This window comes from Schistocerca piceifrons, chromosome 3 (assembly GCF_021461385.2).
Source record: "Schistocerca piceifrons isolate TAMUIC-IGC-003096 chromosome 3, iqSchPice1.1, whole genome shotgun sequence".
In the NCBI taxonomy this organism is placed as follows: domain Eukaryota; kingdom Metazoa; phylum Arthropoda; class Insecta; order Orthoptera; family Acrididae; genus Schistocerca; species Schistocerca piceifrons.
The window spans coordinates 948585622-948837657 of record NC_060140.1 but is presented as its reverse complement, the minus strand read 5'-3'; the positions used below and the strand labels follow the sequence as shown (position 1 = coordinate 948837657).

Sequence of the window (252036 nt, the reverse complement as noted above, 5' to 3'; positions counted from 1 at the left end):
AAGTTTTTGTACCCAAGTTTTCGAAATGAATTTATGTGACGCAAGTGATTAAGGGAAAGGAAATTCCCGGAGTCAGCATATAAAGGTATGTACATTTAAACAGCCATGCGAATTCCACAGATTTTGCAACTTAGCTGGTTTTTCGTTCCTTTTTCCACGAACGTGCCAAAGATGAGCACTGCAGCTTCAGAATATCTCGCGAAAACGATGTGAAACGTAGAGTACAACTAATGCACATCCGCTTCATGTGGCTAACGCGCCACACGTGCAGAATTTGCAAAAGCGCTTGTAAAATGGAAGTGCGCTTTTAGACATAATGTAAGACGTCGTGGTCTCCTGATCTTCATTGCTTACATATTCCGCCCTCACAATCATATTCCGCACATCAAGACGCTTCATTCAAACCCAAACTCGATAAGATAAAGTCAATGTATGAATTCATGAAAACGATATGCAAATAACCAATAAATCGCAAATGCGCTCCGAGATTGAAATACTCGAGGCTGGCATACACACACACACATTCAAGACAAGACGGTCACAGGGGTTTTTTGTTTGAAATACTTGAGGCTGGCGTACACACACATTCAAGAAACGATGGTCGCAGGGGCTTTTAGTTCGGGAGACGCAAACCACATGCCGGGGGGATGGTCCCTTCAGAGGACGACTTACCCTATCTATGTCGGCCAGTGACCGCCCATAGAGCAGACAGCGTTTGCTCAAGTGAAAGGAAGAACGACCCCGTGTTTGGCTTAAAAGCAAATTCCGCTACATTGTGTGGGAGCACCCAGCCTACGCATTCTTTACAACGTAGCACACAGTTTCAGAGATTTTCACAGGGAGACAGCAAACGCCAAATGCTGATGATACAGATTTCCGGATTGGTCGCCTTAAACTAAATGTCATTCTCCCATTTTAGAAGAGCAATGCTGATTTTCAGACATATTTCTGACGCCTTCAGCTGAAGGAGTAATGGAAGAGACTGAAAGATATACCCCTTCACATTTGGCGTGGAGAGGGGCCGTTCTGTTGTCGCTCTTGGAGCGAGAACATGTAACGAGAGCGTGCGCACTTGTACGTGTACTCAAAGAGCGAGGAACAAGTCTCTCCTCAGTACTTCACTGGGAGAGCACCTCTGTCGAGAGTGAATCGGAGTGCGACTCTATACTGAGTCCTTGCAATTAAGCATTGTTCACTGTGTTGGCCACCACACTTATTGTGTGGTGTGAACGGACAGAGTTATAGCTAAACGCCTGTGAGCTAATTTTTGAGTGGCATCGCGGTGGACTGGTTATCTGACCAGCGTACCACGCCAATAGTTAGACTAGGGGCAAACAGGAGTCCTTGACTTCATCAAGGCGTGGGGAGAGTTTCATTGGCGAAGGTCAATCCAGATAGAACAAGAGTTATCTTATTTGTCAGCAGCGAGCGGCGCAGACAGCAATCATCGCAGCTTACAGTATTGTGCGCTACAGCTCTTGTGAGCCCCATATTTCCTCCACAACAGTACACTTCACTGCATTTCACACGCGACAGCCTCAATTATACCTAACAACATTCTAACGGATAATTATTCAAGCTGAGTAGGTGTGGCTCTCAGCTATTCTGCCAAGTCAATAACAATCTTAAAGTTTGTATAGAAATTTCATTAGCGAATCCTATCCTTAAGAGGTAACTTCACATTCCGAAAAGAACCCAGAAATAATTTGTTCAGTTCATAACTAAAAGTGCCATTGTGATTTCTCAGAATTTTTGCAAAATAAATAATAATTTTCGTTAGTTTCATGTTTTTCTTACACTAACTAGCACTACTCCAGTACCCAAGTATCCCACTAGCTACATAAGAAATTTTGTGAATTTTTGTGTCTTTTCCTTACAGTGGACGACTACAGAAGATATTTATTGCTGAAAGTTTTTCAGGCATTTCTCTTTAGAACCTTAGGAGCGTCTGTCTGACTTCTGTAGTAGTGTGGGGGTGGAAATTGCATCTTGCAGGAGCCACAGGGTAAAGGGTACATCTCAGATCAATACGTTGTGCAGAATGACAGAATAGCACCCACGCCACTCACAATAAGCGATTGCAGGAGCCACAGGGTAAAGGGTACATCTCAGATTAATCCGTTGTGCAGAATGACAGAATAGCACCCAAGTCACTCATAATAAGCGATAAGAACTTTGTATGTACCTTTAGTGTTTGCATTTCGCTGTTGTGACAGTCTTTCTCCATCCCTACAGAGAGAATGCTGTACTCAACACTCACACAACTGCTCACTTCTGAAGTGGTGAGGCCTGTGGCACAGGAGACTGAAGACTCGTATCACTAACTAAACGTCAGTCTTGTGTCTGTTGACGCCACATGAAATGGGACAAACATTCCGCACTGGCGTTTGTAAGACGGCACTGTAACATAATTCTCATGTTAATGAGTCTTGGAGTAACAAGCAAACGAAGGTGGCGCTTGTCTAGCTATCTGGCAAGTGAATGGCGCGATAAACTATGAAGACATGTTTGTCCAAACAGAACCTTGTTAACATAATGTCAGTCTTCGACAACCAAGATAACCCCTTCGAGTAGAAAATTCACTTACATTTATTAATTTCCAAATCATGGATAGATTAGATTAGATTTATTTTCATTTCAATTGATCCATAGTGAAGAGGTCCTGCAGGATGTAGAACATGTCAGAAAAACAATAATACATGACAAAATTTACAACTGAAACAAATAAGCTAATGTACCTTCCACAGATTCCAAGTGGAATGATCGTCATTTTTTTAATGAATACTACATGAAAGAATCATTTTATAAGCACTCATTTACTAAGATCATATTAATGCACTGAATGTAAAATTAAAAAAAAAGTTTTTTATTTATAAGGTAACAAACATATAATAGAACTGCTACAATACTTATTTACAATGAACACATCACTGCACTGAAATGACGCAGAAGTTAGATTGTACTTACATACAGGATGTTTAACTAAATGTGTTTGCCTCTGTACTTGTAAGTTACGAAGTAATAGGCGACGGAAATATTTATTGCGGTAGGTCACCATAAGAAACGTTACACTGTCTGCGGAGCTACGAACATAGTTTACTGTGCTATTATACAAAGAGTTACAGCAAAAAGATACAATTTTTTAAGTGGAACAAAAGTTGTTTCTATCATGCACTGGAATCAGTAACACCAGCTGTGTATACATCAGTTTAAATTACATTCCTATCACTTTTAGTTTGGGAGCTACAACCCTTCAAAGTTTCAGGGCGGATACCACACACGCTGCACATAACGGAATGCGCCTTCTAAATGTGGTGCAGCCGAGTTGTAACGTCACCGGTGTCACGGAGCGAGAAGCTTCCTAGATGCGCTGTTAGACTGCCGACTGTCACTGTACACGGCCGTATAAGCCACACAAACAAATGGGGCTCAATATATCACAGTTACTGACAGGGGGTGAAGATGGCACACATGAACAACGAGTATGTTGACATGTTGCTGACGCTCGGCGAGTCCCGACATGATGCCACTGAAGCAGCCATGGCGTAAACCGTGAGATATCCTAGGCAAAGAGCTCCAGCAGCCATTACATTCTTACGTGCCGAACAACGACTTCGGGAGACAGGCAGCTTGGTAATTCGCCGCAGTAACGGACGAAGAACTGCAAGAAGTGAGGAGACGGAGGTGTTTGTTTTACTCGTAGCTGCAGTACACCACGATCCTCATGTCAGCTTACGAGCCGTTGCTGCAGTTGCTGGTATCAGTCTCACATCTGTGTGGCATATAGTACACGACCACAGGTTTCACCCGTACCGCCTGTCACTTACCCAGGAGCTGCATGGGAACAGTTTCCGTGCGAGAGTTACAGTCTGTGAATGAGCCTTGCGTAATTTTGCGCTGGAGTCTTTACAAGGAGTTATGTTCTCTGATGAGTCTACGTTTACAAATTATGGTGCAGTGAATCGCCATAGCGTGTACTACTGGGCCGCAGACAATCCTCGGTGGGTGCGACCTGTCGACCGTCAACGTAGTTGGTCTATTAATGTGTGGTGTGGAATCCTTGGGAATGAGATCATCGGTCAACACTATTTCCCAGGTAGGCTGACAGGTAAGTTATATCACGCATTTACAGTCGACAGTTTGGGTGGTCTCCTTTAAAACGTGTGTTTACACATGAGAGTCCATATGTGGATGCAGCACGATGGTCACCCAGCCCATTCTGCGTGTGCTGTTGTGGAAGAACTAAACAACAGGTTTGCAGGAAGGTGGCTGGGGCGCCATTGTCCTCATTTATGGCCCACACAGTTGCCTGATTTACCACCATTACACTTCTTTTTGTTGGGATACCTAAAGGATCCCGTTTGTATCACTGAGCCCACATCCCCAGATGATCTAATACGGCGCATCGAGGACGAATGTTGCTTTGTGACACCGGCGATGTTACATCTCGTCCACAGATTCTTTAGAAGGTGCACTGCATTGTGCATTCAGGAACATGGACACACATTTGAACATCTCATTTAAATCAACTTCCCACCGCCAGAACATCCATCACCCACTACACAGCCATGTGTTATGTACAGCGTGTGGTGTCTGCCCCCGAAACTTTGAAGGGTTGTACCTCCCAAACTAAAAGTGATAGGAACGTAATTTAAATTCATGTATACACAGCAGGCGTTACTGATTCCAGTGCATGATAGAAACAACTACTGTCTTTAGTATACATAAATAAAAAGTCAACATCCATGGACATGTTTTAAAGCAAAAAGAAAGTATGGTGCCTAATTAATAAGGACTTTGGCTTAAACGAATTCCATTTCAAATATCATCATCGTCATAAACTAAAGGCTATGCCTTGTCGATTTAGCCATGTCCCTCGCTCCATTATCATCCTCTTGAATTCTTCATACGATTTTATCCCCATATCTTCTTTGATGTTATTAAAATCTGTTGCTCTTGGCCTGCCTCTTGGTTTTTTCCCTAAAACTTTTCCTTCAAATACATTGTTTAGGAACTGGTTGTGTCTCATTATGTGCCCTATCATTTTTGATTTTCTTCTTCCTATATAATTTAGCAGCGTTCTGTTCTCATTTACTTCTCTTAAGACCTGTTCATTACTTTTTCTATCTACCCAGCTTGTTTTCGTCATTCTTCTCTGTATCCACATTTCATTTGCTTCCAGCCTCTTTTTCTCTGCCTTCCCAGAGCCCAGTCTTCACATCCGTACGTTAAGACACTCCAGACAAAAGTTTTGGCAAACTTTTTCCTACTTTCTAGGCTCATATGGTTGTCTGTTAGTAAATTCCTTTTATTTTGGAAAGCTTGCTTTGCCAAGGCTATTTTTATATCTGTGATACATTTATTGTCGCAGGCGATTGTGCTCCTCAAATAACAGAAGTTCTCAAGTTACTCTATAACATCTTCTTTTAGTTTAATATTAACTTTATCATTTTCTTTTGTCTTCCCTACTACCATAGTTTTTGTTTTCTTCTTATTTATTTTTAGATTAAATTCTCTTACGATTTTGGCAAATTTTAGCTACATAAACTCCATTTCCTTTACTGAGTCAGCAAGTACTACTCTATCATCTGCAAAATGGATGTAATGTATTCCTTCCCCCTTAATTTTAATTCCTTTGGTTTTTCTTTCCAATTTTTCAATGGTTTTTTCAATAAATAATTTGAACAAATATGGCAATAATGGGTATCCTTGCCTTACTCCCCACCTTATTTTTGCTTTCTTATTCACACCATTCACTTCTATCTCTGCTTCCTGCCTTTTATACAGGTTCCAGATAAATCTTCTGTCCCTCCAATCAAGATTTATTTCCTTCATTGTTCGGAATAACAATTTCGAATTAACCATGTCAAATGCTTTTTGAAAATCTATAAAGGTCAAATAGGTTTTCCTATTAACTCAATTCGTCTTTCTAATACCATCCACACAGAAATGTAGATTTGAAAAAGAAAAATGGATGCACAACAAACTTAACAAAATTCAACAAGATTTAAGTGGAGGTCTAATCAATAGAGCCTACTCTAAAATGAAATCATTTCAGATAAAGTCAAGAACAAAAACAAACATGGTCAAGAATAAAAACGGTGACCTACTGTTCGAATTAGAGGATCTATGCAAAAGATGGAAAGAGTATATTGAGGAACTATACGAAGGAGAAGATATTGCTAATGAGGGGGAAATTCTGAGCAGTGTGGATTTCGACATGATAGGGGCACCTACATCGAAAGAGGAATTCAACAGTGATTTGAATGATCTAAGTAATGGCAAAGCGACAGGCACAGATAACATCCCAGCAGAAATACTGAGGGAAATTGGAGAATCAACAAAAGAATACTTATATAAACTAATTAAAGAGTACTATGAAGATGGAAAACAACGATCTACAGATTTGCTTAACAGCAAAACAGTAATAATCCAAAAAAAAAGGAAATGCTCTGCACTGTGAGAACTATAAAACTATCTCCTTACTATCCCACACTTCCAAAATAATGTTAAATACAATAAAAAATCGAAAAAAAAGAAAATTGAAGGAGACCTAGAAGAAGACCAATTTGATTTCAGATCCGGAAAAGGAACTAGAGAGGCATTTCAAATAGTGGGATACAAATTGACTGTAGTTCTCCACATAAGACAAAAATTATTTCATCATTCTCGTCATTTAGTTAAACTGAGAGGTCATTCTTACTTGATCACTGTTCCTATTCTGTTGCAGAATCCTTACATGTTGTTGTTGTTGTGGTTTTCAGTCCTGAGACTGGTTTGATGCAGCTCTCCATGTTACTCTATCCTATGCAAGCTTCATCATCTCCCAGTACCTACTGAAACCTACATCCTTCTGAGTTTGCTTAGTGTACTCGTCTCTTGGTTCCCCTCTACGACTTTTACCCTCCACGCTGCCCTCCAATGCTAAATTGGTGATCCCTTGATGCCTCAGAACATGTCCTACCAACCGATCCCTTTGTGTAGTCAAGTTGTGCCACAAACTCCTCCTCTCCCCAATTCTATTCAATACCTCCTCATTAGTTATGTGATCTACCCATCTGATCTTCAGTATTTTTCTGTAGCACCACATTTCGAAAGCTTCTATTCTCTTCTTATCCAAACTGTTTATCGTCCATGTTTCACTTCCATACGAAATGCAAAACTTAAAAGAAAAAAAGGCTGCCAGTAGTTGTGACGAAACAAGCGCTGTATGGTGTATGAGATACAAAGGCGAGCGAGTGCTCCAGGACTTACCCCAGTTCACTGCTGGCAGCGCCACGTTACCTTAACGCGTCTGTGAGTGGCTTACAAGTATTGTACCACAATTTAAGAATGAAACTAAAAATTAATGTTGTTTTTCCTAATTTTGTCAGCATGTGTTTTAGTACATTAATGTTTAGAGTACCAAATCTCAGATTGATCAGATGAACATCTTTCCCTACCGAAAAATTGATCAGAATATGCAAATGTGTGTCAAAATTAGCTGTTACAAATTTCGGTTTGATTAGAGCAATATTTTGGTCAGCATCCACATTTTTAAGAAAAATTTAAGGCACTAAATATTAGACTTAGAAATATGAAAATTTGTATGAAGCTTCAGTTCAACATAAAAATAGTAACTACGTGACACCACTAATCTATCTCTAGTGGCTTCTGAGTAATTTCCTGAAAACTAAATTTGGAGCAAAAATGTTCTGATTCGTAGTAGATTACGTATCTGTTATATTGTGTATTGAACTGGGAACCTAGAAACGATGGAGAGGCTTCGTCCTGCTGTAGTCCCCAGTGGTTCACAACCCCAAAATAGGCCACAGCAGTCCACACACCCCTCCGCCACCCCACACCGAACCCATGGTGATATCTGTTTTATTAATCTACAAAGTTCTTATCGTGATGAGACCTGTTAAATAATAGACCTATAACAACTTTCAAGACCTTGATGTTAATGACAACCAATACAAGGTTTCTTGAAGTTGTAGTTCAGAGGTCGTGTTCTACTGTCAGTTCCGTTCTAAGAATTCTAGACGGCAAAGTTTTGAAGCAGGCGAGCTAAAACTTTTTCTGTGATTTTAACCAACATAACTTTAGAGCCATTTAGAGGCTACTACCCTGGGCATAGATTGGATAACAGCAGATGTTCCCTTGACCGCCCGCTGCGTCCGTGTTTAAATAAGGCCTGAGAGGCAGGACATGACTTCTCTTCGCGTCCAGCTACCATACGGTCCACGTCAGTGAAACGCTGGAGTAAGCGATTCCTCGGATGACGTCACAGCCAGTCCGCAAATGAACTCATGTATCCGGTACAAATAGGAAGTGCAATCGCGAGGACTGTACGCCATCCTGCAGCGCTTAGATTTCGCGGAAGCAACTGTAACCTTCACAAATTTGTAATGTTAACAAATGCGTGTGGCAATTGGTGATAATTATTTTCCACTTTTGTGGCAGAAGTTATTTCGATTATCAGAAGTCAGAGCGAAAGACCATTTGATGGGAACTTACCGTAGAGGTCGCCTCTGAACTGCTCATAGTGCTGTCTAGGATAGAGAAATTTATTATTAGTATTAGCACAATGAATATTACTATGTCGTGCGTGTGAAAATTTACCAAATATATCTATCAATTAGAACTCAAAATCATATATAATCATAGTCCTGATCCCGCTGAGTAAATAGAGAATAGAAACATTTCCTTCAGTGGGCTGGCTGACCACAGAAATAGTTTCCATGATCTCATAAAAGACGGCGAACAATATTCTAATATTTCCTATGATTTATTATTGTTATAATCCCACCGCCCCACATAGTTCCAGCTGTCCTGTAGATAAAACCAATCAAACAGACTCACTCCACAAAAGGCGCGCACTTATAATAACATAACATCGAAAGCAAGTATAAGATCCTATTAAAAACGCGAAATTTAGTAAAAAAAAAAAAAGTATTTGGGTGTAGTGGACAGCGAACCTCCAACACATCACACTTTTCTTACGAATCAGTGACGCAACTCATTTCGCTAAAACGACCACCAGTGTTTGATGATCATACTTCTCATCTCCCGAAAGCTTTCATCGTAGCTATGTTACTAACTGAAATTTAATTACAACAAATTTTTCCAATACAGTGCGATTTTGATGCTTCTTCGACGACATACTCTCATAATATGCAAGTTACAATAATTCTTTAGCCACAAACATGACGTTCTCGTCATTTTATTACAACAAATAATACAACTAACGACAGGTTTTCGAGAGATCCTCAATTGGCTGGTGCTCAGAAACGGCTGATATACGTATAGGCTTCATCTGAAAGTCAACACAGCGCCTCACAACTCATTACTCAAGAGAAATGGCGTGTCATGTAACGTAGGTGCAGTTCTGCCACCTCGTTAGTCAACGCTCAAACGCACGTTCAAAATATCTGACATGTAGATATCGCCCTGCTCGTTCGGAAAGCGTGGTATTTCACACTGTGGGCACAGAAACTCGATCCATTCAAAGCTCTACGCTCGGATGCACGGTTTGTGTGTCGACGGCTTTGTCACCTATGATCAAGAGCATGAATGTGTTTAAACGCCCAACTACGAAGTATTACAGTGGTTTCAAATAGTAACTCGTTTCCTGCTGGAGACTGTAGCTGCAGCTCGTAAGACCTGGAGTGTCGCGTTCTGTGACCTACGCCCGGCCTGTCCTTCTCGTGGGCATCACTGAGACTTCCGAGAGAAAAACGTCCATTGATAGTGACCGGGCCAAACATCTCACGAAATTAGCATCAAACGCAAAAAATAAGAACAAAAAATCTGATTGAGCGTCACGGGAGAAAGCAGATGGCGCTATGGATGGCCCACTAGATGTCGCTACCATAGATCAGACTGATAGAAACTGCAATTCTTTTAAAAATAGGTACCCACTTTTTTTTTTACAAATTCGTATAGTACGCAAATAAATAGGAATGTTTGATTTGGAACATGTGTTTCGCTTTGTGATGGATTGCGCTGTAGTATTCCAACACATACAATGTGCCTCACTGACTTAGATGAACAGTTGGTGACACTGGTTTTTTTAAATTAAAATACAGAACGTAGTTTTGTGATCTTATTATAATTATGGGAACGCATGCTGTTACTGCATGAGCAACTATAATAACCTCACTAATGTATTAAATGCTCAAAATGATGTCCTTCAACTTAAATGCATTTGACAATAAGCATAACGAAATTCCTCTCAACAGCGAGTAGATCGCCTTCAGTAATTGTAGCACATGCATTGACAATGCGCTGACGCATGTTTTCAGGCGTTGTCGATGGATCACCATAGCAAATATCCTTCAATTTTACACAGAGAAAGAAGTCCAGAGATGTATCGTCCGGTGAACGTACAGGCCATGGTATGGCGCTTCTACGACCAATCCACCTGTCATTAAATATTCTATTTAATACCACTTCAACTGCATGCGAGCTATGTGCCGGGCACCCATCATGTTGAAAGTACATCGCCATACTGTCATGAAGTGAAACATCTTGTAGTAGAATCGGTAATACGTTAATTGAGCAATCGGCATACATTGCGCCATTTTGATTGCCATCGATAAAATAAGGGGTAATTAGAGGTCCGCCCATAATTCCACATCATACATTAACCCGCCAGGGTCGCTGATATTCCACTTGTCGCAGCCATCGTTGATTTTCCGTTGCCCAGTAGTGCATATTATACCGGTTTACGTTACCTCTGTTTGTGAATGACGCATCGTCACTAAATAGGACTCTTGAAAAAAAAAAACTGTTATCGTCTCGTAATTTATTTTGTGCCCAGTGGCAAAAATTTGCGCAACGTTCAAAATATTGCCATGAAATTCCTGGTGCATAGAAATAAGGTAAGGGTGAAATATATGATGACGTAAAATTCTAAAAACCGACGTTTTTGAAATTCCCGATTCCCCCTCAATTTTTCTGCTATTGATGTGCGGATTAGCTTCAACTTCAACTAAAACGCTTATTTGGGCACCTTCATTTCTTGCAGTTCTTGGTTGCGTTTTTTTCTTTGGCTGGGCATTTCCGGTTTCTTTAAATACATTAACAATCCGATGAAAGGTCTGGACACTTGGATGCTGTCTGTCAGCATAATGATCAACGTACTTAACACATAGCACAAGCTTGTTTCGTATTTTGGACACAATAGCCATAAATAAACTCCATATCTACCTTTTCTGCGATAGTTAAACGTTCCATTTTAAGATGATTATGTCTTCCACGTAATTTTTTGGACTGGACAAGCATTTTTTTTTTCCTTTATTGTGTTTCAGTGCCCCATCTTTGGCGGCTTGCAGCAGCATATGCGCTGCTCTTCATACGAAAGACAGTAATTATACAAAGAAGACATTTAAAATAACAGAATGGAGAAAATATGGTGTACATGGATATAAAAAATGGGGAACAGTACGAAAGAGAACAGACAAAAAGGAGGCGACTGTAAAATCGAGATACAAACAGGAAAAAAGTAGTGCACACACAAAAAAATACACACACTGGGACAATTAATTTGGTGTTCCTAATTTTGTCGTTTGATGTTAATCTTGTGATTTTTATATATATATATATATATATATATATATATATATATATATATATATATATATATATATATATATATATATATATGTGTCAATGTGACTCAGTAAACCGAATGTATCTTCCTCCTCTACACGTAATGCTGGACAAACATACTGCACTTTGCACTTCATGGGCTAAGGAAAGGAGGATTACAAGACAATTGATACCCAGTGAGAAGGCATCTGTGAATAGTGATCACTGACATTTGGAAACCAAGCTATTGAGATCTATTGCTTGAGAGGACATTTCACGTTTTTATTTATTTATTTATTTTTTACTGTGATATCTAGTAACAAGGCTGCTAGTCCAACGAAGAAGGCATTTTGAGTGTTGAAGTTCAGTAAGAGTGAGTCCACAACTGCTTGTGAATGCAAAACCATTTCCGCAAATGTTTCTCGCCAGGTGTAATGGCTTGGAGCAGATAAATATGATGTAGTTTCAGTTGCAGACATTTTCTCAGCACTCTCCAAACAGCTGACCGACACTAGACATTGACTTTTGTGGACTCCTGAGGAATGTTTCCTTGCCCCGCCCTCTGTTTTTTTATTTACGAAGTTTTCCTGTTCTCTTAAACTTCAATTTCCACTCGTAAATGGATTGTCTGGTAGATGAGGCCTTGTTAAATGAGGTTCAGAATTTCCTATGGACTGTAATGGTGGAATCGCTCTTGCAGAGCCCCATCACACAAAATGCCTTGACCATTGGTCTAGTGGTCATGTTGATGGAAGTCACTATAACATAGGAAGACCTCTAGCGTTGCTGTTACAGTACACATAATATAATACTTTATCTCATAAAATATCTTGATCATTCTGAATAACCCTATATAGAGAGAAGACTACGTGCTGAACGACTTGCTGTTGCTCTCCAGTGGGAGTACGCTAGACAAACTTTGAACTGAACTGAGTCCTTGCAAGATCATCCTGAACAAAATGTCATCCATTAGACACTGAAAGTGACATTCTCACCGTCTTCAGTGATCACTGACTGTGTGTCTTTGTGTCATACAAAGTGGAATGTAGTGAACTACACTTGTGTGACAAACTAAGAGAAACATCGAATATAAGTGAAAACACAACCTCGAATAGATGTTTCATAATGTATGTAGTTGTCTTATATTTCTCGGTCTGACCTTAACGTCTTGGTAATTAATATTGACACTTGTATATGTACACAATTTACTTTGTGATTGTAGACATTGGTATGACTACCAGTCTGGTAGGACATTCTTGGCTACATCGCCAGTGATGTGATTTTAGAAGTAATTATTTTATCCTTTTATAGGCCCTGTAATGACTGTAAAGTTTGGTATATATTTATTGTGTATTTTATGGAATGTCAGGTCTTCCGGCAGAGAGACTGGAAATCATGTTGCATAACTTAAAAATGTTTTATGTTTCTTCTTACAGGTTTTTACTTACCATTCGTAATTTGATTTACATCTATGTACTGTTACTTTTTGGGCACGCCAAACACATTCCTAAATGCTTTGATTTCGTGAAGATAGTTTGGTAAGCCACTCAATTAACTTTATGTTTAAAATCCTTCTTTTTATGATAGTTTTTGATGTGTAATCCTGATGTTGACTCTGTCTCATTCTTTTGTAATGTGCTGTCACGTGCATTGGGGATGTGCGTGAATATTTGTAGAGAGAGTAAACTGTTTAATTAAGGAGTGAATGTGACTTGTTAATAATTCCTCTAATAACGATGAATGTGAGTACTCAAGCCGCCATCACTGGAGGGAGAGAGATTACGAGTCAGAGACAGCAAGATGTGCACATTTGTAAGAGTATCTAAGAATAAATGTGGGAGATGTCTAGATTATAACCGTTACTGAGTATCATAAATGGGATGAATGAAGTTTGTAAGCTGGTTCCCCCTAAAATGAAGTTTTCAGCCCCTTACTTCAACATTTGGAGTGAATGGATATGGTGGTTTTCAGAATGAGTGAATGTTGTGAGTATTAAGCTGTTTCCCTGACAAATATTCCTTTTCCGCTCATCCCGACCATCTAGTTCCATTGAGAATGGGAGATCACTATGAAAAAACTTTTTCTGCATGTAGTCACACTATAAAGGGTCCCAGTGTAACTATCATCAGGTTACCTTCCATTAGGAAACAACAGGGAACTGACATGCATCGAGACAAGAAAATAGTGCACTGATAATGGCTAGGCACTAGCCAAAATATGGATCTGCCAAATAAAATCTGCTACACTCTATAATTTATAAACCAGTGCAACAATGTCTACACAAATTTTTCACCAGCAGTAGGAGTGAAGATACCCAGCAGACTATTGCCCTACTGGGACATTTCATGTACCATTCATAATTGAATTTATAGTCACAAGTGTCTGTGCTTCATTCCCATTGATTTATAAAGCAGGTAATGATTGTAATGAAAAACTTAAGGGGATGTTGTATGTCATATGCCGCCAATGTTAAATTATCGAATTTTGTGACCCATTAGTTTGGAAACTTTTTAAGACACCAACTTACAATATCCCATAATTACTGTAATTTGTACATACACTGAACTAGAATTATTACTAAAATTGTATTGCACAGCATGTTATCTTTTTTTTCAAACACTCAATTTTTTGACAGAATTTTGTTAATAAATGACTATAAAAACAAAACAAATCAGGATATTTTAATTGTTCCAGTTCCATATGTGTTGAATCTCACGTTTGCCATGATGAGAAAATTTCATATCCCTACAGTCAGTACTTTTTTTTAGAAAATGGGTCATTTATTGCAAAAAATGTAGTCCAGAGATATTGAGGTTGAAAACTGTTTTGTTACAGATTCTTATACAGACTTACATTTCTGCGTCTTTTACGCAGTAGAATTGCATAGTCTGTGTCTACTTCAGTGTCACAACAATCCAGTGCTTGCCTCTTCCTTTTCTTTCTTGCTTCTTTTGTCATTTGCTGAGGAGCTAACTCTGCTTCATGCACATGAATTTCATCCAGTACTCGCAGTCTTTTAGCTGTGTTCTGTCCAAATCTTACCCCTAACTTCTCCAGAACCTGAAGTCTTTCATAGTTCCCTCCATTAAAAGTTATTACAGCATCAGACACCGCTAACTTTAGAGTCATAAGGCCAACAAATACATTTCGTTATTGAAGGGCTCATTCACATTCTGGGTCTACCCATGTAAACACTTCTTTAGTAGCTCAGGATTTGCCAAATCTCTGGAAATAGGTTTGATTGCCTCCATTACTACCAAAGTAAGAGAGTGTTTATGTGTAAATTCATGCAGAGTGCCACAAAATTCAGAAGTGACCACACCCCCTAGTGCATTACTTCAGAAACATTATCGTGGTTTCTTTCAATGCTAGCACACGTGTTTTCAAGTACTTCAGAAGAAAATGCAGATCTCACTTATCTGTTAGCCGCAAATTTGCGTTTCTTGAAGTTACTTTTACGCTTAGCCATTTTATTTACGTATAAAAAGCAATAGAAGTTAGCTTACTACAAAAATAGCCGATAACCACTATGCTTTCAACGAAAACGAGTATCAGAAGCGAAGGACTGATTTGTTTATTCGTGCTGCCAACTTCTGAGACGTAGCAGTAGGCATAAAACAAAGTAATTCACAGCCTTCCGGACTGTATTGTTCCCAAGATATGACTGCTCAACTGTGGTAGTATATGCGTAGCCGCGAAATTTGACTGTCGCACGTTAACATTCAAAATATTATTTGAAGGTCTCACAATTGTCTGATTTTAATGTATTATATGCCAAAGTGTTCAGGAAAGTCCAAAGTACAGTATGGAGTAGAAAACAGAAAATGCCAAATTTCAAGGAATTTCATGTGCAATGTCCCCTTAAGTGATTGCTAAAAGTAAGCCGTATTCCTCTATACCAATTGCTTCTCTTTACTGGAGGAAGTTTTGCGTTAACTTTCTCTGTAGCTCAGTCTCGTATATGATGAGTCAAGCTGGATGTGCTAGAGCAGTGACACAATGTTATGAACTACAACAAACACTGAAGCCTGTGGGGCTTCCCCCACACCTCATCCTGTCTGGAAGCTGCTGTGGGAAGTGACGTCATACCGACGTGTGACACTCACATTAGTATCGTGGCGTTTTGCTCTGTTGTATTATAACTTGCAATACGCCGTTTCAAGGGAATGGAGCACTGAAGATTCATGCCCAAACCAGTCACCCTTCGATCGAATTCTCGTAATCAAATGTGAATTAATGAGGCATTGGCAGGAAAATGCTTCAGGACATTGTATGGTCAATAACAATGTTGGTTACCCGAAGTGCTCACTGTGACAATGTGGATAAAGACATTGAACCAGTGAACCGAAAGACGCAGGTACGCTTCGACATAAATGTAAATTTTTTTTTCCTTTTGCTCCTTTTGTAACAGTTTTTGGAACCAACAATCACACCGTATTCGCTCTTGTGTGAAGCTAACATGTCGTATTTGGTGTTTTCCGTATTTACACTTGCGTACTACCTCATTAAAGATGTCTCCAAAACGCGCATTTTTTAGTACCGGTACGGTTTGCTCTGCTAAAAAGTCAGAAAATGTACATAAACGTGAAAAGTGTGGAGCTAGTGCAGTGAGCACTGAACTGAAGTTAGAGCTTAGCATTCAACACATGTATGTTGACACTTTTTGCTGGCTTCTTCTTACAACTGAGGAGGAAATTTGAAAGCAGAACACTAATTACTGACGATCAACGTAACTTTAAGAAAGAACAACATTAACACTCTGGTTACTTGCAGCCAGAGACATTTACGTGAGTCACTGGTCTGCATTACAGTAGCAGCTATAAATGAGGTAGTGTGCAGTGACATAAGCGAAGCAGTTCACGGATTTTATGAAAGTAACTTATATATCAGAAAGATAACATCAGTAAAATATGATTAATGAAATGAATGAAATAATGAATAGACATACGCCCTGTCACATAGATTATTTGGTAAGATCTGCTTAGGGTTTGTTAGTGGCCAGATAGTGTGATCCTGGGTGCACTACATTTATTTATCATCAAAAATCTCTGACGTTATAGTGATAGGTCAGCCTTGTTATTGTAGAAAACATGAATGTTCGCAACAGATATGATCACGTCTTTCATATTTTTTTTCATTTTAGTCAGCATAATAAGTACATATTCACACTTGTTTACTGTCACGTAAATTTATTGTGCTTTTTCTTTGCAATAAAAGCTTGTGCTTATTTACTCCTCTTCGGCCTGGTGCAAAACATCTGTAATGTAACTTATCGCATTTCTTACGTCCCTAACTGGACCAAATTGCTGCGAGTGAAATATTTAGCTGTTGTTTCTGCGCTTTCCGAAGGATCACTCAATAAGGTGCTATTTGTGTCACGCTCAGCTTACTCAAAATGGGCTGTTGGCCACGTACACGTCACTTTGACGTCACTTCCGGGACTCCGGAGCCCGCACAGGCTTGAAGCTCGTTTTGGGACCACGGGCCCCCATTTCAGAGGTCAGCATAACCTGCAACAGATGTCAGGTGACAACTCCGGTACTGTCAGGGGTGGCAGTGTCCAGCTGACTTCCTGCCAGTTTCACATAATGCTTTGGCACTATGCGCTACGTGGGTCCAGACCTAGTTTCAAGGAAATAGTTGACATGGCGTGAAGAACTTCAGTGCTTGGAGAGAGTAGTAATTTTTACAAGCAGAGGTGTCGGGTTAAGAGGGCTTCACAGAAAGTTTGTTTTGCTTCGAAAACTCGTACGCCAGGAAGTCAGCAATAGATAAACATCTTAGAGTTCCATGAGAAGTGGCTGACCTGTTTTATGAACGGAAGTTCTTTTCTCTTTATAGAGTACAGGGCCGCCTCTCTGCCGCCACTTTAAGCGAAGTGGATGACCTCTGGCCTAAAACGTTCCTTACCTAAACAAATACACTGAAGCGCCAAAGACTCTGGTATAGACATGCCTGTTCAAATTATTATTATTATTATTATGGTATGCATCAATTACAGTAATACACATTTAGCAAAACAAAGAAATATGTATAAAAATGAAAATGTGTGTCAGATAAACCAATAGCAGCAGAATCACCACAATCATCAGCAGAGCTTCCGCCATCAGCAACAGCATCCAGAACAGCAGACCCCATAATACTACCTCAAGGCAATGAAAATGCATGTGAGGAAAACATACAAAGGTCATTAGCCGCAGCAGCTAACAAAGAAGGGCAGCCACCAAGTCGGGGAGCACAGGAGCCACCAGCAACAGCAACCACACAGAAGAGGTGCCTGAGGCCTGGGAGATCAACAGCAGAAGCAGCTTCCAATCAAGACAGATGCCTGAGAACTAGGAGACCTGCTACACTAAGTGAGGATTTTTTATGGTAAGCAGAAAGAGAAGATGGAAAAAGATGTAAGTAAAACTGTCCATCTTAAATACCAGTGTGACAATAGTGAGAGGAATATAAACACCGGACAAAGATACGATCCAGGTTTAATGACATAAACTGAAAAAAATCACTGCATAGTACCAGAAGCAAAGGGAGCAAGTGAAGTGCTAGGTATATTACAGGAAGGGGAACTATTACATTTAAAGCCAACTGTTAGAATACTTCACCAAAATGTTCAATACATAAACAGTAAAACAGAGGAACTAGCGGTAATATTACAGGAGTATAGGCCAAACATTCTAGTAGTTACAGAACATGGGCTAAAAGAAAATCACATAGGAATTTACAACTTGAAGAATTATGTGAAAGTACCAGTTTTTGCAGAACTTCCTATAAAGGTGGTGGGGTTGCCATTTTTTCTAACTATAAATCAACTAAAGCCATAAATATAACAAAATATGCTATAGAATTGAGCTTTGAAGCTACAGCACTGGAAACTAAAATTGCTGGGAATTTATGTTGTGTATTAGGTTTGTATCGATCACCAAATGGTATAATTAAAACCTTCTTTGAACAGCTGGAAGATATAATCCAACACTTCTCAAAAACATATGCTTATTTGATCATTATAGGAGATCTGAACGTAGACACGAGTAAAAATACAGACAATACTAAGACCCTACTGGACTTATTGTGCATATACAATCTAAAAATAAAAATAGATAAACCAACCAGAGTAACAAAGCATAGTGAAACTATTATTGATCATGTAATAACAAATATTCCTACATGCTATTGTGACACACAGGTAATAAACTCCACATTAGCAGACCATTTTGCAATCATGATAGACATAAATATAAAGACAAGTGATTCAGTGCAGAAGATATGGGAGATGAGAAGACAGAACTACCGACATAACATAAATCTGCTAAAAAAGATGTTAGAGGCAGAAAACTGGGAAACAATATATGCAGCTAAAGATGCAAACACCAAATGGAACCAGTTTTATTCTTTATTCAATTATTATTATTATGTTACATGTCCTGTTAGTAAAAGGCTTGTCAAACAGCAACAAAAAAAGAAAAGCTGGGTGACTGGAGAAGTAATCCATGCCAGAAATAATCTGAGAGTGTATTATGACCTCTCCAAACAAAAAAATAATGAGGCCTACAACACACTGTATAAAATAAAAAAGAAAGAGTACTGTAGTTTTATCAGAGAAACTAAAGCATCATTCATCAGGATGTCTATAGATAAGGGAAAGAACTACTCAAAAGGTTTATGGTCGTTCATTAATGGAGAGAGAGGAAAAGTAACAAATCGGGCAGAGGACATCTGCCCACTGATGAGTGGGAAAAGCAAAGCAAACCCTCTAGAAGTAGCCAATACTTTTAACAGATATTATATTACTGTAGCAGACGAATTAATAAGTCAAAATAAAACAAATGCAGTAAGTAAATTGTTAAACCCCCCACATACAAATCATACTATGGTTTTCATACCTACAACAGATGCAGAAGGGTCAAACCTAATAAAACAACTTAAAATTAAACAGTCTTCTGGCTTGGATGGTGTCACATCACATCTCATAAAGGAATGCAGAGAATGTATATTAAAATTATTGACACACATGCTGAATGCTGCGATAGAAGAAGGTATATTTCCAGATTCACTGAAAGTAAGTAAAGTGAAGCCAATATTTAAGAAAGGGAACAGGGATGAATTAGGAAATTACAGGCCAATATCATTGATCTCAACATTTGCTAAAATCTATGAAATGATAATAAAGAATAGAATTGTAAGTTTTATAACAAAGTACAGAATACTGCATTCATCACAACATGGTTTCAGAGAAGGGAAGTCAACAAAAACAGCATCAACAGATATAATTGAGCACATTCTTAATTTACTTGACAGGCAGCAAAAGACTTGTGGGATTTTTATGGACCTATCTAAGGTATTTGATTGTGTGAACCACTCAAAATTAATGACGAAATTATATCAGTATGGAATTAGAGGAAAATGCTATGACATACTTAAATCATACATTACAAATAGGAAACAATGCACAGAAATCAGACATACTAGTGGGGGAAATATAACAAACTACATATCAGAATTACAAACAGTTAAACATGGTGTGCCGCAAGGATCTGTGCTTGGGCCAATACTATTTATACTGTACGTAAATGACTTCCCTAGCAATATAAATCAGAAACTTATAATGTATGCTGATGACACAACAATCATTTGCACAGCTGACACAAAGGAGGAACTTGAGAAGGAAGCACTCCTGACTATTGAAAATGCAAATAAATATTTAACACAAAACAACCTGTTTATGAATCAGTCTAAAACAATGAATGTAGTATTTCAGACCAAGCATATTGAAAATTATAATATAAATGTTAATATAAATGGAAAGACTATTAAAGAAGTAACCAGCACAAATTTTTTAGGAACTATAATAGACAAACATTTGGCATGGGGGGAGCACATAGATGCACTGTGTAAAAAGATAAACAAACAGATCTTCATCATGCATAAAACAGCTAAGACTGTGGATGATAGAGTCCTCAGATCAATGTATTATGGACTTGTCTTCCCACATTTGTCTTATTCAGTTCATATATGGGGAAATGCACAAGCTGGCTACCTAAAAAGAATATTCACAATTCAGAAAAGGGCAGTGAGATGCATTGAAAAATACCACCAAGACAGACCTGTAGGCAAGCTTTTGTACACTATAATATTATGACAGTATATTCACTGTATATATACCAAAGCATAATGGTGGTAAGGTCAAGTGATAAACACCTCCTAAATAAAGATGTACACAAACACGGTACAAGAGGAAATGAAAATTACTACATGATAAACAGAAATCTAAAACTGTCTATGACTGCCCCAGAAGAAGCAGGCAAAAGGTTTTTTAATAAACTCCCCAAAACTGTTAAAAAAGAAACAGATCTAAAATGTTTTAAAAATCATTTGAAACTATATCTCACAGAGAAATGTATATACAGTTTGAGTGAATACTAAGATGGTGTTTAAATATATCATTACTGAAATTGTACCTGTAAAAATTATCATTTCTGTATGTTTTTTGATTTGTGTGTACGTATAATGTGAAACATGTAAATCCTTTGTATGATTATGGACTATTTCTGTTTAATCATTTGTTTCATTTATATATATATATATATATATATATATTGAAATCAAGTTTGATGTTAATAGGCTATTGTATGACACACCCAATACTCTCAGCTGGATTTTCAGCTGGAGTCCATGGGCAAAGAATAAATAAATAAATATATAGTACACAAGTTTTAAAACGGCTCAGACTACACTCGGATGTTGATGGACTCGATCCAGCAGAGTGCCTCGTGGGATGCTTGATGGAGCATCTCAATGCCACCAGGGAAGCGTCTGACAGGACAGTCATTCACAATGTGGCTCATTGTTTGGGTGTCACCACAGTCACACACACTGTCACTTGAAAAGCCCCACTTGTGCGTGTTGTATTAGCACCTACCCTCTTCAGTCCGATACCTGTTTAACTGCACCCACACCTCCCTCGGCAGGTGGAAGCCTGGGACTGGAACTGTTGGATTGTCTACAAGTTCGTGGTTTCGGGTTCTTGTAGCTTGCCACTCACGTTTCCACTCTGCGTCATGGTCGAATCCTGTGGATAGCATTTGGACTCCCATTTCATATGCTGGTCTTCTAGATTTGAGGCGTTTCCTGGGCAGTGATAGCAAATCGTCATGAAGAGGGATCGAGTTGTTTTCAGAAACTTGTTGACAGAGGTTGTAAAGAGCAGCCTTTGGACGGAGGTCTGGTGGACAGATCTTTGAAAGTACTGGTAGCCACAAGTAGGTGTAGGCCGGACTGTACCACTAATTACTCTCATAAGTGAGTTCAGTTGGACGTCAGCTTTCACTACTTGAGCGCTTCGGAGCCAAACTGGTGCACAGTGTTCTGCTGCAGAATATACCAGTGGAAGGGATGCTCCTCGGAGGACTGATGTGGTTGCTCCCCATGTACTGCCTGCCAGCTTTCTCACAAGGTTCACTCGTGTTTGTATCTTCTTGGCCAAGTCGGAAAGGTGTTTTTTGTATGTTAAAGTTCTGTTCAAAGTGACTCCCAGGTATTTTCGGCTTTCGTTGTATCAAATATTCAAATACAGAGGTATGTAAACAGGCGGAGTACGGCGCTGCGGTCAGCAACACCAACAACAAGTGTCTGGCGCAGTTGCTGGATCGATTACTGCTGCTACATGGGCAGGGTTTTCAAGATTTAAGTGAGTTTGAACGTGTTGTTATAGTCGGCGCGAGCGATGGGACACAGTAGCGATGAAGTGGAGATTTTGGCGCACGAGCATTTCACGAGTGTACCGTGCATACGAGCAATCCGGTAAAACATCAGATCTCCGACACCGCACTGCCGGAGAAAGATCCTGCAGGAACGGGACCAACGACGACTGAAGGGAATCGTTCAGCGTGACAGAAGTGCAACCCTTCCGCAAATTGCTGCAGATTTGAATGCTGCACCATCAACAAGTGTCAGTGTGTACAGCTAAACACAGATGTGCTCTGTCATAGAATGAGGGTCCATTTCTAACCATAATCATTTATTCTATAGACGCTAGTGCACTCACAGGGTGTTTTTGCTGATGTCTGACAAATGTAAAAAGGAGTGGAGTGTCAAAAGTTCTTATTGCAGTTGAGGTCACACATGCTCCATACCAAGTACAATCGAAATGTCTCAAAACGCCGGTTACTACCCTAGCTCCTGGGCCACAGCTGCAGAGTAGCTGATATGGAGCAAATGCTTGAGTCAGCAGGTGTCAACAAGCACGATGTTGGCATTGGTCCCTGACTGGTGCTTACACCGCTGTAGTAATAAGTTACTGTGCAATAATTGCTTATTCTGTATGTGATTTCAGAGTCACTAGTCACACTTTTAAATGCTGATAGCTTTCAGACAAAGACAAACTTAGAAAATCTGTACACACACTTGTACTTGTGTGCATTGTCGTACTTCGTTACTAGTGACTGAAATAGAGTTCTAGACACACAGTATTTGCATAACTGTCGGGGGGACTGTGATACACATAGGCTGCAAGTAGTTCTCATACAGATGATGCTGTCTCAGACTGATTCAGTCGGCAACGTCTAATACCTCGTCCTCATTGACAATCAGAGCCGATGTCAAGTTAAAAGTCTTCATCATTTAGAATAATTGGCAGTAAAATAATTTCTCTATCCCTGTTGTTCTACATCTACTACATCTACATCCATACTCCGCAAGCCACCTGACGGTGTGTGGCGGAGGGTACCTTGAGTACCTCTATCGGTTCTCCCTTCTATTCCAGTCTCGTATTGTTCGTGGAAAGAAGGATTGTCGGTATGCCTCTGTGTGGGCTCTAATCTCTCTGATTTTATCCTCATGGTCTCTTCGCGAAATATACGTAGGAGGGAGAAATATACTGCTTGACTCTTCGGTGAAGGTATGTTCTCGAAACTTCAACAAAAGCCCGTACCGAGCTACTGAGCGTCTCTCCTGCAGAGTCTTCCACTGGAGTTTATCTGTCATCTCCGTAACGCTTTCGCGATTACTAAATGATCATGTAACGAAGTGCGCTGCTCTCCGTTGGGTCTTCTCTATATCTTCTATCAACCCTATCTGGTACGGATCCCACACCGGTGAGCAGTATTCAAGCAGAGGGTGAACAAGCGTACTGTAACCTACTTCCTTTGTTTCCGGATTGCATTTCCTTAGGATTCTTCTAATGAATCTCAGTCTGGCATCTGCTTTTCCGACGATCAACATTATATGATCATTCCATTTTAAATCACTCCTAATGCGTACTCCCAGATAATTTATGGTATTAACTGCATCCAGTTGCTGACCTGTTATTTTGTAGCTAAATGACAAAGGATCTATCTTTCTGTGTATTCGCAGCACATTACACTTGTCTACATTGAGATTCAATTGCCATTCCCTGCACCATGCGTCAATTCGATGCAGATCCTCCTACATTTCAGTACAATTTTCCATTGTTACAACCTCTCGATACACCACAGCATCATCTGCAAAAAGCCTCAGGGAACTTCCAATGTCATCCACCAGGTCGTTTATGTATATTGTGAATAGCAACGGTCCTATGACACTCCCCTGCGGCACACCTGAAATCACTCTTACTTCGGAAGACTTCTCTCCATTGATAATGACATACTGCGTCATGTTATCTAGGAACTCCACAATCCAATCACACAATTGGTCTGATAGTCCATATGCTCTTACTTTGTTCATTAAACGACTGTGGGGAACTGTATCGAACGCCTTGCGGAAGTCAAGAAACACGGCATCTACCTGGGAACCCGTGTCTATGGCCCTCTGTGTCTCGTGGACGAATAGCGCGAGCTGGGTTTCACATGACCGTCTTTTTCGAAACCCATGCTGATTCCTACAGAGTAGATTTCTAGTCTCCAGAAAAGTCATTATACTCGAACACAATACGTGTTCCAAAATTCTACAACTGATCGACGTTAGAGATATAGGTCTATAACTCTGCACATCTGTTCGACGTCCCTTCTTGAAAACGGGGATGACCTGTGCCCTTTTCCAATCCTTTGGAACGCTACGCTCTTCTAGAGACCTACGGTACACCGCTGCAAGAAGGGGGGCAAGTTCCTTCGCGTACTCTGTGTAAAAGCGAACTGGTATCCCATCAGGTCCAGAGGCTTTTCCTCTTTTGAGCGATTTTAATCTATCCCTCTGTCGTCTATTTCGATATCTACCATTTTGTCATCTGTGCGACAATCTAGAGAAGGAACTACAGTGCAGTCTTCCTCTGTGAAACAACTTTGGAAAAAGACATTTAGTATTTCGGCCTTTAGTCTGTCGTCCTCTGTTTCAGTACCATTTTGGTCACAGAGTGTCTGGACATTTTGTTTTGATCCACCTACCGCTTTGACATAAGACCAAAATTTCTTAGGATTTTCTGCCAAGTCAGTACATAGAACTTTACTTTCGAATTCATTGAACGCCTCTCGCATAGCCCTCCTCACACTATATTTCGCTTCGCGTAATTTTTGTTTGTCTGCATGGCTTTGGCTATGTTTATGTTTGCTGTGAAGTTCCCTTTGCTTCCGCAGCAGTTTTCTAACTCGGTTGTTATACCACGGTGGCTCTTTTCCATCTCTTATGATCTTGCTTGACACAGACTCATCTAACGCATAATGTACGACGGTTTAGAGCTTTGTCCACTGATCCTCAACACTATCTGTACTTGAGACAAAACTTTTGTGTTGAGCCAACAGGTACTCTGAAATCTGCTTTTTGTCACTTTTTCTAAACAGAAAAATGTTCCTACCCTTTTTAATATTTCTATTTACGGCTGAAATCATCGATGCCGTAACCGCTTTATGATCGCTGATTCCCTGTTCTGCGCTTACTTTTTCAAATAGTTCGGGTCTGTTTGTCACCAGAAGGTCTAATATGTTATCGCCACGAGTCGGTTTTCTGTGTAACTACTCAAGGTAGTTTTCAGATAAAGCACTTAAAAAAATTTCACTGGATTCTTTGTCCCTGCCACCCGTTATGAACGTTTGAGTCTCCCAGTCTACATCCGGCAAATTAAAATCTCCACCCAGAACTATAACATGGTGGGAAAATCTACTCGAAATATTTTCCAAATTATCCTTGAGGTGCTCAGCCACAACAGCTGCTGAGCCAGGGGGCCTATAGATACATCCAATTACCATGTCTGAGCCTGATTTAACCGTGACATTCACCCAAATCATTTCACATTTCGGATCTCCGTCAATTTCCTTCGATACTATTGCACTTCTTATCGCTATAAACACGCCTCCCCCTTCACTGTCACTGCCCAGCCTGTCTCTGCGGTATACATTCCAATCTGAGTTTAGGATTTCATTACTGTTTACGTCTGGTTTCAGCCAACTTTTTGTCCCTGGTACTATATTGGCGTTGTGACCGTTTATTAATGAGAGCAGTTCTGGGACCTTTCTATAGACGCTCCTGCAGTTTACTATTAGCACATTAATATTGTTATTCCCTGTTGCATTTTGCCTACTCCTATCTTGCCGCGTCTCAGGAGGCGTCTTGTCGGGCCTAGGGAGGGGATTCTCTAACCTAAAAAACCCCCATGTGCACTCCACACGTACTCCGCTACCCTTGTAGCCGCTTCCGGCGTGTAGTGCACGCCTGACCTATTCAGGGGGACCCTATATTTCTCCACCCGATAGCGGAGGTCGAGAAGTTTGCACCCCAGATCTCCGCAGAATCGTCTGAGCCTCTGGTTTAAGCCTTCTACTCGGCTCCAAACCAGAGGACCGCGATCGGTTCTGGGAACGATACTACAAATAGTTAGCTCAGATTCCACCCCGCGAGCGAGGCTTTCCGCCTTCACCAATTCCGCCAACCGCCTGTACGAACTGAGGAAACTTCACATGGCGGATGTTTTACGTTATATTGACGAGATTGTCTGTTCAGTTGTTATGTTTGCTTGATTGTATGTCCAGTGGAGCGGTTGCTATGGGTTTATAACAATAAACCAACCATCCTGGAGTGAAAGGTAACAGTGTGTTGGCAACTATTGGAGGCAGTTTCAAAAGCAGTGAATCCGCTATACCAGGTGATAACGGATGTATATGGATTAATACAGAGACAGATATTGGGTTTCAATTGCATGAGTGTTTCTTAATGTAGTTTCTGTTTTCAAGAAAACTGTAAAGTGCAAAAGTGAAAGTGCGTATTATAAATTCCATGGGTGTTAGTCTGACAAGGCACAGGTGCCATTCACAATGAGGACCCAAAATAATGTGGTACAGCTACAAAGCACTGATGGTGTATTATTTCCAAACGAACTTGAACGTTAATCATGAAAAGTGAATCTATCAGGCTGTGAGTCCTTAAAGATATGGTAGACTTGATTTTAAGTGTAGTGCAAATGCGTGGACAGTAGCGTAAGAACCTACCTTCAAAAACCAGTAGGGATATTAATCGCGATTTTTCAAATTGTATAAGGCCTACAGAAGTGTCAGGTGCGTCATTAATTATTTCGAAGTACGGCCGCATCGTGGCAATGCCACTAATTTTTGTTGTAAGTGATTCGTATGGCGACCTCTACATTTACAGAAAGACATTAAATTTTATCAAATTTAAATTAACAGTTGAGAGCATGTCTTTAACAAAGGGTCTAGTGAAGCAGGGGATACAACCCGTCGGCTTTGTCCAATGACGTCAGAATTGGTCAGAGAGCGTTTATTACACAGATGAAAGAGCTGACAAGACTGTTCAGAAACAAAGGAATACGAGAGACGAAAAATACAGTTGACATATATCAAGGCAAGTAGTATTTTCACGTTAAGCATATCGCGTGTTTGTATCATATTATTTCTGTGGAAAATGAAGGGGTCTCTCAAGGCGAACTTAGATTTTTCGAACCATGTCCCTCGTCAAATGGACCGCCACAACCGATCTTAGCTGCAGCGCCATACGGATAAGTCGTTAATACGGCGACGAGATAGACTTGTGAGGCGCATATGTTCGCCGCACTCACGACATCGAACATACTTGGCAACGAGACCACACATTTGTAAAAAACAAATCGTGGTCCACATGTCTACGCCCATAGCCTCTCTCAAATCATCCAGGTTCATCGGAACAGATAAACCCATACCTACAAACGAAAATGAGATACTAAAAATTGTCCTAAAATAAGAAACTAATGTTCCAAATTACCTCAATATCACTAAGAATGAAATTAAGTACCGAATGAATTGCAAACAACCAATTATTTAAATAAATGCGCACGAAGAATATTTTGAGCAATATGTAGCGATCTCTTTTAAATTCACATTCAGTTATTTTAATGTACAATGATAGCGCTTATCCGGAACACAGAACTGTTTTATTATCTATGGCTGAAAGTGAAGACATTAGTATCTATGAGTGATGTATGACGTCATTGGTCAAGGCCGACGGGTTGTATCCCCTACTTCACTAGATCCTTAGCAAATGGTACAAATGAGTGTACCAAATAAAGGACGTATTCGACGCTGCTATGAATAGACAGATATTAAACACAGAGGATAAAAACGTTAACAGTGCAACTAAAGCTTGCAGTTCGCCGTTCTGGATATGTTTCTCCATTCCTGAAGACAGTTCTGCGCACAGAAGATACAGGGTGTTTCAAAAATGACCGGTATATTTGAAATGGCAATAAAAACTAAACGAGCAGAGATAGAAATACACCGTTTGTTGCAATATGCTTGGGACAACAGTACATTTTCAGGCAGACAAACTTTCGAAATTACAGTAGTTACAATTTTCAACAACAGATGGCGCTGCGGTCTGGGAAACTCTATAGTACGATATTTTCCAAATATCCACCATGCGTAGCAATAATATGGCGTAGTCTCTGAATGAAATTACCCGAAACCTTTGACAACGTGTCTGGCGGAATGGCTTCACATGCAGATGAGATGTACTGCTTCAGCTGTTCAATTGTTTCTGGATTCTGGCGGTACACCTGGTCTTTCAAGTGTCCCCACAGAAAGAAGTCACAGGGGTTCATGTCTGGCGAATAGGGAGGCCAATCCACGCCGCCTCCTGTGTGTTTCGGATAGCCCAAAGCAATCACACGATCATCGAAATATTCATTCAGGAAATTAAAGACGTCGGCTGTGCGATGTGGCCGGGCACCATCTTGCATAAACCACGAGGTGTTCACAGTGTCGTCTAAGGCAGTTTGTACCGCCACAAATTCACGAATAATGTCCAGATAGGGTGATGCAGTAATCGTTTCGGATCTGAAAAATGGGCCAATGATTCCTTTGGAAGAAATGGCGGCCCAGACCAGTACTTTTTGAGGATGCAGGGACGATGGGACTGCAACATGGGGCTTTTCGGTTCCCCATATGCGCCAGTTCTGTTTATTGACGAAGCCGTCCAGGTAAAAATAAGCTTCGTCAGTAAACCAAATGTTGCCCACATGCATATCGCCGTCATCAATCCTGTGCACTATATCGTTAGCGAATGTCTCTCGTGCAGCAATGGTAGCGGCGCTGAGGGGTTGCCGCGTTTGAATTTTGTATGGATAGAGGTGTAAACTCTGGCGCATGAGACGATACGTGGACGTTGGCGTCATTTGGACCGCAGCTGCAACACGGCGAACGGAACCCCGAGGCCGCTGTTGGATCACCTGCTGCACTAGCTCCGTGTTGCCCTCTGTGGTTGCCGTATGCGGTCGCCCTACCTTTCCAGCACGTTCATCCGTCACGTTCCCAGTCCGTTGAAATTTTTCAAACAGATCCTTTATTGTATCGCTTTTCGGTCCTTTGGTTACATTAAACCTCCGTTGAAAACTTCGTCTTGTTGCAACAACACTGTGTTCTAGGCAGTGGAATTCCAACACCAGAAAAACCATGTTGTCTACAGCACACTTGCACGTTGTGAACAGCACACGCTTACAGCAGAAAGACGACGTACAGAATGGCGCACCCACAGACTGCGTTGTATTCTATATCTTTCACATCACTTGCAGCGCCATCTGTTGTTGAAAATTGTAACTACTGTAATTTCGAAAGTTTGTCCGCCTGAAAATGTACTGTTGTCCCAAGCATATTGCAACAAACGGTGTATTTCTATCGCTGCTCGTTTAGTTTTTATTGCCTTTTCAAATATACCGGTCATTTTTGAAACACCCTGTACATACACTCGCTTACAAAGTCGACCTGTGCGCCTAGGACAGCCCTTCGTGGTTGGTTACTGAGTATACTGCGATATTTCATATCTGCAAAAAACAACTTAACTGGGACACCGGTCCCAAATACGTTGTTCGTCGGAAAACAATGCAGCTGATAACACACGTGTTAATCTGAAACTGGGGGAACAAGCGCGCGATAGTAGCAAACGTCTAATTATTAGACCAGAAAAGGCGTTGCTAAGCCACGAAGACATTTGAGTCGGTTAGATTCAAAAGCCAGTAAACGCATTTTTGTCGATTTTGAGTTGAGCACACAACCGTATAGATTTTTCCAGCACCGACACAACGGAATAGGTGCCAGGGTGCAAAACCCGCTATAAACCATTGAAATCGGCTGTAGAAAACCGTGTTCGGTTGCAGAAGTCGCTAACTGCACGTTTTCTTTGGGTGCAAAGATCACTAAACGTCTATCGTTTGCGAAACCGGCCAAGTTCAATAGGCAAGGCAATCGACGTGACATGTGCAGATGCAAGGAATGCCAACTGACATCAGACTTACCAATATCTAAACATTCAAAGCTACCTTCCAGTTTCTTACGATTCGAAAGGATGTTTTTCTTATTCAGAGTTAGGTTGGCTGCGGTGTAGCGAACGCGTACACAACAATGAAGCTCTCGCTGCCGATGCGTTGTGGAAATATATACCGGGAAGCACACAGTTCAGATGATCGGTGGAGTGTTTGTTGAGGTATTTGCGTATCTACATCTACATCTACATCCATACTCCGCAAGCTACCTGACGGTGTGTGGTGGAGGGTACCTTGAGTACCTCTATCGGTTCTTCCTTCTATTCCAGTCTCGCATTGTTCGTGGAAAGAAACATTGACGGTATGCCTCTGTGTGGGCTCTAATCTCTCTGATTTTATCCTCATGGTCTCTTCGCGAGATATACGTAGGAGGGAGCAATATACTGCTTGACTCTTCGGTGAAGGTATGTTCTCGAAACTTTGACAAAAGCCCGTACCGAGCTACTGAGCGTCTCTCCCGCAGAGTCTTCCACTGGAGTTTATCTGTCATCTCCGTAACGCTTTCGCGATTACTAAATGATCCTGTAATGAAGCGCGCTGCTCTCCGTTGGATCTTCTCTATCCCTTCTATCAACCCTATCTGGTACGGATCCCACACTACTGACCAGTAATGAAGCAGTGGGCGAACAAGTGTACTGTAACCTACTTCCTTTGTTTTCGGATTGCATTTCCTTACGATTCTTCCAATGAATCTCAGTCTGGCATCTGCTTTACCGACTATCAACTTTATATGAACATTCCATTTTAAATCACTCCTAATGCGCACTCCCAGATAATTTATGGTATTAACTGCTTCCAGTTGCTGACCTGCTATATTGTAGCTAGCATTACACTTGTCTACCTTGAGATTCAATTGCCATTCCCTGCACCATGCTTCAATTCGCTGCAGATCCTCCTGCATTTCAGTACAATTTTCCAAGGTTACAACCTCTCGATATACCACAGCATCATCCACAAAAAGCCTCAGTAACTTCCGATGTCATCCACAAGGTCATTTATGTATATTGTGAATAGCAACGGTCCTACCATACACCTGAAATCACTCTTACTTCGGAAGACTTCTCTCCATTGATAATGACATGCTGCGTCCTGTTATCTAGGAACTCCACAATCCAATCACACAATTGGTCTGATAGTCCATATGCTCTTACTTTGTTCATTAAACGACTGTGGGGAACTGTATCGAACGCCTTGCGGAAGTCAAGAAACACGGCATCTACCTGGGAACCCGTGTCTATGGCCCGCTGAGCCTCGTGGACGTATAGCGCGAGCTGGGTTTCACATGACCGTCTTTTTCGAAACCCATGCTGATTCCTACAGAGTAGATTTCTAGTCTTCAGAAAAGTCATTATACTCGAACATAATACGTGTTCCAAAATTCTACAACTGAGAGACGTTAGAGATATAGGTCTACAATTCTGCACATCTGTTCGACGTCCATTCTTGAAAAAGGGGATGACCTGCGCCCTTTTCCAATCCTTTGGAACGCTACGCTCTTCTAGAGACCTACGGTACACCGCTGCAAGAAGGGCGCAATTTCTTTCGCGTAATCTCTGTAAAATCGAACTGGTATCCCAACAGGTCCAGTGGCCTTTCCTCTTTTGAGCGATTTTAATTGTTTCTCTATCCATCTGTCGTCTATTTCGATATCTATCATTTTGTCATCTGTGCGACAATCTAGAGAAGGAACTACAGTGCAGTCTTCCTCTGTGAAACAGCTTTGGAAAAAGGCATTTAGTATTTCGGCCTTTAGTCTGTCATCCTCTGTTTCAGTACCATTTTGGTCAGAGAGTGTCTGGACATTTTGTTTTGATCCATCTACCGCTTTGACACAAGACCAAAATTTCTTAGGATTTTGTGCCAAGTCAGTACATAGAACTTTACTTTCGAATTCATTGAACGCCTCTCGCATAGCCCTCCTCACACTACATTTCGCTTAGCGTAATTTTTGTTTGACTGCAAGGCTTTGGCTATGTTTATGTTTGCTGTGAAGTTCCCTTTGCTTCCGCAGCAAGCAAGACAGACAATGTATAAAACAATTGAAGACGTTGAAATGACTACATCCGCTGCTGACAAGAAAAAGAATACTATCAAGTCTGTCGCTGCACACTCGCTACTGGATGGACCAGCTGTCTTCTGTGGATGCAGACTGAACTTCAGTATTGATATGAATGATACATTTTCTCATGGTAATGGCTGGTTAACTGTTGCAATTGTACGAGGTGGTACAGGCGTACCCAATGTATCAGGACTGGGAAGCTTCGTCGATCGTGACGTCATAGCCTACCGAACATATCATGTGACTGAATTCGCAAATAAAGACTTTGGAAAATCATGTTATATGTCACCCTCACCCTTCTCCTTGTACACTCGTAATAGACGTAAAATATCTGTTAATGAAACTGTATTTATTTGGATTAAAGGTAAAGGTACTTGTGAATATGTAAAATTTGTTGGAGAATGTACTATGTATTTTCATAAATAAATTGATCTGTAGCGTAGCTGAAAACCGGACAAGGGTACATCTAGAATCTGTCGACATAGAGTATGCAACAGCATGTTACGTCAGCTCTCTGAGCGCTTGACCTTTGACCCCGCCGGTAAGACGGCTCAAGGCCATCTTGGCAGCGCGGCTCTGACTCGGTTGTTGTACCACGGTGGCTCTTTTCCATCTCTTACGATCTTGCTTGGCACATACTCATCTAAGACATATTGTACGATGGTTCTGAACTTTGCCCACTGATCCTCAACACTATCTGTAATTGAGACCAAACTTTTGTGTTGATCCATCAGGTACTCTGAAATCTGCTTTTTGTCACTTTTGCTAAACAGAAAAATCTTCCTACCTTTTTTAATATTTCTATTTACGGCTGCAATCAACGATGCAGTAACCGCTTTATGATCGCTGATTCCCTGTTCTGCGTTAACTGTTTCAAATAGTTCGGGTCTGTTTGTCACCAGAAGGTCTAACATGTTATCGCCACGAGTCGGTTCTCTGTTTAACTGCTCAAGGTAGTTTTCAGATAAAGCACTTAAAAAAATTTCACTGCATTCTTTGTCCCTTGGTATGGATAGTACGTGTGACTGCTGAGTACGGACGCAGGAGGAGCTGGCCACTGTTCGCGAACAGCTGAACGTGTTGATGGCCGCGGTCAGCCGTCTCCAGGCTGCTGCCTCGGAGTGTAGCGGCAGTGGGGAGTCTGGTGCGTCGCATGGTACACCCCAGGTGTTACACGCTTCACCCACTGACCCTGCTGTCGAGACATCTTCGCGGGTACCGGGCGCGGTTGGGCCACCCTCTCCCCTAGGGGAGTGGCGGGTTCAGCGGCGTTCGCGGCTCACGAGGCGGAGGGTCAATGTGGAGGCTGGCCGTGTGGCATCGCCCGCTCTGCCTGTGAGTAGACATGTGGCCGCTCTTTCAGCAAGGTCCGAGCAGGCACACGGAGGGAGGGGTTTATTAGTTATTGGGAGCTCCAACGTTAGGCGGGTGATGGAGCCCCTTACGGAAATAGCGGAAAGGTCGGGGAGAAGGCCAGTGTTCACTCTGTCTGCTTGCCGGGAGGTCTCATCCAAGATATGGAGGAAGCCCTGCCGGCGGCGATAGAGAGCACTGGGTGCACCCGACTGCAAATTGTTGCTCGTGTCGGCACCAATGACTCTTGCCGTCTGGGTTCAGAGGTCATCCTCAGTCCGTACAGGCGGTTGGTGGAGTCAGTGAAGGCGGAAAGCCTCGCTCGCGGGGTGGAATCTGAGCTAACTATTTGTAGTATCGTTCCCAGAACCGATCGCAGTCCTCTGGTTTGGAGCCGAGTGGAAGTGTTTTGGAGAAAATAAGTGATGTTGTGGATGGTTTACATGCAGAAGATGGTACAAACGATGTGGGAGTAATGGAAACAGTAGGAATTCTGCAAGATGTCGAATCCATCATCGTAGTTGCAAATCAGAAGAACGAGACCGAGGGTGACAGTCCCTCCCGGAAAAGGAAGAGGCATCCTGATCAGTGCAAAAGAAATGTTTCCAAAACAGAAAGGTAAAAACATGAAAAGTATTATTGAAGCAACTTTATGCAATGACTACTGTGTTGACACTAATTGTTATGACATACTTGGCCATCCAAGTTACTGGTAACTGGCATTTCCAGATTCAAAAACCCCAAAAAATTGCATTCACGAAAAGCAAAAACAAGAAGTTTTGTCTAGCCCATGGAGAGCCCTTCTACAACTTTGAAGCTGGAGACGGAAAGATCATCCTGAAGAGTGGAAAAAATTTCGGCAAAGGAAACGGCGCAACACCAATCACAGCTGCTGTAAAAACTTTCAGAAGCCAAACTTGGAGACGTCAAAAAACTTTTGGAGCTCCACTTTGCTGAAGACTGGGCGACCAACGACAAACTCAAATTCTACACCGAGGTGTTGGACGAACAAGAAGGCACTTCTAGAGCCGCTCCTGCCGCTGCCAAACATCTGAAGATGCCGGAAGCGATTGTGTGTCGATGGGCAGTGTTGAGGTCGATCTCACTTAAAAGCAATTTTCAGCTGATTTCATTTTCTAGAATTTCTTGTCACTGTCTTAATTCAGATGCAACTTCCGGCAAATTTTTGTAAAATTTTGTCAGTGTTTAGTAAGATGCAATTTGGAGCTAATTTTATTTTCTACAATATCTTGTGGTGCCAAAAACGCGAAGGCGAATTTTTTTGAAAAAAAAACCTAATGTTAACCCTTCATATCTTTTCTATTTTAGATGTTAAGTAAGTCAGTTTATCCTGGTAAAATAATGTCACCTTCCTATTTTTATATGCCAATTTTGTAGAATATTCAGACTTCTCTTTGAAATAAAACTTATTCTATTTATGTTCGCAATAATTAAACTCCATCTCTTTATCATTCTTAACATATCACAGTATAGCAGGTTTTGGAACCGAACGTTTATTTTCTAATTGGATCGATACATTTGCAGAACCCGCTAACTGCATAAATCGGATGTAAAAACTGCTAAGTCAATATTTCACTTCAGATTTTTATATATTAAACAAAATCGCAGATTTCAGCCATTGATACTGTGTAATTAATTACTTTTTTACTTATTTTTTAGATAATAAATTAAGTCTTTAACTTTAATGGTCTGGATGCGACGAGTTTTACGCGATTATCTCAGTTTCGCTTATCATACAGTTAGCAGCTTTTGCATCTGGTCTACTCTCGTATTTTCTCACTAACATCCCTTTCATTTTCGAAATAGTTGGTGGCGGCCAGCGTAAGGAACTGAGAGTATTTGGCAGCGCACCCTACCTCTACGTGTACAATACCAGCACAGGATTGATAATGTCCAGAACATGGGTATGATATCATTCAGCATACCACATTACAGAAACAACATAAAAGCTGAATTGCATCCCTAGTAAAACGGCTACCATGATTCCTGACATTCTTCAGTGAAAGCTTATATATATATAAGCTACTCAATCCTGTGCAAGCTTCTTCATCTCCCAGTACCTACTGCAACCTCCATCCTTCTGAATATGCGTAGTGTATTCATCTCTTGGTCTCCCTCTACGATTTTTACCCTCCACGCTGCCCTCCAGTACTAAATTGGTGATCCCTTGATGCCTCAGAACATGTCCTACCAACCGATCCCTTCTTCTGGTCAAGTTGTGCCACACACTACTCTCCTCCCTAATACTATTCAATACCTCCTCATTAGTTATGTGATCTTCCCATCTAATCTTCAGCATTCTTCTGTAGCACCTCATTTCGAAAGTTTCTATTCTCTTCTTGTCTAAACTACTTATCGTCCATGTTTCACTTCCATACATGGCTACACTCCATACAAATACTTTCAGTAACGACTTCCTGACACTTAAATCTATACTCGATGTCAACAAATTCCTCCTCTTCAGAAACGCTTTCCTTTCCATTGCCACTCTACATTTTATATCCCCTGTACTTCGACCATCATCAGCTATTTTGCTCAAAAACGGCTCTGAGCACTATGGGACTTAACATCTATGGTCATCAGTCCCCTAGAAATTAGAACTACGTAAACCTAACTAATCTAAGGACATCACACAACACCCAGTCATCACGAGGTAGTTATTTTTCTCCCCAAATAGCAAAACTCCTTTACTACTTTAAGTGTCTCATTTCCTAATCTAATTCCCTCAACATCACCTGACTTAATTCGACTACATTCCATTATCCTTGTTTTGCTTTTGTTGATGTTTCAAGATACTGTCCATTCCGTTCAACTGCTCTTGCAGGCCCTCTGCTGTCTCTGACAGAATTACAATGTCGTCGGCGAACCTCAATTTTTTAATTTCTTCTCCATGGATTTTAATTCCTGCCCCGAATTTTTCTTTTGTTTCCTTCACTGCTTGCTCAATATACAGATTGAATAACATCGGGGACAGCATACAACCCTGTAACACTGCCTTCTCAACCACTGCTTCCCTTTCATGTCCCTCGACTCTTAAATCTGCCATATGGTTTCTGTACAAACTGTAAATAACCATTCGCTCCCTGTATTTTACCCCTGCCACCTTTAGAATTTGAAAGAGAGTATTCCAATCAACACTGTCAAAAGCTTGCTCTAAGTCTACAAATGCTAGAAACGTAGGTTTGCCTGTCCTTAATCTTTCCTGTAAGATAAGTCGTAGGGTCAGTATTGCCTCACGTGTTCCAACATTTTTACGGAATCCAAACTGATCTTCCTCGAGGTCGGCTTCTATCAGTTTTTCCATTCGTCTGTAAATAATTCGCGTCAGTATTTTGCAACTGTGACTTATTAAACTGATAGTTCGGTAATTTTCAGATCTGTCAACACCTGTTTTCTTTGGGATTGGAATTATTATATTCTTCTTTAAGTCTGAGGGAACTTCGCCTGTCTCATACATCTTGCCCACCAGATGGTAGAGTTTTGTCAGAACTGGCTCTCCCAAGGCTGTCGGTAGTTCTAATGGAATGTTGTCTACTCCGGGGGACTTGTTTCGATTCAGGTCTTTCAGTGATCTGTCAAACTCTTCACGCAGTATCATATCTCCCATTTCATCTTCATCTACATCCTCTTCCATTTCCATAATATTGTCCTCAAGTACATCGCCCTTGTATAGACCCTCTATATACTACTTCCACCTTTCTGCTTTCCCTTCTTTGCTTAGAACTGGGTTTCCATCTGAGCTCTTGATATTCATGCAAGTGGTTCTCATTTCTCCAAAGGTCTGTTTAATTTTCCTATAGGCAGTATCTATCTTACCCCTAGTGAGATAAGCCTCTACATCCTTACATTTGTCCTCTAGCCATCCCTACTTAGCCATTTTGCACTTCCTGTCGATCTCATTTTTGAGATGTTTGTATTCTTTTTTGTCTGCTTTATTTACTGCATTTTTATATTTTCTCCTTTCATCAATTAAATTCAATATTTCTTCTGTTACCCAATGGTTTCTACTGGCTCTCGTTTTTTTACCTATTTGATCCTCTGCTGCCTTCACTGTTTCATCCCTCAAAGCTACCCATTCCTCTTCTAATGTATTTCTTTCCCCTATTCCTGTCAATAGTTCTCTCATGCTCTCCCTGAAACCCTATACAACCTCTCGTTCTTTCAGTTTATCCAGGTCCCATCTCCTTAAATTCCCACATTTTTGCAGTTTCTTCAGTTTTAATCTACAGTTCATAACCAATAGATTGTGACCAGAGTCCACATCTGCCCCTGGAAATGTCTTACAATTTAAAAGCCGGTTTCTAAATCTCTGTCTTACAATTATATAATCTATCCGAAACCTTCTAGTATCTCCAGGGTTCTTCCATGTATACAACCTTCTTACATGATTCTTGAACCAAGTGTTAGCTATGATTAAATTATGCTCTGTGCAAAATTCTACCAGGTGGCTTCCTCTTGCATTTCTTAGCCCCAATCCATATTCACCTACTACGTTTCCGTCTCTTCCTTTTCCTACTGTCGAAGTCCAGTCACCCATGAATATTAAATTTTCGTCTCCCTTCACTACCTGAATAATGTCTTTTATCTCATCACACATTTCCATAATTTCTTCATCATCTGCAGAGCTAATTGGCATATAAACTTTTACTACTGTAGTGGGCGTGGGCTTCGTGTGTATCTTGGTCACAATATTGCGTTCACTATGCTGTTTGTAGTAGCTTACCCGCACTCCTATTTTTTATTCATTATTAAACCTACTCCTGCAATACCCCTATTTGATTTTGTATTTATAACCCTGTATTCACCTGACCAAAAGGCTTGTTCCTCCTGCCACCGAACTTCACTAATTCCCACTATAACTTTAACCTATCCATTTCCCTTTTTAAATTTTCTAACCTATCTGCTCGTTTAAGGGACCTGACATTCCACGCTCCGATCCGTAGAACGCCAGTTTTCTTTCTCCTGATAACGACGTCCTCTTGAGTAGTTCCCGCCCGGAGATCCGAATGGGGGACTATTTTACCTCTGGAATATTTTACCCAAGAGGACGCCATCATCATTTAATTATACAGTAAAGCTGCATGCCCTCGGGAAAAGTTACGGCTATAGTTTCCCCTTGCTTTCAGCCGTTCGCAGTACCAGCACAGCAAGGCCGTTTTGGTTAGTGTTACAAGGCCAGGTCAGTCAATCATCCAAGTATCTCACGAAATAAGCGTCAAACGAAAAAACTACAAAGAACGAAACTTGTCTATCTTGAAGGGGGAAACCAGATGGCGCTATGGTTGGCCCGCTAGATGGAGCTGCCATAGGTCAAACGGATATCAACTGCGTTTTTTTAATTAGGAACCCCCATTTTTATTACATATTCGTGTAGTACGTAAAGAAATATGAATGTTTTAGTTGGACCACTTTTTTCACAAAGCGAAAAATGTGGTCCAACTAAGACATTCTTATTTCTTTCCGTACTGCACGAATACGTCATAAAAATGGGGGTTCCTATTTAAAATACGCAGTTGATATCCGTTTGACCTATGGCAGCGCCATCTAGTGGGCCAACCATAGCGCCATCTGGTTTTCCCCTTCAAGCTAGACAAGTTTCGTTCTTTGTAGTTTTTTCGTTTGACGCTTATTTCGTGAGATATTTGGCCCGGTCACTATCAATGGACAACCCTGTATATTTTTTTGCAGAATACAAAAAACGTTTTTGCCAATTCTCAGTTGACGAATCCAGTTCTAGACTGTTTATAACTGACTGAAAACACGAAATCACGCTACACAACTGTACCCTTAATTAACTGCAGCACTGTTGGTGTTGCTACCTACCCGCTTATCTTGATAGCATATCGGTTACGCCTTAATCTACATCAACATGACTTCTCTGCAATTCACATCTAAATGCCTGGCAGAGGGTTTGTTGAAACACTTCCAGACTATTTCTCTTTCGTTCCACTCTCCAACAGCGCGCGGGAAAAACGAACGCGTAAAGATTTCCGATTTCTCTTATTTTATTACGATAGTTATTTTTCCCTATGAATATGGGGGTCAACAAAATATTTATACATTCAGAGAAGAGATTTGGCAGCGAAAAAACGCCATTGTTTTGATGTGTACCACCACCCTCGTACCATATCCGTATCACTATCTCGCCTAATTCGCTACCCTTCTTCGAAATTTTTCGATGTCCCCCGCGACCTCTGTCTGGTAAAGATCCCATACCGTGCAATAACATTCAGAAGAGACCGTACAAGCATAGTGTCGACAACTGTCTAGTAGATCTGTTATGTAAATGTAATATCTAGGTATTTAGTTCAATTGGCAGTCTTTAGATTTGTGCGACTTATCGCGTATCCGAAATTCCTTACAGTATTCGAGTGAATGACCTAACACTTCGCATTATTTACAGTCAACTGCCACTTTTCGCACCATACAGATATCTTGGCTATGTCGTTTTGCAATTGGTTCTGATCTCCTGATGATTTTACGAGACGGTAAACATTTTAAGCAGGGTGCTCAGACTGTCTCTTAAATTAGATAGAGCAAATAAGCAGTTACTAACGCCTCGATTAGACGGTAAATTGGCATCACTTAGTTCCAGTAAGTTGGATGTAGGGAAATTATAGGCAAAGTTTAAGCAGATTGTAAGTCGTGGACTGGAGAGTTATGTGTCTAGCAAGTGGATAAAGCATGGAAAAGACCCAGCGTGATTTAGTAACGAAATTCAGTAGATGCTGAGAAAGCAGAGGTCGTTGCACTCTCGGTTCAAAAGGGAACGCATAAATGACGACAAGCGAAGGTTAGTAGAGATTAGTGCGTCTGTGAAAAGATCTATATGCGAAGCATACAATAACTACCACCGTCACATCTTAGCAAAAGATCTTTGTTGACCATTCTGGTGCTGCAATTGAAGACAGCAAACCGAACGCCGAAGTTTTAGTTTTCACGTTCAAGAAATCGTTCACAAAGGAGAATCGTACAAACGCACCGTCAGTTGGCCATCGCACAGACTCCCGTATGGACGACAAAGTACGAGGGTGAGTCAAATGAAAACCTTAAATTTGTAATTACAAATCGAAATTTCGCGCCGTTGTCCTGTAAGTTGGTAAGCGTGCTACAAACAGCGTGCAGAATGGCCTGGAGGTGGCAGCATAGTGCAGATGCACACATACCGTCGTAGTGTCGGTATAAAGATGGCCGCCCCCACTTGCGACTTGCACCAGGGAAGAACAGCGTTCTGTTATTCGGTTTTTGCATAGTGAAGGTGTGAAACCTGTTGAAATTCATCGACGAATGAAGGTTCAGTACGGTGATGCATGTTTGTCACAGCAGCATGTCTATGAATGGAGTAGGAAGTTCGCAAATGGTGTGACTTCCATGGAAGATGCTCCTCGTCCAGGTCAGGCGCAACGAGTTGTGACCCCACAGAACATTGCAGCAGTTGAAGCCATAGTGGAGGAAAACTGCCAAATGACACTGAATGACATTGCAGCATGGGTCAGCACACCACATTGTGCATGATGTGCTCCAGTTTCACAAAGTGTCAGCAGCTGACTCCTGAAATGAGAGAACGACGTGTTGATGCTTGTGAAGAACTTCTTCGGCGCTTTGAACGAGAAGGTAATGGCTTCCTCACAATAATCGTTACTGGGGACGAAACCTGGGTTCACTTCCATCATCCGGAAACGAAGAGATCGAGCAAGGAATGGCGCCATTCCTCATCACCAAAACCAAAGAAGTTTCGAACAGAACCATCAGCAGGGAAGGTTATGTTGACTCTCTTTTGGGACGAAAACGGCGTCATTTTGGAGCATTACATGCCTAGAGGGACCACTGTCACCAGTGCATCATACACAGATCTCCTAAAAAAATCATCTGTGGCCTGCAATCAAATCAAAGCGACTTGGATTGCTGTCAGCAGGTGTCCTTTTGCAACATGACAATGCAAGGCCCCACACTGCCCGTACAACAGGTGCAACAATCACAGACTTGCATTTATAGTGTCTTCCTCATTCTGTCTCCGACTGAAAATTTAAAAAGGGAAATCGATAGGTTACTGTTAGATATAGTGGGAATTAGTGAAGTTCGGTGGCAGGAGGTACAAGACTTCTGATCACGTGAATACAGGGTTATAAATACAAAATCAAATAGAGGTAATGCAGGAGTAGGTTTAATAATGAATAAAAAAAATAGGAATGACGAAGAGACAGATGAAATGTATCATAAGATAAAAGAAATTATTCAGATAGTGAAGGGAGACGAAAATTTAATGGTCATGGGTGAACGGAATTCGATAGTAGCAAAAGGAAGAGAAGGAAACGTAGTAGGTGAATATGGAATGGCGGTAGGGAATGAAAGAGGAAGCCGCCTGGTAGAATTTTGCACAGAGCATAACTTAATCATAGCTAACACTTGGTTCAAGAATCATGAAAGAATGTTGTGTACATGGAAGACGGCTAATGGCTCTGAGCACTATGGGACTTAATACATGGAAGAGGCCTGGTCATACTGGAAGGTTTCAGATACATTGTGTAATGGTAAGACAGAGACTTAGGAACCAGCTTTTAAATTTTAAGACATTTCCAGGGGCAGATGCGAACTCTGACCACAATTTATTGGTTGTGAACAGTAGATTAAAACTGAAGAAACTGCAAAAAGGTGAGAATTTAAGGAGATGGGACCTGGATAAGCTGACACAAGCAGAGGTTATGGAGAGTTTAAAGGAGAGCATTAAGGAACGATTGACAAGAATGGGAGAAAGAAATACAGTAGAAGAAGAATGGGAAGCTTTGAGAGACGGAATAGTGAAGGCAGCAGAGGATCGAGTAGGTAAAAGGACGAGGGCTAGTAGAAATCCTTGGGTAACTGAAGAAATATTGAATTTAATTGATGAAAGGAGAAAATACAAAAATGCAGTAAATGAAGCAGGCAAAAAGGAATACAAACGTCTCAAAGATGAGATCGACAGGAAGTGCAAAATGGCTAAGCAGGGATGGTTAGAGTACAAATGTAAGGATGTAGAGGCTTATCTCACGAGGGGTAAGATAGATACTGCCTACAGGAAAATTGAAGAGACATTTGGAGAAAAGAGAACCAGGTGCATGAATATCAAGAGCTCAGATGGAAACCCAATTGCCCGCATCTCGTGGTCGTGCGGTAGCGTTCTCGCTTTCCACGCCCGGGTTCGATTCCCGGCGGGGTCAGGGATTTTCTCTGCCTCGTGATGGCTGGGTGTTGTGTGCTGTCCTTAGGTTAGTTAGGTTTAAGTAGTTCTATGTTCTAGGGGACTGATGACCATAGATGTTAAGTGCCATAGTGCTCAGAGCCATTTGAACCATTTGATACCCAATTCTAAGCAAAGAAGGAAAAGCAGGCAGGTGGAAGGAGTATATAGAAGGTCTATACAAGGGCGATGTACTTGAGGACAATATTATGGAAATGGAAGAGGATGTAGATGAAGATGAAATGGGAGATACGATACTGCGTGAAGAGTTTGACAGAGCACTGAAAGATCTAAGTCGAAACAAGGCCCCAGGAGTATATAACATTCCATTAGAACTACTGATAGCCTTGGGAGAGCTAGCCCTGACAATACTTTACCATCTGGTGAGCAAGATATATAAGACAGGCGAAATACCCTCAGACTTAAAGAAGAATATAATAATTCCAATCCCAAAGAAAGCAAGTGTTCACAGATGTGAAAATTATCGAGCTATCAGTTTAATAAGCCACGGAAGCAAAATACTAACACGAATTCGTTACAGACGAATGGAAAAACTGGTGGAAGGAGACCTCCGGGAAGAGCAGTTTGGATTCTGTAGAAATGTTGGAACACGTGAGGCAATACTGACTCTGCGACTTATCTCAGAAGATAGATTAAAGAAAGGCAAAAGTATGTTTCTAGCATTTGTAGACTCAGAGAAAGCTTTTGACAGTGTTGAGTGGAATACTCTCTTTCAAATTCTGAAGGTGGCAGGGGTAAAATACAGGGGGCGAAAGGTTATTTACAGTTCGTACAGAAACCATATGGCAGTTTTAAGAGTCGAGGGACATGAAAGGGAAGCAGTGGTTGAGAAGGCAGTGATACAGGGTTGTAGGCTATCCCCGATGCTATTCAATCTGTATATTGAGCAAGCAGTGAAGGAAACAAAAGAAAAATTCGGGGCAGGAATTAAAATCAATGGAGAAGAAATAAAAAAAATTGAGTTTCGCCGACGACATTGTAATTCTGTCAGAGACAGCAAAGGACCTGGAAGAGCAGTTGAACGGAATGGACAGTGTCTTGAAAGAAGGATATAAGATGAACATCAACAAAAGCAAAACGAGGATAATGGAATGTAGTCGAATTAAATCGGGCGATGCTGGGGGAATTAGATTAGCAAATGAGACACTTAAAGTAGTAAATGAATTTTGCTATTTGGGGAGCAAAATAACTTTGATGGTCGAAGTAGAGAGGATATAAAATGTAGACTGGCAATGGCAAGGAAAGCGTTTCTGAAGAAGAGAAATTTGTTAACATCGAGTATAAATTTCAATGTTAGAAAGTCGTTTCTGAAAGTATTTGTGTGGAGTGTAGCAATGTATGGAAGTGAAGCATGGACGATAAATGGTTTGGACAAGAAGAGAATAGATGCTTTCGAAATGTGATGCTACAGAAGAATGCTTAAGATTAGATAGTTAGACCACATAACTAATAAGGAAGTAATGAGTAGAATTGGGGAGAAGAGGAGTTGGTGGTACAACTTGAGCTTGAGTAGAAGAAGGGATCGGTTGGTAGGACATGTTCTGAGGCATCAGGGGATCACCAATTTAGTTTTGGAGGGCAATGTGGAGGGTAAAAGTCGTAGAGGGAGACCAAGAGATGAATACACTAAGCAGACTCAGAAGGATGTAGGTTGCAGTAGGTACTGGGAGATGAAGAAGCTTGCACAGGATTGAGTAGCATGGAGAGCTGCATCAAACCAGTCTCTGGACTGAAGGCCATAACAACAACATTGTATTAACAGTTACTTCGTACTGTAGAGGCCTTTGCTCTACACAGATACGATTCGAAATTGTATTACATCAGTGTCAGTAGCAAAAACGTGCTGTTTCGGAAGAATTTTTTGCTACTCCACTAATGCTCAAACAGTTAGGGATGTATACTTTGTTCGTGTACATTCATTACAGAAGTAAGGGATCATATTCTAGGGAATGTACACGAGACCAAAACTGCTTTCATGAAAAAAAGGCAACTGTAAGAATATTGAAAGAAGCAAGCAGCAGAAAACAATGTAAACCTTTTTTTAAGAATTCAAAAATCGTAGCCGGCCGCGGTGGTCTCGCGGTTCTAGGCTCGCAGTCCGGAACCGTGCGACTGCTACGGTCGCAGGTTCGAATCCTGCCTCGGGGTTGGATGTGTGTGATGTCCTTAGGTTAGTTAGGTTTAAGTAGTTCTAAGTTCTAGGGGACTATTGACCACAGCAGTTGAGTCCCATAGTGCTCAGAGCCATTTTTGAACCAAAAATCTTAAACCTTCTCCTGAGGTGATATATTGGAAGTAGTTATGCATGTTAAAAATCTATGCTGCGGAAAAGATACAGTTCTCCTCAAAATAGAACTGTTCACGATTGCAGTAGCAGGTCAAACAGTGACATTTCTTGCCAGTCTTTCCAACACCACGTTGTGCGTATCAAGTGTATATCGTGGAGGAAGAAAACTGTATAACAAATTACGTAGATATGTAAAATCTCTGTCTCAGTGATGTACCTTTAAAAAATCTGTGACATCCTACCTGCTGCAGAACTGCTTTTATGGAGTCTGGCATTGTCTTACGGATGAAAACATGTAATTCATATTTTTAACTGCAGAAGTAACTTGTAAATGTACAGTATACAGAGGTGTCTGAAGTCATGGGATAGTGATATGGATATGTGGGGGTAGTATTGCAAAGTAGAAAAGGGCAGTGCTTTGGTGGAGCTGTCATTTGTATTCGGATGATTCATGTGAAAAGGATTCCGACGTGAGTATGGCCGCACGACGGGAATTAGCAGACTTGGCACTGGAATGGAAGCTTCAGACGATCCATTTCGGAAGTAATTAGGGAATTCAGTATTCCGAGATCCACAGTGTGTAGAGTGTGCCGAGAGCAGCAAATTTCGGGCATGCTGCGTTTGCACAGAGTTGTGAGTGCCAACAGACAGGCACGAAATAACCGCAGGTAGCAATATGGGACATAACGAGAACGTATCCCTTAGTACAGTGCGGCGAAAGTTTTCGTTGTTGGGCCCTGGCAACGGACGACCGCACAACATCGACTGCAGCGCCTCTCCTGGGCTCTTGACCATATCGGTTCGACCCCAGACGACTGTAAACCGTGGCCGATCAGATGAGTTCCGATTTCAGTTGATAAGATCAGATGGTACGGTTCGAGTGTGCCGTACACCCTACGAAGCCATGGAGCCAAGTTGTCGAGAACGCACTGTGCAGGCTGGTGGTAGCTACGGTGTGGGCTGTGTTTACGTGGGATGGAGTGGGTCCTGTGATCGAACTGAACTTATCATTGACTGGAAATGGTTATGTTGGGCTACTTGGAGACTATATGCTGCCATTTATGGACTTCCTGTTCCCAGACAACAATGTAAGTTTTGAGGACGACAATATGCCTTGTAGAGGATCTCGCAGGACACTACCTATAGTCTGGGAGACGAGTCTTTGGTATTGACAGCTCGGTAGCGTCTTTCCGTTGCCTAGCGACCGCAGGCAGGCAGCCAATGACGGCCTGACTTTGAGCGGGTAGGAAGGGCCACGTTGCCGCCCTGGAACCCGGTCGCGCGCGCTTATGAAACTTACCAGTGTCTCGCGAGCAGGCGGTGCGGTCGTTCGTCGTTTGTCTGAAGTTGAATTCGCAGTTTATTTCGTTTTTGTTGTTTTTAGTGTTTCTTTGTTTATGTTTCGTTGTAAACAATGTCTAGTGCGGCGAGTAGTACCAGCCCAACACAAGAAGTGAAACGGAGGAAGAAAAGTGTGCTACACACCCAGGCCCGTGAATTCGTGTGCTCTGTGAGGGATTACTTTGAGAAAGAAAAGGACAAAGGTGGGCCCTTAATTCCTGTTGTTCAGGTTGTGAAGAGAACTGCAGCAGCATTGAAAATAAGTAAGAACACTGTTGTAAAGATAGGGAAAGAACAGTATAGTGTAGATTGTGACGAGAGTGGCACAACAAAGCTGCACACACCAGGAAAGAAGCGACCGAGAAATAAGCAGGTGACAGCTTTGGACGATTTTCAGAAAGACGCTATTCGTCGTCATATATACAGCTATTATAAGAGAAAGGAACATCCCACTCTATCTAAATTACTGGTGTCGCTTCAGAAAGACGATCTTTTTAAAGGGAGCAAATTTTCATTGCGTACAGTGTTGAAAGACATAGGCTTCAGTTATTCACTGTTTAACGGACGCAAAATATTAATGGAAAGGACAGATGTAGTTGCATGGCGGTGCAGATTTCTGCGCAGGATCATGGGTGTGGAATTCGAAAGTATAGTGTGGTTAGATGAAACTTGGGTCAATGCCAGCCATTCTTTACGTAGAGGCTGGAATGATGGAACACCCGAGGGGACAATGGCAGTGCCTGTTGGCAAAGGAGGGCGTATTATTGTCTTACATGCAGGTACATCTAAAGGTTTTGTGCCAAACTGCTTGAAAATGTTTCGGTCAAAAAAGACGGGAGATTACCATGAAGGGATGATCAGTGTAGTATTTCAAGAATGGTTCGAGACATCGCTTATGACGAATCTGACAAGTCCATCAGTGATTGTTATGGACAATGCGCCTTATCATTCCGTTGTTCACGATAAGGCACCAACCTTGGCAACAAAAAAAGACGATATCATTCAGTGGTTGAAACGGCGAAAAGTAGATTTCAGAGAAGATTTAAGGAAGGCGGAACTGCTCGAAATTGCGTCACAAAAGAAACCCCAATTTCCAACATATGTAATTGACGAGATTGCTAAAAGGCACGGGCATGAAATCGTTCGGCTTCCTCCATACCACTGTCACTTCAATGCAATTGAAGGAGTGTGGGCACAGATAAAAAATTACATTGCTGCAAACAATAAAAAATTCACGATCTCTGAAGTGGAAACTCTCCTTCCAGCAGCTATCAATAAAGTGACAAGCGAGACGTGGGCTAAAATTGTAAACAGAACTGCAAGTGCCATCAGAGAGGCGGCCAAAACCGAAGGGGTTGTGGAAGAATGCACCGAAAATTTAATTATACATCTGGGAGAGAGCAGTGATAGTTCGAGTAGTGCTGAGGAAGACAATGTCAAATCAGATTCTGACAGTGATGTGAGTGGTGTTTTTCCATTACAGTAACTACAACGTATTCAGGAATGTAAGGAGGGAGTTTGCTATCGATCTACAACCAGATCATCATATTGTGAGTACTTTCTTCAGATTATAACTCTTAATACACTGACCAATTATTCTGTAGCTTGTAGTAGAACAAATTAATAATGCTAATACTTAACAATGTAAACCAAAACTGCTAATGTTCAACAACTTGCAAAAATAGTTTTCATTTCAGTTGTGAAGTTTAACGAATAACTTTATTATGTTTCAGCATCTTAGATACTTGTACTAAATAGCTCTTATCAGTTTTCGAGTTAATATATTTCAAGCATCAACTTTAAATAAATACACGCGTACCAATACGACTTGTATTTTGTGTCGCTTTTATTTCTGCTGCTAGAGAATGCGTGTAGCAGACAGGGCGCCGCGTGCTGTGAGCCACGTTCGGCAACAGCGCCGTCTGCCCGCCGGAACTGTCACTACCAATCACTCGTCTCACGGACTATAACGAGGCTGGCGGATGAGCGAGACGCTCGTCGAATCCACGTGGCGGACTAAAGCGACTGTCAGCTAGTACACTGGCCAGCCCGAATGCAGTTTTTAGGCGATTCCCAACACTCTCTTCGGAAAATGTTAGGCTCACAACCATCTGTGGTTACAGAGTAAGGAACTTCTAAAAGAAAACACATATGACCATAAATCATCCGCCGGCCGCTGTGGCCAAGAGGTTCTACGAGCTTCAGTCTGGAACCGCGCTGCTGCTACGGTCGCAGGTTCGAATCCTGCCTCGGACATGGCTGTGTTTGATGTCCTTAGGTTAGTTAGGTTTAAGTAGTTCTAAGTCTAGGGCACTGATGACCTCAGATGTTATCATAGTGCTTAGAGCCATAAATTATCCCGCTGACTTGCCAGATACAGGGTGTTTCAAAAATGACCGGTATATTTGAAATGGCAATAAAAACTAAACGAGCAGCGATAGAAATACACCGTTTGTTGCAATATGCTTGGGACAACAGTACATTTTCAGGCGGACAAACTTTCGAAATTACAGTAGTTACAATTTTCAACAACAGATGGCGCTGCAAGTGATGTGAAAGATATAGAAGACAACGCAGTCTGTGGGTGTGCCATTCTATACGTCATCTTTCTGCTGTAAGTGTGTGCTGTTCACAACGTGCAAGTGTGCTGTAGACAACATGGTTTATTCCTTAGAACAGAGGATTTTTCTGGTGTTGGAATTCCACCGCCTAGAACACAGTGTTGTTGCAACAAGATGAAGTTTTCAACGGAGGTTTAATGTAACCAAAGGACCGAAAAGCGATACAATAAAGGATCTGTTTGAAAAATTTCAACGGACTGGGAACGTGACGGATGAACGTGCTGGAAAGGTAGGGCGACCGCGTATGGCAACCACAGAGGGCAACGCGCAGCTAGTGCAGCATGTGATCCAACAGTGGCCTCGGGATTCCGTTCGCCGTGTTGCAGCTGCGGTCCAAATGATGCCAATGTCCACGTATCGTCTCATGCGCCAGAGTTTACACCTCTATCCATACAAAATTCAAACGCGGCAACCCCTCAGCGCCGCTACCATTGCTGCACGAGAGACATTCGCTAACGATATAGTGCACAGGATTGATGACGGCGATATGCATGTGGGCAGCGTTTGGTTTACTGACGAAGCTTATTTTTACCTGGACGACACTGCGAACACCTCGTGGTTTATGCAAGATGGTGCCCGGCCACATCACACGGCCGACGTCTTTAATTTCTTGAATGAATATTTCGATGATCGTGTGTTTGCTTTGGGCTATCCGAAACATACAGGAGGCGGCGTGGATTGGCCTCCCTATTCGCTAGACATGAACCCCTGTGACTTCTTTCTGTGGGGACACTTGAAAGACCAGGTGTACCGCCAGAATCCAGAAACAATTGAACAGCTGAAGCAGTACATCTCATCTGCATGTGAAGCCATTCCGCCAGACACGTTGTCAAAGGTTTCGGGTAATTTCATTCAGAGACTACGCCATATTATTGCTACGCATGGTGGATATGTGGAAAATACCGTACTATAGAGTTTCCCAGTCCGCAGCGCCATCTGTTGTTGAAAATTGTAACTACTGTAATTTCGAAAGTTTGTCTGCCTGAAAATGTACTGTTGTCCCAAGCATATTGCAACAAACGGTGTATTTCTATCGCTGCTCGTTTAGTTTTTATTGCCGTTTCAAATATACCGGTCAATTTTGAAACACCCTGTAGTTAGTTACACCCCACATTCTTCCACTCGTGACTGTTATACCCGGTAAACACGTATTTTATCAATGGCGTTATTTTCCTACTGTAGGTGACGCCAGCAGATAAGGAGTATCACAGCAGTTCAGTGGCGCGTAACGTCGGTCTCTTGCTTCACAAGCCGTCGCAGTCAGTCTGTGTGCGACTCCCTTGAACAGACGTCTCTTTGCAGGGATGGGGAAAGACATCGGCAACGGCGAACTGCAAACATTGGAGGTACTGTGGAACGTCTACCCACGTAGAATACGCCAAACGCATCCTCCATTACGTGTTTACATAATTGCACACGGTCAGGATTAAAAAGAAGAATGTTCTAATACAAGCTGTTCGTCTCGAAGAGTGACATCCAATGACTCCAAACTCGACCCTCGTGCCTCACCTCCAAGGGTGTGACGTGACAGATGGCGCTGTAATCGACTATAGTCGAAATGGGTAAAAAGCCGTTGAAAAGTGATAACATCTCAAGAAATACACATCAGATTATGGTCCCAGGTGGTTAGAAATGCAATTATTTTCAAATCTTTAATGTGAAACCGGCTTTTATAGCAAAAATACTTTACTTCTGTACAAATCGCAATATATTCAGGAATTTCGCAAATAAGTGTTCTGCAAATACTGCTTGAGCACAGATTCGATTGGCATCACTTATCGTTGCATAAGAACTACATGGGGACGGCTTTCAAAACCGCTTGAAGATTTGCAGTTGGATACAATAACAACTAGCAGCCTATGTAGATTTTCTTTCACAGATACTTTCCTCTGATGAAACAAATCGCCAAATGAATAGGCATAATAGGCGTTATTGGTAAGTGAATAATCCGCGTTAACTAAAGGAAGTCGAGGATCATATATGAAAGAAATTACACCAAAAATGTGGACCAAGTAATTGTGTTTCGGAGAATCAAGTCTTTTTTGCTACAAAACCGGTTTCTTATTGAAGGTTTTAGGATAACATCCTTTCTACCTCCTGGGATCCTTATCTGATGTGTGTTTAAATAGTTTTTAATGCAATTCCATTTTTGTCGATTACAGCACTATCTATAACGGACTGTAAAATATTTTAATGCAAAAGTCAGCCTGCGTATTCTTCCTGGAGAATCCGCAACAGAAACTGGGGTTCCTTTTCACGATTTCAAACTAGACTCCCCCCCCCACCTCCTGGAGGGGGGCAGGGGATCGAGTATCGTGTCACTGGGTGTGAACAACTTTCATTCCAAACTTTTTTAATCTGATTTGTAGTTTTCCGCGTATTTCCAAAAATATATTTATATTCCTCAGCCTCTATAGCCTGTAACCCACTAACACCGTATGGCCAACATACCTGGTAGCAACATAAACAGTTTCCAGTCCTCTTCGATTTGCGTATTGAGCGAGGCAGAAATGACTGTCTATATGCCTCCCTAAGCGCCCACATCTCTCTCGTCCTTTTCTCATCATAACAACGCGAGATGTGTAACGGTGACACTAAGCGCGTTTCCGATTTTTCTCGCAAGATTCTCATCCTAGCTAATCATACAAATTTGAGAGAACCTGAATGACTTTCTGTGACATTATTTATTTATCGTATCGCTTTTGACACATTGAAAAAATAAATAAGTTCATAGAATATACATCCTAATATATCCTAGTAAAATCTAAAACATGTAGAGCATTTATGTAAACTGCCCACTCTATAGAGTCGCCAGCACGAAGTTTGCCGTCGTGTGATCTTGTGGGGAATTCTTCTGTGATGTGTCTGACGACGGTCTGTGGTTCTCCGCAGTCACAAGAAGGCATGGCTACTTACGCAGTTTCCGTAAAAAATATACACATCTCCCATGTTGAGTTCTAACCCTGTTTAGCATTGACCATGTTCTGCGTGGCAAGTCAAATCCCTGTTGTTCTTGAATGATACACGGTGCAGTATTTTCTTTTTTTCTCTAGTCCACTCCTGCGTCCATTTAAATCGCCCGCATTCTGAAGAAACACCGGGTCGGAACTGTGTTTTGTCCTCCAAATAAAACTCGTGCACTGGTGGGGAGCGCCAAAGATGACCTCGGTTTGAGGAAGGCCGGCGTGTACCAGATTCCGTGTCAATGTGGCAAGTCGCATATTGTTCAGATGATGCGTACCGTCGAGGATCGATGCCGTGAACACCAGAGGCACACTCGACTGGTGTATCCGAGCAAGTCGGCGGTCGCTGAACATTGTTTGTCGGAAAATCACGCCATGGAGTATGACCGCACGAGGATTCTGGTACAGACGTCGAGATACTGGGACAGCGTTGTTAGAGAGGCCATGGAAATTCGCACCAATGACGACCTCATAAACCGTGACTGTGGCTATAATCTTAGCAAGGCTTGGGAACCAGCGATCGGGTTAATCAAGAGTAAATCGAGCAAACGTATAGGTGTGACGACCACGGCGGACAGAGCCATCACACCGACGTCATCTCAGACGCCGTCGCAATCTGTTCCACCGCGCGACCGTGGCGCGGGGTGCGGACGGCGGAGGGAACGCGCCGCGGGCGGAGGGTATTTAAATCGGCCGCCGCCGTGACCGAACCCAGTTCCCTCTGAGCAGCCATAGCGTACGGATCTCCGTGCCGGCACGTTCACAGGAGCTCAGTCCGTCAGTTCACCTGATGATGGCGACATGTATGATCGCCGAAATATTGTGCCCGTTGGACACTATAGACTGGCAGCATACCCGTGGATATTTTGATTATCTAATACGCCAGGAGAAACTCACGAATCACTTCCTTGATTTTGTTTTTGGGATGTCTGCTTCGTAGAAGCTGAAGAGAAATGGAGCAAGGAGTGGTCCTTGTGGTAGATACTTTTAATTTACTTTTGTGTCCAAAATTAACGCGACAAACCGTTATTCCCCCTCCCGCGTCTATTTCTCAATATAATGATACAAACTGTCAACCAGATGCCCGCACGATCTTATTCTGCTCAGAAGATGGCATTCCGGTCAATGGACAACCATGTCATTGATGGGTTTTTGTATGTCCGTCCTTTTCACTGGAGATCTTGGTCTCCATGGCCGTTCACTATGATAAGAAAATGAAGCCCCTACAGCCGTCCTTATGATCTTATTAACTGTGTAGCTTGTAACCTCCCCCTCACTTATCGACCTTAATGACAGTGAAAAATTAAACCGCATGTACCTAATGGTAATTTGGGAAAACCAATCGTCACCGAAGTTAATCTGTCGGTAAAGAGGGAGGAAAGGGTTACATCTAAATGAAAGGAAAAATTCAAATGAAATTGGCTGAAATTAATTTTGAAAAAGAGTGATGTGCGGTCGTTACGTTAACAATTAACTGGCGTTAATTAGATATTTGAGATTTGGGGAAAATTACCGTCGGCAATCCTATGGACAACTACTATAACTGAAAAAGAAAAGTTAATGCACATATAATCAGCACTAAAAGCGTGGCAACTGAAGGCTGACACGTGTTGTGTGAAAACTAAATGTTTGTCAGGAATAATAAACTTCGCTACACTCTGACTTAATTTAGCAAAAGAATTAATAAAACCGGAAAATTGAAAGTTAATTTAGTGACTGAAATTAATAGTGAACTTTGTTTCTGAAGCACTAGGAAATAAAATAAAATAAGGTTAGTCTTGGGCTACCTCAACAATCATCTCAAAAGCTACTTGAATCTACGCAATTTAGAAACAAGAGATTTAACTTTGAACTTGCATTAAATGATTCAGAACAATTAACAATAGTAAAATTTAGTACGTACCAAGCTGAGCTGCAGTCACAGGTAAGCTAAAATATGGTAACAAAACTCGCACTCTTAATTCGTGCGTGTAATCTAAATATTGTAGCCAGCTATGAATACTTTAACTGAACTTTGAAATTAAAGCAGTGAAATGGAACGATATTACTTTAATGCTGGCGTTTGAATTTCAGCGACACTTGGGTTCATTTCGAAAGGGAAGGGACCCTGCTTGGTAATGCAATTGGGACAATGAGCACCCAAGGTTCATGCTAAGTTGCTGTATTTTAGTGATGCAAATGGAACAGTTTGAAAAGCTGAGGTCTGCCATACAGTTCTAAAACTTTATGTGCTTTCAGTCTTCCTTGTTGGTTGATTGAAGGTTTGAAGTCGTCGGTCGAGGAGGTGGCGACAATCACTAATTGTCAGTCGTCGCTGTTGGAGAAGCTGGATGTTGGCGCGCCTTCTTCTCGACACGGTCACCAGGCGAAACGGGCTCTTGATGTGTGCCAGCTAATGTTTCCCGTCTGCGACACCGTGCCAGAAACTGTCATAGCAAGTCGAGTGCAATTACATACTGCCAAACCCCGAAAGTGTGGCAACTCGCAGGAGGGTCACACAGCACACCTGCTCCACCGCCCTACTCCAGCCAGACCCCTGCTCTGCCCGCGCTCCACGCGGCAGAGTTCACACTACCAAAGATCCTAAACACTTTGTTTCTCCACACGACCTGCAATAGATGGAAATAGGAGGATATGCATTTCCGGCATTACAAGCTACCAGTTCCAGCGCATCACAGCGCCACCCTCAGAACTTGGTTGACGCTGATAAGACCTTCAGCATCAACTAAGCTCTGAAGGTGGCGCACTGATGCGCCGAATCTGGTAGCCACACAATAAATAAGATCATAAGGACGGCTGTAGGGCCTACATTTTCTTACAATGCCAGTGACGACATCAGGGCACCTGTGAAACGAGGTAGTGTTCGCCGGCTAGTCCCACATCCACAATCGCTATGTACACAGTCACAGACTGTGCAGTATGGCGCAGAGAAGATGCCTACCAGACTCTCTGCGGTGGAGAAACACAGAGAGAATGGAGGCAGGACAGTCGTAATATGATGTGGCCCGATGACTTAGTGTGAATCGTTCTGTTGTTCCTCGGTTGTGGCGGCAGTTTATAAAGACCGAAACTGTGTCCCAAAGACCAATGCAGGGACGACCACGTGTGACTTCAGAAGAGGATCGTCATTTGGCTATACCCCCATATCTCTGACATCGATCTCTTGTAGAATTCTAGAACATGGTTTTTGCTCGGGTATCATGTCATTTCTGGAAACCCAGAATCTACTCTGTAGGAATCAACATGGACTTCGGGAACAGCGATTGTGTGAGACCCAACTCGCTTTATTTGTTCATGAGACCCAGAAAATGTTAGATACAGGCTCTTTAATTTTACTGTAGGCAGTATCTATTTTACCCCTCGAGAGATAAGCCTCTACAGCCTTACATTTGTCCTCTAGCCATCCCTGCTTAGCCATTTTGCAGTTCCTGTCAATCTCATTCTTGAGACGTTTGTATTCTTTTTTGTCTGCTTTATTTACTGCATTTTATATTTTCTCCTTTCATCAATTAAATTCAAAACCTCTTCTGTTACCCAAGGATTTCTACTAGCCTTCGTCTTTTTACCTACTCGATCCTCTGCTGCCTTCACTACTTCATTCCTCAAAGCTACCCATTCTTCTTCTACTGTGTTTCTTACCCCCATTACTGTCAATTGTTCTTCCTGAAACTCGGTACAACCTCTGATTCTTTCAGTTTATCCAGGTCCATCTCCATAAATTCCCACCTTTTTGCAGTTTCTTCAGTTTTAATCCACAGGTAACAACCAATAAATTGTGGTCAGAGTCCACATCTGCCCTTGGAAATGTCTAACAATTTAAAATCTGGTTCCTAAATCTCTGTCTTACCATTATATAATCTATCTGAAACCTTCTTGTATCTCCAGGCCTCTTCCATGTATACAACCTTCTTTCGTGATTCTTCAACGAAGTGTTAGCTATGATTAAGTTATGCTCTGTGCAAAATTCTACCAGGCCGCTTCCTATTTCATTTCTTGGCCCCAATCCATTATTACCTACTACGTTTTCTTCTCTTCCTTTTCCTACTGTCGAATTCCAGTCACCCATGACTATTAAATTTTCGTCTCCCTTCACTACCTGAATAATTTCTTTTATATCATACATTTCATCTATTTCTTCATCATCTGCAGAGCAAGTTGGCATATAAACTTGTACTACTGTAGTAGGCATGGGCTTCGTGTCTATCTTGGCCACAATAATGCGTTCACTATGGTGTTTGTAGTAGCTAACCCGCACTCCAATTTTTTTATTCATTATTAAACCTACTCCTGCATTACCCCTATTTGATTTTGTATTTGTAGCCCTGTAATCACCAGACCAAAAGTCTTGTTCCTCCTGCCACCGAACTTCACTAATTCCCACTATGTCTAACTTTAACCTATCCATTTCCATTTTTAAATTTTCTAACCTACCTACCCGATTTAGGGATTTGATGAAACTTCCCCTTTGAACATTTCTACATGACTGTGCTTAACCTGACACACAATACTTTGTTAGCGCAACGGAATCTGACTTTCAAAATTCCCTACAAAAGAATGGCCCTGACTAACATTAAACTATACCTTTCACAAATCACTTACCTCACAAAAATCTTCGCTGCTCAAGCTACTGCAATACAGCGAGCGCCACTACTGCCAGCTAAATAAAAGATTCAAACTACTGAAGGCACTAACTACTGATAGGGATAGTTAGGAAATGAAAGATATTAATAGAGAACAAACAATGTATTTACCTTAATATCATCACAAGTCATAATATATATATCAGTTCATGACAAATTGCAAACCTCCGCCATCTCTCTCCCCACATCCACCACTGCTGGCGGCTCACCTCCAACTGCGCAACGTTACGCGCTGTTCACAGCCAGCTGCCGCTGCCCAACACTACAATGGCAGACAACAATGCAAACTAGCCACAGACTGCACACAGCACAGCCAGTGATTTTCATATTGAGCGCTACGTAACGTTGCCAATAAGAAAACATAAACAGCCTACTTACATAGCCCCCATGCTCCCCACAAAAAATTTTACAAAATTTTTTTTGGGCAGTGGCCAATAATGATTTGATAAAATTTTTCATAATTACAATAACAAAGAAATCAAATGCACACACTTATTGATACAACGTTGGTCAAAAGCTAAAATTTTGTCACAGTCCATAAAGACAGTCCTGATTCATCACAATAAAATTGCAGTGTTTTTCTCAAAGTCTGAGCAGTAAAAGAAAATGCACACGGAAGTAGTGGATTTCCATGCAGTCTTGAATAAGTAGTGTTGTCCTTCCAATGGAAAGACAGTGCTGACTCTCGACATGCAGACAGGTAATGGGCCACAACAGAGCAAACCCACAGCAGAGTCAGTCGAAATTTTGAAGAGTATTGGTAGGTAGGTCATCACAGAGCAGACCCACTGTAGTCCTGGTAGAGATTACGGTATTGGTGGGCCACCAGAGGTGCAGACCCACTGCAGTCCTTGTAGAGATGGCCAGCAGCCATCTGTTGTGACTGTGCAGGTGCACAATCACCATTGAAGAGTCTTGCGGATAATATAGCAAGTCCATAAACCACCACTTGTGCACTCACAAAGTTTTTGAAATTGTCCTTAGAACCAGCAATGCTGTTATCCAGTCCCTTGCTGAGTTATTAACACACATGCAAACACTAACAGTCCCTACTTCTCACATATTGTCCACATACTATGACCAGCAGAAACGTGTGCAGTGAAATGTAACTTACATGTTAATAATATCATGAGCTGGTGACAATTACAATTTTATAACATAAGAATACAATTACAAAGGTACAAAATACATCATTAAAAACATAATAATACAGATAACATTTGTAGTACAGGCTTTACAAAAGAATAGAAATAAACATATACATGAGTGTTACAAAAATAGTGACATAAGTACATACATAAAATAATAAGAATAGTTTTCGAAACATTAATTTCACACATGAACATTGAAACAGAACAGAATTGTAAACAACTTTACAAAGAAAATAACATATTATTAATGCAACTTATATTTGAGGATAACAGTATTCCTCCTCATAGTGAATATAGCTTAGTATTAGAAGAGAAAAAAATTCTATGAAACAGTACACAGAGACAGGAAGAAAACAAATACTCAAGGGTACACAAACACATAGTGGGATAACACCAATAGGAAAGGACAGGGTTCGTTTTCAGTGTAACATTTGGTACTGCAGTCCAACCCAAAACTTCATATATCTTTCCTCTTATTTCATCCTTTGTTTCCACCAAAAAAATTCTATCTAAGCATGCTTTCTGTATTTATATGTTCACACATTTCTTACCTCAACATTTATTTTCAAGAAAATCCTACCTAAACCTGTTTTCTCAATGCATTTCTTCCAATTCATCGCAACTCATTCTCTTAGAGGCTACCCCCTCTTAAGCTAACTTAAATCTACTGAGCTCAGATGCTAAACTAAGGGACGAGGCAATGCAGCATCACATAACAATTAATATAAACAGCAATTACCAAAAAATTGGAAAATTGCAAAGCAAGCTACCGTAAATCTAAATTAACAGATAAAATGCAAAATTACAACTAATATGAGCCAATGTGCAGCAACATGAAAAATCAATGAGTAGTAAAATTGGCTTAGCAGAGTAACACAAATTAAAGTTCAGTAGCACTATGCCTGGCAAACAGCAGCTTATATCTAAACATGACATAGCTCAAGAAGAAAAAATATTACAGTAAAAACAACAATGCAGATAAGGGAAATGTATATTCACATCTTAATGTCTATGTAATTAAAGTGGTGCACCACAACAACTTATTGTAAAAGAAATATTACCATGTACTTAAAAGAATATTATGTATGCAGTTACTAGTTCCTTCTTATTGTTCTTTCCTTTCCAAGTGCTCCTTTTTTAAAGAATGTGGATCATAAAATAATTATTTAATAGATCTGTTGACAGAAAGTGTTCACATTAGCAAATGCATTTTATTTTGTAAAAGCAATGCTGCAACACAGCTGGAAACCAGATATCAAGTGAAATAAGCAATTACGCAAACCAAAGCATAAAAACATCATTCAATAGTCATGTGGCATTTCGTAAGTCAGTAGCTCTCAACTCTCATAGAAAGACACTTGTCATAATCAGGTGTGCAGATGTACGAATATTTCCCATCAATTCATAAGCATTTCAGCAATTAGCACAAAGTGCGAGTAATCATATGTTTTCAAGTAACGAGGGTGTCGCATTAGCGATGAAAGGCACACCCTAATGGCTTGTTCTCCAGGTGTTTGACACGTCCCACGTCCCCTTTTTTTTTTCTACCTGTGCCGCTGAAAAGGGCTCGCAATAATGGCTTTTTCTCCAGGCGTCTGACACAGCTGGGTGCCCGCGACGCATTACGTGCAGGTGGTCACTTAACTTTCGTACGGAAATATTTACGACAGGAGATTCTGCTACCGTGGTAGTCTCATATAAAAATATTTCACAGGTCAAGAATTAGCGTTGCAAATCTGTAGAAACAAAATCCTATGAATATAACAGTGTCCAAAAAAATTTTCAGTGGCATTGTGATACATTCACACATGATTCACACATGTACACACATTTCATAATTCTAAAGTATGATTCTTGGTTTCCAACATCCTTTTTCACAAGTCAAGAGTCCCTACCCACTATTCATTACTCCTTACCTTATTACACATATACGTATCCATCGACACTCGTCAATATTTCGTCATTATAAATATGAAGCATATTCAAATAACTCATATAGCCTCAGCCCATTAATCATAAACATACCTCAGCAGCATAATACACATCGTCGTCGTAAAAATAACATCATAACACCTCAGTCAAATCTCAAAATCGTCGTAGCTTCCTCCAATAATTAAAAAAATTCTCTGCTCATGTCAAAAGTGTCATCTGCCTCAAAAGTACTTTAAAAATCATGAATCCATACCAAATACATCATTCAAAGCTCTCATAGTATCACAATGGTTCCGAAAAAATATGAACAGTTTACAAAGTACAGACAAAATACAGTTTCATAAGTGTGAAGTTATCCAACGGTGTAATTGCGTAAACATCTGTCACTGATGTAGTAAAAAACATGTTTATCTCTCAGTTAAATGATCAGATAGCTGTGTAATTTGTGTGTTGGAGAAATATGGTACCGATGTGTAAAGTTGTATAAGCAAATACCATATTAGCTAGGGCTCCTTGTGCTTGCCAAACACATGGTACACAAAGTAAGCGTGTACCCCCCTGAGGATTAATGTAATTATACCCTCAGGTGTTACAGATTACACCAATGGAATGAAATATATCAAGGAAAACTTTCTTTGTAATTCAAAAATCTTTAAAAATAAATGTTTTAAGTACAAAATTAATCACTGAAATGCGTGTCCTGTAGCGCTAAATGTGCGTCTTGTTGCAACATAATCTGTGTGGAAGTGTCGTAGTTATCGTCCTCCGAAAGCTAAGTTCTGCAGAAGCCAATGTACTTACCTCATGATAAACAAAAGTGAAATGCTTTGCGTATAGATATCGTAGTTATAATGCTTATTGGCGTGATGAAGAAAGTACTGTACAGTAACGTAATGTTGTGCCACGAAAAAGGCTGTCTCATTGTTGCTATACCACAAAAGTTACTACTAAAACATGTTTTTCTTTCCAGAAGAATTTAGAAAACTGTGCAGATATAAAACAGATACACCGCAAAAGCAACATTGTAAATTGTCACTCATTGGTAGCGTCGTGATAAAATCGTGTAGCTGTCACATAAACTAACCACTGTGTCCTCTGGTATCTCACAGAAAGTACTTTAAACCCAGAATGTATTTTCAAGTAAACCAAAATGTTGCATTAAAATCTCATTAGCAGTACCAGTATGTGTCCTAAGTATGTAACCCTGATAGTCGTTACGTAATCGTGCAACTAACAAGCAAGAATGTACAAATACAACACTGTGTCGTCTGTTCACTATAACAATGCATTCGTAATTTCTGTTTTAAAAAGTTCTCTTGGTTCTTCACTGGATATTTAACTTCAAACATTGTTGCACGTTAACAGATTCTAAGTCTGACAAGCATACTAGTAATGTAAAGTGAAAAGTTTTATGGCAATGACAAAGTTAAAAGGCAGATTATCTGTCAATAAATGGTTTTACATGAGAAATGTGGTGTAAACCTTTACTCTTCCTAGTACGCAGACTTTCAACTTCAACGGAATTATCATGTGGTATACGTCGGTGAGGAGTGCTAAAAATTTTCTCAAGGTTAACGTCTTATGTTATTTTTCTCGGAGCTAGCGGGCGCACGCGGCTGCCTGCTGCATGCGGTGTGAGTCATTGTCTGTCCCTTTGTTGGCGCGCGTCGTTATTGGGATTTGGAGACCTAACTTCTACAAATTCACCGTGACGAGAGGGCCCTGCTCTGTTTGAATCCCGCCAGTTCTGATGCAATTCAGGTCTGTCGTTACGATCATATCGTCTGTCGTCATGTCGATAGCTCCTGTAGTTTCTTTCTTGTCGGTTAAGTGGTGGAGAATTTCTCCCTGAATCGTAACTGCGCGCTGGACCGTTGCGTCTAAAGTTATTCTGTCTCCCTTGATAATAATTGTTTTGGTTCCCATATTGTCTGTTTCTCTGATTGTCTCTCTGATAGTCATTACCACGGAGAGGTGATCTTTCCCTGTAATTATTACTACTCTGCCAACGGTTGTCATACGGGTGGTGTCTGTTTTGGTCACGATATGTGTTGTGAGAATAGCCTTGTCGTGTCCAGTTATTATTTCTTTCATCGTGGAATTGTGACAGATGTGACCTGTAATTGTTGTGCTCCTGTTTCCGCGTTCCCCGATTGTCAGTGTCAATTTCCAATTCTTGTAACAGACCCTGAAATGCTTCAATGTCATCTTTGCAACGTCCTGCTAAAATAATATGTCGTAAATGTTCAGGCAATTTGAGTAAGCAAATGCGGATGAGTTCTGAGGGGCTGTATGGGTTTGAAAGATATTGATTCTTATGCAACATGTCTTCAAAATATTTGACAAGACTGGAAAATTCAGATTGTTCAAAGTGTTTCATCATCATGATGCTATGTTTTACACGGTCTTGTGTAGCTTGAGACCAATATGCTGAGAGGAAGGCATGGTAAAACTCTCCTTCACTGTGGCAATCGTGAATTACCGATCGCATTCTTACAGCTGGTTCATTCTCTAAGTAGCCACACATAAATTCTAATCTGTGTTCCAACGACCAGTTGGGAGGAAAACAATGAGAGAATTGATGGAGCCATGCTTGTGGATGAATGTCGTTGCCAGAATTCTTAAATGTTTTGAATTTACGTGTAGTAATGAACAGCTTATAGTCAAAATCATCATGACGGCGAGTCGCATATCGGTCATTGTTAGGTCGTGTCGGCCGTTCCATCTCAAAATTCGGTGCACATTCCCAGTTTCTTTCATTACTTCCGAAATGCCCTGTGTTATTATTTTGCAGCTTTTCCGTGTTTCTAAGTCCCTCTTCCCGTGTTGGAGCGCGAGTGTCCTCTGAAATACGTAATTCTTGTATTACCTGAGTCAGCTGGTCTTGTACTTCCCGGATTTCTCTTTGGTGTTGCGTATTAATCTGATTCTGATTTTGTTTGAATCTTCTTATTTGTTCATACTCTTCTGTGTCAGTGAAGGCTACGGGTCTTGTGTCATTCAGATCATCATCTACCTTTGTAGATAAGTTAGTGAATTGATCCGAAAGTTCGGCTACTTTCTCTGATAGTGTACTTATTTCCTCAGCGTGTTTTTCTGAACCAAGTTTCAGAGTATCTACTTTGTCCTTTAAGTTTTCCTGAGCTTTTGCAAGTTGCGTAACCAAATCGGTAGATGCAACTGAGTCAAATTTAGCCCACAAGGTCTCAAGATTTTCATGAACAATGGTTTGCAGCTCTTTTATGGCTGCTTCGTGATTCTGTAATGCATTTTCATGCCGCGAAAAAATAGGTTGAAAATGCTCACAAATTTGTGTTTTTACGTCATTACAGACTTTTTGACATTTCGATTCGATGTTATGTAACTCAGTGGTTAAATCTTCACGTGTTTGTTCAAGTGTAGTGTCTAACTTTTTGAGATTTTGTTCCACTGTGTCTAACATTTTGAGATTTTGTTCCACTGTGTCTAACTGTTGCTGTGTTTGTCTCTGGTGTTGTTCCATTGTGTCTAACTTTTCAAGCTTTTGTCCCATTTGTTGCATTAATTGCAATAATAATGTATTAGTGTCTGGAATCTGTTTCTCTACGCTTTTCGGCAGTGCATTTGCACCGACAACATTCACATTTTGACAAGCAGAAAATGTGTCTTGACTTATTTGAGAAAACGGTGATGACCCAAAACCTGAATCTACAGTATTTGCGAGATCGTGTCGTGTCATTTCGGCTTCCTGAGGCGAGCTATTGCCGACCGGTCGATCGATAATGCTTCCCTCTTCACTAATTGTTTCACTGTCCACGCCATTGTTTGACGCCCGCTCCATTTCCCTATGCACAATTACCAAATTACTACTTTGAACATTAGTAAATTCATTACTCGGCGGCGCTGATAAGCTACGCTCGTCATCACTATTATTTCTCAGTTTAGTTTTGAGCCTAGTGTTACGTTTTTCACACGCCATTATTGTCACAGTATTTCACACGACAACACAGAAAAACACAATTTGAAGATCAAAAATAAGAGAACACATTAACATAGCACTGAAAATAATATCTAGTTAATTGCAAGCGCAGCTGCGAAATACTTGGTGCAAATCTACATGCATGCCACAACTGTTTTACTATACAACAATGAAAGACTGCAACTACAAAGGAAATTCTGTCTATGATTACGCGCTACCAATAAACAATAGCTACACCAATTACACAAACTACAAGAAAAAATCAGAAGATTCCAGTGAGGTATCCTCGGCTAAGGGTCGACATATGAAACGTCCCCTTAGAACATTTCTACATGACTGTGCTTAACCTGACACACAATACTTTGTTAGCGCAACGGAATCTGACTTTCAAAATTCCCTACAAAAGAATGGCCCTGACTAACATTAAACTATACCTTTCACAAATCACTTACCTCACAAAAATCTTCGCTGCTCAAGCTACTGCAATACAGCGAGCGCCACTACTGCCAGCTAAATAAAAGATTCAAACTACTGAAGGCACTAACTACTGATAGGGATAGTTAGGAAATGAAAGATATTAATAGAGAACAAACAATGTATTTACCTTAATATCATCACAAGTCATAATATATATATCAGTTCATGACAAATTGCAAACCTCCGCCATCTCTCTCCCCACATCCACCACTGCTGGCGGCTCACCTCCAACTGCGCAACGTTACGCGCTGTTCACAGCCAGCTGCCGCTGCCCAACACTACAATGGCAGACAACAATGCAAACTAGCCACAGACTGCACACAGCACAGCCAGTGATTTTCATATTGAGCGCTACGTAACGTTGCCAATAAGAAAACATAAACAGCCTACTTACACCTACCTACCCGATTAAGGGATTTGACATTCCACGCTCCGATCCGTAGAATGCCAATTTTCTTTGTTCTGATAACGACGTCCTCTTGAGTAGTCCCCGCCCGGAGATCCGAATGGGCGACTATTTTACCTCAAGAATATTTTACCCAAGAGGACGCCATCATCGTTTAATCATACAGTAAAGCTGCATGCCCTCAGGAAAAATTACGGCTGTAGTTTTCCCTTGCTTTCAGCCATTCACAGTAGCAGCACAGCAAGGCTGTTTTGGTTAGTGTTACAGGGCCATATCAGTCAATCATCCAGACTGTTGCCCCTGCAACTACTGAAAAGGCTGCTGCCCCTCTTCAGGAACCACACGTTTGTCTGGCCTCTCAACAGAAACCCCTCATTGTGGTTGTACCTACGGTACGGCTATCTGTATCGCTGAGGCACGCAAGCCTCCTCACCAACGGCAAGGCCCATGGTTCATGGGGGGGGGGGGGGAGATGACAAATATAATTTAAATAAATAGGCACATCAGGCACATAATGAAATATATGACATCAGTGAATAAGAGTAGCAGCCTTGTGTTGCAAAATACAGACAAGTAACAACCCTGTTCATTAATAAAACATTGTCAAAATCAGCAAATGTACGCAAGCATGTCGCTGCACAAGTAAATTCATAGAGCATAAAATTGAACACAAAGTATAAATCAGGTAATCGCGAGCAGCGAATTACGTTTAAAGTACATACTTAAGTAGACTTATGTTATCTGAAATATAAACTCAATTAATTGTTACCTTTTTAGTTTATTACTTTCTTCCTCAAAATTACATTCTTCCTGAAATTTTCTTGATAGCAGGTCTTCTTAATGTCGGACACGCAGAGAATTTACCTGTAATTCTTAAAGATTTATACAAATGTATCCTGTGAAAACTGAACATTAATATCATAAGTTATCAAGTCACTATAGCTTTATACTGAATTTAACCGGAGAAATTAGACTGTGTATTTGTCTACGGCTGTCAGTGCATTCGCACTGAGCCATCTATTAGCTGTAGGTAGGCGTGACGTAGGAAGTAATTGTTTGCGGTCAACGGTTCCCTTCTGCAGCGCGCGGACTGACTGTCGTTTTGTGTCTGCGCTGCCGCTAGAACACGGCCCGGTATCCCTGTGTTCTCTGCATGTTTACGTGTAACTGTTAATTTTCTCAAAAGTATGTCATTCCACAAAAATTTTAACGTTCGATACATGATGTATTGCCTTAGAGCGCCGTGATTTATGAGTTTCTACTTCAACAGTGTTATCATGAATAATTTTGCGAACTATATATGGACCGCTATAAGGCAGAAAAAATTTGCGACACAAGCCTTTTCCTTTGTGAGACAAATGATGAGACTTAATTAACACCTTTTGACCAACTGACAAAGTTTTTAAACGACCAGGACGTTTAGCTGATTTCTCTCTTCTAGCAACCGCAGATGCAATATTTTGTAGTGCCAGGTTGACAACTTCAGAATGCCGCTGTTTCCGAGTAGATGGAAAAGGAAATATTTCAGAAATACGATTTGTCGGTGCTTTCTTTTTTAATATCAATATAGGCGGTAAAGAAGTTGAATCATTACGGAGTTCGTTCAGAATGTTTTGAAAAATATGAAGATACTGATCCAACGTTCTGTGATTATGATGACAATAAAGACGACACAATTTATTAATTTCCTTCATTCATCTCCCTGACGGGTTAGATTGAGGGTGAAAAAGTGAAATGAAAATTGGTTTAATCTTACAACGCCGTAGAGTATGAAGCCAAATTTTAGAGCGAAACTGTGATCCATTATCTGATATAACTTTATCAACATGTCCCACTTCTTTAAGAAAATGTTTGATGAAAGCATTAGATACTGAAGGAGTTGTTGCTTTGCGTAAAGGTGTAAAACACACAAATTTTGATGTCATTTCCACTACTACCATAATGTACGCAAAACCATTAGTAGAACAAACCACTGGACTGAACAAATCGACTGCAGACATTTCCTTTAATCTCGCTAGAATGATAGGAAACAATAGTGCTCTGTGAGAAATAGTTGGCGGCTTAGCCTTTTGACATAATTTGCATTTAGCAAGAACAAATCGAATACGTTTTTCCATATTACTGAAGTAGCAATTTTCTCGTAATTTATGAAAGTATTTTCATGGACCAAAGTGTGCATAGCTGAAATGTGTATACCAAATCAATTTATTAACCCTCTCATCAGAAATGCAAACTAACCAAACAGAGTTGTCAACCGAATTTCTTTTAGAAAGAACATCATTACGAACTAAATAATACTGTCTAATCACTACGCTTCCCTTTCTCCTCCACTTCTCCTTAATGTCCTTCCAGATTGGATCCTTGTTTTGCTTCCTTAGCGATGTCCTGGAGCGAAGACGACATGAAATTTTCAAACGCAACACCTTCAATATACATCAAGCAATAATTGTTTTCTTTGCAGTCTTCCTCAGCACTTTGTTTCAAACCCATAGGTGCATGTAATAAAGCATCAGCAATAATATTAGAAGAACCCTGGAGTTAAACAAATCTAAAATCAAATTCCTGTAGATACAGTGCCCTTCGTGATAATCTTCCATGTGTTAATTTAGTTGACATAAGAAATTCCAGAGCTCGATGATCGGTGTAAACCTTAGTATGTCTGCCATACAAAAAGATGCGGAATTTTGTGAAAGCCCAAACAACAGCCAAAGCTTCATGTTCTGTGATCGAATAATTCTTTTCTGATTTAGAGAGAACACGACTTCCAAATGCAATAGTTTTCTGTACTACAACGTTGTTTTCTTCTATCTCTTGAAATAAGTGCGCACCTAGGCCTTTGTATGATGAGTCCATCGCCAAACAAAATTCTAATTGAGCTTCCTCATCCCAACACCAATTAGAATTCTTTCCAGAAAGTTCACATAAACGAGGTGTGGCCAAATTGTCCAATCTAACAAAGCATCTAAGAAAATTACAGACACCAAGGAAATTACAAACATCACGTTTAGTAGTAGGAACAGCATAATTACGAATAGCGTCTAGTATCTCTGGATCAGGAAGATACCTTCTGTTGAAATAATGTGACCAAGAAATTTCACCTGAGAACGACCAAATTCAGATTTTCCCAAGTTCACTGTAATGCCAACTCTTGCAAAAATACGAATCCAAAATTTTGTTGTGCTCACTCCAAGAACGTTTAGCAATAAGAATATCGTCAACATATGAAGTAATACTGTTACGAAGATAAACAGGTAAAATTTCATTTAAATCAAGAATGAATGCTGCTGAAGATACAGTAAGTCCAAATGGTAATTTCCGAAATCGATAACAGTTACCAAAGGCTAAAAAGGCGCTGTATTTTCAACAATCAGGGTGGAGTTCAATTTGCCAAAAACTTGCACGGAGGTCAATTGTGGATAAAACTTTAATTCCATGGAAATGTTGAAGAAGTTCATCTAAACTATGTGGACCGTCAGTTTCAGGAATGATGATATTATTTATCAGTCTGGAATCCAGAACCAAACGAATTGACCCATCCTTTTTAAGAACGACATGTAATGGGCTGGTATAAGGACTGACAGCTGGCTCAATAATGCCTTGATCTAACATGGATTGAAGTTCTTTCTTAACCTTGTCTCTATAAGCCACAGGAATAGCGTATGTTTTTCCCCGAAATGGTGTGTGTGTTCTTTTACTTTAAATAAATATTGTAAGCCTTGTATAGTTCCTGTGTGATGACTAAATACTGTAGTATGTGAAGTCAAAATGTGGTGTAATTTTTCTCTTGCAACGTCATCTGTCACTTCAGGCCCGCATCTCGTGGTCGTGCGGTAGCGTTCTCGCTTCCCACACCCGGGTTCCCGGGTTCGATTCCCGGCGGGGTCAGGGATTTTCTCTGCCTCGTGATGGCTGGGTGTTGTGTGCTGTCCTTAGGTTAGTTAGGTTTAAGTAGTTCTAAGTTCTAGGGGACTGATGACCATAGCTGTTAAGTCCCATAGTGCTCAGAGCCATTTTTTTGTCACTTCAGCTTTGTTAACCTTTTCATTAATTAATTCTTCACTATTAATCATATCATCCATCGCATCTCTGTATCTACTGCCGTTGTCATGAATGAACACATTGTCGTCATAATACTCAGCGAAAACATCAGAAGTAAGAAACCTTAAACAATTTGTGTCTGATTCAGATTTCGTTACTCACTCGAAAAATTTCAAACACCTCGGCATTCCGGCAACATTCAAGTTCACACTTCGTTCCTTAAAGTTTAAAATTGCTTTATATGTGTTAAGAAACTCCATACCTAATATAATTTGAGTATTGAGTAATGGAACAATAATAAAATTAGCAGAAAATTCATATCCTTGACAAATGAAATTTAAGTTGGTCTGTTGTTTGACTTCCACACTTTTTCCAGAAATAGCTCCTCGAATTGTGGTTTTAGAAACAGGTAACACAGGATAAGCAATAGTTCTTACACATATACGAAAACCTAATTCACTAATAAAATTCAGTGGGCTCCCAGAATCTAAAACCGCAGTGAACTTATTCTTACTCACACATACTTCAATAACAGAACGTAAAAATGTGTCTACATTGTTTTCCTTTTCGTCTAGCAAAATATCTCTCATGTCTTACAAGCGTACGTAGTGTAAAGTCGTAGTGTCATTACTTTCTGAACCGTCTGTATTGCTGCCAGAAGCCGAAGCTACAAGTCATTGTCGATTGTTTGGGTCACGTCTTTGATTATTCGCGTCACTTCGCGGATCATTTTCTACGATTTGCACTTGTCTCTCTGAATTTCTGTCACGTGGAGGATGCCAATTAGGTCCTTCCTGTCTGTTAGATGTAAATTCTTGGTTGTGTCTGTTATTAAAATTTCTATTTTCATGGCTATCTGCATGACTACTTCATGTGTAATTTCGACTGTCACTTCTGAAATTCTTGTTAGGGCTACTACCCTGGTTATTTCTGTAGTAAGAATTTCCATTATTGTATGAATAGTTTCTGTCTTGATGATACCGATTACTGTTTCCGTATGATTGATCATTCCGGTAAGAATTTCTGTTATTATAATTGTCTGTGTAATTTCTGTTAGAACGTCTGTTATTGTCATAAGGCTGGTATTTATTGTCCTGTCTGTTTCGTCTCTCATTTCCGAAATTAACGTTATAACGTCCGTTCCGATCATTATCGCTTTTCTCTGAAAATCTATTGTGGTTACCGTTACTGAAAAAATTATAAGAAGTTACATCGTCGTCGTCATACTTCTTGCAGCGAAGTCTTAAAAGTTTCAATATCGTCTTTACATCTTCCGGCTAAAACAATGTATCTTATCGATTGTGGCAGCTTAGTTAAACAGTTCAGTCGGGCTATTAGGATTGGAAAGGAATTGATTCTTTTGAATCACGTCTTCAAAGTATTCTGCCGGCGTGCGGAACTCAGACTGTTTAAAATTACACTGCATAATAAGACTATGTTTGACTCTGTCTTCCGTGTTTTCCGACCAATATGCCGATAGAAATGCATGATAAAAATAGTTTAAATTATTAAAATCTCTAATAAGTGCGCGCATGCGCGTCGCCGGTTCGTTTTCTAAATATCCACACATAAATTCCAGTTTGTGACTCAGTGGCCAATTTGGCGGAAGTGCGTACATAAATTGATCTAACCATGAACATGGATGTATGTCATTATTAGAATTGCGAAAGAACTTAAATTTCCGAACAGTTAAAAAGTGTTTATAGTCGAAGTTTTCGCCTCGTGGCGACAAAGACCTACCGCGTCTGTCCCAGTCGGAATGTCGATTATTGTCAAGTTCGCGAGCATGGCGCTCTCTTGTTGCGTCTCGTAAATGAAATAAATTACTTTCTTCAAACCCCCCCCCCCTATCGGTGATTCTAAATTTCTTTTACTGTCTTTTCCTACGATTTCGCTTTCAATTTGTGTAACTTGCTTTCGTAAAGCCTCAAATTCCCTTTTAACGCGTTCATTAAATTTGCCCTGATTTTCTCTTCTGTTCCTGCAAATGGCAATGGAGCTGTATCATCTGAATCTCTGTTCCCATTTAAACTAAGATTTGTCAATTTATCTGAAATCTCCTCAACCTTTTCCGTTAAGTCACCTATTTGTTCTTTCTGTTTATTTACGTCTTCCGTACGTGTCGCGACTCGGGTTTCAGTATTGACACATTTAGTAGTTAACTGTTCATATTGTTGTTTTAGGTTATTTATTTTGTCATTTTGTACGGATTCCTCGATTGTTTCAAATATTTCTTCCGTATCGTGCGTACGCTGTAAATTTAACTCTGAAAATTTTTGTACTATCACGCGATCTCTTTCTTCCTGTTCTCTATCCTGTTCCTTTTGTCTATTTTCTATTGAAGTTAATCTGTTATTGTGAGCATTCAAAATCGGTTGTACTTCTTCTCTAATTTCTTTCTTTAATTCATCTTTCATGTTTTCAAAACATGTCCCTATTCGTGAGTCTAACCGCGTTGCCATTGTTCCCATCTCTGTTTTAAATTCAGATCCTAACTGTGTTTTCATTGTTCCCATATCAGTTTTAATTGTTCCAATTTGTGATCCCAAATTTAATATTGCCCTCATCAACTGCTCCATATTAAGTGGTTCGAAATTCTTTTCGCCCCTAACATTTACCATAAAACTAACTTCCTTCGTCATAGCCGTAAAGCTATCTGTGTTCGATACTATTCCAGAATCTTCTAACGTTAATCTCGTATTCTGAAAATTTTTCAATTGTGAAAAAATTTGAACTGGTTCCGGACTATTTTCCCGGCTTATTAAATTGGTTTCTACTTTATTATTCACCAAACTGTTCTCCTGTGTTGGCGAGTTCGCCATGTTAACAAATTCGTTATTCTGACTATCCATCATTCTTACCTTTTTCATCGATTGCGTAATCATTTACAAAACATACAAAACTCGTCAGTATACGAAAATTACACACAATATAACACTTTATCACCAACAATACCATTCACACGAAATGCTTCTTGACAAACACGATTAACGAACAATTAAAACCTTCACAATTGCACAAAATTGTCAAACCTTTATACGACACATCAAAGATTAAAATCTTCAAAAATACCATTAGAAGAATGACAAGACAATTATAAATGTTCAATTACAAATTCTACACTTGCAATATAGACTACAACAATACTACTGTCTACTATTTTTACTATGAAAAGAATTCCAAGGGACGATCCGAAGCGGCGGTCGCCACGTGCATGGGGGCTTAACTAAAAAGAAAAGACTAATATTAATGAATAAACGCAATAATTTTACTAGCTGTATGACCGGTTACTAAGTCTCGTAACCGGTTGGACCTGACTAGTATTAGCACGCAATCTGACTGCATAAAATAAAAATAAAGAATGACAAGGAATTTCCATTAACACAATTGATTAATTAAGTCCCCTGCAACTACAACGAAACAACAAAGCACAAGTGTAACTGTTCTGAGTGTGGTAGTGTGACTCAACGTACATGTATCTGGCTCTGTTCTTTCTCAATACGACAAAATATTTTAAACACCATTTACAATGAATTAATTGAAAAACTAGAAGTACTATAATTGCACATAGAAACCAGAATTACAAGTCTAATAAAGGAACATGAGCCAGATGCTTTGTTGACTGTGAGCAAGAGGGATTGTTATTAAAGAAAACTATAACACCTATTTACCTCATTACATATTGACGAAAATATTTCATTACACCAGCATCATAAATCAAAAGCCCATCTCCTTTCTCAAATATATTCTGACAATTGCATCTTCTTCCATCTATACATTACACCAACCAAACAGTACAACACTCAGATCGTCTACTCTCTCATCCCAACAGAACAACAACTGCCCTCGACACCCTCTGAACTACTACAGCGCCCATTGGAGGCGGCGGAATAATAATCTTTGTCGCAATCTCTGGCGCTGTGACTCAGTGTAACCACCTTTCAATAGTTCCGCACATCTGTTCGACGTCCCTTCTTGAAAACGGGGATGACGTGTGCCCTTTTCCAATGTTTTGGAACGCTACGCTCTTCTAGAGACCTACGGTACACCACTGCAATAAGAGGGGCAAGTTCCTTCGCGTAGTCTGTGTAAAATCGAACTGGTATCCCATCAGGTCCAGCGGCCTTTCCTCTTTTGAGCGATTTTAATTGTTTTTCTATCCCTCTGTCATCTATTTCTATGTATACCATTTTGTCATCTGTGCGTCACTCTAGAGAAGGAACTACAATGCAGCCTTCCTCTGTGAAACAGCTTTGGAAAAAGACATTTAGTATTTCGGCCTTTAGTCTGTCGTCCTCCGTTTCAGTATCATTTTGATCACAGAGTGTCTGGACATTTTGTTTTGATCCACCTACCGCTTTGACATAAGACCAAAATTTCTTAGGATTTTCTGCCAAGTCAGTACATAGAAGTTTACTTTCGAATTCATTGAACGCCGCTCGCATAGCCCTCCTCACACTACATTTCGCTTCTTGTAGTTTTTGTTTGTCTGCAAGGACTTTTTCATTAGATGCTTTTGGTTCTCGTTCTGCTGATGAGTAAGTTGCGTGAGTAGAACTTCCAGTGTAGGTGGGTCCTGGCCCATCGCCATTTTATTGTGTTATAACTAGGAATAACACGATAAATATATCACCATTCTCGACTTATTGACACTGCACTGATGCAAATAACTGTGTTACTGGGCGCCAAGTTGTAGATGAACACTTCATGGAAAATTACATAAAACGATGGCGCTTATACCAATGTCCAGGGAGTGCAAGTGAAAAGCAGACTTCCAGCGGAAATCAGAATCCCGTCGACGTACTAAGCCTAGGGAACATTCGAGTCCAACTTCCAGTATAGCATTCCGATTCCAAGTCCAGAGTGCAGCCAAATCAGTATCGAACAGCAGGTCCACTGCAGTGTAGCACTTCCAAGTTGTAGAGTAGAACACAGCGCGGTGAGAACTCACTTGAAGACGTCAGTTGCTGCATTAAATGAGGCTCCATAGTTAACCGAGCCGGCGGCTGGGGTCGCGGTACAGTGTAAGGCGGCCAATCGCTGAGTGTTATGGGTGACCAATCGCGCGCGCTCACGCGAAGCCGACCTGTGATGTTAGTAGGGGGCGGTGCAAGGACAAGTGCGGCCGACGACGCATTTTTTGGCCGCGCGTAATGGAGCGCGCTGCTGGTCGGCGCGGAGATTTAATAGTGGTGAATACCATAATTCCCTTCCCCACCTGTTCTCAATCTGAACATGCAGTCCGTCTCTAATGGCCTCACCGTCGACGAGATGTTAAACCCAGATCTTCCTGTCTTCTTCCAGTATTGGAGGACCATGGTCAAATACAGCTGTTAAGATTGTATATTAAAAATGAAGAAATTGCTGCAGCTGTATTTAAGGTGTCGATTTTATTTTGGCAACTAGTTTCAACGTTGTAAATAGTTGCCAAACTAAATCGATTCCTTAAATACAGCTGGAGGAATTCCTTTATTTTTAATATAAATTTATAACAGCTGACGTCCCACTGTCTTCCATTTCAACTATGGATGAACGAAGGTTAGGATTTTAAGTTTTCTGCGGTTTCTCTAAAACTCCTAAGGCAAATGCAGGGATGGTTGCTTTGAAAAAGCAAACCACTGTACCGCCTACGTTGCAACTAAGACTTCATCTACATCTACATCTACATTTATACTCCGCAAGCCACCCAACGGTGTGTGGCGGAGGGCACTTTACGTGTCTCTGTCATTACCTCCCTTTCCTGTTCCAGTCGCGTATGGTTCGCGGGAAGAACGATTGTCTGAAAGCCTCCGTGCGCGCTCTAATCTCTCTAATTTTACATTCGTGATCTCCTCGGGAGGTATAAGTAGGGGGAAGCAATATATTCGATACCTCATCCAGAAACGCACCCTCTCGAAACCTGGCGAGCAAGCTACACCGCGATGCAGAGTGCCTCTCTTGCAGAGTCTGCCACTTGAGTTTGCTTAACATCTCCGTAACCCTATCACGCTTACCAAATAACCCTGTGACGAAACGCGCCGCTCTTCTTTGGATCTTCTCTATCTCCTCCGTCAAACCGATCTGGTACGGATCCCACACTGATGAGCAATACTCAAGTATAGGTCGAACGAGTGTTTTGTAAGCCACCTCCTTTGTTGATGGACTACATTTTCTAAGCACTCTCCCAATGAATCTCAACCTGGTACCCGCCTTACCAACAATTAATTTTATATGATCATTCCACTTCAAATCGTTCCGCACGCATACTCCCAGATATTTTACAGAAGTAACTGCTACCAGTGTTTGTTCCACTATCATATAATCATACAATAAAGGATCCTTTCTATGTATTCGCAATACATTACATTTGTCTATGTTAAGGGACAGTTGCCACTCCATGCACCAAGTGCCTATCCGCTGCAGATCTTCCTGCATTTCGCTACAATTTTCTAATGCTGCAACTTCTCTGTATACTACAGCATCATCCGCGAAAAGCCGCATGGAACTTCCGACACTATCTACTTCTTTATTCACAAAATCAATTTGATTTTTCGGCAACCCATTTTTATGGTAATGCGTGTTATTATGTACGCCTTTAACTTCAATGGCCACGTAGTCTGCAAGACATACGGAGGGCTCCATCTGCGTCTACGGAACTGCTCTACAGTTCACAGAGCCTCTTCCAGACTATTTCTCGACCGTTCCTCTCTCGAATACAACGCGGGAAAAATGAAGAACTAAATCTTTCTGAGCGATCTCATTTTTTCTCTTATTTTTCTCGTATTTTACTACGCCCCCTGCCAGGCACTTAAATGTGAGGTAGAGAGTAGTCACGTGGATGTAGATAGTCATTTTTCCCTACGCAATCAACAAAATATTTCAGCTTTCGGAGGAAAAAGTTGATCAAGATAGAAACAGGGATAGCGTTCATGATGCCATTTTAGCAGCTATGGCTACAAAAGTTAATAAAACAGTCAAGACGGCTAGGAGAGCGTTTCTGCTATATAGAGCAGATAAGATGTTAGCATCTCACTTAGAGGCTGAACTGATGTCACTTAGTTCCAGCAAGAGCGACGTAGAGGAATTATGAGGAAAGTTCAAGCAGATTGTAAAGCCTGGTCTCGGGAATTATGTGCCTAGTAAGTGGATAAAGGATGGGAAACTTCCACCATGGTTTATTAACGAAATTCAAAAGTTGCTGATGATGGACTACGAAGATAGATACGAGAAATTAGGGCTCTTATGAAGGTATACAGACAGTCGTTTTTCCCTCGCTCTATTTACGAGTGGAACAGGAAAGGAAATGATTAGTGGCACAGGGTACCCTCCCCCTAGCACCGTACGGTGGCTTTCTGAGTATTTGCGTAGAAGAGGATGTAGATATAGTTTCTGTAAAAAGCTTGTGTTTTAATGACTGCCGGCCTAGCTCATCATATCCAGGACGCTCTTCCCGCTGTTTCGGGATATTACAAAACAAGCTGCCTGTTTTTGAGCCAATCAGTCCTCATTTATAATGTCCACTGGTTTTGTTCGTTTCTTGATACTGATTTTGTGTAGGACTTATCGATTGCTTTCGCAATTATTATTCATAGTTTGTTACTGTCTCCTGTTCTTACATTCCCTCGCCCCTTACAGGCAAGAGTGAGTTCTCACAATTATAATAAGCCACTCTTCATCCATCAAATTTATCAAGCGCAGCGTCAAATGTGGTCACTTGTCTTGATATACCACTTCAAGTTATCTGTTTTGTGTTTTCAACGTAAATTTCTATACGAGGTGCATTCAAGTTCTAAGGCCTCCGATTTTTTTTCTAATTAACTACTCACCCGAAATCGATGAAACTGGCGTTACTTCTCGACGTAATCGCCCTGCAGACGTACACATTTTTCACAACGCTGACGCCATGATTCCATGGCAGCGGCGAAGGCTTCTTTAGGAGTCTGTTTTGACCACTGGAAAATCGCTGAGGCAATAACAGCACGGCTGGCGAATGTGCGGCCACGGAGAGTGTCTTTCATTGTTGGAAAAAGCCAAAAGTCACTAGGAGCCAGGTCAAGTGAGTAGGGAGCATGAGGAATCACTTCAAAGTTGTTATCACGAAGAAACTGTTGCGTAACGTTAGCTCGATGTGTGGGTGCGTTGTCTTGGTGAAACAGCACACGCGCAGCCCTTCCCGGACGTTTTTGTTGCAGTGCAGGAAGGAATTTGTTCCTCAAAACATTTTCGTAGGATGCACCTGTTACCGTAGTGCCCTTTGGAACGCAATGGGTAACGATTACGCCCTGGCTGTCCCAGAACATGGACACCATCATTTTTTCAGCACTGGCGGTTACCCGAAATTTTTTTGGTGGCGGTGAATCTGTGTGCTTCCATTGAGCTGACTGGCGCTTTGTTTCTGGATTGAAAAATGGCATCCACGTCTCATCCATTGTCACAACCGACGAAAAGAAAGTCCCATTCGTGCTGTCGTTGTGCGTCAACATTGCTCAGCAACATGCCACACGGGCAGCCGTGTGGTCGTCAGTCAGCATTCGTGGCACCCACCTGGATGACACTTTTCGCATTTTCAGGTCGTCATGCAGGATTGTGTGCACAGAACCCACAGAAATGCCAACTCTGGAGGCGATCTGTTCAACAGTCATTCGGCGATCCCCCAAAACAATTCTCTCCACTTTCTCGATCATGTTGTCAGACCGGCTTGTGCGAGCCCGAGGTTGTTTCGGTTTGTTGTCACACAATGTTCTGCCTTCATTAAACTGTCGCACCCACGAACGCACTTTCGACACATCCGTAACTCCATCACCACATGTCTCCTTCAACTGTCGATGAATTTCAATTGGTTTCACACCACGCAAATTCAGAAAACGAATGATTGCATGCTGTTCAAGTAAGGAAAACGTCGCCATTTTAAGTATTTAAAACAGTTCTCATTCTCGCCGCTGGCGGTAAAATTCCATCTGCCATATCGTGCTGCCATCTCTGGGACGTATTGACAACAAACGCGGCCACATTTTAAAACAATGCGCATGTTTCTATCTCTTTCCAGTCCGGAGAAAAAAAATCGGAGGCCTTAGAACTTGAATTCACCTCGTATTGTTGTATTCACCAACATTCAAGTTGGCAGGAAGCGAACACCTTGGGGTGGTCACAGGGTGTTTATACCGAGGTGACAAAGGTCATAAGATACCTCCTAACATCGTGTCGGACCTCGTTCTGCCCAGCATATTGCAAGAACTGGACATGGCATGGACTCAACAAGTCCAACTGAGCCATGCTACCTCCGTAGCCCTCCATAATTGCAAAAATGTTGACTTCACAGGGTTTTGTGCACGAACTGAGCTCTCGATTGTGTCCTATAAATGTTCGATGGAATTCATGTCAGGCGATCTGGGTGGGCCGCGCGGGATTAGCCGAGCGGTCTCAGGCGCTGTGCCCGCCGGGTGGCCGAGCGGTTCTACGCGCTATAGGCTGGAACCGCGCGACCGCTGCGGTCGCAGGTTCGAATCCTGCCTCGGGCATGGATGTGTGTGATGTCCTTAGGTTAGTTAGGTTTAATTAGTTCTAAGTTCTAGGGGACTGATGACCTTAGAAGTTAAGTCTCATAGTGCTCAGGGCCATTTGAACCATTTGGAATCAGGCGCTGTAGTCATGGACTGTGCGGCTGGTTCTGGCAGAGGTTCGAGTCCTCCCTCAGGCAAGGGTGTGTCTGTTTGTCCTTAGGATAATTTAGGTTAAGTAGTGTGTAAGCTCAGGGACTGATGACCTTAGCAGTTTAGTCCCATAAGATTTCACACACATTTGAAATTTTTTGATCTGGGTGGCTGAATCATTTGCTCGAGTTGTCCGGAATGTTCTTCAAGCAAATGGCGAACAGTTGTGGCCCAGCGAGAAGGAATCTGTGATCCATAAATATTCCATCATCGTTTGGAAACATAAAGTCCATAAATGGCTGCAACTGATTTCCACGTAGCCGAACATAATCATTTCCTATCAGAGATTGATTCAGTTGGACCAGAGGAACCAGTACTTTACATGTAAACACAGCCCACACCGTTATGGAGCCACCAGCAGCTTACACAGTGCCTTGTTAACAACTTCATTCATGGCTTCGTGTGGTCTAAGTCACTCAAAACCTACCATTAACTACTTGTGAAATTGGCGGTTTCTACCCCAAAGTACTGTTATCCAATATGGCGGTCGTGACGCAAGTACGTGGCGCCACGTGACGTCAGCTGATGATGCAAGTGCCATTATCCAAAATGGCAGCTTTTGGCGGGAAGATGGGTCAGTTGGGCTACCTCTACTAACCTAAGAAAATGGTGGGAAAGTAAGGGCACCTCCACTAACCTAAGTAATTCTTCCTAGGAACCGGACATAAGTCTTTACTTAAACAATTAGAACCAGTACCACCATCAAGTGTGTTCACCGTCCTCGTGGAAAATGTGTGTGAATTTTGCTCTAAGAGCTTACTCTTGTAGGTGAGGTGAGTTAGTATCGTGTCACCCCCACTGGAGACTGCTCATTCAATTCAATTATAATTTTTATAAATTTGGCCAGCCGGAGTGGGCGAGCGGTTCTAGGCGCTACAGTTTGGAACCACATGACCGCTATGGTCGCAGGTTCGAATCCTGCCTCGGGCATAGATGTGTGTGATGTCCTTAGGTTAGTTAGGTTTAAGTAGTTCTAAGTTCTCTGATGACCAAAGAAGTTAAGTCCCCTAGTGCTCAGAGCCATTTGAACCATTTTTTATAAATTTGTTTAAATTTGCTCAAATTTCTTTAAATTTGTATAAATTTGTTTAACTTTGATCAAATTTGTTTAAATTTATTATCTACCCACAGCTTTAGTGTCGTGTTACTGCCACAAGAGGCTGAGATATAGGTGGTCCATGTTTTAGTACCTGTATTACATGCACTCATTCAGCTCTGGACATATGTCTTTATTTAAGCAATTAGAGGCAGTACCACCATCATGTAGGTAAGATAAGGGGTTCACTACACTTTCAGACACCTAGTTTCAACTACTTTTCAAGGTCACCCAACCATATTTCCTACACACATTGAGGGACGGATGTCACCCAGTTTATTTATTTACGCTGGTACAAAAACTCACCTTGCCAGTGGTCTAGAGGGGGGGGGGGGAAATTGATGTGAAAAAGGGATCAGCCTGTTGTGGGCAGTTGGAGAGAGGAAGGAGCGTACTTTATTTATTTTTTGAACAATTTATTTAGCCACAGATTTCACCTAATTTATTTATTTATTATGCTGATGCAGAACACTCACTCTGACGTGCTTGGGGTGACAATATACAGTTTACAGACCTGGAAACTGCTTTTAAATAATGCATTATGCAGATATGCAGAGACGCAAACAACTCGTAAGTTACTCAAATAATCCAGTACACACCATGCAGACATGCAAACTACTCGTAGATCACTGAAATAATGCATTCAAACACCTGAAAATAATTCAATGCACAAACACACAGTGCAAGTAAAAAAATGCAACTTGCCAGCCACTTGAACCCTGATTCTACTGGATGGAAATCGTAAGTCCACCTCCTAACACATAGAAACTGTCTACATGCGGTAGAGGAAGGTTAAGTTAGTGTACTTCATTTATTTTGCTTGGCAAGCTGACTCAATTATCCATCGTAATTACTTAATTAATCATAAAGATCGGTCCTAATTTCACAACTATATGCATAGTGCATGGTCGAAGTAGAGAGGATATAAAATGTAGACTGGCAATGGCAAGGAAAGCGTTTCTGAAGAAGAGAAATTTGTTAACATCGAGTATAGATTTAAGTGTCATGAAGCCGTTTCTGAAAGTATTTGTATGGAGCGTAGCCATGTATGGAAGTGAAACATGGACGATAACTAGTTTGGACAAGAAGAGAATAGAAGCTTTCGAAATGTGGTGCTACAGAAGAATGCTGAAGATTAGATCATATAATTAATGAGGAGATATTGAATGGGATTGGGGAGAAGAGAAGTTTGTGGCACAACTTGACTAGAAGAAGGGATCGGTTGGTAGGATATGTTCTGAGGCATCAAGGCATCACCAATTTAGTACTGGAGGGTAGTGTGGAGGGTAAAAATCGTAGAGGGAGACGAAGAGATGAATACACTAAACAGATTCAGAAGGATGTAGGTTGCAGTAAGTACTGGGAGATGAAGTTGCACAGGATAGAGTAGCATGGAGAGCTGCATCAAACCAGTCTCAGGACTGAAGACCACAACAACAACAACATGCATAGCGCTGCACAAGGAGGGCTTAAAATCGCAAAAAGTAACTATACCATAAAGCTTGCGTTATCCAGCTGGAAAAAAATTCGTGATACCACACCAAACTTACTCAAATATCTATCCTAATTACATAATTAATCACAAAGATCCGCCATAATTACACAAATGTATGCACAGCATAAAAAAGATTTATACCACTCGAAACCAGCAACAGAAACACTCAAACTCTACCCAACACCTACATGCTAGGGGTAAAAGCGTCCAACTGACTAGATCCTGGTGTTGGACAGAGACGAATTTAGAAAAAGTGTCTTACCTGCAAGAGTATAGCATATCCCTTTTTGACGTCAGAGACCACTACACACACACACCTACTAAAAAAAAAAAAAAATCTCCCTAACCAAAGCCAAAACACGCTATAACAGCTGATGGAAAGAAAAGCATCACAGTACTGGGGGAAATCGTCATCCTAAAAGACTGCATTCTCATCCATGTACAATCACAAACTATGAGATAGAGCTACTACACTGACAGTCTCGCGGCCCGTGTAGCCCCAGCCGCCAAGTCTCGCTGAAATGCCTCGCGGCGCCAAGGCGAAAGTCCTGCTTTTCCCCCAAATGCATCCTGTTCGTCTAAAAGTATACTGATGACCGATAGGTTTACCGTTAACAGTCGCAAGTAGACAGTGCTTTAAATCATATACAGAACACGTGGCTGTATATGAGTCGAACGAAGACTACGTCATGCAACTGATGCATCCTGACAGTGGAAAAATTGACCAGCAGCAACTTCTCCCCCTCTAGAATCCATCATAAGTCTACCATTAAATCGTACCTCGTCACAGCTCCATCTCAATCGATCATCAGCTACTGGACATGCTAATAATACCTCAAACACCAAATATTGACATGAGTGAGTCACAGGCATATAAGAATTGAATCCAACAAAGAAAAAAAAACAATAATTGTAAAAGAAGACAGCAAACAGGATGGACTGACTGATTATACATAGACATAAATAAAAGAAACTCATTAAAATTTTGTCATAAGAAATTAGCTACTTTTGCCACAGCAAACAATGTACCATTATACATTAGGCTCATTACCGACAATGAGACTTGTAACTTTGCTGCTGTTGGTCACTGGAAACAGAACTAGATAATTCTATAGAGACATAAAATTGTTGCCGGGTAGCCGGTACAAACAAAAAACAAATGTCTGCTGCTTTCCTGGGGACTCACTACCTTTCCCTGTCACCGCTGCTTGGTTGTTCATTTTCAGGAGAGGACTGGAATCCATGAATGCAGTACAAAAACAAAGGCTTCTCCAGCATTCGAAGAGGTCCTGGACGCTATTGGGTCCCGGGGGAAGTTCCAGACGAGGCTGAACATCGTCTTCGTTTGCTTTGCCTCATGCTTCGATCTGATGAGTGTCAACATGTTCTACCTGGCTATGCAGACTCCTGATCACTGGTGCTACGTCCCTGGCAGGGAGCTTTCCAACCTTTCAGTTGAGCAGTGGAAGAACCTCACCATACCGAGGTTTGTAGTGGTAAATGTTTTAGCTTTCATCGATCCATTCTTGGTAGAATGTTTTATACAGTATGAATGGAAACACACACAACTTTGATGTAAAATTCTACAGTATTCATTATTTTTGCACAAACCGATTTTCGGCTCTTATGCAACCGTCAGGTACAAAGATAAGTATGTGCTGCAGTGAAATTTTGTTGCATCATGTATTTTAACTAGTGCATCTAGAAAGCATCTCCATTTCCAGACATGTAAAATGTAAACGTTAGGTTTAATAATAAAACAAGAGGGATTGTTTCAGTGTAAATGCTATGTAACATTATTTATCTAAGATAAAATAAAGGAAGGAAGACGAACTATCTCGAAGTAATTGGAACTAACAAACATATATCCATCAGCCTAAGCTTAGTACAGAATGACCAGATGCAATTCCCTTATTCGCCACTTCAAACTGCAGATACTTGTCATAATCCCAGCCAGGACATGTTGTAAATTACCCCCGTCCGCTCTCCCTTACTCACATGCTCCATTTTCCTCTCTTTCAGTTACATAATTTCTCTTCTTGTGAAATAAAAAACATGTTGTATAATCACAGCTGCTTCACTTACCTGCTTAATTTCTCTACTCTATCTTATCTGTTTGTAATTTAGGAACTGCTAAAGAAAAAATAATTTTGTTCAGGCACACCTTTCGAATACGTATTGTTCAGTTTATTCTCTTCTGTGAACAACTGTTGTAATTTGTTTATGGTCCATTAATTACTGTGTCACATATTTTATCTTAGTTATTATTTACACTGAAAGAAAACAAGTTGTTTTAATCCTAAAATCTAATGTTAACATTTTTCAACTCTGGAAATGGAGATACTCTATAGAAGCATTAGTTTAAAATATTTGCTCGAACAGAACTTCACCGCGCCAAATGCTTATCTTTGTACCTGTAGATCACGTATCGGACGAAAACCTATTTGTAAAATAAATAAGAAATATTGTAGAATATTACACCAGCATTGAGTGCGTTTTCGTTGATAATTTTGGCTTTGATCTACTACAACTGCCTAGTACTTCAATGGAAGTTGAAACACACTAAGTACAGCTTGTTATACATGTGTGTACAGCATAAGATGAAAAAAAATGGCAAAGACCAATCTTGGTTTAATGTTACCATTCACAAAATGTAGTGAAAACAGAAAGTGTTGTACTTTCAATTTGAAAAATAATAAACAGATAGCGCAACTTGCTTACCTATAATACGGGATATGTGCAAAGCGTGCAACTACATTCACTGTCATATTTTGGAGAAACATCTAAATCGAGCGAAGTTACGACTGTAGGACACATTTTAAAGGCAACGACGGATCCTAACTTAAAGATGTCTGACCACCGTACGCACAAAAGTAAGCACTACCAGTACTTAAAAGCAGTTTAGACTACTCATTACGAAGAGGGCTCCAGGAAAAATTTGTATTAGAAACCACTTTATGGGGAGGACAATCAAGTGTCAGAGACATTGTTTATAATAACAAAAATAACACTCAGTAATCACTCAAATTATCATAAAAATTACGACAGTCGAAAAGTCGAGATTGAAAGGGCATTTCCAAAAACCACACATCTGTATTAATGTGCTTTATTTCTACAATTTCAAAATTTCACTCAGTGGTTTGTATTCTTGAAAGATAAACTTGAAATGCGTCTATACTGCCGTGAAACCGGTAGTTGGGAATAAAGTCCCTACATACAGCCATGCAGCTTTTGGAAACACCTCGTCATTGTTGACTTTTTAATTGTTATAATTTTTATGACAATTCGAATGGTTATTGTGATTTGACTGTTGTTGGTATTGTCACACAGAAACTTCTATTAGTTTTGACATTGAATACACTGTGAAATCTGCACCTTTTTAAAGCTTATCTTTACCGAGAATCAGTAAGAAAACCGACGCACAGAATCTATATCTACATCCATACCCTGCAAACCACTATGAAGTGCAAGGCAGGGGATACTTCCGGTTGTAAACGTCTTAAGATGTTTTAGTTTTCCATTGACGGGAAAATTAGCCATCTTTAATTAGTCTTCTTTTGTCTTAGAACTCCAACATACGTAGTGGGTGCAGTTAATACCAGATCCCCAAACTTTGTACGTAGGGTTTAGAGGTATAGTTGGCTTTTACCATTTTGCCAGCGGCCTGGGACAGAGGTGGGGATGGGTTGGTGGGTGGGTGGGGTGGTGGAGTTAAACACACAAAATCCCTCATACGACTGCACTCAGTATTACGTAAAACATGCACTTGGGCCAGAATATCTTATGACCGAGCGCCTAGACCTCACACACCTGTTTCTTGTCTGCACTTGTTCTCTTGATGCTGCAGCAACCAACTACAGTTTCATCCTGAAATTGTTTATTTACTAATTAGGTGCAGTTCAGGGAGCATACACACAGCGAGGACCACAAATATCTGGTGAAGATTGTATATATTATACCAGTACAACAGGATAATGTGAGCTGCACTGTCCACATAAAACATATGAATCGGTCCGTGCACGACAGCTAGCATTTCAGAGAGTCATGTCTCAGGTTCTGTTGATCACAGAGACAAGGGGTCAAGCGTTCTGGATAGTTCTTGGCCTAGTAACCATTTGTATACCTATAGGAAGGACGGCCAAGCTCTAGCTTCTTCTTCTTATTTTCGTTTTGGCCATTTGAGGACCACGTTGATTCGCTTCTGTTTCGTTTCTTCTGATCTTTCTCCTTGTCCAATATTCTTTCATTCGCGTACTTTGCATCTTTCTTCGTTCTTCCGCCCATGATGATTCTGTTCTGTGTCTAGTTATGTTCTCTAAACCTGTGAAAGCCTGCATTTTTTACTTAAAAATTACTCTATTGTATTTCCCTGATTCCTACATTCGCATTTCTTCTAGATACCTTTGCACCTCTTGGATTCGGTGTACTTTGGTTCTCTTGCTCACCAGAAACTGTATTATTTGCTGTGTTAACCTCCCCTGATCCATTCTGAGGATGTGCCTTTTGTTCTTCGAGGTCCCACTGTCCGCCTGAGAGTTTTTCGTTCCGTCAGTTCTAGCCTCTTACGTACTCCTGTTCTTACCGGGTTAAGTCTTTCTGCTGCATATAAAACTATTCTGCAGCACATGGTCAAATTAAAACATTACACACTTCCTCCAGTCCAGAGAAACTGAGCGGTTGGTTCTTCTGCATTCAGTCTGGTCCAGGATGGATGTAAGGCAACTTATAAAAGGACCATTTCTTCGTGGGCACTTCCTGAGATAATCCTAATAAACCATGATTTTTCGGTTCCAAAAGTACGAGTTGTGGCAGAGAAACTTCAGTAACACGTATTAATGACAGTTCGTCGAAATTTTCATCATATGTTCTGAAGACGATGATGTCGAGGAACCTTGAAACATTGTTCAGAATGACAGTCAGTTTGTGGGATACAGAGGGTCATAGTTACGTACTTACACGTGTACATTATGCAGTAATATCCGACGTGAGGCACAAATGTAGTTTTGAATGACGTAGTGAACACATGGCAAAGGTTCTAGCACCATCATCATGGTTCTGAGGTCACTAGACGATGCTTTTAACCAGTATTTTTTCACCAATAAAACTAAATGATCTGTTGTCTCTGTTGCATGGGGGCTTAATTAAATAAATTTGATTGAAAATATTTTTGTTTTTTTATTTTGTTAGCTGTAAGTCCGATTACGCAGTGTCTCGTAATCGGTTGGCCCTGACTAGTATTATTACGCTATCTGACTGCAAAGAACAATGTAAGAAAATTTCCGTAAACACAGTTAATTAATTAAGTCCCCAGCAACTAAAAAAAAAAAGAAAACCAACAAGACCAATAAGCACAAGAGTCACTGTTCTGTATGTGGGAGTGTGACTCAACGTCCACATCTGGCACGGTTCTTTTCCAACAAGACAAGAATTTTGATACCAATTATACTGACGTGACAAAAGAAATTTAGAAAAACTATAATTACGCAAGAAAACCAAAATTCACTCTAATACAAGAACACGAGCCAGATGCTTTGTTGACTGAACCTGTAGTGACACATTATTTCAGATACACAACTAATAAAGGAACATTATAAATTTTACCTTCATATATATTGACGAAATGCACTCATTACAATAACATCTGCTATCTCTCCCATCAAATAACTGCATAAAACATGGAACAACACTCTTTACTACAACATCTTACTCCAACTTCACGACAAGCAGTGCCCACTAGCACATCTCGGTACGAACTCTTAACACACACTCTCCTCTACGGGCTCTCAACAACCACTGACTGCCACGATCTCTTAACACGCACTGTGGAGGCGGCTTAATAGTACTCTTTGGCGCACTCTCTGGCGCAGTGGCACAGTGTAGCCACCTTTCATATGCCCCTCCTCCACAGGCCAGAATTTGATGGTATTTTTGCCAGCATTGGTGGTGAAAATACCACCAAATTCGTCCACAAAAATACAGACAAAAATAAAAGATAATATTAATACCTAAATATTACATAATTAGTTAAAAATTTTGGCTTTGCACTGACCTTACAGTAACCTAATATATGAAATACAGTAAGCAATACAACTTCTTTTCATACATGTGGCTTTACATAATAGTTTACACAATATACAAAAAATCAGTTTATACAAATGTTCACATAAAATGCTTTCAATGATTAGTTTATACAAAAAAAGAACACCAACAGGTAACATCTTTTCAGTAAAAGCAGTCCATCAGTTGCACCCAGTAAAGTTTAGCAGGTACACCCAGCAACAAGTCACATTAGTTCAGTAGAAGCAGTTCATCAGTGGCACCCAGTAAAGTTCAAGAGGTACACACAGCAACAAGTCACATTAATTCAGTAGAAGCAGTTCATCAGAGGCACCCAGCAATGTTGAGTAGGTGCAGACAGCAACAAGTGACATTATTCAGTAGAAGCAGTTCCATCTGTGGCACCAGTAAAGTTCAAGAGGTACACACAGCAACAAGTCACATTAGTTCAGTAGAAGCAGTTCATCAGTGGCACCCAGTAAAGTTGAGAGCAGGTGCAGACACCAACAAGTGACATCATTTCAGTAGAAGCAGTCCATCAGTTTCACCCAGTAATGTTGAGTTGGTGCAGACAGCAACAAGTGACATTATTTCAGTAGAAGCAGTCCATCAGAGGCACCCAGCAATGTTGAGTAGGTGCAGACAGCAACAAGTGACTTCATTTCAGTAAAAACAGTTCATCAGTTGCACCCAGCAATGTTGAGAGCAGGTGCAGACACCAACAAGTGACACCATTTCAGTAGAAGCAGTCCATTAGTGGCATCAGCAATGTTGATCAGGTGCACACAGCAACAGGGAACATCTTTTCAGTAGAAGCAATCCATCAGTGGCACCCAGCAATGTTAAGTAGGTGCAGACAGCAACAAGTGACTTCATTTCAGTACAGTTCATCAGTTGCACCCAGCAATGTTGAGCAGGTGCAGACACCAACAAGTGACTTCATTTCAGTAAAAACAGTTCATCAGTTGCACCCAGCAATGTTGAGAGCAGGTACAGACACCAACAAGTGACACCATTTCAGTAGAAGCAGTCCATTAGTGGCATCAGCAATGTTGATCAGGTGCACACAGCAACAGGGAACATCTTTTCAGTAGAAACAGTTCATCAGTTGCACCCAGTAATGTTGAGTAGGTGCAGACAGCAAAAAGTAACATTATTTCAGTAGAAGCAGTTCCATCTGTGGCACCCAGTAATGTTGAGCAGGTGCAGACACCAACAAGTGACACCATTTCAGTAGGAGTAGTCCATCAGTTGCACCCAGCAATGTTGAGCAGGTGCAGACAGCAAAAAGTGACTTCATTTCAGTAGAAACAGTTCTATCAAACTCACTAGCACTGATCACACTGTTCATCAGCAGAAATTAAACACGACCAAATGTCACACATCATGTTGAAAAATGCAGGTAACAGTTCAGAATATTTATCTTCACTAATCAGACAGTTCAGGCATGAACAATAGTTTGAATACACATACAGTGCTTTTACAGTAACATACAAATCATAACAAACACACAAATGATATCAGATAATTGTCCTATTAACTATTACAATACACAAATACCAGTAAACCTATAATATTTATGGGTGTCAGTGCAAGCCACTACCAACAAATAAAATAATATTTAGGAGATAGGTGGGTAGGATTAGTAAAGGAAAACACACAGAACACACTCACTCATCCTTCATCCACATTAAGTACTACTGTGTAATTGAATAGTGTTAATTGTGTAAATGTAATTCTGTCAAAATCTGATGTTCATCATGTGTATCAAGTAGTACTGGCAGCAATGTATAACAGTCACTAATAGTTAAGTCAACGTCATAGTCATCATGTCAAGACCAATGTTTGCCAAGCCAGATCAAATGTACTGTTGCTGAACAACTGTCAGTGAGCCAAGATATGCAAATTACTTCCTCTCTTCAAAAAAAAAAAAAAAAGTATATACTGCTTAGTTATTTAACAAAGTGTGTGTATAGACTATCTTCCTTCTATTTGAGTGTTCTAGACTGCCATCTTCATCCTCCTTGTTCCATAAGACCAACAAAAAAATATATGCTCCTCACTTACTTTACCTCTTATACACCAAAACTCCAATAATCAACAGCATCACATAATCTCAATACGTCACTAATACTTCTTCAATACATCGATCATCAATATCATTTACCTTACCTCTTGTCCACAAAAACTCCAATAATCAACAACTTAATATACTCTCAATACCTCAATAATACGTCGCTACATATAAACCTCAGCACCAATATCATTTCACTTCCATAACAACTCTTTCCTCTAGTCAGTCTCCTCGAACAAGTACAGATAAAATCCTAGTGCAACTTCAATTCAGCATCCCACACAATCCGAAGACACAGTGTCCACACACAACCTCTGTGTAATCCATCTGACCCAAATCTTCTGCTCATTATGAATTATAAACAAAAGAAATGCATACATGACCTCTAACAGACTTAGTTCGAATAACTCTCAGTAATTAAGTACAATTACGGAGTGTGAATGATCATAATATTTCACAGTGTGTACACCACTTCAAGAATCATAGCAGAAGCAAACATGTGGAGTATTTTTTGTGTCAAGTGTCACTTCCTATTTCAATTGCTCACGAAAAATGCAGTCTAATAATTGTTAATGGTCTAAACCTCGTAATGGTATGTCATGTCGTTAGCTTCCTTCCTATTAGCATAAATTTATACAGCTTCCATAAAACCTCAGCTCATGTGACTTCTATGACTTTCTTGTACTAATGTCGTTCGTCGAATTATAGCAGTTAATTTTCTTATCTTAAAAATATAAGGCACTGAGCGTAAGCAAAACTTGCAATAGCGAGTAAATATACCAGTAGAGAACAGAATGTCAACAAGTGTATGCAGCATAATTCTTACAACGAGGCTCTGCCAAGCGAACAATCTATAATTAATCCAATAGTGTGACCTAAACTCTATGTTTATACACTGTACATCAGCATTGCTATACGCCAAATTAAAGAGCAGTTATGGCAACAAAACAGAAATGTGTAAATATGTAATCCATACGCATAGCAGTAAACATATATCTTACGTAATAAACAGGTCATTAGCATCATATCAGCATAAGCAAATAAATATTCATATGTCATCTTAATAAGCAAACATGAAGGCACAAGCAGATAAATCACAAAGTATAACTTACATAACTAAACTCATCAGCACAATAAATCAGGTTACAATTATAATTCAAATAAATAAGCACAGCAGGCACATAATAAAAAAAAATATGACATCAGTGAAAAAGCATAGCACCCAAGCGATGCATAATCTATACAAGTCACAACCCAGTTCATTAATCAATAATTGTCAAAATCAGTCAGTGAAAAAGCATAGCAGCCAAGCGATGCATAATATACACAAGTTACAACCCAGTTCATTAATCAATAATTGTCAAAATCAGTAAATGTACACAAGCACGTCGCTTCACAAGTAAATCCATAGAACATAAAATTAGCACAAAGTATGAATCACGTAATCGCGAGCAGCAAATTACGTCTAAAGCACGTACCTAAGTGAATTTATGTTACCTGAAAAATGAACTCAATTAATAGTTACCTTTTTTAGTTAATTAGTTTCTTCTTGGAAATTACATTCGTTCTGAAATTTTCTTGATAGCAAGTCGTCTTAACGTCGGACACGCAGAGTTTACCTGAAGTTCTTAAATATTTTATAGAACCGTATCCTGCAAAATACTGAATGTTAATAACAGAATTCATCAAGTCACTATAGCTTTATACTGAATTTAGTCGGAGAAATTAAACTGTGTGTTTGTTTACGGCTGTCAGTGCATTCGCACTGAGCGCTCGATCAGCTGTGGGCGCGTGACGTATTTTATACAACCGTATCCTGCAAAATACTGAATGATAATAACACAATTCAACAAATCCTTATAGCTTTATACAGAATTTAGTCGGAGAAATTAGACTGTGTATTTGTTTACGTCTGTCAGTGCATTCGCACTGAGCGCTCGATCAGCTGTAGGCGCGTGACGTAGGAAGTCATTGTTCGCGGTCAACGACTGCCTTGTGCGGCGCGCAGACTTGACTGTTGCTTTGAGTATGTGCCGCCGCCAAAACACAGCGCGGTATCCTTGTACTCTCTGCGTGTTTACATGTAGCTGTTGGTTCCTCAAAAGTATGTCATTCCACAAAAATTTTTACGTTGGATATGTGATGTATTCCCTTAGAGCGTCGAGATTTAAGAGTTTCTACTTCGATAGTGTTATCATGAATAATTTTGCGAATTCTATATGGACCGTTATAAAGCAGAAAAAATTTGCGACACAAGCCTTTTCCTTTGTGAGACAAACGGTGGGATTTAATTAATACCTTTTGACCAACCGACAAATTTTTTAAACGACCAGGACGCTTCGCCGATTTCTTTCTTCTAGCAGCCGCAGATGCAATATTTTGTAGAGCCAGGTTAACAACTTCAGAATGCCGCAGTTTCCGTGAAGGCGGAAAAGGAACGATTTCAGAAATGCGATTTGTTGGTACTTTATTTTTTAATATCAATAGAGGCGGTAAAGAAGTTGAATCATTAGGAAGTTCATTCAGAATGTTTTGAAAAATATGAAGATACTGATCCCAAGTTCTGTGATTCTGATGACAATAAAGACGGCACAATTTATTGATTTCCTTCATCCATCCCTCTGAAGCGTTAGATTGAGGGTGAAAAAGTGAAATGAAGATTGGTTTAATTTTACGACGCTGTAGAGTACGAAGCCAAATTTTAGAACGAAACTGTGATCCATTATCTGATATAACCTTATCAACATGACCAACTTCTTTAAGAAAATGTTTGACGAAAGCATTAGATACTGAACGAGCTGTTGCTTTGCGTAAAGGTGTAAATCACACATATTTTGATGTCAGTTCCACTGCTACGAAAATGTACGCAAAACCATTAGTAGAACGAACCACTGGACCAAACAAATCGACTGCAGCCATCTCCTTTAATTTCGCTGGAATGATGGGAAACAACGGTGCTCTGTGAGAAATCGTTGGAGGCTTAGCCATTTGACATAATTTACATTTGGCAAGAACAGATCGAATACGTTTTTCCATATTACTGAAGTAACAATTTTCTCGTAATTTATGAAAGCATTTTCGGGGACCAAAGTGTGCATAACTGAAATGCGTATACCAAATCAATTTATTGACCCACTCATCAGGAATACAAACTAACCAAACAAAGTTGTCGACCGATTTTCGTTTAAAAAGAATGTCATTGCGAACTGAATAGCATCTAGTTTCTCTGGATCAGGAAGAATATCTTCTGTAGCAATAATGTGACCGAGAAATTTCACCTGAGAACGACCAAATTCAGATTTTTCCAAGTTCACTGTCATGCCAACTTTTGCAAAGATACGTAACAATGAATCCAAAATTTTGCTGTGCTCACTCCAAGAACGTTTAGCAATAAGAATGTCGTCAACATAAGAAGTAATTTTGTCACGAAGAAAAACAGGTAACATTTCGTTTAAACTACGAATGAATGCTGCAATAGGTACAGTAAGTCCAATCGGTAATTTCCAAAGTCACTTTTGGGTACAATTAGTCATATCAGGTTATTGTTCACTTACTCACTAGATAGATTGATAGTCGAAGAGTTGTTTTGACAGATGCAAAGAATAGTGAAAGAGTAGGCAGCGGTACAGAAAACTAAAAGAGAAATAGCACCACTACAGCTCGGGGCCCTATGCTCGCTACGGCACATATTCACTTAGAGTAGTGAATCCCCTGAGGACATTAATAGGTTCAAACAGTAAATTTCGAAATCTCATTTACGTAAATAATCAAATCCGGTTATTGTTTACTTACTCTCTAGATAGATTGATAGTCGAAGAGCTGGTTTGACAGATGCAAAGAATAGTAAAAGAGTAGGCAGCGGTACAGAAAACTAAAAGAGAAATAGCACCACTACAGCTCGGGGCCCTATGCTCGCTACGGCACATATTCACTTAGAGTAGTGAATCCCCTGAGGACTTTAATAGGTTAGAACAGTAATTTTCGAAATCTCATTTAGGTAAATAGTCAAATCCGGTTATTGTTTATTTACTCACTAGATAGATTGATAGTCGAAGAGTTCGTTTTGACAGATGCAAAGAATAGTAAAAGAGTAGGCAGCGGTGCAGAAAACTAAAAGAGAAATAGCACCACTACAGCTCGGGGCCCTATGCTCGCTACGGCACATATTCACTTAGAGTAGTGAATCCCCTGAGGACTTTAATAACTGCACATAATTTCTAGTTTGTGACCTTGTGGCACATCTGGCGGAAGTGCGTACGTAAATTGAGCTAACCATGCACATGGATGTATGTCATCCTTAGAATTGCGGAAGATCTTAAATTTCCGGACAGTCAAGAAGTGTTTATAGTCAAAGTTTTCGCCTCGTGGCGACAAAGACCTACCGCGTCTGTCCCAGTCCCAATGTCGATTATTGTAAAGTTCGCGCGCCTGGCGCTCTCTTGTTGCATCCCGTAAATGAAACAAATTATTTTCTTCATACCCTTCTGCTAAACTAACACTTGTCAATTTATCTGAGATCTCCTCAACTCTTTCCGATGAGTCACTTAATTGTTCTTTCTGTCTATTTATGTCTTCTGTAAATGTCGCGACTCGGGTTTCGGTGTTGTCACATTTAGTAGTTAACTGTTCACACTGTTGCGTTAAGTTATTTATTCTGTCATTTGGTACGGATCCTTCGATTCTCTCAAATATTTCTTTCTTATCGTTTGCACGTTGTAAATTTAACTCTGAAAATTTCTGTACTATCACGCGATCATTTTCTTCCCGTTCTCTGTCCTGTTCCTCTTGTCTGATTTCTGTTGAAATTAAACTATTATTGTGAGCCTTCAAAATCGGTTGTACTTCTTCTCTAATTTCATTATTTGATTCGTCATTCGTATTTTTGAAACATGTCCTTATTCGTGAGCATAACCGTGTTGTCATTGCTTCCATCTCAGTTCTAATTGTTCCCATCTCAGTTTTAATTGTTCCTATCTCTGTTTTTAATTCAGATTGAAAATTTAATATTACACTCATCAACTGCTTTATCTCTTCTGTCGTTAATCTCGTAATCTGTGAATTTTCTGATTGAGAAACATTTTGAACTGTTACCGGACTATTTTCCTTGCTTATTAAATTGTTTTCCACTACATTACTCATGACACTGTTTTCCTCTGTTGGCGAGTTCGCCATGTTAACAATTTCGTTATTCTCACTATTCATCATTTTTGCCTGTTGCATTGACCGCGTAATCATTTGCAAAACATAAAAAAAAATTCGTCACTGTTCGAAAATCACACACAATGACTCCTTATCTCCAACAATACTATTCACACGAGATGTTTCCTTCAAACACGATCAATCGAACAATTGAAATAATTGCACAAAATTGTCAAACGCGTATACAAGGCAATAAAAATTAAATTTTGAAAAATACCATTAGAAGAATGCTAATTACCAAATCTACACACTCAATACAGACTACAATCACTAAACTCAAAATTACTACAACAATACTACAGTCTACAATTTTCACAATCAGAAGAATCCAAGGGACGATCCGAAGCAGCGGTCGCCACGTGCATGGGGGCTTAATTAAATAAATTTGATTGAAAATATTTTTGTTTTTTTATTTTGTTAGCTGTAAGTCCGATTACGCAGTGTCTCGTAATCGGTTGGCCCTGACTAGTATTATTACGCTATCTGACTGCAAAGAACAATGTAAGAAAATTTCCGTAAACACAGTTAATTAATTAAGTCCCCAGCAACTAAAAAAAAAAAGAAAACCAACAAGACCAATAAGCACAAGAGTCACTGTTCTGTATGTGGGAGTGTGACTCAACGTCCACATCTGGCACGGTTCTTTTCCAACAAGACAAGAATTTTGATACCAATTATACTGACGTGACAAAAGAAATTTAGAAAAACTATAATTACGCAAGAAAACCAAAATTCACTCTAATACAAGAACACGAGCCAGATGCTTTGTTGACTGAACCTGTAGTGACACATTATTTCAGATACACAACTAATAAAGGAACATTATAAATTTTACCTTCATATATATTGACGAAATGCACTCATTACAATAACATCTGCTATCTCTCCCATCAAATAACTGCATAAAACATGGAACAACACTCTTTACTACAACATCTTACTCCAACTTCACGACAAGCAGTGCCCACTAGCACATCTCGGTACGAACTCTTAACACACACTCTCCTCTACGGGCTCTCAGCAACCACTGACTGCCACGATCTCTTAACACGCACTGTGGAGGCGGCTTAATAGTACTCTTTGGCGCACTCTCTGGCGCAGTGGCACAGTGAGGCCACCTTTCACTGTATAAAAGGCACTTCGCGCTTGTACAAATATGCGCAAAGTGTTACTGCAATGACAAAGATAGACCAAAAAGAGTCTTAAAATAGCTAAAAAGAACTTAAAATGACTGCCAAAAATTATACACTCCTGGAAATTGAAATAAGAACACCGTGAATTCATTGTCCCAGGAAGGGGAAACTTTATTGACACATTCCTGGGGTCAGATACATCACATGATCACACTGACAGAACCACAGGCACATAGACACAGGCAACAGAGCATGCACAATGTCGGCACTAGCACAGTGTATAACCACCTTTCGCAGCAATGCAGGCTGCTATTCTCCCATGGAGACGATCGTAGAGATGCTGGACGTAGTCCTGTGGAACGGCTTGCCATGCCATTTCCACCTGGCGCCTCAGTTGGACCGGCGTTCGTGCTGGACGTGCAGACCGCGTGAGACGACGCTTCATCCAGTCCCAAACATGCTCAATGGGGGACAGATCCGGAGATCTTGCTGGCCAGGGTAGTTGACTTACACCTTCTAGAGCACGTTGGGTGGCACGGGATACATGCGGACGTGCATTGTCCTGTTGGAACAGCAAGTTCCCTTGCCGGTCTAGGAATGGTAGAACGATGGGTTCGATGACGGTTTGGATGTACCGTGCACTATTCAGTGTCCCCTCGACGATCACCAGTGGTGTACGGCCAGTGTAGGAGATCGCTCCCCACACCATGATGCCGGGTGTTGGCCCTGTGTGCCTCGGTCGTATGCAGTCCTGATTGTGGCGCTCACCTGCACGGCGCCAAACACGCATACGACCATCATTGGCACCAAGGCAGAAGCGACGCTCATCGCTGAAGACGACACGTCTCCATTCGTCCCTCCATTCACGCCTGTCGCGACACCACTGGAGGCGGGCTGCACGATGTTGGGGCGTGAGCGGAAGACGGCCTAACGGTGTGCGGGACCGTAGCCCAGCTTCATGGAGACGGTTGCGAATAGTCCTCGCCGATACCCCAGGAGCAACAGTGTCCCTAATTTGCTGGGAAGTGGCGGTGCGGTCCCCTACGGCACTGCGTAGGATCCTACGGTCTTGGCGTGCATCCGTGCGTCGCTGCGGTCCGGTCCCAGGTCGACGGGCACATGCACCTTCCGCCGACCACTGGCGACAACATCGATGTACTGTGGAGACCTCACGCCCCACGTGTTGAGCAATTCGGCGGTACGTCCACCCGGCCTCCCGCATGCCCACTATACGCCCTCGCTCAAAGTCCGTCAACTGCACATACGGTTCACGTCCACGCTGTCGCGGCATGCTACCAGTGTTAAAGACTGCGATGGAGCTCCGTATGCCACGGCAAACTGGCTGACACTGACGGCGGCGGTGCACAAATGCTGCGCATCTAGCGCCATTCGACGGCCAACACCGCGGTTCCTGGTGTGTCCGCTGTGCCGTGCGTGTGATCATTGCTTGTACAGCCCTCTCGCAGTGTCCGGAGCAAGTATGGTGGGTCTGACACACCGGTGTCAATGTGTTCTTTTTTCCATTTCCAGGAGTGTATAAAACTGGGAAGATTCCAAACTAAGTCAAATACTTTTTTCTTTTTTAAGGTATACATCATAAGCCGGGCGTTTTTGATGAATTACGATCGATGCGCAAAGAACAAAAAAAAAAAGTAAATCAAATGATTTTGTGTTAACTTATTTGTTGTTTGCATGTGTCAAAGTATAAAAATTTGTTGAAGCATATCAGTGAACTATCAAAGTTTCGCTGACTTAGAGCAATGGTTTTGTATGAGCAGCACACCTAGTTGTAGCAGGGGAAAAAGGGTGCCAGTGCAGGAATACTCATGTTGGAACACGAAAGATTCTGTTATGTTCCTCTTTAGAAGACCCTGTCAGAAGATGTGGGGAACGAGCTGCCTCAACCGTCGTTCCGCCTTCCTCATAACAAATTTTGGCATGCGAACATAATCACGCACTTTTGTGCTGTAAGAGGGTTGCAGAAAAACGAGATGGCAGTTATAAGAGTTGAGGGGCACGAAAGGGAAGCAGTAGTTGAGAGGGGATTGAGGCAGGGTTGTAGCCTATCCTCGATGTTATTCTGTCTGTATATTGAGCAAGCAGTAAAGGAAACAAAAGAAAAAACTGGAATAGGAATTAAAGTCCAGGGAGAATAAATAAAAACTCTGAGGCTTCTCTGATGACATTGTAATTCTGTCAGAGACAGAAAAGCACTTGGAAAAGCAGTTGCAGGGAATGGACAGTATCTTGAAAACAGGGTATAACATGAACATCAACAAAAGCAAAGTGAGGATAATGGAATGTAGTCGATTTAAATCGGGCGACGATGAGGGAGTTAGATTAGGAAACGATACACTTAAAATTTAAAATAGTAGAGGAGTTTTGCTATTTGGGAAGCAAAATAACTGAGGATGGTCGAAGTATAGAGGATATAAAATGTAGACTGGCAATGGCACGGAAAGCGTTTCTGAAGAAGAGAAATTTGTTTACATCGAGTATAGATTTAAGTGTCAGGAAGTCCATACTGAAAGTATGTGTATAGAGTGTAGCCATATATGGAACTGATATATGGGCGATAAACAGTTTAGACAAGAAGAGAATAGAAGCTTCTGAAATGTGGTGCTACAGAAGAATGTTGAAGATTAGATGGGTAGATCACGTAACTAATGAGGAGGTACTGAATAGAATTTGTGAGAAGAGAAATTTGTGGCACAACCTGACTAGAATAAGGGATCAGTTGGTAGGACACGTTCTGAGGCATTAAGGGCTCACCAGTTTAGTACTGGAAGGGACCATGGGTGGTAAAAACCGTAGAGGGGCCGGCCGCGGTGGCCTTGCGGTTCTAGGCGCTGCAGTCCGGAACAGCGGGACTGCTACGGTCGCAGGTTCGAATCCTGCCTCGGGCATGGATGTGTGTGATGTCCTTAGGTTAGTTAGGTTTCAGTAGTTCTAAGTTGTAGGGGACTGATGACCTAAGATGTTAAGTCCCATAGTGCTCAGAGCCATTTTTTTTTAACCGTAGAGGGAGACGAAGAGATGGATACAGTAAGCAGATTCAGAAGGGTGTAGGTTGTGGTAGTTACCCTGAGATGAATGGACCTGAACAGAATAGAGTAGCTTGGAGAGTTGCATCAAATCAGTCGTTGGACTGAAGACCACAACAACAACAACGTTGTGTTCGAACATCATGAATTATCTCGAAGAGAATGGTCTATTGACACACAGTCAACACGGATTTAAAAAACATCGTTGTTGTGAAACACAACTAGCTCTTTTCACACAAGTGTTGAATGCTATTGACAAGAAATTTCAAATTGGTTCTGTATATCCAGATTTCCAAACTGGCTTTTGAAGATGAGCAACATAAGCGGCCTTTAGCGAAATTGCCTCCTTATGGAATATTTATGTGACTGGATTCGTGATTTACTGTCAGAGAGTTCACAGGTCGTAGTAAATGACGAAAAGTCATCGAGTAAAATAGAAGTGACTTCTGGCGTTCCCCAAGGTATCGTTATAGGCCCTCTGCAGTCCCTTATCTATATTAACTATTTAGGAGACAATCTGAGCAGCTGTCTTAGATTGTTTGCAGATGATGCTGTCGTTTATCGTCTAATACGCTCATCAGATCAAAACAGATTGCAAAAACGATGTAGAGAAGATATACACTTGGTGCAAAAATTGGCAGTCAACCCTAAATAACGAAAAGTGTGAGGTCATCCACATGAGCGCTAAAAGGAATCCGTTAAACTTCGGTTATACGATAAATCAGTCAAATCTAAAGGCCGTAAATTCAACTAAATATGTAGGAGTTTGAATTACGAACAATTTAAATTGGAAGGAATACATAGAAAATGTTGTAGGGAAGGCAAACCAAACGTAGCGTTTTATTGACAGGACACTTAGAAGATGGAACACATCTCCTAAAGAGGCTGCCTACACTACGCTTGTCCGTCCTCTTTTGGAGTACTGCTGCACGGTGTGGGACACATACCAGATAGGACTCACGGAGTGCATCGAGAAAGGTCAGTACAGAGCAGCACGTTTTGTAGTAGCACGAAATAGGCGAAAGACTGTCACGGACATGACACAGGATTTGGGATGGACGCCATTAAAACAAAGTCGTTTGTCGTTGCGGTGGAATCTTCTCACGAAATTTCAATCGCCAACTTTCTCCTCCGATTGCAAAAATATTTTGTTGACGCCGGCCTTTATAGGGAGAAACGATCGTAGTAATGAAATAAGGGAAAAGAGAGCTCGCACGGAAAGCGAAAACGGTTCGTTTTTATCTTTTTCCAAGATCCGTATAGCCGGATGGGAATCTGAACTTCCGTCCTTTCAAATGCAACCACAATGTGCTAAACATTGCACCATGTCACGCAGTGGGCAGTCGGGAACCTCTTCATGAGGAAACAAACTACCTGTTACAAAATGTCAAGAAGTACGTTTTCAGTTACTTTCCTTTTTTTATCATTCTGTTGACGCGAAACCTTCAGACACGCACCAGTCGGTCAGGTTGATAAGGAAAAAGATAACGCTAAGGGACGGTGTTGACGCAACGACTTTGCGAGTGGCATGCGGGTATTTCGAGAAAATCTATTATCAAGGCCCATAGAACAATCCAAGTCGAAACAAAATATCGATATGAAAGCAGAATATGGCTAGACATTGTTGTCCATAATCAGTAATTGTCGAACGGTAATTGTTTATCGTATATTAACGTTATTGGAGGAAGAACAGAACAAAATGACGCTAGAGTGTATTATCTCTGACAGAGGCACGTCCACGAAGCTCTCGCTAAGTTACGGGATTAATATTGACGTAAGAGTTAATTTACTTAATATTACATTTTAGACTAGTGCATTTACTTCTTCGCTAAGCTATCTATTGAAGGTTTCGCTTTTCTGAGCGTATTTAGATCGACAAGAAAGTATTTTGTAAAGGCCGATAGTCGTTAGTTTTGTTTACATTTTAGGCGTAAATTGCGGGTGAGTATAGGTACTTTTTTTTTTCACTAGACCTGGCGGTTCAAAGTTAAATTAAAAGTGTAGGTAGTCAATTAGAACTTTCGAAAGTAAGTTTAAAAGTTTGTTTACACTAGCGTTTAGTTACGTATTAGTACAGGCTACGCAATTTCAGTGATCTTGTGCCAAGTTATTCTCTGCTTTTGTGTAAATGTTGTGTAAATCGTTTGTGCAAATTTTTCTATCAAAGCATTTGTGACCAATGTAGTGGTTGCCGTAGAAACCTGAAGGAGGGGTGTTCTGTGAAGACAGTAGATTGTGGTTTAATTGGGGCGAATGTAGCGGCGAGGAAACAGGGCTAGATAATGAGGCTCTTCCATGACAATGTAGGTTATGTAGAAAGGACAGAAAAAACGCTGAACGGGAGGCAAAGATTTGTGCCCTTAAGGATGAATTAGAAAACGCCGGTTTGTAATTATGTAGGCTTAGGGAGAAAAACGAGATGGAGTGCTGGGAAAAGGTAGCAAGCAAATGGTGGAAAAGGGAAACTGTTCAAAAAACTTTAGAAATTCCGTTAGAAAATCAATTTGACTTACTATCTGAACAGGTATGTAACTGGAAGTAAGTTGAGGCAGAATATTAGCTTAAAGAAAAAAGGCGGGTCTGGATCAAATCAGAGTAGGAAAAGAAGAACTCTACTTTTAGGTAGCAGTCATGGGAGGGACGTAGGCCAGCAGTTCTAGGAGAAATTAGGTAAAGTGTACCAGATCTTAAGTTTTGTGAAACCAAGTGCTAGACCAGGCAAGAGAAAACTTAGGTCAGGTATGCAGGGACTTTGAGAAGGAAGATCAGGTAAGTATAGTTGGGGGAGCAGGAAACAGCTTCGCTATGAATCTAGGATATGATATTAGGAGTGAGCTTTTAATGTTGATGCATTAAGTTGTTCTGAAAGAGGTCTTGATATTCAACAATAAAAGCGGGTTAAAAGCTGTTAGCTATCTGGGGGAGCTAACCTTGAATTATTGAGCCATTGTTTCACCAGGTACCCAGACTAGCTTACCAAATTCCCAAGCAGACTAACACTAATTAAAATCTTTTAGTAGTCATCTTACGACAACCGGTGATATATATATAATGAGAGAATTTAAATATAAAGAAATAAATCAGTTTATATTTGGATATTTATTTCAACATTGATCATTGTCCCGTTAAAACTTCTGCATATTAAACTTGATTCATAACTAAACTGGTGCCTTATTTAGGATTGTGAAAATGTGAGTTTGTAATCTTACAGAACACATCAAATATGGAGCCAAGATTGGGAGACTGCATACAACACTACATTCATAAAATAACACACGAAGAACGTTGAAATTAACCACAACCAACCGATTCAATTTTCACCCAAAGAAGTTACGTTCGTAGCACAATCCTGTCCGTCATGAAATTACCACACATAGGTATACTAAATTCATACTAACTCGATGTGAAATCTTTGCGAAAAGAATAGCTGAGGGCTACTTTGATGATTACACTACATGCTTCACGTGGTCAACTTGGTTTACACAAAGAGTGTAACTCCACAATAATTTTGATAATTATAATAAATTACATAGAACCACAAATAACAAAAGAAAAATCTCGAACTGGTTACTATCGCCTTACTATTATCCTGATGGGTCAAACAATTGTATAAGCACGTGGTACTGGTCTCACAAAGTACACCCCATGTGGGCTGAACATAAAGAAAAGTTGCTATATTGAAAAATATTGTGAAAACGAGACGTTATAATCTCACGCACATTGGCATTTAAGATTGATGATCTTAGTTAGAGTTACAGATCATCCACACGTGGTTCCACTTTACTCACAAAGTAGTGACAAAGCAACTACTGGAAGATATTCTGAACCTCACACTCGAATTACATTGCGTTGCAATTTAAGATAACGTTAGATATTTTAGATCTAAACCTGAAACAAAGGTGATTAAATTTTCAGTTAGGCTGAACTTAAGAAATCCATTGTCCTATGGACTTAGCAGAGACGCGCTTAGCCAGAGATCTTACCACTTCAGACGCTCACCACGGACTGACTGCCGTGGGCCCCTACCAAGGGTGCTTCTAGATACAAAACGGAAGTGACCAGAGATGCAGCTTCCTATACCAACATGACAAGGGACGAACAGGACCATACTAAGAATAGAAACCTCTTTGCTTTTAGAAAGCGTAGCTACCTGTTCCGACGTTGGTCCTACTGTTCTCTAGCAGACAGGCTTGTCTGCTACCATCAAGCATGCAACTATAAATACATTTGCTCATTCATGCTTTCACACAGAAGGGAAGGGGGATGACAGTATCTTATCATATACAGTATGTAAAACAAAGCGCATGTAGGTTCTGTATGAGGCTGTGTGACATGAATTACATATAAACTGTGTTTTAAAGTGTAGTGGTGTGACAGATCATTCTTGATTATGTGTAAAAGTAACACGTTCCACTGCTCAGTCTCCTCCCAGATAGTCAGAAACACCACAGTAAATTTAGAAGTGGAATGATGCCGTAAATGACAACAGTTTTAAAAAAATTAACATGAAAGGCCCCCCCCATGAACCATGGACCTTGCCGTTGGTGGGGAGGCTTGCGTGCCTCAGCGATACAGATTGCCGTACCGTAGGTGCAACCACAATGGAGGGGTATCTGTTGAGAGGCCAGACAAACGTGTGGTTCCTGAAGAGGGGCAGCAGCCTTTTCAGTAGTTGCAAGGGCAACAGTCTGGATGATTGACTGATCTGGCCTTGTAACAATAACCAAAACGGCCTTGCTGTGCTGGTACTGCGAACGGCTGAAAGCAAGGGGAAACTACAGCCGTAATTTTTCCCGAGGGCATGCAGCTTTACTGTACGATTAACGATGATGGCGTCCACTTGGGTAAAATATTCTGGAGGTAAAATAGTCCCCCATTCGGATCTCCGGGCGGGGACTACTCAAGAGGATGTCGTTATCAGGAGAAAGAAAACTGGCGTTCTACGGATCGGAGCGTGGAATGTCAGATCCCTTAATCGGGCAGGTAGGTTAGAAAATTTAAAAAGGGAAATGGATAGGTTGAAGTTAGATATAGTGGGAATTAGTGAAGTTCGGTGGCAGGAGGAACAAGACTTCTGGTCAGGTGACTACAGGGTTATAAACACAAAATCAAATAGGGGTAATGCAGGAGTAGGTTTAATAATGAATAGGAAAATAGGAATGCGGGTAAGCTACTACAAACAGCATAGTGAACGCATTATTGTGGCCAAGATAGATACGAAGCCCACGCCTACTACAGTAGTACAAGTTTATATGCCAACTAGCTCTGCAGATGACGAAGAAATTGAAGAAATGTATGATGAGATAAAAGAAATTATTCAGATTGTGAAGGGAGACGAAAATTTAATAGTCATGGGTGACTGGAATTCGAGTGTAGGAAAAGGGAGAGAAGGAAACATAGTAGGTGAATATGGATTGGGGGACAGAAATGAAAGAGGAAGCCACCTGGTAGAATTTCGCACAGAGCACAACATAATCATAGCTAACACTTGGTTTAAGAATCATGAAAGAAGGTTGTATACATGGAAGAACCCTGGAGATACTAAAAGGTATCAGATAGATTATATAATGGTAAGACAGAGATTTAGGAACCAGGTTTTAAATTGTAAGACCACAATCTATTGGTTATGACCTGTAGATTAAAACTGAAGAAACTGCAAAAAGGTGGGAATTTAAGGAGATGGGACCTGGATAAACTAAAAGAACCAGAGGTTGTACAGAGATTCAGGGAGAGCATAAGGGAGCAATTGACAGGAATGGGGGAAATAAATACAGTAGAAGAAGACTGGGTAGCTTTGAGGGATGAAGTAGTGAAGGCAGCAGATGATCAAGTAGGTAAAAAGACGAGGGCTAGTAGAAATCCTTGGGTAACAGAAGAAATATTGAATTTAATTGATGAAAGGAGATAATATAAAAATGCAGTAAGTGAAACAGGCAAAAAGGAATACAAACGTCTCAAAAATGAGATCGACAGGAAGTGCAAAATGGCTAAGCAGGGATGGCTAGAGGACAAATGTAAGGATGTAGAGGCCTATCTCACTAGGGGTAAGATACATACCGGCTACAGGAAAATTAAAGAGACCTTTGGAGAAAGGAGAAACACTTGTATGAATATCAAGAGCTCAGATGGAAACCCAGTTCTAAGCAAAGAAGGGAAAGCAGAAAGGTGGAAGGAGTATATAGAGGGTCTATACAAGGGCGATGTACTTGAGGACAATATTATGGAAATGGAAGAGGATGTAGATGAAGATGAAATAAAAGATACGATACTGCGTGAAGAGTTGGACAGAGCACTGAAAGACCTGAGTCGAAACAAGGCCCCCGGAGTAGACAATATTCCATTGGAACTACTGACGGCCGTGGGAGAGCCAGTCCTGACAAAACTCTACCATCTGGTGAGCAAGATGTATGAAACAGGTGAAATACCCTCAGACTTCAAGAAGAATATAATAATTCCAATCCCAAAGAAAGCAGGTGTTGACAGATGTGAAAATTACCGAACTATCAGCTTAATAAGTCACAGCTGCAAAATACTAACACGAATTCTTTACAGACGAATGGAAAAACTAGTAGAAGCCAACCTCGGGGAAGATCAGTTTGGATTCCGTAGAAACACTGGAACACGTGAGGCAATACTGACCTTACGACTTATCTTAGAAGAAAGATTAAGGAAAGGCAAACCTACGTTTCTAGCATTTGTAGACTTAGAGAAAGCTTTTGACAATGTTGACTGGAATACTCTCTTTCAAATTCTAAAGGTGGCAGGGGTAAAATACAGGGAGCGAAAGGCTATTTACAATTTGTACAGAAACCAGATGGCAGTTATAAGAGTCGAGGGACATGAAAGGGAAGCAGTTGTTGGGAAGGGAGTAAGACAGGGTTGTAGCCTCTCCCCGATGTTGTTCAATCTGTATATTGAGCAAGCAGTAAAGGAAACAAAAGAAAAATTCGGAGTAGGTATTAAAATTCATGGAGAAGAAATAAAAACTTTGAGGTTCGCCGATGACATTGTAATTCTGTCAGAGACAGCAAAGGACTTGGAAGAGCAGTTGAATGGAATGGACAGTGTCTTGAAAGGAGGATATAAGATGATCATCAACAAAAGCAAAACAAGGATAATGGAATGTAGTCTAATTAAGTCGGGTGATGCTGAGGGAATTAGATTAGGAAATGAGGCACTTAAAGTAGTAAAGGAGTTTTGCTATTTGGGGAGCAAAATAACTGATGATGGTCGAAGTAGAGAGGATATAAAATGTAGGCTGGCAATGGCAAGGAAAGCATTTCTGAAGAAGAGAAATTTGTTAACATCCAGTATTGATTTAAGTGTCAGGAAGTCATTTCTGAAAGTATTCGTATGGAGTGTAGCCATGTATGGAAGTGAAACATGGACGATAAATAGTTTGGACAAGAAGAGAATAGAAGCTTTCGAAATGTGGTGCTACAGAAGAATGCTGAAGATTAGATGGGTAGATCACATAACTAATGAGGAAGTACTGAATAGGATTGGGGAGAAGAGAAGTTTGTGGCACAACTTGACCAGAAGAAGGGATCGGTTGGTAGGACATGTTCTGAGGCATCAAGGGATCACCAATTTAGTATTGGAGGGCAGCGTGGAGGGTAAAAATCGTAGAGGGAGACCAAGAGATGAATACACTAAGCAGATTCAGAAGGATGTAGGTTGCAGTAGGTACTGGGAGATGAAAAAGTTTGCACAGGATAGAGTAGCATGGAGAGCTGCATCAAACCAGTCTCAGGACTGAAGACCACAACAACACAACAACAACAACAACATGAAAGGAATCCAACAGGGACCTTTCAACCTGGACAAAGTAGGACAAGGAACTGGGCACACAGATGTGGTGTTTGTGGAGGTCTTTCAGCGCCATGATCGGCCATAGGTAAACACTGCTGTAAGGCGTGTAAACACTGAGCTGAACAGGATGTGCCAGACACTGGCCAAGTCCCACATGAGTGTTCTTCCAGTTGATGCTGTTGCTAGGGGGGGGGGGATACACAACACGTGGCCTGCACCTAAATAGGAAGGGGAAAGGTAAGTTAGTTTCTCTGTTAGCAGAAACTGTAAGGGAGGGGGGGGGGGGTGCACAGTCACACAAGAGATGATCCCTGTGGTTAATGGGAACAGGCAGACAGGTTTTCTAGGTTGATGCCAATGTCCAGACAGACAATAATCAAGAAAAATAGAATAAAAGAAGCGTCATTAACAGTAAATAGGGATAAAGCTAAGGGTAGTGTCAATTTACTTCATAAAAATATCAGGGGAATAAAAAATAAAATAGATGAGCTGTTAGTGAGTTTAGATGATCTTAAAAATAAGAATGAGGTTGATATTCTTTGTCTGTCTGAACACCATGTAACTGTGGGGATGGAAAGTGTCAGTATAAATGGGTGTAATTTAGCATCTTACACTTGCAGATCGAGCATAGATAAAGGAGGAGTTGCCATTTACACAAAACAAGGGGATAAGTACAAAACTGTAGAAGTAAGCAAATTTTGAGTCGATTAGCACTTTGAAGTTTGTGCATGTAAACTACAGCTAGATAATGTACTATTGTTATTAGCAACAGCATACAGGTCACCATTAGGAGAATGGCAGCTATCCATAAAGTAGTTTGACTCCCTATTACGCTGTCTGTCAGACAAAAAGAAGAAGTTATTAATCTGTGATAATTTCAGTCTAAACTTTCTCAGCAGTTGTGATAGTAAAAGTGAACTACAAGTGTTATTAATGACGGATAGCTTAGAATCAGTGATCAATTTCTCTACATGTATAGCTCAAGACAGTAGCACTCTAATTGATAATGTATTTGTGCAGCAAGAGGATGTAAAACTAACACATGCTCTCCCTGTGATAAACGTATTATCGGACCATGATGCACAACTGATTAACTTACAAAAATTAGCAGGGTATACAGTTCAGAAACTAAGTAAAAGTGTAAGGCTGGTCAATCCGGTATCTATAGCACACTTCAGAGAAAGTTTAAGAAATGTTAATTGGGGAGATGTGTATAATGAACCAATTGCCAATGATATATACAACATATCTCTTGATAAATTTATAAAATTTATATCCCTTTTTGAACACTGTTGCCCCAAATAAAATTAATAGATGTAACACCAAACAGTTTTCAAAAAAGGCTTGGTATTTTCCCAAACGGGCTAACATATGCCATAGTCTAGCCTCTCTACAAAAAATGGGACACCTCACGTCAATAATTACCAGCCATTATCCTTGTTCACAGCATTTTAAAAAATTGTTGAGAAAGTAATGTACTCAAGAGTGGTTAGCAACTTCAGCAGTAATGGGATACTTAGTAAATCACATTTTGCATTTCAAAAATGCTGTTCCACTGAGACAGCAATATACAATTTCACTGTCCAGTACAGAAATTACAATTCTATGGTATAAATGGAACAGCATATGAGTAGTTTAAGTCATACCTACAGAACAGGAGGCAAAAAGTTTCTTTATTTGGTTTAAATAATTTAAGGAAGCTTCCCCTTTCATCTAACTGGGGTGAAATTACTTCAGGTCTTCCACAGGGCTCGATCATGGGTCGCCTTCTGTTCTTGATCTGAACAGAGAGACTAAACAGAAATTGTTTACTGATGATACAAGCATCATTACTAGGAAAAAATATCCAATAGAAAATGATACAAATAACATCTTTGGAAAAGTTATTGATTGGTTTTCTGCGAATGGGCTTGCTCTGAACTTCGAAGAAACACAGTACACCCGATTTTCTACTGCAAGGAATGCAGTTCCTTCAATAAATATAACACATCAGCAGAAGTGAGTAGCCAGGGTAGAGCATACTAAGTTTTTGGGTGTACATCTAGACAAGGATCTTAATTAGAAAATTCATATTTTGTATCTCCTAAAGCGACTAGGTTCATCAACTTGTGCTATCAGAATAATTGCTAAGTTAGAGGATATAAAAATTGGCTAGCTAATATTCTTTGCATACCTTCACTCTATGATGTCATACGGAATACTATTTTGGGGTAAATCAACACTCAGGCAAAAAGTATTCACTGCTCAAAAAGAAGTGGTTAGAACAACGTGTGGGGTTTGTAGTCAGTACTGCTGGGGAACGATATACACCACAATTTATGATATAATTGAGAAACAGATAGCGAATATTGCAATCCGATACATCAAGTAATTACCGTAAGAACGACGGAAGACTTATCCTGTATGCTCGAGCTGTTAATCATTTTATTGTATCCCAGTGGGATCAAATGGCTCTGAGCACTAAGGGACTTAACATCTGAGGTCATCAGTCCCGTAGACTTAGAACCACTTAAACCTAACCAACCTAAGGATATCACACACATCTATGCCCGCAGCAGGATTCGAACCTGCGACCGTAGCTGCAGCGCGGTTCCGAACTGAAGCGCCTAGAACCGCTCGGCCACAGCGGCCGGCTTGCCGCCTACAGATCACGTCTCGAGCGTGATAGGAAGACGTACACTTCACGACAGTCTCTAGCCGGCAACTTTTATGAATGACCCACCTTGAATTTCAGGCATGACAAGACGTTCCCCAATGTACCTTTAGGAGGCAGTTTACTTCCACGACACAATGAATACAAGTGTGTCTTTGGGTCCATGGGTGTCGAATCCCATACTGATGTTGATCATTTACACCATTTCCGAACGGAATAAACGTTTGATCATTTAACACTTGTTGCCTGATGAGCACCTCCACCGTCTCCAGAATGAGGTTTAGCTTCTGTAAAGTTTGGAAGGTAGGAGACGAGATACTGCCAGAAGTACAGCTGTGAGTCGTGCTTCCGTAGCTCAGTTGGTAGAGCACTTGCCCGCGAAAGGCAAAGGTCCCGAGTTCGAGTCTCGGTCGGGCACACAGTTTTAATCTGCCAGGAAGTTTCACCTCCACCGTCTGATATAGAGGGTGGTCCACTGATCGTGACCGGGCCAAATATCTCACGAAATAAGCGTCAAACGAAAAAACTACAAAGAATGAAACTTGTCTAGCTTGAAGGGGGAAACCAGATGGCGCTATGGTTGACCCGCTAGATGGCGCTGCCATAGGTCAAACGGATGTCAACTGCGTATTTTTAAATAGGAACCCCCATTTTTATTACATATTCCTGTGGTACGTAAAAAAATATGAATGTTTTACTTGGACCACTTTTTTCGATTTGTGATAGATGGCGCTGTAAGAGTCACAAACGTATCGCTCACAATTTTAGACGAACAGTTGATAACAGGTAGGTTTTTTAGATTAAAATACAGAACGCAAGTACGTTTGAACATTTTATTTCGGTTGTTCCAATGTGATACATGTACCTTTGTGAACTTGTCATTTCTGAGAACACATGCTGTTACAGCGCGATTACTTGTAAATACCACATTAATGCAATAAATGCTCAAAATTATGTCCGTCAACCTCAATGCTTTTGGCAATACATGTAACGACATTCCTCTCAACAGCGAGTAGTTCACCTTCCGTAATGTTGACACATGCATTGACAATGCGCTGACGCATGTTGCCAGGCGTTATCGGTGGATCACGATGGTAAATATCCTTCAACTTTCCCCATAGAAAGAAATCCGGCAACGTCATATCCTGTCAACGTGCGGGCCACGGTATGGTGCTTCGACGACCAGTCCACCTGTCATGAAGTATACTATTCAATTCCGCTTCACCGCACGCGAGCTATGTGCCGGACATTCATCATGTTGGAAGAACATCGCCATTCTGTCATGCAGTGCAACCTCTTGTAGCAACATCGGTAGAACATTACGTAGGAAATCAGCATACATTGCACCATTTAGATTGTCATCCATAAAATGGGGACCAATTATCCTCCCATAATGCCGCACCATACATTAACCCGCCATGGTCGCTGATGTTCCACTTGTCGCAGCCATCGTGGATTTTCCGTTGCCCAATAGTGCATATTATGCCGGTTTACGTTATCGCTGTTGATGAGTGACGCTGCGTCGCTAAATACGTAGAACGCGTGCAAAGAATCTGTCATCGTCCCGTAATTTCTCTTGTGCCCAGTGGCAGAACTCTACACGACGGTCCAAGTTATCGCCATGCAATTCCCGGTGCATAGAAACATGGTACGGGTGCAGTCGATGTTGATGTAGCATTCTCAACACCGACGTTTTTGAGATTCCCGATTCTCGCGCAATTTGTCTGTTGCTGACGTGCGGATTATCCGCGACAGCAGCTAAAACACTTACTTGGGAATCATCATTTGTTGCAGGTCGTGGTTGACGTTTCACATGTGGCTGAACACTTCCTGTTTCCTTAAATAACGTAACTATCCGCCGAACGGTGCGGACACTTGGATGATGTAGTCTAGGATATCGAGCAGCATACATAGCACATGCCCGTTGGGCATTTTGATCACAATAGCCATACATCAACACGATATCGACCATTTCCGCAATTGGTAAATGGTCCATTTTAACACGGATAATGTATCACGAAGCAAATACCGTCTGCACTGGTGAAATGTTACGTGATACCACGTACTTGTACGTTTGTGACTATTACAAAGGGAAAAAAGTGGAGTGTTTACTCATATTTCTTTACGTACTGCACGAATATGTAATAAAAAATGGGGGTTCCTATTTTAAAAAACGCAGTTGATATCCGTTTGATCTATTGCAGCGCCGTCTAGCGGGCCAACCATAGCGCCATCTGGTTTCCCCCTTAAAGCTAGACGAGTTTCGTTCTTTGTAGTTTTTTCTTTTGGTGCTTAGTTCGTGAGATATTTGGCCCGGTCGCTATCAATGGACCATCTTGTATATTGGAACGATGCTTCGTGACGTAACATCTCCCTTCTAGGTCCGTACATAAAATACATTTGATGCTCCAGTAATTCCTGTTATAACTTTTCTCAGACATCTGTCCGCATACCGAGTCAGAAATTTCATGTCGTCCGCCAGATACCTACATTCGTGCAGAAGAAATGATGCTGCACCCACTGCAAAGGCACTATTTCTCGTGGCGCGTTAGTCCGCGATTATGATTCGAATTCCGATTGCTTGCGCTGCGAAGAATTTGAACCTGCTCCATCAACTCAACCACAGGGGAATGACCATTTACTACAAGCGTGTTCTTAAGCTCCCTTAGAAACGTCGTGTACGAGGACTGAAAAAAAAAAATCACTATTGATATTGAGACTTTGTGTACTTAGGAAATATGTTCAGTTGCTAGTGGCTGGACCCAAGCTAGAGCCTATCTCTGTCCAAATTTACATTTTTGCATGTACTGGTGTTCAAAACATTTTGTGCATTTCACAGCGTAAACAGACAACTGTAGGTCGCAAAACAATAGCATGTTAATATGACACGACGAAAAGTTCTTCAGTAATATCAAGAATCTCTCTTCTTGTCTGGATGTAATTATTTCGTATATTTATTTTTCCACTCTTTTCGGTCCGCAGCTCGTGGTCTTGCGGTAGCGTTCTCGCTTCTCGCGCACGGGCTCCCGGGTTCGATGCCCGGCGGGGTCAGGGATTTTCCCTGCCTCGAGATGACTGGGTGTTGCTGTGTCGTCTTCATCATTATCATTCATCCACATTACTGTTGGAGGAAGGCAATGGCAAACCACCTCCTTTAGCGCCTTACATAGTCATCAGCGCTGGTCTCCTGCATCTTTCCCTACCTTCCTCGGAGTATGGCGCCTCATCATCACTGTTTTCGCGTCACATGAGTAAGCTGTGGGCTCCTCTTTTACGCCCTAAGTTATGTCCTGCTTGTTACAGGGAAGGAGCCTCGTTCAGCAAGTGCCTGATGTACAACCGGAGTGATGTGACTGACTTCGGCGGCAGCAGGGAACCTGTGAAGTGCCAGCACGGTTGGGAGTATGACGACACGTGGTTCTCCCTGACGGTGACGTCACAGATGAACTGGGTCTGCGACAACCGGCAGGCCGTCAATGACGTCTTCTTCTACTCACAGATTATTGGAGTGGCCCTGGGGTTACTGTTTGGCTACATTGGCGACATGTGCGTAGCTATTTTTTTTATTACCGGTTTCATCCACCATGAAAAGACACACTTATTATTTTCAGTACACAGAGTGTTACAAAAAGGTACGGCCAAACTTTCAGGAAACATTCCTCACACACAAACTAAAGAAAAGATGTTTATGTTGACATGTGTCCGGAAACGCTCAATTTCCATGTTAGAGCTCATTTTAGTTTCGTCAGTACGTACTGTACTTCCTCGATTCAGCGCCAGTTGGCCCAATTGAAGGAAGGTAATGACTTCGGTGCTGGTGTTGACATGCGACTCATTGCTCTACAGTACTAGCATCAAGCACATCAGTACATAGCATCAACAGGTTAGTGTTCATCACGAGCGTGGTTCTGCAGTCAGTGCAATGTTTACAAATGAGGAGTTGGCAGATGCTCATTTGATGTATGGATTAGCACGGGGCAATAGCCATGGCGCGGTACGTTTGTATCGAGACAGATTTCCAGAACGAAGGTGTCCCGACAGGAAGACGTTCGAAGCAATTAATCGGCGTCTTAGGGAGCACGGAACATTCCAGCCTATGACTCGCGGCTGGGGAAGACCTACAACAACGAGGACACCTGCAATGGACGAGGCAATTCTTCGTGCAGTTGACGATAACCATAATGTCAGCGTCAGAGAAGTTGCTGCTGTACAAGGTAACGTTGACCACGTCACTGTATGGAGAGTGCTACGGGAGAACCAGTTGTTTCCGTACCACGTATAGCGTGTGCAGGCACTATCAGCTGCTGATTGGCCTCCACGGGTACACTTCTGCGAATGGTTCATCCAACAATGTGTCAATCCTCATTTCAGTGCAAATGTTCTCTTTACGGATGAGGCTTCATTCCAACGTGATCAAATTGTAAATTTTCACAATCATCGTGTGTGGGCTGACGAGAATCCGCACGCAATTGTGCAATCGCGTCATCAACACAGATTTTCTGTGAACGTTTGGGCAGGCATTGTTGGTGATGTCTCGATAGGGCCCCATGTTCTTCCACCTACGCAGAATGGAGCACGTTATCATGATTTCATACGGGATACTCTACCTGTGCTGCTAGAACATGTGCCTTTTCAAGTACGACACAACATGTGGTTCATGTACGATGGAGCTCCTGCACATTTCAGTCGAAGTGTTCGTACGCTTCTCAACAACAGATTCGGTGACCGATGGATTGGTAGAGACGGACCAATTCCATGGGCTCCACGCACTACTGACCTCAACCCTCTTGACTTTCATTTATGGGGGCATTTGAAAGCTCTTGTCTACGCAACCCCGGTACCAAATGTAGAGACTCTTCGTGTTCGTATTGTGGACGGCTGTGATACAATACGCCATTCTCCAGGGCTGCATCAGCGCATCAGGGATTCCATGCGACGGAGGGTGGATGCATGTATCCTCGCTAACGGGGGACATTTTGAACATTTCCTGTAACAAAGTGTTTGAAGTCACCCTGGTACGTTCTGTTGCTGTGTGTTTCCATTCCATGATTAATGTGATTTGAAGAGAAGTAATAAAATGAGCTCTAACATGGAAAGTAAGCGTTTCTGGACACATGTCCACATAACATTTTTCATTTCTTTGTGTGTGAGGAACGTTTCCTGAAAATTTGGCCGTACCTTTTTGTAACACCCTGTATAAGAATTTAAATTATTTTTAGAATTTATGATAGGTTTTTCCATAGCGACAGATATGTAGTACATTTCACATATCACTACCGTTTCAGTCACTATAATAAGAGTGCATTATTATTATTATCGATGTATTCCTATATGTGACGTGCATTACACTGTACTTTCGCACTGTATCTTTTTCTCTAGGCTCTGTGGTGAAGTTAGTTACTTGTTTATGCTCCATGGATTCTTTTTAAAGTGGTACTAGATATTTATCTTAGCAAAAAGAGGAAACCGAAAGCTAATCTTATTCGTACATAGAAGCCAAAGGTACTTAAGGGTTTAGTTGGTTAAGAATTTTACGACTTTTGTACACACAGACATACGCACCCACCTATCCTTCATACTTTTCTATAGTAAATATTGAGTCCAAGGAGCTAAAAGTAGATTAATGTTACACGTAATTGACTTAAGATTAAGATACTGCAGTACGATGTATTACATTGTGAAAGTGTGTTCTCGAATCATTTTTTACTATTAATTTATGACACATTTCTGCCAATTAGTGTTCAGTTGTATAGGAAAATGTAATATATATCGTAACGATGTAAGATGTATTTCACAAATTTATTGGTCTTATTTGTCCTCTTATTTTCCTTGAGCAGTTTACAGCACATTTTTATTCCCAGGAAGAAAATGTTATTCTGAGTTTTCCATTTGTTTTTTCCTCCTATATTTAACGTCAAGTTTGATCATGCTCTATAATCATAACCAGAACTTTATGGGACTACCAACTGATGTTTTCTTAATGTGGATAAAAGGTTATTAAATGTGCTCCATGATATTAGTATAAACTTTAATTCCTGAAAGAGATTTTTATAGTAAACCGAGTTACTATTTTTACTTATTACTCTGATGCCCATTGTCTGTAGGATTGGTGGGGTTTAAGAGACCAAACTACATGGTTATCAGTCGGTCCATCCCATATGTGCCAAGTGGGGAAGTGTCCTCAGAGTGGAAGGACACAGAAGGCAAACCCTGATGAACGTGTTGTAACTGAGGATCAATAAAACCAAAAGATACTAGTAGAAGCAAGCAGAAGTGAGGGACGGGTAAGCGGGAGAATGGGGGTGTGTTTCTCCACTCAGAAAATAGCTGGAGGCATCCAAAACATGTCATGTCTGAGGTGCACCCTCTGCATGCGACTGGCATTTCCTCTCCCTCCATTATCACAATAAAAACTAGCAAAACAGGCAAGTTTATAAAACGTCAGGGAAGACAATAGCACCGATGAGACAGTAAACCAACGATATATGAGTAAAAGAATAAGGACTTGAGAGGTGGGAAGGGCAAAAGCCAGGCTGGATCACCGACCATCCCCTGGGTTGGAGCAGGAGAGGGGGTACCCCTCCAACCCTCAAGTGACTGACGATGCCATTGTGCCCTCCCTCACAGAGAGGAGTAGAAACCAACTTTGTGGGTAAAATGTGAAACCAGACCAGCCACTCTGACGTCATCCACTAGCACCAGAGGCAGCGTATCTGCAGGTTTAGGGTTTGACGGTACAGTGGCCAGTTTAGAGCGTTCCAGAAGGATGTGGACACCCATCAGATTGGCACCACACCGACAGTGGGGTGAATCCTCATGTTGTAGGCTGTGGCTGTGGGTCAGCCAAGTGGGGCCAATGTGAAGCTGGCAGAGAATGGCATATTCTCTGTGAGAAGCACGAAGGGAAGAGTGCCACATGGAACGGTGGCTTATTTCTTGCAGTTTGTTCGGAGAAAGCAGGGCACACCAATCGGTGCTCAGCTGATGGTGGGGAGTCGACTGCAGGCCAAGTTCTGAACCTTTAAACTCCAAAGTCGTTGTTCTGGTGGCTAACTTGGAAAACAGGTCAGCATATTCGTTCACTGGGATCCCAACGTGACCTGGGGTCCAGACAAAGACGACCGACCATCCATCTTGATGGAGGTCGGAATGGAGATCTGGATAGTCACGACCAGTGGGTGTCGGGGGCAGCGCTGGTCGATAGCCTGATGAGGAGGTTCCAGAGACTTAAAACATTGCAATTACTAGCATATTCGACATTCATTTCACTTCAGGTGACAATATTTAACCTTGAAATTTATACTGTTACTACACAATCCATGATATTCTCACCTAATGTTAATTTAACAGTATTAATACGGTATTAATATCCACTTATGTGGTTTGGTGGCTCAGTGGTTGAGAGCTATACTACTGATCCAAAGGTCATGGGTTTGGCACCTAGTCAATCCCACAATATTTATCTGATACTTTTCACAGTTGGAAGTGATTTGCATATACGAAATATGCGTAGTTCCACTGTGGTTCGAGGGTTCACGTTGAACTGTATATCACTCTATAGCTCAGTTCTATGGCCAAAGGATGTTATCAGCATGTGCGCAAGTGGGTGTGACGCATATGTCCGTCCATGGTATGCTCGCTCTCACTGGGTTCTACAGATATATCTGTCCACACCACAGCATTCTGTGGCTTGTAGCTAATGCGAGTGACGAGTTTAATGCCAATAGATATTGCACACTTAGGTGATAAAAGTTATGGGATCCCCCCTAAGATAGATCGACTCAGACCTTCTTTTGACAGACGTAGTGGGGCATCTCGACATGGCAAGGACTCAACAAGTCGCTAAAAGCCCCCTACAAAAATTCTCAGCTGTGCTGCCTCCACAGCCCGCCCAAAATTGTCAAAGCGTTGCTGGTGCAAGGATTTTCTGCACGCAGTGACCTCTCGATTAAACCCCTTAAATGTTCAATGGGATTCGTGTCGGGCGACCTGGCTGGCCATATCATTCGCTCGAATTGCCCAGAATGTTCTGAAAAGCAATCTCGAACAATTGTGGCCCGCTGACATGGCTCATTGTCGTCCATAAAAATTCCATCTTTGTTTGGGAACATGAAGTCCATGAATGGTTGCAGGTGGTGTCCAAGTAGCCGTACATAAAAATTTCCAGTCAAAGTTTAACTGGACCAGAGGATACACTTCATTCCAGCCCACACCGTTATGGAGGCACCAGTAGCTTGTTGAAACTTGCGTCCATGGCTTCATGGGGTCCGCGCCCCACTCAAACCCTGGCGTCAGCTCTTACCGTCTGAAACCGGGACTCATATGACCAGGCCACTGTTTTCTGCAGTCGTCTGGGGTCTAACTGATATTGTCACGACCCCAGGAGAGGCACTGCACAGATGTCGCCCTGTTAGCAAAGACTCACCTCGGTCGTCTGCTGCCAAAGCCCATTAACATCAAATTTCGCCGGCCTGTCCTTAGGGATACGTTCGTCGTACATCCGACATTGATTTCTGTGGTTATCTGACGCAGTGTTGCTCTCCTTTTAGCACTGACAACTCTACGCAAACACGGCTCGGTCGTTAGGTGAAAGCCGTCGGCCACTGCTTTCTCCTCGGTGAGAGGTAGTGCCTGAAATTTGGTGCCCTCGGTACACTTTTGGCACTGCGGATCTCGTAATATTGAATGCTCTAGCGATTTCCGAAGTGCCATGTCTCATACATCTCGGTAGCACCACCATTCCGCGGTCAAAGTCTGTTAATTTCCGTTGTACGGCCATAATCCGTTCGGAAGCCTTTTCACACGGATCACCCGAGTACACATCACAGCTCCGGCGACGTACTGACCTTTCATACGTTGTGTACGCCATTCTACTGCCATCTCTACATGTGCATACCGCTATCCCAATACTTTTGTCACCTCAGTGTAACGCTATTGGTTAATGACAAAAGATAAAGAAGAACGAGAAGTAGAGAGATAACCCATCACGGGCTGTACCTACAGTGATGAGCCAACAGTTACGACCACCACCCACCACGACACTGAATGCCGCCCTGTGGCGACACTTGAAGCTGTAAGGAGAGCACATGGGGACTTCAGAAGAAGAGATACACATGTCGCCTCACGCTAAGACTAATGCGCAACAAGAGTGACACACAGTCAGAAGAGAGTTTTTTTTTTGGTCATCAGTCTACTGACTGGTTTGATGCGGCCCGCCACGAATTCCTTTCCTGTGCTAACCTCTTCCTCTCAGAGTAGCACTTGCAACCTACGTCCTCAATTATTTGCTTGACGTATTCCAATCTCTGTCTTCCTCTACAGTTTTTGCCCTCTACAGCTCCCTCTAGTACCATGGAAGTCATTCCCTCATGTCTTAGCAGATGTCCTATCATCCTGTCCCTTCTCCTTATCAGTGTTTTCCACATATTCCTTTCCTCTCCGATTCTGCGTAGAACCTCCTCATTCCTTACCTTATCAGTCCACCTAATTTTCAGCATTCGTCCATAGCACCACATCTCAAATGCTTCGATTCTCTTCTGTTCCGGTTTTCCCACAGTCCATGTTTCACTACCATACAATGCTGTACTCCAGACGTACATCCTCAGAAATTTCTTCCTCAAATTGAGGCCGATATTTGATATTAGTAGACTTCTCTTGGCCAGAAATGCCTTTTTTGCCATAGCGAGTCTGCTTTTGATGTCCTCCTTGCTCCGTCTGTCATTGGTTATTTTACTGCCTAGGTAGCAGAATTCCTTAACTTCATTGACTTCGTGACCATCAATCCTGATGTTAAGTTTCTCGCTGTTCTCATTTCTACTACTTCTCATTACCTTCGTCTTTCTCCGATTTTCTCTCAAACCATACTGTGTACTCATTAGACTGTTCATTCCGTTCAGCAGATCATTTAATTCTTCTTCACCTTCACTCAGGATAGCAATATCATCAGCGAATCGTATCATTGATATCCTTTCACCTTGTATTTTAATTCCACTCCTGAACCTTTCTTTTATTTCCATCATTGCTTCCTCGATTTACAGATTGAAGAGTAAGGGCGAAAGGCTACAGCCTTGTCTTACACCCTTCTTAATACGAGCACTTCGTTCTTGATCGTCCACTCTTATTATTCCCTCTTGGTTGTTGTACATATTGTATATGACCCGTCTCTCTCTATAGCTTACCCCTACTTTTTTCAGAATCCCGAACAGCTTGCACCATTTTATATTGTCGAACGCTTTTTCCAGGTCGACAATTCCTATGAAAGTGTCTTGATTTTTCTTTAGCCTTGCTTCCATTATTATCTGTAACGTCAGAATTGCCTCTCTCGTCCCTTTACTTTTCCTAAAGCCAAACTGATCGTCACCCAGCGCATTCTCAATTTTCTTTTCCATTCTTCTGTATATTGTTCTTGTAAGCAGCTTCGATGCATGAGCTGTTAAGCTGTTTGTGCGATAATTCTCGCACTTGACAGCTCTTGCCGTCTTCGGAATTGTGTGGATGATGCTTTTCCGAAAGTCAGATGGTATATCGCCAGACTCATATATTCTACACACCAACGTGAACAGTCGTTTTGTTGCCACTTCCCCCAATGATTTTAGAAATTCTGATGGAATGTTATCTATCCCTTCTACCTTATTTGACCGTAAGTCCTCCAAAGCTCTCTTAAATTCCGATTCTAATACTGGATCCCCTACCTCTTCTAAATCGACTCCTGTTTCTTCTTCTATCACATCAGACAAATCTTCACCCTCATAGAGGCTTTCAATGTATTCTTTCCACCTGTCTGCTCTCTCCTCTGCATTTAACAGTGGAATTCCCGTTGCACTCTTAATGTTAACACCGTTGCTTTTAATGTCACCAAAGGTTGTTTTGACTTTCCTGTATTCTGAGTCTGTCCTTCCGACAATCATATCTTTTTCGCTGTCTTCACATTTTTCCTGCAGCCATTTCGTCTTAGCTTCCTGCACTTCCTATTTATTTCATTCCTCAGCGACTAGTATTTCTGTATTCCCGATTTTCCGGGAACATGTTTGTACTTGCTCCTTTCATCAATCAACTGAAGTATTTCTTCTGTTACCCATGGTTTCTTCGCAGCTACCTTCTTTGTACCTATGTTTTCCTTCCCAACTTCTGTGATGGCCCCTTTTAGAGATGTCCATTCCTCTTAAACTGTACTGCCTACTGCGCAATTCCTTATTGCTGTATCTATAGCGTTAGAGAACTTCAAACGTATCTCGTCATTCCTTAGTATTTCCGTATCCCACTTCATTGCGTATTGATTCTTCCTGACTAATGTCTTGAACTTCAGCCTACTCTTCATCACTACTGTATTGTGATCTGGGTCTATATCTGCTCCTGGGTACGCCTTACAATCCAGTATCTGATTTCGGAATCTGTCTGACCATGACGTAATCTAATTGAAATCTTCCCGTATCTCCCGGCCTTTTCCAAGTATACCTCCTCCTCTTGTGATTCTTGAACAGGGTATTCGCTATTACTAGCTGAATCTTGTAACAGAACTCAATTAACCTTTCTCCTCTTTCATTCCTTGTCCCAAGCCCATATTCTCCTGTAACCTTTTCTTCTACCCCCTCCCCTACAACTGCATTCCAGTCGCCCATGACTAATATTTTCGTCCCCCTTAACATACTGCATTACCCTTTCAATATCCTCATACAATTTCTCTATCTGTTCATCTTCAGCTTGCGACGTCGGCATGTATACCTGAACTATCGTTGTTGGTGTTGGTCTGCTGTCAATTCTGATTAGAACAACACGGTCACTGAACTGTTCACAGTAACACACCCTCTGCCCTACCTTCCTATTCATAACGAATCCTACACCTGTTATACCATTTTCTGCTGCTGTTGATATTACCCGATACTCATCTGACCAGAAATCCTTGTCTTCCTTCCACTTCACTTCACTGACCCCTACTATATCTAGATTGAGCCTTTGCATTTCCCTTTTCAGATTTTCTAGTTTCCCTACTACGTTCAAGTTTCTGACATTCCACGCCTCGACTCGCAGAACGTTATCCTTTCGTTGATTATTCAATCTTTTTCTCATGGTAACCTCCCGCTTGGCAGTCCCCTCCCGGAGATCCGAATGGGGGACTATTCCGGAATCTTTTGCCAATGGAGAGATCATCATGACACTTCTTCAATTACAGACCACATGTCCTGTGGATACACGTTACGTCTCTTTAATGCAGTGGTTTCCATTGCCTTCTGCATCCTCATGTCGTTGATCATTGCTGATTCTTCCACCTTTAGGGGCAATTTCCCACCCCTAGGACAAGAGAGTGCCTTTAACCTCTATCCGCTCCTCCGTCCTCTTTGACAAGGCCATTGGCAGAATGAGGCCGGAAGTCTTCGGCTGCCAATGCCGATTATTTATCAAAATTTAGGCAGTGGTGGGGATCGAACCCAGGACCGAAGACGTTTTGATTATGAATCAAAGACGCTACCCCTTTTTTTTTTTTTTTTTTTTTTTTTTTATTTTACTAAAATATACATTTCAAGTATTCAACAGTACAATTAATGATTAAACCTTTGCAACATTAAAAAAAAGAACCAGTTTTAAACTATTTATATGCTAAATATGTCTAATACAGTAATAATGGTAAAACAAACTTTAAAAGTGGTTACAGTATAAACTTTGCTCAAGATAACTGTGATTATTCTAGGTGCAAATTATTGTCACCCAATCAGTGGGTTTGTCTATAAAGTTGAATTCACTGTTTAATTCGTAAAATGTCCATTGAATAAAAAATAATAGCATATTTAATACCAGTTTTCTTGACTATGAACCAGTTTAAATACAATCCAATTAAACACATACAAAAAAAAAAAAAAAAGTTCCGGAAGCAAGGTTAAAGTAAATAATAATAAGGAACCAAGTGACTTTTATTTTTCTTCTGTTCGTTCTCGTTCAAGGTGTTGTAGTGGTTTCACATATTTAACCAACACCCATTCTTTCAAAAATGATCTTCAGCATGTTGCCATAGTGCTTCTTGTGGTTGCGATACGTGCTGATTTTTGCATATTCACACTTCATGTAAACGCGGAATTCTATCTCGTTGTCCGACCCAAGTGTGTGGATGACATAACTAACATATTTTCCCAGTAACCAGCTAATGGCGTTGGTTTTTAATTTCGGAAAGTATGTCATGTCCGGTCTCAGGAGGAGCGACGGCGTTATATATTGCGTAGAGGATCTGGTGAGAAAGGCGATTTGTTGCCTGATCCAATTCCAGTTATGCACATTGCCACCACAGGTGAATCTGTGGCTGAGTGTATCCACCAGATTGCATTTTCCACAAAGGTGTGTCTGGTTTAAACCGATCCCATATAGTCTCTCGTTGGTGCTGATGACATTATTAACTGTTTTGTACCATGCGGAAATAGCGTCTGTAGATAGCCCGGCATAGTTGATGTTCCGCCATACAGCTTTCCAGTCACAATTTGGGAATTTCGTTTCAATTTTGTTTCTACCCTCATTTAACTTCCTTTCAAGTATGATGTCGCGCGCTGTGATACGTGTGTTGCTTCTGATTTCGTCACTAAGATAACTTGCTTCGAGGAAAAAGTTCCTCACATACTGCAGACGGGCATTAATCCTTCGCACATCAATCGGTGCTTGCAGGCTATGGGGTGTCACAGCCTCAAAGAGCTTTGCGGTTATACATTGTGGAAGTTCTCTGAGTATATGGAAAGTCCGTTTGAGGAACAGAGCAGACGCTTTATTGCCAATATGCACCAAACCGAGGCCCCCGTTTCTGACATCCAGTATAACCGTAGTCGCACCAACCCTGAATATGTCTCCTCTCCATAAATAATTGGTAACAGTGGACATGATCCCTTTCGCTACTAGTTTAGGGATTGGAAATACCTGCGCAGTGAAATACGCTTTAGACAAAACGCAGGAGTTGATGAATCTGACTTTTTGCACCAGGTCCATAGTTCGATGGATGTTCTCCATTACAGCACCATGAACTTTCCTCCTAGTTTCCGTCCAGTTAAAAGCAGCCATCCGCATCGGACATGCCATTAAGGTGATTCCCAAAGTTTTATGTTTGTTGTCTTGTTTTGCCCATGCCAGTCGAAGGTGATCTAGGCCCCGTAGATTCAATATTTGACTTTTGTTTTCATTTACTGCCGCTCCCGACGCTAGACAATATCTTTGGATTTCTCTTTCCAGTGTAACTGTCTCCTCCTTATTCCTTATTACAACGCCCACGTCATCAGCATAAGCTCGTATGACAGTTTTCTCACCACTCAATGTTATGCCTGTTAATCTTTCGTGGACAGTGCGGAGGAAGGGCTCTAAAGATACTGAAAATAAAAACATTGATAAGGGACTGCCCTGTGGAATCCCTCGCCTTATCTGTATGGGTTTAGATGTTTGGCCATTGATTGCTATTTTCGCATTTACACCTGTTGCAATATTCCGTAGCATGTTCACAATCTGGGGGTGGAAAGCCATTCTTGACAGCGTCGCAAAGAGGTATCTATGACTAACGCGGTCAAAAGCTTTGTTGAAATCTATGAAGATTAAAGCACATTTTATACTTGTCACTGAGGTAATTGCAATGATGTCTCTGTATGCAGATAGACTTTCGAATATCGTTCTGGTCGGAGAGCAAGATTGGTGATGACTCAATATTTTGTTGGAAAAGGCAGAGAGTCTTTTGTTGATAATACGCGAAATTATTTTGTAATCAGAATTTAGTAGCGAAAGAGGCCGAAAATTGTTTAAGTTGGTTTTGCCTTTACTCTTAGGAATCAGTACTATTTTACTTTCCTTAAACTCTGCAGGGACCGGTTTTCCGTTCAGGACCTCATTTGCCATGGAAGTGATCTTGTCCCCAATTATAGACCAGTAGCGGGCATAAAACTCCACAGGGAGGCCATCAAGTCCCGGAGATTTGTTGAGAGGTGAGTTACGCACTGCCTCATGCGCTTCATCTTTAGTAATAGGTGACAGGATGTCAGCGTTGTCTGTTCCCGACAATTGTGGACCTAAAATAGTGAGAAAGTCCTCGAGAGCTGCATCTTCCACTGTGGTAGGGGCATATAAGGTTTCATAGTACCTGTGGACTGCGTCCAGTATTTGTTTCTGGCATGTGAGCCTCGTACCAGTATGCGTCTGGACTTCATCAATTAAAGTTTGACGTCTGTTTTTAGCATGCCGCACCAAGTGATACAGAGAAGCTGTTTCATCTGCTACGACTGATGTGGCTTTCGATTTAATTTTGAGTCCCTCCATCTGTTGCCGTTTAATGCTTAATAACTTGGCTTTTATTTTTTTGATATCATTTAGACGAATTACGTCATCATGGGCCTGTTGATATAAGTCTCTTAAAACTTTATAATAAAACTCCATTGTATTCCTCAACTCCCTGTGCCTGGCTGCACTATACTGCATGACAACTTTCCGCAGCCTTGGTTTAGCCCTCCTTGTCCACCAGTCTATGACTGTTGGGTGCTTGTCTACTGTGCGGAGGCACATAGTCCACGCAAACCTTATTTCCTGTTCCAGTTCTTCGTCAGTTAAAACAGAGATATTTAAGTTCCATTGGCCTCTGAATCGACGGGTTGGTTGTACACTTAGATTAAAGCAAGTTAAAAGTGTACTGTGATCGCTAAAATACACTGGAATAGTCTCAACGTTTAATAAATAATTTTGCAAATTTGGTGACACGTAAATTCTATCTAGTCTGCTGCGGGAGTGGCTGGTTATATACGTGAACCCGACTGACGTCGGGTGCTGAAGTTCCCACACATCCTTAAGGTGTAGATCACTTACTAATTTTTTTAACTGTGGCGAGTAGTTGAAGTTGGGTTGTTGATCTTTCTGGTTTAAAACACAGTTAAAATCTCCACCTAGTATAAGAGAACACGGATTTTTCCTCAATAAATAAATCAGTTCATCTTGAAAAAACTTCGCACGATCCAATTTGTGGGAAGTTCCTGATGGGGCGTAAAGGTTAATCACTGTCACATCGAAAAGTTTTATGCCTATGGCTCTTCCTGATTCTAGTCGTTCGATTTCAGTCACCGGAATGCCTTCCCTTATAAGAATGGCTGTACCGATATTGGCTTCCGAAGAAACATTAACAATTTCAAAAAAGCCTGGGATCCGAAATTCCGTTATCGCAACTTCTTGTAGCAACGCGATATCTGTTCCGGACTGGTACAAGAATTCCTTTAGTGCTGCCAATTTCAAGGGTGACTGTATTTTATTAATGTTAATAGTAGTAATGCTATAAGCTTGCAGCACAGACATACCGGAAGAAGCTATTTGGGATGAGGTTCGGTATGATTATAGCAGCAAACGTGCTTCCCTACAAGGCACGATCTTTACAAGCTGTGTGCCCATTACATGTACTAACTGCCTAGAAAATTTGCACTGCTTTTAAACAAATAGCTTGAGAAGAAAAGTATCCTGAAATCCTGACAATGCATTGCTATAAGTCACTGTGGCCATTCTCTTTCTCCTCGTCAGTGTTGGACCTGATGACTTCATATTTGATATTCTTTTTCTTGATGTCTTTCTTCTCTGGTGTGACTTTCGCTTGATGACGCGTGACAGCAAGGCCCGGTGTCTGTCGCAGCCGCCGGCGGTGGCTAAATGGGGCAACGGCCGTGGCTTGCGAGTCGTCAATGTTTGGTTCCGGCGTGGTGTCTGTTGTGTTGTTTTGCTGGCGAGGCGGTGATGCTTGTGTATTTCCTCCTTCGGCGCGGCGTTGCGCTTCGGAGTCAGCAGGTTCTTTACCTGGTACTTCCTCGTACGGTTCGCACTGTATGGGTTGTGCACTTGATGCGGTTTTTTCAGCCGTGACCTCAGGCTCAGGGTCACATTTCCGTGAAAAATCACTACCCGCTGCGTTACTATCCGTTCGTGGCGGTGTAAGTCCTTGTGCGGAAGTGGGAGCCACATCGACCTTCATTCCATCTCCTTTTTCCACTTCCAACAGATCTTCAGGACTGGGCTTCGGCCTCCTGGCAACGGGTGTTTCACAGGAAGAGTCCTCATCAACATTTATTTCAGTGTCCTCTAGAGGACGCTTTTTTGTGGGAATCTCGCTGTCACGGGACGGAATTTCAGCAGTTAATGCAGGTTTTAAAGACGGAAAGTCATTAACATTAAGTGCAACATTTTCAGAGGTAGTAATAGGATCCACGACCGCCGCTGGCTCTGTTGTATTACTGGTTGGCAACAAATCGTTGAGTGTCAATTTCCGGCGTTGCGTAAGGTTATTCGTTAGCACAAATACACGGCGTGGGCAGTCCTGACGGAGGTGACCAGACTCGTTACATACATGACATGTAGGGGTTTGTCCTGAGTACATAACATGCGCCTTGTGCCCGTCAACAAAGATGTGGGAGGGAATGTTTGCTTTCACTTCCATTTCCACGGAGCGAATGCCGTTAAAGCACTGCAGCTTGAAATGCGAAGCCCACCTTTCGTTGACTATTTGCCTGACAACCCCATACTTTGAAAGGACATCTTTAATTTTCGAATTGTCTACTTCTATGGGAATATTCAAAACCCTAACATTCCTAATTACAGACTCGGAATTCCGGAGTTTGACAGTACTTTTAGTACCATCACGGTGTATAAATTCCGTTTCATAACCAAATTTTGCCAGAAAGCGGTCTACACTCGCGGAATCGTTAAACTTTACAAAAATGCAGTATTCATCAGAGTCCAGCTGCATGGTATGAACAGATTCAGAATGAAGGCCAATTACCTCGGTAATCCAGTCGTGTATTTCAAGTGCAGAGGGCTGTACTCGACGGGTGTACTTGTCGAAGGTGAAAATCACGGTGTTTTTTCTCACGGAGTTTGCCATGGTGTTCTGCAGCGAAGAAATCTCGGACAACGCCGAAATCCCAACGGCACTTCGTAGAAAGATGACACGAAAGAAGACCAAATGCTCAATTGATAACGCTTAATTCACGTGCAAAACGTCAATAAACGAGCACAAAACACGAAAACACTGGCGTAAACACTGAACGTTCACGGAGCAAACTTGAGGAGCGTGCGACCGCTGCGGCAGCTAATGCCAGACTGAACTCCGGTACAGATAACAGGTGCATCACAGCGTGCAAATTACGATGGCGACTCAAATGAAAACCTTAATATTTTTTTAAATATTATTTATTGTGCAGAAGTGGTACAAAGTTGTATCACTTTTCAACATAATCTCCCCCACGCTCACTGCAAGTCCTCCAGCGCTTACAAAATGCATAAATTCCTTTAGAAAATATTATTTTGGTAGTCTGCACAACCACTCATGCACCGCGTGGCGTACCTCTTCATCAGAACGGAACTTCTTTCCCCCCATTGCGTCAATCAGTGTCACTCGGCGGTTTTCCTTCACTATGGCTTCCACTGCTGCAATGTCCTGTGGAGTCACAACTCTTTGTGCCTGACCTGGACGAGGAGCATCTTCCACTGAAGTCACAACATTTGCGAACTTCCTACTCCATTTGTAGAATTGCTGCTGTGACAAACATGCATTACTGTACCGAACCTTCATTCGTCGATGAATTTCAATAGGTTTCACATCTTCACTACGCAGAAACCGAATAACAGAACGCTGTTCTTCCCTGGTGCAAGTCGCAAGTGGGGGCGGCCATCTTTATACTGATACTGTGACGGTATGTGTGCATCTGCACTATGCTGCCACCTACAGGCCAATCTGCACGCTGTTTGTAGCACGCTTACCAACTTACAGGATAACTGCGTGAAATTTTCGATTTGTTATTACAAATTTAAGGTTGTCATTTCACTCACCCTCGTATATGAAGCGACATCTAGAAATGTAACTTCCTGGCAGATTAAAATTATGTGCCCGACCGAGACTCCAACTCGGGACCTTTGCCTTTCGCGGACAAGTGCTCTATCATCTGAGCTACCGAAGCATGACTGACGCCCGGTACTCACAGCTTTACTTCTGCCAGTACCTCGCCAAGTTTGGAAGGTAGGAGACGAGGTACTTGCAGAAGTAAAGGTGTGAGTACCGGGTGTGAGTCGTGCTTCGGTAGCTTAATTGGTAGAGCACTTGCCCACGAAAGGCAAAGGTCCCGAGTTCGAGTCTCGGTCGGGCACACAGTTTTAATCTGCCAGGAAGTTTCATATCAGCGCACACTCCACTGCAGAGTGAAAATCTCATTCTGTTCCGCTTGTTGTTTGCAGAGATTTAGTGACAATGTTGAAGAATACTGTCATTTATCTGACTCGCTTCGGAGTGTAGTGTAGCATTCAATGAAAGCTACTTGATCTGCGTTAATAATGTGTAACCTACGTTTTGGAGCCCCTTGTATATACACTGACTTGACACGCACAGATGACAGTAGCATCGCGTATGCAAGGTTTAAAAGGGCAGTACTTTGGTGGAGCTGTCATTTGTTCTCAAGTGATTGTGTGAAAAGTTGTCCGACGTGATTATGGCCTCACGGCGGGAATTAATAGACTTTAAAACAGGAATGGAAGTTGGAGACAGACGCTTGGGTCACTCCATTAATGAAATCGTTAGGGAATACAATATTCCAAGATGCACAGTGCCATGAGTGCGCCGAGAATACCTAATTTCTGACATTATCTCTCAACAAGAACAACGCAGTGGCCAAACGTCCTTCACTTAATGACCGAGAGAAGCGGTGTTTGTGTAGAGTTGCCAGTGCTAAAAGACAAGCAACACTGCGTGAAATAACCACAGAAATCAATGTGGGGCGCACGACGAAAGTATCCGTTGAGACAGTGCGGTGAAATCAGGCAATAATCGGCTAAGGCTGTGTCCTACATGAGGGACAGAAGCGAGCGACTTCTGGATACGCGACACTCTAGCGACAAGCAGTAACATCGGGCGACAACCTTGGGTGTCCTGCGTGCGAGCGACCATGTCGCGCTACAAGATGGCTGCTTAGAGCCAACCAGCTGTTTCTGTAAAACGGCGTCCTTAACCTGTAGAATGCTGTAGCTGGAGAGTAAGGCTACGGAATTAGGTCTACTCAAGAAAATAAAGCGGAAAGGAATGCTGTGCATGAAATACACAAAGGGAGGAATCTCCATGGAGAATTTCGTAAGTATCGTCAACTACGAAGATCACCAGACAAATTGTTCCAATACACGTGAATGAACAGAGCAGCATTCGACTATCTCATCAATAAATTAAATACGAATGTTTTTTTTACATGATCAAGACCTTTTAACAGCCAATAAATGCGGACGAATGGCTATTACATGATTAACTACACTAAATTCCAACATAAGTACACAGATTGACACCAGTTAACAACAGCTAGCTGTAGGGGTAGCGTAGACAGTTCATAATCACATGTGAAGAAAAGGTTCTGGGTTCGATACCTGGACGTTTTTATATTTTTACTGATTCAGTTACGATTTTGTATACTATGCTTTATGTATACTGTTTACACTGCATCGCTAAGAATATTTTTAAGGTCTTGCCAAAGAACTTATCTTCACACCTACACCAGTTTATCACACACTTTTAATTCCTAATAAATTGCAATGAACCATGAAATTTTAAAGATATTTGATGTTGCGAACGTAATTCATCAGCAGTCAGTGTTAAGGCCAAGCGTTTCAATTACACTAAATAGTTTGTAAAAGTAAAGCTTACAAAGTTTTTGAAAAGAAAGTCAAACGTTTTGTGTAATGATTTGTCTAAAAGTATGAAATAAAAAATATTAGAGAAACGTTTGGAGCACCTCGTCTTCTGTTCATGATTTCGAGCATCATTCAAAGGCACGTAGAACGTTTCTCTGACCTAGGCCTACTTATTTCTTTTACATAAATCATTTCATAAAATATTTGACTGATTACTTCCACTTTTGAATTTCAAGTTTTATTCAGAAAGCATGATCTTACTGACTCCTCGTTTGCCTTCCTAACGTACTTGATTCGAAGGAAGTCTTTTTGACATTTTAATACCGCCCCAATGTGTCTTTTTATGTGCAAAATAGCTAGGTCTTGAACAGATGTCATTTTTGACACTTCATTTATAGCAGCTTTTCGTGAAAGATTTCAATTTTTCCTCAGCTTATTAATTAAGTCTTCGTTCATTACCCTGATTATATTCAAGCAGTTAAATATTTTCATGCCGAACTAGACCTCATGCTGGTCACTTTGATACCCCGTTTACCTGCTTCACTCCCTTTGTTTGACTATGAAAATTTGGACAAAACCTCATGGTGTAAGTTATAGGGAGTCTTGTTTTAGCTCTGCTCACGCGTTTACAAAAACGTATTGAGTGTTAATCATATGATAAAATAGTCCTTTCTGCGTGCTGCCATTTCCAGAATTTGTCGTTTCGATATCTTGGACCTTTTATGAGATACGACGATTTTTACAACCATTAGATTCCCAAAGCGTAGGAAACCAGGGATATAACAACCAATATCTCAAGAATGAAAAGAGGTATCATTGCGGTCTCAACTTTAAACACAATTGAGATTTATTGGTTACATTTCATATGTGATAATGTATGGCCTTAAATGAACTATACGGAAAGTCTACACAATGTGATTCTTACCTCTGCAAATTCTTAAAAATTACGTGCAGAACAGTGACTATGACGAATAACGAAAATAGATTCTGACCTTTATCATTTAAGGATATCAAGCTATAGGTTGCGGAAGAATCAGATTTTTTCGCCGAATAGTTTTCTTAAAATCGGATGATAAGTAATCCATAGCTGCCGTCGCGTCCGCTCGACTACTTTGCCAAGAAGACACGTGCCTATCGCTCTGTGTTGCGCGTGCTGCAGTGACAAGATTCAAACACGTTTGAATTCAAACGTCGCCAGTTGCAGCGGGAGACAGGCAGCGACACAGATGTTGCTCACGTAGGAACTTCCGTAACTGTACCTGCTGTTGTGTTTTGTCGCCTTAAGCTGTCGCTCACTGTCGCGTGCTTCTGTCGCTCACGTAGGACGGCCTAAGGCAGCAGACTAGCAATGTGAGAGCCCTTGCTAGCATCACAACATCGCCGCCAGCGCCTCTCCTGGGCAGGTGACCATATTGGTTGAACCCTAGACGACTGGAAACCCCTGGCTCGGTCAGATGAGTCCTGATTTGGGGTAGTAAGAGCTGATCGTAGTGGTCGAGTGTGCCCGGACCCTGCGACCCATAGACCCAATTTGTCAACAACGCACTGTGCAAATGGTAGTGGCTCCATAACGTTATAGGCTGTGTTTATATAGAATGGGCTTGGGACCTCTGGTCCAACTGAACCGATCACTGACTGGATACGGTTATGTTCGTCTACTTGGAGACTATTTGCAGCCATTCGTGTACTTCATGTTCGGAAACAACGATAGAGTTTTTATGGATGACAATACGTCAGTCGCTGGGAAACAGTTGCCTGCGATTGGCTTGAAGAGCATTCCACACAATTCGAGTGAGTGATTTGTCCACCAAGATCTTACGACATGAATCCCTTCGAACATTTATGGAACATAATAGAGAGGTCAGTGTGAGTACAAGATCCTGCACCAGCAACACAATTCCGTAATTATGGACAGCTATAGAGGCAGCATAGCTCAGTATCTCTGAAGGGGACTTCGAACGACTTGTAGAGTCCATACTGTGTCGAGTTGCACTACTACGCCGGGCTAAAGGAGGTCGGCCACGATATTAGGACGCAAATTGGAGAATCCACTGAGATACGTCGCTCACAAAGTACAAACCGTTATGACGCTGCGCCTGGGAACGAACATCTCGGTGAAGCTGGTCTGCTGTTCGCTTGCTACTGTCGTATCTACGGAAAATGGATGAACGACTGCGAAACCACGAGCAGGCGAGAAGGGATTGAACGTCCATTCCTCATTGCGGAACACGAAGGTCGGAAGTTTGCCAATTACGCAGAATGGGCAGCGATCTGTCACAGATCTGAAGACAGATCATAATGGTGGTGCAGGCACACTTGTTTCTGAGCACACCGTTTACCGCAAGTTGTTGAACCTCCAGCAGACGACCTTGTTGGGTTCCCAAGTTACTCCAAAAATATCCCCAACTTACTGTCCGATGGACGCAGGTCGGTGGAGGCAGTATTATGTTACAGCGGACATTGAACTGGGTTTTCGTCCGTCCTATGGCTCTGTTGAAGGTACCACTGCAGATGTGGATTGTGTGTTTATTGCTGTGGAAGACCTGTATTCCTTCATCTTTAATGTCTTCCCTGACGGCGGCGACATCTTCCACCACGCTAACTGTCCCGTGTTACAAGGCCAGAATCAAGCTACAGTGGTTTGAGGAGCACGATTGTGAACTCATTTTGATACCTTGGCCACAAAATTAGCACGAGCTCGGTGGAGAATATTTGGTATACTATCGGACAAATTCAAGCCATGCAGAATTGCTGATGTATGCGTTCCAAAGAGTGATAATCATACTATTAAACAGGTGGTCATAGTGCTTTGGGCCATCCCATCAGCGCAACTGCAGATGTTGACTCCATTGTGTGTTCCGTGTGTTTCTTTGAAATGAAATGAAATGTGCGTGTAGCACTGTTGGACGGAGGTCTCATCCTGGGAATTTGGCCCGCCAGAGTTCATGTACTTTTTTTTTTTTTCACTCAACTTCCGCGACTCGCACATCACTGATGATGAAGTAATTATGAGGGCAACTCACGCGCACCCAGTCCCCAGTGGAGGAAATCCCCGACCTGGCCAGGAATCGACACAGGGCCCGTGATCGAGAGACAGCATCGCGAAGCGCAAGCCCGTGAGCTGCTGACCGTATTGTCGAGGACGGATAGTGAGTAAATCGAATAGACTGACAAAGAAGATATATTCGCGTTATTTTATCATCAACAGTATCTTGTTTATGAAAAGGGTCACATGCCTCATCCCCTGAATCATTTCAGCTCTTCTTCGTTCTTCACAAACATGTTTTGCCTCATGGATGGCATTTCGTAACTAGGTTTAACACATTCAACTCTGATACCTATCCTCTTCGACAGCGTAGGTGACCTGATGTTTTGGTTGTAAACGTAAAGAGACTCACATACATATGTCATTTTGTACCCCACCCATTAGAGATCGCCGGCCGCGGTGGTCTCGCGGTTCTAGGCACTCAGTCCGGATCCGCGCGACTGCTACGGTCGCAGGTTCGAATCCTGCCTCGGGCATGGATGTGTGTGATGTCCTTAGGTCAGTTAGGTTTAAGTAGTTCTAAGTGTAGGGGACTGATGATCTCAGATGTTAAGCCCCATAGTGCTCAGAGCCATTTTAACCATTTGAAAAGCTGCGCCCTTACGGGATACGGGCGCCGTCCACACGGACGACACACACGCGCCCCTTTGGCATATGGGATTAGAGCCGAAAGTGTTGACAGTCACTCATAAATAGTCTAAGGTCTCGGCTACTCCATTTTCTGCTATTTTCTGTCCCAACTACAAAGCCCATCAACAAATAAATGGAGTATTTCGTTTAATAAGTGGCAGCGCATAATCGTGGGAGTGTATCTGCTAGCTGGACTGCCCAGGACCTCGACACACGGGTTGAGCTGACTCTTGCTGCCGACAGGTACGGCCGACGCCCCCAGCAGCTGCTGTGCCTGTCAGCCCACGTGCTCAGCAGACTGCTGGTCGTCCTCGCTCCACACGTGCTGCCCCTCTTCATCCTGGCAGCATCCCTCGTGTCAGCCGCAAATGGGCCCATGGTGGAATCGGTCTTGTCTGTTGGTGAGTGTTAGAAAAAGCTGAGTAACTTTCGCAGCAATCTGAGCAGTACCGGGAAACCTTTATAAAAATTGGGGCATTGTACTCATTCCAGAAACTGGGAGAAGCTCTGTAAGAACTTCAAATGCCTGAGCAAAAAAATGCAACACTCTCAAGGTCTACGTTCAGCGCGACTATGGTATAATTTGTGCGTACTAATGGGGTGTAGTATTAGTGAGTCATTTGTCACGGTATTCGACAATCAGATAGTGCTGAGTTTTGGCTCTGCAGGCAGGAACTGTGTTCAGTTTACAGCTGAGTAGTGTTCGCAACCTTCTTCATACGGCATAACCACACTCCACCAACGAGTACGTACTCCTTTTGAACGGCTTCAGCCAATTGAACAGTGTCTCATTTTGAGGATGTGGGAAGCTGGATGGACGAGTACATGGACTCCTGCACACGTTGGGTACAATGTGCCGATGGTGTGTGGATGTTTTCAACAGTGGTCTGGGCAACATTCCCCCATCTGTAGACCGGGTTTTGTACATCTGCACAGGACAGTCACATGACAAAATAGACGCATTATGCGAGCTGTGGTGCAAAAATGTTCAAATGTGTGTGAATTCCTAAGGGACCAAACTGCTGAGGTCATCGGTCCCTAGACTTACACACTACTTCAAACTAACTTATGGTAAGAACAACACACACACTCATGCCCGAGGGAGGATTCGAACCTCCGGCAGGAGGGAGCTGCAGTGCACAACCGAACATCATCGAGGGCCGAAATCCAGACACATGTTGCAATGGTGTCTCCTGAGGGCTCAGTGGCAACCGTCTGCTTGCAGCTGGATTAAGGTCACAGTTGCCTTTAGCCATGCTACCACTGACACCATGACACTCCAAGCATGGCTACTCTTGTGTCCCGGGAGAGATGACTGGAGAGATGATTGGCACTCTCTCCGCCCCGGGTAGCTGAAGGGTCAGTGTGACGGATTGTCAATCCTCTGGGCCCGGGTTCGATTCCCGGCTGGGCCGGGAATTTTCTCCGCCCAGGGGCTGGGTGTTGTGCTGTCCTCATCATCATCCTATCATTCTCATCGATTGCAGGTCGGCGAAGTGGCGTCAGATTGAAAGACCGGCACCCCGGGAATGGTCTGCCCGACGGGGGCCCTAGACATACCATTAAATATATTAAATAAAATAAATTGGGACTCTGTCGTCTTTAACGATGAGAATAGGTACTGACTGTGTGGGTGATGGAGTATGGCATAGACCTGGTTAGCTGCCTATTTCTGAGTGCATTCTCCACAACACACATGTCCTGTTCCAGACTTCGTGGTGTGGCAGACACTAGTAAAGCTCACGGTCACACTTGTTGTTTCTGCAGGGTAAAGTAACCATTGTCCGTTACACTAGACAGGCTACCATTCATGTGCTACTGCCATTTCCTCGACAGAAGGGTGACACGGTTTTCCAGCAGGACAATGCACGGCCACATATGGCTGCTGTCGCGCAACGTGCTTCTAGTGGTGTAAAACAGCTTCTCTGGCCAGCAAGGTTACCAGATCTGTCGCCAGCTGAGCATGTAAGGGCCATACTGGAACTTATTCGTTCTCCAGGGACAGCTAGAACTATTGCCAAACTGCAACAAAAGCCGCAAAATGCTAGATGCAGTCTGTCGCTGGACGCTATTCAACACCTTAATGATCGTTTGCATGGGAGAATACACGGTTGCATTGCCACCAGAGGGTGTAAACTGTGTACTGACGCAACTGTATGTACACCCTTTATTGTGTTATGTGTGTTTCATTTGGTCTGAATTTGTTACCATATTGGCACACAGTCCAACAATGGTGAACTACCTGTCACCTCACTTGTGAATAAAATGACCTTGTCCTTGATAGTGTTGCATTTTTTTCCGCCGAAGATATTCGAAAATGCTATATGAAAGAACCTCTTACAAAGTTCTCAAGTCTGAATCCCAAAATTTTTTTTGACGATATACTTCATCTTTTTCTACACACATATATACTCATCAGATAATGTTCTGTCACATCTACTCAAACAGCAACAAATGGTGTTGAATTGTTTTAGAGGTTTCCATAATACGTTTAAGTAGCATCTCCATATTAGGTACGTCTGTTGCAAAAACCAGATGTTCCTGGGGCCCCACAGCAGATAAAATACTCAAAAATCACCTAAACCTGTGTTAACGTCTATAGAGTTACTTTCCACGAGATCACTGAGTAAAAGAATACACTTTTTGTACCAAAAATACTAACTTTACAGTGCACTGCAAACCTAGCAGCTGCAAAAATAAAGGCAATAAGTATGACAGTAACTCATTTGCAAATCTGTGAAATCAAAGTCTATTACTGAATAACACTAAATGTTGTGATGTCATCGAAGTGTCACACTCTTCGACTGAGGGTGTCCACTGTGCATGGTGGGTTCTTGCGATTAAACGTTGCAAGGCACTTTACATTCGTCGATCGCTCTTGAAACACCCCCCTGTTATGTCCTTAATTGGGTTTTGTGTGATTTACCAAAGCCGCCAAACAGTTAATTATTATAATTTATGACCATGTGCTTAATGGATGAAAGGCTATCGGTTTTTCTGCTGTGGCTTCAGGAGTATTTCAACCACGTGCGGCTGTTCTGAGACGGAATAGTTAATGATTGAATGTTTGTCTATTATTAAAGACCATAAGGGTTGCAATGTACAAACTGATATCTATTTTCTACTAACACACAAATTCTGAGGCAGTTGCTACCTTCGCCTTTATATGTCTAATTACAGTGATATCTTTTATTGGTTGCTGATTTCAAGTACTTCGTCACAGGCAATGATGATGGTTAACATTCACAACAATCCTCACTGCAATCCATGGTTGTTTCTGGCTGACGCGGTTGACACAAAACACGTATTTCGGCATTTGTCGTTTTTGGTTTCATACTACTCGCGAATCGGTATCAATGAGGGTCCACCCCACAATGGTCAGGGGGACGCGCTCATTTTTCATACACTGGTGAATTTACCATTTACTGCTCACTCGACCGCCATTCTTGCCCATCTCTCCAGTACCACTCCTCACTCGAAACTAGTCTCACTGCCTCCTGCAGTGCTCAACAATCGACTCCTCTGTGTACTATCGATCTGACTGTCGGATACTAGCATCTATATTCGTGGGATCACGGATCCCTTACATCCTCGCCCTAAAAACCTTCTTTGTAGCCTATCTTAATTAACACAGCATGGCAAATATTTTTACAAACTTTGTCTTACATTCAATTAACAATAATCTTCACTTTGAAAGGTTTGTATGGACCGTTAACTACATATTTGTTACTGGTTCATCTGTTATAGCTTGCAACAGCAAAGACAAGAAGACAAACTAGTTGAATGCCAGCTACCCCTTTGGTATGCCATCCTTTCAGTGGGGTTCCTGCCATCCATACTACTATCACACTAACTTATCACTCACTTAGTCAACACACATGAAAGTTAAGGAAGAAATTCACAACTTACTCATTTGAGTCTTTAACGCAAGTGAAATTGATTATGAGAACTAAATATAGCACTTATTTTACAATTCGTCATGCCTCTACAGATTGATTCAGAAATCTTAAATTCTCCATTATGGCACTAAATATGTCTTGCATAACTATTTACATAGCTAGAACTAATGTGGTCACCCAATGAAAAATTTTAAATTACTAATCATTTCATTTTTCCAAACATTTATACTGTCATGTGTGAATTGTTATCACTAATGCTCAGATGAGAGGTACAATATTTCATGTTATATTGACATTAATCCAAATCTGCTATATGGATATTTATTATTCATTACACAGTGCCAGAATTCTGCTTCTAAAGCTTGGCCATGTATAACTATAATTGACTTGACTCTGATAGCTAATTGGATTACTCATGAGTTACCCTTTCTGTTTTATCAGCATACTTCAGATCAACATGTATACCTACAAATAACTTGCAAACAGATGTTGCTCATGTGCTAAATGACATACTTCAAACATCTCATACTCAATACAGTTCATTACCCAGAACTCCCTCAACTTAACAGCAACTTCAACTGCAAATGTATAGATACATACCTTCAACCTATATCAACCCCCCATATTCGCTGCAATAACTACATAAAAATACTACTCCAGGCTCCTTGGCCTCTCCGTATATCATATTTCACATCATTTATTCGAGCAAGTATCTCATCATGTATTTGTTTCTTTATATGCCTTCCTATTTACAAGCTGATACATTACTTCAGTTCTCTTACAATTGCTTGACCTTTCCATGCCTCATAAAACAACTCCATAAAATTACACAAACTCTTATTTGACCAATTAGCTTCCCACCAAATTTTATTAACATTGGCTTTCTCATCTGGTTCTCATTTTATTACTTCTGGCACTATTAATTTTGTAATGTACTGACACTAAACTGATTTTTAACTTATTGATTCTTTGACACCTCACTCTCTACAGCAACAGTAACTACTTATCCATATTTTAAGTCAAGCATGAATTTGCTACATGGTTCCTGACTGTATCATTTGGATGACCACTACGTATTTTAACTACTTCACACTAACTTCTTAACCTAAGGATAGAGAAAGATAGTAGAGGAGTGAAAGCTGAAATAAGAAATAAAGTCTCACCCAGCTGGGAGTGTACCAGTCGCCACTTGGTATACCAGCAAAAGAGTTGCTGGCTCCCCACACCTTGTTTAGTTCACTGGTTCTCTTATTTCTTCAATTCGTACATCATGATCCCTTTGTCTATCTTCTCCCCTCTCATAACTCCTGTCATCATCATCTCTCCCATTATTGTGGTAAAACTATCGAGCATTGCCACGGTTCCTATATCTATTACCCCCACCTCTACCTCTGTAATTTGGCGGGCCATTAAAATGACTTCGATGGTAATTGTTTCCATCTTGGTTCTGATCACCCATCTGGTTGTTTTCCTGTGCACGAATAGTTTCTAATTGTTCCAATACTTCCATTAAAGTATCTTTATCTTTAATCAGCTTTCCGGATAAGTTTTCTTGCATCCTGCGACTTAACATCCTTTTAATTGCTGATATCATTATGTCGTCATTCAATGGTTGCTCTATGTTTCATTCAATTCCCATAGATGCTCAGCAAATTCTCTCAAGGTACCTCTGCATATATTAAGGGACTTGCGATGCAGTAAATCTTCAAGTGTTGCACACTGGTGACTTTTGGACCAGTACTTCTTTAAAAACTCTTCCTCAAATTGACTGTAACTGGTAACTTCTTCTCTCTTTCTGACGCCCCAGGTGAAAGCTTCACCCTCCATTCTGTCTATTGCGAATGTGGGTCTGGGTGTACCAATTATCAGCGTTCACTAATGTAACGACCTTGCCCTCCCCTACTGTTAAGGTGGCACTATTTATCTTCCTATCAATCTCTTCCAATTTAGTTTCTAGCTGTTGGACGCCCTCCTGCAACTGTTTGATCTCATTTGTGATTATATGTTCCACAGCATCCTCCAATTTCACTTGCCCATTTCCCAATTTACCAATATTAACTTAGCACTGCTGTTGTATTTGTACCACATCTTTAATCTGCTGGTGTTGGTGTGTTTCAAATTTTTGTATTCTCCCTTCCAGTTCAGTTTTGATGCCCTGGACGTCTCCCTCAGCTTTTCCACTTATCTCTGCCTTCATATCGCTCATCTCTTCTTGGAGTCGATCTACCTTCACCTGCAGCTTGTCATCTCTCTCCTTAAGAGTTATTCGCATCTGTTCCTGGAATTCCTGCAGTCCTTTCCTTAAGTTTTCTTGGGACATCTCTGCATACTTTTATTGATTTCTTTCTTTTATTTCCTGATTTCTTGATTTCATCATTTCCTTTAGACATCTCTTCCATGTGCTTGTTGATTACTTGGAGCATCTTGAATATTATTGACTGTGATTCTCCATCCTCTAGACTCAGTTCCTTTTTAATTGGTTTTACTGGTGTCTCGGGGTAACCAGTTCAATGACCCAATGGACTGTCCATTGACATTTCACTATTACCAATTCCCAACTCATCCTTGTCCTCCTGCCCTATCTCCATTTTTCTAACTACTTTCTCCCCAACCTTTTCTTTCAGTTCAGGATTCATTCTAAACTATTCACTATGCTCAGACAAGAAAATAAAATAACCTCCTAGTAACCCAAACACTCACTAATTAACTGATAACTAAATAATCCTTACTGTCTTAGATTAAGCCAGGCTGGCAAAATAGACCTCTGCATTGAACACCATAAATTACAAAAAACCTACCCGGATCAAACATCAATGACTGCGTTTATACACAAAATTGCGAAGTAACTACACACAACTTAAACATGTAGTTTACAATAAATAATGCAAATGAGACACTATTCTTTGCTGTACAGTATGAAAACACACGCATATTAGCATACCACGCTTCAGAGCAAATTCGCAAAGAAATGTTAAAAAAAATTATTTTTATATTTTCTGCAACTGACTAATTTAGTTTTAAGTTCTTTCCGCGCTCTGAGGATAGTGCAGTATTAATTAATCTCGCGCCAGCAAATCGTCCTCACTCACCCCTCGACGCTCGTCGAAGTCGCTATGTTTCGACGTTTGAAGTCGCGCTGCTAGTCATGTTGGCGCTGGCTCCTCCGGCGAGGCGGCTGTCAGGCGTAGCGTTGCTGTAGCTGGTGTGGTGCCGTGTGCAAAGCGAAACTCGCGTCGAATCGCGCTGACGCAGTCTCGTAGTTCCGCGCTTGGCGACGGGATGGGGCTGCTTTCACGTATTCCGTTGATCGGCGAGTAGGTGGCGCAGGCGTCGTATACTTCGTGGGTTCGCCACTAGATGTCGTACTCAGCGCCGTGGTTGTTTCTACTTCAGCCACTTGGCTCCGCTGTAGTCACCGGTCAGTGTGGTACACCTCAACTATCGAAATCCTTGCTGTCGTGGCATGTGGACCTTCTTCAGTGCTTCATATGCTTTGGCTACCCGCTCACAGAATGTGGGTGACGTCATCCAACAATTACGCCACAGTCAACACTCAGAAATGAGGTAACAGTTTAAAGGTCCACATCAAATTAAGCGATTTACACCATTTAAAAGATAATTTCGGATACAAAGTCACCCGAGAACATGTTCCTGACACTTTCGTAACGGAATTTTGGCTGTTTCACTCGCGATTATGCGCAAAGGCGCCTTTATAGAGTATGAATTTTACAGTAATTCACGCAGGTTTTCGTGTCCATACTTCAATATGTTGTTTATTAACACTGCTATTGTCACTTAAACTCATAAAAAACAAATTGTTTACTGTATCTCGGTCACCTTTGCACTGTATTGTCCAAATAATGTGTTTCGTTCCCGCGAATTCTAGTTTCACCATAAATACGTTATATTACACTGTTCCTAGTTGAAACACTCTAATTTTAGTCACGGTAACGACAATACCGGATTAGTCTTGCACTAAAATCGTCCGATTAATGCCAATATCTTTCCACTGAAACCAGAAATGGTCGTTAATAAATCATTGTTTGGATCCGAAGATTGCAACTGTCCTTGGTAAGGGAGCCAAGGTGAAACACCCCCCCCCCCCCCCGCCCCCCAGTTAATTTATATGACCATGTGCTTAATGGATGAAAGGCTATCGGTTTTTCACTGTGGCTTTCAATCGAGTGCGGCTGTTCTGAGAAGGAATAGTTAATGATTGAAAGTTTTTCTATTATTAAAGACCATAAAGGTTGTGATCTTCCCCCCATGAACCATGGACCTTGCCATTGGTGGGGAGGCTTGTGTGCCTCAGCAATACAGATAGCCGTACCGTAGGGGTCAGTTGAGAGGACAGACAAACACGTGGTTCCTGAAGAGGGGCAGCAGCCTTTTCAGTAGTTGCAGGGGCAACAGTCTGGATGATTGACTGATCTGGTCTTGTAACACTAACCAAACCGTTCTTACTGTGCTGGTACTGTGAACGGTTGAAAGCAAGGGGAAATTACAGCCGTAATTTTTCCCGAGGGCATGCAGCTTTACTGTATGGTTAATGATGATCGCGTCCTCTTGGGTAAAATATTCCAGAGGTAAAATGGTCCCCCATTCGGATCTCCGGGTGGGGACTACTCAAAAGGACATCGTTATCAGGAGAAAGAAAACTGGCGTTCTACAGATCGGAGCATGGAGATGGGACCTGGGTAAACTGACTAAACCAGAGGTTGTACAAAGTTTCAGGGAGAGCATAAGGGAACAAATGGTCAGAATGGGGGGAAGAAATACAGTAGAAGAAGAATGGGTAGCTTTGAGGCATGAAGTAGTGAAGGCAGAAGAGGATCAAGTAGGTAAAAAGACGAGGGCTAGTAGAAATCCTTGGGTAACAGAAGAAATATTGAATTTAATTGATGAAAGGAGAAAATACAAAAATGCAGTAAATGAAGCAGGCAAAAAGGAATACAAACGTCTGAAAAATGAGATCGACAGGAAGTGCAAAATGGCTAAGCAGGGATGGCTAGAGGATAAATGTAAGGATAAACAGGCTTATCTCACGAGGGGTAAGATAGATACTGCCTACAGAAAAATTAAAGAGACCCTTGGAGAAAAGAGAACCACTTGTATGAGTATCAAGAGCTCAGATGGAAACACAGTTCTAAGCAAAGAAGGGAAAGCTGAAAGGTAGAAGGAGTATATAGAGGGTCTATACAAGGGCGATGTACTTGAGGACAATATTATGGAAATGGAAGAGGATGTAGATGAAGATGAAATGGGAAATATGATACTGCGTGAAGAGTTTGACAGAGCACTGAAAGACCTGAGTCGAAACAAGGCCCTGGGAGTAGACAACATTACATTAGAACTACTGACGGCCTTGGGAGGGCCAGTCCTGACAAAACTCTACCATCTGGTGAGCAAGATGTATGAGACAGGCGAAATACCCTCAGACTTCAAGAAGAATATAATAATTCCAATCCCATAGAAAGCAGGTGTTGACAGATGTGAAAATTACCGAACTATCAGTTTAATTAGTCACGGCTGCAAAATACTAACGCGAATTCTTTACAGACGAATGCAAAAACTAGTAGAAGCCGACCTTGGGGAAGATCAGTTTGGATTCCGTAAAAGTATTGGAACATGTGAGGCAATACTGACCCTACGGCTTATCTTAGAAGCTAGATTAAGGAAAGGCAAACCTACGTTTCTAGCATTTGTAGACTTAGAGAAAGCTTTTGACAATGTTGACTGGAATACTCTCTTTCAAATTCTGAAGGTGGCAGGGGTAAAATATAGGGAGCGAAAGGCTATTTACAATTTGTATAGAAACCAAATGGCAGTTATAAGAGTCGAGGGGCATGAAAGGGAAGCAGTGGTTGGGAAGGGAGTGAGACAGGGTTGTAGCCTATCCCCAATGTTATTCAATCTGTATATTGAGCAAGCAGTGAAGGAAACAAAAGAAAAATTCGGAGTAGGTATTAAAATCCACGGAGAAGAAATAAAAACTTTGAGATTCACCGATGACATTGTAATTCTGTCAGAGACAGCAAAGGACTTGGAAGAGCAGTTGAACGGAATGGACAGTGTCTTGAAAGAAGGATATAAGATGAACGTCAACAAAAGCAAAACGAGGATAATGGAATGTAGTCGAATTAAATCGGGCGATGCTGAGGGAATTAGATTAGGAAATGAGACACTTAAAGTAGTAAATGAATTTTGCTATTTGGTAAGCAAAATAACTGATGATGGTCGAAGTAGAGAGGATATAAAATGTAGATTGGCAATGGGAAGGAAAGCGTTTCTGAAGAAGAGAAATTTGTTAACATCGAGTATTGATTTAAGTGTTAGGAAGTCGTTTCTGAAAGTATTTGTATGGAGTGTAGCCATGTATGGAAGTGAAACATGGACGATAAATAGTTTAGACAAGAAGAGAATAGAAGCTTTAGAAATGTGGTGCTACAGAAGAATGTTGAAGGTTAGGTGGGTAGATCACTTAACTAATGAGGAGGTGTTGAATACGATTGGGGGGAATAGAAGCTTGTGGCACAACTTGACTAGAAGAAGGGATCGGTTGGTAGGACATGTTCCGAGGCATCAAGGGATCACAAATTTAGTACTGGAGGGCAGCGTGGAAGGTAAAAATCGTAGAGGGAGACCAAGAGATGAATACACCAAGCAGATTCAGAAGGAGTTAGGTTGCAGTACGTACTGGTAGATGAAGTTGCACAGGATAGAGTAGCATGGAGAGCTGCATCAAACCAGTCTCAGGACTGAAGACCACAACAACAACAACAAGGTTGTGATGTACAAACTGATATGTATTTTCTAATAACACACAAATTCTGAGGCAGTTGCTACCTTCGCCTTTACATGTCTAATTACGGTTATATCTTTTATTGGTTGCTGATTTCAAGTACTTTGTCACACGCAATGATGATGGTTAACATTCACAACAATGCCCACTGCAGTCCATGGTTGTTGCTGCCTGACGCGAAACATGTAATTCGGCACTTGTCGCTTTTGGTTTCATATCACTCGCGAGTCAGTATCGATGAGGGTCCACCCCACGACAATCAGGGGGACGCGCTCATTTGTCACACTCTGGTGAATTTACCATTTACTGCTCACTCGACCGCCATTCTTGCCCGTCTCTCCAGTACCACTCCTCACTCGACACTAGTCTCACTGCCTCCTGCGGTGCTCGATAATCGACTCCTGTCTACTATCGACTGGGTGTCGGATACTAGCATCTATGTTCGTGGGATCACGAACCCCTTACACTCTGCTATCTCGGGTATGCGTTTCTCTTTGCATAAAGCCAACACAAAAACTAGTGTTCTTTCCTTTACCTAAATTTGCGGCGTAAAATATTTAGTGTCACACGATGGGGAAGTGGTCGCACACCTTCAAACCCACATTTAACCCCTTCATTTAACTACTCGGCGACGGAGGTCAGAACCCCGACTCACAGCTTTGAAGTTAAGCGGTTTTCTTATTGGTGGCCGAGGAAATGAAATGAAATGATCGTATGACATTGTTGGCCGGGAGGCCCCATATGGGGAAGTTCGGCCGCCGTATTGCAAGTCCTTTTTAGTTGACCCCACTTCGGCGAGTTGCTAGTCAATGGTGATGAAATGATGATGAAGAACACACAACACCCAGTCATCACGAGGCAGAGAAAATACCTGACCCCACCGGGAATCGAACCCGGGACCCCGTGCCCAGGAAATGAGAACGCTACCGCAAGACCACGAGATGCAGATGGTGGCCGAGGAAAACATTGCAGACACATTGCTGCTCAGAATCGACACGGGTAGACAGTTCGTAGTGCGATGAGCAATAGGACGATGGTCTTGACGACTCTGACACTGCTGACGCTCCCCCGAATGATTCAACCCTTCGCTAAGGACACCTCGGCCAGCGAGCCTACGGGACGTCATCGCACAAACGCGACTGCAGCTTTTGCCCTGGCGTACAGCCCTGTGGCTGCACTGTTTTCGCACTACATCCAGCACGTCGGCCAAATCATCCGTGACGACCGCGAGGTAGTAACAAATGAATTGTGTCGCCAGTTGTCTGTCGCTACAGGCTGCGTGATAGGCATTGTTGAAAGACTGGTCTTCTCCAAGAGTTCTGTACGTTGGGTAGGAGAATATTGTCCGACCAGAATAAAGAAACGAGGAAACTAATTACATCCAGTCTGTTGCAACATCAGACTTACGTCTGTACAGCCCATTCAACGTTCAAAAAATGTCCGAGAGATGGCGCTTCATCTGATCAGAATAGCAATAATTAGCATAACAAAGTAAGACAAAGCAAAGATGAAGTTCTTTACAGGAAATGCTCAATATGTCCACCATCATTCCTCAACAATAGCTGTAGTCGAGGAATAATGTTGTGTGCCGGCCGGAGTGGCCGAGCGGTTCTAGGGGCTACAGTCTCGAACCGCGCGACCGCTGCGGTCGCAGGTTCGAATCCTGCTTCGGGCATGGATGTGTGTGATGTCCTTAGGTTAGTTAGGTTTAAGTAGTTCTAAGTTCTAGGGGACTTATGACCTCACCAGTTGAGTCCCATAGTGCTCAGAGCCATTTGAATAATGTTGTGAACAGCATGTCCGGAGTTATGGTGAGGCATTGGCGTCGGATGTTGTCTTTCAGCATCCCTAGAGACGTCGGTCGATCACGATACACTTGCGACTTCAGGTAACCCCAAAGCCAATAATCGCACGAACTGAGGTCTGGGGACCTGGGAGGCCAAGCATGATGAAAGTGGCGGCTGAGCATACGATCATCACCAAACGACGCGGCGCGCAAGAGATCTTTCACGCGTCTAGCAATATGGGGTGTTTTTTTTTTTGTTCTAATAAAACCCCATGTCATTCCAAGCAATTTTTACCTCTCTATCTACATTATTCCGTGGTTTATTAAGTTTTTAAATTTATACTGACTTTTTGATCACCCAGTAAATACTTAATTGCTTAAAAGCTATCAGGGTAATTAAGGAAAACTTAATTATATTAAGGAAAGCTTGAAATATTTCACAAACAGCTGCTGCATCTAGCTATGTAAATGAAGGGTCAAAAAGTTCATTTCTTCAAGTCCTAGCTGTCCTGTGCATAAAAAGATAAATTGGTGTAATATGTAACTGTCAAAAAGGCTTCCAAGTACTAATTTTGGGAATTTAAAGAACAGAAGATGCTAGGAATGCAAATAACGTAGCAACAAGACCATGCTTTCTGAATAAAACTTTAAAATAAAAAAAGTGAAACAGATCGGTCAAATATTTTGTCGAAGGGTTTGTCTAAAAGAAATAGAACAGAGCAGAGAAATATTTGACATGTCTTTGAAAGATACTCGATATCACGCGCAGAAAATGCGGTGCATCAAATATTTCTCAAGTATGTCTTACTAATTACTTTTAGACAAATAATTTCACAAAACATTAGACTCTTTTAAAAGATGATCTATCCTTTACTTATGCAGACTATTTGGGTTAATTGAAACGCTATGCTTTGACACTGATTTGGCAAGACGCAGTGTTGACAGTATAGAAGAAACTTAGTACACAGAATTGATGACAGGATTGCAACCAAGTCAGTTAAAATGTAGTAAGCAACCAGCGCCGAACCCAGGACAGTAAGTATCACTCATTCACAACGCTACTGTTGCACCACGTACGCCTCCTCTAGATAGGACTGATTTTCCTGTATTAACTATTTAATCGTTCTTCCGCTTTTATCGGCTGTTGAAAGATTTAGGTCATGTAAGAAACGTTCGTCTTTAAGTCATTCATGAAATTGTTGAATGTCTCTCTGCTCATCCACGTATTCTCGAAGAATTTGTCTTGTGATCTTCGTAGTTGATTATATAAATTACGTATCTCTCCATGAAGGTTTCTCCCTTCGTAAATTTAATGCACAGCCCTCCTTAATCGCCTTATCATCCTAAGTAAAGATAATTTTGCTGCCTTACCCTCGGGCTACAGTATTCTACGATTTAGCGGCGCCGTTTTATAGAAACAGTTGGTCGACTGTAGTAGCCATCTTGCAGCGGGAGATCGTCGCTCGCACGCAGGACGCCCAAGCGTATCGCCCGATGCTCCAGCTTTTTGCTGGAGTGTCACTTAACCCTCCAGTGGTCGCTCCTAAGAAAGTTACACAATAGGCCGCGTGGATGACAATAGTCACCCACTGAGTTTCTCCATTTTATACGGTTATATAATGTATTATTATTTCTATTAATATGTATTATTACCATGGTATGGGTTAAAAAAACGAAATATACGTTAAAATGGTTTATTGTTAATTATGAATCTTAGTTCCTATGAAAATAAGTACAAATACAAAACATGAAATACACAAACTTCGTAAACCTACTTTACAAATGTAATTTTGACCGTATATCAGTTCCATTTAAGAAAGTCAATAAACGAAAATAAAATCATTCAAAACAGTCGTTACACGTGTCGGAACAATGATCTGGGCATACCCAATTTAGGCACTTCGAGCACACTCTTCTCGTAGTTTTATTTTTCGCTCGTCCACAGATCTGGCATCTTCCCCTTGCACCTGCAGGCCGGTGTTCATTTTGACTGAATTTTGGTACTTCTGTCTTGAGTAAAAGAGCACCTCTTTTCATAATTTCGACTGGCACATGAGGATTTTCGACGTGTCGTTGTATTTGGGGTGAAATCAGCTCCCAGGAAAATGATTCTATAAAATCATCTCGTTTGACTGCTTTTTAGCCATTATTCACTGATAAGGGAACCTCCCCATCGCACCCCCCTCAGATTTAGTTATAAGTTGGCACAGGGATAGGCCTTGAAAAACTGAACACAGATCAATCGAGAAAACAGGAAGAAGTTGTGTGGAACTATGAAAAAAATAAGCAAAATATACAAACTGAGTAGTCCATGCGCAAGGTAAGCAACATCTAGGAGAGTGTCAGCTGACGAGCGCCGTGGTCCCGTGGTTAGCGTGAGCAGCTGCGGAACGAGAGGTCTTTGGTTCAAATCTTCTCTCGAATGAAAAGTTTGATTTTTTATTTTCAGACAATTATTAAAGTTCAGGCACTCACACATAATCAACTTCGCTCTCCAAAATTCCAGGACATGTTTAGATTTGCTTGGACATATGCAGGATTTGACGGTGTACACACGGAAACATTTGAAAACGTAAAAAACGTATGTTTTGACAGAGCACAGGGAAAACTGTGCGACTGTGAAACTGTTGCATTCATTTGTTGCAGTTTATGTGACAAACTCTTATGTTTTCACCTCTTTTTTGGAGTGATTATCATACCCACAAGAAAACCTAAATCGGGCAAGGTAGAAGAATCTTTTTACCCATTCGCCAAGTGTGCAAGTTTGGTGGGTCGACAACATATTCCTGTCATGTGACGCACATGCCGTCATCAGTGTCATATAGAATATATCAGACGTGTTTCACTGTGGAGGAATCGGTTGACCTTTGACCTTGCGATCAAATTTTTTCGGTTTCCATTGCAGAGGCACGTCCTTTCGTCTACTAATCGGACGGTTTTGCGGTGCGGTCGCAAAACACAGACATTAAACTTATTACAGTGAACAGAGACGTCAATGAATGAACGGACAGATCGTAACTTTGCGAAAATAATGAAAGTAAAATTTTCACTCGAGGGAGGACTCGAAACAAGGACCTCTCGTTCTGTATATGCTCACTCTAACCACGGGACCATGGCGCTCCTCAACCCACATTGTCCTTGAAGTTGCATATGTTGCACATGAACTATTCAGTTTGTATATTTTCTTCATTTTTTCATAGTTTCACACAACTTCTTCCTGTTTTCTCGATTGATCTGTGTTCAGTTTTTCAAGGCCTATCCACTGCGTCAATTTATAACTAAATCTGAGGGGGGTGCGATGGGGAGGTTCCCTTGTGAGTATATACACTGTGCGTTTGGGGACAAGTTCACAAGATGGAAGAAACTAAACGGCAGCTCATCTCCTTGCGTCCCTCACCACCGAATGTTTGCACAAAGCTGATTCACTACACCAACACCAACTTTTGACTTATTCTAAAAGGTGACTATTTCGGGTTTTCTTTTATCTCCAGTAGATACATCAATTGAATCATTATCGTGGATTGAAGATACCAGAATCTTGGATTTATTTTTTCTTTGGGTGTACGAAACAAGGGTCTAATTATTTTGAAAACCAAAAACAGAAGTATTCAGTTGCTTCTTTTTATTTGGTAGGATCTCTTTTGGCAGCTCCATTTTATTTTTTTCAGGGTCCCAACATAAGTAATACTTTTTTCAAGGAACGCTTCCACCAGCGGAATACCAACTATCACAGGTAATATTCCTATTAGGGCAATAAATTGGTCTGCCAAGGTGAAAGACAACATCTTTTCCAGCATTGCTGACTAAATAAGGCCCTAGTTCCTGCGTTCCACAGTAAACTTCTAAATTCATCGTGTACATCATTCTACAATCTACAAGTGCGAATACCTTTCTTCTATATTTGGCAGGTTTGCTTGGAATAAACTGCCGGAAGGAACACTTCTCCCTAAAAGGAAGCAGTTGTTCATCAACCGTGAGGTATACGCCTGATGTGAAATAACGCTGAAAATTCTTTATAAATTGTTCCGTAAGGTGACGAACTGGCGCTAGCTTCTCTGATTTTCTTCTGTCTTCTCTCGTGCTGTACTCATCAAAGCGGAGGCACCGCACCAGAAAACGAAATCTACGCTCGCTCATTGATAAATCGCAAGCTTCTATTCCACGTCTTTTGGAGTTATCCCACATTTTTTTAGTACTTGTTCTGCTACAACGGCGAGAATCAATAAGAAAAATAATTCCAATCAGGGCACAAATTTTAATTTCACCTGTGAGACGAGCATCCCTGTCTCTGGAGAACTTATTCTTAGTTTTCTGAATATACAGATTTGTATATTTTGAAATGATACTGATTATTCCGTCATCATTTCTGTTTTAGCGTTTTTAGTTCTGACTGTTGGTCCCGCTAAGCGCCTTATTATATTACATGATCGAATTTTCACATTTCTCCGGGGCACTTTTTTGCTCCACTTAGTGCTTCCATCAACACCTACAAATTCCTCTAAAGTACAATCCTTACCACTCTCTTCAAAGTCAGTTGCCTCCTGCTCTGTCTCAGAGCTATGATTCTCTGCTGCTACATAATAGCTATCATAGTCACTGTTGTCACTCTCGCAATCTAGAGCAGCTTCGTTTCAATCACATTCCTCCTGAGGCGTAGCGCCGTATAACGATCCTGCCATGGAGGCGGTTAAGTGGGAGATGTGTCTCAGAGCTGGATTGTGACAGATGGTGGCGCGAGACTGGACGAGCACGTAGTTTATGTGTCAGCCGATAGGGGACAACACTGGGTAGGGGTCTGTGAATTTAGTTTCGATTGTGCCTACTAGAGTGCACTAAAGTAATAGAATGTTTTTCATAAACTGTTCTAGTATTTTCATAAAATGTTATTATGTTTTTTGTGTATGTAAAATGTTATAAATGTGTTTTAGCAGTATGAATGACGCGTGAGTGTGGTTTAAGGTTAATATGAAGATAATTGTTTAACGAGTTATGTAGTAGGTTTTAGTGTGGGAAAATTTCGAAGAAGTATGGATATGGACAAGGGGGATTTTTGTAGAGTAGATTCGTAAAGTAAGTTTATGGTAAAGGGAAAGTTAATTCTGGTATAAATAACAATAGTAAATAAATTTATACATAAGGAAACTTCAGCGTATTAGATAATTACGTCGGTAAAAACTGCAGTCATTAGATTTACTATTTTGCGATTGGTTATTGATGAAAAGCGCGGACTGACGCGGGAGAATGTTGTTTTGCTATTGGCTGTTGAGTAAACTGACCAAAGCAGTATTCTTCGCGCGCCTTTCTCTGCCGGTAGAGAAGACTGAGAGTATTCTAGAGAAGAGTGGGAGCCTAGCCATGAAACAGTTTGGACGTGTGTAGTAGTAGTTCCGATGGAATTGATAAGTTGCCAGATCTAGCAGTGTTTCATGCATCAAAAGTGTGGTAATGTGATGGCATAATTATTCCGATGGGCGTGTAGAAATTTCGGAATATTTAAGTGAATTTTGTGACGAGAAAAGACATACGTTCCACGTGGCGTATTGAGCAGGTCGGTAGCTAAAAACTGTGACTGCATTTGGTACCGACAGACTTAATATTTCGCGAGCATTCTCAATGAAAAACAATCAGTATTTTTGTACCTATTGCGTTTTTGGGGAAATGCAACACCATAAACTTGCTAACGCGAGTGAAAGGGATTGTGAGTGACTGTGTTAAGACTAGCACGGGCTTGGCAGTGACACTTGTTCACCTAAGTTTCAGAATGTATTGATTGAGGACAAAATTTCCAACCTTTCATTTCGTGTGAAAACTTTCTCCCGAAATGTAGATTAGTGACTTTAATTGCAGCCTGGTTCACGTCGAAGTGCAGTAGGTTTCGCTCGGCTTTCCTACTGATGATCACAGGTAGGTGGAGGTCCGGCGTAAAGGGACGGAAAGCACCGCGCCGCCGCGCTCCAGCTACTTTATCCATAATTGGAACATTATCTTTTACTGAAATAAAACAAGAAAGTAACTAAAAAATAGAAAGAAATGCGATTAGCATATTTAATATGATGTAATATGCGCTAAAAACTGTTAAGTAAGAGAAACACTGAAGGAATATATCAGTCAAAAATACTTACACGAAAGGTCGCATGGATGACATATGTCATTTAGGCAAAACAAAGTGCAACTGCTCTTACCGAAGGGCAAATTTCAACTGACGCGTGTGGCTACAATGTGTCTCAACGTCTCCTGGCGGCTGGTTCTCATTGTTGCCAAAACAATGAACGGTGGCAATTCGAAGAGCAGTGGATGACTATTGCCAACCACGCGACCACTCGAGCGTTAACCAGAGGTCACTTGCTGTCGGTCGCTTCTGACGCTGATGTAGGATGCAGCATTAGGGAGCATGGCACGTTTACGCCCACTATTCGCGACTGGGGGAGACCCAGAAGGACGAGGACACCTCAACTGGAGGAAGAATTTCTTCCTGCAGTCGATGACAAACTAGCGTCAGCGTAAGACAATAGCTGCAACAAGTAATGCTGACGACGTGACGGAGTGGCGAGTGCTGCAGGAGAGTGTGCAGTGTCTGTACCACGCAAAGCGTACGCAGGCAGCATCAGCAGCTGATTTGCCTCCGCAGGTACACTTCTGCAAGTTGTTCGTTCAACAGTGTGTCAACGCTCACCTTAGTGCTAATGCATTGTTCACGGATGAGGCTTCGTTTCAGTGAGATGGGATTGTAAAGTCTCGCAATCAGCACGTATAGGTTGTCGAAAATCCTTCCGCAACTGTGCAGTTACGTTATCGGGTACGATTTAAGGTGAACAATTGGGCCGATGTTGATGGTGATTGTTGTGTAGCGCCTCATGTACTTCCACCCGGGCTCAACGGAGCAACTTCCTGTGCTTTTTTAGAGAACACACTATCTGTTCTGCTAGAACATATGCCTCTACGAGAGCGACAAACCATGTGCTTCATGCACGATTGAGTTCCTTCTCATTTCACTGTTAATGTTCTAAATAACAGATTACGTGACATATGGATAGGGGGAGCAGGTCTAGTTCCTTGTCTTCCACGCTCTCCGTACCCAAACACTATAGACTTTTATTTGTGGGGACATCTGAAACCTCTTGTGTACGGAGTCCTGATACGATACGTACAGTTTCCATGCACGTAATGTGAGAGGGTGTGAAACAATACACAGTCCTTGAGGAACACATCAACAGGTCAGCAATTCAGTGCGACGGCGGGTTGATACGTGTATCCTTGCTAGTGGAGAGCTTTTTGAAAATTTCATTTAGAAAAGTATTTCATACTGCGTTGATATATTCTTTTCCTGAGCTTTCCCCGTGGGTAATGCGTTGAAGAGTCGTAGGAACTGAACTGTAAGGCCCAATTCACACAGAAATGCGTGGCAGGGATGTGGCACTGTTTCGCACCACCTCCGTGTTAACAACTGAGACAATTCGCGCAGAGGCGTCGCTTTGTGGTTCGTGCCGCGTCCGTTTGTAACCAGAAATGGCGCACCAAAGAGATGCGTGACGGAGACGACGGGTGGAGTGCTGCTGTTTTCATTATTTTGAAGTCATTCCCTGTGCTTCAAAAAATTGTTTTATCCAGATGAAGCAAAGCTAGATCCGTCTCTGTAGATAGCTGCTAAGCAAAACGTTTACTTATCTCTCAAAAAGTTAAAAACAGTTGTTTGGGATATGCTCGTGTTTTCCGCCATACAGTATTTCTCCTTCGATTTTGGGGAAACCATTTGGTAAAATAAAGAAGCGAGTTTTCTGAATCTTATAGTAGGATATCACAGCTTGATAGCGAACTGGTTTTATTTTCGTTATTGGTTGTTGTTATTGTGGTAATTCCCAAGTAGCGCATATATTGAAACGTTTGAATTGAAGAAAGTAGTCGCCTTGCCATTTTACTTTTGGTGGGTTCTAGGACACGGTTTGTTGCTTACGAAATGTGGCTGACAATCGAAATTGCTTTTAACGATGGAAGGAGGGCGACACCTCATTACAGTCGTGAGCAAATGAGTGATATATTTGGACGTTCGGCAGCGGCGGCGGCGGCGGCGGCGTCTGATTATGCGTAGCGGTGTGTATCTCGTGTCGCCGTCTCGCCCAGTTGACTGGAGGCGCGCAGCGCGAGGTGGCCCGTTTAATTATTGCGAGCGAAGTCGTGTATCGGATGGTAATACCTCGGATGTGGCGTCCCAGTGTTTCTCTTCTCTAAGCGGCCGCGTGTGTTCTGCGTCGGCCAGCAGAGCGGTGCGGCGGGAGAAGGCCAGTGTGGCGGACTCGAACCACGGACTCCCGCTTGCCAGTCTTCGGCTGTCAGCTCTTCATCCCAGCTCACAGGTGACTACTGATGTGAGGCCGTCTCCTTCCCGTCCTCACGAGTCACCCGGGTATGTAAAAACCAGACTTCCAATACCTTTTAACTTCTGTCTTCTGGCGCCGCGGCTGCTGCTTGCTATTCCATTACAGCGGCAGACTTGGTGCGTCTGTGCATGATGCAGTCTCTTCTTGCATGACAGTCTTCAGCAGCGAAACTGACTGAACACTACTGCTACTCTTCTTTTCTTCCTTCGTCTCTCGTCTTCGTCTCCGTTCCCGTCTCCGTCTTCGTCTTAGTCCCCGTCTTCATCTGTCTTCATCTGTTGGGCCCACCGCGTCTCGCGTATTTATTCACTTCAGTTCACTGGAGGTGAACGACTTCACGGCCATTGCCTCTTCTGTCACGTTGAAAAGCTTCTCGAAGAATCTTCTTGACCTGGGTCATTGGCTCTTGGAATGTAGGTGGGGGCCTCTGATCACATGTGACGACTGAGAAACACGTGAGCCGGTCATTGCCTCTTCCGTCACGTTGAAAAGCTTCTCGAAGAATCTTCTTAACGTCGGTCATTGACTCTTGGAATGTAGGCGAGGGCCTTTGCTCACATGTGACAACTGAGAAACACGTGAGCCGGTCGGGCGATGCCCTGACGGCTGAATCGACAGCGCCTGCTTGTGTGGAACTTGCTGACTTCACGGTCATTGTCTCTTCTGTTCTGCTGTTCTGCCTGCTGAATGCCAGTATGTAACTCTCTAAACTAAACCAAGTTTTCCATTTATATTCTAATTTCTAGTTCACTTTGATTTCAATAATTTATTTACTTAAGTACCACTCAACATTCCTCCACCCTTCGGAGAAATTCGCCCTCGAATTTACCACTCAACATTCCTCCACTCTTCACACGGAAAAAGCACAAGCACTGAAAACTCTCGACTTAGAAGATTACACACGCTTCACATTAAGTATGTGGAAAATACTTAATCACTTTACAAAAGCACTGTACGGTCAGGAATCACATAGTTCTTACATAAATGGTTGTAATAAGTGTAACAAATCTCAATGAGAATGAATAAACAAAAAATAGATTTTGCACTTAGAAAATTACAGAGCAACAGCTGTTTAATCTACCCTATACTAATGCAAGAATATCTATTCTACAGTATTGTTTGTGTTAACAAGAGACTGTTTAATAAAGAATGAAGTACAATAAACAAAATTAATACATTAATGCTCAAAAGTAACTGCTGAAGTACACCAGTTAAGAGTGTGGTATCCAGTTAACAGGGATTTGATGAAGTGGTATATTATTATTTGGCTTATTTTTTCGTCTTAAATAAAAGGAAACTGTACAAAGCAGAAACACCAACACAAAGGTTGCAGATATACCCGTTTCTAGCATTATAATTTTAGTTTTGTTCACCTCTTAATTGTAAGACATGTTGCATCATAACATTGGCATCAATTTTGCCTTGCTGCGAGTTTATGAACATATCTAATGACTTCCGAAGGGAACTGTCAAGGGAGTAATTGAGGTAGGATAGGTTTTATGTAGGAAATGCTTGCATGGCGTTTTCTGAAAAAAGCAAACAACATGGTTATGAACCTACCAACCTAGTAAAAACAAAAGTAAAGAAAAAAGGAAATACATTGTTAACTACAAGATCTACATGTTTCTACGTTCAGCTTTTTTTTCTTAAAAAATAAACCATTATCATTTATTAATTATTTACATTTGTATACTACAGTCTACTAAGATTCAACTAGGACATTCGCACTCTTGGTCGAAGATTGTATGGTGCCGTGTCAGTATGTTGTGCTGGCGTGGCCACTCTTTTTCCTTTTCGAGACCTTCCTCCACCCTTCGGAAAAGCAGACACTATTGTTGAAGGAATTACATCTGGAGCGCCCTTAAAAGGTTTTAAACGACTTGCATGGACAATGGTAGTTCGGGTGGGCAGTTGCAATTTAACGTTGACTGGTGATGTGATCTCAATAATTTGATAAGAACCTCTGTAGTTTGTTACAAATTTCTTCGTTTTTCCTTTCGCTATGTAAGGAGTTGAAAGCATAACCCACTGACCGATTTTGTAATTTGTATATTTAGCTTGGGTATTACCTAATCTTTCCTGTCGTTCTAAAGCCTTTGTATTAGATTTTTGAACCTTTTTCCATACATCCTTCATCATTCGACTGAAATCTCTTACTGTTTCTCCGACTTTTCCGTTTTTCTGCCTGATTACATCAAAAGGGGACGGCATTTTTTTCCCATAGACCACTTCATAAGGTGACATGCCAGTTGCTTCATGCGTTTTGGCGTTGTATACCGACACGATTATTGGTAAATACGTATCCCAATTAGAATGTTGTTCGTTAATATAATAACTAAGCATCTTGCCAATTGTCCGATGAACTCGTTCTGTGCGCCCGTTGCACTGAGGGTGTAACGGAGTCGTACGTAATTTGCGTATTTTTAATAAGTGGCATAGCTGTTTCATTAATTCAGACATAAAATTAGATCCCTGATCTGTGATAATAGCTTCAGGTACGCCAAATTTAAGTATCCAGTTGTTAACTAAAGCTTGGGCAACTGTATTTGCTTGCTGATCTGGGAGACTCACCATAGCTAGATAGCGTGAAAAGTGATCGATAATTGTAAGAACATACTTATTACCAGCAGGTGTTTTATGAAATGGCCCGTAGAGATCCAGTCCACAGATTTGAAATGGACATGAAGCCTTGGGGAGCCTCTGTAAGGGTATTTTTGAACGAGAAAGTTCAGCTCGTTGTGCGCACGCAATTCAATTACGAACGTACTGCGCAACATCCTGCTTTCTGGTTTGCCACCAAAATCGCTCTGCTACTCGTCTTTCGGTTGTCCGCTGTCCACCGTGTCCTGCAAGGATATGATCGTGGGCCTCTGCCATTATTTCTTGTCTAAGGTGTTGGGGAACAACAATTCGCGGTCCAAGTTTTGTTTTATGGCATAATACACCATCTTCAAAGCAAAATTGTTTTTGAGTTGCGTATTTTTTACATTCTGTATCCTCATCTTGTGCCTTTCTCCAGTCCTCAGTATCTCGGCCTGTTGCTTCCAAAAGTGCTATTTTCCGACTTAGGCAATCTGCATTTGTGTGTTTTTTGCCTGGTTTATGGATAACTTCGAAATCCATTTCGGAAAGACATAGGGCCCAACAGGTAAGACGACTAGATGGATCCTTTAATCCAAGCAACCATTTTAAAGCTGCGTGGTCTGTAATAACCTTGAATTTCCTAGCATACAAGTAGCATTTAAAGTATTTGATACCATAAATAACACTTAACAATTCTTTCTCCGTTGTGGAATAATTTCTTTCTGCCGTTGTTAGTTGTCTCGAAGCATAGGCTATGGGGTGTTCCGCGCCATTAATATTCTGACTCAAAACAACTCCTACTGAATGACCACTTGCGTCACAGGATAAAATAAATTCTTTATTATAATCTGGGTAGGCTAATACAGGACAGTGTGTTAACTTATCTTTAAGGGTATGAAATGCTGATTCACAATCTTCAGACCAATGAAATTTTGCACTCTTTTTCAACAATTGGGTTAAGGGTCGGTCAATTTCAGCAAAATTTTGAACATATTTTCTGTAATACGATGCGAGACCAATGAAACTTTGTACCTCCTTAACGCGTTGTGGTGTTGGGAAGTCCTTAACTGCCGAAATTAATCGAGGATCTGTTTTAATTCCTTTTTCACTAATGACATGCCCTAGGTATGTAACCTCTGTCAATGCAAAACTACATTTCTCCATATTTAATGTTAATTTAGCTTTTTTAAGTCTCTGAAAAACATTACGCAGACGCACAGCATGTTCATTAATGTCTCTGGAGAATACAATAATATCGTCTAGATATACACAACATTGCTGAGTTCTGAGTCCTCGCAATACTCCATCGAGTAGTCTTTGAAAAGTTGCTGGTGCATTTTTCACACCGAAAGGCATTCTTTTAAATTGCCAGTGGCCTCCAGGGGTAGAAAATGCTGTTTTATGCCTATCTTCAGGTGCAACTTCCAATTGATGATATCCGCTACGTAGATCGATTGTTGAAAAGTATTTACTGTTACCTAAACTGTCAATGATATCTGTAATGTTTGGAAGAGGATAAACATCTGAGATAGTTTGTTTGTTAAGGTGTCTGTAGTCACAACAAAATCTATATCGTTTCGTACCGTCGGCAGACTTCTTTGGAATAATTACGATATTTGAATTATAAGGCGAATCAGAATATTCTATAATTCCATCTTTTAGATGCTGTTCCAAAAATTCATCCAGTACTGGCTGTAAGTGATGCGGAACTCTATAAGGCTTCCTATAAACTGGGGGGCTATTTCCTATTGGGATCCTATGCTGTGTGATATCTGTTGCTGGCAGTGGACCTTCTGCATTAAATAAATCTTGGAACTCAACTAAAACTGCTTCTATCGTGTCTCTATCCTTTCCTTTCAAATGCTCAATCTTCTGGCGCAATGCGGTTTTATAGGCGTCTGGTTTCTGACCATCAGTAATATCTGACCAAATGAAATCTTCTTCTTCAAAAGTACTGACTGTAGCCACTAATATTCCCTTATGCAACTCTTTGTCCTCCACTCAGAAATTGTCAATATGTACCGGTACTTTTCTTTCTCCCTCAACGTCTTGAACCCGTACAACACTCCTACGTACAAAACAATGTGATACATCTAATTCCTCATTTTCCTCTAAAGGCTCTATTAGACACACTGTATCTGTAGGTACTTCGTGGTCAACGGTCATCCAGAGAAGTTTTCCTGAGCCAGATGGTATCTGATCCCGCAAATCAACCTTCAAGGACGTTGCACGCAGTATAGTTGATTTCGCCTTCCGGTTAGGGAAATCTTGCGGCAGAGGGCCCTTTGCAGCGGCGTCACCTAGCCGAAACACTATTCCGCTAAGTTCTACAGTTTGCTGTCTGAGGTCGATTTTAGCGTGATGTTTATTCAGGAAATCCAACCCTAGGATCGCGTCGTACCCGTCAGTTACCTTTGTTACCACTTCTACATCTTCTTGAAATTGTACACCGTGAATATAGAAAGTCAATGATGTACATCCTAATGACTTAACTGTACCTCCTCCTACTCCATTCAATCTATACCTTGGAGGGTCATATTTCTTTTCTCCAATACATTCATTACTTACTATTGATACGTTTGCGCCTGTATCCACCAGTATCCTTGCCTCTTTATCCTGTATGGTAGCAGATAACCAGCATTCCGCCTTCACATTCGCCGTAATGGCATGAAATTTTATTGGGAACGCCTGGCGGCGGCTCCGACATTCCCGTTTGAGTTTAACTGATTTCTATTTCCAAAAACTTTCTTAGACCTGCATTCCTTGAATGTGTGACCTATTCTTTGACAATTAGTGCATTGAGGTTGTCTGCAGTTTTTTGCTATATGTCCGTGTCGATCGCACCTAAAACATCGTACTCCTGCTGAAAATATATTTCGCTTCTCCTTGTATCTGGTGGCAATGTCAATTTCTTCAAAAGCTGTCGCCACAGATACAGCTTCTGCTAAATTTTTAGGAAACTCTGCCCTGACACGACGGGACGTTTCAGGAGGTAACCCACGTAAAAATGTATCCAGAGCTTTATCTTCTGCCTCTTGTAAAATAACACTATTTGCTTCATCACTAGTTGTCAACTGATAGGTGTTAATATTAACTTTTCTAATCCTATCTACAAAGCTTTCTAACGACTCGTTTTGCCTCTGAGTGATAGTGTGTAATTTTTCCCTATAAAATCTACAGCTGTTCTGTTTTTGAAAACGTTCAAGTAATCCTTTCTTCAATTCCTCAAATGTTGGAGCATTCCGTAATTCTTCATGGTATAAGACGTGTGCTTTAGCCTCTCCTGTCAATCTTAACTTTGTCATTTGTAAGAGCTGTTCATCTGACCATGATCCTAACTTTGCAGCTGCTACTAAATCATCAAAAAAGGCTGTTATGTCCTCGCCAGGTTTACCTGAAAGAGGAGTTACTAAGGCTGCTGCTGAGGAATCTAGGGTGGGAGGGATTGAACTGGTTTGCCTAACCTCACACAACTGCTTAAATAACGCATTATTATCATTTTTAAGCTGTGCTATTTGATTAACTAAGCTCTGAATAGCTTCCTCAGTAGAAACCGCTTGTGGTGCTGACTCTGACTTTGTACGATTCCGTGTCATCATTTTACAAACTGTTAGTTACACAATCTTACTACACTGAATTCAAAAGATGTTTAAATACTTTCGACAAAACTCTTAAAATCATGAGAGAAAATACACTTCTAAATAAAGAAAATATTAGGACTGCTATGCAAACTTCTATCCTTTCACACATTAAACAATACTAACCGTGGACCTTTAGTGACTGTCATTCACACCTCATATTGAGCCAAGGGTTTTTTCTCTGACACCAAATGTAACAACTAAAACGGCTTATGACACTAAATGTAACACTTGTGTTACTAAATGTGACACTTCTGTTACTCAGTGTAACTGGGTTTTCTCTTTTGATGCTGTCAATTGTCAGGATGAGCAATCTAAAGCATTCTGTCAGGGTGAAAATATTAGATAAATTAACTTTTCTCTCTTAACAACATGCGGCCAGGGTGGGTTCTTCCTTGGCTCGGGTATGAGGTAGAATGAAACAGCATTTTTACATAAGATAACTTTTATTGAAGATTTGTACAAATGTTTGCTTACTCGATGTCCTGGCTCTGAGAGCGGCAGCTGTGTCGTTTGAGAAGTCTTCTGCTGCGGCAGCGGCAGCGGCGGCGGCGGCGGCGTCTGATTACGCGTAGCGGTGTGTATCTCGTGTCGCCGTCTCGCCCAGTTCACTGGAGGCGCGCAGTGCGAGGTGGCCCGTTTAATTATTGCGAGCGAAGTCGTGTATCGGATGGTGATACCTCGGATGTGGCGTCCCAGTGTTTCTCTTCTCTAAGCGGCCGCGTGTGTTCTGCGTCGGCCAGCGGAGCAGTGCGGCGGGAGAAGGCCAGTGTGGCGGACTCGAACCACGGACTCCCGCTTGCCAGTCTTCGGCTGTCAGCTCTTCATCCCAGCTCACAGGTGACTACTGATGTGAGGCCGTCTCCTTCCCGTCCTCACGAGTCACCCGGGTACGTAAAAATCAGACTTCAAATACCTTTTAACTTCTGTCTTCTGGCGCCGCGGCTGCTGCTTGCTATTCCATTACAGCGGCGGACTTGGTGCGTCTGTGCGTGATGCAGTCTCTTCTTGCATGACAGTCTTCAGCACCGAAACTGACTGAACACTACTGCTACTCTTCTTTTCTTCCTTCGTCTCTCGTCTTCGTCTCCGTTCCCGTCTCCGTCTTTGTCGGGGCCTCTGATCGCATGTGACGACTGAGAAACACGTGAGCCGGTCATTGCCTCTTCCGTCACGTTGAAAAGCTTCTCGAAGAATCTTCTTAACGTCGGTCATTGGCTCTTGGAATGTAGGCGAGGGCCTTTGCTCACATGCGACAACTGAGAAACACGTGAGCCGGTCGGGCGATGCCCTGACGGCTGAATCGACAGCGCCCGCTTATGTGGAACTCGCCGACTTCACGGTCATTGTCTCTTCTGTTCTGCTGTTCTGCCCGCTGAATGCCAGTATGTAACTCTCTAAACTAAACCAAGTTTTCCATTTATATTCTAATTTCTAGTTCACTTTGATTTCACTAATTTATTTACTTAAGTACCACTCAACACAACAGCAAAACATCCTGCTTTTGCTGATGTGGTCGAACACGACTCAGTCGAGCTTGAAGTTTCTTCAGTGTCATCACATATGCATCAGGATTTATGGTGGTTCCACTTGGCATGATCTCCACAAGCAAGGGTCCTTCGGAATCGAAGAGCACCGTAGCCATAACTTTTCCAGCAGAAGGTGTGGTTTTGAATTTTTTTTCTTGGGTGAATTTGCATGATGCCACTCCATTGATTGCGTCTTCGTCTCTGGTTTAAAATAATGGAGCCATGTTTCATCACCTGTCACAATTCTTCCGAGAAATTCATCTCTACCATTCTCGTACTGTTCCAAAAGTTCGCTGCATACCGCTTTTCTTGTTTCTATGTGAGCCACTGTCAACATCCTGGGAGCCCACATGGCACAAACCTTTTTTTAACGCCAACACTTTCAGTGTTCTGCAAACACCTCCTTCCCCTATCCCAACGTAACGTGACAATTCGTTCACTGTGATGCGTCTGTCAACAGTCACCAATTCGTTAACTCTCTGCACATTGTCTGGAGTATGTGCAGTACGAGGCCTGCCGCTGCGAGGACAATCCTCAATATTGCCGTGCCCGCTTTCATCACGTAACCTGCTTGCCCAACGACTAACTGTACTGCGATCGACAGCAGCATCTCCATACACCTTTTTCAACCTCTTGTGGATGTTTCCCACTGTCTCGTTTTCACAGCACAGGAATTCTGTGACAGCACGTTGCTTCTGACGAACGTCAAGTGTAGCAGCCACCTTGAAGACATGCTGTGATGGCGCCACTCACGGGAACAGGTTGAACTAAGTTTGAAAACAAGTGGGAAGGATGTATCTACACACTGTAAAACTTTCACACATCCAGAATGAAAACCGTATTTAAAAAAAAATAGTGTGCATTTCTTTGGGAGTGACCCTCGTACTATGGCATACTACCTAGGCAATTTGGAGAAAATCGCAAGAGAAGTTTCACGCTTCATTAACCCGTCCTGAAAATTAGATGACGGTGGTTGTCTGGTTAGCTTTCAGGCTCCGTAATCGGTGGATCGTTGGACAGAGCCCCACTCTTCATTTTTTTTAAGTTACCGGTATATTTTTTTTCAACACTAGTCATATTATTTCGTACATATTACATTTGAAAGGTAATATGATGAAAAGACACGTGCATTTGCATGAACGTTTCTTGAATTTCCATTGATTTTTCGCTGTTTGCTAACTTTTGTTATTACAACAAATATTCTGGGGCTTTTATTTCTACAGGCAAATTAAAAACTTTATCGAGGGTTTTCAGACCTGTTCATTTTTTACTAACAACGAACGACAAATTGATTTTCATGAATATGCTGTTAAATACATCCAGTCATACATCGACAGTTTTCGGCACCGATATTTACGAAAATATTGCGTTACCCATGGTTTGCATCCAAATTGTCGGAAGAAAGAGTCTTTTTAAAATATCGACGCCAGAAGATTTCTTGTGCATGCGTGAAAGTTGCATTAATTATATGTGCCAGATACCGTTTTCCGTGTCTATGTTAAAAATATATTCTGCAAATTCTGTATGGAGCACGTCGGACAATTAATCGTACATTACCCCCATATTCTGGCTTATTGTAACTCATTATATTACTGGATAAAGTTCTGTATTTGTCGACATCTGACTTGGGCTTTCCAAGCCTGTCCCTCGTCCTTGAAACCTGTGTCTTCAGATCGAAGCGTCCAGCGTGCGAAGCAGCTTCGGTACCTTACCCGACTGCAGGTATATGGGATTTCGGAAATCACGAAACGCATACATTTTCAAGATAGCATTATGCGTTTGGTCGTTTAATTCTACACAATTATAATAGTTTTTGTGCCAATATAAATTAGAAAATACCAAAATAACATTAGAAATTCAGTAAAAGTTCATGCAAATATACTTGTCTTTTCGTCACATTTCCTTGCAATATGTATGAAATAATATGACTACTGTTTAAAAAATACAAATTAAGAAAACCATGAGCGGGGTTCGTTCCACTGATTAACCGATGACGGAGCTTGAACGCAAACCACATGACCGCCGTCATATCATGTTCAGGATGGCAGCCCACCGGGACATAACTGACGCGCAAGGCGTCTCTTGCAGTTTTCTCGGAATTGTCTAAGTAGTACGCCTTACTATTTACACATTACGTTGTCCTAATGCACTACTAAAAGTATACAAACTTTGAAACACATCCATGTTACGAATGTCGTGGCTGCGGCGGGTCGCGGTTTAATTTCTCGTGTCTATTCGTCGTTGTTACTGTTCAGACTGCAAATTAAAATTCACCTACGTCAGAACGGCGTCTGCTCAGTGTCCCTTCAGTCGGCAACATAGATACTAACAAGATGATGTAAAAGTAGCGTTGATAAAAAACACCACCTAATATCTACAATTACGAAAGAAAGTTCAATAGAAATACTATCATCCAATTTTATCGGGCAGTAAGAAAATGAATTGGCTTCTGGAAAATAATGTCCGAAATTTCCATACAATAATGTTTATTTTGTCCTTGATAACCAAAGAAAAGGTACTATTCAGTCCACATTTAAACTACTGGCTATTTCCTTCCAGTTCACGATTCATACACACATTCCACTCACACAGCAGCCAGAAATCTGTCCAAACCCGTCCCAAATTAAACAACGTTTCCACAGTCATTAATTTCACCACTAATAAGAGTTATTACATTCGGTCCTTCTTGTGGATTTCTAAGAAAAAAACTGCTCGACAAAAATGCTCGGTAGTTGAATACTGAAACACGCCACGCAGATTCTATGAAGACCAATATTTCACACGCGAATATCTGTCCAACAGATTTAGTCAAAACCACTGAAATTTCGCCAAGCAATCCTCAACAACAACTGCTGTCGACTTAGTTCACCAATAACTCAAACACTAAGTAATTCTTCATCTTACACATTATTTATACTGGCACTAGTAACATGACCGTCCACGTCCATCTTCCAGCCTCGCTCCCAGTGTAACTATCAGGTAACCAGCGGTAACCGTCTCAACTCTGACTGGCTGACCATATTGACTGCCAATCAGAATACCCGCTGGTGATCATACTTGGGCCATAACTGGTCTGCACCAATCGTTATAAACAGACGCATTTGCGTCAATCTGACATACAAATATTATAGTAATGTTTAATAAACGAAAACGAAAAGACTATAATTCTGTAAATATTCTTTAGATAAAGATTTTACTCCAGCTCACTTTCTGGCTGCTCTGCAGCAATAGCAATCACACCTAGACATGAACGTCGTCAGCAAAGGGGATTAATCCCCAGGATCATTTTCTCACAACAGGCTTGTGTAACTCTTGCACGTTACTGAAGACAGTATACAGGGTGTTACAGAAAGGTACGGCCAAACTTTCAGGAAACATTCCTCACACACAAATAAAGAAAACATGTTATGTGGACATGTGTCCGGAAACGCTTACTTTCCATGTTAAAGCTCATTTTAGTTTCATTCCAACGTGATCAAATTGTAAATTTTCACAATCAACATTTGTCGGCTGACGAGAATCCGCACGCAATTGTGCAATCACGTCACCAAAAGAGATTTTCTGTGAACGATTGGGCAGGCATTGTTGGTGATGTCTTGATTGGGCCCCATGTTCCTCCACCTACGCTCAATGGAGCACGTCATCATGATTTCATACGGGATACTCTACCTGTGCTGCTAGAACATGTGCCTTTACAAGTACGACACAACATGTGCTTCATGCCCAATGGAGCTCCTGCACATTTCAGTCGAAGTGTTCGTACGCTTCTCAACAACAGATTCGGTGACCGATGGATTGGTAGAGGCGGACCAATTCCATGGTCTCCACGCTCTCCTGACCTCAACCCTCTTGACTTTCATTTATGGGGGCATTTGAAAGCTCTTGTCTACGCAACCCCGGTACCAAATGTAGAGACTCTTCGTGCTCGTATTGTGGACGGCTGTGATACAATACGCCATTCTCCAGGGCTGCTTCAGAGCATCAGGGATTCCATGCGACGGAGGGTGGATGCATGTATCCTCGCTAACGGAGAACATTTTGAACATTTCCTGTAACAAAGTGTTTGAAGTCACGCTGGTACGTTCTGTTGCTGTGTGTTTCCATTCCATGATTAATGTGATTTGAAGGTAAGTAATAAAATGAGCTCTAACATTGAAAGTAAGCGTTTCCGGACACATGTCCACATAAAATATTTTCTTTCTTTGTGTGTGAGGAATGTTTCCTGAAAGTTTGGCCGTACCTTTTCGTAACACCCTGTATAATGCAATATTGAAGTTTGACGAATGTCCCACATACACACTCTCATTTACTCACAGGCTCACATAACTGTGTCTATGTGCCTGTGGTTCTGTCAGTGTGATCATGTGATGTATCTTACCCCAGGAATGTGTCAATAAAGTTTCCCCTTCCTGGGACAATGAATTCACGGTGTTCTTATTTCAATTTCCAGGAGTGTATATGTGATATTTATAAGCCAGCTGACTTACAAATACATCGCAGATGTGACTGATGTTACGTGTCAAGAAATAAACCAAAACTCCTGAAAACTGACGGCAACAGGCCGCATACGAAATAACAGTTTCAATGTGAATAACATTCTCACTACAATCGCCAAAGAACAAGTGTCCCTGGCTGAGCAATTTCTTCTCGTTTGCAGTTGAGGGCTTTCATAAAAAATTTGTTGTTGTGGAACCATACATACTGCTATGGTGTCTCTCTCGCAAGTAAATTCAAAATGGTTCAAATGGCTCTGAGCACTATGGGACTTAACTTCTGTGGTCATCAGTCCCCTAGAACTAACCTAAGGACATCACACACATCCATGCCCGAGGCAGGATTCGAACCTGCGACCGTAGCGGTCACGCGGTTCCAGACTGAAGCGCCTTTAACCGCACGGCCACACCGGCCGGCCGCAAGTAAATTATCGAAACGTCACAGGAACATCTTTGAAGTGAAGTCTGTGTTATTTGATACCGAAGACTGAAAGCATATGATGACGTTTTCTCGTGTTTCAGGCTTGGAGCTGACTGACATCAAGCACCGCACTGCAATCAACTGCTACGCATCCTGCAGCATGGCCGCTGGAGTGATGCTTGCTGGTCTGGTGTCTTGGGCGCTGCCCAATTGGAACTATTCCCTCTCGTTTGCCGCCCTCAGTTGTTTTGCGCTGTTCTTCTTCTTCAGGTAATGCACGCAAAATAAACGATACATGAGGATGCGTAAAGATACAATGAATATTAAAATTTTATGTTTTTGACCTAAATGAGCAACGGACGACGAATATATACAGGTTGTGTTTAGTCAGCTTGTCTTGTCAACGAGCCGAGCCGAAGCTCGCCAGGAGATTATTTTCACGAGCGAAGTGTGTAGAAAGAACGTAGCGAGATACGTGGAGCGTTCGAGCGTCTCGTATCACTGTACAATCGAGTGGTCCATTGTTGCGGTTGTGTCGTGGGATATTGTTCACAATTAATAATGTGCAGGGGTCGAAGATCTGTTGGTGTTGGGTATTCCCAGGCTGCTGTTGCGTACGTCATCAGCCATGTAATGAGAGTTATATACAAGTACAGGGCTATTACAAATGATTGAAGCGATTTCATAAATTCACTGTAGCTCCATTCATTGACATATGGTCACGACACACTACAGATACGTAGAAAAACTCATAAAGCTTTGTTCGGCTGAAGCCGCACTTCAGCTTTCTGCCGCCAGAGCGCTCGAGAGCGCAGTGAGACAAAATGGCGACAGGGGCCGAGAAAGCGTATGTCGTGCTTGAAATGCACTCACATCAGTCAGTCATAACAGTGCAACGACACTTCAGGACCAAGTTCAACAAAGATCCACCAACTGGTAACTCCATTCGGCGATGGTATGCGCAGTTTAAAGCTTCTGGATGCCTCTGTAAGGGGAAATCAACGGGTCGGCCTGCAGTGAGCGAAGAAACGGTTGAACGCGTGCGGGCAAGTTTCACGCGTAGCCCGCAGAAGTCGACGAATAAAGCAAGCATGGAGCTAAACGTACCACAGCCGACGGTTTGGAAAATCTTACGGAAAAGGCTAAAGCAGAAGCCTTACCGTTTACAATTGCTACAAGCCCTGACACCCGATGACAAAGTCAAACGCTTTGAATTTTCGGAGCGGTTGCAACAGCTCATGGAAGAGGATGTGTTCAGTGCGAAACTTGTTTTCAGTGATGAAGCAACATTTTTTCTTAATGGTGAAGTGAACAGACACAATGTGAGAATCTGGGCGGTAGAGAATCCTCACGCATTCGTGCAGCAAATTCGCAATTCACCAAAAGTTAACGTGTTTAAAGTTTACGGCCCCTTTTTCTTCTGCAAAAACAACGTTACAGGACACATGTATGTGGACATGCTGGAAAATTGGCTCATGCCACAACTGGAGACCGACAGCGCCGACTTCATCTTTCAACAGGATGGTGCTCCACCGCACTTCCATCATGATGTTCGGCATTTCTTAAACAGGAGATTGGAAAACCGATGGATCGGTCATGGTGGAGATCATGATCAGCAGTTCGTGTCATGGCCTCCACGCTCTCCCGACTTAACCCCATGCGATTTCTTTCTGTGGGGTTATGTGAAAGATTCAGTGTTTAAACCTCCTCTACCAAGAAACGTGCCAGAACTGCGAGCTCGCATCAACGATGCTTTCGAACTCATTGATGGGGACATGCTTCACCGAGTGTGGGAGGAACTTGATTATCGGCTTGATGTCTGCCGAATCACTAAAGGGGCACATATCGAACATTTGTGAATGCCTAAAAAAACTTTTTGAATTTTTGTATGTGTGTGCAAAGCATTGTGAAAATATCTCAAATAATAAAGTTATTGTAAAGCTGTGAAATCGCTTCAATCATTTGTAATAACCCTGTACTAGCCACACCCCTATTCAATGTACTTTGGCTGTTGAGCATTGTGTAGAATTAGAAAAGACTGACTTAAGCTCTGGTTTCAGTCTCCCGCTCCCGCAGTGTAACTAGACTAGACGCCGAAGCAGCTAATTCTTACAGAGAAATACGGGATGTCCAGAAAAGGACTCCCTGATTTCAAAATTAAATATTTCGAAAACAAAGATCGATAGAGGAATGCAGTAAACGGTATGTTTATTGTGAAAGCTGTAAGAAGTTTGTACAACAGTTTGAAATAATAGTTACAAAAGCTGCTAACAGATGGTGCTGTAATCGCCATACGTAATGAATAGTATAAATAGTGATCCGAAGCCCAGAGCGATCAGTTCCACTATTGAAACGTGAAAGGAGGCTAGCGTACCGAAGGAAGAGATTAAAACCATGTACTCCATTGAACAACGCGTTTTTCTGGTGCTAGAGTACCACAGGTTAGAAGAGCGTCCTACGGCAACAAGGCGACGTTTTCAAGCACGATTTAATGTTCCAAAAGGACCCGATGCGAAAACCATCCGTACGCTCTTCGCAAAATTTCAACGAACAGGCAGCGTAGCTGATGATCTAGTGGGGCATGTTGGCCGCAAGCAAACCGCAGTTACGCCTGAAAATATCGCCACAGTTTCTGGAATTATTCAGCAAATTCCAATGTCATCCGTCCGTAGAATTGCATCTGAGACTGGTTTGAAGCGTTCCAGCACGCAGAAAATACTGAGAAAGAGCCTACACATGTTTCCATTCAAAATTCAAACGCACCAGGCCATACCCGTACGAGCTGTGCAACAAAGGGTTGCCTTTGCTAATGAGATGCTCACAAGGATTTGATGTTGACTGCATCTGGTTTACAGATGAAGCACACTTCCACCTGAATGGACACGTGAATAAGCAGAACTGGCGATTTTGTGGTTCCGAAAAGCCATATTGGTGTGAAGCGAAACCCCTGTATTCTCCTAAAGTTACTGTGTGGGCTGCAGTATGCAGCAGATGCATTATTGGCCCTTTTTTCATTCGAGAAACGGTCACTGGTGCACGTTACGTTGCAATTTTGGAACAATTTGTCGCCACACAGCAAGCGTTAGAGGATCGACCAGGTACTGAATGGTTTATGCGAGATGGAGCTCGACCACATCGGACCGAACAAGTGTTTCGCTTTCTTGAGGAATACTTCGGGAATCGAGTCCTTGCTTTGGAATATCCCAAATTTACTGGTGCAGGTATGGATTGGCCTCCATATTCGCCGGATTTGACTTCCTGTGACTTTTTTTTGTGGGGCACAATGAAAGACATGGTCTGCCCGAAGCATCCCGCCACGCTGGATGAGCTTGAATCGGCGATCTCTGTGGCATGTGAATCCATTTCGGTTGAGACACTACGAAATGTGATGGCGAATTTCATTCTTCGTTTGCGCCACCTCTGTAGTGCCAATGGTGAACATTTTGAAAACATTGTGATGTGATTGTTTGCAAAGATTGTTTTCGTACGATTATTTCACTTATGTATGCTGATATGAGCTGTACAGCGTACAGCGCCATCTGTTAGCAGCTTTTGTAACTATTATTTCAAACTGCTGTATAAACTTCTTACAGCTTTCACAATAAACACACCGTTTACTGCATTCCTCTATCGATCCTTGTTTTCGAGATATTTAATTTTGAAATCAGGGAGCCCTTTTCTGGACACCCTATATGTGTCTAACGTAATTTATCTACACTGTCTGTGCTTGTGCAGAGGGGAGGATTGGAGGGGGGGGGGAGGGGGAACGATCTGCTTGTGAATATAATTAACTTCCACTTACTAAACTCATCATTTCTCCAACCAAAGCCTGAGAGTTTTCAATGCTGTCTGTAGGCTGAGATGATGTTTGGTAATGTCTAGTACTGTGCCAGGATAGTTACGTCATCGGTGTGTATGGCTACCATCACGTGGTCGTGGAGGCTTAACACGTGGGATTCCAGTATACTTCGTCGAGGTGCTCCCGCCTGTTTACCATGCAGTATTGGCTGTTTACCTCGAATCTCTGGAAACTTCTGTCAGCGAGACATGAGTGCATGACACCTATGAAAGCGAGCGGAATTCTAGCGCCGTTCAATTTGCATATGAAGCTGTTTGCCAAATACATTCGGCGGTCTAGGAAAACAATGCTTCTAGTCCTTCTTTTGTCGTTGTCGTGTGTTATGCGTACTACTACACGGAGAAATTGTGTTGTGGCGTGGTGATTCTGGAATTGGAATTCCGCTGGGCTCAGCACTTCGTTGTTGATGCACTGCCATGTGAGGCGCTCCTGAATTATTTACTCAACAACACTGCTGGAAGGGCTCAGCTGGATGATGAGTGAGTAATTTTGTGGGAGAGAGTTGTATTTTCCTGCTTTCCTGAACATCAGGACCTTGGCCACATTCCAGTGCGCAAGGAAACTGTAATGTTTGAGGACAGCATTCTTGATGTTTGTAAAATATTCTAATCATACATGAATGAGCTGGGTTATGAATGCCATCTGGACCAATTTCTTTCCTGGGATAGGTTACTTGATTATTAACAGGATACGCTTCGTTTTACGTGACTGTATGCTGGTTAGTTGTAAACATCATGTCTCTTGCAGATACATTTGGTTACATAGCCGTATATAGAGTGTGTATAATATCTCTTTGTTAGCGGTTGCTTGCCGAAAATATTTGTTATTCGAATTCAAACAGTTTCGCAATATGTACGGCGATGTATCATAAGTCACAGCTGCAAAATACTAACGCAAATTCTTTACAGACGAATGGAAAAACTGATAGAAGCCGACCTCGGGGAAGATCAGTTTGGATTCCGTAGAAATGTTGGAACACGTGGGGCAATACTGACCCTACGACTTATCTTAGAAAATAGATTAAGGAAAGGCACACCTACGTTTCTAGCATTTGTAGACTTAGAGAAAGCTTTTGACAATGTTGATTGGAATACTCTCTTTCAAATTCTGAAGGTGGAAGGGATAAATACAGGGAGCGAAAGGCTATTTACAATTTGTACAGAAAGCAGATGGCAGACTCGAGGGGTATGAAAGGGAAGCAGTGGTTGGGAAGGGAGTGAGACAGGGTTGTAGGCTATCCCCGATGTTATTCAATCTGTATATTGAGCAAGCAGTAAAGGAAACAAAAGAAAAGTTCGGAGTAGGTATTAAAATCCATAGAAAATAAATAAAAACTTTGAGGTTCGCCGATTATATTGTAATTCTGTCAGAGACAGCAAAGGACTTGGAAGAGCAGTTGAACGGAATGACAGTGTCTTGAAAGGAGGGTACAAGATGAACATCAACTAAAGCAAAACGAGGATAATGGAATTTAGTCGAATTAAGTCGGGTGATGCTGAGGGAATTAGATTAGGAAATGAGGTACTTAAAGTAGTAAAGGAGTTTTGCTATTCGGGGAGCAAAATAACTGATGATTGTCGAAGTAGAGAGGATATAAAATGTAGACTGACAATGGCAAGGAAAACGTTTCTGAAGAAGAAAAATTTGTTAACATCGAGTATAGATGTAAGTGTGAGGAAGTCGTTTCTGAAAGTATTTGTATGGAGTGTAGCCATCTATGGAAGTGAAACGTGGACGATAAGTAGTTTAGACAAGAAGAATGATGAAGATTAGATGGGTGGATCACATAACTAATGAGGAGGTATTGAATAGAATTGGGGAGAAAAGGAGCTTGTGGCACAACTTGACTAGAAGAAGGGATCGGTTGGTAGGACATGTTCTGAGACATCGAGGGATCACCAATTTAGTATTGGAGGGCAGCGTGGAGGGTAAAAATCGTAGAGGGAGACCAAGAGATGAATACACTAAGCAGATTCAGAAGGATATAGGCTGCAGTAGGTACTGGGAGATGAAGAATCTTGCACAGCATAGGGTAGCATGGAGAGTTGTATCAAACCAGTCTCAGGGCTGAAGACCACAAGAACAACGGCGATGTAAGAAAAAGCCTCAGAATAATGGTTTCTTTTCGGTACTACAGCGTCGACCAGTGATGTGTTTTATAATCAATCCCAGAGACGTTGTTCAATTTAAATTGATAATTTGTAATCTCTGATTCAGTCAGCACAGATACGTGACCTTTCATTTCTTTAAACAAAATTTAGAATATTTTAATCTTTGTCAAGCATTTTATGTTTCAGATATTTCCTTAATAAGTAGACGACAAGCCTTACCTTATGGTCTTTGGTTTTATGTATCATACTTTATGTATCTCACTAAGTAACTTAAAACACCGTTATTTCACTTTTTGCGTTTTACTTTTGTACAAGACCAAAACAGGAAATTTGGAAAAATAAGTTTTTCACACCATTTCACTTCTTCACATTTCCAAGATAAAATATTTGTTTTCATATTTGCAGTATTATCAACTCAGTCACACACAACGTATTGCTGTCGTGATCCATGTTGGGTCATACGACAAATAAGATATTAGGACGAAATAAAAATGTCAACCCAACGTTGTAGTAGTTTAATTATACATCTTTTTCATATTTTCATTTTTACAATTACGTTAATAATGGTGGAAAATGGAATCTTCCAGCAGTCGCTGATCTTCGTTGAAGGTGTCACTCCGGCCCCTGTTCTTTCAATATGAAACACAAAATATTAACATTTTGTAAATATTTCACAGTTTGTAATGAGTAAAAACCATTTAATTATATTTTAAAAGAAATATTTACATTATAGATAGCAGTGTGACCGAAAACACGTCACACTACTTAGTCTATATGATTTCAAATACCGTATGTCTGATGTAGACGTGAGGTGCCTAGGCAACAATTGCGAAGTTTTGTTTGATGGGCCAAAACTGCCCTGAAAGAGTATTCTGCACCTACATCTACATCTACATACATACTCCGCAATCCTCCATACGATGCGTGGCGGAGGGTACCTCGTACCACAACTAGCATCTTCTCTCCCTGTTCCACTCCCAAACAGAACGAGGGAAAAATGACTGCCTATATGCCTCTGTACGAGCCCTAATCTCTCTTATCTTATCTTTGTGGTCTTTCCGCGAAATGTAACTTGGCGGCAGTAAAATTGTACTGCTGTCAGCCTCAAGTGCTGGTTCTCTAAATTTCCTCAGCAGCGGTTCACGAACAGAACGCCTCCTTTCCTCTAGAGACTCCCACCCGAGTTCCTGAAGCATTTCCGTAACACTCGCGCGATGATCAAACCTACCAGTAACAAATCTAGCAGCCCGCCTTTGAATTGCTTCTATGTCGTCCCTCAATCCGACCTGATAGGGATCCCAAACGCTCGAGCAGTACTCAAGAATAGGTCGTATTAGTGTTTTATAAGCGGTCTCCTTTACAGATGAACCACATCTTCCCACAATTCTACCAATGAACCGAAGACGACTATCCGCCTTCCCCACAACTACCATTACGTGCTTGTCCCGCTTCATATCGCTCTGCAATGTTACGCCCAAATATTTAATCGACGTGACTGTGTCAAGCGCTACACTACTAATGGATTATTCAAAAATCACGGGATTCTTTTTCCTATTCATCTGCATTAATTTACATTTATCTATATTTAGAGTTACCTGCCATTCTTTACACCAATCACAAATCCTGTCCAAGTCTTCTTGTATCCTCCTACAGTCACTCATCTACATCTACATCGACATCTACATCTACATCCATACTTCGCAAGCCACCTGACGGTGTGTGGCGGTGAGTACTTTGAGTACCTCTATCGGCTCTCCCTTCTATTCCAGTCTCGTATTGTTCGTGGAAAGAAAAATTGCCGGTAAGCCTCTGTGTGGGCTCTGATCTCTTTGTTTTTATCCTCATGGTCTCTTCTCGAGATACACTTAGGAGGGAGCAATATACTACTTGACTCCTCGGAGAAGGTATGTTCTCGAAAATTCAACAAAAGCCCGTACCGAGCTACTGAGCGTCTTTCCTACTGAGTCTTCCACTGGAGTTTATCTATCATCTCCGTAAAGCTTTCGTGATTACTAAATGATCCTGTAACGAAGCGCGCTGCTCTCCGTTGGATCTTCTCTACGTCTTCTATCAACCCTATCTAGTATGGATCCCACACTGCTGAGCAGTATTCAAGCAGTGGGCGAACAAGCGTACTGTAACCTACTTCTTTTGTTTTCGGATTGCATTTCCTTAGGATTCTTCCAATGAATCTCAGTCTGGCATCTGCTTTACCGACGATCAACTTCATATGATCTTTCCATTTTAAATCACTCCTAATGCGTACTCCCAGATAATTTACGGAATTAACTGCCTCCAGTTGCTGACCTGCTATATTGTAGCTAAATGACATGGGATCTTTCTTTCTATGTATTCGCAGCACATTACACTTGTCTACATTGAGATTCAATTGCCATTCTCTGCACCATGCGTCAATACGCTGCAGACCCTCCTGCATTTCAGTACAATTTTCCATTGTTACAACCTCTCGATATACCACAGCATCATCCGCAAAATGCCTCAGTGGACTTCCGATGTCATCCACATGGTCACTGATGTATATTGTGAATGCAACGGTCCTACGACACTCCCCTGCGGCACACCTGAAATCACTCTTACTTCGGAAGACTTCTCTCCATTGAGAATGACATGCTGCGTTCTGTTATCTAGGAACTCTTTAATCCAATCACACAATTGGTCTGATAGTCCATATGCTCTTACTTTGTTCATTAAACGACTTTGGGGAACTGTATCGAACGCCTTGCGGAAGTCAAGAAACATGGCATCTACCCGGGAACCCGTGTCTATGGCCGTCTGAGTCTCGTGGACGAATAGCGCGAGCTGGGTTTCACTCAACGACGACTCCTTCCTGTACACCACAGCATCATCAGCAAACAGCCGCACATTGCTATCCACCTATCCAAAAGATCATTTATGTAGATAGAAAACAACAGCGAACCCACCACACTTCCCTGGGGCACTCCAGATGATACCCTCTCCTCCGATGAATACTCACCATCGAGAACAACTTACTCCGTCCTGGCGGGTTGCGGATGTGGCGTTGCTTACTGGTTCAGCGAGCCATCAGATTCCAGCCACCTCGGTAGGCTGTGTCCAAACGAGCGGGTGTCTGACCCCAGTGTGTGGCCCTACGAATAAGTGTTTGTTCCACAGGCCAGTTCCAAACGGGACGTTTACCGATAAGGTTTCCAGCAGTAATGGCACGCGGCGCTATATTAAGTGCTGTTGTTTATATTGGCCCTGACAGGTGTAGATTCTGATTTCTCAAGTTTAGTCAGCTCTCTTCTGCTGTCTTTGATGGCCTTTTCTCCATCGGCTCTGTCACTCTTCTGTCCGTATGACAGACGAAATATCTATCTTAAACTACACTCCTGGAAATGGAAAAAAGAACACATTGACACCGGTGCCAGACCCACCATACTTGCTCCGGACACTGCGAGAGGGCTGTACAAGCAATGATCACACGCACGGCACAGCGGACACACCAGGAACCGCGGTGTTGGCCGTCGAATGGCGCTAGCTGCGCAGCATTTGTGCACCGCCGCCGTCAGTGTCAGCCAGTTTGCCATGGCATACGGAGCTCCATCGCAGTCTTTAACACTGGTACCATGCCGCGACAGTGTGGACGTGAACCGTATGTGCAGTTGACAGACTTTGAGCGAGGGCGTATAGTGGGCATGCGGGAGGCCGGGTGGACGGACCGCCGAATTGCTCAACACGTGGGGCGTGAGGTCTCCACAGTACATCGATGTTGTCGCCAATGGTCGGCGGAAGGTGCACGTGCCCGTCGACCTGGGACCGGACCGCAGCGACGCACGGATGCACGCCAAGAGCGTAGGACCCTGCGCAGTGCCGTAGGGGACCGCACCGCCACTTCCCAGCAAATTAGGGACACTGTTGCTCCTGGGGTATCGGCGAGGACCATTCGCAACCGTCTCCATGAAGCTGGGCTACGGTCCCGCACACCGTTAAGCCGTCTTCCGCTCACGCCCCAACATCGTGCAGCCCGCCTCCAGTGGTGTCGCGACAGGCGTGAATGGAGGGACGAATGGAGACGTGTCGTCTTCAGCGATGAGAGTCGCTTCTGCCTTGGTGCCAATGATGGTCGTATGCGTGTTTGGCGCCGTGCAGGTGAGCGCCACAATCAGGACTGCATACGACCGAGGCACACAGGGCCAACACCCGGCATCATGGTGTGGGGAGCGATCCCCTACACTGGCCGTACACCACTGGTGATCGTCGAGGGGACACTGAATAGTGCACGGTACATCCAAACCGTCATCGAACCCATCGTTCTACCATTCCTAGACCGGCAAGGGAACTTGCTGTTCCAACAGGACAATGCACGTCCGCATGTATCCCGTGCCACCCAACGTGCTCTAGAAGGTGTAAGTCAACTACCCTGGCCAGCAAGATCTCCGGATCTGTCCCCCATTGAGCATGTTTGGGACTGGATGAAGCGTCGTCTCACGCGGTCTGCACGTCCAGCACGAACGCTGGTCCAACTGAGGCGCCAGGTGGAAATGGCATGGCAAGCCGTTCCACAGGACTACATCCAGCATCTCTACGACCGTCTCCATGGGACAATAGCAGCCTGCATTGCTGCGAAAGGTGGATATACACTGTACTAGTGCCGACATTGTGCATGCTCTGTTGCCTGTGTCTATGTGCCTGTGGTTCTGTCAGTGTGATCATGTGATGTATCTGACCCCAGGAATGTGTCAATAAAGTTTCCCCTTCCTGGGACAATGAATTCACTGTGTTCTTATTTCAATTTCCAGGAGTGTACTTAAAATGGCGACATTTTCCTTACTTGAACAGCATGCAATAATTCGTTTTCTGAATTTGCGTGGTGTGAAACCAATTGAAATTCATCGACAGTTGAAGGAGATATGTGGTGATGGAGTTATGGATGTGTCGAAAGTGTGTTCGTGGGTGCGACAGTTTAATGAAGGCAGAACATCATGTGACAACAAACCGAAACAACCTCAGGCTCGCACAAGCCGGTCTGACGACACGATCGAGAAAGTGGAGAGAATTGTTTTGGGGGATCGCCGAATGACTGTTGAACAGATCGCCTCCAGAGTTGGCATTTCTGTGGGTTCTGTGCACACAATCCTGCATGACGACCTGAAAATGCGAAAAGAGTCATCCAGGTGGTTGCCACAAATGCTGACGGACGACCACACGGCTGCCTGTGTGGCGTGTTGCCAAGCAATGTTGACGCACAATGACAGCATGAATGGGACTTTCTTTTCGTCGGTTGCGACAATGGATGAGACGTGGATGCCATTTTTCAATCCAGAAACAAATCGCCAGTCACCTCAATGGAAGCACACAGATTCACCGCCACCAAAAAAATTTCGGGTAACCGCCAGTGCTGAAAAAATGATGGTGTCCATGTTCAGTTACAGCGAGGGCGTAATCCTTACCCATTGCGTTCCAAAGGGCACTACAGTAACAGGTGCATCCTACGAAATTTTTTTGAAGAACAAATTCCTTCCTGCACTGCAACAAAAACGTCTGGGAAGGGCTGCGCGTGTGCTGTTTCACCAAGACAACGCACCCGCACATCGAGCTAATGTTACGCAACAGTTTCTTCATGATAACAACTTTGAAGTGATTCCTCATGCTCCCTACTCACCTGACCTGGCTCCTAGTGACTTTTGGCTTTTTCCAACAATGAAAGACACTGTCCGTGGCTGCACATTCACCAGCCGTGCTGCTATTGCCTCAGCAATTTTCCAGTGGTCAAAACAGACTCCTAAAGAAGCCTTCGCCGCTGCCATGGAATCATGGCGTCAGCGTTGTGAAAAATGTGTACGTCTGCAGGGCGATTACGTCAAGAAGTAACGCCAGCCATTTTAAACACGACCTACTCCAACCAGAAGCAACGTTCAACTGCCGAACGACCGCGAGGAGAAAGCTAACGGTTCAAGGTTAACACCAGTGTTGCCAATTTGCTCGCCAAAACTCTTCTGTTCCTCTGGCGTACGGTGTATCTTTACATTCCGAAATACCCTCGTATAACTTAAATTAATAATAAATACCTACTTCACTCTACAATGTACACTGCTGGAACAAAATAGTACATCCTTTTAGAGATTTCCAAGTCACCCAAGATTCATTGTTGCAACAGTGCATATGCAGACCATGAAACTATTACATTTACAGATCAGCAGCAAAACGGTTCTGATGTACCAGGTACCGGCCTATGCTGAAGCACCGATATTAGTATGTGGTGCAGCTTCCGCAGGCGGCAATGCACGCGCTGACTCGGCATCCAGTCGATCGTACAGATGGTGAATACTGTCCTGGGATACGTTATGCCACGCCTGCTCGACCTGTTCACGCACTTCTGTAAGAGTTGTCGGCTGACGAGTCACTTCTTTTCTTCTCTTACGCCACACGTGCCCATCAGAAGTAAGTCCAGAGATAGTGCTGGCCAGAGAAGTTGCCGCATGCCTTGCAGAGCGCATGGAGTTTCGCTGGCAGTAAGTGACCGAGCATTATCCTCTTGGAAAAGCATCGCCTTCCTGTTGCAAAAACGGCAGAAGAATGGGTCTAACAACATTCTCCAAAAACGATCGCTGGTTAACATCCCCAGCATAAACACCAAAGGTGAATGTGAGTTGTAGGTTATTGCAGCGCAGACCATAAGCCCTGGGATGGTGCCAGTCTGTCTTGGACGAATGCAAATCACTTGCGTGCTGGCAAGATCTACATTCATCTCTGGAAACCGCGACGCACCACTCCATCTTCAAAGTGAACCTTTGACAGTACCAGTCGAGCCGTGCACGTCGATGCCAGGGGCCGAGTGGAAGACGGGCTGGAGTTGTGTGTGTCTGCAGTCCCACTGCTAAAGTGCGCGTCGTTTACGACGGCGGCCGAATTTAGGTTCGTTCTGCGCATCTGACGTCACGAAACACAGTCATCCAATGAACAGAGAACGACGGTGCCAGAGCTCGAGTGCAGTGCAGAGCATGGACGAGTGTCTTCAGTTTTAGAAACTTTATTTAAAGTAATTGAACAAAAGCAATGTCTTAATAGCAGACTTTCTATGAAAGAATGTTTGGAAAAAGCATTCTTCATACCAATTGCTTCATATTCTATTAATTAATTAAACCAAACAAGCAATAAGCCTCCTAATTCAGGCGATAGCAAGGAAATTCATTCTCACTAACCGCTTTTTCGCAATAAAGAACAGCGGTAATTGTTTATTTCCTGATGTACTTTGACGAAACGTGGGTAATTCATAGTCATACCAAGAGTGTTTGTTGGTATTTTGCGTGTAGCATAATGGTTAAGGTGTTTGGCTGCTAAGCAGAAGGTTGGGAGTTCAAACCTTGTTTGGTGCTTAATATTTTCTTTATTTAAAAACAATATCGAGGTATCTTACTTCATGAATTTTATTCGTTTGAATGTAATTTTTTGAAATTTCCAGTGGCAAATAAAATCAACCATACGGAAAGTATACGCTGTGGGCTTTTACCTCCGCAAACTCTTCAAAATTTCGTGCAATGGTTTACTACATTCAATACTGCACAATAACTGCGTTGAACATCGAAACAAAATTAAGCCATTTATGAGGGGAAGGTATCAGTCAAGAAGATGTGTAAAAATAAAATTTTTGGGCCAAACAGTTTTTGTGAAATCGAATGATAAGTGTGTCAAAGCAGTCGGAACACCGTGTGTCTGCACAGGCGAGCAGTGCAGTGATGGCAAAATCGCGCACAGCGTGGAATGCGGGGATCACGTCTCTGTAGCAGCGAAAGGGTTAATGCGGCCATGGTGGCTTTACTTCATAAACTGTGCGCTCCCCCCTAAACGTAAGTCTGAACTATACTATACTATGGCTCTGCTTCTCTTGGCGCGTGCAACTGGCAACGCAGCAATCTCCCGCGTCTGGGCGGCTATGCGCGAGCCGCTAAGATAAAAGAATTGAACCATAACAGCCGATTCGCGACAGTTCGTCTTCACACTTGTGGCTCCCAGGCCCTCTCATCTGTGCTGTGGTAGCTGTACCATCTGCCACTGCTGCCCTTACAATATGACGACCCTGGAGGACGTCTGTGCTGTGTGGATGTACAAAACCTCATCAACGGGTGTAATAACGTTCACGTGACCACAGATACCAGCATCGTTGCGCAACTGACGCAGCACACCCAACTTGTGTGGCAATTCTCCGAAAGGACCATCCCACCACTCGGAAGACCACAGTTTGATCCCTTTCAAAATCGCTCAGTAGCTTGAAGGAAGCACAGATGCGTCTCTGTGGCATTGTTGCCCGTCCACTTCACACTTTTGCACCACAGTGAACCTTCTGGCTGAGGGCATTCCCTACTAAAGGGTAGACACAGATGGCGCACTGGTAGAAACGCCACAATGCGGTCTGTTGGCGGACGACGTTGAAACCATTATCATTACATATACTGTCCCCCAGGCGGCATATGCCGTCATCGGATCGACGTTTACGTCGTCTTTTCTGTAGTAATAAATTTATTTCTGGTAGTGTACTTTCTACCAAAATGAAAAAAAATGCTCCTATCATATCACAAAAAGGAGAATATGTCCTAGGAAGAGTTAGAGATGCAAAAGAAGGCTTATCTTCTTTACGAGTTAATCCTACTTGCCCAACGAAATCATCTCTTTTTCTTTATATCTTTGAGTAAACAACTAGCTGTCAAACTTGAATTCCTACATTTGTCACATAGTAAAAAACGTATTATAATAAACATGAAACAGCAAGTTATCGAACCACTTTAAAACGTTGTCGAAAATAATTTTACCAGCAACTACAGACAGCAATAATGATTTACTCAGAGTTGACAATTGACCATCTGAAATGTCAGGACGTGTACTGATGAAAAAATAAAGCCGAAATAAGCTTACATATTAAAATAAAATTTCAACCACCATACTCTTTTCCAGTTCTCTGCAGTCATTTCTCTTAGTTGCAAGTTGTTGGCACACCTGAATCTCATAATTTATAGGTCAAAGTCCCCGATCCTCTGCCCAAAATCTAGAAAAATCGTCAGCCATTGCCAGAACAGTTTTTTTTTTTGTCTTCCGAACCATGTTACTTGGTTAGGTATCGTTAGACTGGTTCCGCTACAGTTACCTGCCTGGTATGATTGAGCATGTACAGTATATACCACTGTATCCTCAGAGTACAAACCTCACCCCCACCAAATCAGGGTCATATCCCACAGGAGTTTTTTGTTTGGTTTTTATTTTTTTGTACTTTTGATTATTTTCATTGTTTTGCTTTACACTTTTAAATTTTTTTAAATTTTATTTAATTTCTTTATTGTTTTTTTATTTTTGGCTACATTGTTAAACACATTTTATTCACATATGTATGAGATTGTAAATGCAAAAATTTGAAAAATAACCATAAATACTTAATACAGTGCACAAAATAGCAGCAAACATAAACATGATAAAAACAAGTCAAATAATTTCCGAAATTTCTGATTGTAAAGTATGTAAATAGTTCATATCACTCATATAAACTTACGAAATGACCGCATACACGGATAAACTTACTTGATAGCTTAGTACATCGCAAGCTGAATGATTCGTGCAACAAATAATAAACTACTCAAAAGCATACACCTTGCTGTTTTCTCGTATCTTAAATTTTTGTCATTGTTTATCTAAAGTATGCACTAACAAAAAATTGAGTGTTAAGAAACCGGTGCTATAAAAATTCACGTGAATAATTTTGGCGCTAAATGTTACAACAGCCAGTCCAAACTAAATGTGAGTATGACTGGCTTCAATAAGCAAGGGACTGCGGAAAAATGTGTGCAGAGCAAAATCCTATCATCTTTCCAATTCCGTGCGAAAATCGACAATCTTAAGCTTCTTTCGTCCGAAAATAAATTTTCTAGGAGATAGCATAAGAGCTTTTGATGAAAACGTAATAAGGTATTTTCTTGATTGGCGACTCCATGGAGTGTCCTGTGCACCACGACCATATAATGGGTATACTTGGAAGGAGAGACAGCATTGGTCGTATTTTTTTGTTTTATTAAACACAAAATCGCTGTAAGCTTGTTGACACCAGTGCCTACCAATTTAAATTATATAATACAGCACTGAAGATGGTCACTAAGTGACCGAAATCGATTTTGCGTTTAATAAAACAAAAAAAAAAAATGCAACCATTGCTGTCTCTCCTTCTAAAGTATTTTCTATTGGTTAGAAACGAGGTGAACTTTTTCTGACAGTAATTTTTATAGCAATTTTTGGGTTAGTTTAATTTTATGTGTTGTCATTGATAGAGCTTTAAATTCTCAATCAAATAGTACATAATTTTGTACAGGGCTAGAGGTAATTCTCATTTGGTACATGCATTGTTTTCTTGTTCAGTTGCTTGTTTCAATCGAATGAAACAACCAAATGAAACTAGTCTCTGTGGCCGTATCAGCTACATCATTGTTTTCACTCACTCTCCATGCTTGAGTCGTTTCACTTAATATGAGACAACCGACAGACACAAATCTCTGATGGTTACCTCAGTCATATTTATGTTCTTACTCAGTGTCTGAGTTTGAGAGGTTTCATTTGCATACTTATTCAGTCTTCTCGGTTACAGATGAATCATGACTAGTTTCGCCAATCTCTTTGGAGAAAAATAAGGCACCTTATTTGAAGGAAAGCTGAATGACAAGTATATTTCTAAAAACGAAGTATTTTGAAAAGTAAGGTATTTATTGATTGGCATTAAATATGGATTTTTGGTTGGTTTTGGATGGTTAGTGACTGACAGTACATGGTAAATTTACGTTGAATGAATTGAACAATCACTTTTTTATTTACATTTATTGAAACTTTGTCTCTCTGTTTCCGCTGGTTTGCACCGATGACCAATCACCCTTTTTCGGTAAATGCTAAGGTGATGTGAACGTAAAGTACGTAAGATAAAAATTTTTAAATTGATGTAATCCCTTGCTTTCGAAACATATACTGTCACTTGCTGGAAGCCTGTTTTTGCGAGAAATACTTCTTAATTTTCTTTGAATTGCTTTAATTAATACAGATTCAGGGTATGAATCCTGTGCAAATACTTTAAATCGATTGTGTTTGCCTCAAGGATCATTTTCTATCCAGTAATATGGTTTATTCCATCCTTACGCCATTGAGAATTTCGCAATTGTGATCCAAACACAATGTTCACTATTAAGTAAACGCCTCTTCGTAAATATGCATCAAAGCCGAACTAATAGTTACTTAACGGCACTCAATAAAAGTCAAACATCGGAATGGCAATAACGGTGACGACCAGACTGTAGCCAACAATAAACGTTTAACACTGGCCAAAAGATGGAATATTCGCACTCAAAACGGAATGCATTGTTTTCCAATAATAGACTGAATCGATTCCTTTTATTCAGTTGTTCCTATCACTGCTTCATCATGATGTGAACATGCATTTTGTTACTGAGGGATATCTACTCAGTCTTTCGGAGTTACAAAGACTGAAGTGCGTAGGTACAATGAAAATTGTCAGTGAATGAGTATATATATATATATATATATATATATATATATATATATATATATATATATATATATATGTGTGTGTGTGTGTGTGTGTGTGTGTGTGTGTGTCTAATGATGAGGTATGAACAAATAACGGAACATTAGTTTCCGTATTGAGCTTACTTTTTTTCGACTATGAACATAATAAAGGAATTTTACACAATGGATAAATTATTCTTAAGCTCGAAATGTAAAGGTTTAAATGTCAGAACATATAAATGAAGTTTTCACTGTGTTTTCTCTATGTACTAAGGTGACACATCTAATATTGGTGTAAAACTGATGAGTGGACAAATGTTCCACTACTACTACTACAACTACTACTGTTATTAGTACTTACAGGTGTTTTTTGTGGCAGTTGGTTCCCCGAGTCTCCACGCTGGCTGGCGTGCAGGGGTCGCGAGCAGGAGGCGCTGGCCGTTGTGCGTCGCATAGCAGCCACCAACGGCTCCACGGTGCCCCCGTTCGCCCTGCAGGTGATCCAGACCGTGGGCAAGAGCAAGACAGACAGGAGGGGCTTCCTCGGCATCTTCTCCAGCTTTAACCTCGTCAGGAACACAACACTCCTCATCATTGCCAGGTGACTCACAGAATAACTTTAAGTCGCGTCTTTGTTCTAGTAGAACCTAGGAGCTTAAGGCTGGCACACGTTGTCTGCAGTCTCTCCAATTTCCTGTTTCAAGAGAAGCACTATAGTGTCATGAAACACACGAAACCTTCCTAATTTCCTTGCAATCTACTCAGGGTCAAAGATGACCAAAACTATGTTGTGTCACAGGATGACAACTTCTAACTTCAGTGCTGCACATGTGGTGGTGGAATGCAGAGGCGGGGCAAGCTTACATGTATAAGAGGCGTGTGATGTGAACAGCGAAGACGTTAATTTGGAATGCAATGGTGTTAGTTACCATAATGATCACCTATAATAATCAATACAGCTGATTGCTTTTCAAATAAATGCAGTAAAAACTTTCATTGCTCGCAACAACTATTTTTCACTACCAGAGTTATGTAGACATGTGCACATAATATCGCCTACAATTTAAAATTCTAAAGCTATTTTCACTACATGAGAGCCAGCATATTATTATCATAAAAACTGAATTTCAATTAAAATCACTTTTAATTTGAACTGATTGTCTGCAGTAGTTGTGCAATACTGTATGAGCAACTATCGTCTGTCTTTTATTACAGTAATCACTCGGTTGAAAATAAACTGTAAATTTAATTAAAGTTCTCTCCTTCTGACTGTTACTTTCACTTATGACCTTTTATGGTGAAAGGAAGAACCCTGGTAACGGTTAATGACATCTACATCTACATCTAAATCTACATGGTTACTCTGCAATTCACACTTAAGTGCCTGGCAGAGGGTTCATCGAACCATTTTCATACTACTTCTCTACCATTCCACTCTCGAATGGCGAGTGGGAAAAGGAACACCTAAATCTTTCCGTTCGAGCTCTGATTTCACTTATTTTGTTATGATGATCATTTCTCCCTACGTAGGTAGGTGTCAACACAATATTTTCGCATTCGGAAGAGAAAGTTTGTGATCGAAATTTCGTAAATAGATCTCGCCGCAAAGAAAACCGCCTTTGTACTAGTGACTGCCACCCCAACTGGCATATCATATCAGTGACACTCTCACCCCTATTGCACGATAACACGAAACAGGCTGCCCTTCTTTGCACTTTTTCCATGTCCTCCGCCAATCCTACCTCGTAAGGATCCCATACCACGCAGGTATATTCCAGCAGAGGACGGACAAGTGTAATGTAGGCTGTCTCTCTAGTGGCTTTGTCGCATCTTCTAAGTGTTCTGCCAACAAAACGTAGTCTTTGTTTCGCCTTCCCCACAATATTATCTATGTGCTCTTTCCAATTTAAGTTGCTCGTAATTGTCATTCCTAGGTATTTAGTCGTATTGACAGCCCTTAGATTTGTGTGATTTATCGTATGTCCAAAATTTATCGGATTTCTTTTAGTACCCATGTGGATGACCCCGCACTTTTCTTTGTTTAGTGCCAATTGTCACTTTTCGCCAATGGCCACTCAGGTCAATGAAGTTTCTCTCCACAAGTTCGTTCTTTGACTGAACATAGTATAATGTTCCAAAAAGTTACTAAGACGCTAGCATGCCTGTTACACAGCTACAAACCACTGCTGGATCTCACTCTGCGATGCGTTGCTTGTGGTGCGAAATAGTGATTGTTATGAGGTCCATTATTGGCAACAGGCTCTTCTTGAGTATCGAGCAGTTGGAATAAATTAGGCCCACACAATGTTCCTCATTACTTCCAAAATCTTTTTGTGACCATATACTGTGCCCACATACCTGCTCGCCCACGTATAATTTGCCCTGCCACATTTTACAACACCATTATCGATGCAAAACACTCTGGCAATTGCACCTCAACACATACATCTGTTGTGCACTATAGATGTTTCGCAACTACTTCTCTCCCTTCACATCTGCGACTGCGTGCACTCGCGCCAACGATTTTAGTTTTAAACAAAATTTTACACAAAAGATATTCTGTGTGCTTTATACAATAAAAACTTCCCTGACATGGCCAACGTATTTACAATGATTTGACATGAATAATTCTTGTTGTTGTTGTGGTCTTCAGTCCTGAGATTGGTTTGATGCAGCTCTCCATGCTACTCTATCCTGTGCAAGCTTCTTCATCTCCCAGTACCTACTGCAGCCTACATCCTTCTGAATCTGCTTAGTGTATTCATCTCTTGGTCTCTGTCTACGATTTTTACCCTCCACGCTGCCCTCCAATACTAAATTGGTGATCCCTCGATGTCTCAGAACATGTCCTACCAGCCGATCGCTTCTTCTAGTCAAGTTGTGCCACAAACTCCTCTTCTCCCCAATTCTATTCGATACCTCCTCATTAGTTATGTGATCTACCCATCTAATCTTCAGCATTCTTCTGTAGCACCACATTTCGAAAGCTTCTATTCTCTTCTTGTCCAAACTATTTATTGTCCATGTTTCACTTCCATACATGGCTACACTCCATACAAATACTTTCAGAAACGACTTCCTGACGTTTAAATCTATACTCGATGTTAACAAATTTCTCTTCTTCAGAAACGCTTTCCTTGCCAGTGCCTCTCTACTTCGACCATCATCAGTTATTTTGCTCCCCAAATAGCAAAACTCCTTTACTACTTTAAGTGTCTCATTTCCTAGTCTAATTCCCTCAGCATCACCCGACTTAACCTCGTTTTGCTTTTGTTGATGTTCATCTTATATCGTCCTTTCAAGACACTGTCCATTCCGTTCAACTGCTCTTCCAAGTCCTTTGCTGTCTCTGACAGAATTACAATGTCATCGACGAACCTCAAAGTTTTTATTTCTTCTCCATAGATTTTAATACCTACTCCGAACTTTTCTTTTGTTTTCTTTATTGCTTGCTCAATATACAGGTTGAATAACATCGGGGATAGGCTTCAACCCTGCCTCACTCCCTTCCCAACCACTGCTTCCCTTTCATACCCCTCGACTCTTATAACTGCCATCTGGTTTCTGAACAAATTGTAAATATCGTTTCGCTCTCTGTATTTTACCCCTGCCACCTTCAGAATTGGAAAGAGAGTATTCCAATCAACATTGTCAAAAGCTTTCTCTAATTCTTACTTGTCCTATTAAAATACATTACATTTTCATAAACACTAATTACTAACAAAATTCATCAAGACATGTATTTACAAAAACGGTAATGAACTCGAGAAATCAAGGAGCTGAAATGTACGTGAGGTAACAGGTTGTAGTGTTACAAGCACTCCTAACAGAACCCGTTAGACAGGCTGGCACGCATCTCCCACGGTCCGTGGTGACTGACAGAAAATGTGCAGCCGCTCAACGTCTGTTTCAATGTTCACTAGTGATCTACCACGACGCCATTTTGCTACCGGGATTCCGTGGTCGTCCATCCATCCGTGACTCCAGACGTGTAGCATCACCTGTATCGCGACACTCCTTCCGGCCATCTTTGGCGCCATTGTTACCTAAAGAAGGGAAACACCTATCACCCTCCTACCTCCTTTACGCCAGTCTGTTTCTCGATCTTAGTGAATACACTGAAGTGGGAGTGTCCCGCTCACCTTGTAACGCCAGTTCCCCTTCTTACTCTTCCCATCTCACCGTCCTCCAGTTAGAGACCGACACCTGTACAGGTGGTAAAGAATGTGGCGCGCCCTGAAGGAATCGAATACGACCAATGTGGACGATTGTGGTGCGCAGCCGGCCGGAGTGGCCGAGCCGTTAAAGACCGCTACGGTCGCAGGTTCGAATCCTGCATCGGGCATGGATGTGTGTGATGTCCTTAGGGTAGTTAGGTTTAAGTAGTTCTAAGTTCTAGGGGACTGATGACCACAGGAATTGAGTCTCATAGTGCTCAGAGCCATTTGAACCATTTTTTTGATTGTGGTGCGAGTAGGGAGCTGGAACTCTTCCTTGGTGCTGGCCCTTGAAATGGGCCTAAATTTCTTTTTCGTTTTCCTGTCCGGGATGTAAGAGATAGTCAACATCGTCCAGTGTCCTACACGGTACTTGGGTAACTTGGTATTTCGTTCTACCAAACACTCCTCCTCTTTTAGGTCCCTCAAATGTACCTTTTCCACTTGCGCCACAGTGTTGGTAGGGTCTCCACAAAATTACGCACTGATGCTCCGTTTTTATCTCCAATGGTTTGCTCAAATGGTGATGGCATCTGGCAGTTGTACACTATCTCGTATGTTGAGAACTTCGTGTGCCTTCAAAGTGTGTGCTGTCCCTATGTAAGGTACCAGAGTACCCCCAGTAGTTATGATGACGTGATTACTCAGCATTTTTTCTATTGTTCACGTACTGCAACACGTGTTGTCTGTGTGTCCACCACCAGTACTGTTGGGCTTATGCCACATTGTCGTTCTACAGGCTCAGTGCCCGGTCAACACATTATCATGTGCCTCTTTTATCATTTCACCGCGTGACTGGTAACACAATACAAGGTCCGAGACTGATATCTTTATGTATGACCCTCCATGCCCAAGGTACTGTGATTGTGTTACGAATACTTGGCTATCTACATCAATAACTTGCACATTATGCCATTCTGCAAAAGTGATACTCGCACATTGTACCATACATATTTTCCGACTCAGGCGATTGGAATTTTCATGGGCCTTAACAGGTCGATGAGTCACCTCAAAATCAAACTATAACTCGTGTGATTAGTATTTCATTAACTGTCACTCCTTTGCCGACTTTCAGGTAAGTAATTTCTTACCTCCAGAGAAAATTCTCCTGTCGCCATGACAGTGGCAGCTTTGGACTTCTCATCGTACTGTGTGTGTTTATGGAAAACGTGCTGTAGTACTCGGAGAGGCAGCACCGTTATGGGTAACAAACAGTTAAGGGAATTTTAACTTAACTTAGATATATTCTTCAACACAAATTAAATTTGAGGCAGTATTTCCACTTGGGAGCCACTAAACCACTATGCTGCGTAGTCAATGAAAATAACCCTGTTGCACACCGGAAAATATTTGAACTGAAAAAGTATTAAAGTTCTATTCCTTCAGCCTGTAGCATTTTGAAATGGAAGAAAAGATGACAGCAGACAAAGATGCCTACCATGCTTTTGTAGGAAACAAAGAACAGGTTCGTATTTGAAATGCACTCGAGGGAAATCAACTTACAGAGGCAACTAAGTAGCCATGATATTCTTGAGATTCATTGATAGGAGCTGCATAAACAGTAACGCTTACCAGTTTTGCGACAGAAACTCGTAGCGTCGACGCCGGGTGTGTGTGGATTATCTCTGACGAACGTCTATACCACAGTCTCATGGTATGACAGAATTCATAGCAATGCTGAACTGTACAAGTCTGACAGACAAGGTAATGGAGGTTAGAGCAAGCTGTTCGTAGCATGGCTGTACTATGTTACGCCAGTGTTCATATTAATAAAGAACTAATAAGCCACGATAAACGGACGAGAAAGGAATGGGATTAGACTGAGCAACGAATGAGAGGGAGCACATGTCTTCATCCATTTTATAACCTTGGTAGTGTGCCTCCATACCTAAAAGCACCCCAGCAGCTCTTTTACTCACACGATGTGTTGAGTGCTATTGGCAAGGGATTTCAAGTTGATTCCGTATTTCTAGATTTCCAGAAGGCTTTTGAAACAGTAGCTCACATGCGGCTTGTAATGAAACTGCGTGCTTATGGAATATCGTCTCAGTTATGTGCCTGGATTCGTGATTTCCTGTCCGAGAGGTCAAAGTTAGTAATAACTGACGGAAATTCATCGAGTAAAACAGAAGTGATTTCTGGCATTCCCCGAGGTAGTGTTATAGGTCCTCCGAGCAGCCCTCTTAGGTTGTTTGCAGATGATGCTGTCGTTTATCGTCTGGTAAAGCCATCAGAAGATCAAATCACATTTCAAAACGATTTAGATCTGTATGGTGCGAAAATTACCGACTGACCTTAAATAATGAAAAGTATGAGGTCATCCACACGAGTGGTAAAATTAATCTGTTAAACTTGGGTTCCACAATAAATTAATCAACTCTGAAGGCCGTAAATTCAACTAAATACCTGAGAATTACAATTACGAACAACTTAAACTGGAAATAACAGATGGAAAATGTCGGGTGAAGACGAACCAAAGACTATGCTTTATTGCAAAACACTTAGAAGATGCAAAAGGTCCACTAAAGAGACTGCCTACTCTACGCTTGTAGGCCCTGTTGTGAAGTACTGCTGCAGATGGAATTAACGGAGTATGTCGAGAAAGTTCAAGGAAGAGTAGCACGTTTCTTATTATCGAGAAATATGGGAGAGAATGTTAGGGACGTAATACAGTAATTCGGATTGACATCATTAAAATAAAGACGTTTCTCTTTGCAGCGGGGTCTTCTCAAGAAATTTCAATCACCAACTTTCTCATCTGAATGCGAAAATAGTTCGTTGACGCCAACCTACAGGGGAGAAACGATCATCATAGTAAAATAAGGTAAATCAGAGCTCACACGGAAAGATATAGTTGTTCGTTTCTCCCACGCGCTCTTCGAGAGTGGAATAATAGAGAATTATTGTAAAGGTGGTTCGCTGAACTCTCTGCCGGGCACTTAAGTGTGATTTAGAGAGTGTGCATGTAGATGTAGAACCCTGCAGATATACACGACTAGATGTTACGCCCCATTCACTTCCTGACTTGACTCACAACCTAGCACATGGCAGCTCGCACCACATGACTCAACAGACTCCTTTTCATAATCGGTTGCTGACAACTACTTCAATCGACGCTATGCATCTTTGATATTGTGATTCTTCAATTTCTCCAGGCGTATTTTATGACGAAATAAATCTCGGATGAACAGCCTGGTATGAGTGTGCATAGGAGGCGCCTGACGGAGGAGCGGGAGAGAGACTGCCCTATATACAGGGTGAGTCACCTAATGTTACCGCTGGATGTATTTCGTAAACCACATCAAATACTGACGAATCGATTCCACAGACCGAACGTGAGGAGAGGGCCTAGTGTAATTGGTTAATACAAACCATAAGAAAATGCACGGAAGTATGTTTTTAACACAAACCTACGTTTTTTTTAAATGGAACCCCGTTAGTTTTGCTAGCACATCTTAATATATAAACAAATACGTAATCAGTGCCATTCGTTGCATTGTAAAAGTTAATTACATCCGGAGATATTGTAACCTAAAGTTGACGCTTGTGTACCACTCCTCCGCTGTTCGATCGTGTGTATGGGAGAGCACCGAATTACGTAGGGATCCAAAGGGAACGGTGATGGACCTTAGGTACAGAAGAGACTGGAACAGCACATTACGTCCACATGCTAACACCTTTTTATTGGTCTTTTTCACTGACGCACATGTACATTACCATGAGGGGTGAGGTACACGTACACACGTGGTTTCCGTTTTCAATTACGGAGTGGAATAGAGTGTGTCCCGACATGTCAGGCCAATAGATGTTCAATGTGGTGGCCATCATTTGCTGCACACAGTTGCAATCTCTGGCGTAATGAATGTCGTACACGTCGCAGTACATCTGGTGTAATGTCGCCGCAGGCTTCCACAATACGTTGTTTCATATCCTCTCGGGTTGTAGGCACATCACGGTACACATTCTCCTTTAACGTATCCCACAGAAAGAAGTCCAGAGGTGTAAGATCAGGAGAACGGGCTGGCCAGTTTATGCGTCCTCCACGTCCTATGAAACGCCCGTCGAACATCCTGTCAAGGGTCAGCCTAATGTTAATTGCGGAATGTGCAGGTGCACCATGATGCTGATACCACATACGTCGACGCGTTTCCAGTGGGACATTTTCGAGCAACGTTGGCAGATCATTCTGTAGAAACTCGATGTATGTTGCAGCTGTTTGGGCCCCTGCAATGAAGTGTTTGTTACAACACGCAACTGAACGTCGGACGTTTCAACCGTCAACTTTAGGTTACAATATCTCCGGATGTAATTAACATTTTACAATGCAACAAACGGCACTGATTACGTATTTGTTTATATGTTCAGATGTGCTAACAAAACTAACGGGGTTCCATTTAAAGAAACGTAGGTTTGTGTTGAAAAACATACTTCCGTGCATTTTTGTATGCTTTGTATTAAACAATTACACTAGCCCTTCTCCTCACGTTCTATCTGTGGAATCGGTTCGTCAGTATTTGAAGTGATTTACGAAATATATCCAGCGGTAACGTTAGGTGACTCACCCTGAATACCTGGCGCCGGCCCACCGCCGGTCAGTACATCAGCGCACCTGATGATGGCAACGTCGTCGATTGCCGAAATATTGTGTCCTATGCAAACTCATACCAGGCTGTTCACCCGAGATTTATTTCGTCATCTTTCATCTTGTTCGGCAAAATTTTTCCCTAACCTACCAAAAGGCGTGCAAGAGGAACGACAGCAGCCCTGTCCAGTTTCCTGACAAAGAATCCACATTGTCCATAAAATTATGTATCTAGTGACATAGCTCCTGGGTTGACACGATTATTATTTCAAAAGTTGATGAAATTAATTGATAGATAAATGGCATCAAACGATTTCCTCGGCAATTAGAGAACACCGAAGGCTTGCGTAATCAGGGGATTGTCCTCTCGGGCGGGAGGAGTATTTTTCCGAACCCCAGATTAATTATTCTTGATATTTCGCAAGACGGCGAAAATCCACAAAGACTGACCAAACCGTTGTTCTGAAATTTGTGCCACATATACTTTGCAAAAGAGGGACAATAGACCATCCGAGGCGTCTCACTTTTCTCAAAATTGTCCAGTAACTCCAGTAACCTCTGAGCTACGAGGCTGTGCTTCGCTGTTCGGAACGTAACTGCCACCTTAGTTAGGCCTACTGCGGGATCTGCTTTCCGCTGACCTTGGTGTAGCACCCAAGTTAACAAAAATTATTAGATTGGTGCTTACCATCTCAATCAGCTGCAGTTCTATTAGACTGGTGCATAAGCTCACATTTTTCTTTTCTTTTTTTTGCGTATCGGTAGTCTCGTTGATGCAGTTCACTGTTCCTATTTGAGTTTACATATTATGACTTTGCCATTTGGAGATAGTGAGTGGTGCTCTGCACGCTAGAAAATGGAGTGCCAAGTGGAGAAATGGCAACATTTTCCACATAGTCTGTAACCTCCGGCTCACTTATCGACCTTAATGACAGTAAAATTTAAACCGCGTGTACCTAATGGAAATTTGGGAAAAGCAATCGTCACCGAAGTTAATCTGTCGGTAAAGAGGGAGCAAAGGGTTACATCTAAATGAAAGGAAAAATGCAAATGAAACTGATGAAAATTAATTTTGAAAAAGTGTAAAGTTAATAAAGAAAGTAAATGTGCGGTCGTTACGTTAAAAATTAACTGGCGTTAATTAGATACTTGAGATTTGGGGAAAATTACGGTCGCCAGTCCTATGGACAACTACTATAATAACTGAAAATGAAAGATTAATGCACATATAATTAGCACTAAAAGTGTGGCAACTGAAGTTTGACACGTGTTGTGTGAAAACTGAATGTTTGTCAGAAGTAATAAATTTTGCTACACTCTGACTTAATTTAGCAGAAGAATTAATAAAACCGGGAAATTGAAAGTTAATTTAGTGACTGAAATTAATAGTGATCTTTGTTTTTGAAGCACTATGAACTTCAATAAAATGAGGTTAGTCTTCGGCTACCTCAACAATCATTTCAAAAGCTACTTGAATCTATGCAATTTAGAAATAAGAGATTTAATTTTGAACTTGAATTAAATGATTCTGAACAATTAACAATAGTAAAATTTAGTATGTACCAAGCTGAGCTGCAGTCACAGGTAAGCTAAAATATGGTAACAAAACTCGCACTCTTAATTTGTGCTTGTGTAATCTAAATATTGTAGCCAGCTATGAATACTTTAACTGAACTTTGAAATTAAAGCAGTGAAATGGAATCATATTACTTTAATGCTGGCGTTTGAATTTCAACGACACTCGGGTTCATTCCGGAAAGGGAAGGGACCCTGCTTGGTAATGCAACTGGGACAATGAGCAACAAAGCTTCATGCTAAGTTGCTGTAATTTTGAGAATGGAACAATTTTAAAAGCTGAGGTCTGCCATACAGTTCTAAAACTTTACGTGCTTCCAGTCTTCCTTGTTGGTTGGTTGAAGGTTTGAAGCCGTCGATCGAGGAGGTGGCGACAGTCACTCATTGTCAGCCGTCGCTGTTGCAGAAGCTGGATGTTGGCGCGCCTCCTTCTCGACACGGTCACCAGGCGAAACGGGCTCTTGATGTGCGCCAGCTAATGCTTCCCGTCCGCGCCACCGTGTCAGAAACTATCACAGCAAGTCGAACGCAATTACATGCTGCCAAACCCCGAAAGCGCGGCAACTCGCGGGAGCGTCACACAACACACCTGCTCCACTGCACCACCCCAGCCAGACTCCCTCTTGCTCTGTCCGCGCTCCACGCGGCAGAGTTAACACTACCAAAGATCCTAAACACTTTGGTTCTCCACACGACCTATCGATGTAGTCGTTCGATAGCATAGTTTTCCCTAGGCAGACCCAGCATAAAAATACAAATAATATTTACAAAACAAACCAATTATACATCGACATAAATGCATATATATATACAAATAGTAAAACAATTACAATATACAAAGACAGAGAAACGTCATATCTTCAGGTAACAAAATAAGGAAAAAAATTTATAGTACAATAGATGGAAATAGGAGGATATGCATTTCTGGCATTACAAGTCTGCCTGAATTCGATAGAGGGTGACAGCAGCGGAGGCAACCAGAACCATTTGTTCCGTCAGTGGGGACAATACCACTGGATAGAGTACGGTAATGAAATGGTTTTCTCGTTTTAAGCAGGATCTTTTTCATCTTTTTCACATTATCCACGTTTAGGAAGACATGCGGGGTTTGATGAAAATCGTTTAAATGCATTCAATACCCCACGTCGGTGTACTCGAGAACTGGCAAATGCTATGAATTGTGATCTCCTCCATTGTGCGACATTTGCAATCGGATGTATGGGTAACGAATGAATGTTTCAAGCTAAAATCACAACAATCAACGGGTGGGCCGTATGTGGATATCTGCTTGCTCGTCATTTACTGGCTCGTGAACAACAACGGCCTTCCCTACCCTGTATCGTTACTGATGAGAAATGTTGTCTTTATGCTAACATGGGGAAAAGAAAGGATTGTTTGAGACCAGACAAAGCAGCAGCGGCCCTTTCGAAGACCTGCACGCATCCACAAAAGGTGAGGTTACACAGCCGGTGGAATAGCGATGGTGTAGTGTACTACGAATTGCTTCCCCACCGCATAACCATTACTGCTCACATTTACTGTCAACAGCTGAGATGTGCTGCAGACGCAATCCAAAAACGATGACCAGGAAGATTGCGCGAAGCAATGTTACTCCACGATGAGGCCTGTCCGCATTCCGCTAGACTGACAAAAACACTATACAGGAGATGGATTGAGAAGTCACTCCATGTCCACGTTATTTACGTGATCTTGCACCCTCAGATTTTCACCTGTCAGCTTTCTACCCAGAAACGCTCAAGGAACTTCATTTAGCAATGAAAATTCGCTCCGGACATGGCTCAATGGGTACTTCACCTCAAAACCACGTGATTTCTACAGACGCTGAATCGAGAAGTTACCCCAGCGTTTGCAGACTGTTGTTAACTAGTGAAGGAGAACATCCTCATATTATTGGTAACTAAAATCTCTGTTATATGTATCTCTTGTGTTTATTAAACTCATGGAAAGACACTTCGAAGTTGTGCACCATTGCAGTAGATTGGAGCAGGTCGTTATTCTCACTAACAAGGGTGTTTCCTACATTTTCATCTCTGCGCACGTGCTTCTTGTGCTTCGTAGCAGCTATGGAACGTACAGCACATGTTGGTGAGCTTTGATCAGTAATATTGTCAGAAGTATTTCGGTTGTTGTTATCATAATGATGCTACTGTTAGCATCCCAATTGGTAGGCATGATAACGCTAAGTAAAATTTCGCTATAGGTAATTTTTTACTGCGCCTGCCTGGGATTCAGACATCTCAGTTCTCTCGGCTACTTATCATTTTAACATAACTCTGAGTGCACTCTATCTAAACAGGGGCTGAAGGACTTACTCGTTTTAATCACTTGCTTTATTGACCTGGAGCCAGATATTTACATGCCAGGTTTGATATGATTATTTTCTAACAGGCTAACTCGGATTTCAGTGTGGTTTTTGAACATTTTATTTAAATTTTTAAGTGATCTGTATGTTTTCTGGTTAGTATAACTCCCCTGTTACCTCCTACAAATGTTCTTTTTAGCTATGAGAAACCTCTGGTAGATGAAATCGGGCCCTTTGTCGGCCACGGTCAAGGCAGAAGCAGTTTATCAGGTGAGACTATGTGTTCTACCTGACTGGGAAACAGCTGACAGACAGCTTCAATAATTCCTCAGTCTTATCTCATTGTTCAATTATCAAAAACGTCAGCAACTACTCCAGTGACCAATAATACTTCACCCGTTTTTTTAATGGATGAGTGAATATTTGTGCTACTGCCGAAAATGTTGGTGCAAACCTGTGGTAATAATTCGCCAAGTCCATGAAGTGAGGGTTTTTGCGGTGCGCGTCTGTCATTTAAATGTATAGCTGCTTTCCTAGCAGAATTGAAATACGTTCCATACTCATCAATGGTTTAAATAACGTTGCTGAATTTTGAATAGTTTATTGTTTTTCTCTGGTTTTGATGTACTTTGATTGTGACAGTATGCCAGTGTAGTTCAAGTGCTAAAGACAATCATGTGCTTGCTTTCTTCCAAATAATAACAACTACAAACGATCTAATAATTTGTTTGGTAAAACCAACTAACTGAATGGCCGTTGCTACTAGAAGCAGAGATGCAGAAAGTGAACAACTAGAAAAAATTACATATGTGCACATAAATGTCCACAGAGCACTGCTGGGGCAGTGGATAAATAGACTTTACTGTCGTTACTTCGTTATATTAAGCACTTAAGTTGTCTGTGGGTGCTTTACACCTACCTTCGCCGTTTAAGAAAGCCTGAAAACTGTTTTTGCGTTCAGTCAGAAAGCATACTGATCATAATTTCCAGTCTGCAAGGTCACACAACTCTTCGAGCTCACCGAAAGAAAACAAGTTCCTTCTTGCAATTTACTCAGCAGGATCAGACACTATGACTACAAATAAAAGTTTTGCGTTCTAACTGATTGGTATGTTCTTTAAAACTTCACACGCACAAAATATAATAACATCACTAGTAATAATAAGAATATTCCTATCGGAAACAGCACTATTAACAGTTCAGAGGTTACTTCTACAGGAAGTTCCAAGTCAAACGGTGGCTCTGAGCACTATGGGACTTAACATCTATGGTCATCAGTCCCAAGTCAAATGGTCTATCGTTCTGACTTCTAATCAACAAAAGTTGATTGCTCACCTTGAAAGTGGAAAATTAATCTCGCCACATGGCACACGGTTTTGTCAACATCGTTCGTGGCACACAGACTGTTACTTCCGTGAAATCTAAGCCATCCAAGACGGTGTACGTCCTCGCTAGTTCACTTCCAAATTTTACGGAAACGCATGCAAGTCTTCCTAGCTTTGACGTCATCCGTAGCACAGGGCACGCATGCGTTTGACTGACGTGGACATGTTGATATCTCGGTGCGAAGTGTCTCTCCTCACTGCTTATCTGGCCGTAGTTATACAGGGTGTCCAACTAAATGTGTTTGCCTCTGTAAGTTACGAAGTAATAGGAGACGGAAATATTTATTGTGGTAGCTCGCCATAAGACACGTTACACTGTCTGCAGAGCTACGCACATAGTTTATTGCGTTATTATCCAAAGAGTTACAGCAAAAAGATAAATTTTTTTAAATGGAACAATAGTTGTTTCTATCATGCACTGGAATCAGTAACACCAGCTGTGTATACATCAATTTAAATTTCATTCCTATAACTTTTAGTTTAGGAGCTACAACGCTTCAAAGTTTCAGGGGCAGAAACCACACGCTGTACATAATACATGGCTGTGTGGTGGGTGATGGATGTTCTGGAGGTGGGAAGTTGATTTAAATGAGATATTCGAATGTGCGTCCATGTTCGTGAACGCACAATGCAATGCGTCTTCTAAAGGATCTGCGGACGAGACGTAACATCGCCGGTGTCATGGAGCAACATGCGTCCTCGATGCGCCGTTTTAGATCATCTGGGGATGTGGGCTCAGTGACATAAACACGATCCTTTAGATATCCCCACAAAAAGAATTCTAATGGTGTTAAGTCGGGCGACCTTGCGGGCCATGAATGAGGGCCATGGCGGCCCAACCACCTTCCTGCAAACCTATTGTTTAGTTCTTCCACAACAGCACGCGCAGAATGGGCTGGGTGACCATCGTGCTGCATCCGCATATGGACCCTCGTGCATACACACATGTTCAAGGAGACCACTCAAACTGTCGACAATGAACGTGCGATATAACTCACCTGTCAGCCTACCTGGGAAATAGTGTTGACCGATGATTTCATCCCCAAGGATTCCACACCGTACATTAATAGACCACCTACGTTGACCGTCCACAGGTCGCACCCACCGAGGATTGTTCAAATGGTTCAAATGGCTCTGAGCACTATGGGACTTAACTGCTGAGGTCATCAGTCCCCTAGAACTTAGAACTACTTAAACCTAACTAACCTAAGGACATCACACACATCCATGCCCGAGGCAGGATTCGAACCTGCGACCGTAGCGGGCGCGCGGTTCCAGACTGTAGCGCCTAGAACCGAGGATTGTCTGCGGCCCAATAGTGCACGTTCTGGCGATTCACTGCACCATAATTTATTAACGTGGACTCATCAGAGAACATAACACTTTGCAGAGAGTCCAGTGCGAAATTGCGCATGACCCATTCACAGAATGTAACTCTCGCACGGAAATCGTTCCCATGCAGCTCCCGGGTCAGTGACAGGCGGTACGGGTGTAACCTGTGACCTGTGTACAATGCCCCACACAGATGTGAGACCGACACCAGCGACTGCAGCAACGGCTCGTAAGCTGACATGGGGATCGTGGTGTACTGCAGCTAAAACAAACACCTCCGTCTCCTCAAGTCTTGCAGTTCTTCGTCTTTTACTGCGGCGCATTACCAAGCTGCCTGTTTCCCGAAGTCGTCGTTCGGCACGTGAGAACGTAATGGCTGCCTGAGCTCATCACCCAGGATATCTTACGGCTGCTTCAGTGGCATCGTGTCGGCACTCGACAAGCGTTAGCAACATGTCAACGTACCCGTTGTTCATGTATGCCATCTTCATCCGACATCAATAACTGTGGTATATTGAGTCCCGTTTGTTTGTGTGGGTCGAACTGCCGTGTGCGGCGACAGTCGGCAGTCTAACAGCGCATCGAGGAAGCTTCTCGCCCCGTGACACCATCGACGTTAGAACTCGGCGGCACCACATGTAGAAGGTGCATTGCATTATGTGCAGCGTGTGTGGTATCTGCCCCTGAAACTTTGAAGGGTTGTAGCTCCCAAACTAAAAGTGATAGGAGTGTAATTTAAATTGATGTATACACAGCTGGTGTTACTGATTGAAGTGCATGATAGAAACAACTATTGTTCCATTCAAAAAATTGTATCTTTTTGCTGTAAGTCTTTGGATAATAACACAGTAAACTATGTTCATAGCTCCGCAGACAGTGTAACGTTTCTTATGGTGAGCTACCACAGTAAATATTTCCGTCGCCTGTTACTTCGTAACTTACAGAGGCAAACTCATTTAGTGAAACACTGCGTATATCTACAAGGCTCATGAACCATTCAGTTATCAGCTGCACACAACCCTTTCTGACCACGGGTTACCTGATCAGTCTTTCAGTATGCGAGTTCTTCCAGTTCTTCCAGTGGGGCAATGTCGAGGTAGAGGTTCCATCTTTGGATGTCACTCTGCCAGAACCGATGGTTATTAGCATCTCCATGTTCAAAGGATACGTCACACTGAATGCTTGAAGTTGCTTCACAACAGCACAATTTTCAGTTCCTCTTGATAATAGTCTGGATGCGAAGGATGAACTCGGTTGTGAGCTTATGTAATTTATATATCAGGAAATGGAATGGCCTTAAATTAATAAAACTGACAATCCACGTTAGTGTAGCTACTAAGAACATCAGATCAAGAGGGCTTGTTGAGAAAGGAGCTTCAGACTGACCATCCACCTGTCACTCTATATGTGGACCTACCATTAAGTCCATCTAACATCTGTGTAGAATCTTCATAATTTTCTTTGTACAGCGATGGTAAAATCGTATATTTAAGTTCATTTTTTGTACAAACATCGCTTAATGACAATTTTTAAACAGACTGCACAGTAAATAATGTGTCGTAAGCCCACTTAAAGGAATCCGTTCATGTTGAGACTCTTTGAACGATACGGAATAATGTGCGCATTTCTGGCTGTTACTAGGTCAGTGCACCTGCTGGCTATCTACTCACTGGTGATAGCCGTGAGCCGACTGAGCGTGAACCCTTTCCTGGGGATAGTGGCGCAGGGGGCGGCCAAGCTGCCTGCCCACTTCATGGTGAACTACTTTGCGGCGAGGTTCGGTCGCCGTTGGCCCAGTGTAGGGAGTGCACTGTTGGCTGCACTGGCCAGTCTCCTCATCTTCTGCTTGCTGACTGGTGAGCTGCACCCATGCGTCTTTGTTGATTTAGCCTCTATTTTGTCTAAAAATTGGATGAAAATCATAAGGGATCACAGTTAGTTTTCCAACAGTCAGAGAAGGGAGCTGTGGTAACTAGCTGGCTCAATAATGAAATCAGTAGAAATGGACCAAAGCCAACATACGAGGTGCATTCAAGTTCTAAGGCCTCCGTTTTTTTTCTAATTAACTACTCACCCGAAATCGATGAAACTGGCGTTACTTCTCGACGTAATCGCCCTGCAGACGTACACATTTTTCACAACGCTGACGCCATGATTCCATGTCAGCGGCGAAGGCTTCTTTAGGAGTCTGTTTTGACCACTGGAAAATCGCTGAGACAATAGCAGCATGGCTGGTGAATGTGCGGCCACGGAGAGTGGCTTTCATTGTTGGAAAAATCCAAAAGTCACTAGGAGCCAGGTCAGGTGAGTAGGGCGCATGAGGAATCACTTCAAAGTTGCTATCACGAAGAAACTGTTGCGTAACGTTAGCTCGATGTGCGGCTGCGTTGTCTCGGTGAAACAGCACATGCGCAGCCCTTCCCGGACGTTTTTGTTGCAGTGCAGGAAGGAATTTGTTCTTCAAAACATTTTCGTAGGATGCACCTGTTGCCGTAGTGCCCTTTGGAACGCAATGGGTAAGGATTACGCCCTCACTGTCCCAGAACATAGACATCATCATTTTTTCATTACTGGCAGTTACCCGAAATTTTTTTGGTGGCGTTGAATCTGTGTGCTTCCATTGAGCTGACTGGCGCTTTGTTTCTGGATTGAAAAATGGCATCCACGTCTCATCCATTGTCACAACCGACGAAAAGAAAGTCCCATTCGTGCTGTCGTTGCGCGTCAACATTACTCGGCCACGTGCCACACAGGCAGCCGTGTGGTCGTCCGTCAGCATTCGTGGCACCCACCTGGATGACACTTTTCGCATTTTCAGGTCGTCATGCAGGATTGTGTGCACAGAACCCACAGAAATGCCAACTCTGGAGGCAATCTGTTCAACAGTCATTCGGCGATCCCCCAAAACAATTCTCTCCACTTTCTCGATCGTGTCGTCAGACCGGCTTGTGTGAGCCCGAGATTGTTTCGGTTTGTTGTCACACGATGTTCTGCCTTCATTAAAATGTCTCACCCACGAATGCACTTTCGACACATCTATAACTCCATCACCACATGTCTCCTTCAACTGTCGATGAATTTCAATTGGTTTCACACCACGCATATTCAGAAAACGAATGATTGCACGCTGTTCAAGTAAGGAAAACGTCACCATTTTAAGTATTTAAAACAGTTCTCATTCTCGCCGCTGGCACTAAAATTCCGCCTGCCGTACGGTGCTGCCATCCCTGGGACGTATTGACAATGAACACGGCCTCATCTTAAAACAATGCGCATGTTTCTATCTCTTTCCAGTCCGGAGAAAAAAATCGGAGGCCTTAGAACTTGAATGCGCCTCATACAGTCATCTTGTGTAGAGACTATGACGGAGTGATACTAACAGACTGGAGATGGGTAAAACCGAAAGAGCAGTGGACATATTTTCATAAAAGAATGGTCGCTTTTCCCATTGCTCATAGACTGTGGCATAAATAATAACCACCTGTTAGACACTGACGAAATTCAGCAATAAATGACCAAGTACAGTAACATGTGATGATGATTAATATACGCTGTTACACACTCGAATGTTTAGAATACCATCCCCAACGCAAATTTGGTGTGGTGCTTATGCACCTTGGCCTAATGGTGTAGTGTAGGAAACTATTCTGCTTTGAGCAAGGGGTAATGCACTTAGTTTCCTATTTACAGCAATAAGTCATTGTAAGTAATTGAATCGATCATGAATGGGATAGCAGATTTTATGGGGAATACAATACAACAAGTGCGAAAACGATATACTGTCCTAACTGAACACAAAAAATACTCAAATATGCTGATTAATACAATGTACAGCTATACAGTTAATTCATAAATTTAATCAGCTCGAAAAGAATAGCAAAAATGCTGACAATATGATCAATAGTAAAATAAACAGAAATCTGCTGAAATTTGACCTAAATCATGAAGCGAGTGTAAGTACTCTCTGTGTCAATATTCAGCCACTTCGACAATGGGGAAGAACAAAAATGAGAGAAAAAATCCATATCAATTATGGAAAAAAATCGTTTGCTGATGCTAGATGGCAGTCTTAGTGGCTCACAACTTCTGCTTGTTGCCTGTTGTTGGCCCACAGATAGCTCTGTAAATGAAACGCGATCTACACGAACTGACAAAGGCGAATTACCAGCCCGATTTACCATAATCAGCCCTATGATTTCCGAGTACATTACCAGAGGAACATGACATTGGTTAAAGTAACTGTTTGGTGCAAGCACTATATACAGCTACAAAATACAATCCGTTTTGAAAGTTGAGACCATCCACAGCTCATAATTAAAGTCAAGTCCAGAATCATCGATTCAATCCAATAACTCTTGCTTGGAAAATGTACAAAATCAAATAATTATAATTTATTTCTGCTGTAAGCTGTTGACAATGCTTATTATAATTATACATAAAATGGTTATTTAAGAAACAGTATGAAATTCAGATAGAAGAGAGGAACAACAGTTACTCTATTTTACAAGTTAAGCACTATTTTGTTAGTAACCAAGGATGAATGCCCACATATAAGAAGATGTAGTTTTCTTGTAATATGCATCTGTTTGAAAATAAGGACTACACCACTGAACTTGTTATAACAATTATCTGAGAAGCATACTCAAAATCAATAAACTTTATCAGATAACATCTCAGAATTGGAACCCAATTTATTTTAGGGTATATTTCTTAATAGAAATATAATTTATTGTTTTAAGATGCAAATGTACATTATATGTTGTATCACGCTAGGTTGTTAGGTTTATAGAGACACATTATCAATGTGTGTGCTGAAACAAAAAAATGTGATCACATATTAAAGAACTGGATAATACGTTTACAAGAGATGAATGTTATGATTAGCTCTTTTGTACCTAATCTAAAACACTGAAAATGCTGTAGAATCTCTGCAGAATTTATATTATTCCTATATTATTCGATCATAGGTTTATTTATTCATGATATACCAAATACTTGTCAGATATACATTTAAAGATAGTATCTTCCAGTCATTATTGCTACAATTTGTTAAACTGCTTGATGTATTGCGATACAAAGATAATAAAAAATTGTAGGTTGAATACTTATAAATTAACTCCATAGTTCAATGAACATACTATTTATTTTAAGATAATTAAGGTACCTTTTATTTCCTTATACTGACTGTTTCGAGCTATTGACAGGATTAAATAACTGTAGTTACACTTAGAAAAAGCAGAAACAGTTGAAGTAGAAATGGAGAAGAAGTGAAATGGTGCATCTGCTTTAACTTAAACTATTATAGTAAAGAGTCTGCTGCAAAGTGTAACACTATGACTGCTAATAACACTGACAGAATATAATGTAAATGTAGAAAAAAATTGGAGTATTTCAAATTGGGTTAAAATGGGATTATTATATCAAGAAAAGAATCCAAACATTTAATAAAAAAAAGGAATCTTAGATTTCAAATTTGATTAAGAAATCCACACATATTAAATTTCAATTGTTATCATTACATTATGAATGTACGTCTGGAAACTGTAGAAAAAAAGAAGTAAAGGGTCAAAAGAGTTGCCCATATCGTGAATTACAACCTGGATATAGTTCTCAGCTGTTTCTTAACACCTATGTGTGTCTGTGCCAGGCTGGATTTACATGTCTACATCCGAACTACAGCAACACAAAAAGCTAAAAACGAAACTGCTGAAACAAAGTTTGCAAAATTCACAGACATGTGGCGTACATAATGTGTTTTCCAGTGTATTAGAGTAAGGGTGTGATGTTCCTGTTTAATCGCTGTCCAAGGGAATGACGAAGAGGTTAATATGTTAGCTCGCTCTGTTATTGGCAGGTGAACGTATATCTCTCTCTCAGAACTGAACACACAAAACTTCTCTTCCTGCACAGAACACATCGCGGGTGCAGCCATCGTGATGGCGACCATGCTGATGCAGTTCAGCGCCGTCGCCGGTATGGGCATGGCGAACCTGCAGAGCATCGAGTTGCACCCCACCTGCCTCCGCCAGATCGCAACGGGTGTCGAGTATGCCGTTGCTGGAATTTCCATGTCTTCCCTGCCCTACCTGGCACTGATGGTACGTGAAATGAAAGACGTTGCACATCAGTAGGTGGAAAAAAGCATTACTGCTCGATTACGAGGTTTTTCGTCCAAGTTCAGTCGCAGACGCTGCTTGGGAGGTGCTTTGGATCGTAGAGAAGTATACTGTTAAAATTTTGAGAGCACACGATCGAAGAAGCACTATTAGTTCCTCAGAAGTACACTATCTGAACTATCAGGACCCCCTTCTGTAAAGCGGAATCGACCATTGGATGTCACGAGAGGCTGACGCGCCATTATAAAACGAGGCGGGGAGTACTGCGTTGTCAGTAGGGAAGAAAGAACAGCAGAATTGGACTGTCGGAAGAGCCCAGTGACTTCGACGGCGGACTATTCACTGGCTGTCACCTGAACAGCAAATCCACCAGGCCCATGTTGAGTGCTGATGATGCGACTGTGAAGTGGAAACACGAAGGGACCACCACAGCTAAACCGAGATCAGACAGACTTCATCAGACCTCGTGTACTGACGAACTGGGACTATCGAGCATTGCAGAGTGTAATCCTCAACAGTCCAACGAAATCAGTTGAAGTAATCACTCGGGAGTTCCAAAGTGATAGAACAGTGACTGTACGTAGGGAGTCAAAAAGAATGGCGTACAATGGTCGATGAGGGGTTCTTAACCCATCCATTTTAGTAGTCAGTTCTAAGTGACACTTGAGGAGGTGTAAAGAGTGACGTGTAACCGCCATGTTCAGTTGTTAAAAACCTAGTCAGCTGGTCTCATAATTTTGAAATGAGAGTTAGTATGAATGTCGCGTAATAAATATTTCGTGTGAAGCGTCGTTGCGACAAAGGTCAAGGTCCATTGTGGAAACTAAGCCACTGAATACTAAAAGTAATGTGATGACGTAATGTTCTGACAGAAATTAATAATGCGGATAATAAGATTAAAACTAAATGTAATATTATCAATCAGAAGACTGGTCAGCCTCACAGTACACAGCATACCATAGCAATAAAGCTTAATGATGATCTTTTGAGTTATAATTCGCAAGTTGCAAGTATTTTGAACAATCACTTTCTGAATGTAGCAGCAAAAATAGGGTAAAAGGGTTAAGTTGAAGAAGCAAAAAATATGTTAAAATGTCACTCCCCAGGACTTTAGGCCTTTAGAAATAGCACCATCATCCACCACTGAAATTAAGGGAATTATAAATATTCTGAAAAACATGAACTCATGTGGTGTTGATGGAGTGTCTAACAGAATTTTGAAGTGCTGTTCTAATTTAATAAGTGGAGTCCTTAGCGATATATGTAATGCTTCGCTGTCACAGGGAATTTTTCCACACAGATTGAAATGCGCAATTGTCAAATCTCTTCATAAGAAAGAGGACAAGAGTGACGTAAATAATTATAGACCAATCGCATTGCTGACTTCATTTTCTAAATTATTCGAAAAAGTTATGTATTCAAGAGTAGTCTCACATTTGAGTGAAAATAATTTACTCAGCATGTCACAGTTCAGATTGTGGAAAGTTTACTCGACTGAGAATGCTATCTACACATTTACCCATAAAATAGTACGAGCTCTAAATATCAAATTATCGCCAGTTGGTATTTTTTGTGATCTTTCCATGGGATTTGACTGTGTAGATCATGTCACACTCTTAGAAAAACTCAGGTTTTATGGAATTGAAGGCTATACACACAGCTAGTTTGAATCATACTTAACGAACAGAAAGCAGAAAGTTGTGCTCAATTACACAAATAATGTTGGGAGGGTGGTAAATTCTAATGAATGGGGAGTTATCACAAAGGGAGTCACACAGAGTTCAATTTTGGGTCATCTACTGTTCCTTATTCATGTGAAAGATCTCTCACTTAAGATTTAGGAAGCAGAACTAGTACTTTTTGCTGATGACACTGCAGGAAAAGCAGTTGAAAATAGTGTTAAGTATGTCTTTCAAAGAATTATTAAGTGGTTCTCAGAAGATTGACTCTCCCTCAATTTTGAAAAAGCCCACTGTATCCAGTTCTGTACACCAAACAGAGTCATACCGACAATTGATGCAGCATATGAACAGGGCTGAGCTAAGAGGGCAGATTTCTCCAAATATTTGGGTCTTCTCAATGATGACAGCTTCAACTGGAAGAAGCATATTACTGGGCTTCTCAAGTAATTAAGTTCAACTTCTTTCGCTCTTCGTATAATCGCTAGTCTTGGTAATAAACAGATCAGCCTCCTAACGTACGTTGCATATTTCCACTCAATAATGTCTCATGGAATAGTTTTCTGGGGTAACTCACCACTTAGACATGAAGTATTGATTGCAGAAAAGAGAGCAGTGAGAATAATTAGTGGTGTTCAACCAAGGACGTCATGTGGGTACCTGTTCAAGGAGTTAGGTATTTTAACTGCACCATCAGATTACATATATTCGCTAATGAAATTCATTATAAATAATCCACTCAGTTCGTGAGAACAGCGATGTTCATACGTACAACACTAAAGAAAAAAATGACCTTTCCTATCCGTTATTGAAGCTGTCAGTTGCTCAAAAAGGAGTACATTAATTCAGCAACAAAAATCTTTGATCATTTTCCCTATAACATAAAGTGTCTGGCAGGTAGCAGATCAAGTTTTAAATCTAGCTTAAAATCATTTCTTTTGGACAACTCCTTTTATTTCATGGACGAGTTTCTGTTCTGAACTGGTAAAAAAGAAGTACCTCTAAATGTAGTTGCCTGTGTAGAACTAAAAATTTCAGTAATACTAATGTTAGAACTATTCATGTGTGTACATGTAGTATATTGTAACCTGACTTGCTCCACATCGTATCGATAAAATAATCGCGAAAATGATCTACGGAACATGACATAACCAAACTAAACTAAATTAAGCAATACTTACGACGGACTACACAAAATAAGACACGTACACTCGCGTGTGAGTCGTTCAAAATAAGAATTAATACTGTAAGGGAAATGCTTCATGAGAATAGTTACGGCGGTACACATTCAGCTGCATGCGAACGTACGATCGGAATAGAGGCACGTACATTCTAAGTACTATCATTCCCCCTGGCCTGCGAAAAAGAATTGTGGTTTAAATGCATTTATTCATCTGAGAAAGAAAATAATCGGGCTTCGTAATTAAATCAAAAGAAAGACTGCAGGTTCTGACTGTCGCGGCAAATATGACCTAGATATTGAAATTGGCGCTGGCGGCCACGAAGGGAAAGAGATGAACACATTCACGTACCTCTATTGTCGAGCAGCGCCCTAGTGAAGATCATCGCCTCCATCTAAATTCTCCATACAAAATTAAATCAATAAAAATCTTCCAAAATTACAGGAGCTGGTGTCCATGGTATCGTAAATGCGAAAATCTTATTGTCTGAGAAGTTGCTTTCATTATTTAGCACAATTTCACTTGGAATTACAGAACACTTCGTTTATACTTCTTATCACCAGGACATGAGAACAGCGAAAGGAAACTATTATAAAAACTAATAAACGAAGAGCGTAAATCTTCTTTTGTCCGTTAGTGTTAAACACTTTTCAAATGAATCTTCGGTATGAGAGTCGAATAATTATCTAGACATTTATCAATAAGAAAAAATTATTAAGTTTCTTCATGTTGCCTCCTAGGTCGAACTGTCCGAAGAAATGTCAAATTCCTGGTAATGAGCCCGACCACTACACACTTGTAGTTCTTTCACTCCTTTACACACGTACTTCAATTGCACTGTTCGTGTCTTTTAAGGGATTTCTCTTCACCACTTTGCTTATATAGTTCTGGTGCCGGCCGTGGCACTTAGCTATCATCTACATCTGCATCCATACTCCGCAAGCCACCTGACGGTGTGTGGCCGAGGGTACCTTGAGTACCTCTATCGGTTGTCCCTTCTATTCCAGTCTCGTTCGTGGAAAGAAAGATTCTCAGTGTGCCTCCGTGTGGGCTCTAATCCCTCTGATTTTATCCTCATGGTCTCTTCGCGAGATATACGGAGGAGGGAGCGATATACACTAATCCGCTACGCGGATTCGTGCCGGGGACCGGAACGCCTTCCTGCCTGGAAAGCAGTGTGTTAGAACGCCCGGCTAACCGGGCGGGCTTGGGCTCACACTTAGAAGTGAACGGTATGCGGCGACGGTGGACCGATCAACGTGGTGGTGTGTTATGGGCTGGAGCGATCTTCAGGACAGCGATCGTTCAAGGCCTCTCCAGCCATCCGAATTTACCTTCTCCGTGATTTCCTTAAATCGCTTATGGCAAGAACCTTCCGAAGCCTGAAATGAATACTGGTAAACAATTTTGTGGCTTTCACAATTTTGTGGCTTTCCAATGTTTACCGGCTTTCCGACAGTTATTCGGAGCTGCTTTCGCGTTATATAATGGGCACTCATAAGTTGTTCATGTGATGTCAAAAAATTGAACAACGGTGTACAGCAGTGCTGTCCACCTTTCTTATGTGTTTATTGTTTTGGCACATTTAACTTATGCCTAAGGTGCCGTCAACATAGTCGCTGTTTTAGCATTTCTGCTGTAATTGCTACTAACACAAACGTATAGTACTATAATAGTATTTCAAAGAATTATAATTAAAATATCTTGGATTTGCAATTTACATAATTAACGTGAAATTTAGTACTACATAATCGCTGTAAGTTCAGAAACATCTGATGTCTGCCTGCTACGAGCTGTTCTTAATGCATCATCTAAATGTGAGTCTGTCAGGCTGGATTGATATTCTCTTGACGCTGGTCATAAATGAAAATGTGGCGTCACAGAAGGCAGTGCGGCTATATGCAGGACGACAAAAGCAACAAAAGAATGTCAACACTTGACAGTGGTCGAGGAGTACTGGACCGAAAGCTCGTGGATTTTAAACCGCTCGCTGCTGCTGCAAGCTCGAAAGAATTTTATCGCTCATTGAGTGTTGTTTCTCTACACGAGTTACAAGAAATTCTGGCGAGGAATCATCCTTAGCATAAGCAGCAAGAAATCCATTGTTCATTCGAGTCATTGAGGGCAACCCATCTGTTGATACAGCAATAAGTTTAGGCAGGTGACTTGCTACCTTCTCAACTTTCAGGAATGTATTAAATATGTTTCACGCTCATGAAGTGGCAACACTTTTACAAACTCCTTCTTAACATAAAATTATGAAAGACCATCCTAAAAAACAAACGACTTCCCTATATCGGAAATATCTGTGCTTCCATCAGACAGAAGTGAATAATATACTCTTTCAGGTCCTGATATAACTGAGATTCTAAATTTTTAGAAACCTGTTCCAAGCGCAAATTTATCTTTGTGACTGTCTAACAGAGATTCCGTGATACTGAGCATTGCATCTTTAACTACTTATAACTGAAAGGCTTTTTTTCTTTTCGCTAAAACACAACAGACTTCGTAAGAGGCCAATTTAGATGTCAAGTCTCTGACTTTATATTTTTGTAATTCAGAATTAACAGGGAAGTGAGCGCTGAAGTCCGCGTGATTTAACGAAAGCGACATTCTACATTACTTTTCTTGGGAACAAACACACAACCTTAGCACAATAAATACATGGGTTTTCCTCTTAATTCGAGAAAACAATATTGCTCCTCCTAATCGCTGTTAGAATTGTAGGTTCTTCGTCTTTAACCCATACTTTATTAAGAATTAGCTATCACAAACTCACAGGCTCTCAATTTATACCGGGTAGTGGCAAAAACATTGTACAGGAAGATGCTATCGGTAGAAACAACAATATAAAGAAAGAACTTGTTGTTTGTTGCATAGTTTTGTTGAGACTAAAGTGACTGTCTTCTATTCCAAAACTGCGGTCTAAAGTCTAATGTTTGTTCAGAGTAGTAACGAGTACAGATTTGTGTAATAAAATGTGTTGTTCTGAAATTTGTTTTAATAACAGAAAATGTCGGTGTTTAAATTTTTTTATGAAGGGTGCCAGGAGAACATATCACGGGCACCATGGCTCATGGAGCTGCTTGGTTGGACAACCCTGCTGTAAGCCTTTATGCTTCGCTTGGGGCATATTTCAGAGTACTTGACGGCCCAACACAAAAGTTTTCTCTCTACATACAGTGTTGAGGATTAGTGGACAAAGTACAAGACCGCCGTACAATATGCAGTAGATAAGTATATGCAAATCAAGATCGTAAGAGATGGAAAAGAGCCACCGTGGTACGACAACCGAGTTAGAAAACTGCTGCGGAAGCAAAGGGAACTTCACAGCAAACGTAAACATAGCCAAAGCCGTGCATACAAACAAAAATTACACGAAGCGAAATGTAGTGTGAGGAGGGCTATGCGTGAGGCGTTCAACGAATTCGAAAGTAAAGTTGTATGTACTGATTTGGCAGAAAATCCTTAGAAATTTTGGTCTTACGTCAAAGCGGTAGATGGATCAAAACAAAATGTCCAGACACTCTGTGACAGACTAAAGGCCGAAATACTAAATGTCTTTTTTCCAAAGCTGTTTCACAGAGGAAGACTGCACTGTAGATCCTTCTCTAGATTCTCGCACAGATGACGAAATGGTAGATATAGAAATAGATGACAGAGGGATATAAAAACAACTAAAATCGCTCAAAAGAGGAAAGGCCGCTGTACCTGATGGGATACCAGTTTGATTTTACACAGAGTACGCGAAGGAACTTGCCCCCCTCTTGCAGCGGTGTACTGTAGGTCTCTAGAAGAGCGTAGCGTTCCAAAGGATTGAAAAAGGGCACAGGTCATCCCTGTATTCAAGAAGGGTCGTCGAACAGATGTGCAGAACTATAGACCTATACCTCTAACGTCGATCAGTTGTAGAATTTTGGAACACGTATTATGTTCGAGTATAATGACTTTTCTGAAGACTAGAAATCTACTCCGTAGGAATCAGCATGGGTTTCGAAAAAGACGATCGTGTGAAACCCAGCTCGCGCTATTCGTCCACGAGACACAGAGGGCCATAGACACGGGTTCCCAGGTAGATGCCGTGTTTCTTGACTTCCGCAAGGCGTTCAGTACAATCCCCCACAGTCGTTTAATGAACAAAGTAAGAGCATATGGACTATCAGACCAATTGTGTGATTGGTTTGAAGAGTTCCTAGATAACAGAACGCAGCATGTCATTCTCAATGGAGAGAAGTCTTCCGAAGTAAGAGTGATTTCAGGTGTGCCGCAGGGGTGTGTCGTAGGACCGTTGCTATTCACAATCTATATAAATGATCTTGTGGATAACATCGGAAGTTCACTGAGGTTTTTTGCAGATGATGCTGTAGTATATCGAGAGGTTGTAACAATGGAAAATTGTACTGAAATGCAGGAGGATCTGCAGCGAATTGACGCATGGTGCAGGGAATGTCAAATGAATCTCAATGCAGACGAGTGTAATATGCTGCGAAAACATAGAAAAAAAGAAAGATCCTTTATCATTTAGCTACAATATAACAGGTCAGCAATTGGAAACAGTTAATTCCAAAAATTATCTGGGATTAGGCATTAGGAGTGATTTAAAATGGAATGGCCATATAAAATTAATCGTCGGTAAAGCAGATGCCAGACTGAGATTCATTGGAAGAATCCTAAGGAAATGTAATCCGAAACAAAGGAAGTAGGTTACAGTACACTTGATCGCCCACTGCTTGAATACTGCTCACCAACGTGGGATCCGTACCAGAGAGGGTTGATAGAAGAGATAGAGAAGATCCAACGGAGAGCAGCGCGCTTCGTTATAGGATCATTTAGTAATCGCGAAAGCGTTACGGAGATGATAGATAAACTCCAGTGGAAGACTCTTTAAGAGAGACGCTTAGTAGCTCGGTACGGGCTTTTATTGAAGTTTCGAGAACATACCTTCATCGAGGAGTGAAGCAGTATATTGCTCCCTCTTGCGTATAACTCGCGAAGAGACCATGAGGATAAAATCAGAGAGATTAGAGCCCACACAGAGGCATACCGACAATCTTTCTTTCCACGAACAATAAGAGACTGGAATAGAGGGGAGAACCGATATAGGTACTCAAGGTACCCTCCGCCACACACCGTCAGGTGGCTTGCGGAGTGTGGATGTAGATGTAGATTCCTAACCTTTCTTAGTGGAATCAAACATTAGCTAGTACCACCATCCCCAAGGCCTACCATCTGCTGCCCCCTCCCCCTTCCCCACACCCAACCTTACCACCAACTTTAGCACCTAACTAAAGTGTAGAATGAAAGAGTTTTCTGGGAACACTTTTATTTTTAAAATGATAAAAGATGAATTATATTTAGTTTGTGTATGTGTGTTTGTGTGTGCATGTGTGAGGAATTCGTGGTGCAGTACAAATCCTTCTCAGAAAAGGAAGACTAACCGTCCACAGTGAGTGTAGACACTTGTTACAAAGCATGCTTCCACTCCATTACCGCTTTCCACTGCGGCACTTGTTTGACCTGCACGCTGCAACCCCATTTGAAATCAAACAGGTTCAGATGTGTGCACCATACTTACTGTTCGTAAATCACTTCATTGCTGTGTTCCTTACTTCTGAACTGGCAGATTTGGACGACTTCAGGCTGCTAATGCTTTGTATCTAACCACTCTTATAAAAAAATAATAATAAAACCGTGCACAACACTATAGTGCACAACTTATAGTTACTGGCTTGTTATGTTGTCAATTAATTCATTTATCTGTTTCAAAGCGAGTTATGAAGCAGTTTCTGGATTACTGCAGTTTCTACCTATAAATTGGAGAAGACATTTTCTTCAAATATTTATCTTTGGTTACGTATATGTCTCTCTTTTATCATCAGTGATGTACAGGACAAAGCACAACACACGTGTGTAGTGGGTAGACCACATGAGGAACCTGTAACGTCCACCACATTGGTACGACTAATTGAAAAAAAGTTATTCTTGATGACTTATATAATCAATATTAGAGTCCTACAAAGTTGTGATAATAGTAATGATCTTTTGAAAGTAATTTAGTTTCGTGGCTGAAAAAGAATCAAATGCTTTACTTTTTATCCCTCAGAAAATTTCATTTTAGCCCTCAGGAGCTATTACCTCCAGGCTGAGAACCGCTGGTATAGGAGCTTCTGTGTTCTCGCTATACTTTTGATGTCAGTGAACCATTCCCTCATGTTATGTTGATAATATTTGGCAACATGATGATCGCTTGAGACCGAAACTAGTAGAAAACAGTAAAAATTGTTAAAATAACAACTTCTGGTGGTTTTAAGATGTCTTTTCTGGTTCTTTTCAGTGCCGCACTGTGTCTTAGGAAATATGGTCTGCAGAACAAAAAAGATTCATTGTTTCATTCTCCTCGCCCCATATGATGGAGAATGGTCTGCCAGCGGTACGAATAGCTGAAAAGTCTAAAATATGCGTAAGATCGAAACTATATACCGTGAATAAATAGCAAAACATTTTTTTACTTCTATATCGATACCCCACAATCCGCATTACGGTGCTTGGCGGAGGATATCCTGTGCCACTACTAGTTAATTCCTTTCCTCTTCCACTCGCAAATAGAACGAGAGGAAAAAACAGTAGATATATGCCTCCGTATAAACCCTAATTTACCGCACCTTATCTTTGTGGCCCTCACGCACAATGTATGTTGCAGGCAACGGAATTGTTCTGCAATCAGATAAAATGCTGGCCCTCTAAATTTCCACAGTAGTCTCCCTCGAAAAGAACGTTGCCTTCCCTTCAGGCATTCCCTTTTGAGTTCCCGAAGCATCTCCGTAACACTTGCGTGTTGTTCGATGCTATTGGTAACAAACAAACCTAGCAACTCGCCTCTGAATTGCTTGGACACCTTCCTTTAAGCCGACCTGTTATGGATCTCAAACATTCGAGCAGTACTCAAGAATAGGTTGCACTGGCATCCTATATGCAGTCTACCTTACAAATGAACGATACTTTCCTGGAATTAGCCCAATAAACCGAAGTAGACCATTCACCTTCCCTTCCACTATCCTCAAGTACTCATTCGACTTCATATCGCTTGGCAACGCTGTTGTTGTTGTTGCTGTTGTTGTGCTCTTCAGTCCTGAGACTGGTTTGATGCAGCTCTCCTTGTTACTGCATCCTGTGCTAGCTCCTTCATCTCCCAGTACCTGCTGCAGCCTTACGCCCAGATATTTAAGCGAAGTAACAGTCTCAAGCAGGACACTTCTAATTCTGTATCCGAACATTACAGTTTTTTTTTCTACTCATCCGCATTAACTTATTTTTCTTCATTTAGAGCCAACTGCCATTCATGATACCAAGCAGAAATTTTGTCAAAATCATCTCGTATCCTTCTATAGTCACTCAAGTTCAACACCATACCGTACACCACAGCGTCATCAGCAAAACAACCGCTGATTGCTGCACGCCTTGTCCGCCATACCATACATGAGTCTCAGCAATTCTGAGACCATGTCAAAACCTCAACAGTAGTTGCTCATTCTACCACGGACATACAAAGAGAAGCGAACAGGGGTCTTCATATTATATATGTAGATACAGAAGATTTAATAAAATATGTTTTATTTACTTATAATTATTTACTTATAATTTATTTACTTATAAAACAGAAGTACAACTTACATTTTATGTTTGCATGCAGTAGTGTTCGTGTATTATGCTTCTGATGGATGACGAATGGAATTTATGTTATAATTCCGAAAAGAAAATTTTTATGTAATATAATTACACTTTTAAAATTTTGAGATTTTTTTTTACTTTACTTGTACTGTGAAATCTAAATTCTTGCTAAATTACGTGATTCAACAGTAACAAGAAGTACTTTATAGGCTTTGATGAATGAATTTGCCAGTATCAAAACATGTGACATGAATGGTCGAATCTTTTGACTGCATTGACTTAGAAGCTTAAATCATTTACGGATCCAAGAAACGATAGATCTTACAATTAGTCAGTGAAATAAATTTGAATATGATACACCAACCTGTTCAGGAGAAAGAGGCGTCCTAACAGACGGACAAAATGGTTGAAATGGCTCTGAGCACTATGGGACTTAACTTCTGAGGTCATCAGTCCCCTAGAACTTAGAACTACTTAAACCTAACTAGCCTAAGGACATCACACACATCCATGCCCGAGGCTGGATTCGAACCTGCGACCGTAGCGGTCGCGCGGTTCCAGGCTGTAGCGGCTAGAACCGCTCGGCCACCCCGGCCGGCAACAGACGGACAGATGGATAAAAAACGACAAAAATTTTTGTTCGAGATAGATGATTACAAATTAACAATTTTCTGATTTTTTTCATTGCTTGTACTGCAAAACCTTGCTTCTTACCAAATTTCGCTGTTCTAGGTCAACAGGCCAACGGGAAATCCCTATACGTTCGGAAGGAGGAGTTTTCGAGTATCAAAATACGTAATATATATGGCCTTAACTTTTGATTGCATTGACTAAGAAGCTTTAAATTTTCACTCCACAAAGGGATTGCAGACTTTAATACGTGACGTAAATTTGAACTTGATATTTCTACTTGTTCCTGAGAAAAATTGTTCTAGACAGTCGGACAGATAGACAGACATACAGAGAGACGGACGACAAAGCAAGGCTATAGGACTACCGTGTTTACAGGTTGACGCACGGAACCGTAAAAATAAAAAAATAAAAATATTTAAAAGACGTTGCTGACGGATAAAGATGTTAAAAAGTAACCTGCACCGTCACTAAAAAGCTGGAGAACTTGAACCAGGAAGAAATTGTAGGGTATGGCTGTAAGCATAAATGTTCGTTTGCTAGTATCTGTAGAGAGGAAAGTAGGTACTGAAGTGGACGCAGTGGACGAGGGTTCGCAGACAAGGAGGAGTATCAAGCGTGGGTATGACTGTAATATGAAGAGGAGAAGGGACAGGGAAAGGTAGAGAGGGAAGCGAGAAGGCGGGTCCGTTATATGGGGTGGTAGAGATGATCTTGATGATGAAATCCCATACCTAGTGACGGAGCGTAGGGGACGATGCGGGAGACCCGCACCGCTTTACTAGGCAAGGTCCTAGTGGAGGTGGTTTGCCATTGCCTTCCTCCGACCGTAATGGGGATGAATGATGATGATGAAGACGACACAACAACACCCAGTCATCTCGAGGCAGGAAAAATCTCTGACCCCGCCGGAAATCGAACCTCGGGAAACGAGAACGCTACCGCGAGACCACGAGCAGCGGACTGTGGTATAGGTATGCAAGAATAATAGCTGTTGCGACGGATAGACGGATAAATATCGGGGCATATTTCGTTTTCTGAGAGGGAGATGGTCGGAAATTTGGTTGGGAACGGATGGTGGGGGGGGGGGGGGGGGCATGTAGTCGTGAAATACAGGGTGATTCGTATAAATCTGAACTACTTCCTCGGAAAGCTCGTAAATTCGGGGAAGTTGTTTTAATGATCTCAGTAGCGCTGAGAGAACCAGAAGTACTGCCCGTTGGTGCCAAGTTGACTGTCGTTCCTGCCCATGTTGTCCTTTGTCGGGTATAACGCCGCGCTTTCTCGCCTCGTGTTACTTCGTTTGTAGTCTCGTTGGTCACGGTTTGTGGAGTCTGCGAGTGTGCAGTTCGGGTCGCGTGACAGTAACGAGCAAATTAGCGATTCGATCGCAGTCTTTAACTGGCAGTAACATGGAGTACACACTTCGAGAGCGAGTTGTTATTGTGAAAACATACTGGAAGACAAACTTGTTGTTTACGACATGACAGACATTCCAGAGAAAATTCTGCATGCGCGATGTTCCAGAAAAGCTAACAATTTTATCATTTGTAAAAAAGCTGTTGACAACCGACGAGCTAAACTGTTGTAGTTGTAAACACAAACCACGACTTAGTGCAGATGCTATTGATAATGTGCAGAGAAGTTCTCTCCAAGGAAATCGTTGCATCGATTGAGCCAGGAGACAGGCATTTCATATGGCACATGTCAGAGAGCTCCGATGAAATCGGCATTGCGGCCACACAGAGTGCACGTGATGCAAGAATGCAAGAAACAGATCATGAGAAAAGAATGCTTTCCTGTCGATGGTATCAGGGGTTTCTAATTCAACAGCCTCTCCATAACTTAGTTTACAGATGAGGCATGGTTGCATCTTCCAGGTTACACCAAAACACGAAACAGTAGACGCCGGGCTGGTGTTAACCCCCATATCGTCCACGAAACAGCACTGCATGATGAAAAGGTTGGAGTGTGGTGCACGGTGTCAGCTTCCAGAATTGTTGGCCCCGTTTTCCTTGATACGACTGAAGACTCTACAGTTTACAAGGGCATCTTCAATACATTTGTGGAGCAGCTAGATGATGTCGAAACAAAACAGGTATTTTACAACAATATAGAGCAACATGACACATGTCTAGCGCTTCCATGCAACTTGTAACATGTGTCTATGGTGATCGATGATCTCAAAAAAATTGTGCCCCTCCCCGATCACCTGACCAACACTCCTCCTTCCCCCCCCCCCCTCCCCCACTCACGAGATATTTTCGTGTGGGGATATCTTAAAGGCGGAATTTACAAAAACAGACCACGGACAACTGCAGAAGTTCGTGAGGCCATTAGTCACGAAATAAACAACACTGGTGAGGATACACGTCGCAGAATGCTGCGGAATTTGGTGAAACGAATATAGTTGTACATCGATGTTGGTGAAGGGCACTTCCAGCATTTGCTGTGAGAAACTTGTATGTCTGCATGTATGTATGTAATCTCCAAGTTGTATATTGTCTCTCAAAATTGTAAATGTGTCCCATTATAGGTTCAAATGTTATGACTCAATAAAGCAGTTTGCAAATTAGAGACGAGATAATATGAATGTTGAAGTTGAGTTTTCAGATAGTGTTGGATGTGCTTAGGAGCTCATTGTGTAGCAGGAGAGGTGGGAATTTGATAAGGGTGGTAAAGGGTACAATGAGGGAAACTAAGTAGATGTTTAAAGGGAGAAGAGGGTGCATGACGGTCACCGATTTAGAGGGAGTAATAGAACGTTGGTGGAGAATACATCAGTGCAACACTGGCATAGCAGACTATAGGTCAGATCATGGTGCATGACGATGATAGTGTGGGGGTGCAGTCCCCTTTTCGCCCAGTTAATAGGGTTTGTAATCTCATTCTGGTACGTGCTTTCTGTTGGATGGTTGTCAAGGGAGTTTTAGAGTCGTATTAATTCACTTGGAAACGTATCTGTGGTTCGTGTCTCTCATTCTCACTACTTACAAGTATGTTTTCCTTTCGCAGAATGACAAGCGACTTCCCTTCGCCATCCTCTGTGCCCTCGAGCTGATGGTAGCATTTTCTGTGTCGTTCCTACCAGAATCTGCAATGCAGCGATTGCCAGAGACGTTAAGGGATGGTGCCGTCTTTGGCAGAGGGCAACCTTACTGGAGCTGGAAACCAAAACCACCTCTTCAGTACGCCACAGGATAAAGGAGTTCCAGAACTTCCTTACAGTGTAGTTCTACACTGGTCATAGAGTAGCAGCTGACATGTTAATGCGACGCTAGCAGCCTACGACTTCTGTTTGCTGACGCCTTGCATGACTTGCTCGGCCTGCTATGAGTGGTTAACAGTGCAGGTCGAACTTTATTTCAAACCTGTAAACAGTAGCACGAAAACTAAGGCTGACCAGGATTAGATTATAAATTTACTCTCTGGTGCAACTAGCGACTCCTGAGAATCAATTTTTACAAGACACAGGCAATAATTACTGGACGAACTACTTGCAGGATCCATCTCCACGTCCATCTCCATGGTTTCTGTCTAACCATTTATGACCGCCCTATCCAATAAACGCTATACCAAACTAAACCAACATAGAAACCGCACCCACTGGCTGTCCAAAGAAAACAAAATATCACAATAGACTAAAACTACACGCTGCACAACTAACAGCCTTAATCTGAGGACTAATCCTGTTATTCCAACGTCACCTGGATTTATACCCCTTACACCCACACCTTTAATTTTAACACTCCCCCAAAAATGATACTATGCAACTTTCCTCGCTCTCTGTATCCACCTACTACCTCCTCCCCCTCTCCCCCACCTGTTACACCTACAAGCGCTCCACATCCAATTCCAAAAAATATTTAATCGCCTCTCACAACCTGGCCTCGAAATCCCATCCAGAGATCTACCCATCCTTCTATCTCTAACAGAAGTCTCTTCTTGCTTCCATGTGTGTGTGTTACAGTTCGCAACCCCAAACCACTTTTCTGGGTCCTCCTCCTCGACTCTTCACTCCACATTCATTCGAAAACGCATTTAAGCAGGTGAAATGTTAAACAGAATTATTATAGAGAGTGATGTAATTATATATGGATATAAACGCCACCTACTCTTTACATACATTTAGTTAAATGAAGACCGCCATTTAAAGGGTTTTTTAAAATTTTTAAAATTAAAAAGCAGCAAATATCAGTATTTAAATTACAATCTGAAATATACGATAGCTTGTTTTAATAATTTTAAAAAGGCGAAAATATTTTGTATTTTTAAAGTTTTGTAAAGTGTTTATACGTTTTTTGACTGCTGTTCCTCAACAGCATCAATGTAAAATATAGATCTAGTTCTCTAATTTCGTCAATGTTTTTAATAAACATAGTAATCTTCTCATTATTTTTATCTTCACATTCTTACACATTTTTACAAATTCTTGATGTTGTGGTTGATATAAGCTTTAAGTGAGTTCTCTTATTCCAGTTCAACCATCCTGAAGCTAGAATATAAATATCAATCATTAATGTTGTTTTTCCTCAGCTGTGTAGCTATTACAGCATATGGAATTGAATTAGGTAAAAGCCTTCCATGCATATTTTCTGGTTTCACTCTGGAATTCTTATTTTTGGTTTGCAACCTTTTTTCGTATAATTAAATAAAATTTTATTAACATTACATGAGTCACTATTTCAGTGGAGTGGTAAGTCATCTGTTCTCAAAAAAGATTGACTGTACTTGCGTGAGAAAAATTAAATAATTTGCTGTAGTTGGGTTTTATACATTTCTAACTCCATATATTGCACAAAAATAATAAATTGTATTACGATGGATAAACGATAGAAATTCCTGTTTTCCAATGTAGTTTGGAAACATTTATTCATTCAACAAAGCCAAATAATCACATTAAATCATGTGAAATTTTAAATAGATTTATTATTGAGGGTGACATAATTATATATGGATATAAACTTTAGTATTAGAAGTGTGTTTGGATTCAGTAATCAAATTATTGAAAAACTGTTACTAATGATGTTCCTAAATTTATTCTGTTTGAATTCATCAGTATGAATTTTAATATAGCTGATGGAATGTTTGTGGAGCATACTGATCATTTTCATTGAGAAACTAGGCTTATTGCTTCATTCAAGTCCAATGCTGAATTTGGTGGACCAACAGCTCATGAACCACATTATGCTGTATATATTCCACTTTTTAATATTATACAGGAATTAGATCTAACTGTAACTGAAGAAAATTGTGATTTGATTGACTTCAATGGTGCCTCTGTAACAGTTATTTTAGAAATGGTCTAACAAATTTTTATCTTTAATCAATAGTTAACAAAACAGAGAGCCATCAGTTCTATTCATTGCCTGAGAATGGGAAATCAAAAAAGAATCTAAATATGCTTAACAGAGACACAAATATTAACATAAATATAGGAGACAAATGGCTTCATCCTGATAAAACTCAGTTGTACATGAGCTTTAATATTATTGGAGCTGATGATACAGGTTATACAGGGTGTTATAAAAAGGTACAGCCAAACTTTCAGGAAACATTCCTCACACACAAAGAAAGAAAATATGTTATGTGGACATGTGTCCGGAAACGCTTACTTTACATGTTAGAGCTCATTTTTTTACTTCTCTTCAAATCACATTATTCATGGAATGGAAACACACAGCAACAGAATGTACCAGCGTGACTTCAAACACTTTGTTGGAGGAAATGCTCAAAATGTCCTCCATTAACGAGGATACATGCATCCACCCTCCGTCCCATGGAATCCCTGATGCACTGATGCAGCCCTGGAGAATGGCGTATTGTATCACAGCCGTCCGCAATACTAGCATGAAGAGTCTCTACATTTGGTACTGGGGTTGTGTAGACAAGAGCTTTCAAATGCCCCCATAAATGTAAGTCAAGAGGGTTGAGGTCAGGAGAGCGTGGAGGCCACGGAATTGGTCCGCCTCTACCAATCCATCGGTCACCGTATCTGTTGTTGAGAAGCGTATGAACACTTCGACTGAAATGTGCAGGAGCTCCATCTTGCATGAACCACATGTTGTGCCGTACTTGTAAAGGCACATGTTCTAGCAGCACAGGTATCAGAGTATCCCGTATGAAATCATCATAACGTGCTCCATTGAGCGTAGGTGGAAGAACATGGGGCCCAATCAAGACATCACCAACAATACCTGCCCAAACGTTCACAGAAAATCTGTGTTGATGACGTGATTGCACAATTGCGTGCGGATTCTCGTCAGTCCACACATTTTGATTGTGAAAATTTACAATTTGATCACGTTGGAATGAATCCTCATCCGTAAAGAGAACATTTGCACTGAAATGAGGATTGACACATTGTTGGATGAACCATTCGCAGAAGTGTACCCATGGGGGCCGATCAGCTACCGATAGTGCCTGCACACGCTGTACATGGTACGGAAACAACTGGTTCTCCCGTAGCACTCTCCATACAGTGACATGGTCAACGTTAGCTTGTACAGCAGCAACTTCTCTGACGCTGACATTGGGGTTATCGTCAACTGCACGAAGAATTGCTTCGTCCATTGCAGGTGTCCTCGTCGTTCTAGGTCTTCCCCAGTCGCGAGTCATAGGCTGGAATGTTCCGTGCTCCCTAAGACGCCCATTAATTGCTTCAAACGTCTTCCTGTCGGGACACCTTTGTTCTGGAAATCTGTCTCGATACAAACGTACCACGCCACGGCTATTGCCCCGTGCTAATCCATACATCAAAAGGGCATCTGCCAACTCCGCATTTGTAAACATTGCACTGACTGCAAAACCACGTTCGTGATTAACACTAACCTGTTGATGCTACGTACTGATTTGCTTGACGCTAGTACTGTAGAGCAATGAGTCGCATGTCAACACAAGCACCAAAGTCAACATTACCTTCCCTCAATTGGGCCAACTGGCGGTGAATCGAGGAAGTACAGTACATACTGACGAAACTAAAATGAGCTATAACATGGAAATTAAGCGTTTCCAGACACATGTCCACATAACATCTTTTCTTTATTTGTGTGTGAGGAATGTTTCCTGAACGTTTGGCCGTACCTTTTTGTAATACCCTGTAGAACTTATGATGAAAACTCTAATACAAAATCAGTTGTTTATTATGTGTTAGAGCTATTTGATTTTACAACCATAAAGAAAGCAAATAATGTTATGTCTAGAATAGAGCTTTCTTTTTTTTAATCATCAGCTTTGTTGTGCTTGACTTCATATCTCAGTAGTAAAATAAGTGTGGAAGAACACGTACTTAATAATGATACAAAAAAGACTATGAGAGATGAAGTGTTCTATCCACTGAATATGCTTGGCTGTTTCTGTAGGCACCACAAAGAAATTTTTTTGGAGGGGGATCTTACTGTAATTTTTACTTGTAGTTCCAGTGCTGGAGAGCTCTTCTTAGATGGACTGACTACAATAATGCCAGAGTTGAATTAAAGATACACTTGCAAAAGAAGGTGAAAGTGTAGAGCTATCGAAATGCGTGTACCTATTCTTAAATTGAACTGTATTATGAGCTTGAACAATGAGAAACTATACTGAAAAATCCTCAAATTCCAATATTTTTCTATGAGTTACAAACTGTACAAGTTGGTAGTTTAGGTAACAAGCAAAATTTCGAGTTATGTATCACAAATTACTAAAATTCAGTAGAGTTTGATCTGCCATATTTAGTTTTTTTTTGTGTTTCAAACTAATCGTAACAACAATTGGCCAGTTTATTTGTCACTAAACCATCATATTTAACTTCAGAACATTTGTATTAAAAATAGAAGGAATGAAATATTACCTCAAGAAATGTGGAATTTCGATCCACAAAAACATTGATATGAAGACATGTGATGCATTCCTTCGCTTTAAGCGAGTTACACAGTCGAAGAGCTATGTTAGTATAGGTCCAATTATTTTTGTAACGAACTATTCTATCTACATGATTAATATGACTCACGTATAGAATATTGTTACTGCTCAGAGGACTATTGTGAGACGACGTGCCACATTCATACATCGAAAGAAGCAGCTCACAGAATATTAACTGAGAATTTTTAAACTGAATATCTAATGATTTCCAATTTTATTTATTATTGTTTTTCTGGATATCTCTTTTATGAAGATTATGATAGAATTTTGAAATTTGAAAATCGGTTAACATTTGGCTGAGAAATTAACGAAAATTGATCTAGTCTGCAGACCAGCTGGCAGGAAATGTTGCGTAGCTCCTGTGTCTAGTGTGGTTGACGATTGGCTGAAGCTTCTATCGCTGTCTGGCGCGAGCAGAAGGCTGCTCCATATTATCAAACAGCAGTTTTCTGGATGGGTTTAGCAGCTGGACCTGGTTCAGTAAATCGCTAACAGAGATGTCTTTTTGTTCTCGAATCAACTTCTTTCCTCAATAACCAACTATATACACGTTTTGTGAGCGTTATTTCCTTGCCCTATGAGGCACAGCTGAATAGCTAAGGGATTGATTCGGTCAGTCAATACTATTGTTATCAGCTAATATCGTCCAATGCACGAGCTCAGCTGAAAGAAGACGAAACACAGCTGTCAGCAGCCCTTCTCTGTACATGCCAATGTGTACTGACCAAGGCAGCATAAAGGAAGAAGATGGATGGACAACAGTTAGCATCCAAGTCAAAGTCCAACAGTGACATTCAGGAAAACAAAAAAAAGCTGTATGACGTAATGCAATAAAGAGAGTGCCACCAGAATAAACCCTGCCAGGTTTTCTTTCAAAAGGCACCGAAAGGTTTGGATGAAATTTTGTATAATTTTGTGTCTCAAATTACTTTTTACATTAATTTTAGTGTGCTCAAAGTTCCCATTATTTTTAAACTAACATTTTTTTTCGTTCAATATGGATTTTAATTAGGAATAATAACACATCTCTAATGTTTTCAGTTAATGCTAGTAGACTCAAAATCCCCTCAATTTTCGAGTAAAATTTTGTTTCATTCTTTGTGGATTTTAATTAGTGCGCTCAAAACTGGCTTGGATTTTTATAAATAGTAGTAAGTGGGTACGTTTAGTGCACTTGGTATGTTTGTAATGCATAATCTTTTTATGAATTAATTAAATTAATTATTATATTATGTTAATGTATTTATAATATAATTTTATGTAATTAATTTGTATAAAAGGTTATGTATTAAAAACATTCCAATTGTTTTGAATTTACCCACTTACTACTACTGTTAATGTGTGTGTGTGTGTACAGAGAGAGAGAGAGAGAGAGAGAGAGAGAGAGAGAGAGAGAGAGAGAGATTCCAACCACAGCATATATGTTCCACTGTTTGAGTGGGGAGTAGATATGGATATAATATAAAATGAAGGATTCATAGGGTACAAGGCAATTAAATTCATGCTGACTTCCGAAACCATATTCAATATTTCTGTGATTAATTACGTTTATTTTAAAAAATTATTACATACTACATAAATTAGCATTGTATTAGACGATAGTAGATTCAGCTGTTGTGATTTTAAATATTTAACCTAATCTGTGATAAGTATCCATGTGTATGTACAATAATCACATAATAATATCAAGAAAAATTGCCTTATACACTTCAGGTGGACAGCATGTTAATATTACAGTTAAGACATAGATTAGTTATAGATTGTGGAGTAATATGCTAATTACTGTTTGCAACAATAATTAAATCATTAATATATGCCAATTCTTGAGGTAATATATTTGTGAAAGAAAACACATTAGAGTTATTATGCTTGTATTACTACAATTTATGCATAAGTTATTCTCTGTATCAAAATATTCGATTTGTCATCCACTTACTACGTTCATTATAGCTATACTGACAAATGCACATACATAGAGCAGCACAGCCTGTGCACTAAGGTAAGACTATGTGTATATACATGAGTTTGAATATTCATATATAATGAAGTAATTTTTAATGAGGTATCTAATTTCATTGTGAAATTACGCAACTATTCTGTGATATACAAACTGTATCACTTGCAAAAGTAAGACAATTGTAAAATGTAGATTTTTGCATGATTGTTGTGTATCAGCAATGATTAAGTAACTGAGTAATTCAGCAGTCATTGTGGGAAGAGTAAGAGTAAGAGTAACCTGCCATGCTCTACACCAAGGCCGCGTGCAGAGTGCAGAAGACAGCTGCGCTATGTTGACGACGGTGCAGACCCCCCACTCCTCGGCTTTGCGCAACAGCGCTGCCTCCCACTTCCTTAGCTTGTGTCGCTCGCGCCGCCTGTCTCGTCCTGTTTCATAGCTTTGGGTAAAATACTAATGTACACTAGGTGAAGAGCTTAGTTTGGTGTACTGGTACAAAAGAGATTTATATAATAACTGTAATGGTAACAATTTTAAATTTGGATTCAACACAAATGCATCTTCCTATTGGCTCTTTATTTTATTTGCAATTATGCTACTAAGATCCCAAACAAGAGATTGGCTGACAGCAATTCTGAGAGAATTTTGTAAATTACAATTAGAAATACTCGCACGCAATCTAGTTTTTGTACAAGACAAAACAGAAAAAAAACCTTTCACATACACAAGTAGAACGAAACATAGAAATAATCTTCGCTGCTTCTCTGTGTAACTTGGGAAACTCTTCCTTCGGCAAATTCTTGTAGAATTGGAGCAAACCTTTTGTATTGTAAAACACATCCTTTCGGTGAACATCGCTTTGCAAATAAATTAGTTCAAAATGTAAATCTGAAGGCGCACTTTCAATGTCCATCGAAAAAGGTTTCACAAAAACATCGAGAATTGGCTGCAGGTAGGTAATTTCCTGAAACAATAACAAAGACAATGTTAATAAATGAAAGTAATGTAAGACGTTGTTTCGAAGTACTAAAATGTGATAGATTTTTAATAAACATGTAATGTGTACTATTGATTTTAATATAATGTTACACTTGCATATGTAACGCAATCTCCTTTATTTAGCTGTATGTCATATACCGGCACATTACCTGTAATCAGTCCTTAAACGCATTTTCAAGGGATTGTAGCACCTCGACGTATTTTTCAAAGCGCGCTCCTTCCTGCACAGATGCTGTCAAACAAAAACATAGTACCGTTTTGATTAGAGCAGTTATAAAAGTTAGACTGTTTTAATAAAGCTACAATTTATATCTCGCTTACCTAGTTCAGGAAAGTATTGCGTAATTTTCTCTGAAAGGTTGTTTTTGTGGAGCTTCAGTTTATACTGGAAAGCGTTTATTTTGCTGATCATATCGTTGATGAGATAGTTTTCTTTTTGGAGTTTCACACTTAAATCATTTAGGAGAGCCCTAATGTCTGCTAAAAATCCTAAATCAGCTACCCATTCAGGGTCATGAAAAAGTGGCTCCGGACGTCCTTTGCTCTCCAAAAACTGAGCCACAGTGTGGCGTAGTCGAAAAATTCGGGAAATCATTTTCCCTTTGCCCAGCCAGAGCACCTCAGCGTGGTAGGGAATATCTGGATACTCCTCTTCAAAGGAAATCATAAATTCTTTGAATTGACGATGAGTGAGTCTATGAGAACGAATGTAGTTCACGATACGCTCCACTACCTTCATCACATCTTGAAGACCGATAACTTTCGCACAAAGAGCCTCTTGGTGTGCAAAACAATGTACGGAAAGTAAATTCGGCATGTTAAGTTTTTTCCGTAGTGGGCCAATAAACCTTTTCGCTTTACCGCACATTGCTGGTGCCCCGTCTGTGGTTACGGAAAACAGCTTTTCCCAAGGGAGTCCTATTCCTTCAGCTGCCATTTCGACAGCTGCTAAAATATCCGCCCCTGTAACAGTGTCCTTCAACGAAATCATATCCAGGAGCTCTTCCGTTACATGTAGGTCGTCGTCCCCGCCACGAAAAAATATTGCTAACTGAACCGTGTCGTTAATATCCGTGGACTCATCAAGTGTGATGGAGTATGCTACGAAGTTTTAGATTTTGGCTGTCAGTTGTTCATGCAAATTCTCAGCAATGTCGTCGATTCTCCGATGTATTGTCATTCTGGAAAGTGCTATTCTGCTGTACGCGGGAGCTAATGTGGGATTCATTGTCTCTACTACGTCCAACATAATGTTTTTTATTAATGGCTCGTCCTTAAATGGCCTCCCAGCTCTTGCTAAACGTAGAGCAACTTTGTAACTAGCGCTGAGAGTCCTTTCGCAACACCCCTCATCTTCTTCACCCTAAAGTAGAGAAAGAAAGATATGTTAGAAATAATTTATGCGAAAACGAAAACTAAGGAATCTAACCAAATGTTATTTCGTTTCACATGACCTATAACCAAAATATACATTCTAAAGTACTTGCAACAAACCTCGTTTGTAGATACAGACTTCTTTTCTTCAAGAGTTTGCAAGTTCCGTAATTCTTCCTCTCTGGCATCCCCTGTTATATCATTATATTTTTCTGAGTGCAATTTGCTGTAGTGCCTTTCAATAGACGATTTTCTGACACACGTAATTAGTGTACCGTAGATTAGACATTTGGCTTTATCGTCACAACGCACAAAAAAGTAGGAGAGTTCCCATTCCGGTTAAAATTGACTTTCGGCAGTTTTCCCTTTTTTTGGGGCCGATGGTTCCACTATTCCGATAATTGTCTTGCGCTTACGTATTCCAATGTTGACTAAGCCGTGTGGCAGCGCATTCAGCAGCGCACAGCGTCGGCCTCACCTAGCAAGCCGAGTTGAGGCGAAGTATGCCGAGTTGAACTGATGCACTGTGCAGGGACTCGCTACACCTCGCTTTACTCGCGTGCAGTTTTCCGTGTCTGTGCGTCCCTGCTCTACACAGTGGTTTGCAGAGAACATGCTTAGAAGAGCTATCGAAGAACACATATTCAGATGTTCTCATGGCGCACCTAGCATGTTTGATTGTCCTGTACTCGTATTTTTAATCCTATGAACATATGAGAGATAAAGTAAGAGCCTTTGAGATCAAGTCACAGTTAAAACAGTAACATTTTCTGATTTCTGTCCCATCCTCTAGATATTCCAATAAAAAGAACATTCCAAGGATATCCTGTGAGAGAGATATTTTCAAGTACGTTTTCTATTGTGAAGTGATGTTTTGTGTTTACGTGATATTGCAATAAAAGCAATTAAAAGGAAGTGTAACTTAATTTCAGAGTGCTGATTATTTTTTTTACATCACCATTGTCCAGCAATAGTGTAATCTTCAAGGACGGTTTGTGAAGTGCATCTACAAAGCTTTTGAATATACCAGAATAAAACCTATGCCTCTTTGCATCCGAGCTTGGAATCGTAACCACCTAGATTTTCAACGATTGTGCCATAATTTCATGACGAGACCAGCGTGGGAAACACAAAAAGATGAGTGCCTAGTTTTTTCATTATTACATGAAATGACTTTATTAACTGTGCTCTAATGACACCTGCCACGTAATAACTCTGTTGTTGCCCGAAAATGCAGTATTTAGCAGCGTGAGCAACACCACAATCGTTATTAAATTCTGAACTTTGTTGTGGTAGGGTTGTTAGAAGGTGGGTGCTCTAGCCGGGATAGGCAGCGCCAAATATTCAAAAATTAACTGTAGATGTGTTTCAGGAAAAAGTACACAGTGAATCTGTTATGAAAAACATCGACAAAAACCTGACAATCAAAAGGAGACAACCACAGGACGAAAAATGGACGCAAAAAACAATGGGATGACAAAGGATTTAAAATAAACACTACGACTGGATTCTGACGGAGAAGACTTCAGCTATAAGTTAAGTAAAAATTCTAACGAATTTTGTAATTCGGTATTGTCATTTCTAGTGGTTCATTTTCTGTTAACAGTTAATAACGGATAAAATTAACGAACAGGAAGAAATAGTAGGGGGATCCACAAATTGATAAGTTAGAATTAATTATGCAGCTTCTGAGTAAGCAGAATGAAAACATAAATAATTTAAGATCTGAAATGAGGGCTGAAATTGACGAAAGGTTAGGGGAGAATTTGAATAAGCAATTAAATGCATTAAAAACTGAATTAACTGAGGTCAAAAATACACTGGAAGGTAACTTAAAGGAGGTAGAATGAAGGGTAGACAATGTGGAGAAAAAAGTAATTGTTTTTTAAAATGAATTCATTGCTGAAAATAGTAACAGAGCCAGGGAAATTCAGGAACTTCAAAATGAAAATGAATCACTAGATGAAAAATTTATTGACTTGAAAGTAAACAGTGTTAATTAAGTCAGTAGTGTTGAGAAAAAGGTTGACAGTTTAGAATCAAATCTTACCAATAAATTAGACACATTAAAAACTAAAATAAATCAAGTTGAAGAATATGTTGTTAACAAGAATTTGTACAGTCATGGACAAGCATGGTCGAACCTGTTAGTGAAAAGTTTTCCTTGCGATAATTTGCATCCAGTTGATTTATTGCACCATTGCAAGAACAATTTTGTGCCAGGAATGTCTGATAATTCAAAAATTAAATTTGTCAAAAAATTTCTTCAAGGGGAGGCCCTATCCTGGGCTAACCAAAATTTCGATCAGTGGGAAACCTTTGCAAATTTTGAGACAAGCCTCTTAAACAAATTTTGGTCAGAATCTGAATAGGGGAGGATTAAATCTGAATTTTTAAATGGACCTGTTTTCAGAGGGAGAGTGGGCACCATGAAAGCATTTTGTAAAGATCAATTGAGAAAATTAATACATTTAGATAAACCTTTTGATGAAATGACACAAATAGATGCGTTGAAAAGAAGGCTACCTGAAAAATTTCAATGGGATTTAGTTCATGGGCCTGATGATTCAGTTGAAGAATTTTTAAAATATGTGGATAAATTGGATAGGGCATTAGAAAGAGGGAATATGCAAAATTTTAACAATGGTGAAAACCAACGGGGGGAGGGGGGGTGGTATTCAAACAGGTATGGAGAGAGGAGAGAATGCAGAGACAATAGATATGAACAACACAGGGGAAACAATAGGGATCATAATGGTAATGACAGAGACAGGGATAGAAATTTTGGAAATAGAAACAGATGGGATGAGAGAAACAGGGGGAAACAAAATTGGAGATTAAACAGAGAAAGCAAGCAGGAAAACTCCAGACCGCCTCAATGAGGGTCCGCAGTTTTGGGGCGAGAAAATTTAATCACAATAGAACCTACAATAACAACTGGGAATTTGCAGATAGAGGAAGAAGGAGAAATATAACTTATTATTATAATAAAATCAGTGAAAGACAAAACAAATACACTCGACAAATAACAGACACTTATGTTCAACACCAAATTAATACTTTAAATTTTGATCAGAAATTTTGGGATACAATATGAGAAAATAATCATGTTGAAAGCAATAAGGTAACTACTTCTGCGAACAAGCCAGATGAGTATATTGCAACTGTGGCAGAATTTTATAATTGGGTAGAGAATAAAAATCTATGTAATTCTGAAGTATCTGACAAATATTACAGCTCTGATTTGAATAAGTTATTTAATGAAAATGAAAAGTTATGCAAAGAGAGAGAGATGGAACTTAATGTGAGTGTGGATAGGATGCATGATGAGGAAAGTTTTGATTTTGATGAAAATATGGAAGCTAATGATGTTGAGAGTTGTACAGAGGTAAGTAATGGTGAGATTAATGCAGTGAGTGAGTATCAAGTATTCGTTGAGATTATTTCAAGTGAGGTAGTGAAGTTATGTGATAATGAAGTTGATAATTGTGAGTATTATGATGAGGTAAGTGTGGTTAGCAACGAGGAAGAGGACACTCATGCATCTGAAGAACAGGTAAAGTCAAGTCAGTGTAACCAATTTAATGTAGCAGAGAACTGTAATGTTGTGCCAGCTAATAGTATGAAGTATTTAAACACACACAAGTTCTGAAGGAAAAGGTGAAAATTTTTTAAAAATATTATGGAACAGTTGCAATTACAAAACAGATAGGGAAGAGTTGTGGAACTATTTAGCTAAAATTTGTAGAAGGTTATACCCTCACTGGTGGTAAAGTGTAAAATGTAATGAATATCTGTTGTATGCTCAACCTGTTGTATCCATAGATGATGATAATGAAAGTGTCAATGTGTGTGTGTGAAGCTGTTAAAACTGATCAAGAAAATAATGAGGGTAAGTTTAGAGAAATTGAAAATGACCTGTTACATGAACCATTAAAAGAAAAAGTAGAAGAATGTGAATTAGGGTGCCCATACATTAAAGGTAAAGTAAACAGTTGGGAGGGTAAATGTCTCATTGATACAGGGAGTCCTATTTCAGCTATTTCAGAAAAATTCAGAAATAAAACTAAAGACAGTGTTGATTTTGTTGAGGCCCCTGCGATGGGAGTAAAGATAAGAGGAGCTACAGGCAAACACAGTAAAGTCATCAAAAGTCAAGTATTTTTATCATTTGAAATAGAAGATGTAAGATTTCAGCAGGGTTGTCTTGTTATTCCAAGTTTAGAAGAGAACATATTGTTTGGCGTGGACTGGGTGTTAAAGGTAAGTGCTGCATTTAGCTGGAGTGAGATGAAGTTAATTGTGTGTGAACCCAAAAGCAATATTATTGTGTGTACATAACTGTTTATTATGCACTGTGGAGAAGGTTGCAATCACGTCAAGAAAGTCATAGACTACGAAGAGAATTTGTACTGTTGTGATAGCCAGCCTGAGCTAAATTTTTCTGGTCAAAATTATGAAAACCTAGTTAAAATCAAAGTACAGGAAGCAATTAATCTGGACAGTGATCAAAAGAGACAGTTGGAAAATTTATTGTGGGAATTTCAAGATGTTTTCAATGAAAAACCTGGAAGAGCTAGGAATTATCAGTGCACTTTACACCTTAAAAATCGTGAACCTTTTTTCCCCAAGCTTTATTGTATTTCTTTTGCAAAAAGAAAAGAAGTAGAGAGTGAAATACAAAAAATGGAAGCATTGGGTATAATCGAAAGAAGTGACAGTGATTATAATAATCCTTTGGTGGTGGTTTCCAAACGTGGAGGTGGTGTTAGACTTGTACTTGATTCTAGGCACCTTAACAAATTTTTGAAAAGAGAAAATGATCATCCAGAAAACATAGATGAACTGTTACATAAATTTGAATGTGTGAAATTCATGAGCAGATTAGACTTAACTTCAGGCTTTCACCGAATTTCTTTAGAAATAAATTCTAGAAAATACACTGCATTTTTGTATGGGGGAAAAAGTTATCATTACTGTGTTGTACTAACTGTTGGACTAACTGTTTCTGTTGCTGAGTTTATTAGAGCATTAGATCTTGTTTTGGGGGATGAACTACTGCCTAAACTTACTGTATATGTAGATGATATTTTGAATTCTGGAAAAACATGGGAAGAACATTTTGAGTTGCTAACACAGGTGTGTACAAAATTAAGGGAAGGGGGTATGACCCTAAAATTAGGAAAATGTAAATTTGGAGTAAGTGAATCGAAATTTTTGGGACACATTATTTCGAAAACGGGGATTGAACCTGACAGAGAATAAAAATTGAAGCTATAGAGAATTTTCCTGTTCCTAAAAATAAAAAAACAATTTAAATATTTTTTTGGTCTTGCTGGATTTTACAGAAAGTATGTCAGTACTCAAGCTATGAATGCTTCTTGTTTATGTGATGTATTAAAGAAAAATACTGTCTGGGATTTGTCATCTGATTGTCAAAAAGCATTTGATAAGATAAAGAAACAACTTTCACAGAGCAGAATTCTATATAGGCCTGACATGTCTTTACCCTTCTGTTTAATGACTGACAGTAGTGATACAGGATTAGGAGCACACTTATTTCGGGAAAAGTAGTAAGAGATCATATTGAACACCATTCCATTGCATTTGCTAGTAGAGTGTTACAAAAGTATGAAAAGACTTACACTGTGACTGAAAAAGATTTTTTGGCTATGCATTGGGCTTTCAACAAATTTAAAAAAATTATGTTCTTGGACACAAAGTAATTGCTTACTCTCACCACAAAGCACTAAGTTACTTACAGGAGTGTAGGCTTTATCATAGTAGAATCACCAGATGGTCATTATTTTTACAACAATTTGATTATGAAATTAAATATATTAAGGGGGAAGGAAAATGTTATTGCTGATGCACTTTCTATGTCACCTATTGGGCTAAATTTTGATAATGAAACAGGCATTGATGACAAAAATTTCAAAATTATGTATTTGAAGGGGATAAAAGAGGAAGGTGAAATTTTAAAAATTTGTAATGACATTAGGAGATACCAAAATCATGATGAAAATTGGGAATTGGTAAAAAGTTATTTGGGAGTTAAGCAAAAGGTAGATGATTATTATAAGAACTGACAGCTTGCGACATTTACGGACCCCTCCCCAAGTCAAAAGGAGGTTACAGTTATATCTTTGGGATTGTTGACATATTCTCAAACTTCATCAAATTGTATCTATTAAGGAAAGCCACAAGTAAACAGATTACATCTAAATTAACCAGTGATTACTTCAATAAGGTAGGTACTCCCCAAGTAATCTTGTCAGACAATGGCTCACAATTTACATCAAAAGCATGGGAAGATTTTGTTGAAAATGAAAACATAAAACATATTTTGATTTCAGTTTATCACCCGTCCAGTAATCCAGCAGGAGGTACATGAGAGAGATAGGGAGGTTGTGCAGAACATATTGTAGTAAGAACCATCTAAATTGGATTGAATATGTAAATGATTTCGAAGATATAATGAACAGTTTGCAACATACATCCACTGGCTTTTCACCATTCGAAATTATGTTTAACAAAAGACCCACTAGCTTTATTACTGAACACATAGACTTTCCAGTTTGTCGAATTTTGTCACCTCAGGAGAGAGAACAAATTGTAAAAGACACCATGAAAAAACAAGCAGATTACAGAAAGAAAAGACACAATGCAAAAGGCAGGTTTTCACACTTTAATATTGGTGATTTGGTTTTGGTTAAAATGAAAGAAAAATGTAAACTTATGACTTCAGAATTAAAGAAATTTTTTGACATTTATATAGGACCATTTGAGGTGAAAGAAAATCCTCACCCAAATGCTTACAGATTGATCTATCCAAAATCTAGGAAATTATTTGGTTTGAGAAGTGTAACTGAATTGAAACCTTAAAGACTGATACCTAGAATGAAATTTGTAAATCTCAATAACCTAGAATACAAGGAAAATTTTTCACATTTTATATTGTTTATGAAGTTTGTTTCCTATCATGTGATATGGAAACTATAAATGGTACTGAAGCTTACTCAATGTAATTTCTATTTTGATGACATGTAATATACATACTATTCATTGAATATATGGCTAGATGTAAGAAAATAATTTATTGGTTGCTTCTGCATTTTATTTTCTTTGTGTGGTAGTACATGTGCTATTTTAGTTGTAGTTTACTCATGTTAGTTATTAGACATTTTAGTGAACATTTTGACATTCATGTTTTGTGCTTACTACTATTTTCTTCATGTGCTGATGTCATTTATGCTGAAAACATTTTGTTGCTGTTATTATACTTTCTGAGCCCATATGTTGGAAAAGACTGAAATTGGAATATTATGAACAGGCTATGCATGCTTATTTGCCCACTTGACAGTTAGCATGTATGAAATTGAGGACTTTCCACACTGTGGAATTAAATCATTCTTTTGTGTATTATTGGTGAACCATTCTGTCTGCCTATGGAGGCAACACACAGATACTAACAATTGTCATTTTTCTTAATTTTGTCTTTTTATATAACATGTTTAGGATTAGTGTGATACCTTTTGATATTTTGCATATTATGTTGATGAAATTAAGAGGATGCTTGTTGTAAAATCCAACCACTACATTTGTCATTTTGATAATATTTCTTCTGTTTTTGTAAGACTCATTGTAGCCCTGAGCACTTTTCTTCCTTTGTGCATGTCAAATTGTAGGTTTTTTTATGCTAAAGTTAGATTGGATCTGTATTGGGGGGTGAGTATTGGGATAGACAATATATATCAGTGATGGGTTTCTTAAGCTACTGTAGGGGGATTATCACTATCGTCCATTCTGCCATGTCTGCGTTGTATTTTATATTGGTGGGCGGCTGTTAATATTCTGCTCTCAGTTATATTTTTTGAACCCTTCACTTTTATTTCTTATCCTACTGCCTGTCACTGATTCTATTCTATTTTTCTTCTGCTGCTGATGAGAGGGGGCTAGGCTGAACTCTCCAGTAGTACATATTTCTATCTCTCTTTCCCATCCACATATTTTGAGGTATCGCTCCTCCCTTGCTGCAGTGTCTATAATTGTACCATGTCCTCATGCTCTTCAATACAGATCAACAAGCAATTGTTTTCTTAAATGCTGTCTGGTAATACTTACCTATGTCACAAATTGCATGTTAATGCAGTAACCTGTATCTGGTTGAATAACTTTGAAATTAATTTCCAAATTTATTTATATACTACCATACCATATTATAGTAGAGTAAAAATTCCAATTACTTTCACATCAGAATGTTGAAGGGCTATGGGTGATAAAAAGCTTGCTAATGACATGTCACAAACAAGATTTTTTTAAAAGTAATGTTAGAAAATGAGAAATTTAATGTGTGTTGTAATATATAGAATTTTTATTGAATATGAATCATAATTGTTAGACTTTTATAATCTTTCATATTATTTCTTTTACGTCATTCTACTAGTGTTTGATCATTCTTGGTGACACAATATAACACTGAATATTTGTGTAGGAATTTATACTGAACTGAACAGCAAAGCCTGTGCAATAATTTCAGATAAAGAACCCACCAGCTAAAAGGAACTATATAAAGGGAATACCTATGGACCTGTTATTAGAGGAAAAAGTTAACTAGGAGAACGGGAACTACAGTGGTGAAATGGACAGTGAGTTATATATAAATGATGGACTGAAAATAACAATTGGACTCTTGTTTGAAAAAATTTTAATACTTTCTTTATTATATTGCCAGGAGACATATTCAGCGGTCATGTACATAGTTGTAACTAAGATTCAAAAATTTTATGAGTTTTTGTTTGCATACAATATGTTACAGATTAACAGATATCATTTTGATATTTATGCGTACTGTTGTAAAGAGAATGAAGGGAGGCCTGTTGTAAAATTTGATAATTTTCGCAAGTTTGAAAAGATGTGGTTAAAGCAACTTTTAATATATTACAATTCATTTCATTAATATTATACCACAAGGATCAAAAATCTCTATGTACTGTTTCAAAGATTATTCTATATAATGATTAACTTACTACCTTATGATCTTGCTTTTTGGGACACCCAATCCCATGCAGCTTGTGTATGGACTTGTGTGTGTGTGTGTATGGGGGGGGGGGGTGTTGTTATGGTACTTGAATTATGTAACCATTACGGCACCTCATCTGAACCTCTCGATACCGGTAATACTCTACTGTGTTTCTGTTAACTACTTAACATATTTACGAGACAACATTCAGATTTGGTTTCGTTTGTGATACATCGATATGTTTATATTGCAATGATATTATTCTTATGTGAATTCTTTCTTTTGTCACTATGAACTTTGACTTACTTGTAACTCTTATTTTTGATTGCGTAAGCGATTATTAGTTAGTTGTTATGTTCTTAGAGAGTCGGACCTTGAAAAAGTCAAGTGTTGGACGTCATGTTGGAAAGACGCATAACGTAGTCCGCTTATAAAATGTGAACTTCAACAGTGACTGTCAGAGAGATATTTTCAAGTATGTTTTCTATTGTGAACTGATGTTTTGTGTTTACGTGATATTGCAATAAAAGCAATTAAAAGGAAGTGTAACTTAATTTTGGAGTGCTGATTATTTTTTTACATCACCATTGTCCAGCAAAAGTGTAATCTTCAAGGATGGTTTGTGAAGTGCATCTACAAAACTTTTGAATATAGCAGAATAAAACCTATGCCTCTTTGCATCCAAGCTTGGAATCATAACCACCTAGATTTTCAACGATTGAGCCATGATTTTACGACGAGACCAGCGTGGGAAACACAAAAAGATGAGTGCCTAGTTTTTTCATTACTACATAAAATGACTTTATTAACTGTGCTCTAATGACACCTGCCACATAATAAGTTTGTTGTTGCCCGAAAATGCAGTATTTAGCAGCGTGAGCAACACCACAATCGTTATTAAATTCTGACCTTTATTGTGGTAGGCTTGTTAGACTCTGTATTACGTAACTGTTTCGTATGGAATCAAGATTAATGAGACCATTCATGAACATTTCCATGTCATTCGATAATGTAATTTGCGTATTGAGTATAATTTATTTTCCATTCATAGACTAAACCCTGCTTTTACGAAATAAATGGAGTCAGTGCGAACTATAAGTGCCCAAAGCACACTGTCATTGATGCTGTGATTGTAGCATATATGCAAGCTGCTGACATCGGATGGTTTTGCGGTGAACTATCTTTATCTACACATGTAACCCTATTGCAGTAAGGAATGCCTCGGTAGGCAGCTCAGTTGAAGAGGGAATGGACGTCTCTAAAAAGGCAATTACAGAAATTGGAAAGAAAAAAATAGGTACAAATAGGGAGAATAAGTACTTCAGTTGATCGATGAAAGAAGCAAGTACAAAAATGTTGAGGGAAATTCACGAATACAGAAATGCTAGTCACTTACAAATGAAATAAATAGAAGCGCAGGGAATCTAAGGCGAAATGACTGCATGAAAAATTGAAATATTGTCGGAAGGAATGACTCAGCATACAGACAAGTGAAAACAACCTTCTGGAAATTAAAAGCAAGGGTGGTGACATTAAGAGTGCAACAGAAATTGCACTGTTAAATGCAGAGGGGAGAGCAGATAAGCGGAAAGAATACATTGAAGACCTCTATGGGTGGCGGGGGGGGGGGGGGGGGGGAATTGTCTGGTGGCATGACAGAAGAAGAAACAGGAGTCGATATAGACATCAGGGATCCAGTATTAGAATCATAACTTAAAAGAGCATTGAAAGGCTTAAAACTAGTTAAGGGAGATGAGATACATTGGAATTTCTGAAATCATTGATGGGAGTTGCAACTAAACGACTATTCAAGTTGGTATGTAGAATATGAGTCTAGCAATGTACCATCTGACTTTCGGAAAACATCATTCACATAGATCTGAAGATTGCAAGAGCTGACGAGTGCAAGAATTATCACAGGAATAATATGCAGAAGAACTGAAAAGAAAATTGAGGATTTGGTGCAAGAGTTTCGAAATTGTGACCAAAATATGGGTAAGCTACTGGGAAAGACGGGTAATATACAATATGTACAACAACCAAGTTGGAACAATAAGAGTGAAAGATCAAGACAAGAATGAAGCGCTCTGACGAAAAGGGGTGTGCCACAGTAATGTAGTCTATCGCCCTTTCTGTTGAATCTATACATCGACGAAGCAATGACAGAAGTGAAAGAAAACTCCAAGAGTGTAATTAACATTCAAGTTGAGAGGCTATCAATAGCATTCGCTGATGACATTGCTGTCCTCAGTCAAAGTGAAGAATTACAGGACCCTTTCAATGGAATGCGAAGCCTAATGAGTACAGGATGTGAATTGAGAGTAAATCGAAGAAAGACGAAAGTAATGAGAAGTAGCAGTAATCAGAACAGCGACGAAATTAACATAAGAATTGCAGATCACGAAGCAGAGTAAGTTAAGGACCAATGACGCATGGAGCAAGGAGGACATCAAAAGCAGAACAGCACTGGCAGAAAGGGCATTCCTAGGAAGAGAAGTCTACTAGTATCAAACATAGGCCTTAATTTCAGGAAAAAAATTCTGAGAATGTACATTTGGAGCACCGCACTGTATGGCAGTGAAACATGGACTGTGGGAAAATCAGAACAGATGAGAATCGAGGTATTTGAGAGGGGGTGCTACAGATGAATGTTGATAATTAGTTGGACTGATAAGAAAGGAAGATGAGTAAAACACTGACATGAGAAAGGCCAGAATGATAGGACATCTGTTAAGACATCAGGGAATAGCTGCCATGATACCAGAGGGAGCTGTAGAGGGCAAAAACTGTATAGGAAGAGATTGGAATACATCCAGCAAATCATTGGAGACATAGGTTGCAAGTACTACTCTGAGATGAAGAGGTTGGCACTGGAGAGGAGTTCGTGGTGGGACTCATCAAACCAGCAGACTGATCACTCAAATAAGACAAAGTAGTGCTGCACTGTATACATGAACATTCATAAGATGCTGTCTCACCGATTTCTTGGTTATTCATTCCCATGTGGGCCCAAACAACAAAGCATAATTTTGTTGCCCTGGGCTGCTCAATTATCTTCTGAGGTTGACAGCATAATTCAGTGAACATGACATATATAGTGTGTGTGGTGCACTTAAAATTTCATATGTTCTGATTCCAGTTTCACATAAATTACATACTTTATAACTGTGAAAACACACTATTATTACTAGCCTGCATATGGAAATTTCTAAATTATGATTAATAATATCTATAAGCGTAAATATTAATTAATATTCCATAACATAGTGGGTATATTATGATTTCCATCGGAAGTTTAGGAGGAAGTTAAGACTGGGTTAAAAGCAGTTCAAACCTGTGACACTAAGGGTTTGTCTATAAATTTTTTTTTGCAAATGTCTATTTTCCTCAAAACTCTGTTCCTATGCTTTGGGCCAATATCATTCTCAGTCCCTTAATTAGTGAATCGATAGGAATGAAACACATTGGCACAGCACTAAAGATCACATAATCCAGTTATTCATAGTGTTTTCGTAACTTCAGAAGCATGTATAATCCAGCTTGATGCAAACACTGAAAGAAGTGCTGTAGTTGACCACAACTTTTCATAACAAACAGAACGAACACCTGTTTCAAAATAAGGAAGTATATACTGTATTATACACTAACTACCAGCTAACAATGCTACTGGCATGGACATCACATTAGTAAGACTATGTCACATCATATTTATTGCGTAATTGTATTAAGGTATTGGACAATTTTTTGTCATCAATCATATCAGTCGATGAAACAATTCATTTTTCTTGCTCTTTACTTTACCATTATTAAGTACGTGTCCTGCCATACTTATTTTATCATTGAGAAATGAAAGCAAACTGATGATTAAATAAAACAATGCTCTAATCTAGGCATAAAATTATTTACTTTCTTTATGGTTACAAAATCAGATAACTTTGTTACATAATTATCAACTGATTTTTTATTATAGATTTTTCATCATAAGTTGGATAATCTGTACCCTCAGGTCCAATAATACTGAAGCTCATGTACAACTAAGCTTTATTAGGATGAAGCCATCTGTGTCCAATATTTATGTTAATTTCTGTGTCCGTGTTAAGCATATTTAGATTCTTTTTTGATTTCTCATTCACAGGCAGTGAATAAAACTGATAGCTCTCTATTTTGTTCAGTGTTTACTAAAGATAAAAATTTATTAAACCATTTCTAAAATAACTGTTACAAGAGCACCACTGAAGCCAATCAAATAATCATTTTCATCAGTTACAATTATTTCCAGTTCCTGTATGATATTAAAAAGTGGAATGTATACAGGATAATGTGGTTCATGAAATATTGGTCCACCAAATTCAGCATCAGGCTTGAATGAAGCAATAAGACCAGTTTATCGATGAAAATCATCAGTATGCTCCACAAACATTCCATTAGCTAGATTAAAATTTATACTGATGAATTCAAACAGAATAAATTTAGGAACATCGTCACCAACAATTTTTTTATCAGCTTCAAAAATCTGATTAATAAATCCGAGGACACTTCTAATACTGTTGTTTGAATCTATATATATTACATTGCTCTCAATAACAGTTCCATTTAAAATTTGACCTGCTTATATGAGATTATTTGGCTTTGTTGAAAGAATAAATTTATTCAAGTACTTCAAACTATATTGGCCAACAAGACTTTCTGTTGCTTCTCCATTGCATTGCAATTTATTGTTTTTTTTTTTTTTTTGTAATATTTGGAGTTAGAAATGTTGTATAAAAGCCAACTAATGCAACATTATTTAAACTTTCTCTCATAAGCACAGTCAATCTTTATTTGAGAACAGATAACTTACCACTCAACTGAAATATATGACTCAGTTAGTGTTTAAAAGTTTTATTTAATTACATGAAAGCAGACTGGGAACCGAAAATAAGAATTTTAGAGTTGAAATCAGAAAACAAACATGGTAAGCTTTTACCTATGTGAGCTAACATCCAAAAGATGTTTGGGCTCACTTGCAGTTCCTCTTCATTGAAATGTTTAGGCTCAAGCTAGTCTAGGGGTTGAAATGCATGTGTCGCATTAAACGTCCTAAATTAGAGACTTGTGACCCGTTGGTTAAATTGTCTGTCTGATGGCAATTTTGCGAAGTACAGAGTTAACATAACATGTAATAACAGTAATAATAATATTGAGAACTAAATTAACGAGCCACAAATAATATAGGGCACACAGTTCCAATTTGGTTAGAATAATGTTTATTCCAAAAGCAAACTAATAGTGAAAGTGGTCGTATTTAGAGTTATTGTTACACTCGAACGCATATCCATTTGACACAGTTCGACCACTCACAATCTCATCTCGAATTTAAAAGTTCGATACTCCACCTTGTTAACTATGCGAAAAGTCAGAGTTCACACCAGGCGCGACTGCTCACTGCTTAGAGTCTAAGTCTCGCAATACCGCACAACGCGACATTTTCTAAGTTGTTTCACTTACTAGCTGCTTAAAGACCGACTGTCCACTTTCATGTCTCAGTCTGAACAGTACCCTTTGGTGTCTCGACCAGAACTCTGTTTGGTGTCTAGACCAGTACTGTCCTGTGCCCGTCTCTGACCGTGTTCCCTGCGCACCGAACATCTTCGCTCAACTGATTAGTGCAGTTCCCTTTCCTCAAGCCGTCCATCTGATTGGCTACAGCTTATTCTACATTACTTTACATTTTAACACATTTAAATAATCAAAGCTTGACCACTTTCACATTCTACATAAAGTAACAATAATATTCATTACATAATAAAGGTTAAATTCTTTTACATAAAGCCAATACAATTTCCTTCTTAACTTTGAAAGTCACAGCCAGTAGCCTTGCACCAATGTGCTTTCTGATAAGTAAATAAACAACCAAAGTAACAATTATGCACTATACTTTAGAACAAATATTCAATTACCTAATGATTCAGTAAGGTGTCATACTGTCATTGATGGATGTGTTTTGCGTGGAGGAATGATGAATTGATACTTAACTGAAAATACTGATAATTTAAATTTACTGTATCGTTTAAACAAATAAAGTTACAGAGTTGATATTTACAATGTTTGTCATTTTAATGATGTGCTTCTGTATGAAATGTCGATCGTTAAGATCGACCAAGGCGTTCAGATTTTAGCATTCAGGTCTTTGTTACAAAACTTGTTAACTTCACTTTAACAGTAAATCCTGATCTATTATAGGTATGATCAATATCCAAGTTTTATTGGGATCACCATGAAAATTTGTGGAGGATGGCAGATTAAAATTACTGTGGCTTGATTGCCTGCATTACTACAGAATTAAATACTTTTCATAAATGTTTCCCTTTATGGCCGACCTTAGGTCGCCTATATTTAACACTGCTACATGTGCTTGGCCACAATAGCCATCCATTGGGTTAGTCTATGATGTAGGTTCTCGTATGTCTCACTGCCACACTACAGTGCTTATGCCTCACTAGACAATAGACGCGTTAGAGTTTTCCTGTCTCGTGTTGAATCTGTGCACTTTGTGGCATCTGGTCCTGGACGACGGGATTCGTTTTACAATTTCTGCAGGCTGACTACTTCGGCCATATACTTAAATGGCAGTGAAATGCTCGTTAACTCACATCTAATTCAATTCCAGGTGTGTTTTAAAAGATGCAAAGTTGTGGAAAAACTACTCTAATGTTTTCTACTTATGTTCTAGCTCCAGGATGGGTGAAATGGGATAAGAGAAATCACTTGTGTGTTTATTCAAAAAGGTTATATCAGCCAAAACATCAAGAATTTATAAAATTGTGAAACAATTTGAAGATAAAAATAATGAGAAGATTACTACAGTTATTGAAAACAATGATGAAATTGTACCACCAGATCAATGGTATGATAATGCACTTGAAGTTTTTGATGATTTCATTCTGAATAATGAAAATGTAGTTACAGATTATATCACTAGTGGAAGACATAACAGAATACATTGTTTTTATTTAGCTCAGATAAGATTCAAATTTAAATCATATCTACCAAGAGTTTGTTGATGGAGATTTAAAATGATGATGATATTTTACTTGAACACATAAATGAATTTGTAGAAGTGTATGACTGTACAATAGAATATTAAAAATGAGAATTATACTAATTGTTGAGCAGCTAGTAAAGTAGCTAAATGTGGGCCATATACAGATGGTTTTTTTTTATAAATTTAAAAGCAGAATGTATTGTCTTACAAATCTTTATAAGTGCAGACATAAAAATAGTTTTTATTAATTTTATCTATTCTTTGTAAATGTTTTCGAAATGTGAGCATGAGGTTGTTAAAAAAGCAAACGAAAATAGAAAGTAATTGAGGAATTGAAAGAAGGATTCAAGTTTTGGAAAAAACAATCAAGAACAGAATACAAAAAATATGAAAAAGAAGAGCAACTTGTTACTGATGCAATCAGAAAGTTAAAGAAGGATTTGAAAGGTTAGGTGATACTGTGTTGAAAGCTATTGAAGTAAATAGAGAAACTGAAAAACAAATTGTTCCTTATGCTCATCATTGTGAAGAAGAATTTGGAGATGTACCACAAATTAAACAATATGATAATCCTCAACCTGACTATGAACTAAATGAATCAGTGATACAAGATTTTTAGCAAAATATGAAGAATAGGTTAAAGAGGGAAAAGAGATAGCTCTATCTCAGGCTGCTGTTAAAATAATAAAGGAGGGTGATACTAGAAACATAAATATAAGCGAAATAATTCTAGAATATATCAGCAATGCTCAAGATAGAGTTTTTGGATTAAGTCCTATTGGTACATTTAAATCTGTTCGTACATTACCAGTAAAATTTGATTGATATACATGTGCAGTTGGTGATAAGACATATGCAGGTACAGGTGGACTGATGAATTGTTAACTAAAAAAATGGGTTACTATGGATGACATGAATACAGGATTTACTGGTTATGATTTATCAAATTATATGAATATATTGTACCATTCAAGGGAATTATATTCTGAGAATAATCAAAATAAAATAAAATCAAGTAAAGGTAATAAATAGAAACATTTGACAATTTTACACATTTATTTTGCGATGGTTCCTCGTCCTAAGAACCAAAGGCATTGTGGACATATAATAAGATGTACCGATGTCTCTGTTGTACATGTCACAAATCTGAAATGACAAATAAACAATAATTTCTTGACAGTTAAAAGTCTTAAGCTTTGCTACAGTAACCGAACCACTACTATGTCGATTGGCATCACTGTTCATAACTAAAATTCATTACACATCCACAAACACTGAAGGGCCATGAAAAATACTACTGCACCTACAGCATTCTTAGTATCAATCTGAATGTTATCGACAGCTTTACACACTGTCAGTTGCAAATGCCTTCTCCTCATGCAATAACACGGCGTTCTGTAAGTCCATGGATGCTGCTGCACGTGCGGCTGCTCGACGACTGACATCATCTTAAGAATAACATTATTTATCTAACTGTAAGGCCCGCACTCCCTGCCTTACTGCTTCCACCCTCTGAATTTTCGAATGGCGCATACCTAGTACGACTAGAGTAATTGAAAAAAGGTAATGCTTAACTAGAGGAAAAACGCAATTAAGAAATTGAGAAAAAAGCTGGTGCAGGAATAAAAGAAACAGCAAAAAACAATCCATATATGACCCAATTAAATAATTTTGCAGTGTTTTAATGATTGATGAACTACCTAATCATCATAATATGAATTGGAAATGGTGAATTTAGATACGTCAGATCATGCTGGCTCACATTGGATCTGTCACTACAAGAATAAAGATAAAAAATTTGTGACTGAAATATTTGGAGGAAATAATCCTAAACAACTTGTTAAATTTCTTGGCTCAAATGATTTGTTCTATAATAGACGATGAATACAAAATTTCAGTGAAGTAATTTATGGCTGTTCATGTATATTTGTTTTAAAACTGTTGTCAGATAATTATAAGTGTAGTGATATTTTGAATCTAATAAAGGAACATTTTGGCACTAAGGTGCTGCCTAAAGGTAGTTGCAAGATCAATGATAAAATAATGTAATAAAAAACAAAAAAGTGTTAGAACAGAAACCTAAAATTTTCAACCAAAATTAGAAATAAATAAATTCGAAAACAAAAAATTTAATTGAAAACTCTGACAACAATCTAAATGATGTATGTAAGACATGTGCAGAATTAAAATTATTTGTATATGAAAAAATAGAGAGTGTAATTAAGCAAATTTCAAAATAAATTGGGTAACATTTTGAAGGTATCTATAGGAATTTATTTTAAAGGTGGAAGTCTGGTAGATATAGAAGATCCTGTAAATGGTTACAAGGTAGCTACCAAACAATATTTAAAAAATGAGTTTGTGTTAGCTAAAGCAGAGTTTATATCACCTGCTGTTGATTCTAGTCAGCAAGTTACTCAGTGTAAACAATCTACATCTACGTCCACATGATTACTCTGCAATTCACATTTAAGTGCTTGCCAGAGGGTTCATCAAACCACAATCATACTATCTCTCTACCATTCCACTCCCGAACAGCGCGCGGGAAAAACGAACACCTAAACCTTTCTGTTCGAGCTCTGATTTCTCTTATTTTATTTTGATGATAATTCCTACCTATGTAGGTTGGGATCAACAAAATATTTTCGCATTCGGAAGAGAAAGTTGGTGACTGAAATTTCGTAAATAGATCTCGCTGCAACGAAAAACGTCTTTGCTTTAATGACTTCCATCCCAACTCGTGTATCATATCTGCCACATTCTCTGCTCTATTATGTGATGATACAAAACGAGCTGCCCTTTTTTTGCACACTTTCAATGTCCTCCATCAATCCCACCTGGTAAGGATCCCACACCATGCAGCAATATTGTAACAGAGGACGAACGAGTGTAGTGTAAGCTGTCTCTTTAGTGGACTTGTTGCATCTTCTAAGTGTCCTGCCAATGAAATGCAACCATTGGCTCGCCTTCCCCACAATATTATCTATGTGGTCTTTCCAACTGAAATGCATAATTTTAACACCCAGGTACTTAGTTTAATTGACAGCCTTGAGAATTGTACTATTTATCGAGTAATCGAATCCCAACGGATTTGTTCTGGAAGTCGTGTGGATCACCTCACTTTTCGTTATTTAGCGTCAACTACCACCTCCCACACCATACAGCAATCTTTTCTAAATCGCTTTGCATCTGATACTGGTCTTCGGATGACCTTACTAGACGGCAAGTTACAGCATCATCTGCGAATAACCTAAGAGAACTGCTCAGATTGTCACCCAGGTCATATATATAGATCAGGAACTGCAGAGGTCCCAGGACGCTTCCCTGGAGAACACCTGATATCACTTCAATTTTACTCGATGATTTGCCGTCTATTACTACGAACTGCGACCTTCCTGACCAGAAATCATGAAGGCCCTTACTCTAACTTTGCACTCGGCACAGGTCGATAGGGCGAACAATCGACTGTTACGTGTTGCGAGAGCGAGTGCCTAAATGCGCCAGAGGGGTTGGCGGGAATGGTGTGTGTGTGTGTGTGTGTGGAGGCCACTATTGGAATACAGGGTCTTTAACCGAGAAGGGTGTCACCATCGCCGTGGTTAGACCCCTAAATAATAAATGAATACCGGGAAAGTGATGAAGTATCTTTATAAAAGTGAGCAGTGGTGTAACTAGTGCTGATATTTAGTTTCGCGTCTACCGCACTGGCCTGACCTTGGATTGCAGTGTTGGATGCAGTGATGGACTAACGTGTGACGATAATGGCAAATGAAGAAAGCCTGTGCTGAGATTAGCCGTAATTAGATATGTATGACGAAGGCAGTGGCTGTCTCCTTTTTGTGTTTCGAGAAGAATATAAGTTCTGAATTAGTAAAACTGTGTTGGTGTTCCTTATTACCATACATTCAGTATTATAGTATTGAACAGGACGAACTGGAAAGTAACAACTTCCGCAGCAGTCAATTCCGATTACCAGCCCCATTAGGTTCATGGTCATGTTAATAATAAATATTTGGCTGCTTTTCGATCAGATCAGGTCGGGATAAAAACGGAGGTGTTACACCTTGGCGACCGTGACAGGACAAGTGCAATCTTCGGACGAATAGTAAAGAACAATAGGTAATTTTATCTTGCTTAACGTGAGAAAATATTTTCCAATTTCAGATGAAGACAGTATGTACACTTTAAACTTGTGGCAATAAATTCATTAAGTTGCATACGCATAGGTAGATGCAAAATTGGAACTTTAATACAGTGTTTCGATGTGTAGGACCTTATAAATGATTACCGTAGTTAAAACTGCGTAACCATAACGAATGTTAGACAGTGGACAATGTCTACACAACGTTTTGCAAAATTAAAAATCGCGACAAGAAACAGTGCATCTTGAACAATACGAAGTAATAGCATCTTACGATTATGAATAAACTGTTTTTTCGACATATTAGATAAAAGTACTAGTGTCGATAAACTGTGTTATAATGTGCAAACGCGTAAATCCGCGCGAAAAACTGTGAAAAGTGAACACCAAAGAAAGACACATGTGAACATTACCACAACAAAACGAGCCAAGAATTCGTCACGAAAGCTTTTACAGAAGTGTTTAATAGTAATGTTATGACCGAAATTGCTTTTTGAATGATGAAAATCGAGCAACTTCACGTGGACCCATAATCTGTTATGCAGGCGACAACTTATGTGGCGACGCAATTGTTGAATGACATCATGCAGACCCATGCAGCAGCTGTGCCAAAGAGCTTCGATCCGCGAGGTGATTTCACACATCATCCCAACTACCTGTACAAGAAGTAGGTCAGACGCAGATGCACTACACTGGACAGCGATCAGCGCAACTTCGAGACACTGAGCGCCAACCCGGCATCTAGCGGCCGAACTACAAACTATGCCCGCCTGCAGCGCCATGGAGCGGCCGACTGAGAACTATGACGACTCACCACAGATCTTCAGCGACTTCACACGGCGGCAGTACAGCGGCACGTCACAAAAGTGCCACACCCACTTCAAACGTCAAAACATCGCGACTCGTGGTAACGTCAGTTGGTGAGTGAAGACGACTGGTTAGCATAAAATTAAATTGCAGTATACTATCTTCACAATAAATAAACAGTTTCAAATTGTGTTTTGCCTTAGGACAAGTGCCCAATTACAGTAATTTCAGAGAATTTTACGAAACATACTCTGAAATATAGCATGTTTATCTATGCATACTGCGCAGTCTAAACGGTGATTATACAGATATGCTCATTGTTTTTGGAGATTTTACATTTATAGGTTTAATGAATGGTGTGATTTGTCTTATTTAAAACATTTTACATAAACTGTGTATGTGAAAATTGATATTTGAATTTATTAGGTTTTGACAGTCGTTATGTTCAGTACTCATATGTATTGTATCAATTTTGGGATTAACTGAAGATATTGCAGTTACTGTTTGATTAGTTTAGCGGGAATTAGGTGTGTTTTGGGTTACAAGAGGTTATTTTATATTACTTGTCTGTGCATTAAAAATAAACCAAACATGTCTACCGACGATAAGCAGGTTTGTGAGGCAGTAGCTGAATGGAAAGGGATAGGACAGGAAGACAGAGATGATTCAGGAATCAGTGATTATGGATTGTCATTAGAAAGCCCATTAGCACATTCAACTAGTTACCCCGTGACACCGGGACAAACGACGAGTTATAAGCCAGTTTCAGAGGGTCAGAATATAAGGTCGATGTTAGCTGACTTGCTAAAGGAAACCAAGGCAACAAAAGAGAAATTAGAAGAAACTAGAGAAAGGGAAGAAATATTCCGCAAATTATTAAGGGAGGGTTTACAAGAAACTAAGAAAAGGGAAGAAATGTTCCTCAAATCATTAAAGGAAGATTTACAAGAAACCAAAGAAAGCTTAGAAAAATCATTTAAGGAAACTCTAGCACAAGAGATCAAAACATCTCAAAGGAAGATAGAATATAATCTGAAGAAGGAAATGCAGGAGTTACAAGAACGACTGAAGATGGACATCAACGAGAGAGAGAGAGTAAGCTACAGAAGAGCATAGACCAAGTCCAGGGAGATGCGGAGAAGGTGGAAGGAAAGTTAACAAAATGGATAGAAGACGATATTCAAGAAACTAAAGCCGAATTGGAAGAAAGGATCACCGAAGTGGAAACAAATTGCAATCATCAAATTACCAAGGTGACGCAGATGCAGAAACAATGCAATGATGCGGTTAAGGGGATAGGAGATAGGCAAAACCAACTGGCTGTCAATATGAGAAATGCTATAACCGTGCAACGAGAAGAGGATAACAAGAGGGTCCCAATGGAGGTCAGGCAATTACAACATGGAGTGCAACAATTGGAGAGCAAGACAGGAGAAATTGATAAACGAATTAGCAATGCAACTTTAACCGTTGGGGAAGGTAGAGTCGTTACCTTGATGAGCGCTGATAGTCGGTACGTTCAAAACAATACAGGGCAGAAGTATAAACCAAAAGGAGGGTTGCACCCAATGATATTTATGAAATGGTTAAAAGGAGTTTTTCCAGCACATTTCAAAGACGCAGACAAGATTCAATTTGCAATAGATAGGATGGAAGGTGAGGCCTTCATTTGGGGAGTCAGGAAGAAGGAAGGGATTACTAATTATGATCAGTTTGAAGGGGAATTCTTGAAGAAGTACTGGTCCAAAAGTCATCAGTGTGCAG

General features: G+C 41.0%; 1 protein-coding gene across 1 annotated transcript; it reads left to right on the top strand.

The window, feature by feature from the left end:
• Positions 1 to 50447: 50447 nt before the first annotated feature.
• Positions 50448 to 205545, top strand: LOC124789259 (solute carrier family 22 member 7-like). Its single transcript, XM_047256556.1, has 8 exons — positions 50448 to 50549; positions 82275 to 82534; positions 112324 to 112566; positions 133580 to 133737; positions 166964 to 167132; positions 184741 to 184962; positions 201417 to 201631; positions 205538 to 205545. The coding sequence occupies exons 1-8, from the start codon at positions 50508 to 50510 to the stop codon at positions 205543 to 205545; spliced, it is 1317 nt and encodes a 438-aa protein (XP_047112512.1). The 5' UTR covers positions 50448 to 50507.
• Positions 205546 to 252036: the final 46491 nt, after the last annotated feature.

What these genes read in the sequence shown, in the direction of transcription:
- LOC124789259 (XM_047256556.1), top strand. Translation starts at nt 50,508, where the DNA reads ATGGGGAAAGACATCGGCAACGGCGAACTGCAAACATTGGAG. An exon ending in GGAATCGGTCTTGTCTGTTG is followed by an intron (nt 133,738 to 166,963) that starts GTGAGTGTTAGA and finishes CTCGTGTTTCAG; the next exon opens with GCTTGGAGCTGACTGACATC. An exon ending in ACACTCCTCATCATTGCCAG is followed by an intron (nt 184,963 to 201,416) that starts GTGACTCACAGA and finishes GGCTGTTACTAG; the next exon opens with GTCAGTGCACCTGCTGGCTA.